At 38.5% G+C, this 229,173-nt stretch overlaps 9 protein-coding genes across 10 annotated transcripts; 4 read left to right on the top strand and 5 right to left on the bottom strand.

The window, feature by feature from the left end:
* Positions 1-593: 593 nt before the first annotated feature.
* rsph3 (radial spoke head 3) lies at positions 594-11,814 on the bottom strand. The gene is made up of 9 exons (XM_079887803.1): positions 11,619-11,814; positions 10,904-10,991; positions 4,428-4,569; positions 3,998-4,143; positions 3,019-3,222; positions 1,282-1,444; positions 1,073-1,159; positions 841-912; positions 594-718 (listed from the first exon to the last, which is right to left on the bottom strand). The coding sequence occupies exons 1-8, from the start codon at positions 11,726-11,728 to the stop codon at positions 857-859; spliced, it is 996 nt and encodes a 331-aa protein (XP_079743929.1). The 5' UTR covers positions 11,729-11,814; the 3' UTR covers positions 594-718; positions 841-856.
* Positions 11,815-17,785: 5,971 nt separating this feature from the next.
* tagapb (T cell activation RhoGTPase activating protein b) lies at positions 17,786-43,975 on the bottom strand. Its single transcript, XM_079887787.1, has 14 exons — positions 43,765-43,975; positions 37,129-37,214; positions 35,627-35,797; positions 27,746-27,910; positions 23,345-23,386; positions 23,029-23,113; positions 22,761-22,814; positions 22,452-22,521; positions 22,068-22,216; positions 21,358-21,519; positions 21,123-21,232; positions 20,613-20,793; positions 20,107-20,215; positions 17,786-19,532 (listed from the first exon to the last, which is right to left on the bottom strand). Exons 1-14 carry the CDS (start codon positions 43,810-43,812, stop codon positions 18,391-18,393), a joined length of 2,574 nt encoding a protein of 857 aa, XP_079743913.1. The 5' UTR covers positions 43,813-43,975; the 3' UTR covers positions 17,786-18,390.
* A 1,798-nt stretch (positions 43,976-45,773) lies between these two features.
* Positions 45,774-111,815, bottom strand: opn8c (opsin 8, group member c). The gene is made up of 4 exons (XM_079887802.1): positions 111,556-111,815; positions 107,755-108,036; positions 105,408-105,739; positions 45,774-47,180 (listed from the first exon to the last, which is right to left on the bottom strand). Exons 1-4 carry the CDS (start codon positions 111,671-111,673, stop codon positions 46,719-46,721), a joined length of 1,194 nt encoding a protein of 397 aa, XP_079743928.1. The 5' UTR covers positions 111,674-111,815; the 3' UTR covers positions 45,774-46,718.
* A 4,749-nt stretch (positions 111,816-116,564) lies between these two features.
* lpgat1 (lysophosphatidylglycerol acyltransferase 1) lies at positions 116,565-142,699 on the top strand. Its single transcript, XM_079887801.1, has 8 exons — positions 116,565-116,983; positions 118,209-118,461; positions 126,958-127,076; positions 127,205-127,300; positions 128,887-129,163; positions 134,113-134,239; positions 141,383-141,489; positions 141,585-142,699. The coding sequence occupies exons 2-8, from the start codon at positions 118,224-118,226 to the stop codon at positions 141,734-141,736; spliced, it is 1,116 nt and encodes a 371-aa protein (XP_079743927.1). The 5' UTR covers positions 116,565-116,983; positions 118,209-118,223; the 3' UTR covers positions 141,737-142,699.
* Positions 142,700-145,494: 2,795 nt separating this feature from the next.
* On the top strand, positions 145,495-154,131 carry nek2 (NIMA-related kinase 2). The gene is made up of 11 exons (XM_079887799.1): positions 145,495-145,560; positions 146,320-146,623; positions 146,710-146,834; positions 147,857-148,074; positions 148,157-148,397; positions 149,304-149,386; positions 149,523-149,649; positions 151,916-152,138; positions 153,178-153,232; positions 153,393-153,469; positions 153,639-154,131. Exons 3-11 carry the CDS (start codon positions 146,739-146,741, stop codon positions 153,848-153,850), a joined length of 1,332 nt encoding a protein of 443 aa, XP_079743925.1. The 5' UTR covers positions 145,495-145,560; positions 146,320-146,623; positions 146,710-146,738; the 3' UTR covers positions 153,851-154,131.
* Positions 154,132-154,715: 584 nt separating this feature from the next.
* Positions 154,716-163,403, top strand: slc30a1a (solute carrier family 30 member 1a). Its single transcript, XM_079887797.1, has 2 exons — positions 154,716-155,520; positions 161,952-163,403. Exons 1-2 carry the CDS (start codon positions 154,923-154,925, stop codon positions 162,845-162,847), a joined length of 1,494 nt encoding a protein of 497 aa, XP_079743923.1. The 5' UTR covers positions 154,716-154,922; the 3' UTR covers positions 162,848-163,403.
* Positions 163,404-180,146: 16,743 nt separating this feature from the next.
* Positions 180,147-186,682, top strand: rd3 (retinal degeneration 3, GUCY2D regulator). 2 transcript variants are annotated; one of them, XM_079887808.1, is made up of 3 exons: positions 180,147-180,321; positions 183,252-183,582; positions 186,020-186,682. In XM_079887808.1, the coding sequence occupies exons 2-3, from the start codon at positions 183,296-183,298 to the stop codon at positions 186,384-186,386; spliced, it is 654 nt and encodes a 217-aa protein (XP_079743934.1). In that variant the 5' UTR covers positions 180,147-180,321; positions 183,252-183,295; the 3' UTR covers positions 186,387-186,682. The 2 variants fall into 2 exon arrangements, with proteins under 2 accessions (XP_079743934.1, XP_079743935.1); XM_079887809.1 differs by lacking the exon at positions 180,147-180,321 and adding an exon at positions 182,789-182,851 and having other exon boundaries at positions 186,020-186,618.
* Positions 186,683-187,954: 1,272 nt separating this feature from the next.
* On the bottom strand, positions 187,955-191,779 carry LOC307168162 (uncharacterized protein). The gene is made up of 7 exons (XM_079887810.1): positions 191,541-191,779; positions 191,212-191,266; positions 190,979-191,131; positions 190,728-190,786; positions 190,386-190,475; positions 190,180-190,272; positions 187,955-188,959 (listed from the first exon to the last, which is right to left on the bottom strand). Exons 1-7 carry the CDS (start codon positions 191,541-191,543, stop codon positions 188,909-188,911), a joined length of 504 nt encoding a protein of 167 aa, XP_079743936.1. The 5' UTR covers positions 191,544-191,779; the 3' UTR covers positions 187,955-188,908.
* Positions 191,780-194,506: 2,727 nt separating this feature from the next.
* rhag (Rh associated glycoprotein) lies at positions 194,507-204,962 on the bottom strand. Its single transcript, XM_079889300.1, has 10 exons — positions 204,688-204,962; positions 199,542-199,725; positions 199,166-199,316; positions 198,481-198,628; positions 198,031-198,197; positions 197,805-197,942; positions 197,592-197,713; positions 197,424-197,497; positions 197,060-197,133; positions 194,507-196,262 (listed from the first exon to the last, which is right to left on the bottom strand). Exons 1-10 carry the CDS (start codon positions 204,866-204,868, stop codon positions 196,188-196,190), a joined length of 1,314 nt encoding a protein of 437 aa, XP_079745426.1. The 5' UTR covers positions 204,869-204,962; the 3' UTR covers positions 194,507-196,187.
* Positions 204,963-229,173: the final 24,211 nt, after the last annotated feature.

Here is a 229,173-nt window from a genome sequence, read left to right as displayed (position 1 = left end):
TAAGTACACTGTGATGTGACTCAGAGGTCTTTCCTTAACGATGTATTTACATCAACACGCCTGTTTCTGTTTGTGTTGCCAGAGCTGCACCGACGGAAGTGAAACTCCGATGCACCTGGTGGGCTTGGCCGTAGGTGGAGTTGACCAATGGAGAAGCAGGATTAAAATAGAGCGGTATATAGGCGAAGTGAATGAAAGCTGAAGCGGAACCGTCCAACAGTTCACGTCACGGTGTTTAGACAAAGGACCAGGTGAGACTGGTAGGCGGAAAAATGAAATACTCATTCCTCTGGAAATTATTCTTTTATAAAGTTTACGAGGACTGACATCATCTCATGGACAATGTTTTGAAAACAGCTACTCAGAACAACATAGCCTAACACATTTGGGGAGGACATGAAAACGAGCCATTAATATATTCTTCAAGTAATGCTGCTTTTACAAACTCTAAATATAAACGATTTCCCATTTAATACACATTACAGCAATAATAGTTTGAGTGATGAGCAGTATTTTTACTCCGCAGCGCCTCCTACAGTGTTGTTCTTGAAGCGCAGTTCTTGAACAGTATAGTGACAGATTTGCATCTTTTTCGCACTTTTATTCAAATAATATATGAATAATACATTTATAATGACATGCAAATTTATTCGATTTTTATAAAGAATGCGTGAACCCTTTAATATTTTCCAGCATCTTTCTGGTTTCCTGGTATGACCTGAAATGAGAATAGACTATAAGGTTAACACTTCACCTCAAGTATTAATTAAACTGGCATTACATAATCCGCTTTTAATTTTACAAATGTGTTAGAGTGATTAAATGTTTCATCCTGTTTACCTCTAATGGAAATCGTTTATTCTTTCATCTGAAAGGCCTCAAATCTTTGATTAGTGACATCTTGAATGAGCACTGTGGAAGAACAAGAAATCCAAATTATGCCCAAATTACTGTTATCACTGCCTCAACAAGACAACAACAGACTTGAATGATTAATCCCAAAGTCAGTGTTATGTATCAGTCACCAGAAAATCATTAAAAAGGTAAAAAATAAAATACAAAAATCACTTACTGTCAAGCACTGTTCTTGCTACATATCTCTGTTCTAAAGTATTGCTCACTTCTTCCATCAGCCAAGGGAGGAATTCGGTCTCGATATCTGGAGCAGAGATAATGAACTTTCATAGACAGTATAATGGCAATTCATGTATTATTCATTAAAGATCTAGAGATGAACTAATACAGAGATGAATTCAGTTTCTCTGTTTTTCATGCACTTGCCTCTCTGCACAGGGTCATAGAAGTACCCACAATCCCTCAGATTGGAATAGACTGAGGGCAACAAGTCAGACAAATACTGTTGAGCAAATGCTCTCGCAGCAATTTTATCTGCTGTCTCCTTCTCTTTTTCCAGCGCTGCCTTCTGCTGCTTTATCCGGTTCTCCTGCATTGCATTAAAATACATTGAAAATACAAACAAAGCATTACCACTCAGAAAATATACTTTAACCCTCTTTGATTACTTCCATAACGTTAAGAGAAATGCACGTTTTTATAGTTTTATTGTGTTTATTCTCTATTACAAAGCTTTGTAAACAAGATTTTTATTTTATCATTATTATACACACTGTTTTTAAGATAATAATTGAGTAATTGAGAGATAAAATGTAGTTTTTACTTTAAATATATATTTGTCACACAATATATATATATATATATATATATATATATATATATATATGAAGAGTTCAGATGCAAAAGCCTCTAAGTGCCATCTGAAATTTTCTTCTAGAATGATCATTTTTATCAAGCTTGTTTAATTAAGTTCAGTAGTTTCACTTAAATGACAATTAATAGGTCATTTTCATTGCTATTTAAGTGAAATTACTGAACTTAAATATATGAGCTTGTTAAAAATGATCATTCAAGAAGAAAATTTCAGAAGGCACTTAGAGGCTTTTGCATCTGAACTCTTCATATATATATATATATTACAGTAAAAACCTGTAAATTGGTAAAAATGTTAGGCTATATGTAATTTTATCGTAAAATACTGTCAAATTTGGTTTTTGAAAGTAAAAACTATGCATTACCAAAAAATTACCATATAATTTACATTTGAAAACAGTAAAAGGACATTCCCAGACGTCCTAGTGTGACACATAAGATATATTTTTTTATAAATAAAAAATGTTGTTTCTTCAAAAAAATTTTTTCGGTAAATGTAGGGTGTTTTGTGTGACATTTTATGCTGTTAAAGGAGAACTCCGGTCAATTTTAACATTGAGCTCATTTTTTTGTAAATTTGGAGTGCTGTCAGTACAGAGAACAACGACAAAAATCGGTGTTGCCTACACCGTGTTATCCTCTTTTTAAAATTTGCACCCTGTTGACTTCAATGGGGCAAGTTTTAAACCTGCTTTTAGCCTCTTAACATCCTTGATGTGTCATTACAAGTGCCCAGCCATTGTGAGTGATTCCTTTAGAGTGAACGCGGGTACAATAACCATAATAACAACAACAATCATTCTAAATATAAAGAAGAGCAGAGTCCACACCACAAATATAACAATAACGGCACATAGAAAAGTTGTCGTTGGAATTACTTTCAGATTGATTTTTGACAGCCAATGAGAATCCATCCTGCTTTAAAGAGCTTAGGCATTTAAAGTGGCAGACAACATAACGGCAGCTCGTATTTTAGAATAAACAGAACGATAGTTCAGACAGTTATTGGTATAGTTATCTCTATAGTTTTTTTTTTTCTTTATTTGTAATTTGTCAGCCACCCCCTAATGCACTTTGCTGGAAACAAATACTTCACACCTCACCTGGAGTGAAATAAAATCTAGTTCAGGCCACAATGCACCTATCTACTGAACTTATTTCCAGACAACAAATTTGTTTTGTGGCCTGTTTCTCTATTGCCATAGTCTTTAACTCTGACTTAATTAAAACCACAACCTTGGTGTTTTTTGGCTGAGCATCATGTTCTGTATGGTTTGTAGTGATTCCCACCTTCTCCACACGGAGGCGCCGTTCCCTCTCCTCTAGCCTCTGCACCTCCACCAGCTCAGCGTCACGGATCTCCTTGAATGTCTGCTGCTGGGCCCTCAGGTTAGCCAGCTCCTCCTCCTCCAGCACTTCCAGCAATGCCTGCTCTATCGTCTTCCCCACCAACACCTGCAGCACGGGCTGGACCTCCATGTCAAAATCAAACAGCTGCAGACAAGAAGAACAGATGCAAGTCTTACCACTGGGAAACGATCGGCAGATTTAGAGACGTTAAACGCAACGTATTCCCTCAAACCTTCATTTAGAATTAGTCTACTGCATGACGCATTTACAGATTGTATTAATTTAATTATATAATGGATTGATTTAGTTTACTGAATGCAACAGCAATTCAACTGTGATGAGCAGAGATTTGGGTAAAAAAAAAAAAGAGGGAGTAAGAACACAGACAGATAATCTGCTTGTTAAATTGTGATATAAGGAATACCATTTCCTTTTATAAACTCATGAGTCACAGTGTACACTATGTGTTCTCTAGGCCATAGATGGACGACGTGTCTCCACTTCCTTCCACTATAGAAAAATGAAGCCAAAAAATCCCAGAAATAAATGATGACATCTTGCGCCAATTACAGTTGTAATCAAAATTATTCAAATCCCATTGAAAATCAGGTTTATTGACAAAATGTAGAGACTTTTGGCTGTTTGCAATGAACAAATCAATCAAAAGTAATTGAAATAGCTCAACAAGTGGTTTCCCTAAATTCAACTGAAAATGCAACTTTTAATGACTTCTGCAGTCTCTAACATGCAGTCAAACGTGACACTCAACAAACCTAGCCAGTTCAGATGTTTCATGTGTTCTAGCTCTAGCACACCTGGTGCAACTAATGAAGCCCTTGATTATCAAACGGCCGTTTGATTAGCCGTTAGACTTAACGAGCGGATGGAAGAAAAAAGCATCCAAAAATCTATCCTGCACCTCTCCCTCTTCTATCTGTGTGGCTGCGTCACGTCCGGTTTTGGCTGGGACGAAGAGGGGAGTGGCTGGTTTGTCCAGGAACATGTCTGTTTGGCATTCCACGCTGACGTCCTCTACACGATCGCTCAGCTCTTCCAGATACATCTCTAAAAAACACATCAGTGAGAGATTTCATCACTTGATTTCTGGGCTTACATGTATGTGAAGATGCATTTCCATTCTGAGATTTACACTTATAACACAATGAAAGTAAGCATAGGTTATTTTAGGGTAGCTTTTATCAGATTGTATTAATAGACAAAGTAGTAGGGGAAAAAAGATGGGAACATGACCTGGGTCAGACTCGAACCCAGGTTTCTCATGAGCACCAGAGCTCAACATTGGGCTCCGACATTAAGTCCTGCGTTTATTGTGCAAAATCATTCACTACCTGTCTGCAAATCTACGTTCTTTCTGCCCTCCAATGGTTCAGGTGTTTTGGGGCCAAACTGCTCCTTCAGCCGTTTTCTGGACATCGCTCTTCTTCTGGCCTCCTGCTGTCTCAGGAACTCCACTGGATCGGGCTGAGATGTCTGATAAACACATTTATATTCTTTTATATTCTATTCATTCATCAACTGTGCTCTTATCACAGTACCATACACACACACATTGTGCTATGGTTCATAAAAGTAATGAGCTTTTTGCACTGTTTTGTACTCTGGTATTTTTACATTATGCTGTCCGACTACACAAATACAAATAAACTCTATCTGCTTCTTATAAGAGAGTTCTCTTACGAGAGGTCTCTCGTACTGCGTAAGAGTATCTTAAGCTAGGGGAAAATCCTTTTTCCACGAGATATTGAAGCCAAAAATTATCCTTAATTTTGCAATAATGTAAAGCGCATTGCGGCAGCATACAGACATAGGCAAGACGGCTTGCGCGCCTATTGGCTGGTCTGCTGGCAACTGCGTGAGCCTATCGAGCGAGGCCTGGCGTGACGTCAGACCCAATGGGCGCACTTCGCGCCCTCTGCGTCACGTCCCGCCGAAACAGGCGTGGCTTAGGCCTATAAATACAGCTCGCAGGCGACACATATCTGATTTTTTCATCCTTCAGCGAAGCATTCACATCGCTGGATCCAGAGAGAAGCCGCGCCGTCTGAAGAAGCTTTTCAGCGGGACGAGTCGTGAAATCGCTGGCCGCGCCGCCTTCATCGCCTTCCTGCTGCGCTATCCGGCGCTGATATCCTTTTATTCTCTGTGCTGTGTGTGTGTTCGCCGCTGCGACTCTGAGGACTCGCCTGGCATTTTTCACCGAGGCTGCACCCCTGCCCGCCGTGGTACCGCGCCTTAAAAAGCGCCGTGCTCAGCGGGTCACGGAACCTTCTCCCAGCCGCCAAAGCTCACCGGTTCGCCCACCGGCTTCGTCAGCTTCTCTTCCTGACGGACAGCGGCCGCGGTCTGCCGCCGCTTCCGTAGACGACGCTGACGAGGATTCCTGCTCTATTCTGGCGTCAGGCAGTGAAGGTTGGGCGAGCTCTGAGGACCTCGCGCCCCCTGCCCGCGCATCGTCAGGTAAAAGAGCGAGCATTGAGACGGAGCTCATGCGCGTACTCGCACAGGCCGCGGTGAGCCTCGGCCTCGAGTGGTCTACGCCTGAGCAGCCTGCTCACAACCGGCTGGATGGCTATTTTCTGCCCGGGGAATGCGCTTCGCCTGCGTCCAAGCCAGCGCCCTTTCTTCCTGAGTTACACGAAGAAGTCGCTAAGTCTTGGAACGCCCCCTATTCTGCCAGAACGCGCTCTTCTGTTTCTCTGGCATTCTCCGCTGTTGACGATGCCAAGAACAGAGGATACCATTCGCTGCCGCCGGTCGAAGAGGCGATAGCCACCCACTTATGCCCGCCCTCCGCTGGACGGCGCGCTAAGATGGCGCTACCCTCGAAAGCTTGCCGCACGACGTCAACCCTGCTCCGCCGCGCTTTCTCCGCCGCCGGGCAGGCCGCGTCAGCGCTGCACACCATGGCCACATTGCAGATTTTCCAGGCCGATCTCTTTCGAAAACTGGACGAGAAAGGACCAGATGCAATCTGCGTGCCGGACTTAAGAAGTGCTACGGACCTCGCTCTCCGCGCTACTAAGTCCGCTGCACAGGCCATAGGATGGAGCATGGCCTCTCTCACCTTGACTGAGAGACATCTGTGGCTAACGCTCTCCGAGATGTCCGAGTCTGAGCGCACCGCGTTCCTCGACGCTCCGCTTTCTCCTGCTGGCCTCTTTGGATCTTCCGTCAAGGACTTTGCGGAAAGATTCGCTGAGGTACAGAAAGCGTCTCAGGCCATGAAGCACTTCCTACCGAAGCGCTCCAGTTCTGCAGCAGGCCGTGCGAAACCATCTGCTTAGAGCTCACAGCCTCAGCCTCCGCCCATCGCCGCCGCTTCACAGCGCCGACAGGCCCGAAGCGCGAAACCGCGCTCTCGCTCATCCATCCGCCACCCCGCCCCACGTGGTCCGCGGCCTAGGATTGTGGTGAAGCCCGAGGCCCCGAAGTCGTCCTAGCACGCCTAGGGAAACGACGGTGTTCAAGTCCCGCTGCGGCCGGACTTCCACCAAAGCTCATCGCTCGTCCAGTTCCAGGAAATGTGACTGGTCCAGTGTATTTAGCAGCCAACAAGCCGGTTCCACTGCCCGCTTGCCTGCACACAAATGCCGTTTTCACGGCTACCCAGATAAATCTCAAAAAGAGCATATTTTCTGGTGTCCCGGCCACGGCCGATGGTGTTATGTGTGTAAACAAAATGCCCACTGCCCAGTGCCCATTCCTACACACAAGCACAGCCCTTCACACAGGGCTCGCGCACATAAAATCGACTCAGATCGATTGCGCATTAAACGTAGTAAACGTGCCCACTACCCAGTGCCCACAAACACTACGTCCCGCATGTCTCAGGTTTTCCGTAAAAACGAAACCAGCATGCATTCGCTCTGCTCAGGCGAGCAATGCTCTCAGTGTTGTAAATGTGCCCGCTATCCAGCGCCCACATCCACACATAGACATGACAGTTCCTACGGGACTCGCCCAGCCCTCCCCCTCTCGGTTGACCACCGTCGAGGAGTCGAGCGTGGGCAATCTGCCCGCTGTGATCATCACGCCCCCTGCCTCAAATGTCATAAGCGCGACGCTTATGTTACAGCACACCGAAGCCCCTCCGTCGCTGAACGAACGAAGCGCGCTTCGCATTCAACCCCTAGCTATCCGTGCAGATGCATGGGCAGAGCTACCAGGGGTTTCGAAATGGGTGCTAGACATTATAAAAAGAGGCTATTCGCTGCAGTTTCGCCGACGCCCTTGCCGCTATACGGCGCGCGTCGAAACCACGGTGGAAACAGAAGTAGCACATCTACTTCGAGCCGAAATTCTGAAACTGTTGAGCAAAGGGGCCATAGAGCCTTTATCTCAAGCTCAGAGCGAAGGGGGGTTATCCAGCAGATACTTCCTGGTGCCGAAAAAAGACGGGGGTCTCAGACCCATACTAGATCTAAGGCAACTGAACAAGGTGCTTGCGAAGAGACAGTTCAGGATGCTCACGACCAGAAAAATCCTCACGCAGATTCGCCGAGGAGATTGGTTTGTGTCAATAGATCTGAAAGACGCGTATTTTCAAATACAGATAGCGTCACGTCACAGGCGATTTTTGAGATTCGCCTTCGAGGGCCAGGCATATCAGTACACAGTCCTGCCATTCGGCTTGTCCCTAGCACCCCGTACATTCACGAAGTGCATGAACGCAGCGCTCGCACCCCTCAGACTTCAGGGCATGCAAGTGTTGAACTATTTGGACGATTGGCTGATTCTAGCGCAATCTCATTCGGAGCTCGTAGAGCACAGGACCATTTTACTCGATCACCTCGAGAATCTCGGTCTCAGAGTGAACTGGGAGAAGAGTTCTCTGTCCCCCAGGCAGATAATATATTTTCTGGGCACAGAACTGGACTCGCTCTCCATGATAGCACGTCTATCACCGCAGCACACGCTGGACATTCAGCGCGCAGCGAACTCTTTCCACTGCTGCGCTTCTGTCACGCTCAAGAAATTTCAGAGGATGCTAGGTCTTATGGCCTCAGCATCATCAGTACTTCAGCTGGGCTTGCTCCGCATGCGCCCACTGCAGTTCTGGCTGAAAGCACGAGTACCACGCCGAGCGTGGGTCTCTGGTCGGCTTCGTCTCAAGGTCAATCAGAAATGCATCGCAGCTCTGAAACCTTGGAAGGCAAACGACTGGTACCAATCAGGTGTAAGCCTGGGGACTTCCTCGAGAGTGAGGGTGGTGTCCACGGACACGTCCACCTCGGGATGGGGAGCGCTGCTCGAGGGCAGACCGTTCTTCGGCCAATAGTCAGAACGGGAGAAGCTTCTGCACATAAACTGCCTCAAAATGCTGGCAGTAGACAATGCGCTGACGCGCTTTTGTCCCCAAATAAAGGGACACCACGTCTTGGTCCACTCGGACTACATGTCTGTGGTGTCCTACATAAATCGCCAGGGCGGCCTCAGGTCCTGGAACCTGTACAGGCTAACAAAACGCCTCCTGGTGTGGGCTCAGCGCAACCTGCTCTCGCTGAGAGCAGCACACGTGCCAGGGCTCCTAAACATAGGACCAGACAGACTGTCCAGGAACCATGTTCCGGCAGGCGAGTGGTCTGTACACCCACAGACAGTCCAACTACTGTGGAAGAAATTTGGCAGAGCGGAAGTAGACCTGTTCGCGTCTCAAGAAAACGCTCACTGTCTGGAATTTTTCTCCAAGAGCAGGGACGCGCTGGCTCATGTATGGCCCCACCGCCCGCTCTATGCTTTTCTCCCGTCTCTCTCCTGCCTCAGGTGATAGAGCGGATCAGGGAAGAAGGATGCTCAGTGCTACTCGTAGCGCCGTTCTGGAAAAACCAACCTTGGTTCCCAGTTGTGATGCAGCTAGCGAGCACTGCCCCATGGCCAGTGCCAGTGAGGAGAGACCTCCTCTCTCAGGCCAAAGGCTCAATTTGGCATCCTCACCCAGAGCTGTGGTCCCTTCATGTTTGGGCCATCAACGGGTACCCGCTGACCTCCCTAAAGGGGTGTTAAACACGATCACGCAGGCCAGAGCTCCGTCTACGCGACGTCTCTACTCCTCGAAATGGTCGGTGTTTTCTGGCTGGTGCACAGCTCGTGGTGTGTCACCCCCAGACTGTGGGGTGACGGAGGTTCTTTCCTTCCTAAAGGAGCTGTTGGATAAGGGCAGGACCCCTTCCACGCTCAAAGTTTATGTGGCGGCTATAGCAGCGTTCTCAAGAACAGCGCTTGGTCAGTCAATAGGAAGGAACGATTTAGTCATCCGCTTCCTTAGAGGAGCTAAGAGGCTGAATCCTCCCAGACCTCCCTCAGTCCCTGTTTGGGACCTTTCTACGGTGCTGGAAACCATGAAAGGTCACCCATTTGAGCCTTTGCAGTCGATTGATCTTAAACACCTGTCTTTCAAGACGGTGTTTCTTCTGGCTCTCGCTTCTGTGAAGCGCATAGGGGACTTACACGCGCTCTCAGTGAGCGCGACGTGCATGGAGTTTGGGCCTAATGACTCAAGAGTTATACTCAAACCTAAGCACGGTTATGTTCCGAAATCCCTCAATACACCGTTTAGGGCACAGGTCATTTCCCTGTCAGCCCTACCGGTCTCTGACGAGGAAGGAGACGAGAGCTTCCTTTGCCCAGTCAGGGCATTAAGAGCTTATGTGTCTTGCTCTTCTGTCTTCTGCTCTTTGTTTCATTCAGCGGGCGTTCTAAGGGACTAGCCGTGTCGAAACAGAGCCTATCCAGATGGATAGTTGATGCTATCGCGCTGGCGTACACTTCCAGGGGCATGCAATGCCCGTTGGGTGTCAGAGCGCACTCCACGAGAGGCATGGCCTCATCGTGGGCCTGGTCAAGTGTTATTGCCTTGCAAGATATTTGTATGGCGGCAGGCTGGGCCTCCCCGTCTACATTTATAAGGTTTTACAACCTAGAGGTTCCCACCCTGCAGGCCAGGCTGCTGTCGGTCTAAATGACCAGTGTTGTCTGTACTGATGCTATCGGTCCAGAATACTGTGTCTGCTGAACATAGCTCACTAATCGACAGAGAGAGAAAAATGCTTGGGTAAACTGTATAAGTCCCGCATTTTACCATCAGTTCAGGCCGTAACCCGCCCTGTCTGTATGTTGTACTCCGCGTCCATGTGGCGCTGTTATATGCGGAAGAGCATGGCCCAACTTCCTGGATTCCCTGTGAGTCCCCTGGGTGATTGTGCACTATATGAACCCCGGGCTTTGCCCTTGGGCCTGTGGTGTCAGATCCCAGCACGCACGGCGTCTTACAGTAGGTCCCCTAGCGTAAGATACTCTTACGCAGTACGAGAGACCTCTCGTAAGAGAACGTACTCAGTTACTCACGTAACCTCGGTTCTCTCAAGTAGAGGGAACGAGTACTGCGTATCTTGCCGTGCATGCACACGCTCTGGTTGCTTCGACTATGAAAAAACCAGATATGTGTCGCCTGCGAGCTGTATTTATAGGCCTAAGCCACGCCTGTTTCGGCGGGACGTGACGCAGAGGGCGCGAAGCGCGCCCATTGGGTCTGACGTCACGCCAGGCCTCGCTCGATAGGCTCACGCAGTTGCCAGCAGACCAGCCAATAGGCGCGCGAGCCGTCTTGCCTATGTCTGTATGCTGCCGCAACGTGCTTTACATTATTGCAAAATTAAGGATAATTTTTGGCTTCAATATCTCGTGGAAAAAGGATTTTCCCCTAGCGTAAGATACTCTTACGCAGTACGAGAGACCTCTACTAGAGAGAACCGAGGTTACGTGAGTAACCGAGTACGATTTCTAACCTCTATACATTAATACTCACAATGGGTAGGATATGTTGAGCATATGTATTTCCTCTGACAACACGTCGGTCATACATGATGTTTCCATAACTGCTCTGTTCTTCATTTCTGCATTATAAAGTAAAGAAAAAGTATATATATAAAAAAATATATACGTTTTGAATTTTGCATGTTTTTATCCTTTTGAGAAATAATTTTCTTTTTTATTTATTCCTTTGTAAAAATGTGCAAACCATGTACATTAACAATATTAATATGAATATTAACATTTTAGCCACATCCCCAAACCTTTGATATCACCTTAGCCCAGAACAAAAAGCTTACCATGGTAACGTTCATAGTTTTCTAGTATTATTATTAGTATTAGTAGTAACGTTACAGTTTTTGTTACTTAAAAGAGACACAGAGAGAGAGAGAGAGAGAGAGAGAGAGAGAGAGAGAGAGAGAGAGAGAGAGAGAGAGAGAGAGAGATGTCATAAAACAAAGTGCCAGAAAAAAGCTTAACTTAGGCTATGTTTAACGTTACCTGGTGTTCACAGGACCCACATAGTTGGGGGGAAAAAGATAATTCCTCAGTTAGAGCGTCAAAACATCTAGGAACATCTTAAATATATCAGTCTATCAATGACATTTAGACTGTTAAATGGTCAGAATATGTGAAGTGAGATGACATTTTATGTGTGTGTGTGTGTGTGTGTGTGTGTGTGTGTGTGTGTGTGTGTGTGTGTGACTCACAGCAGCGGATCGGCTCTGTATTTGGGGCGGTTGGGAACCGCACGCGGACGGCTGGAAAACGTGTAAACTCCGCTCTGCGTCTCGTGTTGTGCCTGTAAATTAGCTGCCATTTTTTCCTTTTAATTGTAATATCAAAAGTGTGTCTGGAGGCTGAAATCATTAACTTTTAGTTGTTGAGAGTTGGACTAGCATCTGTTGCTGCCACAGTTGTTGTAACGGTTACCATGGCAACTGAATCCAACAACAGCGGTCCGCTTTATTTACTTCCGGCTCGGTTAATTTTTATTTTTATTTTATTATTATTATTCCGTATTATTGCTATATACAAATATATCAATGACGGTAACCCAGTATTATATCATACGCGTTTAAGCTAATTGCAAGTAACATGACACATCAAGTCAAGTCACATTTATTTAGGCCTGATAGCGCATTTGTATAAAGAGTAATTTATTCAAAATCTTGCCATAACACTGTAAAACAATAAACTCTTTATTGACATACATAACTGAAACTGTATCCTTGTGTTGTTTTCTTAAATCACCTCAGCGTAATGAAATAATCACATCAACTTATTTTTTTATTTTTTTTAACACTAAAGAATTACAAAGAAGTTGTGTGCGAGTTTGGTGCTATTATTTCCATTAGGTGTGTGTGTGTGTGTGTGTGTGTGTGTGTGTTTCTAATGTTTCTGCCACGTGTATAAATAAAATAAATGGCCTAATATAAAATAAATACACAAAAAACAATAAATGGTTATCAAACTGTAAGTGTAATAATTTCTAATAAACTTTGCCAGAGGGGGAAAAAAAAATCAAAATAACCATTCAGATCTGATAATGTGTACAACGTCATAATAACCAATAGGGGGAGACAGATAAACTGCATGATTTTACTGCTGAGAACAAAACTGAGCAGATGAAGCAGCAACACTCAAGCTGACCTGGGCTGGGGCTGTATGTATAAAGCCACTCAGAGTAAAAATTTTAGTCAGTTATTAATATTTCATTGGTCCTCTCTTGTTTTTTCATGTGTTCATAATTTCTTTGCATGACAGCCTGGCCAAAAATTATGTCTGTACATTTCACCATGTTTCGTTGAGTTATCACAAATAAAACAGTTGACTCCAAGCACAACTACACAATATGATTACATAATCGATAACACATTTTTAATAGGCTACTATTTGAATAAAGGGTGAAGATGTACATTTTCCTATGCCGGACATCACTTTTGGCCACTATATGGCAGTTCTACCTGAAAGACTCTGCAAAAAGACGTAACAAAGCATAAATTTATTAACAGCCCAGCAAGCAAGTATTGTGTTTTAAAGTTATTTATATCCAGATATAAAGTTATAAAGTAATCTGGATGGCAAGTTACGCTTTTTCCTTCTGATTGGATAGATAATTTGAACATAGGCCTACTCCTCCTGAACTTTGTTTATAAAAACATATTTGTCGCTTGAATTCTGCAATCTCTCGAGATGCAGACATGTAAGAGAATGACAATTAACTGAACATATACTTTAATTTAATTACTGACACTTAGCCTACCTTTTAAAATCTTTATTTGAATATGGCAACATTTTTATTTTAAAACTTGCTTTTGATTATGTTAACATGATACCTCGTTCTACAGTATTTCTATGATTAAATCACTGACAGAGACCCCTCCCCCATCAGCCAATCACTGTGGTCATGTCATAGTTAGTAAGCGTGTTGACATCATCCATAGCAACGAGGTCAACCCCGCCCTTTCTCTGAGCTTCAGACTAGAGCCCTGCGCGGGACTGTTTTCTTCATCCCGCTCCCGCCCGCGCCCGCCGAATTTCTGACCATTACCGCCCGCTCCCGCAACGTATGTGTTTCACTCCCGCCCGCTCCCGCAATATGTATGTCCACTCCCGCCCGCACCCGCAAAACTCTGAGAATTTATTCCCGCACAATAATAGAGATGCATTGATTTTGTGTCTTCTCCCGTCCCGCAGGAAAAAACATGTATTTGTATTGCTATTAAGAGATTCATGGGGTTGTTTGTTTCGTTTCCCTGGCCGGCATACTAGACACATACACACAGGATAATGGAGGAATTCGAGTGTGTGCTGTTTTTGGATGGTTTTGTTTTCGTTTTTGCTGTTTTTTATTCAGGATACTCTGTCTTGCGCGTGCAATGATGACGCAGTGAATAGTGATGCTTCTCTCTGAACAATCAGCAGTCTGCCGTGTTTTCACGTCACATTTTAGTATCGCCTCAGCTCGCCCAGAACCCCGCCGGAGGTGGTACGAAAAAAAGTACTTGGAAGCAGATACAGTTACAACTTTTACACAGTGGAAAACCAAACAAAGGCGAGTCGAGTCGAGTATTTATTTATCTCACTTTATTAACCAATGTCTTTGCTGCTGACCTTCGATGATCCAATTCAACCATACCAATAAGCAGAAATGACTTTATATAAACATCACATTTGTGTTTATTTTTTTCTTCTTCTTTTTTTTATAATGTAAAGTAAGACTGTTGAACTTTCTTCTCCTGCATCCTACTCTTCTGCAGTCCAGAATAGTCCAGAGGTTTGTTTGAGCTACATGTACGTGCTCTACTGTACAGGTGTGAATTTACATTTCCGTTCATTTCACTTTTGGTGTAAAAAGGCCTTTACGTTTGCTAAAAATAACTCTTCAAGCACAAGCAAGAAAGCCTAGGTGAGAAAAAAAAAAAAAAGTTAATGTAATGCATTACTTTGCTTAAAAAGTAACTAAGTAATGCTATTACTTTTTTTAGGGAGGTACACAATATTGTAACACATTCAACTTTCCCCAACACTGGATCTGAATATGTGAACTTCAAGACAGTCTGAAAGAATACTATCAGACATTGAAAAATGCATTATGTTAAAGGCTCCCTGAAATAAAAAAAAAAAAATTTTTTAGCTTCTAGTATGAATATGTTAGCCTTAAGTTCATGAATAAGCTGTTGTGTTCCAAAACAATGACAAAATTCGCATTTAAGAGATATAAGCATTCAAAACTTACAGTCTCTCACTTCCGTTAAAATGGATCATGGATTTTTAGGACAACACTTCAGCTTCTCATCACATCTTTTGTCCAATCAAATGCTCTCTAGAATCTAAAGCTCCGCCCCCTATGCTATAAATACCACCTGGCCAAAGCACACGTCACGGATCAATATGGGTTGGAGATGTGTGTTTGGTTGCTCAAATGCTCAAGTTTTATTCAGTTAACTGTACGTTGGTTATGAATGAAATGGCTAGAATTTATTCACACCTCTACTATTGAATCCAACGTATCATCAGTGCTCGGATTCGCTTCCATGGTGCTGTCAAGTACGACTGCAGTCTGTGAGGTAAACTATACGCTATTGGCTGTTTGAAAAGGGGGAGGAGCCATTCAATATGTCCCACATTAGCTTCCTGTTTCAGTGGAAATTACGTCAATGCATAAAAAGCTGCGCGTTCCAAGGCACTTCAGTGGACCTTTGAGTACAACATAATATATTTTGTGCCTTCTAAAATATCTCAAAAACCTTAAGGTGATGATACACTTAATAAATAATAATAATTTATTACAAAAATATTGTAACGAAGTAGAATTGTAAGACATGACAGGGCTGTAGCAACGTTGCTGCGCGACATTCAGCAACTGCGAGACAACGTCCTGGCAATTTATTTTTTTATGCTAGATATAGATTTAGCATGCTATGTTTTGTGGTTAATTTTTAATTAGTCAGACCTACAAGTGTACACTTTGAAGAGTAAAAATGACATAGAAGGTTAGCTATCTAAATTTGATTAAAACTGCATATGGTAATCAAATTGCACTTCCAAAAGTCATACATTTGTGAAAAAAAAAGAAAAAAAAGAAATATACGAATATACAAATTTAAGTATAATGTGTAATAATTAATAGTTAAGTAAAGTATAATACATAAAAAGCAAAGGCAGATCAGAACATTTAATGAACAAAACCGGGTTCTGTACATGGCAGACAGGGGAGTGTATATATATATAGTCGAAAGCCGGGCGATAAAGGTCGGTAACCGGAATCAGTCCAGGAAACTTTTCCAGAGGAGTGATGCGAGCCCAGAAACCAGTAGGCAGGCATAAGTCTGAAACCAGGTAGACAATCTGGGACCAGAGAGGGTGGCACTGCAGGCACAGGTAAACTTGGCAGAGAACAAAGCAAATCGAAGCTTCACATGACGTTAACTAGCATGAGACAGAACAAATAAATGTCACATTAGACAAGGAAGTTGTAGGTTGTGTTTGAATAATTGCGTATCTTATTTAGCTGAGGTAAATTAAATGCAATACCCACGTATGCTTGCTCAATGAAGAATGAGACGGAATAAACGGGCGGCTGATTCGAGCTTCAGGGCAGTGACGAGTACATATGTCGTCCAGTGGTTGTCCAGACACCCTAGGCACAATCTTAAGCAATGGCCCTGAAAGGTGGTTTAATGTCAACATTGTGATAACACTGTAACAACCTTCACCACACAACGTATAGCAACCTTTTGGCCATGTTGTTAAAGCGTTGTTAGAAGGTTGGGTACGTTGTGCCAACGTTCTGTGTTTGCTGGGTTACTTCAGTAGATCTCACTGTATTCGGGTTCCTGTTGGTTGCACACCAAAATATTATTATATCATGTATTTCCTACAAGATAACATGACATGACTCATGGTTCTTCCTCCATTACAGTCATTTCCTAGGCTAATATTATGCATAATCTTTTGTTTAACTCATGAATACAGTGTGTGCAATCTGTTAAGCTTACTGCTCTTGTCACTTATTTTATTTTTAGAGCCTCCAGTCAACGTAATTGCTGTTAACATTTCTCTGTAGACTATGTCATTGGTTTTGTGTGCTTTGTTTGAGAAATTCAATAACATTGTTCCCTATTTAGATTTGTTGGTAATCCAATACTTGTCACTGAATACGAATTGTCACTAATTGGTTGTTAATTTAACTTTAAGCATTAAAACATTAATTATATAAAGTGCCCATTCATCACTGTATAATGGACACAGCAATGGCAACAGAGGAAGAATCACTGTGTTATGTAACTAAGAGACCTCTGTCCATGAACACATGCTACTATTCACAGTTTCATTATGTAACATTTGTTCCTTGCCAAGTTCATAGTGAATTTTGAAAATACAAAGTCTTAACCTGCCTGGTATTTCCACTTTGTCTGGTGACCTTTATTAATACGTCACAAAAGTTTACTTCGCTTGCTGATTGCTATGAAACTGACTGTACAGAGCATGATGCTTTAAAAGCTGCTTAAAAGCTTGATGCTAAAGAACATGCAGGTTGTGCAGCATGTTCTGAATCTTGATAAGAATCTTTAGAAGACTTGCTAGCACTACCCATATACAGACCAAATATTAGCATATGCTATAGAAACCATGCTGAGTGACATTTGACACACTGCAGCCTGTTTCTTAGTAAGGCTGCCAGAGGAGGAAACAGGGGCACATCTATAGATATGCGAGACGACAAACCAAATTCAGCGAAAAACCAAATCAGTCCACATGATCGCCGACTTCCTCTCCAATGCAGAACACGCTGTTCTCAATGACATTTTGTTCTCTATGTTATGCAACCCTTTGACAACGATGGGGAACAGTGCCGTTCAAAATGCCATTGGCATGAAAGAATGGTTTCTGTAAGTTCCTCATAACCTCTTTTAATGTTTTTTGTTGGTATCCCAAAGGAACAAAGATCAAAAAAAAATATTTCACCTAAAATTAAAATTCTGTCATCATTTACTCAATCTCATGTCATTCCAAACACAAACAGCATGATTTTATTCTTGTGGAACACGATGAAAGATGAATTTTAGACTTTTTATCCAGGCAACTCTTTTTAATACAATGAATCTGCAAAATGACAAACAAACAAATATCAGTCAGACAAAAAAAAAAAAAAAAAAAAAAAAAAAAAAGACTTGCTCCTTTCATGAAGCTAGAAATCTCTAATTACCTTTCATCATAATTGCGAGGAAAAGAGCAACCAGTATTTAATTCATTTGGAACAACATGAAGGTAAGCAAATAATGTTACCCAAAAACCCATTGTTCATAAGGTGAAATAACCCTAAGACTCAACAGCTTTTCGAGACGGTCAGGGATGAGGTCAAACGATGTGGCCTCTAAGATTATTTATTGTAGTGAAATAAAAAGTAGCAATATTACAGAAATATTGTATTTTACAGCTTTACATTGGGACTACATCAAAATTATTCTTTTACCAACATACACTATTTATTATTATACAATTTAATTGTTGTAAATGTCTATTTACATAGCTTCATACTGGCAAGAGTTTAAAATGATTCAATATTAGCATATAAAATCACTGTAACACTATGTGTCACTAAGTCAAACAGTTGAGCTTAACATTTGCAGGTTATTTTAAAGCTGAAGTGTGCAATTTTTCTATGTTATAATATGTTCTCCTAACTTAACTTTAGAGTCAGCTATAAGGAAGCCATTTTATGGGTTGATGTACCTGAAAAGTGTTTACATTGTGGCACTATCAAAACATTGCTCTGCTTGGTTGATTATCTTGACCAGGCCAACATGGCAACAGTGGATCAACCAATGATGTGAGTTTGGGGCAAAACTGACCGATGGGAGGAGTGTTTGGGAAACCTGTTTGAAAACAAGGTGATACTAGTGGCACACAAATCACACACTTCACCTTTAAATCTTCAGCAGGAGTTCAGTTTTACAATTAAGAAACAAACACTCACACATAAGATTCCTTAGCATAGGAGAACTCCTCAAATACAGGCTGACTACACCTGTGGGACACTTTGTCGTTCCTCGTCTGGGATACCGACTCGGACATTGCCCTCTGCCGGAACGACACCGGCTGTGGTTCAACAGATTGAACACTTTCTGTGAATGGTTCTATGGATTCTGCGGGTTCGTTAACTTTGTAAATGTCCAATAGGTAGTCGCTCATAGAAATTGGGCGAGATTTCTTGCCCAGCTCTCTGGCATGTTGCACTGTCATGGCCCTGTACTGTGGAGGGGCCGGTTGTCCTCCGGTCTGCAGCGCCTGCTCATAGGATGGGGGGCTGCATGGCATACGACTATCCACCTGTTGGAAGACTTCGATGGCGGAGAGAGGCCGTCGACGCCGGACAAGCTCATCTATGTTCTCTGTCTCATTTTGTGAGTCCTCTTGGAGCGTTTCACAAGGGAAGGCAACTTCCTTCTGAGAGTCCCCTTTTTTCAGACTGCCTCTGTTAAATGTGAAGTTTCCAATGCTTTTGGCCCTCATTGAGAGGGATCGACGGTTCACTTCAACGTCTCCTTGGTTATGTCTAGACTTACTCATAAAGGATGAATGCCTAGTAGACTGGCTTTTGCGAGGGCTTGCAGGGGATGGCAGTGGTGAGGTGGTTATTGATTGCTCTGAGAGAGTTGAGGAGCTACTATCTGAGGAACAAAATGATGGGCAGGAACCAGTCTTAGATGTTCTTCTGTTCTCACAGCGGTGGGGATGCAAGAAGGAGTCATCTGAGTTCTGCTTCTTGAGTGGTTGGCTGTCAAAGTCTTCCTTCTCTGTCGAAAAATCATCATGGCTGCGGGCAAGTTCTCTTAAACCCGTTATGGCGGTAGAAGGAAAAATGGAGGGCTCAGAGCACCGGCGATTGAAAGGGTTTGTGAAAGCATCAAATATAGCGTCAGAGGAACAAGACTGAATGTCAGAGCGTCCTATCTTGCTTAGGCCTGGGCTCCCACGTGGCATCATGTTGTCCTCTTGAGTCTGGCTCTCAACTTCCATGCAATCACAATCAACATCAGGATCTGTGCTGTCATACGCTGAGTCATGCTGGTGGACATCGAAGGATATATTGGGGGACATCAAGGAGGCTGAATCTGTTGAGAATAAATCAATGTTAAAGGTCTGCGTGGCTGTGTCATACTATCAAAACAATTCTCTGTTTGTTCGAGCATACCGGCCAGTCCAACATTTGCTCTACCAATGAGGTTGAGTCATACCAGCTCTAGATGGTCAAGCTAATATTTGGAACATAGTAGCTGATCAACTTGCAAAAGCTGGCCAGCTTGGACCAGTTTAGATCGGCTAAAAACTAGCTACCATGTTCCACAGCTACTAGCTTAAGCTGGATTTTCTAATAGGGACTGATGTAATGTGAATCATCAGAAACATCAGCTTTAAGGCCTATTTCTAAATGCAAATTAACACCATGAATAGTTTGGTGACCATTCTGTTGAGACTTGAGGTTGTGGTCAACCTCAAAATCATAAATTGAGCTTGTGATAGGTTGGATATTACGTATTGAGTTTGAATACGATATGATTTATAATATGATATATTGCAATATGGGATAAAATGGCCTCATATCAAATCAGAAAGGGCTTTTCAATGGTGCATAGATCTTAAAGTATTATATTTCAGTTCTTATTTAAATAGTTAAGATGTATTTACCTGACTTGTCCATGGAGTCCTGTTCCTCCAAATCCCCCAAAAGCATCAGGATAGTATGTCCAAATACCTCAGAGCAATTTTCAATTAGGAACTGGATAAGTCTTGTGACCTAAAAAACAAAATAAAAAGAATGATGTGTCTTTAATATAATGTGTTAAGTTTTGTGTGCAACTCAGTGTCACAGTGCTTCTGGTGCTGTGGTTTCTTATGCATCTAAACCACACTATGCATATGACAGTGCCAAGTTTTGATCTTAAATCAACAGATTAGTCAAATCGAGACTGCAGAGGTGGATCATGAAAAAAAAAAAAAAAAAACATTGAGGAGACTTTTGACACATATTCTTACTCAGACACGATCCAGGCTAAGCTAAGTTCTATGTTTAAAGCTATAGGCGCAACACCCAGGCAGACTCCAAGAAACCATTTCATGATATAATATTATTTAGAAGTGTCATTTTAAAAAAAAAAGGAAGGGGAAAAAAAACACCAGCCCAAGTGTCTGACCTTTTCTACATCATCCCTGTCTAGGGGCTGACTGTCACGGTGCAGCAAGGTTGGAGCAATGCACACTGCCAGGTTCTTGGCATCCATTTTGTTGGTTTCTGAATGCTGACTGATGTGGTGAAACAGGCACAGCAGGTGCTGCAGGAGAAGACTGTTTGCTTTGGGCAACTTCTCGGCCATTCTGAGAGCAGAGAACAACAGAGAAAAAAAAAACAGTTAGGTCCTTTTTCTATTAACCACTCCTCCCATTTTAATTTTGATGAGGGGAGAAGGACAAAAACAGAACCACCTTTCTGACATTTTGTGGCCAGACTTCAGCTTCCAATTTCCCTATTTTCAAATCTCTGAAGAGTACATAGAAAGCCCACAGAAAAGTCCCATTTCTATCATCACATCTGTGCCAGGGACTTTTTTTTAACAGCCCACACATCTGCTCACAGTTTGTCACTACCATCCACCCTGAAACTACAGTGAGTTTACAGCTAGGTCACAAGAGAGAGTCCTACTCACCTTCTCAGCTCACTTTGAGCATCCTCTGCCCTCTCTTTCTCCAGAGCACTCATCCAGCTTTCATAGTGCTCAAATACAAGAAGGCCTCCAGGGAGTTCCCTCAGGTAAATCTGTCAGTACATTAAAATGAAAGAAATGACTTATTGCTTAACAGACACCTCAGAAATAGAAGGGATGTTGATAAGAGACACACACAGGCAAAGGCTGGGCCTAACGCAAACAGTGTATTATTCACCTTCAACAATCCAACCAAGAGTGTCACAGGCAAGGCTTCCATGTCTACCTCGGCCCCAGAGTTCAGCTGATCTCTGAGGGCATTCAGGTTTTTGGAGCTGCATGGGACTCTGAAAACACCCTCAGTAAATGGACCTTTCCTGAACAGCAACATGAGTGTTTCCTGTTGGAGGCCCAAAAACATGAGAAGCTTGAGGAATATAAAATCTTCTACCGATTTTAAAGGCTGAAGTCAACATGAAATTGATCCTGGAGTCAAAAATGTGCCATATTTACTTTTCTTTCTGGTGCATGTATGATTCATCAGTGCATGTTATTCCAAAGAAAACAAACAAAAAATGAATGTCTTCATAATCTGTCATCAAAATGTTATGACTTGAAACGATTTTTCTATGACCCAAGGCCACTTTACTTTTTCATACCATCAGTTTCCTCTGTCTTTTTGGCAAGGGGTTTGACTGATTCTATAAAAAACTTCTTAAACGGCTGTTCTTTTTGCCATATTTTTGTCACTAATCAGAATTATCTTGAAAGTTTTTGATTGAGGTCTGGATAAGGTTAGCAAGAAATTAGACGATGCCTGTCAAAATAAACATCACGTGTTCTACCAAATGCATCTGTGGTGATGTTTTTGAAGACAGATTGCCATTTACTTGTTCTTAGACAACAAACCATAAGATAATAATACATCAATATAATACACTGACGTACAGTAATTGGTTTTGGAAGTGTGGTGTCATCTTGTATATGTCGTCCAAACAGCAAGTTCTTGGCATTGGACTCAGGATGAGCAGGAACGCTTGGGTTTGGAGAGCTTCTCTTCAGCTTAAATGTGAAAAAATTCCTTTTGCCTCCATTCTCTGTTCAGGTCAAGAAAAATACAATATAAGCATTACTTCAAATTGAACAACAGTTTATCTAAGATGTTTACTACTAGAGTAAAGCAGTGATGTCTTCAAACTGTGTTTTTCACACCTTTGTTTTCTTGCACTTTTATTTTCACACACACTCAGTTTCACTGTTTTTTTTGGTTTCTGGCGGGCACCTAACCAAACATGTGGTTTCGAACAGCCATTTTGACTAGTTCAAACTCACCAGTAGGCTGCTGTGAATGTGCCTCCTGGTTATGAAACTGCTTTGGGAGGGTGGAGATTTTGCCGTTGCCCTGGGAACAGGCACATATTTGTCATGAGCGCATGGAGTATTAGGGTGTGACTTCAAATTACACACATGCAACTGTCAAAACTACAACAAAACTACTTTTCATTCATTTTTAGCATCCTTATTTTTGTTGCTGTAGTCATTTTCAAGTGTCATTGGAAGTAACTCGCTTAGAAAGAATGTGTTTGCCAAAGGTAAAAATCTACTGTGAATTGGTGAATACAAGAAAAATTGAGTGCTTACATCAAAAGGCAACTCTACGCCAGATTCCATTCCAACTCCACTAAGAGTTTTATTCTGTAAGACAGAGAAAAACAGCAAAATAAATGTCAGTTGATTATCTGTACGGCAAGACCAAAGGTATTTCCATACACAGACCAAGGCTGAGGACTTACATCATCTGAGATAAAAGGCATAGAAGAAAAATATCCCATTCCAAGCATTTTATGCAGTTTGACCCTTGGAAATCTGATCACTAATGTTTATGAATCAGTGACAGAAGAACGCGTACCGTGGTATTTCCACTCAGCACCTTCATGAGGACGCTGGGCGGTGGGGAAGTGCTGCCTGCACTCGATCTTGCCTCTGCAGTTTTCCTGCAATGGCATTTGAAATTGCAACATTATCTGTCTACTTAACAGCAAGAAGTTCACCACCGGTAAACATACTAATAGACTTCTGCGTCCGTAACTGGAGAGATTTGCATTGACGGTGAGGTTCAGAAGTCTAAATCCACTATTTAGCATAACAAATCGAGTTAACCTTGAATTTCAGAATTTAGTATGTTCCCCTTTTGCATTTATGATATGTACAAAATGACACCTCACCTGTGTAGAGTTTCCAACCAGTGATCCTTTAGCTCAGGCAGACTGCAAGTGAGAGAACAGCATGGTGTGAGTTAGTAATCCACAGTGTAGAGCGCGTGATTATGTTGTGAATGTGAAGAGGCCACACACGATCGACCTCTTTACAACAGAAAGGGCAGGAAAGTCTCAGCGAGTCATGAGGACAGGAAGCAGCATCACAGCGACAGCTACCACTTCCTCATTTCAGTGTGGCTAGGCGACAAGTGGAAAGTTTGTCTGTACGACTCGCAGTTCATTTTCGAAAGTTAGATTAGGCCTTATAAAACGTGTAGGTAGGAAGAGTGTGAAATGTGTGTAATCATTTATATTTTTGGAATAGTGTGAAGTATAGATGCTTTCTGCAGGAAAGATGACTAACATCTTATTTTTAAGTTCTGCCTTTCTCACAACTTGTTTTAGACATGGTTATAGGTGCATAAATGTGAGATACACATTCAAAGCTATCTGAATTATCCACTGTGTATGTGTTTTATAACCCTAACATTTTGTTGTTCACAGTAAAATATAGTATTTAAAAATGTCACATACAGTTTAGCCATTTTACAAAGTTATGCAAGATTTAGCTACTGAATGTGCCTTGACCAATTATTATTATTATTTATTTTATTTTTTTTCACAGGTGAACTGTCACAGACCCCAGTGTGATTTCTCAGAAGTGAGTACCCAAGACTAGTTTTTTGAAGGTCTCGGTCTTGTCTCGGTCTCAACTGCGTTTGCACTTGATCTTGTCTTTGTCTCAGAACAAGAGGATTCGGGATTTTGTTTCAAGACCATGCAGTCAAAAATACAACTGTGGGGATATTACTAAATTGCCAGTGCATTGTCTGATTTATTTGTTAACATAATTTCTGTCATGACAACTCTCTGAGAGATTGGCATGGTTATGGATATGGCAATGTTAATGTATTTGGTCTTGGCAGAATAGATCTGCCACGTCGCTGCTGCTGCAGAGCAAGTACCGAGACTTGCTACTGCCAATACATTCATACATTCAAGACATGCTGCTTGCTGCATGTAACATACATGAAATAACCCCCATAGCAGATCTAAACAGGTGGAGCTGGGGAAGGTGGAGGGTTTCTGAAAGTGTGCTGCAGACTGCTAACAGCAACACTGCCGGTGTTTGTTTGAACGTTGAGCTGCAGCTCATTGGCTGCTGATGCAACAGCAACCAATCAGCTGAGTTATGTAGATAATCATGTGATCGCTACCAAATTGAGTTAAGGACCCATCAGCCTGTGCCATCTACAGTGCTGGTCAGAATTATTTGCCCGCTTGGTAGGTACACTCTAAAAACTGCTGGGTTGTGTTAACCCAATTTTGGGTCAAATATGGTCTCACCCAACGTTGGGTTAAAAAATGCAATTTAAAAATGGACAAATTGCATTTTGGACAAAATCAAAAATGGACAAAAATGCAATTTAAAAATGGACAAATTGCATTGGTTACATTAAAAATGTAAACCAACGGCTGGGTTTGTCCATTTTTAAATTGAATTTTTAACCCAACGTTGGGTGAGACCATATTTGACCCAAAATTGGGTTAACACAACCCAGCAGTTTTTAGAGTGTAATTGTTCCCAACGTGTTTTGGAGAAAACATTTATTTCATAATGTGATTTCCCTGCCACTTTCAATTCTTTTACTTCAATGAAATGTTAGATTTTTGCCAATTTTTTTAATAAAATATCAAAAGGATTAACAATGCCGTTTATTTTTTACAGCCATCTTTGATCATATTTACCAAGGGGGCAAATAATTCTGACAAGCACTAGAGTTTTATGCCAGAACTTGGAATTAATGTGATTGGATGTAAAACGTCCTGCTTCAAATGCAATGAATAACATTTCTAATTTGATTTCTTTTGTTACTGTTGTGCATGGTCAGACATTAATGGGGGATTGTGTTAAAAATGTCACCATAATTAATACAAATGCCCAAAAGTATGAAGTATCATGATTTTAATACTGTAACACATGGTATAATTAACTCTTTCCCCTCCAGAATTTTTTTAAAAGTTGCCAGCCACCACCAGCATTTTGTATAATTTTTCACAAAATTTTCATGGCCCCAATAATATTTTGTTGTATATCTGAAGATGCTATCAAAAGAAAGAACAGAGTCTCTGCTTTTAAACAAACAAAAAAAGTATTCTAGCTTAACTTTTTATCAACACAAAAAAGCAACATTTTGAGCAAAAAGCTGAGAAAAAGTTTTTGTATGCTGTTTAATGTTTTACATATACATCTGCTTACATAATGCTATCGCTTGTTTCTGCTTCTTCTTCCTATGTCTTTTAATCTGAAGATTCTGTACTCTTTTAGAAGATGTGTCATAGCGCCCCCTACCGTATAACAGTAAAAACACGGAAAGCCGGAAATTTCCATCAATAGCGGGAAGCGGTGTCTCATAAATGACGGAAATTTCTGCCAATGGCAATATCAACCAATATCACAAGAGCAAGAGAGCTGTTTTCATAAATATGAGCTCGACTGCAAATGTGATATTGATTTTATACAAACATTCAATAAATGTATTTCTTCTGCTGAACACAAAGGAAGATATTTGAAGAATGTGTGAAGCTAAACAGTTGATGGGCCCCATTGACTTCCATTGTATGGGGGAAAAATACCCCCATACTAGTCCATGGGGACCAGAAACTGTTTGATAACCAACATTCTTCAAAATATCTTCCTTTGTGTTCAACAGATGAAAGAAACTCATACAGGTTTGAAACAACATTAGGGCAAGTAAATGATGACAGAATTTTCATTTTTTGGTGAACTATCCCTTTAAGTCCACCATGGATGCAAATACTAGTAAACTGTCTACTGCAAACCTCAGTAAAGCATGTTAACTGCAGTTAAATGAAAATGTATTATAGTCAACATTTATATTAAATGCAGTTAGCTGAACTTTTGAGTGTTTTTGTTAAATAGGACTTCTTAGTATGTAATTTAATAATTACTTCTTTACTGAATATGCTGACAAGCGGTTTCAATTTATTTTGATGGTCCATTACCATAAGTACCGTTGCACCTACATGCCTACTCACTCTCACTAGTGTTAGTAGAGTATTAGTAGACTGGTAGTGTTAGGGTTAGAAAAAGTTGACATGTTGTTGCAAAGTAGTCAGTAGAATGTCTGTTGGGGAGCATCACAATAAAGAGATAGCAGATATTAAGCAGACAGTCTACTAATACTCTAATGAGAGTTAGTTCACATGTAGTTGCAAAGTTACTTATAGAAGAGAATGTTCAAAAACCTTCAAAATAAAGTGTTACCTGACAAGCATTTATACTAAAGTAAATATTTTAATGTTATTCCTATTGAAACCTGTGTGTCATGTATTTACATATATTTGTAATTACACATTTGTAAAGATGAAGTTGCAATTTAGAACATTTAAAATAATTAACTTTAATATCCAATAATACAATACACACTGAAAATAAGTATACTTCTTTAAAGCATAACAACATAATAGGTAACACTTTATTTTAACCCAAACCGTAACTCTATATAGTTACTCGGTTCTTATTTGAATAAGTACAATTCAACTAAGTCTCCTTAAAATAGAGTGTAACCAAAGATTATTAAAAAATGAATGATTTGAAATATACTACAAGTGCATATTCAATACAGTTAGTACCCATCATCATAAAGTTCTTCACTCTCTTCCCTCTCATTGCCTTGATTTCCATTAAGTGTTGTGGTAGGCTTATTTTTGGAATAACCATATTGGTTTTGAAAACATGTGACTAAACCTCAACTGAACTTCACTATTCCTGTTATACTAACTGCCCTTTGATACTGATGGCAGATACTGACTGACTTCCATTTAATGTCTCGTGTCAAAAACCACATGTTCATGCTGAACACATGCAGTATTACTTATCACATACTCTCTACATCTTCCTCAATAAGAAGACATTTTCTGGTTGCCTATTCTATTACATTAAGAGTTTCTACTTGTTCAAGTAGACTTATTCCTGAGTGGTGCAACCAACTCCTAACACCTGTGAGAACACCTACATACCCCACTTTCAAATGAAGCTTTGAAAAACACCTACTCATCGTCTCACAATGACTGCAACGTCCTTATACACCTGCTCAAATTGCCCTGCACTTGTCATCATACACTAGCATTAGCATCCTGACTATGTATTGTTTTGGTTAGCAGCCTAGTTTCAGCGTCAGACAACATGCCCACAGACTACCCACATGCTTTGCTCTTTGGTTGTGTGAACATGTTCTCATGAGTGTTCAGTCTTGCTCCTGGATATCTTTCTTGCAGAGCTTAGTCCCAAACCACTATTTTTCCAATAAATAATAATAATAAAAAATAATAATAAAAACTCACCGGAAGGACACCAGGCACAGAGAGACAGACCAAGCCAATACGATGGAAATCCTTAGATCAACACCTGTCTCTTCGTCTTCTGCCTCCTCATCTTCATTTTCAAAGCTGCACACCCACAGGTCCTTTAAATCAATTCTGTATTTCAGTCTGTAACTTGCATTTGACCTGTAAACACAGAAATATATATATATATATACAGTGCAATGCATAAGTGAATACACCCATGCTAAAGTTGACTAAAAAGAGGAATAAAAAATCATATTTTGGAAATTGAACTTAATGCCTTAATTTAAAAAATTAGGAAAAATCCAACCTTTTAGGACACCAATTTTCTTTGTGAATGAATAATGTATCGTAAATAAATAAATGTTCTTCCTTAAAATACATGGTGCATAAGTGTGCACACCCCTATGTTAAATTCCCATAGAGGCAGGCAGATTTTTATTTTTAAGTATTTTTTTTTTTATTAATTTTTAGGATACTATGCATCCTGATAAAGTTCCCTTGGCCTTTGGAATTAAAATAGCCCCACATCATCACATAGCCTTCACCATACCTAGAGATTTGCATGGTTTTATTTCAGTTAGCCTAAAAGCTAGTTTGATTTGCATTGAGAGATGATCTTATGGAAAGTACTCCATGCCAATCTCTAGGTATGGTGAAGGCTATGTGATGATGTGGGGCTATTTTAATTCCAAAGGCCAAGGGAACTTTATCAGGATGCATAGCATCCTAAAAATTAATAAAAAAAAATACTTAAAAATAAAAATCTGCCTGCCTCTATGGGAATTTAACATAGGGGTGTACACACTTATGCACCATGTATTTTAAGGAAGAACATTTATTTATTTATGATACATTATTCATTCACAAAGAAAATTGGTGTCCTAAAAGGTTGGATTTTTCCTAATTTTTTAAATTAAGGCATTAAGTTCAATTTCCAAAATATGATTTTTTATTCCTCTTTTTAGTCAACTTTAGCATGGGTGTATTAACTTATGCATTGCACTGTATATATATATATATATATATATATATATATATATATATATATATATATATATATATATATATATATATATATATATATATATATATATATAGTCTTGTTATGTTTTGCAATATGGCAATGATCTACAAGAACATTTTGAATTTTTTCAAATTGTCAGGGCGGGCTTTATACGATGATGGACAGATGATCAACAGTAACGTACCGGTAATCATCCACGTCACCAACAAGCACTTGAGTTGAATTAATTTACAACAAAGACGGCTGCCGCTGGAGAATTGAGATTTCACACTTACAAATAAGGCAGATAGAATATATTTGGCGTACTGTCCGAGGAGAGGCTCCGGGCTCGGTATTCGGCCCGAACCCAAAGTCCCCATATTCCAGGCTGTGGAAGAACAGGCCAAGAGTGCGTGGAGGGATGCTGAAAACTGTCAAGGAATGTTTAAAGGGGGGGTGAAATACTATTTCATGCATACTGAGTTTTTTACACTGGTAAAGAGTTGGATTCCCATGCTAAACATGGACAAAGTTTCAAAAACTAAGTTGTACGTTTGAAAGAGTATTTTTGTTCCAAAAATACTCCTTCCGGTTTGTCACAAGTTTCGGAAAGTTTTTTTCGAGTATGGCTCTGTCTTACGTAAGATAGGGCGGAATTTCCTTATATGGGTCCTAAGGGCACTTCTCCGGTAAGATCGCGGCCGCGCGCGCACTCTTAGACCAGAGCAAGAGAGTGAAAGCAGTTCGCCATCAAAGCGCCCTGCCCGGCTTTTGGGAAGTCAATGTCACCAAAGAAGTGTGTTTTTGGTTGCCAGGGCAAGACAACCCTGCACAGATTCCCAAAGAACCCAGCGTTAAGGAACCCGTGGATGGAGTTTGTTTTCCTGAGCATAAACAGAGTTGTGTAGCTGTTTGTTCCCTGCATTTCGACGATGATTGTTTTATAAACAAAGCCCAGATCGTCTAATGCTTAAGGATCGAGCAGTCGCAATGATAAAGGTTCGCGGTCGTGCGTTGGAACCGGACGGTGAGTAACTGTTGAACAAATAATGTCTCTGTGTGTTGTCACTAGCTCGGTGCGTTAGCACAGCTAGCCTAAGCTTCGCCCACACGGCCCGCCCCCAGCCGCTCGGTTTTTTCCGGAAAGACTCGGTACACCCTATCTTTCTTTGATTAATATAATAAAACAAAAGACTTTTTGGAGATATGAAGGATGCAATATTACTCTATAGGTACTCAAGATTAACAGGAGATTGAGTGAAAATGAGCATTTCACCCCCCCTTTAAGGTGAGTTGACAAAGTGAATATATGCTTCCTCTCATGCTGATAGTGTAGACATGGTAATTGTTTGATAACAAGTTGATTGAATTGATTATTTGAACGTGCTCCTCCCGAACTTTGTTTATGAAACATCATGTGTAGATTCCACCATCGCATCTGTTATAGAAGATATCGACAGCGCATTAATTTTAAAAGAGGAACATTGAACCGCGATCAAGGCATTTGTCGATCGGAAAGATGAATGAAGAACATGTAACTTCGTTGCTCTGATTGGTTGTAGGTCTAAGTGCAGAGGCATTTTCCTTCCTGGTTCGGTTGAAACCTATTTTTTACAGTCTATGGTTGAAACACGCCCCATAATCAGCCCAATAGAGCAGTATCAGACTCATATTCTGACTAGAATCTGAGTATGACGACGTCAGGCTAGGGTATCTGTGCAGTTGTCTATGAATGTACATAATGTACTGTAACATGGAATTGCAATATATAATGGCCTTGTCCCCTACACTGGGGGCCCTATTGTTAGGTTTTCATTCTGTTTTATGGACTTTTAGTTTGTATCACCTTTTTTCATGTGTTCTGTTCCTGTTTCTTTTGTTTCTTTTATTTCCCCTTGCTGCATTCCAATTCGCCTATACTACTTATACTAGGCTACTCCCTAAAAGTATGTATATAAAAACACATACTTTTGAGGGCGTAGTAGAAGAGTAGGCTATAGGCAAGCTTTAGGACATACCATCACATCATTAAATTGTGTCTTTAACGGATGCTCTGTCACATATTTACGTGCATTTGGTCACCGTACACTGGCCTGTCAATCATATTGTCACAGTTAACATCATCCACATTTATTTACATTCATTTAATTTCCTACCTTATTGGAGAGAAAAGAAGTAGCATGTTGATCTGTCAGTCATGGGTCTTTGGATCAGGGAACTCTCCTCAAATTTTTGCATTATGATCCATTTAAAAGTTAATGACCAAACGGATCAGTACAAACATTAATTTTGTTGCAGATAACATTATTTATTATTTTTTTACCAGGTTAAATGTTGATCATTAGTCCCTCAAACCCTTTTATCTAAACCTCTCTACTTAACCGTCAGTCGTGCACATCCGCCATGTTTGTATTTTTTTTAAAAACACTTTTTATTCGTGTTTCTAAATCGAATCCTTCTCCAAAGCATAATGGGTTGTGGGTAATATTAGCCATTAGAGTGTGCACGGATACACACTTCAAAAATCTACTGGAAATATAGACCATCTGGGGACTTTTGGGATACTCTTATCAACATGCTATGCTTTGGGACACACTTATTTTAATCTCACAAACTAGCATTGTTACTGATTACATTCATCACCTGTTTCTAGTTGAGTTGCTCATTATCTTGTTTCCCTGTGTATTTATATGCCCTCAGTTTCCTAAGTCCTTGGGTCGGTATTATCTTTATGTTGCGTAGCTGTTACATTTGCTCATTTGCCTGGATTATCATCTTTGTTTTGTGTTTTGAGAGTTGCAGTAAGATCCACCTCTCCCTCATCTTCATTGTCTATCTGCCGTTAATGGTTAATGAAACCTGAGAGTCCATATAACCAAAACTTTGATGCTTCAAAAAGTTCATAAAGAGATTGTGAAGGTGATTCAATCAAGTGGTTTAATCCAAGTCTTCTGAAGAGACACACTCCTTTTATTGTGAACAAATTTCATTTAAGCTTTAATTCACATTGATTAACTCAATCCTTGTTTTAATTGAAGCACTCTGCGTAGGACAACTTTGCAAATCTACCAACAAATCTATTCACTAAAAATCAGGGAAAATAATTTGTAGTTCAGCCTTTCTACCTTTTTGGCCTCGGTCCAAACAACCAATCGTCAAAACAAAACTGAAACTCATAAGCATATTTGATCACATATATTTTGAGACAGAGATACTCATCTCATAAAAAATAAATAAACAAATCCTTGGCAACATTTTACAAATTATTAAATCAGATTATTAATTCACAAATTGTCATCACACTTCATAACTGCATAGCCCAGGAACTTTAAAGATTTTACAGTGTTTGGGAAAGTACTGTAGTGGTTTTGTTGCTATTTACTGTTGTGAAAGAAAAAAAAGCACCTTTTACTCCAGGGTTTCATGTACATGTCTTGTCTAGTTCATAGTTTCATTTTCATGTTCTGTTTAGTCTAGTTTGCATTGTTTTCCCTGTCAGAATTTCCAGGGAGTCCTCCAGAATCCTCATTCATAGTTTTTGCCATGGTTTCTGATTGTTACACACCTGTTTCTTATTCCGTTAATTATTCCTTCTGTATATTTAAAGTTCCCATGAAATCAAAATATACGTTTTTTAGTATGAATATATTAGCCTTACTGTTCTAGAAGCAAATGCGCTCCAAAACAATGACAAAATTTGCATTTAGAAGATATAACATTTTAAAGGGGTGGTATAATGCCCCTTTTCACAAGATGTAAAATAAGTCTTTGATGTCCACAGAGTGTGTGTGTGAAGTTTTAGCTCAAAATACCCCACAGATAATTTTTTACAGCATGTTAAAATTGTCCCTTTTTGAGGGTGAGCAAAAACATGTCGTTTTGTGTGTGTCCCTTTAAATGCAAATGAGCTGCTGCTCCCGGCACAGAGGGTGGAGCTTCAGGAGCTTGTGTGTGTGTGTGTGTGTGTGTGTGTGTTAGCAGCTCCGATTACCTCACGCAGACAATTTTATGTTCAAACCAGAGTCGGACAATGATGGAGAGACTCAAGAAGACGTGAGAACATGTAGAATGCAACACGACATTAATGAATGGTTAGTTGATGAATTTATGTAGCTGATGTGGAGTTAATTATCTTCAAGTAATTGATTAGCACATTCTGTCATGATAATCTATAAATCGCTTGTGTGGGAACTGTTGTAAGATGCCTACAGAGTGACATGCTATTACATTTGTGTTACGTATGTATTGCAATAAATGTGAAAAGACGGATGCGACAGCTTGAGCAGACTCACAAATGTGCTCTACTACAACAACTCTTCCTCTTCTCAACATGGACTGTTCCCGGGGTCAGGGTTTATGTAAATTTTAGGGTTTGTGATGTCACTAACCCGAGAGGAAGCTTGTGTAGTCCCTACCAGCCGTTTGTTGTAGTCCTTAATAAACGATTTCTTTAATAGCAAATATCTTCATTTGCTTTGAACTTTGAGCGTTGTAACTTTGCAGATGTTGTTTATGCTCAAACAGCAACATTACACACTATCTGTCCAATGTGGCTTTGCCGGTCTGGCTGAGTTGTGATGTAAACGAAACCCTATTGGCTATTTTAAAAAAGGGGAGGATCTGATCGATATTTCCTGCCCTGTCTTCCTATTTCAGTGGAAATTACGTCAACACACTGAATAACACTGCATGTTTCAAGGCACTTCAGTGGGTCTTTAAGCCCTCAGTTCTTTCTGTTCATTTCTCGGTATCATCAGTATTAATGTGTAGTGTGTTTTGTTATTCCTGGTGTTTATTAAAAGGATCTATTTGTTCATCCTGCGTCACACATCATTCTTGTAATTTGGATTAAGTCACACTGCAACCGTGACACAGGAGGCCTTTAGCCCTGATGAAGGCCTATCTTAATCATCATCATCATCACCACTATAAGATTAGACCGAATTTGACTGTATCATAACCAGTCTTCAACATATTTATTATAAATATTATATTTCATTTCACTATATTAATATACAGTATTACTTAAAAGTGAATAGTGAATGAAACAAATGCAGTGCCAGCATTTATTTTAAATGCCACATTTAGAAAAAAAAGGAAGTAGCTGAATTTCCGTGGCATTTATATTTCATTAGGTGTGGCTAAAGTACGCTGTTTAAAAAAGCTCTAAAATCCTGAAAACTAACATTTATATTATCACACTAAGCCTTAAGAAACCAAATTCACTCAGCCATTTGTGCATTTTCTGTGTTGCTAAAGTTATGATTTAACACATTTTTCATTTGTTATTTTTGTTTCTCCAGCACCTCTGATAGATTGTTAAGCAACGGGTATTGCATAAGCCTCACCATGGGTCCTGTGTTATGTAATAGTAACGGTTCTCTGCAGATTAATAGAGCTTCTAGTGTTTTGACCATTTGAGTATTTGATTTGTTTCTTCACTAACTGCAGCTGAGATTATTGGCTTTCTGAGATCCCAAATGGGAGTTTACACAAGTGATGACAGAATGGCCGAATCATTCAAGCGTCCAGTCTATTCTCTCACATCAAGGTCAGACAATCAATACAGGAAGATCCAGTCAATACAGAAGTAGCAGAGATGTGCAGGAGAGTGTTAATCAAACTGGGCTGTCTAGGGGAAAAACACACTTAAAGGTCACCAAGTTTACATGACAACTAAACATGAGCTTGCCACAGCCTAGCTAGTGCTATAGACATGTGCCAGAGATGTTCAAATTGCTTCGACCGAGCAGTTTTAAATATGTGTACAATATTTGTACAAACCCCAAAATATAATTTAAGATATAGTACCTTACACATATTTTTCTCCACAATATTCTATTTTTCAACTATTATATATCTTTGGAATACCATAAAACCCCATATTCCTTAAGGTGAGTCTCTAGACCTGTTCCTTCTAGACCTTTTGTATCATAATCATGAATTAATAAATTTATAGATATTAATGTGGGTCAACACATTAAGCAATGCAAAGTATTAAAAGTGTGGTAAAGAAAATAATGTAACAATAAGGGGTCTTAAATTAAAATAATTTATTTATGAATCGTACATAAATCACTAGGGCCATTTTCTTGGTCAAAACAGACATACAATAAAACAGAGGATTTAAAATAAGAATAAGAATAACAAGAATAAGAATAAATAGTGGTATCTTTATAGTAGGTGTCTTTAACTTCTATGCACTCGCATAAAACAATAAAAATAAATATAAAATATATATTTAGGTGGGATACGGGTAAAGTTAGGGACAGGTTTGGTGGTATGGTTAGGTTTAAAGGTGGACTAAAGGGTAAAAAAACAGTGTAATTTTAGATGTAATTACAGACGTAGTTACATAAATAATCATATTCAAAATACACAATAAGTGCATTGAATCAATGGTTAGTTTTAATGTTAGTACTAATTAAAGACAATATAAAGTGGGCCCATAATATTAATTTGGTAACACTTTACTTTGATAGTCCACTTTAGACATTCTACTGACTATATGTAACTTGGCAACTACATGTCAACTTATTCTACTAACCTGAACCCTAACACCTAACCCTAACAGTCTACTGACAGTCTACTAATGCTCTAATGTGAGTTAGTTGACATGTAGTTGCAAAGTTACTTATAGTTAGTAGAATGTCTAAAGTGGACTATCGAAATAAAGTGGAACCAATAATTTTGACCTCATCTAAATTAGACTTGTATGTGGGGAAATCCCATCACAATCTTTGTTAGCTGGGTGATTCCCATTTCATGTCAAAAACGAAAGCTACTCTAAATATAGTACACCATTTTAGTGTGTAATGCACATTAGTAAACGTGCATGTTTGTGTATGTGTGCTAACCAGAAGAATTCTTACTTGAGCTTGGCAATGACCAGGGCGTCACTCAGGAGAAACAGGTGTCTTTCCCTGGTCTTCAGTCCTTCGGTCAGCTGAGCACATGCATCCAGAATCAGCTCTGAGTTCTCATTGGTCAATCCCAGCACAAAGGGACACTGATCCACTGCCACCAGACATTGAGCTTCCTCCCTGAAGATCAGAGAATGTCTCACTATAAACCACCAATGCAACAACATTGACATAAAAGGAAATAAAAGTAAGATTGGGAAAATCCAATAGTGTGTGGTTGCTTTGGGTGAAAATTGTTGGTAAAACATCAATGAATTATTCTTTACGGTGGGTCAAACAGTTTTCTTACTCATTTCAAATATTTAATCCATGTAACTTGTCACATCAGCTCAGACAAGATGAAGATCAGGGAATCTATTTGCAGCAATACTTTATTTATCACAAAAACAAAGAAGATAACCCAAACGCAATGAACGTTACAGCTTTGTAAAACAAAGACAGCACCGAACAGAGAGAACCAAGCTGAGGGTTTAAAGTCCCCATGAAATCAAAATGTACGTTTTTTGGCTTTTAGCATGAGTGTGTTTGCCTTAAGGGTATCTATAAGCTAATGTGCTCCAAAACAATAAAACCTACAGTTTCCAACTTACGCCAATATGGATAAATTATTTTGATGGCATCACTCTGCACTTTAGCTTCTCATTAGATTTTCTGTCCAATCAAATGATCTCTAGAATCGGAAGAGTTCCGTCCCCAACATTATAAATAGAAGCTGAAGCTGTGGCTGAACAGTTACTTGTTCACACAGTTACTATTTTCTACATGGAATCCCTACTATATTGGGGATATGGAACGATTTAGACTGTGTAAATATGCTTTCCATTGGGGCGAATGAAGTCTGTTTTCACATTAGTGTAATGTGAACCACCGCAGCCGCACACAATCCGCTCCGGCGTAGTACCGAATTCTGTGTCCCTAGTAGGCGCTGGAATAACGGTAGACCCTGGCGTCACATAATTCGGCACAACACCGGTCCAGAGACACGATAGCATAGAACGGATCATATGATCGAGTCGGCCCAGACCACAAAACGTACTAGACTCATTTGAATTCAACACAGAATGCTGTATTTTAAAGCGAGATTTGGAGGAGAAACGGTTGGATTAGAAACAGCACTGACGAGTAGAAGAGATAACACTGGTGCCATGCACCAAAATAAATGACCTATTTTCAGACTACACATCCTTAGCATGATTACTATTACAGTTTTGCTTTAGTAACAGTTTCATATTAAATATAAAAGGGGAATCTAATAGACTGTGGCTGTCATAAGATGTCAAATGCAGCTTTGCCCGAGCCTAACGGCTATGGCCGAACTGTGATATAAATGAAATGCCATTGGCTATTTTTAAAAAGGGGGAGGAGCTGTTCGATATGTCCCGCCCTGTCTTCCTGTTTCAGTGGAAATTATGTCAATATATATATAGATTGTATAAATTGCAGTCACATACCTTATTGGGCTCCAAGACATTCCTAAAGTCTTTCCCAGCACCAGGTTTGGTGCAGAACGTCTCCTCTGAGCCAGACATCGCAGGTGCTGTGTAAAGCAGACATTGTTTTATTCATTGTTCTTTTTTCTTTTTTTTAAATTCTATTCTATTTCTTCAGCTACAAACCATAGGAACAAGAACAGGTATATTTCTGTGTGATAAAAAAGTGTTTGCATCATACTGAGTAGATGAAAAAGGCAGAAAGATGATACACATATTCAACTTCCATTTGTTCCATAAAGACTGCTTTCATCTTCTTCCTATATTGATACTGGATTTTTTGAAACCTGATGAATTAAGTTTGTTTGTTCATTAACTATTGCCACATATGGTTGCTTATTCTGGATTTTTTTTCTTGTCTAGGTTATCTTTCTCTCTCAGATGGCTGTGTTTTGGATGGAAGCACTATAAATTTGTTCATTCATTCAAGCATATCATGGTGACCATTGTGTGTTTGCGCTCTGTGCTTGTTGTCCTGGCATTCATCCCTGAATTGTGCCTTGGGAGCTGTGGGTCATTGCATTTTATTTCATCACTACAGCTGGCACTGCTTGTTTGGACATTTTATGTTTATGCTTTGGCAAAAATTGCACAAAAGTCCTGCACAACCCCCCCCCAAAAAAACACGCTTGACTGAATTATTTTTTTTTTTTCTAGTTTTATCTTGCATTTCATCCTTATAATATGCAGCCTTTTTTTTTTTTTTTTAGCAAACTTTGTTAGCGTGTTTATGCTTTGTGCAGTGCTTTGAGCACCGGTTCAATATATAAACAGCGATGGGTAAGTTACTCTAAAAAAGTAATTTATAGCTGCTAATTATATCTTCAACAGTGTAATTAGATTACTGTATTAATTACTCTCTCTAAAAAGTATTGTATTACTTATTACTAATTACTCTCTAAATCATATCAACATCAACCAGCTGAACAATACAAGGATATACACGAAACTGAAATTTTAGCTCTTTCAAATAAATAATATAAAATTGCATAAATTATTCTTGAGCTGACCAAGTATTTAAATGGAGGTTACATTAAAGACATACTTTTAAACATTATTCATAAATTTTGATGTTAAATCCCCTATTGTTTTATATAGAATTGTTCTAGTCTATTCAGTATTTAATGCAATTACATCAGAAGTAACTGTAATTAAATTACTGAAACTAAGTAATCCCTTACTTTACCTTTTCAGGGGAATACTAAATCTATATACATATTGTAATGATTAGTAGTTATAGTCAGTTGTGTGACACAGCTAGACAATTTGCTGTCAACATTAAGTCTTAAGTCTTAAAGGAGAACTCCGGTCAATTTTAACATTGAGCTCTTTTTTATGTACATTTGGAGTGCTGTCAATACAGAGAACAACGACAAAAATCGGTGTTGCCTACACCGTGTTATCCAATTTTTACAATTTCAAAGTCCAGAGTAATCGATTGTCGAGTTCACGCGCGTGGACTCGATAATCGATTACTCTGGACTTCGACCGAAAACAGGATGTAAATACAGGTATGAGCGCTGGCTGAATAAACATCATTTTTATTCATATCTTTCACATCTACTGCAGTCAGATTGACCCGCGTTCACTCCGAAGGAATCACTCACATGACCTGTGCACTTGTAATGACACATCAAGGATGTTAAGAGGATAAAAGCAGGTTTTAAACTTGCCCCATTTAAGTCAACAGGGTGCAAATTTTAAAAAGAGGATAACGGTGTAGGCAACACCGATTTTTGTCGTTGTTCTCTGTATTGACAGCACTCCAAATGTACAAAAAAAACGGAGTTCTCCCTTAAAGTCCGCGTGAACCGGAAGTTGCAAACGACTTTTCTCCAGTGTTGTGAAGTATTTCCCAGTGAAAAGGAATATTGAACAGCGGGCAGGGTTTTACTCTAGCACTCCTCCTCTCCATCTCTCGCTCATCTCGGACTAAAGGTTTGAGGGGAGTGGTTAAGCGTTTCCCAACCCAAGCCGTCAAACCTACATCATCAGCCATTCCAGACCGGAAGTAACTTTTCAGACTTTGATTAAAGATTACGACGGCAAATCATTTTTTTCTGTGTATTAACTTGCACGGATTAATTTTTCACCACAAGACTAGTAATATGCGCTAACAAAGTTAATAGGGTCAATTTTGATTTCAGTTGGACTTTAAAATCATGTGATTGTACATAGTTTTAAACCATTTATTTATTAGTTTATAAAAAAAAAAAAAAAGTTAGCAAAAATCACCTTGCACCTTTAAGAATGTACAATTTTTACTGCTGAAGAATATGTGATGACAAACCTCATCCACAGAATGTGTTTACAGCTAAAGTCAAGTCGAGTCAAGTCAAGTCACCTTCATTTATATAGCGCTTAACAATATAGATTGTTTCAAAGCAGCTTTACAGTGATAATAGGAATAAACAAAATAATGACCTAATTAGAATCGTTGCAAGCTAAAATATGCCATGGCTTATGCCTTATCTAGACTTAAATAAGAGAATGACTTGTCAAAGCAATCAGCATCCCATCATTTTACATGACAGCTTGATCGAACAGGATTATGTATTTAAAGACAGGAAACGGCCAGCTGGTTTCCTGTTTCCATAGTAACCTAGGCCAGAAGAGATGGTAAACATGCTGACCTTTAAGAGTTTTGCAAGTTAATGTTTTTTAAAGGAAGACTGCATCAGAGCAGTATTTAAGGGACATTTATATACTCCCATTGCAGGCCATATACATGCACAACAGGACAATTCAGCACATTGGTTTTTCTTAGAAGTTATTGATTCTGCAATCCTCTTTTCAATAACACCTCTTTACAGAACTGCTTTGTTTGTGCACCTCCTATTGGTAAAGGAATGAATGACCTCTATTGGAGAAAACAGTCCCTCATCTTTCAAGAGCAGGTCTCATTATTTCCTATCAAATAAACAGGTTTTGTAAACCACTGAACATCTAAAATGAGGCTGAACATTCTGTTCCCTTATTAGGTCTGGACTTGGCTCAGACTGAGCTGCATTTTTCACCCTTTCTTTGTAAAAGTTCATTAATCTGAGCAAGGGTCATTTACACTTTATGCAAAATTAAACCTCCTCTTTCGTCTTCTTTTGTTTTTAATCACACTACTTGTCAGCGATCTCCGCTGATTTGGCTTCTTCAGTGACATTCGGGCTAAATCCTGATTCACAGTGGACCCAAAAAGCATTTGGTCCCTTAGGTCACAAAATCCCTGAATGGCATTGGATGACATACAAAATATCAAACCAGTGGCATTTGCTAACAATTGAGTCTAGATGTTTTCTTAGAACTTTATTTGTTGGAGCCATTTTGTAATTACAGTTAAAGGGGACCTATTATGCGTTTTTTTTTTAAAGTCTTTTGTTTTTTTGGGTCTACTGCAGTAGGTTTTCATACTTGAATGTAAAAAAAAACCATGATTTTTGCACATATTTTACATTGTTGCAGCACCTCTCTATAGTCTGTCAGTAACGCTCTGTTTAGTTCTCGTCTCTATGCTCTGATTGGTCGGCTGGACTGTGTGTTGTGATTGGTCAACCGCTTCGAGTGTGTTTGGGAAATATCACACCCCTTACCATAACCGCATTTGATCTGGGGTGGATAAAACAGCTTCTCTTGGACATGGTAACAACAAACTACTAAGACAACTCAACCAGGCCATGCTAACTTTTTTTGCGTATGCCATGGGTGGGATTATTTAAATGAGGAATATTGTGATGTGTATGTTACCGGAAGAAAACTCAAGACTACAATCAGGGAGTTCAGGCCCAGTGTGCACTGATATAGAGAACAACTTCCTTTGGAGTGACTTTGTGCTTTGTAACTTTGCAGAGCTTTTTCATGCTCAAACAGCAACATTACTCACTAGGGGCCAGATTTAGAGGGGAAATCAGCATGAGAACGCAATTCCATAAAAGCGCTGATGGGAGGGGAAAGTTCTGTGCGTGATCTACTGACAACACGCAAATTAAAGAACACAGGATCATTTCCATAATGACCAGCGCAATCTATCAGGGGAGGGGAGGATCTTTTTTTTTTTCCAGATCTTTCGATTTAATGGACAAAATAAGCTCGAGCAATTTACATATGAACACGTGGGAAGACGACGGAAAAACATTCTGAGAGCAGCAGTTTTAGTTTCTGCTCTGACAACTGCAAGACCACGCTGAGTGTGTGTTAGAAATCAGGAATGGTGAGAGAACATTGGGCTTGGTACGTTTTTCGTCTTCCAACCAAACTTGTGTCTCTAGTTGACAAAGTTTAAATCCTGTCTGGCTACTGCACTTCCCTTAATGTTACGAATTATGTCAGTAGGCACAGAGCAGGTGGTTTTTTTGTGGCTGTTCGAACGCATTCAACCACATGAGCGTTTACACTACGAAACCAATCTGGCCGAATGCGTTTTCGACTACCTCTGGAAGTGGTCGAAAGTGGACAAGCTCAAAGCGTTTTAGACCCCGTTTATAGAAGTTAGAAAATGTCCAAATACTTTTGGTATACATCCTTGGTTTGACATAGGCCAATGGGATTCATACATAAGTGTGGACCATAAGTGTGACTTAAGTGTTTAAGTGTTTTTAACAGTGAATGAGCTATACTTCGTATTTTACTGTTATCAAAATGCATTTTGTAAAGCCAACAAATTTGTTTGACATTTTTTATATCCAATTCATTATGAAATACAAACAGCGCTGTCAAGAATTTCCAAAAACAGGCATGTTGGATAAAGAATATGCATTTCAAAAATGATTGTACAAACTGTCATTGTGCATATGCAATTAATTATGCATTCATATGTGAACAATTGAGCATTTCCTTTAGTATGCGCTTTAATATTCACATCATCAGGGTTTAAGAATCTCAACATGAGTCCCACTAGAGGCAAACACTATTCAAGCACAGCATGCATCAGTTATTTAGTATATATTAATGCAACATGGCATAATTACAGAGCCTTTCTGGAACCTTCTTCCGCACTATTGCATTCTGGGGCAATTATGCGGCGCCAAACAATGATCACTTGTTCACGCAGCCAGTGAAAAACAAGTCTGTGTCATTTGTATAGCATGGAGCCAATTTATCAGTCTGTCTGAGATTGGCAAAGGACTCTGGCTTCAAAAAGGAGAAAAAAAATCACTTTATTCAGTTGTATGTCATAAAATTTCTCTATTTGAAACTGTATTCTTCACTATATGCGAGTCTTCAGTGTATAACAGTGAAGTTATGGCAAGTCAGACTCCACTCACAGTGTTTCACTTTAACCAGTACTTATCACTGTAGGAAACATAAGAGTTCACTTTCTTATTTTTAATAGGTAAGCAGACTATTTAATCATACAAATAATCAAACCACTTCATAAACAATCATATATAAATATAAATATTTAATAAATATTTAAAGAACCTATTTAAAAAAAATACATAGAATTATTCATAATTATTTTAAATAAATAAATACATTATTATTATTTACTTTTTTTACTGTATCACTTTCTGATAGAATCAAACTAGGGTAACACAAATGTTTGGCATGCCAATAAGTGCTGAATGATTGAATGAATGAATCAATCAAATAATTTTCTGATACAATTATGCTATAACAGTATTTATTAACATGCTAGTAAGTGCTTATTTGTAATTGGTTATTTTAGAAGTTGGTCATAAATTACAGAATAACTTGAGTCCACATCATGTATAAAACATAATACAAATATATAATAGTTTCAAAGTTGTAAAGTCTTAAAGTTAATATAAATGACAAAACATTAGGAATGTAAAGATACCCTCATGTCACAATTCGATACATATCACGATACTGAACTCATGATACAATATTATTGCAATACTCTAAGACATGTGGTAAAAGGTTAACAAAAAATGTACTGTTGATTAAAATGCTAAATTTGATATTACATTGTGTGTGTAAATGAATAGGCTTGGACTTGGTGCTGGAAACCCAATGCACAGGACAATCGTGACACCAGAATAAAAATATTCATGATTCTGAAGCTGAAAATTCAGAATTATTTTAGACGAACGTGCTTGCACTCTGTCACTGACTATATATATTTAAAACAATGTAGGCCACTTTTTACTGCTAACAGAAGACATCTGCCATTATCAGGACCCACAAATATTCCCCCATTGCATTATTATATGTAGTACTGGCACTAAAATTCTGTAAACTTGAATTTTTTCTCAAACAGAAATTTACATTTTGGGCGAATTATACACAATACATATTGTCATTATCCAAGAAACATATTGATGCATTATTGTATTGTGATATATTGTGACACGATATATTGTTACACCCCTACAAAACATGCTTTGTATAATTTATTCAAAAATTCCATATTATTGTAAATTTGAAACTTGAGAATAAGAAGCTAGTCTCTGAAAAGTCTCTTTCTGATACAATCATAGATAGATAGATAGATAGATAGATAGATAGATAGAACAGTGCACAAACATCTATTAATTCTATAAAACTTTGTTTATAGACCCATAAAATAGAATCATAAGAATTTGTATTTGTATTTTAAAAAGTAAGCAAAACTTTGATATCCCCACCCTCAGAGGTACTCACTGGCTGTATGGGGGCAGTGGTGCCATCATAACTTCCTCTCCTTCTCATTCTGAGAGACCTTTTAACAGCACCACCCGCTTCCAGAGTCTCACACTGTTTATTCCGAAGATACTTTTCCAAAACTGGAGCCTTTGAGAAGAGTTTTCAGCACCCTGCTTGCGATCCAGTTTGAAATGAACGCTGGCTTCTCTTAACTGGCATCTTCTGCAGTAACTAATGAGCCTGAGAACAATGGAGGACAAATGGGAGGAGAGAGTGGTTCCGCTTGACCTGGACCAAACCTGCCTGCTGTGGCAGCCACTTGTTCTTTGGGCTTTTTCAGCCATGTTTGCTCTGACACAATTAAAGCGGCTGCTCCCCTGTTTCAAAGCTAATGATGATCTGCTCTCACTAGAACAACACCGGTTTAGCTGTTTAAAATCCAACAAGAGAACGAGAATGTCCTAAACTCACCCAGCAAGCAAACCCCACCTGAACTTTCTGGGTACACAGCCACAGAGGCAGTGAGTACATGTGCAAAACAATCTTTATTTTTTCAGTTTTGTTTGGTGACACTAGAATTATAGCACAGAAATTAAACACTTCAAAGGATGTGCACCAAAGACATAGTTGAGACATAGAAATTTCAAGTTATAATAGCTTTTGAATTTTATATATATATATATATATATATATATATATATATATATATATATATATATATAATTTTTTTTTCATATGTTTCATATGTTCATATGTTTTAATTTTTTTTTTTTTTATCTAACACTCTGTAGCTGACTTAATGCAAACATTTATAATAATCATTTATAACTGAAACAAGAAACAGCGAATGCTCATCTAACATGCAACCTGTTGACAAACAATTGTCTGAGAGGGTAATGATGTGATGTCAAAGCCAGTTCTGAAGAAGAATGAGTAAGAAATGTTGATAATGTCATGCAGGAAAATATGTATAACCTATTACATAAGCTTCTCCAGTCAAAAATGCATTATCAACGACTATGTACAGTTTGCATGAAAATGCACCTAAATTAGAGAATGTTAAGATAAATGAGGGTTGAGCTTCCTCTATGAAGAATGATACAGTATGTCCACCCATGAGTATGTACGCACATGTGTATGCAGTGGTGTACAGTGTTTGAGTAAATGTAATTTTTGGCTATTCTGTAGTTTTAGTGAGTATCAAAGATATTAGCAAACTTCTTCAAAGCGCATCCATCCCTAATTAAAGTGTTCCACATGGCTGTGGGTGGTTAATAAAGGCCTTCTGTAGTGAAGTGATGCGTTTTATTTAAAATGCCATATTTAAAACTTTATTGACTAAATTAACTAGCTTCAGGCAAACGGTCTTACACATAGATTTACAGCGAAAGACTAACCCTTGAACTTGACGCACAGCGTAATGACGAATGCGGTTGCCCAGCCCTGTTTGTTTTAACCGCGAGAGGCGTCAAAGCTTACGCTAGTCCTACATACTACGTCATACATCGTCAAGTGTTACTCTTTTGGTGTAAGTCGACTTGCGTACGGCCGTCTGCCGGAAGCTAGTTATTTTAGTCGATAATTAGTTTTAAATATGAATATTTTTCTTACAAAAACGCATCACTTCACTTCAGAAGGGTTTTATTAACCCCCCAGAGCCGCGTGGATTACTTTTATCAGGGATGGATGCGCTTTGATGGACTTCCAAAAACAAAAACCTATTCACTCCCATTATAAAGCTTGAAAGAGCCAGGACATTTTTTAATATAACTCAGATTGTATTTGTCTGAAAGAAGAATGTCATATACAGCTAGGATGGCTTCAGGGTGAGTAAATCATGGCCTACTTTTCATTTTTGGGTGAACTATACTTTTAAATGCCCTAAATGAACTAAGGCCTTGTAACTTGTAACTTGTAATGGAGTCATTTTCACTATATCTGTACTTTTACTCAAGTATGGTTTTCAGATACTCTTTACACCTATGTGTGTATGCACAAGGTTTTTTTTTTTTTTTTTTAGATTTTAACATAGAGATTGCCTACTTGTCTAATGATAGGTAGCACTATAATGAAAAAAATATAGACTTTAATATACCATCAGAAGATACAACACCTTTTCCAGAAAGCAATTGAAACAGTTATTGGAACGGCAAATCCTTTAAAAAATTATAACTATAAATATGCATTTATGCTTGTAGCCCCTTAAAGATGCAAATATTCATCCATTTGTCCAAACTGCTTGTCCTCTGTAGGGCCACTGGAGCCTATTCCAGCATCTTAGGTCATATGCAGAGAAATACCCTGAATGGATGCAACAAAGGGAAAACACACAAACTACATACAGAAAAGCCAACTGGCCCAGCTAGGACTCAAACTGGGGGCCTTCTTGCTGTGATTTGACAATGCTACATACATAGTCATCAAATATTTTCTCCTTACAAAAACTTTGGAAAAAGGGTTAAATGGTTTAGCTTGATTAATGCAGTACACAATACAATATACAGTCATGGCCAAAATTGATGGCACCCCTGATAAATATGATAAAAAATGGCTGTAAAAAATAAATCTGCATTGTTTATCCTTTTGATCTTTCCTTCAAAAAAATTCACAAAAATCTAACCTTTCATTGAAGTAAAAGAATTGAAAGTGGGGGGTAAATCACATTATGAAATAAATGTTTTTCTCCAAAACACTCTGGCCATAATTGTTGGCACCCTGTTATTAAACACTTTCTGCAACCTCCTTTTGCCAAGATAACTGCTCTGAGTTTTCTCCTATAATGCCTGATGAGTTTGGAGAACACCTGACAAGAGATCAGAGACCATTCCTCCATACAGAATCTCTCCAGATCCTTCAGATTCACAAGTTCATGTTGGTGCTTCTTCTCTTCAGTTCAACTCACTCATTTTCTATAGGGTTCAGTTTAGGGGACGGAAAATATAAAGGTTCAGAGAAATGAAACACTTTAAATCTTAGGTTGAGGTTGGTAAGAACTGACAATCAACCCTCTGTTCACCATTGGTTTGTGTCAGTTGTATGTTGGAGACCCAGCAGACAATGTGACTATATAGACCTGTGTTTTTTTCACTCTTGTCTTTATGTAGGATAGGACCTCTTCCAACATGGTTCACAACCTGCTCCTGTAGTTGGATCTGCATGGGATGAACACCATTGCCTGTGTATACTCCAACACGGTTGTGGGCAAGTCTAGGGAACATAGAGAATAGAAGGCTTCGCAGCTCCTGTCGAAAAGCTTTGTTGAAGTAAAAGTAAATAAAGGGGTTGTAGATATGGGAGCTTTTAGCGAAAAGCGCAGGAAAGACGAATCCTTCTGGTGCCATATACCAAGCGTCTTTGTGGAAGATAAACAGGAAGGAAACAATGGTGTAGGGAGCCCAGGCAAGGACAAAGCCCAAGCTTATGCAGAAAAACATCTGTTGAATACAAAGAAAAAAAAGTTTAACAACAACAACAACAACAACAAAATTGATGTGCAGTGAAAAGCATTTATTAGGGCATTTCAAGGCCCAGTATTATGGCAGACCCCTTTCTGTTTCTTCAATAGTGGAGAAAGGTTTGCTACATTGGATCTCAGTGGACTAACACAAACAAATTTCCAATGCCATCAGATAAGGATGCTAGTGTCAGGGTCATGTTTGGCTTTATTGTGTTTTGATTCATGTGCCTGTGTTTCCTTTCAGTTTAGTCCCTGTCCCCTTAGTTACTGATTCCTCCTGACAAGTTCCAGTATACTGATATATATATATATATATATATATATATATATATATATATTTGCAATGCAATTGCACTTCTGATATATACTCCCAGTTTGGTTCTGTTTGCTGTTGGTTATCATAATTAATAGTGTGTGGTTGGTGTTGCTCTTTTCTCCTGAGATACTCCAAGTGGATACCTTTCGTTTATTAAAACTGTTTATTTATTTTCTGAGTAATTTGTATTTGGATTACAAAAATACTTTGTGAAAGCTTGGACAACTGCCAGACACCTCATAGAAAACAAGAAGACTTCTAGTTCCAAGCCCGCAAAGGACTTCTCAATAGTCGCCCTTCTGGGTGATCATGGTTTCACCAAGTGCAACATGTTCCTGGAACAACATTCCAGTCAACCAATCAGTTGAGGGACAAGTTTACAGTTTATGCCAAGTTTAGGCTTATAACCAGGGTTAGGTGCTTCTACATCAGTGTTATTCACCTATTTCCCTCTGATCTTAGGGAAAACTTATTGGTAGGGGGGTTAGGATTAAATTTCAAGGATCAATAAAATATGTTGACCCAGGAACATGTTGCACTTGGCAAAGATGACCGTGGTTTCTGTCATTCATCCATCTCAAAAATAATTCCCATAGTTTTGGTCTGGGAACACCATAAACCCTTAAATCCATGAATGTTTCGCCAATCATTATTAAATATTAGGGTCTTTAGAGACCCAGATATCTAACATGGATGGATCTCTTTAAGCAGATGTTTATACCATCATCACTGTCCTCGTCAGAGCTCATTACATTCAGCATTTGGATCATATTCGCCCTCTCATATTCTCAAAACTATCATTTTCAACATCAACCTTTTGATTGCTGACAGCTTCTTCACCAGATACACCATCAAGTGACAGTGACACTAATATTTGATTGCGTTCAGTACTTGCTCTGCAGTAAATCACTAAGCCATTTCAAGTTTTGCTGATGATACTCCCTATTCTTTTGTTTTCTGCCTGCGGTAACTATGAGTGTATCATTGTGAAACACTTCATCATTGTGTATCAGACATTGCCACCAAGTACAATAAAGGTGAATTGCACTTATTTGGTCATCAAAGATTAAATTATTGTTGTGTAGAAAATATATACGTACACTGTTACACACCTCAGGTCATTAGTGACCCCCATACAATTTTTTACAAAAAATAAATGGGAAAAGGAGGAATTATATATTATATTTATATTATTTTATATTTTTATTATTGTTTTATTATTGTTTTCTTGTTATATGGTTTATAATGAATTGCTTGAGAAATAATAAAAAGGTTGATGTCTAACTTTAAAAATTGAATGAGGAGGAGGGTATTGAATGATGTCCCGGGTCACTAGAGACCTGAGGTATGCGTTTAAACGAAAAATTCTTAAGGAAATCTGGATGCAGCAGCAGTGGTTGAAACAAAGAGATTCCACAATGATCTATCCAAATCTATTCATGACTATTCCCTGAGTCCAGGGAACACTTGTTTCTTTCATCAGATCATTCTGTTTCAGCTGCCAGCTCTTCAATCTCCTCCCATGGAACCGCTACCCTCCAACAGCAACATACTGTTAGTACTGACAGCCCGCAGGTACCTGTTAGTTATCCCAGTATATTTTTCTGTTGATATGAAAAATCGGGTAATATTAACAATATAGCATGTGAATTATGCATATGATTATTACAATGTTATGATGTAATATAATTATATGCCTTTCTCCACTGACGTGCTAAGTTGTTCAAAGTGTTTCTAGGATGCTGATTTTTAGGGGGCAGCTGTCTAACTCTGAGACATGGAACGGGAACATGGTTTGTGTAACAATAACACATTATTAGCTGTTTTATCACATAGTCAAGCAGAAGGCTAATCATATCTATTACCGTCATGTGTCCGACGTGGAGAGCGATACACAAAACGCATTAGCCTATACCATTCTGATACATCCACTTGTAGACAAGCCTGTATAATTCACTCTTCCTCTTCTTCTGAATCAGTTTCTGGTTCAAACACAAAAGGCTGAATTTAAACTTGCCATTGTGCAGCTTTTACTACAGTAATGTTGACGAGTGGATCTGTCATGATCCCAGTGTTGTTCCCCTGTCTTGTGTTTTAGACTTTTAAGTTGAAGTGTCCTTTACCATTGTTTCTATGTTAATTTTCTCTATTCAGTTCCTGTTTTCCTTGTTTTGCTGGCCTTGTTTGTTACCATAGTCACCTTCAATAATTTCCATATTTCGGGAAAAGATTTGAAGCATTAAGAGTGTCGAAAACAGTGGCATCATGAGGCAGGTCAAATTTACAGCAGCCAAAAACCTGGTGCAGCTCCGTTTTATCCAATTAAGCACAAATAAAAGCCTGACAACGGTAAATGTGTTTAGTTTTCTGAAAATATAATTCAAATATTAAAATGTGGCAATAAATTAAGTGTAAAAATAATTAAAATAATACTAATTATAATACCAACATTGTTTTTTTTTATTGCTGTTTTATGCAAGTAAATGGTGCTCTAATTATTTTATGGTTTTTATACTGTTTATATGGCAGAATATATGATAACAATGCAACTTATTAAAATAAATAATGTTTTGCTAGACTTCTTCAGTCTTTACTGGATTCAGTGTGCGGCCAGCAACCCTCTTACTTAATTTCAAGTATTCCCATGGCTCTACGCACCTGAAGAAAAATTATTTTTTGTCTACTTGGAGTGCAACTTTTTTTTTTCTTCTAGTTTACAGAATATATGACAATGTAATACAGGCTATATGTTTCAACCGTTGCAGAATGTCTGACCTCAATGGCTCATCCGTCTGCACCAAGGTAAACGATCACTCGAGGACCACACCCGAGATTATGATCAGTTATGATCAGTGCTGCTAACACAGGAGCCTCCATGAGGCAAAATATAAAAGGTAAATTGAAAGCATGTTTTTGCCAAGACATTAATTCAAGTATTTATTCTGGTCTGCTCAGTCTTAGTCAGAAGTAAGATTTAAACCCATGCCTCCATTCAGAGACCAGAATTCAACCAAAAGGTTGAAATTCTTTGAGTCTGAAACCTTAGAACACTCAGCCATTCTTACACTCTCAACCAACTTTGTGAAGCTCAGTCCTATCACTGCCCATGGCTGGGGAAAAATACACAAACAATTTTTATTAGATTTATTTCCTTTACATTAATTCAAGTTCTCATTACAAAAGCCAAAAGTTTTGTCAAAAGTGAGATTTGAAACCACAACTCCATCCGGAGACCAAAATCCTCAACATCTGAGAAGGTTTAAACTCCTTGCATTTCCCATTCTGATAATAACTCCTATCTTTGTGAAGCTCAGTCAAATCACTGTCCATAGTGGAAAAAAAATACAACAAAATAGTATACGATTCATTGCCTTAACATTAATTCAAGTTCTCATTACAAAAGTTATTTTTCAGAAGAGGGATTTGAACCCAAGCCTTTATTCGGAGACCGGCATTTTCAACAACTAAGAAGGTCGAAACTACGCGAGCGTGGTGCCTTATACCACTCAGCCATTCTGAGAATCACTGCTATCTTTGTGAAGCCTAATCCCATATATGTTAATGGTGGAAAAAATTAAAAAAAATATTTATTTATTACTTTTGCATTCATTCAAATTCTCATTACAAAAGCTATTTGTCTGAAGTGGGGTTTGAATCAATGCCTCCATTCGGAGACCAGAAATCTCAACAATTGAAAAGGTTGATATTCCTTGAGTCTGGCACCTTAAACCACTCAGCCATACTGCCACTTGCAACTAACTTTGTTAAGCTCAGTCATATCACTGTCCATGGTGGAAAGAATACAAAAAAATAATATAAGATTTATTGCCTTTACATTAATTCAGGTTCTAATTACAAAAGCTCTTTGTCAGAAGTGGGATTTGAACCCACGCCTCCATTCAGAGAGCAGAAACATCAACAACTGAGAAGGTTGATACTCCTTGAGTCGGGCGCCTTAGACCACTCGGCCATTCTGACACCTGCAGCACAAATTGTTAAGCTCAGTCATATCACTGTCCATGGTGGAAAGAAAAAAATAATAACATAAGATTTATTGCCTTTACATTAATTCAGGTTTTCAATACTAAAGCTCTTTGTCAGAATTGGGATTTGAACCCACGCCTCCATTCGGAGACCAGAATTCTCAACAACTGAGAAGGTTGATATTCCTTGAGTCTGGCGCCTTAGACCACTCAGCCATCCTGACACTTGCAAGTCACTTTCATATCACTGTCCATTGTTAAATACATATCACTGTCCATTGTCCATTCATATCACTGTCCACTCATATCACTGTCCATTGTTAAATACATACAAGAAATAATATAAGAATTATTGCCTTTACATTAATTCAGGTTATCATTACAAAAGCTCTATGTCAGAAGTGGGATTTGAACCCATGCCTCCAATCGGAGACCAGAATTCTCAACAACTGAGAAGGTTGATATTCCTTAAGTCTGGCGCCTTAGACCACTCGGCCATCCTGACACTTGCAAGTTGCTTTCATGTCACTGTCCATGGTGTAAAGAATTCAAGAAATAATATAAGATTTATTGCCTTTAAATTAATTCAGGTTATCATTACAAAAGCTCTATGTCAGAAGTGAACCCACGCCTCCATTCGGAGAATTCTCAACAACTGAGAAGGTTGATCAGAGCTGACAAAAGCTCTATGTCAGAAGTGGGATTTGAACCCACTTCTCCATTCAGAGAGCAGAAATATCAACAACTGAGAAGGTTGATATTTCTTGAGTCTGGCACCTTAGACCACTCGGCCATTCTGACACCTGCGGCACAAATTGTTAAGCTCAGTCATATCACTGTCCATGGTGGAAAGAATACAAAAAATAACATAAGATTTATTGCCTTTACATTAATTCAGGTTTTCAATACTAAAGCTCTTTGTCAGAAGTGGGATTTGAACCCACGCCTCCATTTGGAGACCAGAATTCTCAACAACTGAGAAGGTTGATATTCCTTGAGTCTGGCGCCTTAGACCACTCGGCCATCCTGACACTTGCAAGTCGCTTTCATGTCACTGTCCATGGTGTAAAGAATTCAAAAAATAATATAAGATTTATTGCCTTTACATTAATTCAGGTTATCATTACAAAAGCTCTATGTCAGAAGTGAACCCACGCCTCCATTCGGAGAATTCTCAACAACTGAGAAGGATGATCAGAGCTGACAAAAGCTCTATGTCAGAAGTGGGATTTGAACCCACTTCTCCATTCAGAGAGCAGAAATATCAACAACTGAGAAGGTTGATACTCCTTGAGTCGGGCGCCTTAGACCACTCGGCCATTCTGACACCTGCGGCACAAATTGTTAAGCTCAGTCATATCACTGTCCATGGTGGAAAGAATACAAAAAATAACATAAGATTTATTGCCTTTACATTAATTCAGGTTTTCAATACTAAAGCTCTTTGTCAGAAGTGGGATTTGAACCCACGCCTCCATTTGGAGACCAGAATTCTCAACAACTGAGAAGGTTGATATTCCTTGAATCTGGCGCCTTAGACCACTCGGCCATCCTGACACTTGCAAGTCGCTTTCATGTCACTGTCCATGGTGTAAAGAATTAAAAAAATAATATAAGATTTATTGCCTTTACATTAATTCAGGTTATCATTACAAAAGCTCTATGTCAGAAGTGAACCCACGCCTCCATTCGGAGACCAGAATGCTCAACAACTGAGAAGGTTGATATTCCTTCAACTGAGAAGGTTGATCAGAGCTGACAAAAGCTCTTTGTCAGAAGTGGGATTTGAACCCACTCCTCCATTCAGAGATCAGAAATATCAACAACTGAGAAGGTTGATACTCCTTGAGCTGGGCGCCTTAGACCACTCGGCCATTCTGACACCTGCGGCACAAATTGTTAAGCTCAGTCATATCACTGTCCATGGTGGAAAGAATACAAAAATAACATAAGATTCATTGCCTTTACATTAATTCAGGTTTTCAATACTAAAGATCTTTGTCAGAAGTGGGACTTGAACCCACACCTCCATTCTGAGACCAGAATTCTCAACAACTGAGAAGGTTGATATTCCTTGAGTCTGGCGCCTTAGACCACTCGGCCATCCTGACACTTGCCAAACACTTTTATATCACTTTGTCAGAAGTGGGATTTGAACCCACACCTCCATTCAGAGACCAGAACTCTCAACAACTGAGAAGACTGATATTTCTTGAGTCTGGCGCCTTAGACCACTCGGCCATCCTGACACTTGCAAGTCACTTTCATATCAATGTCCATGGTTAAATACATACAAGAAATAATATAAGATTTAATGCCTTTACATTAATTCAGGTTCTCATTACAAAAGCTCTTTGTCAGAAGTGGGATTTGAACCCATGCCTCCATTCGGAGACCAGAACTCTCAACAACTGAGAAGATTGATATTCCTTGAGTCTGGCGCCTTAGACAGATGCCGGTTTACTACCTGCACTTGTCTATAATAGTTTTGAACTTCAGCTGTTTGTGGCTGATCTAGATTATCCTGTATTGTTTGCAGTTATTTATCGCCCACCAAAGCCAAACAAAGATTTTATGCACGAGTTCTCTGAGTTTTTAGCTGATGTTGTTCCTAAATATGATAAGCTTTTGGTTTGTGGGGACTTCAATATCCATGTGTGTTGTCCCTCAAACCCACTTGCTCATGATTTTAAAACTCTTTTAAATTCTTTTGGCTTAAATCAATGTGTGGAAGGTCCGACACATCAACTTGGCCACACGTTGGATCTCATTATTTCACACGGGCTCTCAGTTTCACTTGAAGAAATAACAGAATCTGGTATCTCAGATCACTTCCCCATTAGATTTGAGATCAGTATTCCACCACCCACTAGTAAACCTGTCTCCTCAGCCTCTAGGCGCCGCTGCATCACACCCTCCGTAGGTGTAGAGTTTGCTTCTGCGTTTATGGGCTCACAGTTTTATGCTATGAATGGTCTGGTCTCTCCTTCATCCCCAGATAATATTCTTTCTGTGTTTCTCTCCACAAGCACTGAAATTCTAGACTCTATTGCCCCTTTTAGGACTAAATCTATTAAACCTAAGGTGGATCCTTGGCTAAATGACACCACAAGGGCCCTTAGGCAACACTGTAGGCAAGCCGAACGAAGGTGGAAAAAGGACAAATTATTTTCATCACTGGGTTTATTAAGAGACAGCCTAGCCACATACCAGAAGGCTGTGAAGGCGGCGAAGATGCACTATCTTTCTTCGGTCATAAATAGCAGTTGTCATGAACCTAGAGTTTTATTTAATACCATTAACTCTGTGTTGAATCCATGCACCGCTGATCCGACAGAGGTTTCAGTTAGTACATGTGAGAAATTTCTTGGTTATTTTACTGACAAAGTAGCAGCTGTCAGGCAAAACTGCAGTGCTAATTTTAACGTGTTTGTACCTGCTGCTCCGGTGCTTTCTGCTGTTTTTGAGGATTTTAAGCCAGTTTCACTTACACTGCTTTCTGAGGTAGTGCAACACATGAAACCCACCAACTGTCCGTTAGACATTGTCCCAGCCAGGATAGTGAAAGAAGTTTTTAATACCGCCATTGGGTCAAGTTTACTCACTTTAATTAATTTGTGTCTTAGGTTGTGTCCCAGCTGCATTTAAACATGCTGTGGTCAGGCCCCTACTTAAGAAACCAAATCTTGACCCTTCAGTGTTATCTAACTTTAGACCAGTTTCTCATCTGCCTTTTCTGTCAAAGGTTTTGGAAAAAGTTGTTTTTATACAGTTACAAGCCTTTATGCAGAAAAATTCTGTCCTCGAAAAATTTCAGTCTGGTTTTAGATCACGTCACAGTACCGAGTCTGCACTGCTAAGAGTACATAATGATATTGCCTTGTCTGTGGATGCCGGGAGTCCTGCTGTGTTAGTGCTTTTGGACCTCACAGCAGCGTTTGATACGGTGGACCATGCAGTCCTCCTCTCTCGCCTTGAGCATTGTGTGGGCATTCGAGGTTTGGCACTTCAATGGTTTAGCTCCTATTTAGCAGATAGGAGCTTCTCTGTTATGATTGGTGATTGCTCCTCGGCGGCTGCTCCTCTTTCTTGTGGGGTACCCCAGGGTGGCCCAATCTTGTTTTCTTTATATATGTTGCCGTTAGGGAGTATTATAGGAAAGCACAATCTATCCTTTCACTGTTATGCTGATGACTTGCAGATTTATTTGCCTTTAAAACCGAATGATAATGTCGCACTAGACTCCCTACTTAGTTGTATCGATGATATTAGGATGTGGTTGTCACAAAATTTTCTTAGTTTAAATAATGAAAAAACAGAGTGTATCATCTTCGGCAACCCAAACGGTTCAGCGGTGAGTTTGGGGGCTTTGGCTCCATACCTTAAAGGGGTACTTCACCTCTGGGAAGATGAATGTGTATTTAAAATAGGTCATTTATGTAGAAGAAATGTGAAGACATTTTTTAATTTGGAGCTTTCTAGCCTGAGAAAAGCCAGAAAATGTATTTTTGGCTTATGTGGATGAAAGACAACAACTCCCAGAATGCACTTGCTTCGCTGCCCTAGGAGGCCACGCCTACCGGTTAGAGAGCACAGTTGAAAACAACAAGAAGGTTAGGCTACTAACTTAGTGAGTCTCCGTGACGAGTTTGCCCGTGATTTCGAGATCGCACAAAATGTCCGGGATTCGGCTTTTGCGTTCAACAGTCGCCATTCATCATGTTTACTGTGGCGAGCAGGACGAGGCTGAGGGGCGCGGGAGAACAGCGCGAGGCCGGTCATGTGATTACTGAGACGCGCCGGTCTCGCATCTCTCACGGAGGAGCGGGAATTTTCTTAGCAATGGTAAGACGCACATCAACCGATGACTTGTTTAGCGTTCATGTAAACACTACATTCAGACTCACCGATCGGAATGAATTCAGTTAGATTGAAACAATGTAAACAATTAATGGCGACCGCAGAACGCAAAAGCTGAATCCCGGACATTTTGAACGATCTCGTCCGCCAGACAAGTCCGGGAAAAGGAGGATGGTAACCCCTACTTACTCAGCTTTCTCCTACTACTCAGTTTTCTCCACAGAACAAGAGCTTGCTAGCTTAGCTTCCAAAGCTGACACTGTGTGTACATTCAGTGAGTGAGATGAGATCCCACCCTGTATGGGCGGGCTGAAAACATGCGGAACAGCTCCTCCTACTGGCTGTAGTCTTTAGCCTCTGGCCAGAAAATCCTCCGATGACGCAAAATGAAGATTTTTGCGTCATCGGAGGATTTTTTCCAGACAAAAAATACATAAATCTCTTGTCTCAGGGGGATATGAGGGTGGAAAGCATGGTAATTCGACAATACTACAGGTTTTCTACTAATACAAAGCTTAATGCTAAATCCTGAAGTAACCCTTTAAGCCTGCTGTCAGAAATGTAGGGGTTACTTTTGATTGCGACATGAAATTTGAAAAGCAAATCAGCAATATTGTCAAAATGAGTTTTTTTCAGCTTCGTCTTCTAGCTAAAGTTAAGCCTTTTCTTAATAGGCATGATCTAGAAAAGGTGATTCATGCTTTTATTAGTTCGAGGTTGGATTATTGTAATGCTCTCTATGTAGGTTTAAGTCAAGGCTCTATTGCACGACTTCAACTTGTGCAAAATGCTGCCGCTCGGTTTTTAACAAATACACCTAGGCGTGTACACATTACTCCTGTCCTCTATTCCTTACACTGGCTTCCAGTGCAGTTTAGAATAGATTTAAAGATTTTGTTGTTCGTTTTTAAGGCCCTAAACGGCCTGGCACCGGAGTACATAAGTGAGATTTTAACCCTGCGTGAGCACAGCCGGTCGTTACGGTCTTCAAATCAACTGGTTTTAGAAGTCCCAAGGTCAAAGTACAAGCGTTGGGGTGATCAGGCGTTTGCAGTTGCTGCCCCAAGACTTTGGAACAAGTTACCCCCTGATATCCGTACAACTGAAGATGAAACTCTTTTTAGGTCTAAACTTAAAACCCACCTGTTTAGGATGGCTTTTAATACATAGTAGTGGTGACACAATTTCCCTTTTGCTGTTTTCTTTTTTGTTACATGTATTTATTGTATGATATGATGTTTATTTTATTCTATGATGTGAAGCACTTTGGATACCTGACGGTTGTTGTAAAGTGCTATACAAATAAATGTTGATTGATTGATTGATTGATTAGACCACTTGGCCATCCTGACACTTGCAAGTCACTTTCATATCACTGTCCATGGTTAAATACATACAAGAAATAATATAAGATTTATTGCCTTTACATTAATTCAGGTTATCATTACAAAAGCTCTTTGTCAGAAGTGGAATTTGAACCCACGCCTCCATTCGGAGACCAGAATTCTCAACAACTGAGAAGGTTGATATTCCTTGAGTCTGGCGCCTTAGACCACTCGGCCATCCTGACACTTGCAAGTCACTTTCATATCACTGTCCATGGTTAAATACATACAAGAAATAATATAAGATTTATTGCCTTTACATTAATTCAGGTTCTCATTACAAAAGCTCTTTGTCAGAAGTGGGATTTGAACCCACGCCTCCATTCGAAGACCAGAATTCACAACAACTGAGAAGGTTGATATTCCTTGAGTCTGGCGCCTTAGACCACTCGGCCATCCTGACACTTGCAAGTCACTTTCATGTCACTGTCCATGGTGTAAAGAATACAAAAAAATAACATAAGATTTATTGCCTTTACATTAATTCAGGTTTTCAATACTAAAGCTCTTTGTCAGAAGTGGGATTTGAACCCACGCCTCCATTCGGAGACCAGAATTCTCAACAACTGAGAAGGTTGATATTCCTTGAGTCTGGCGCCTTAGACCACTCGGCCATCCTGACACTTGCAAGTCACTTTCATGTCACTGTCCATGGTGTAAAGAATACAAAAAAATAACATAAGATTTATTGCCTTTACATTAATTCAGGTTTTCAATACTAAAGCTCTTTGTCAGAAGCGGGATTTGAACCCACGCCTCCATTCGGACACCAGAATTCACAACAACTGAGAAGGTTGATATTCCTTGAGTCTGGCGCCTTAGACCACTCGGCCATCCTGACACTTGCAAGTCGCTTTCATATCACTGTCCATGGTGGAAAGAATACAAAAAATAACATAAGATTTATTGCCTTTACATTAATTCAGGTTTTCAATACTAAAGCTCTTTGTCAGAAGTGGGACTTGAACCCACGCCTCCATTCGGAGACCAGAATTCTCAACAACTGAGAAGGTTGATATTCCTTGAGTCTGGCGCCTTAGACCACTCGGCCATCCTGACACTTGCAAGTCACTTTCATATCACTGTCCATGGTTAAATACATACAAGAAATAATATAAGATTTATTGCCTTTACATTAATTCAGGTTCTCATTACAAAAGCTCTTTGTCAGAAGTGGGATTTGAACCCACGCCTCCATTCGGAGACCAGAATTCCCAACAACTGAGAAGGTTGATATTCCTTGAGTCTGGCGCCTTAGACCACTCGGCCATCCTGACACTTGCAAGTCGCTTTCATGTCACTGTCCATGATGTAAAGAATTCAAGAAATGATATAAGATTTATTGCCTTTACATTAATTCAGGTTATCATTACAAAAGCTCTATGTCAGAAGTGAACCCACGCCTCCATTCGGAGACCAGAATTCTCAACAACTGAGAAGGTTGATCAGAGCTGACAAAAGCTCTTTGTCAGAAATGGGATTTGAACCCACTCCTCCATTCAGAGAGCAGAAATATCAACAACGGAGAAGGTTGATACTCCTTGAGTCGGGCGCCTTAGACCACTCGGCCATTCTGACACCTGCGGTACAAATTGTTAAGCTCAGTCACATCACTGTCCATGGTGGAAAGAATACAAAAAAATAACAAAAGATTTATTGCCTTTACATTAATTCAGGTTTTCAGTACTAAAGCTCTTTGTCAGAAGTTGGACTTGAACCCACGCCTCCATTCTGAGACCAGAATTCTCAACAACTGAGAAGGTTGATATTCCTTGAGTCTGGCATCTTAGACCACTCGGCCATCCTGACACTTGCAAGTCACTTTCATATCACTGTCCATGGTTAAATAAATACAATAAATAATATAAGACTTACTGCCTTTACATTAATTCAGGTTCTCATTACAAAAGCTCTTTGTCAGAAGTGGGATTTGAAACCACGCCTCCATTCGGAGACCAGAATTCTCAAACACTGCGAAGGTTGATATTCCTTGAGTCTGGCGCCTTAGACCACTCGGCCATCCTGACACTTGCAAGTCGCTTTCATGTCACTGTCGATTGGTGTAAAGAATACAAAAAATAACATAAGATTTATTGCCTTTACATTAATTCAGGTTTTCAATACTAAAGCTCTTTGTCAGAAGTGGGATTTGAACCAACGCCTCCATTCGTAAACCAGAATTCTCAACAACTGAGAAGGTTGATATTCCTTGAGTCTGGCGCCTTAGACCACTCGGCCATTCTGACATTTGCAAGTCACTTTCATATCACTGTCCATTGTTAAATACATACAAGAAATAATATACAAATTATTGCCTTTACATTAATTCAGGTTATCATTACAAAAGCTCTATGTCAGAAGTGGGATTTGAACCCATGCCTCCAAAAAGAGACCAGAATTCTCAACAACTGAAAAGGTTGATATTCCTTGAGTCTGGCGCCTTAGACCACTCGGCCATCCTGACACTTGCAAGTTGCTTTCATGTCACTGTCCATGGTGTAAAGAATACAAAAAATAACATAAGATTTATTGCCTTTACATTACTTCAGGTTTTCAATACTAAAGCTCTTTGTCAGAAGTGGGATTTGAACCCACGCCTCCATTCGGAGACCAGAATTCTCAACAACTGAGAAGGTTGATATTCCTTGAGTCTGGCGCCTTAGACCACTCGGCCATCCTGACACTTGCAAGTTGCTTTCATGTCACTGTCCATGGTGTAAAGAATACAAAAAATAACATAAGATTTATTGCCTTTACATTACTTCAGGTTTTCAATACTAAAGCTCTTTGTCAGAAGTGGGATTTGAACCCACGCCTCCATTCGGAGACCAGAATTCTCAACAACTGAGAAGATTGATGTTCCTTGAGTCTTGCGCCTCAGACCACTTGGCCATCCTGACACTTGCCAAACACTTTCATATCACTTTGTCAGAAGTGGGATTTGAACCTACACCTCCATTCAGAGACCAGAACTCTCAACAACTAAGAAGATTGATATTCCTTGAGTCTGGCGCCTTAGACCACTCGGCCATCCTGACACTGGCAAGGCGCTTTCATATCACTGTCCATGGTTAAATAAATACAATAAATAATATAAGATTTATTGCCTTTACATTAATTCAGGTTATCATTACAAAAGCTCTATGTCAGAAGTGAACCCACGCCTCCATTCGGAGACCAGAATTCTCAACAACTGAGAAGGTTGATCAGAGCTGACAAAAGCTCTTTGTCAGAAATGGGATTTGAACCCACTCCTCCATTCAGAGAGCAGAAATATCAACAACTGAGAAGGTTGATACTCCTTGAGTCGGGCGCCTTAGACCACTCGGCCATTCTGACACCTGCGGGACAAATTGTTAAGCTCAGTCATATCACTGTCCATGGTGGAAAGAATACAAAAAAATAACAAAAGATTTATTGCCTTTACATTAATTCAGGTTTTCAATACTAAAGCTCTTTGTCAGAAGTTGGACTTGAACCCACGCCTCCATTCTGAGACCAGAATTCTCAACAACTGAGAAGGTTGATATTCCTTGAGTCTGGCACCTTAGACCACTCGGCCATCCTGACACTTGCAAGTCACTTTCATATCACTGTCCATGGTTAAATAAATACAATAAATAATATAAGATTTATTGCCTTTACATTAATTCAGGTTCTCATTACAAAAGCTCTTTGTCAGAAGTGGGATTTGAACCCACGCCTCCATTCGGAGACCAGAATTCTCAACAACTGAGAAGGTTGATATTCCTTGAGTCTGGCGCCTTAGACCACTCGGCCATCCTGACACTTGCAAGTCACTTTCATATCACTGTCCATGGTGTAAAGAATACAAAAAATAACATAAGATTTATTGCCTTTACATTACTTCAGGTTTTCAATACTAAAGCTCTTTGTCAGAAGTGGGATTTGAACCCACGCCTCCATTCGGAGACCAAAATTCTCAACAACTGAGAAGGTTGATATTGCTTGAGCCTGGCGCCTTAGACCACTCGGCCATCCTGACACTTGCAAGTCACTTTCATGTCACTGTCCATGGTGTAAAGAATTCAAGAAATAATATAAGATTTATTTACTTTACATTAATTCAGGTTATCATTACAAAAGCTCTATGTCAGAAGTGAACCCACGCCTCCATTCGGAGACCAGAATTCTCAACAACTGAGAAGATTGATATTCCTTGAGGCTTGCACCTCAGACCACTCGGCCATCCTGACACTTGCCAAACACTTTCATAACACTTTGTCAGAAGTGGGATTTGAACCCACGCCTCCATTCAGAGACCAGAACTCTCAACAACTGAGAAGATTGATATTCCTTGAGTCTGGCGCCTTAGACCACTCGCCCATCCTGACACTTGTAAGTCACTTTCATATCACTGTCCGTGGTTAAATACATACAAGAAATAATATAAGATTTATTGCCTTTACATTAATTCAGGTTCTCATTACAAAAGCTCTTTGTCAGAAGTGGGATTTGAAACCACGCTTCCATTCGGAGACCAGAATTCTCAAACACTGAGAAGGTTGATATTCCTTGAGTCTGGCGCCTTAGACCACTCGGCCATCCTGACACTTGCAAGTCGCTTTCATGTCACTGTCCATGGTGTAAAGAATACAAAAAATAACATAAGATTTATTGCCTTTACATTAATTCAGGTTTTCAATACTAAAGCTCTTTGTCAGAAGTGGGATTTGAACAAACGCCTCCATTCGTAAACCAGAATTCTCAACAACTGAGAAGGTTGATATTCCTTGAGTCTGGCGCCTTAGACCACTCGGCCATCCTGACACTTGCTAGTCACTTTCATATCACTGTCCATGGTTAAATACATACAAGAAATAATATAATATTTATTGCCTTTACATTAATTCAGGTTCTCATTATAAAAGCTCTTTGTCAGAAGTGGGATTTGAACCCACGCCTCCATTCGGAGACCAGAATTCTCAACAACTGAGAAGGTTGATATTCCTTGAGTCTGGCGCCTTAGACTACTCGGCCATCCTGACACTTGCAAGTCGCTTTCATGTCACTGTCCATGGTGTAAAGAATACAAAAAATAACATAAAATTTATTGCCTTTACATTACTTCAGGCTTTCAATACTAAAGCTCTTTGTCAGAAGTGGGATTTGAACCCACGCCTCCATTCAGAGACCAGAATTCTCAACAACTGAGAAGGTTTATATTCCTTGAGTCTGGCGCATTAGACCACTCGGCCATCCTGACACTTGCAAGTCACTTTCATATCACTGTCCATGGTTAAATACATACAAGAAATAATATAAGATTATTGCCTTTACATTAATTCAGGTTCTCATTACAAAAGCTCTTTGTCAGAAGTGGGATTTGAACCCACGCCTCCATTCGAAGACCAGAATTCACAACAACTGAGAAGGTTGATATTCCTTGAGTCTGGCGCCTTAGACCACTCGGCCATCCTGACACTTGCAAGTCACTTTCATGTCACTGTCCATGGTGTAAAGAATACAAAAAAATAACATAAGATTTATTGCCTTTACATTAATTCAGGTTTTCAATACTAAAGCTCTTTGTCAGAAGTGGGATTTGAACCCACGCCTCCATTCGGAGACCAGAATTCTCAACAACTGAGAAGGTTGATATTCCTTGAGTCTGGCGCCTTAGACCACTCGGCCATCCTGACACTTGCAAGTCACTTTCATGTCACTGTCCATGGTGTAAAGAATACAAAAAAATAACATAAGATTTATTGCCTTTACATTAATTCAGGTTTTCAATACTAAAGCTCTTTGTCAGAAGTGGGATTTGAACCCACGCCTCCATTCGGAGACCAGAATTCTCAACAACTGAGAAGATTGATATTCCTTGAGTCTTGCGCCTCAGACCACTTGGCCATCCTGACACTTGCATATCACTTTGTCAGAAGTGGGATTTGATCCCACGCCTTCATTCAGAGACCAGAACTCTCAACAACTGAGAAGATTGATATTCCTTGAGTCTGGCGCCTTAGACCACTCGGCCATCCTGACACTTGCAAGTTGCTTTCATATCACTGTCCATGGTTAAATAAATACAAGAAATAATATAAGATTTATTGCCTTTACATTAATTCAGGTTCTCATTACAAAAGCTCTTTGTCAGAAGTGGGATTTGAAACCACGCCTCCATTCGGAGACCAGAATTCTCAAACACTGAGAAGGTTGATATTCCTTGAGTCTGGCGCCTTTGACCACTCGGCCATCCTGACATTTGCAAGTCACTTTCATATCACTGTCCATTGTTAAATACATACAAGAAAAAATATACAAATTATTGCCTTTACATTAATTCAGGTTATCATTACAAAAGCTCTATGTCAGAAGTGGGATTTGAACCCACGCCTCCAAACAGAGACCAGAATTCTCAACAACTGAGAAGGTTGATATTCCTTGAGTCTGGCGCCTTAGACCACTCGGCCATCCTGACACTTGCAAGTTGCTTTCATGTCACTGTCCATGGTGTAAAGAATACAAAAAATAACATAAGATTTATTGCCTTTACATTACTTCAGGTTTTCAATACTAAAGCTCTTTGTCAGAAGTGGGATTTGAACCCACACCTCCATTCGGAGACCAGAATTCACAACAACTGAGAAGGTTGATATTCCTTGAGTCTGGCGCCTTAGACCACTCGGCCATCCTGACACTTGCAAGTCACTTTCATATCACTGTCCATGGTTAAATACATACAAGAAATAATATAAGATTTATTGCCTTTACATTAATTCAGGTTCTCATTACAAAAGCTCTATGTCAGAAGTGAACCCACGCCTCCATTCGGAGACCAGAATTCTCAACAACTGAGAAGATTGATATTCCTTGAGTCTTGCGCCTCAGACCACTTGGCCATCCTGACACTTGCCAAACACTTTCATATCACTTTGTCAGAAGTGGGATTTGAACCTACACCTCCATTCAGAGACCAGAACTCTCAACAACTGAGAAGATTGATACTCCTTGAGTCTGGCGCCTTAGACCACTCGGCCATCCTGACACTGGCAAGTCGCTTTCATATCACTGTCCATGGTTAAATAAATACAATAAATAATATAAGATTTATTGCCTTTACATTAATTCAGGTTCTCATTACAAAAGCTCTTTGTCAGAAGTGGGATTTGAACCCACGCCTCCATTCGGAGACCAGAATTCACAACAACTGAGAAGGTTGATATTCCTTGAGTCTGGCGCCTTAGATCACTCGGCCATCCTGACACCTGTGGCACAAATTGTTAAGCTCAGTCATATCACTGTCCATGGTGGAAAGAATACAAAAAATAACATAATAATTATTGCCTTTACTTCAGGTTTTCAATACTAAAGCTTTTTGTCAGAAGTGGGATTTGAACCCACGCCTCCAATCGGAGACCAGAATTCTCAACAACTGAGAAGGTTGATATTCCTTGAGTCTGGCGCCTTAGACCACTCGGCCATCCTGACACTTGCAAGTCACTTTCATATCACTGTCCATTGTTAAATACATACAAGAAAAAATATACAAATTATTGCCTTTACATTAATTCAGGTTATCATTACAAAAGCTCTATGTCAGAAGTGGGATTTGAACCCACGCCTCCAAACAGAGACCAGAATTCTCAACAACTGAGAAGGTTGATATTCCTTGAGTCTGGCGCCTTAGACCACTCGGCCATCCTGACACTTGCAAGTCACTTTCATATCACTGTCCATGGTTAAATACATACAAGAAATAATATAAGATTTATTGCCTTTACATTAATTCAGGTTCTCATTACAAAAGCTCTATGTCAGAAGTGAACCCACGCCTCCATTCGGAGACCAGAATTCTCAACAACTGAGAAGATTGATATTCCTTGAGTCTTGCGCCTCAGACCACTTGGCCATCCTGACACTTGCCAAACACTTTCATATCACTTTGTCAGAAGTGGGATTTGAACCTACACCTCCATTCAGAGACCAGAACTCTCAACAACTGAGAAGATTGATACTCCTTGAGTCTGGCGCCTTAGACCACTCGGCCATCCTGACACTGGCAAGTCGCTTTCATATCACTGTCCATGGTTAAATAAATACAATAAATAATATAAGATTTATTGCCTTTACATTAATTCAGGTTCTCATTACAAAAGCTCTTTGTCAGAAGTGGGATTTGAACCCACGCCTCCATTCGGAGACCAGAATTCACAACAACTGAGAAGGTTGATATTCCTTGAGTCTGGCGCCTTAGATCACTCGGCCATCCTGACACCTGTGGCACAAATTGTTAAGCTCAGTCATATCACTGTCCATGGTGGAAAGAATACAAAAAATAACATAATAATTATTGCCTTTACTTCAGGTTTTCAATACTAAAGCTTTTTGTCAGAAGTGGGATTTGAACCCACGCCTCCAATCGGAGACCAGAATTCTCAACAACTGAGAAGGTTGATATTCCTTGAGTCTGGCGCCTTAGACCACTCGGCCATCCTGACACTTGCAAGTCACTTTCATATCACTGTCCATGGTTAAATACATACAAGAAATAATATAATATTCATTGCCTTTACATTAATTCAGGTTCTCATTACAAACGCTCTATGTGAGAAGCGGGATTTGAACCCACGCCTCCAATCGGAGACCAGAATTCTCAACAACTGAGAAGGTTGATATTCCTTGAGTCTGGCGCCTTAGACCACTCGGCCATCCTGACACTTGCAAGTCGCTTTCATGTCACTGTCCATGGTGTAAAGAATACAAAAAATAACATAAGATTTATTGCCTTTACATTAATTCAGCTTTTCAATACTAAAGCTCTTTGTCAGAAGTGGGATTTGAACCAACGCCTCCATTCGGAAACCAGAATTCTCAACAACTGAGAAGGTTGATATTCCTTGAGTCTGGCGCCTTAGACCACTCAGCCATTCTGACATTTGCAAGTCACTTTCATATCACTGTCCATTGTTAAATACATACAAGAAATAATATAAGAATTATTGCCTTTACATTAATTCAGGTTATCATTACAAAAGCTCTATGTCAGAAGTGAACCCACGCCTCCATTCGGAGACCAGAATTCTCAACAACTGAGAAGATTGATATTCCTTGAGTCTTGCGCCTCAGACCACTTGGCCATCCTGACACTTGCCAAACACTTTCATATCACTTTGTCAGAAGTGGGATTTGATCCCACGCCTCCATTCAGAGACCAGAACTCTCAACAACTGAGAAGATTGATATTCCTTGAGTCTGGCGCCTTAGACCACTCGGCCATCCTGACACTTGCAAGTCACTTTCATATCACTGTCCATGGTTAAATAAATACAATAAATAATATAAGATTTATTGCCTTTACATTAATTCAGGTTATCATTACAAAAGCTCTATGTCAGAAGTGGGATTTGAACCCACGCCTCCAATCGGAGACCAGAATTCTCAACAACTGAGAAGGTTGATATTCCTTGAGTCTTGCGCCTCAGACCACTTGGCCATCCTGACACTTGCCAAACACTTTCATATCACTTTGTCAGAAGTGGGATTTGAACCTACACCTCCATTCAGAGACCAGAACTCTCAACAACTGAGAAGATTGATATTCCTTGAGTCTGGCGCCTTAGACCACTCGGCCATCCTGACACTGGCAAGTCGCTTTCATATCACTGTCCATGGTTAAATAAATACAATAAATAATATAAGATTTATTGCCTTTACATTAATTCAGGTTCTCATCACAAAAGCTCTTTGTCAGAAGTGGGATTTGAACCCACGCCTCCATTCGGAGACCAGAATTCACAACAACTGAGAAGGTTGATATTCCTTGAGTCTGGCGCCTTAGACCACTCGGCCATCCTGACACCTGTGGCACAAATTGTTAAGCTCAGTCATATCACTGTCCATGGTGGAAAGAATACAAAAAATAACATAATAATTATTGCCTTTACTTCAGGTTTTCAATACTAAAGCTTTTTGTCAGAAGTGGGATTTGAACCCACGCCTCCAATCGGAGACCAGAATTCTCAACAACTGAGAAGGTTGATATTCCTTGAGTCTGGCGCCTTAGACCAGGGGTCCCCAACCCCCGGGCCGCGGACCGGTACCGGTCCGTGGGTCATTTGGTACCGGGCCGCACAGAAAGAATAAATAACTTACCGTATTTTCCGGACAATAAGTCGCATCAGTCAAAAAATGCATCATGAAGAGGAAAAAACATAGCCTATAAGTCGCACTGGTAGGGCCCTATGATTTCCGTGATGCGGAAAACGCGGACGGAATCACGGAATTTACACATGAAAACGGAATTCTCTTATACGCACGGAATTTCCATATATTTTGTTGACATATTAAATAAACGATTTTTTTAACTTCTCATTTTTTCAGTTTAAAACAACAAACGTATAAAGGTCTCTACCAAAACCCAGAGCCACATAGAGAGACATCTGTCAATACAGTTGTAGGGATGCAAACAGCACGCTTTTCAGTATGCGCACAAGCGTGAACCACTAGTGTTTCTTCTTGTTGCGTATCTTTTACTGTCTATGGCAGGGGTCTCTGTGGCCTGATTGGAGGTAACTAGCTCGTCAAGGGGCCGTTCACATGTCGTGTCTTTTGCGCGCTCAAGTTCGTTATTTCAAATGTAGGCGCGCAGCAAGCGCGCTCATAATTGAAGCGACGCGCACGCGCTCATTTTTTCCAGGCGCAGCAAGATGAAAACACCTCAACTTTTCAGAATGCCGCAAGCGCACCACAGTTCATGTGACAAAAACCAACATATCAACTTCACCATTTCCGTATAACAACATTGAAAGCTCAGTCAACATGGTGTTTTTCTCTTCTCCGTAAATAAATCTTGTAGCAGAGCTACAGCAAGCATTTTTCGGTGGTGGAAATCTATTAGCTACTAAAACTTCTTTGTCGTTGTGGGGCATGGTTGCATAGCAACGACAGACGCCACGGGAAAATCGGACCGAATTTTACTATTAATAATAAAAGATAAGCGTATATGCATTGTATTTGTAAATGTCAGTAATTTAGCTTTTAATATCATTCTTTTTATAAAAATTATTTAAAGGCTTAAATATGTGAGTGAGTTTTTTTTTATAAAACATTCTCTGTGAAAAATGATTTAAAGGCTAAGTTACTGTTATTTTTGGCCAGAGATTTGTTGAAGGTTTGGCTGAATTTTGGAGAATTTTGAATGTGCTTTGCTGAATATATTAACAGTTTAAATAAAAAAGCTGAATTGTGAGTTTGTGTAACTGAATTTTTAAAGGTCAATACTGCTTAGAAGTGAAAAGAAAACAAGCAAATCCGAAAAATCCGAAAGGGCTAAAAAAAAAAAAAAAAAAAAAAAACGAATTTGAAAAATAAAATAAAACGGAATTTGAGAAAAAATAAAACGGATTTCATAGGGCCCTACACTGGACTATAAATTATATTTATTTAGAAATTTATTTCACAAAAAAAAAAAACATTGTTACAGTTTGTCTCAATTCTCCGTTACGGACGTGAGCGCTAGCGGCACTAAAAGACTGCTTTAAAACTTGCACAGAGACCTGAAACAGTCTTTACATTTTATTTCGTTTTGTATTAATTGTATCTTAATTTTAATTTTAAATGTAGTAGAAAATAGATAATAATGAAATGGAGGTAAGCCTGAAAACTGAACTGGTAAGCCTACTTGCCTCACAGGCCTGATACATAATATAGAAAGCTTGAAATGTCTACTTTTAAACAGAACAATTCAAAACGAAAGAAAACCGACTGTTCTTTGCTTTTAGCACATGTAATCCGTATGAAATGTGCATTTCTCTCTGGGAGTTCACTACTGCTAAGATCGTCTACTTCAAATTCTCTCCGTTACATCCGTCTATGACTCGGCGCATAGCAACGCTTGTCACGGTCACGTGATACGCTACCGCTAAAAATAAACCCACAAGCTAGCAAAATGAGTAAAAAACAAACGTCTCTGGCAAGTTTCTTTGTGAAGGGGAAACGGCCCAGTGAGGAGACAGAAGAAGAGCCTACGACTTCCAAGAAAAAGAAAGCTGGATTTAACAGACAATACCAGGAGTCCTACTTGAAATATGGATTTATCGCAACAGGTGATTTACACGCACCAAGCCCGCTCTGCATAATATGTGGCAACCAGCTCTCTAATGAGGCAATGAAGCCTTCAAAACTGCTTCGCCACTTGGAGACCAAGCACCCCGCATTAAAAGACAAGCCTTTTGAGTATTTTGAACGAAAAAAGTGTGAACAAGAAGGCCAGAAGCAATTACTGAGGGCCACCACATCAATAAATGCGAGTGCACTGAGAGCATCATACTTGGTGGCTAACCGTATTGCTAAGGCTAAGAAGGCATTCACTATTGGTGAAGAATTGATCCTTCCCGCCACAAAAGACATTTGCCGTGAACTTCTAGGAGACGCTGCGGTTAAAAAGATAGCACAGGTGCCTCTTTCGGCTAGCACCGTCACTCGGCGCATTGACGAAATTGCAGAGGACATTGAAACACAATTGTTGGAGAGGATAAATACATCACCGTGGTACGCACTCCAGGTTGACGAGTCTACAGATATTGACAACAAGGCAATACTACTTGTTTATGTGCGATATCTTTATCAGGAGGATGTGCATGAGGATATGTTATGTGCACTATCGTTGCCAACCAAAACCACAGCCGCAGAACTATTCAAGTCGCTGGATGACTATATATCAGGAAAATTGAAATGGTCATTTTGTGTTGGCATATGCACAGACGGAGCTGCTGCCATGACTGGACGGCTGTCTGGTTTAACTGCTCGGATTAAAGAGGTTGCACCTGAATGTGAGTCTACACATTGTGTCATTCACAGGGAAGTGCTGGCTAGCCGAAAAATGCCACCGGAACTTAACAGTGTATTGAATGATGTTGTTAAAGTTATTAACCACATCAAAGCACACGCCCTTAACTCGCGTCTGTTCGAGCAGCTTTGTGAGGAGATGGACGCGGAGCACAGACGCCTTCTCTTATACACAGAAATAAGATGGTTATCCCGAGGGAGATCGCTGGCCAGAGTGTTTGAATTAAGAGAGCCGCTGCAGAGATTTCTCTCAGAAAAAAAGTCACCGCTGGCAGCACATTTCAGTGACGAGGAATGGGTCGCGAAACTTGCTTACTTGTGCGACATATTCAACCTGCTCAATGAACTCAATCTGTCACTTCAGGGGAAAATGACAACAGTCTTCAAGTTGGCTGATAAAGTAGCTGCATTTAAAGCCAAACTGGATTTGTGGGGACGGCGCGTGAACAGAGGTATATTTGACATGTTTTCAACATTGGCGGGGATTTTGGAAGAGACTGAGGCCGAGCCTTCATTCTCCCAGCTGGTGCACGATCACCTGTCTTCACTTTTAAAAGAGTTTGAGCGCTACTTCCCAACCACAAAAGACCCACGAACTGCCAAGGAATGGATTCGCGACCCATTTGTCAACAAACCAGGTGAATCCAGCATGTCAGTGCAAGAAGAAGATCAACTGCTGGAGATCGCAAATGACGGCGGCCTTAAAAGTATGTTCGAGACAACAACTATGCCGGTGTTCTGGATAAAAGTCATGGCAGAATACCCTGAGATCGCCACAACAGCACTGAAAACCCTGTTGCCATTTCCGACATCATATCTGTGTGAAGCGGGGTTTTCGGCAGTGACTGCAACCAAAACAAAACTACGGAGTAGACTGGACATAAGCAACACACTTCGGGTGTCCTTGTCTCCCATTAGCCCTAGATGGGACCGTCTCGTTACAATGAAACAGGCTCAGGGCTCCCACTGATGCAGCGTTATAGTGAGTAGTTTTTTTCATGCCCTTTATATTTGTTTTTGTTGTGTATCTTATTTTGAAGGCATATGTAAACGTTACCATAGCGACCAGAGAGCGTTAGGGGGCAGAGAGGATGTTACTCATGTTATGTTGTTGGCGCGATGTTACATGGACGCTGCTAATAAAGTTGCGAGCAGGCCTACACATCGGATTCACGTTTATTATAATATTTAAAAAATACCCCAGTTTTTATGCTGTTCGTATCATTTTATTTTGTTGTATTTATCCGACACACCTTAAAGGCCGGTCCGTGAAAATACTGTCGGATATTAAACCGGTCCGTGGCGCAAAAAAGGTTGGGGACCGCTGCCTTAGACCACTCGGCCATCCTGACACTTGCAAGTCACTTTCATATCACTGTCCATGGTTAAATACATACAAGAAATAATATAATATTCATTGCCTTTACATTAATTCAGGTTCTCATTACAAACGCTCTATGTGAGAAGCGGGATTTGAACCCACGCCTCCAATCGGAGACCAGAATTCTCAACAACTGAGAAGGTTGATATTCCTTGAGTCTGGCGCCTTAGACCACTCGGCCATCCTGACACTTGCAAGTCGCTTTCATGTCACTGTCCATGGTGTAAAGAATACAAAAAATGTATTGCCTTTACATTACTTCAGGTTTTCAATACTAAAGCTCTTTGTCAGAAGTGGGATTTGAACCCACGCCTCCATTCAGAGACCAGAATTCTCAACAACTGAGAAGGTTTATATTCCTTGAGTCTGGCGCCTTAGACCACTCGGCCATCCTGACACTTGCAAGTCACTTTCATGTCACTGTCCATGGTGTAAAGAATACAAAAAATAACATAAGATTTATTGCCTTTACATTAATTCAGGTTTTCAATACTAAAGCTCTTTGTCAGAAGTGGGATTTGAACCAACGCCTCCATTCGGAAACCAGAATTCTCAACAACTGAGAAGGTTGATATTCCTTGAGTCTGGCGCCTTAGACCACTCGGCCATTCTGACATTTGCAAGTCACTTTCATATCACTGTCCATTGTTAAATACATACAAGAAATAATATACAAATTATTTCCTTTACATTAATTCAGGTTATCATTACAAAAGCTCTATGTGAGAAGTGGGATTTGAACCCACGCCTCCAAACAGAGACCAGAATTCTCAACAACTGAGCAGGTTGATATTCCTTGAGTCTGGCGCCTTAGACCACTCGGCCATCCTGACACTTGCAAGTCGCTTTCATGTCACTGTCCATGGTGTAAAGAATTCAAAAAATAATATAAGATTTCTCAGAATTCCCAGATTCCCAGAATTCTCAACAACTGAGAAGATTGATATTCCTTGAGTCTTGCGCCTCAGACCACTTGGCCATCCTGACACTTGCCAAACACTTTCATATCACTTTGTCAGAAGTGGGATTTGAACCCACGCCTCCATTCAGAGACCAGAACTCTCAACAACTGAGAAGATTGATATTCCTTGAGTCTGGCGCCTTAGACCACTCGGCCATCCTGACACTTGCAAGTCGCTTTCATATCACTGTCCATGGTTAAATAAATACAATAAATAATATAAGATTTATTGCCTTTACATTAATTCAGGTTCTCATTACAAAAGCTCTTTGTCAGAAGTGGGATTTGAACCCACGCCTCCATTAGGAGACCAGAATTCACAACAACTGAGAAGGTTGATAGTCCTTGAGTCTGGCGCCTTAGACCACTCGGCCATCCTGACACCTGCGGCACAAATTGTTAAGCTGTCCATGGTTAAATAAATACAATAAATAATATAAGATTTATTGCCTTTACATTAATTCAGGTTCTCATTACAAAAGCTCTTTGTCAGAAGTGGGATTTGAACCCACGCCTCCATTCGGAGACCAGAATTCACAACAACTGAGAAGGTTGATATTCCTTGAGTCTGGTACCACTCGGTACCACCTCCTTAGACCACTCGGCCATCCTGACACCTGCGGCACAAATTGTTAAGCTCAGTCATATCACTGTCCATGGTGGAAAGAATACAAAAAATAACATAGGAATTATTGCCTTTACATTACTTCAGGTTTTCAATACTAAAGCTTTTTGTCAGAAGTGGGATTTGAACCCACGCCTCCAATCAGAGACCAGAATTCTCAACAAACTGAGAAGGTTGATATTCCTTGAGTCTGGCGCCTTAGACCACTCGGCCATCCTGACACTTGCAAGTCACTTTCATATCATTGTCCATGGTTAAATACATACAAGAAATAATATAATATTTATTGCCTTTACATTAATTCAGGTTCTCATTACAAACGCTCTATGTCAGAAGCGGGATTTGAACCCACGCCTCCAATCGGAGACCAGAATTCTCAACAACTGAGAAGGTTGATATTCCTTGAGTCTGGCGCCTTAGACCACTCGGCCATCCTGACACTTGCAAGTCGCTTTCATGTCACTGTCCATGGTGTAAAGAATACAAAAAATAACATAAGATTTTTATTGCCTTTACATTACTTCAGGTTTTCAATACTAAAGCTCTTTGTCAGAAGTGGGATTTGAACCCACGCCTCCATTCAGAGACCAGAATTCTCAACAACTGAGAAGGTTTATATTCCTTGAGTCTGGCGCCTTAGACCACTCAGCCATCCTGACACTTGCAAGTCACTTTCATATCACTGTCCATGGTTAAATACATACAAGAAATAATATAAGATTATTGCCTTTACATTAATTAAGGTTCTCATTACAAAAGCTCTTTGTCAGAAGTGGGATTTGAACCCACGCCTCCATTCGGAGACCAGAATTCTCAACAACTGAGAAGATTGATATTCCTTGAGTCTGGCGCCTTAGACCACTCGGCCATCCTGACACTTGCAAGTCGCTTTCATGTCACTGTCCATGGTGTAAAGAATACAAAAAATAACATAAGATTTATTGCCTTTACATTAATTCAGGTTTTCAATACTAAAGCTCTTTGTCAGAAGTGGGATTTGAACCCACGCCTCCAGTCGGAGACCAGAATTCTCAACAACTGAGAAGGTTGATATTCCTTGAGTCTGGCGCCTTAGACCACTCGGCCATCCTGACACTTGCAAGTCGCTTTCATGTCACTGTAAATGGTGTAAAGAATACAAAAAATAACATAAGATTTATTGCCTTTACATTAATTAAGGTTTTCAATACTAAAGCTCTTTGTCAGAAGTGGGATTTGAACCCACGCCTCCAGTCGGAGACCAGAATACTCAACAACTGAGAAGGTTGATATTCCTTGAGTCTGGTGCCTTAGACCACTCGGCCATTCTGACATTTGCAAGTCACTTTCATATCACTGTCCATTGTTAAATACATACAAGAAATAATATAAGAATTATTGCCTTTACATTAATTCAGGTTATCATTACAAAAGCTCTATGTCAGAAGTGAACCCACGCCTCCATTCAGAGACCAGAATTCTCAACAACTGAGAAGATTGATATTCCTTGAGTCTTGCGCCTCAGACCACTTGGCCATCCTGACACTTGCATATCACTTTGTCAGATGTGGGATTTGAACCCACGCCTCCATTCAGAGACCAGAACTCTCAACAACTGAGAAGATTGATATTCCTTGAGTCTGGCGCCTTAGACCACTCGGCCATCCTGACACTTGCAAGTCGCTTTCATGTCACTGTCCATGGTGTAAAGAATACAAAAAATAACATAAGATTTATTGCCTTTACATTAATTCAGGTTCTCATCACAAAAGCTCTTTGTCAGAAGTGGGATTTGAACCCACGCCTCCATTCGGAGACCAGAATTCTCAACAACTGAGAAGGTTGATATTCCTTGAGTCTGGCGCCTTAGACCACTCGGCCATCCTGACACATGCAAGTCGCTTTCATGTCACTGTCCATGGTGTAAAGAATACAAAAAATAACATAAGATTTATTGCCTTTACATTACTTCAGGTTTTCAATACTAAAGCTCTTTGTCAGAAGTGGGATTTGAACCCACGCCTCCAGTCGGAGACCAGAATTCTCAACAACTGAGAAGGTTGATATTCCTTGAGTCTGGCGCCTTAGACCACTCGGCCATCCTGACACTTGCAAGTCACTTTCATATCACTGTCCATGGTTAAATACATACAAGAAATAATATAAGATTTATTGCCTTTACATTAATTCAGGTTCTCATTACAAAAGCTCTTTGTCAGAAGTGGGATTTGAACCCACGCCTCCAAACAGAGACCAGAATTCTCAACAACTGAGAAGGTTGATATTCCTTGAGTCTGGCGCCTTAGACCACTCGGCCATCCTGACACTTGCAAGTCGCTTTCATGTCACTGTCCATGGTGTAAAGAATTCAAAAAATAATATAAGATTTATTGCCTTTACATTAATTCAGGTTATCATTACAAAAGCTCTATGTCAGAAGTGAACCCACGCCTCCATTCGGAGACCAGAATTCTCAACAACTGAGAAGATTGATATTCCTTGAGTCTTGCGCCTCAGACCACTTGGCCATCCTGACACTTGCAAGTCACTTTCATATCACTTTGTCAGAAGTGGGATTTGAACCCACGCCTCCATTCAGAGAACAGAACTCTCAACAACTGAGAAGATTGATATTCCTTGAGTCTGGCGCCTTAGACCACTCGGCCATCCTGACACTTGCAAGTTGCTTTCATATCACTGTCCATGGTTAAATAAATACAATAAATAATATAAGATTTATTGCCTTTACATTAATTCAGGTTCTCATTACAAAAGCTCTTTGTCAGAAGTGTGATTTGAACCCACGCCTCCATTCGGAGACCAGAATTCACAACAACTGAGAAGGTTGATATTCCTTGAGTCTGGTACCACTCGGTACCACCTCCTTAGACCACTCGGCCATCCTGACACCTGCGGCACAAATTGTTAAGCTCAGTCATATCACTGTCCATGGTGGAAAGAATACAAAAAATAACATAAGAATTATTGCCTTTACATTACTTCAGGTTTTCAATACTAAAGCTTTTTGTCAGAAGTGGGATTTGAACCCACGCCTCCAATCGGAGACCAGAATTCTCAACAACTGAGAAGGTTGATATTCCTTGAGTCTGGCGCCTTAGACCACTCGGCCATCCTGACACTTGCAAGTCACTTCCATATCACTGTCCATGGTTAAATACATACAAGAAATAATATAAGATTATTGCCTTTACATTAATTAAGGTTCTCATTACAAAAGCTCTTTGTCAGAAGTGGGATTTGAACCCACGCCTCCATTCGGAGTCCAGAATTCTCAACAACTGAGAAGGTTGATATTCCTTGAGTCTGGCGCCTTAGACCACTCGGCCATCCTGACACTTGCAAGTCGCTTTCATGTCACTGTCCATGGTGTAAAGAATACAAAAAATAACATAAGATTTATTGCCTTTACATTAATTCAGGTTTTCAATACTAAAGCTCTTTGTCAGAAGTGGGATTTGAACCCACGCCTCCATTCAGAGACCAGAATTCTCAACAACTGAGAAGGTTGATATTCCTTGAGTCTGGCGCCTTAGACCACTCGGCCATCCTGACACTTGCAAGTCCCTTTCATATCACTGTCCATGGTTAAATACATACAAGAAACAATATAAGATTTATTGCCTTTACATTAATTCAGGTTCTCATTACAAAAGCTCTATGTCAGAAGTGAACCCACGCCTCCATTCGGAGACCAGAATTCTCAACAACTGAGAAGATTGATATTCCTTGAGTCTGGCGCCTTAGACCACTCGGCCATCCTGACACTTGCAAGTTGCTTTCATATCACTGTCCATGGTTAAATAAATACAATAAATAATATAAGATTTATTGCCTTTACATTAATTCAGGTTCTCATTACAAAAGCTCTTTGTCAGAAGTGGGATTTGAACCCACGCCTCCATTCGGAGACCAGAATTCACAACAACTGAGAAGGTTGATATTCCTTGAGTCTGGTACCACTCGGTACCACCTCCTTAGACCACTCGGCCATCCTGACACCTGCGGCACAAATTGTTAAGCTCAGTCATATCACTGTCCATGGTGGAAAGAATACAAAAAATAACATAAGAATTATTGCCTTTACATTACTTCAGGTTTTCAATACTAAAGCTTTTTGTCAGAAGTGGGATTTGAACCCACGCCTCCAATCGGAGACCAGAATTCTCAACAACTGAGAAGGTTGATATTCTTGAGTCTGGCGACTTAGACCACTCGGCCATCCTGACACTTGCAAGTCGCTTTCATATCACTGTCCATGGTTAAATACATACAAGAAATAATATAAGATTTATTGCCTTTACATTAATTCAGGTTCTCATCACAAAAGCTCTTTGTCAGAAGTGGGATTTGAACCCACGCCTCCATTCGGAGACCAGAATTCTCAACAACTGAGAAGGTTGATATTCCTTGAGTCTGGCACCTTAGACCACTCGGCCATCCTGACACATGCAAGTCGCTTTCATGTCACTGTCCATGGTGTAAAGAATACAAAAAATAACATAAGATTTATTGCCTTTACATTACTTCAGGTTTTCAATACTAAAGCTCTTTGTCAGAAGTGGGATTTGAACCCACGCCTCCAGTCGGAGACCAGAATTCTCAACAACTGAGAAGGTTGATATTCCTTGAGTCTGGCGCCTTAGACCACTCGGCCATCCTGACACTTGCAAGTCACTTTCATATCACTGTCCATGGTTAAATACATACAAGAAATAATATAAGATTTATTGCCTTTACATTAATTCAGGTTTTCAATACTAAAGCTCTTTGTCAGAAGTGGGATTTGAACCAACGCCTCCATTCGGAAACCAGAATTCTCAACAACTGAGAAGGTTGATATTCCTTGAGTCTGGCGCCTTAGACCACTCGGCCATCCTGACACTTGCAAGTCGCTTTCATGTCACTGTCCATGGTGTAAAGAATTCAAAAAATAATATAAGATTTATTGCCTTTACATTAATTCAGGTTATCATTACAAAAGCTCTATGTCAGAAGTGAACCCACGCCTCCATTCGGAGACCAGAATTCTCAACAACTGAGAAGATTGATATTCCTTGAGTCTTGCGCCTCAGACCACTTGGCCATCCTGACACTTGCAAGTCACTTTCATATCACTTTGTCAGAAGTGGGATTTGAACCCACGCCTCCATTCAGAGACCAGAACTCTCAACAACTGAGAAGATTGATATTCCTTGAGTCTGGCGCCTTAGACCACTCGGCCATCCTGACACTTGCAAGTTGCTTTCATATCACTGTCCATGGTTAAATAAATACAATAAATAATATAAGATTTATTGCCTTTACATTAATTCAGGTTCTCATTACAAAAGCTCTTTGTCAGAAGTGTGATTTGAACCCACGCCTCCATTCGGAGACCAGAATTCACAACAACTGAGAAGGTTGATATTCCTTGAGTCTGGTACCACTCGGTACCACCTCCTTAGACCACTCGGCCATCCTGACACCTGCGGCACAAATTGTTAAGCTCAGTCATATCACTGTCCATGGTGGAAAGAATACAAAAAATAACATAAGAATTATTGCCTTTACATTACTTCAGGTTTTCAATACTAAAGCTTTTTGTCAGAAGTGGGATTTGAACCCACGCCTCCAATCGGAGACCAGAATTCTCAACAACTGAGAAGGTTGATATTCCTTGAGTCTGGCGCCTTAGACCACTCGGCCATCCTGACACTTGCAAGTCACTTCCATATCACTGTCCATGGTTAAATACATACAAGAAATAATATAAGATTATTGCCTTTACATTAATTAAGGTTCTCATTACAAAAGCTCTTTGTCAGAAGTGGGATTTGAACCCACGCCTCCATTCGGAGACCAGAATTCTCAACAACTGAGAAGGTTGATATTCCTTGAGTCTGGCGCCTTAGACCACTCGGCCATCCTGACACTTGCAAGTCGCTTTCATGTCACTGTCCATGGTGTAAAGAATACAAAAAATAACATAAGATTTATTGCCTTTACATTAATTCAGGTTTTCAATACTAAAGCTCTTTGTCAGAAGTGGGATTTGAACCCACGCCTCCAGTCGGAGACCAGAATTCTCAACAACTGAGAAGGTTGATATTCCTTGAGTCTGGCGCCTTAGACCACTCGGCCATCCTGACACTTGCAAGTCCCTTTCATATCACTGTCCATGGTTAAATACATACAAGAAACAATATAAGATTTATTGCCTTTACATTAATTCAGGTTCTCATTACAAAAGCTCTATGTCAGAAGTGAACCCACGCCTCCATTCGGAGACCAGAATTCTCAACAACTGAGAAGATTGATATTCCTTGAGTCTGGCGCCTTAGACCACTCGGCCATCCTGACACTTGCAAGTTGCTTTCATATCACTGTCCATGGTTAAATAAATACAATAAATAATATAAGATTTATTGCCTTTACATTAATTCAGGTTCTCATTACAAAAGCTCTTTGTCAGAAGTGGGATTTGAACCCACGCCTCCATTCGGAGACCAGAATTCACAACAACTGAGAAGGTTGATATTCCTTGAGTCTGGTACCACTCGGTACCACCTCCTTAGACCACTCGGCCATCCTGACACCTGCGGCACAAATTGTTAAGCTCAGTCATATCACTGTCCATGGTGGAAAGAATACAAAAAATAACATAAGAATTATTGCCTTTACATTACTTCAGGTTTTCAATACTAAAGCTTTTTGTCAGAAGTGGGATTTGAACCCACGCCTCCAATCGGAGACCAGAATTCTCAACAACTGAGAAGGTTGATATTCTTGAGTCTGGCGACTTAGACCACTCGGCCATCCTGACACTTGCAAGTCGCTTTCATATCACTGTCCATGGTTAAATACATACAAGAAATAATATAAGATTATTGCCTTTACATTAATTAAGGTTCTCATTACAAAAGCTCTTTGTCAGAAGTGGGATTTGAACCCACACCTCCAAACAGAGACCAGAATTCTCAACAACTGAGAAGGTTGATATTCCTTGAGTCTGGCGCCTTAGACCACTCGGCCATTCTGACATTTGCAAGTCACTTTCATATCACTGTCCATTGTTAAATACATACAAGAAATAATATACAAATTATTGCCTTTACATTAATTCAGGTTATCATTACAAAAGCTCTATGTGAGAAGTGGGATTTGAACCCACGCCTCCAAACAGAGACCAGAATTCTCAACAACTGAGCAGGTTGATATTCCTTGAGTCTGGCGCCTTAGACCACTCGGCCATCCTGACACTTGCAAGTCGCTTTCATGTCACTGTCCATGGTGTAAAGAATTCAAAAAATAATATAAGATTTCTCAGAATTCCCAGATTCCCAGAATTCTCAACAACTGAGAAGATTGATATTCCTTGAGTCTTGCGCCTCAGACCACTTGGCCATCCTGACACTTGCCAAACACTTTCATATCACTTTGTCAGAAGTGGGATTTGAACCCACGCCTCCATTCAGAGACCAGAACTCTCAACAACTGAGAAGATTGATATTCCTTGAGTCTGGCGCCTTAGACCACTCGGCCATCCTGACACTTGCAAGTCGCTTTCATATCACTGTCCATGGTTAAATAAATACAATAAATAATATAAGATTTATTGCCTTTACATTAATTCAGGTTCTCATTACAAAAGCTCTTTGTCAGAAGTGGGATTTGAACCCACGCCTCCATTCGGAGACCAGAATTCACAACAACTGAGAAGGTTGATATTCCTTGAGTCTGGTACCACTCGGTACCACCTCCTTAGACCACTCGGCCATCCTGACACCTGCGGCACAAATTGTTAAGCTCAGTCATATCACTGTCCATGGTGGAAAGAATACAAAAAATAACATAGGAATTATTGCCTTTACATTACTTCAGGTTTTCAATACTAAAGCTTTTTGTCAGAAGTGGGATTTGAACCCACGCCTCCAATCAGAGACCAGAATTCTCAACAAACTGAGAAGGTTGATATTCCTTGAGTCTGGCGCCTTAGACCACTCGGCCATCCTGACACTTGCAAGTCACTTTCATATCATTGTCCATGGTTAAATACATACAAGAAATAATATAATATTTATTGCCTTTACATTAATTCAGGTTCTCATTACAAACGCTCTATGTCAGAAGCGGGATTTGAACCCACGCCTCCAATCGGAGACCAGAATTCTCAACAACTGAGAAGGTTGATATTCCTTGAGTCTGGCGCCTTAGACCACTCGGCCATCCTGACACTTGCAAGTCGCTTTCATGTCACTGTCCATGGTGTAAAGAATACAAAAAATAACATAAGATTTTTATTGCCTTTACATTACTTCAGGTTTTCAATACTAAAGCTCTTTGTCAGAAGTGGGATTTGAACCCACGCCTCCATTCAGAGACCAGAATTCTCAACAACTGAGAAGGTTTATATTCCTTGAGTCTGGCGCCTTAGACCACTCAGCCATCCTGACACTTGCAAGTCACTTTCATATCACTGTCCATGGTTAAATACATACAAGAAATAATATAAGATTATTGCCTTTACATTAATTAAGGTTCTCATTACAAAAGCTCTTTGTCAGAAGTGGGATTTGAACCCACGCCTCCATTCGGAGACCAGAATTCTCAACAACTGAGAAGGTTGATATTCCTTGAGTCTGGCGCCTTAGACCACTCGGCCATCCTGACACTTGCAAGTCGCTTTCATGTCACTGTCCATGGTGTAAAGAATACAAAAAATAACATAAGATTTATTGCCTTTACATTAATTCAGGTTTTCAATACTAAAGCTCTTTGTCAGAAGTGGGATTTGTACCAACGCCTCCATTCGGAAACCAGAATTCTCAACAACTGAGAAGGTTGATATTCCTTGAGTCTGGCGCCTTAGACCACTCGGCCATTCTGACATTTGCAAGTCACTTTCATATCACTGTCCATTGTTAAATACATACAAGAAATAATATAAGAATTATTGCCTTTACATTAATTCAGGTTATCATTACAAAAGCTCTATGTCAGAAGTGAACCCACGCCTCCATTCGGAGACCAGAATTCTCAACAACTGAGAAGATTGATATTCCTTGAGTCTTGCGCCTCAGACCACTTGGCCATCCTGACACTTGCATATCACTTTGTCAGAAGTGGGATTTGAACCCACGCCTCCATTCAGAGACCAGAACTCTCAACAACTGAGAAGATTGATATTCCTTGAGTCTGGCGCCTTAGACCACTCGGCCATCCTGACACTTGCAAGTCGCTTTCATGTCACTGTCCATGGTGTAAAGAATACAAAAAATAACATAAGATTTATTGCCTTTACATTACTTAAGGTTTTCAATACTAAAGCTCTTTGTCAGAAGTGGGATTTGAACCCACGCCTCCAGTCGGAGACCAGAATTCTCAACAACTGAGAAGGTTGATATTCCTTGAGTCTGGCGCCTTAGACCACTCGGCCATCCTGACACTTGCAAGTCGCTTTCATGTCACTGTAAATGGTGTAAAGAATACAAAAATTAACATAAGATTTATTGCCTTTACATTAATTAAGGTTTTCAATACTAAAGCTCTTTGTCAGAAGTGGGATTTGAACCCACGCCTCCAGTCGGAGACCAGAATACTCAACAACTGAGAAGGTTGATATTCCTTGAGTCTGGTGCCTTAGACCACTCGGCCATTCTGACATTTGCAAGTCACTTTCATATCACTGTCCATTGTTAAATACATACAAGAAATAATATAAGAATTATTGCCTTTACATTAATTCAGGTTATCATTACAAAAGCTCTATGTCAGAAGTGAACCCACGCCTCCATTCAGAGACCAGAATTCTCAACAACTGAGAAGATTGATATTCCTTGAGTCTTGCGCCTCAGACCACTTGGCCATCCTGACACTTGCATATCACTTTGTCAGATGTGGGATTTGAACCCACGCCTCCATTCAGAGACCAGAACTCTCAACAACTGAGAAGATTGATATTCCTTGAGTCTGGCGCCTTAGACCACTCGGCCATCCTGACACTTGCAAGTCGCTTTCATGTCACTGTCCATGGTGTAAAGAATACAAAAAATAACATAAGATTTATTGCCTTTACATTAATTCAGGTTCTCATCACAAAAGCTCTTTGTCAGAAGTGGGATTTGAACCCACGCCTCCATTCGGAGACCAGAATTCTCAACAACTGAGAAGGTTGATATTCCTTGAGTCTGGCGCCTTAGACCACTCGGCCATCCTGACACATGCAAGTCGCTTTCATGTCACTGTCCATGGTGTAAAGAATACAAAAAATAACATAAGATTTATTGCCTTTACATTACTTCAGGTTTTCAATACTAAAGCTCTTTGTCAGAAGTGGGATTTGAACCCACGCCTCCAGTCGGAGACCAGAATTCTCAACAACTGAGAAGGTTGATATTCCTTGAGTCTGGCGCCTTAGACCACTCGGCCATCCTGACACTTGCAAGTCACTTTCATATCACTGTCCATGGTTAAATACATACAAGAAATAATATAAGATTTATTGCCTTTACATTAATTCAGGTTCTCATTACAAAAGCTCTTTGTCAGAAGTGGGATTTGAACCCACGCCTCCAAACAGAGACCAGAATTCTCAACAACTGAGAAGGTTGATATTCCTTGAGTCTGGCGCCTTAGACCACTCGGCCATCCTGACACTTGCAAGTCGCTTTCATGTCACTGTCCATGGTGTAAAGAATTCAAAAAATAATATAAGATTTATTGCCTTTACATTAATTCAGGTTATCATTACAAAAGCTCTATGTCAGAAGTGAATCCACGCCTCCATTCGGAGACCAGAATTCTCAACAACTGAGAAGATTGATATTCCTTGAGTCTTGCGCCTCAGACCACTTGGCCATCCTGACACTTGCAAGTCACTTTCATATCACTTTGTCAGAAGTGGGATTTGAACCCACGCCTCCATTCAGAGACCAGAACTCTCAACAACTGAGAAGATTGATATTCCTTGAGTCTGGCGCCTTAGACCACTCGGCCATCCTGACACTTGCAAGTTGCTTTCATATCACTGTCCATGGTTAAATAAATACAATAAATAATATAAGATTTATTGCCTTTACATTAATTCAGGTTCTCATTACAAAAGCTCTTTGTCAGAAGTGTGATTTGAACCCACGCCTCCATTCGGAGACCAGAATTCACAACAACTGAGAAGGTTGATATTCCTTGAGTCTGGTACCACTCGGTACCACCTCCTTAGACCACTCGGCCATCCTGACACCTGCGGCACAAATTGTTAAGCTCAGTCATATCACTGTCCATGGTGGAAAGAATACAAAATATAGCTGCGAGCAGCGATTGCGGGCCCAAGCCGGTGGCACCGCCAACCTGGTGCCTTTAGTTACACTAAAGGCACCGGGGTGGCGGTGTCACCGGCTTGGGCCCTCCATCGCTGCTCGCAGCTATATTTATATATATATATATATATATATATATATATATATATATATATATATATATATATATATATATATCAGACAAGTAATATTCTTTGTCTTGTCACTTAAAAAAAAAAAAAAAAAAATATATATATATATATAATGACCTTTTTTTGGATGCTAAACTATTGTTTATTATATGCTTTGTACTTCACTCACGTTCCAATATCGAAGGGAAAAATGATCCTCTTCACATGCGCAAAAATGTCCTTGGAAAATTCACAGTGGAGCGGTGCTTACTGTGATTGTACGAATTGTACTACTGACTATTTAGAGCAGTGTAATCTTTATATGTTAGGTTGACCATTTTATTATTATATTTTATTAAGTCTATAATGAACAGGCTGCAATGTCAAGATTGCAATGCTAGTGTGTGTGTGTGTGTGTGTGTGTGTGTGTGTGTGTGTGTGTGTGTGTGTGTGTGTGTGTGTGTGTGTGTGTGTGTGTGTGTGTGTGTGTGTGTTCATGTTTTTCTGTCCCGGTGGGGACTTTAACCTGAATGCACACAGACTCATGGGGACTCGTATCACAGTGGGGACCTAAATAGAGGTCCCCATGGGTAAACAAGCTTCATACAGAATGAGTTTTTTTGGAAATGTAAAAATGCAGAAAGTTTTCAGTGATGGGTAGGTTTAGGGGTAGGGTTAGTGTAAGGATATAAAATATACAGTTTGTACAGTATAAAAATCATTAAATCTATGGAGAGTCCCCAAAAAGATAGTAAACCGTGTGTGTGTGGGTGGGTGTGTGTGTGTGGCGTGGGCGCGTTTGAACAGTGGACACATAAAAACATACTCCGTCATTATACAGGACGACATTCAAACTGCAAAGTGTTAACTTATATTTGTGTACAGTCGCAATAAAACACAACATTGTGCTTTTGTAAAATAATTTCAAGCAATCAACCCCCGAAAGGCTCTAATTTTAAAATTAAACTAAAATGCTCATGGCTGCACGGGCATTCATAACGGTGCACATCCACGGCGAGGAACGAGCAGAACAGAGTGAACTTTTTCAGTTAATTCCTACTTCCATAGGAATTAATTTGAAACGCTCGCTCAACCACTATCAATGTCAGTGTGGACGAACATATTTTACTTTCGTTTTTAAGTTGGCGATTCAAAAGCCCCCAGCGGTGTCACACGTCGATTAACCGGTGGTAAAATATTCTCACCGTCACATACCTAGTATATTTTTAAGTAGATACAATAGGCCTACCTGATTTTTAACACAAGAGGGCAGTATAGCCCTATGTATGACTTGACTTTTATGGGACTAAATAGTACAATTACTATTTTTAAACTTATAAATATTTATTAAATTGAAAAAAAAAGAATAAAACGGGTTTAGTTGTGATATTTTTATACTTTTATATAGAAATAAATGGTGTTTAATTACATTTTTAGAAGATGAGGCTTTAAGTGTTACTTTACTTTAGTCCCTCACTATAGCAAAACCGTTTGAGATGTTTAATATCCGTTCACAATTTAGCATCTTTAATGTATCTTTATCATTTTGAAAAAGTTTGGTGTGAATAAAATAAACCAGTTAGGAAGAGTAGCTAAAAACTCAGAGTCTGAAATATCCAAAAAATCCACATTCAAACCAAAATATCTGACTTCCTTTTGCTCTGAGCTAATAACTGTAAATTAGAAAGTTGTCCGGCTCGGTGAGACCAATATATGTACTGATTTTTGTAACTGTTGGTAAAACTAACCCACCCACTTTTGTCAAACGCATGTTGAAAGTGACACACTTCCTGCTGCCAGTTGGTGGCGCTATAACTTTGACTCACGATAGTTACATCCATCTGATCTGCCTCTTACCACGAACACACTGCTAAAGTTTCATCAAGATCAGTTAATGTATGCAGAAGTTATAACACTTCGTCTCCTCTCTTTTCTCGCCATAAATTTGTTTCCTCGCCACGGCCAAACCGTTCGAGATATCAAAAATCCGTCCGCAATTTAGCATTCTCAATGTCTTGACTTCATGCTGACTGAGTTTGGAGGTGATTGAATGAATTCTCTAGGAGGAGTACATCACATTCCACAGCAAGCGTTTTCCAAACAACCCATAATAGCCGACTTCCTGTTGGGCTGGCGTGAAACTTGACAGAGGGAAAGTTGTTCAGCCCGATGAAATCTATATGTGTACCGAGTTTCATATTAATTCATGCAAGCGTGTTTGATATATGGACCAAGTTTTCAGACCCTGTTCAAGAGGGCGCTGTTGAGCCCCCCTGCCACGCCCGTTTCTGAAACTTTTCACATGTCTACTGGCTAATAAGTGTTATGTGTCTGTCGAGTTTCATCCAATTTCAAGCATGCTAAGAGTTTCAAACGCATCCGAAAAGAATATTAAAATTTGATGCGTTGCCACGGCAACAGTATCTAAGATATCAATAATCCTTTCACAGGTCTACATCTGCCGTGTGTTTACATTATACACATAAAGTTTGAAGCAAATCGGGTAAAAGTAAGAGGGTGACTTCAAAGCATTTTGAAAGTGACACACTTCCTGCTGCCAGTTGGTGGCGCTATAACTTTGACTCACAATAGTCACATCCATGTGATCGGCCTCTTACAACGAATACACTGCTGAAGTTTCATCAAGATCAGTCAATGTATGCAGAAGTTATAACACACTTCCTGTGTCCCATTATTCGCCATAAATTAGTTTCCTCGCCACGGCCAAACCGTTCGAGATATCAAAAATCTGTTCGCAAGAATTCATCCTCAATGTCTTGACTTTATTCTCACCGAGTTTGGTGGCGATCGGATGAAATCCCTAGGAGGAGTATTTCACATTCCATTGTATGCGTTTTCCAAACAACGTATAATAACCGACTTCCTGTTGGGCTTTTGTAAAACTTAGAGCACGAAAGTTGTTCGGCCCGATGAGATCTATATGTGTACTGAGTTTCATATTATTACATGCAAGCGTGTTTGATTTATGGACCAAGTTTTCGGACCCCATTCCAGGGGGCGCCGTCGAGCCCCCCTGCCACGCCACGGTACCAGCTTCAGCCCGGCCCTGATGGCCGCGGGTTCTGACGTGTGTGCAAAATTTCAAGAGTTTTTGAGCATGTTAAGGGCCCCAAAAGTGTCAAAAAGGCAAAAAAAAAAATAATGAAGAAAAAAAAAAAAAATAATCCTTACGGAAACAATAGGGCCTTCGCCCTTTCAGGGCTTGGGCCCTAAAAATAACATAAGAATTATTGCCTTTACATTACTTCAGGTTTTCAATACTAAAGCTTTTTGTCAGAAGTGGGATTTGAACCCACGCCTCCAATCGGAGACCAGAATTCTCAACAACTGAGAAGGTTGATATTCCTTGAGTCTGGCGCCTTAGACCACTCGGCCATCCTGACACTTGCAAGTCACTTCCATATCACTGTCCATGGTTAAATACATACAAGAAATAATATAAGATTATTGCCTTTACATTAATTAAGGTTCTCATTACAAAAGCTCTTTGTCAGAAGTGGGATTTGAACCCACGCCTCCATTCGGAGACCAGAATTCTCAACAACTGAGAAGGTTGATATTCCTTGAGTCTGGCGCCTTAGACCACTCGGCCATCCTGACACTTGCAAGTCGCTTTCATGTCACTGTCCATGGTGTAAAGAATACAAAAAATAACATAAGATTTATTGCCTTTACATTAATTCAGGTTTTCAATACTAAAGCTCTTTGTCAGAAGTGGGATTTGAACCCACGCCTCCATTCAGAGACCAGAATTCTCAACAACTGAGAAGGTTGATATTCCTTGAGTCTGGCGCCTTAGACCACTCGGCCATCCTGACACTTGCAAGTCCCTTTCATATCACTGTCCATGGTTAAATACATACAAGAAACAATATAAGATTTATTGCCTTTACATTAATTCAGGTTCTCATTACAAAAGCTCTATGTCAGAAGTGAACCCACGCCTCCATTCGGAGACCAGAATTCTCAACAACTGAGAAGATTGATATTCCTTGAGTCTGGCGCCTTAGACCACTCGGCCATCCTGACACTTGCAAGTTGCTTTCATATCACTGTCCATGGTTAAATAAATACAATAAATAATATAAGATTTATTGCCTTTACATTAATTCAGGTTCTCATTACAAAAGCTCTTTGTCAGAAGTGGGATTTGAACCCACGCCTCCATTCGGAGACCAGAATTCACAACAACTGAGAAGGTTGATATTCCTTGAGTCTGGTACCACTCGGTACCACCTCCTTAGACCACTCGGCCATCCTGACACCTGCGGCACAAATTGTTAAGCTCAGTCATATCACTGTCCATGGTGGAAAGAATACAAAAAATAACATAAGAATTATTGCCTTTACATTACTTCAGGTTTTCAATACTAAAGCTTTTTGTCAGAAGTGGGATTTGAACCCACGCCTCCAATCGGAGACCAGAATTCTCAACAACTGAGAAGGTTGATATTCTTGAGTCTGGCGACTTAGACCACTCGGCCATCCTGACACTTGCAAGTCGCTTTCATATCACTGTCCATGGTTAAATACATACAAGAAATAATATAAGATTATTGCCTTTACATTAATTAAGGTTCTCATTACAAAAGCTCTTTGTCAGAAGTGGGATTTGAACCCACACCTCCATTCGGAGACCAGAATTCTCAACAACTGAGAAGGTTGATATTCCTTGAGTCTGGCGCCTTAGACCACTCGGCCATCCTGACACTTGCAAGTCGCTTTCATGTCACTGTCCATGGTGTAAAGAATACAAAAAATAACATAAGATGTATTGCCTTTACATTAATTCAGGTTTTCAATACTAAAGCTCTTTGTCAGAAGTGGGATTTGAACCAACGCCTCCATTCGGAAACCAGAATTCTCAACAACTGAGAAGGTTGATATTCCTTGAGTCTGGTGCCTTAGACCACTCGGCCATTCTGACATTTGCCAGTCACTTTCATATCACTGTCCATTGTTAAATACATACAAGAAATAATATAAGAATTATTGCCTTTACATTAATTCAGGTTATCATTACAAAAGCTCTATGTCAGAAGTGAACCCACGCCTCCATTCAGAGACCAGAACTCTCAACAACTGAGAAGATTGATATTCCTTGAGTCTGGCGCCTTAGACCACTCGGCCATCCTGACACTTGCAAGTCGCTTTCATGTCACTGTCCATGGTGTAAAGAATTCAAAAAATAATATAAGATTTATTGCCTTTACATTAATTCAGGTTATCATTACAAAAGCTCTATGTCAGAAGTGAACCCACGCCTCCATTCGGAGACCAGAATTCTCAACAACTGAGAAGATTGATATTCCTTGAGTCTTGCGCCTCAGACCACTTGGCCATCCTGACACTTGCCAAACACTTTCATATCACTTTGTCAGAAGTGGGATTTGAACCCAAGCCTCCATTCAGAGACCAGAACTCTCAACAACTGAGAAGATTGATATTCCTTGAGTCTGACGCCTTAGACCACTCGGCCACCCTGACACTTGCAAGTCGCTTTCATATCACTGTCCATGGTTAAATAAATACAATAAATAATATAAGATTTATTGCCTTTACATTAATTCAGGTTCTCATTACAAAAGCTCTTTGTCAGAAGTGGGATTTGAACCCACGCCTCCATTCGGAGACCAGAATTCACAACAACTGAGAAGGTTGATAGTCCTTGAGTCTGGCGCCTTAGACCACTCGGCCATCCTGACACCTGCGGCACAAATTGTTAAGCTCAGTCATATCACTGTCCATGGTGGAAAGAATACAAAAATAACATAAGAATTATTGCCTTTACATTACTTCAGGTTTTCAATACTAAAGCTTTTTGTCAGAAGTGGGATTTGAACCCACGCCTCCAATCGGAGACCAGAATTCTCAACAACTGAGAAGGTTGATATTACTTGAGTCTGGCGCCTTAGACCACTCGGCCATCCTGACACTTGCAAGTTACTTTCATATCACTGTCCATGGTTAAATACATACAAGAAATAATATAAGATTTATTGCCTTTACATTAATTCAGGTTCTCATCACAAAAGCTCTTTGTCAGAAGTGGGATTTGAACCCACGCCTCCATTCGGAGACCAGAATTCTCAACAACTGAGAAGGTTGATATTCCTTGAGTCTGGCGCCTTAGACCACTCGGCCATCCTGACACTTGCAAATCACTTTCATATCACTGTCCATGGTTAAATGCATACAAGAAATAATATAATATTTATTGCCTTTACATTAATTCAGGTTCTCATTACAAAAGCTCTATGTCAGAAGTGGGATTTGAACCCACGCCTCCAATCGGAGACCAGAATTCTCAACAACTGAGAAGGTTGATATTCCTTGAGTCTGGCGCCTTAGACCACTCGGCCATCCTGACACTTGCAAGTTGCTTTCATGTCACTGTCCATGGTGTAAAGAATACAAAAAATAACATAAGATTTATTGCCTTTACATTACTTCAGGTTTTCAATACTAAAGCTCTTTGTCAGAAGTGGGATTTGAACCCACGCCTCCATTCGGAGACCAGAATTCTCAACAACTGAGAAGGTTGATATTCCTTGAGTCTGGCGCCTTAGACCACTCGGCCATCCTGACACTTGCAAGTCACTTTCATATCACTGTCCATGGTTAAATACATACAAGAAATAATATAAGATTTATTGCCTTTACATTAATTCAGGTTCTCATTACAAAAGCTCTATGTCAGAAGTGAACCCACGCCTCCATTCAGAGACCAGAATTCTCAACAACTGAGAAGATTGATATTCCTTGAGTCTTGCGCCTCAGACCACTTGGCCATCCTGACACTTGCAAGTCACTTTCATATCACTTTGTCAGAAGTGGGATTTGAACCCACGCCTCCATTCAGAGACCAGAACTCTCAACAACTGAGAAGATTGATATTCCTTGAGTCTGGCGCCTTAGACCACTCGGCCATCCTGACACTTGCAAGTTGCTTTCATATCACTGTCCATGGTTAAATAAATACAATAAATAATATAAGATTTATTGCCTTTACATTAATTCAGGTTCTCATTACAAAAGCTCTTTGTCAGAAGTGGGATTTGAACCCACGCCTCCATTCGGAGACCAGAATTCACAACAACTGAGAAGGTTGATATTTCTTGAGTCTGGCGCCTTAGACCACTCGGCCATCCTGACACCTGCGGCACAAATTGTTAAGCTCAGTCATATCACTGTCCATGGTGGAACGAATACAAAAAATAACATAAGAATTATTGCCTTTACATTACTTCAGGTTTTCAATACTAAAGCTTTTTGTCAGAAGTGGGATTTGAACCCACGCCTCCAATCGGAGACCAGAATTCTCAACAACTGAGAAGGTTGATATTCCTTGAGTCTGGCGCCTTAGACCACTCGGCCATCCTGACACTTGCAAGTCACTTTCATATCACTGTCCATGGTTAAATACATACAAGAAATAATATAAGATTTATTGCCTTTAAATTAATTCAGGTTCTCATTACAAAAGCTCTATGTCAGAAGTGGGATTTGAACCCACGCCTCCAATCGGAGACCAGAATTCTCAACAACTGAGAAGGTTGATATTCCTTGAGTCTGGCGCCTTAGACCACTCGGCCATCCTGACACTTGCAAGTCGCTTTCATGTCACTGTCCATGGTGTAAAGAATACAAAAAATAACATAAGATTTATTGCCTTTACATTACTTCAGGTTTTCAATACTAAAGCTCTTTGTCAGAAGTGGGATTTGAACCCACGCCTCAATTCGGAGACCAGAATTCTCAACAACTGAGAAGGTTGATATTCCTTGAGTCTGGCGCTTTAGACCACTCGGCCATCCTGACACTTGCAAGTCACTTTCATATCACTGTCCATGGTTAAATACATACAAGAAATAATATAAGATTTATTGCCTTTACATTAATTCAGGTTCTCATTACAAAAGCTCTATGTCAGAAGTGAACCCACGCCTCCATTCGGAGACCAGAATTCTCAACAACTGAGAAGATTGATATTCCTTGAGTCTTGCGCCTCAGACCACTTGGCCATCCTGACACTTGCAAGTCACTTTCATATCACTTTGTCAGAAGTGGGATTTGAACCCACGCCTCCATTCAGAGACCAGAACTCTCAACAACTGAGAAGATTGATATTCCTTGAGTCTGGCGCCTTAGACCACTCGGCCATCCTGACACTTGCAAGTTGCTTTCATATCACTGTCCATGGTTAAATAAATACAATAAATAATATAAGATTTATTGCCTTTACATTAATTCAGGTTCTCATTACAAAAGCTCTTTGTCAGAAGTGGGATTTGAACCCACGCCTCCATTCGGAGACCAGAATTCACAACAACTGAGAAGGTTGATATTCCTTGAGTGTGGCACCTTAGACCACTCGGCCATCCTGACACCTGCGGCACAAATTGTTAAGCTCAGTCATATCACTGTCCATGGTGGAAAGAATACAAAAAATAACATAAGAATTATTGCCTTTACATTACTTCAGGTTTTCAATACTAAAGCTTTTTGTCAGAAGTGGGATTTGAACCCACGCCTCCAATCGGAGACCAGAATTCTCAACAACTGAGAAGGTTGATATTCCTTGAGTCTGGCACCTTAGACCACTCGGCCATCCTGACACTTGCAAGTCACTTTCATATCACTGTCCATGGTTAAATACATACAAGAAATAATATAATATTTATTGCCTTTAAATTAATTCAGGTTCTCATTACAAACGCTCTATGTCAGAAGCGGGATTTGAACCCACGCCTCCAATCGGAGACCAGAATTCTCAACAACTGAGAAGGTTGATATTCCTTGAGTCTGGCGCCTTAGACCACTCGGCCATCCTGACACTTGCAAGTCGCTTTCATGTCACTGTCCATGGTGTAAAGAATACAAAAAATAACATAAGATTTATTACCTTTACATTACTTCAGGTTTTCAATACTAAAGCTCTTTGTCAGAAGTGGGATTTGAACCCACGCCTTCATTCAGAGACCAGAACTCTCAACAACTGAGAAGGTTTATATTCCTTGAGTCTGGCGCCTTAGACCACTCGGCCATCCTGACACTTGGAAGTCACTTTCATATCACTGTCCATGGTTAAATACATACAAGAAATAATATAATATTTATTGCCTTTAAATTAATTCAGGTTCTCATTACAAACGCTCTATGTCAGAAGCGGGATTTGAACCCACGCCTCCAATCGGAGACCAGAATTCTCAACAACTGAGAAGGTTGATATTCCTTGAGTCTGGCGCCTTAGACCACTCGGCCATCCTGACACTTGCAAGTCGCTTTCATGTCACTGTCCATGGTGTAAAGAATACAAAAAATAACATAAGATTTATTGCCTTTACATTACTTCAGGTTTTCAATACTAAAGCTCTTTGTCAGAAGTGGGATTTGAACCCACGCCTTCATTCAGAGACCAGAACTCTCAACAACTGAGAAGGTTTATATTCCTTGAGTCTGGTGCCTTAGACCACTCGGCCATCCTGACACTTGCAAGTCACTTTCATATCACTGTCCATGGTTAAATACATACAAGAAATAATATAAGATTTATTGCCTTTACATTAATTCAGGTTCTCATTACAAAAGCTCTTTGTCAGAAGTGGGATTTGAACCCACGCCTCCATTCGGAGACCAGAATTCTCAACAACTGAGAAGGTTGATATTCCTTGAGTCTGGTGCCTTAGACCACTCGGCCATCCTGACACTTGCAAGTCGCTTTCATATCACTGTCCATGGTTAAATACATACAAGAAATAATATAAGATTTATTGCCTTTACATTAATTCAGGTTCTCATTACAAAAGCTCTTTGTCAGAAGTGGGATTTGAACCCACGCCTCCATTCGGAGACCAGAATTCTCAACAACTGAGAAGGTTGATATTCCTTGAGTCTAGCGCCTTAGACCACTCGGCCATCCTGACACTTGCAAGTCGCTTTCATGTCACTGTAAATGGTGTAAAGAATACAAAAAATAACATAAGATTTATTGCCTTTACATTAATTAAGGTTTTCAATACTAAAGCTCTTTGTCAGAAGTGGGATTTGAACCAACGCCTCCATTCGGAAACCAGAATTCTCAACAACTGAGAAGGTTGATATTCCTTGAGTCTGGCGCCTTAGACCACTCGGCCATTCTGACATTTGCAAGTCACTTACATATCACTGTCCATTGTTAAATACATACAAGAAATAATATAAGAATTAATGCCTTTACATTAATTCAGGTTATCATTACAAAAGCTCTATGTCAGAAGTGAACCCACGCCTCCATTCAGAGACCAGAATTCTCAACAACTGAGAAGATTGATATTCCTTGAGTCTTGCGCCTCAGACCACTTGGCCATCCTGACACTTGCATATCACTTTGTCAGAAGTGGGATTTGAACCCACGCCTCCATTCAGAGACCAGAGCTCTCAACAACTGAGAAGATTGATATTCCTTGAGTCTGGCGCCTTAGACCACTCGGCCATCCTGACACTTGCAAGTCGCTTTCATGTCACTGTCCATGGTGTAAAGAATACAAAAAATAACATAAGATTTATTGCCTTTACATTACTTCAGGTTTTCAATACTAAAGCTCTTTGTCAGAAGTGGGATTTGAACCCACGCCTCCAGTCGGAGACCAAAATTCTCAACAACTGAGAAGGTTGATATTCCTTGAGTCTGGCGCCTTAGACCACTCGGCCATCCTGACACTTGCAAGGCACTTTCATATCACTGTCCATGGTTAAATACATACAAGAAATAATATAAGATTTATTGCCTTTACATTAATTCAGGTTCTCATTACAAAAGCTCTTTGTCAGAAGTGGGATTTGAACCCACGCCTCCATTCGGAGACCAGAATTCTCAACAACTGAGAAGGTTTATATTCCTTGAGTCTGGCGCCTTAGACCACTCGGCCATCCTGACACTTGCAAGTCACTTTCATGTCACTGTCCATGGTGTAAAGAATACAAAAAATAACATAAGATTTATTGCCTTTACATTAATTCAGGTTTTCAATACTAAAGCTCTTTGTCAGAAGTGGGATTTGAACCAACGCCTCCATTCGGAAACCAGAATTCTCAACAACTGAGAAGGTTGATATTCCTTGAGTCTGGCGCCTTAGACCACTCGGCCATTCTGACATTTGCAAGTCACTTTCATATTACTGTCCATTGTTAAATACATACAAGAAATAATATAATAATTATTGCCTTTACATTAATTCAGGTTATCATTACAAAAGCTCTATGTCAGAAGTGAACCCATGCCTCCATTCGGAGACCAGAATTCTCAACAACTGAGAAGATTGATATTCCTTGAGTCTTGCGCCTCAGACCACTTGGCCATCCTGACACTTGCCAAACACTTTCATATCACTTTGTCAGAAGTGGGATTTGAACCCACACTTCCATTCAGAGACCAGAACTCTCAACAACTGAGAAGATTGATATTCCTTGAGTCTGGCGCCTTAGACCACTCGGCCATCCTGACACTTGCAAGTCGCTTTCATATCACTGTCCATGGTTAAATAAATAATATAAGATTTATTGCCTTTACATTAATTCAGGTTCTCATTACAAAAGCTCTTTGTTAGAAGTGGGATTTGAACCCACACCTCCATTCGGAGACCAGAATTCACAACAACTGAGAAGGTTGATATTCCTTGAGTCTGGCGCCTTAGACCACTCGGCCATCCTGACACTTGCAAGTCACTTTCATGTCACTGTCCATGGTGTAAAGAATACAAAAAATAACATAAGATTTATTGCCTTTACATTAATTCAGGTTTTCAATACTAAAGCTCTTTGTCAGAAGTGGGATTTGAACCAATGCCTCCATTCGGAAACCAGAATTCTCAACAACTGAGAAGGTTGATATTCCTTGAGTCTGGCGCCTTAGACCACTCGGCCATTCTGACATTTGCAAGTCACTTTCATATTACTGTCCATTGTTAAATACATACAAGAAATAATATAAGAATTATTGCCTTTACATTAATTCAGGTTATCATTACAAAAGCTCTATGTCAGAAGTGAACCCATGCCTCCATTCAGAGACCAGAATTCTCAACAACTGAGAAGATTGATACTCCTTGAGTCTTGCGCCTCAGACCACTTGGCCATCCTGACACTTGCCAAACACTTTCATATCACTTTGTCAGAAGTGGGATTTGAACCCACACCTCCATTCAGAGACCAGAACTCTCAACAACTGAGAAGATTGATATTCCTTGAGTCTGGCGCCTTAGACCACTCGGTCATCCTGACACTTGCAAGTGGCTTTCATATCACTGTCCATGGTTAAATAAATACAATAAATAATATAAGATTTATTGCCTTTACATTAATTCAGGTTCTCATTACAAAAGCTCTTTGTCAGAAGTGGGATTTGAACCCACACCTCCATTTGGAGACCAGAATTCACAACAACTGAGAAGGTTGATATTCCTTGAGTCTGGCGCCTTAGACCACTCGGCCATCCTGACACCTGCGGCACAAATTGTTAAGCTCAGTCATATCACTGTCCATGGTGGAAAGAATACAAAAATAACATAAGAATTATTGCCTTTACATTACTTCAGGTTTTCAATACTAAAGCTTTTTGTCAGAAGCGGGATTTGAACCCACGCCTCCAATCGGAGACCAGAATTCTCAACAACTGAGAAGGTTGATATTCCTTGAGTCTGGCGCCTTAGACCACTCGGCCATCCTGACACTTGCAAGTCGCTTTCATGTCACTGTCCATGGTGTAAAGAATACAAAAAATAACATAATATTTATTGCCTTTACATTACTTCAGGTTTTCAATACTAAAGCTCTTTGTCAGAAGTGGGATTTGAACCCACGCCTTCATTCAGAGAACAGAACTCTCAACAACTGAGAAGGTTTATATTCCTTGAGTCTGGCGCCTTAGACCACTCGGCCATCCTGACACTTGCAAGGCACTTTCATATCACTGTCCATGGTTAAATACATACAAGAAATAATATAAGATTATTGCCTTTACATCAATTAAGGTTCTCATTACAAAAGCTCTTTGTCAGAAGTGGGATTTGAACCCACGCCTCCATTCGGAGACCAGAATTCTCAACAACTGAGAAGGTTGATATTCCTTGAGTCTGGCGCCTTAGACCACTCGGCCATCCTGACACTTGCAAATCACTTTCATGTCACTGTCCATGGTGTAAAGAATACAAAAAATAACATAAGATGTATTGCCTTTACATTACTTCAGGTTTTCAATACTAAAGCTCTTTGTCAGAAGTGGGATTTGAACACACGCCTCCATTCGGAGACCAGAATTCTCAACAACTGAGAAGGTTGATATTCCTTGAGTCTGGTGCCTTAGACCACTCGGCCATCCTGACACTTGCAAGTCACTTTCATATCACTGTCCATGGTTAAATACATACAAGAAATAATATAAGATTTATTGCCTTTACATTAATTCAGGTTCTCATTACAAAAGCTCTTTGTCAGAAGTGGGATTTGAACCCACGCCTCCATTCGGAGACCAGAATTCTCAACAACTGAGAAGGTTGATATTCCTTGAGTCTGGCGCCTTAGACCACTCGGCCATCCTGACACTTGCAAGTCGCTTTCATGTCACTGTAAATGGTGTAAAGAATACAAAAAATAACATAAGATTTATTGCCTTTACATTAATTCAGGTTTTCAATACTAAAGCTCTTTGTCAGAAGTGGGATTTGAACCAACGCCTCCATTCGGAAACCAGAATTCTCAACAACTGAGAAGGTTGATATTCCTTGAGTCTGGCGCCTTAGACCACTCGGCCATTCTGACACTTGCAAGTCACTTTCATGTCACTGTCCATGGTGTAAAGAATACAAAAAATAACATAAGATTTATTGCCTTTACATTAATTCAGGTTTTCAATACTAAAGCTCTTTGTCAGAAGTGGGATTTGAACCAATGCCTCCATTCGGAAACCAGAATTCTCAACAACTGAGAAGGTTGATATTCCTTGAGTCTGGCGCCTTAGACCACTCGGCCATTCTGACATTTGCAAGTCACTTTCATATTACTGTCCATTGTTAAATACATACAAGAAATAATATAAGAATTATTGCCTTTACATTAATTCAGGTTATCATTACAAAAGCTCTATGTCAGAAGTGAACCCATGCCTCCATTCAGAGACCAGAATTCTCAACAACTGAGAAGATTGATACTCCTTGAGTCTTGCACCTCAGACCACTTGGTCATCCTGACACTTGCCAAACACTTTCATATCACTTTGTCAGAAGTGGGATTTGAACCCACACCTCCATTCAGAGACCAGAACTCACAACAACTGAGAAGATTGATATTCCTTGAGTCTGGCGCCTTAGACCACTCGGCCATCCTGACACTTGCAAGTGGCTTTCATATCACTGTCCATGGTTAAATAAATACAATAAATAATATAAGATTTATTGCCTTTACATTAATTCAGGTTCTCATTACAAAAGCTCTTTGTCAGAAGTGGGATTTGAACCCACACCTCCATTTGGAGACCAGAATTCACAACAACTGAGAAGGTTGATATTCCTTGAGTCTGGCGCCTTAGACCACTCGGCCATCCTGACACCTGCGGCACAAATTGTTAAGCTCAGTCATATCACTGTCCATGGTGGAAAGAATACAAAAATAACATAAGAATTATTGCCTTTACATTACTTCAGGTTTTCAATACTAAAGCTTTTTGTCAGAAGTGGGATTTGAACCCACGCCTCCAATCGGAGACCAGAATTCTCAACAACTGAGAAGGTTGATATTGCTTGAGTCTGGCGCCTTAGACCACTCGGCCATCCTGACACTTACAAGTCACTTTCATATCACTGTCCATGGTTAAATACATACAAGAAATAATATAATATTTATTGCCTTTAAATTAATTCAGGTTCTCATTACAAACGCTCTATGTCAGAAGCGGGATTTGAACCCACGCCTCCAATCGGAGACCAGAATTCTCAACAACTGAGAAGGTTGATATTCCTTGAGTCTGGCGCCTTAGACAACTCGGCCATCCTGACACTTGCAAGTCGCTTTCATGTCACTGTCCATGGTGTAAAGAATACAAAAAATAACATAAGATTTATTGCCTTTACATTACTTCAGGTTTTCAATACTAAAGCTCTTTGTCAGAAGTGGGATTTGAACCCACGCCTTCATTCAGAGACCAGAACTCTCAACAACTGAGAAGGTTTATATTCCTTGAGTCTGGCGCCTTAGACCACTCGGCCATCCTGACACTTGCAAGTCACTTTCATATCACTGTCCATGGTTAAATACATACAAGAAATAATATAAGATTATTGCCTTTACATCAATTAAGGTTCTCATTACAAAAGCTCTTTGTCAGAAGTGGGATTTGAACCCACACCTCCATTCGGAGACCAGAATTCTCAACAACTGAGAAGGTTGATATTCCTTGAGTCTGGCGCCTTAGACCACTCGGCCATCCTGACACTTGCAAATCACTTTCATGTCACTGTCCATGGTGTAAAGAATACAAAAAATAACATAAGATGTATTGCCTTTACATTACTTCAGGTTTTCAATACTAAAGCTCTTTGTCAGAAGTGGGATTTGAACACACGCCTCCATTCGGAGACCAGAATTCTCAACAACTGAGAAGGTTGATATTCCTTGAGTCTGGTGCCTTAGACCACTCGGCCATCCTGACACTTGCAAGTCACTTTCATATCACTGTCCATGGTTAAATACATACAAGAAATAATATAAGATTTATTGCCTTTACATTAATTCAGGTTCTCATTACAAAAGCTCTTTGTCAGAAGTGGGATTTGAACCCACGCCTCCATTCGGAGACCAGAATTCTCAACAACTGAGAAGGTTGATATTCCTTGAGTCTGGCGCCTTAGACCACTCGGCCATCCTGACACTTGCAAGTCGCTTTCATGTCACTGTAAATGGTGTAAAGAATACAAAAAATAACATAAGATTTATTGCCTTTACATTAATTAAGGTTTTCAATACTAAAGCTCTTTGTCAGAAGTGGGATTTGAACCAACGCCTCCATTCGGAAACCAGAATTCTCAACAACTGAGAAGGTTGATATTCCTTGAGTCTGGCGCCTTAGACCACTCGGCCATTCTGACATTTGCAAGTCACTTACATATCACTGTCCATTGTTAAATACATACAAGAAATAATATAAGAATTAATGCCTTTACATTAATTCAGGTTATCATTACAAAAGCTCTATGTCAGAAGTGAACCCACGCCTCCATTCAGAGACCAGAATCGTCAACAACTGAGAAGATTGATATTCCTTGAGTCTTGCGCCTCAGACCACTTGGCCATCCTGACACTTGCATATCACTTTGTCAGAAGTGGGATTTGAACCCACGCCTCCATTCAGAGACCAGAACTCTCAACAACTGAGAAGATTGATATTCCTTGAGTCTGGCGCCTTAGACCACTCGGCCATCCTGACACTTGCAAGTCGCTTTCATGTCACTGTCCATGGTGTAAAGAATACAAAAAATAACATAAGATTTATTGCCTTTACATTACTTCAGGTTTTCAATACTAAAGCTCTTTGTCAGAAGTGGGATTTGAACCCACGCCTCCAGTCGGAGACCAAAATTCTCAACAACTGAGAAGGTTGATATTCCTTGAGTCTGGCGCCTTAGACCACTCGGCCATCCTGACACTTGCAAGGCACTTTCATATCACTGTCCATGGTTAAATACATACAAGAAATAATATAAGATTTATTGCCTTTACATTAATTCAGGTTCTCATTACAAAAGCTCTTTGTCAGAAGTGGGATTTGAACCCACGCCTCCATTCGGAGACCAGAATTCTCAACAACTGAGAAGGTTTATATTCCTTGAGTCTGGCGCCTTAGACCACTCGGCCATCCTGACACTTGCAAGTCACTTTCATGTCACTGTCCATGGTGTAAAGAATAAAAAAATAACATAAGATTTATTGCCTTTACATTAATTCAGGTTTTCAATACTAAAGCTCTTTGTCAGAAGTGGGATTTGAACCAACGCCTCCATTCGGAAACCAGAATTCTCAACAACTGAGAAGGTTGATATTCCTTGAGTCTGGCGCCTTAGACCACTCGGCCATTCTGACATTTGCAAGTCACTTTCATATTACTGTCCATTGTTAAATACATACAAGAAATAATATAATAATTATTGCCTTTACATTAATTCAGGTTATCATTACAAAAGCTCTATGTCAGAAGTGAACCCATGCCTCCATTCGGAGACCAGAATTCTCAACAACTGAGAAGATTGATATTCCTTGAGTCTTGCGTCTCAGACCACTTGGCCATCCTGACACTTGCCAAACACTTTCATATCACTTTGTCAGAAGTGGGATTTGAACCCACACTTCCATTCAGAGACCAGAACTCTCAACAACTGAGAAGATTGATATTCCTTGAGTCTGGCGCCTTAGACCACTCGGCCATCCTGACACTTGCAAGTCGCTTTCATATCACTGTCCATGGTTAAATAAATAATATAAGATTTATTGCCTTTACATTAATTCAGGTTCTCATTACAAAAGCTCTTTGTCAGAAGTGGGATTTGAACCCACACCTCCATTCGGAGACCAGAATTCACAACAACTGAGAAGGTTGATATTCCTTGAGTCTGGCGCCTTAGACCACTCGGCCATCCTGACACTTGCAAGTCACTTTCATGTCACTGTCCATGGTGTAAAGAATACAAAAAATAACATAAGATTTATTGCCTTTACATTAATTCAGGTTTTCAATACTAAAGCTCTTTGTCAGAAGTGGGATTTGAACCAACGCCTCCATTCGGAAACCAGAATTCTCAACAACTGAGAAGGTTGATATTCCTTGAGTCTGGCGCCTTAGACCACTCAGCCATTCTGACACTTGCAAGTCACTTTCATGTCACTGTCCATGGTGTAAAGAATACAAAAAATAACATAAGATTTATTGCCTTTACATTAATTCAGGTTTTCAATACTAAAGCTCTTTGTCAGAAGTGGGATTTGAACCAAACACTTTCATATCACTTTGTCAGAAGTGGGATTTGAACCCACACCTCCATTCAGAGACCAGAACTCTCAACAACTGAGAAGATTGATATTCCTTGAGTCTGGCGCCTTAGACCACTCGGCCATCCTGACACTTGCAAGTCACTTTCATATCACTGTCCATGGTTAAATACATACAAGAAATAATATAATATTTATTGCCTTTACATTAATTCAGGTTCTCATTACAAAAGCTCTTTGTCAGAAGTGGGATTTGAACCCACGCCTCCATTCGGAGACCAGAATTCTCAACAACTGAGAAGGTTGATATTCCTTGAGTCTGGCGCCTTAGACCACTCGGCCATCCTGACACTTGCAAGTCACTTTCATATCACTGTCCATGGTTAAATACATACAAGAAATAATATAAGATTTATTGCCTTTACATTAATTCAGGTTCTCATTACAAAAGCTCTTTTTCAGAAGTGGGATTTGAACCCACGCCTCCATTCGGAGACCAGAATTCACAACAACTGAGAAGGTTGATATTCCTTGAGTCTGGCGCCTTAGAACCCTCGGCCATCCTGACACTTGCAAGTCGCTTTCATGTCACTGTCCATGGTGTAAAGAATACAAAAAATAACATAAGATTTATTGCCTTTACATTACTTCAGGTTTTCAATACTAAAGCTCTTTGTCAGAAGTGGGATTTGAACCCACGCCTCAATTCAGAGACCAGAATTCTCAACAACTGAGAAGGTTGATATTGCTTGAGTCTGGCGCCTTAGACCACTCGGCTATCCTGACACTTACAAGTTACTTTCATATCACTGTGATATGTGGCTGTGGCTGTGACTGTAGCTACTTATCCATTTTCTTGCGAGTGCCGTCAAGATAGTGTTGTATAGTGTTGTACACTTGCCGCGAGACTCCGCCCACACGCTGTTCTGATTGGCTGTAATTTTTGATTGACGTTGTGGCGTCTCACAGTCGCGTCGCGTCCAGTGTGGACAGAATCTGCCTGTCGCTGGAATCTTATCGCGTCGCGTGTAGTTAGGACACGGTAGATGATGAAAATGCCTCATAATCCTTAGACACTATTTGAGTAATCAATAAAAAAAAAAAAAAAACACTCCTATGATGACAGCATTTTTTTAATTAGACATGTCACAAGCAGAGTTTGGGTCTTAGATCAATCAGAGTATCTGTCTACTTTAAATTTTGTATGATTTTAAAGCACACTTTATGATTTGATGTTAAATACAAGGACTTCCACCTACCCTATACACTTAGGCTAAAACAGACAGAAGCAAAAGTGTGTGTATAAAGCAATAATGGTTTCCTATGGGCTGAGTTCACATTATACAGATTGATTTGTAAAAAACAAATTAACAACATTGTTTTGTGTTTGATCACATACTGCAAACTTACATATTATAAAATAACTCACACTCACCTTTTTGAAGCTTGGTGGTTGTAAAAAAAAACTACATAAAAGATTAAGAATGGAGTTGTACGATGACACAGTTGTTGATGAGATTCAGTAATGAATTCCTCTCAACCTTTAGAATGAGAATTTTAAAGACGGATGCCACTCCCTAAGGAAAGGTACATGAGTCATGCAACAAACGCATTGTGAAATATGATCTTGATAAAGGGACATGGTGTGACACAGTGTACATTTGTATCAGTATTAGAATATATGCAGATTTAGACACTATGGCCAAAAGTAGGATCGTGAATACTCTTCTTCAGTCAGAGAGAGACTGAGTTGGCTTCAGAGAACAATGTAGGCATGGATACAATGACAAAACTTGAGAAAGCCAACATACTGTTGTGCTATTTAAACTTAATGTGCACTAACATTATAAGTGCACCCCAGGAAACATTTTAAAATAATAAAATAATGCAGTTCATGAACCCTTTAATGTAAATTAAAATGCTTACAAATATCGTTAGACGTTCGATTCGTATGATCATGCACTTCTTATTAAACTTCAGTTTTTTACATTTAATATGTACAAATTTGTGAGATAGTATCTAGAAACAGGTGGAACTGGATACAGCACAGACCAAAACGAAAATGTTTCCAGGTGACCGCAATAAGTGACGAATCCGGCTGGGACATGCTTATTGCTCGTGAGCATCCCTATGCCCTGCTCCTTTCGAAGGGCAAACGGCAGAGCCCCAGAGAGAGGTTAATTTTTTGAGAATTATTTGAATGTAAGAACAAAAATATAAGCAGTGCAATTTATTTTCATAGTCTTCGTATATAGCTCAAATTTACCAAGGGTTCCTAAATATGTTATTTAAATTAAAACACATTTATCTCTTAATGAATTTACCATCATGGCTATTTGCATCAGTGTTCCACCTTGTGAGTTCTAATCAATTCTAATCATTTACTATAAACTGCTGAATACTCCTTAAAACAATGCAAGCTTTTTTCCCTTGAATGCCTCACCACAGACAGGTGTTTCTCTGCACGGCGGAGGTTGATGTGGATGCCCTTAGTGGAAAGGGTGCGAGAAAATCGATAGATCTTCAGCAAGATTTTGCACTGTGACACCACGATAAGCAAGACTGGAACAAGCACGAAGCAGGCGAAGGAGCAGATCACATAAACAGCATCTGTCATGGATGTGTGGTAATGACGCCAGGCCACAGTGCAGGAGATGCCATATGGTTCAGGCACATACTCGCCCCAGCCGAACAGCGGGAAGGATGACCAAACAGCAGCAATTATCCATGTAGCTACACACACCAGATGGATATTGGCTCCTTCTAGCCATGTAGCTGGAGATACAGAAAAGTTCATATTGGTAAATTCATCATAAATGAGTTGATTAATTAGTAACTTTATTAGACCATAGAAATCTGATTGGTTGACATAAAATTGTATATCATTATCAAATAAGAAAAAAACAGGACGGGACTTGATTTTATCCATTGGTTGTTGATTGGATTATGAAAACTTCAAGTTTAACCGTTTTTTTGTTGTTGTTGTTGTTGTTGTTTTTTTATTATTGCTAACAATTTCTAAAACTATGGCTCCTTTTCTCTAAACTCTACACATAAAACCACAGAAAATGCACAACATGCAAAACATCTCACATCACATGCAGAAGCAAACACTTCATTCAAAACTTTTATAACTCTTCTAAAAAAAAAAAAGTTTTTACATTTAACTCTACACACAAATGATTAGCCAAATACACACAGATGTGAAAAATGTAAATCACTACTAATTTTGTCTTTTGCTTGTCCAGTGTGCAGTGGAGTGCACAGAAGTTTGTCATAGCACTCACACATATATGTATATGTACAAATACACTGTATGTATGCACAATAGATGAACTTTACTGTTATTGAACTGAACTGAATCAACACTGAACCGACACGACATGAGCTGATTAATGACACTATTTGCTTGTTGGAGCTGCTTTACAGCAGAATTTAAATTTGTTACTATTGTGGAGCTGATTTGAAACAGTCTGTATTGTATAAAGGGTTATATTTATAAAGGTGACTAACTATGCATATTCAGTACATATTTACAAAATAATCAGAAATGCAAATGTGTAACATTTATTTGTTTTTCAAAATGATAAATTTTTTATTTGTAAATGATCAAATTAGGTGTATTTACACTATAAACAGAAATGCAAGGGGTTAAAATAATTTATTAGTTACTCAAAACATAAGAGTTTTTATTTTTAAGTTGCAATTTAAATGGCAATTTTCCCAAATGAAACACAAGAGCTGTTAGTTTTGAATGATGTGTCTAATGAAAATAACTATTTTAGACTAGAACCATTAAGAAACAACAATTTGTTTCACAATTGCAAACTGAGTGTAACACAGATAATGTGCTTGCAGGAGGTCTAAAGATTAGGTATATGAGTGAATGTTTTCACTGAGTGGGCCATAAATACCACTTTTAATGTGGTTTAAATCCTCAAGATTTTGAATCCTAGTTAATCAATTTATATTTATGACCATCAGCAGAGGAAAGCAATGGTGGAGAATTCAAAAATCCATAAAGCAAGATCGCACAATGAAGGAATAAACAAAATTGTCTTTAATTCAAAACACAAATAAACAGGAGAATAACACAGAGAACACAACCCCGTAAATCTTGACGAAAACGAACACAGAACAGAACAGTACAGAACAGTACAGAACAGGGAGTATAAGAAGATAATGATATAATTAATGAGACAACAGGTGAACTGAATGACGATGACACAGACTAGAAAAATGACTTGTTAAAAAAATAAATAATAATAACTAAAAACTGAACATTTTTAATTCTGTTTTGCCTGTTCATTTACACGACAACAGTGTTTTGGGGGCCTGAAAACACAAACTTTTGAAAGCACAAGTTTTTGAAAAGATACCGTTATCATTTCCATGTAAACTACAAAAACACGAATCAGTGAAAACGGTGACGGCATGCATATGCGTATTATGTGTTTAGTCTATAGGCATGCGCGTTTTGCACGACTTCTCTGTGGATACTGGTATTTACACGCACGTACTAGTCTTTCTTTACAAAGTGACATCGCTAACTGATGGTCTGGTATACATAATACAGTGCATCCATGTGAACGGGGATCATTTTGATAATGTTGTCATCTGTACAAAGAAAAAACTTTTCCGTTTTTTGTATATCATTGTCGTGTAAACACCCTATGTCACAAAGCATACTCCTGACAACTGTATGAATTGTATTCTAAACAATACAATGACTATTCATTAAAACGCTATAAATCTCTATAAGTTTTATTTCACTTTACTCACACTCTTACCATAACAAGTCTTGATGTAACGGATGACACTGATGGCAGCTATGGTGAACATGCCACACAGGCCAAAGATGAAGCAGCCTAGGCCATAATACACACAGGTGGCATGACTTCCCAGCCATACGTGGCTAAAAGATGACAAGATTGACAGCGGGTAGAAGCAGATACAGCAAAGAAAGTCAACCACTGCCAAATTGACACAGAGCAGCTCTGAACCAACAATCTTCCTTCTGCGGCGAAAACAGATTACCAACACCAGTCCATTGCCGAGTACTGACAGTATCACTGCAACAGCAAACAGAGAAGAGTATTGCTCAGAAAGTCAAAGTCAAATAAAAATAAAATGTTCTGTAAGATAATGTCCTGACAGAAAATAATCAGGAGATTTACAGAAAAGACTAAAACACAATAAGATGAAATACACAATTAAAAATACAGGTAAAGCACATGTGAAAAATCAACACAAAACATTCTTTCATATTAACACAGTGCATTGGGCCATACTTCTCTTAAAGGGTAAAGTCTTTTATAACTCATTTAACATGTACAGCCCTGCTTGAGCACTAACAAAATATAGTGTAAAATTACACCCTTCTTTGAGTTTCTAACTTCACCATTCTGATATTAAGGACTCAGTTAACTGACTATCATGTACTGTGAACGCTGTCACATATATTTAGTCATTTATTCGTTTAGTTTCATTTTCATGAAATTTTAGTTTGCTTTTCATTATTTCCTGTTGTCTTTGTTCACTTTACCCACTCTAATCAGTTACCATGCCATGTCATTTGATCAACACACCTATTACCCCTGTCTTTAAGTTAATTATCATTGTATACTTAAGTTCCTGTGTTTCCAGTTCATTGCCGACTATTGTTTGTGTGTAAACTTGCTGTTGCACTGTGTTGGATTATCTGAGTTTATTCTTTTATTTAATACTTTTGACTCATCTTCATCTGTGAACTTCTTAAACTGTGACAGAATAGCTATTTAGCTGAGTTTACTGCTTTGGCCAGGAGAGGGCACAACATGCTGGATTAGATGTTGCAATTCTGCCTGCTCGTCGAGCATTCTCGTTTAAATAACAAGATACATTCAGACCTCCCAGACATGTAAGGACTTGACTGGAGGGAGGCCATTGTTCGATGTCTGGAAAGGCTCTACCCCCGATCCATACTACCTGCAGACCCGCAGGCGGAGAGAATGGCTCTGCCACGATGTTGGAGCCCACGCTAGGAGGAGCGATCGAGCCTGATATTACACCGGAGCCTGAGTGGAACCCGTCTGAACAGGTGTGCGACCCAGCTGTCCCATCCATTGCTGAGGCATTGAAGGTTTGGATAGGAGCCCCATCACCCGCCCCTCACTGAGAGTGAGTTTCTGGACTGTTATTTAAATCTAACCCTTTATCAGCCTGATTATTCTGTCACCCAGCCTCCCTCTCCCACCTCCCCTTCTAAATATTCCTGTGGATATTTGTCTTGCCAGTTCTTTGTCTCAGCCTTCTTCTCAGACCCCAACCACGTTTACTGCCCCACTCGAGCTGTCTCCCATCAGTCCCGACGTACTACCAACGTCGCTGTCACCTCCTCCCTCCCTCGATGTCAGAAGTGACCATCAGGCATTCGACTGAGCTGAGCTCCCGCGGACCATCGACTCCACCTGGGTTGGACATTGCATCACCTTCACCACGGACCTGCGGGCTGTCTGCTTCTCTTCCGCCCTCCACCCCTACGGCTCCAGCTCGCTCTGCCCTCCCTCAGGCTCCGTCTCCGCCCTCGGTCACTCCAGATCCACCTCAATCGCACAGGATCCCTGCTTCCATGTCGGCAGGTCTGCGCTGCGGCTCCATCGCAGCCTCTTGGGACTTCTGCGTCACTCCTCTCCATCGGCTCTCCATCTGCACTCTGGAATCCACCTCCAACGTCGCCGTCACCTCGGTTCGTCTCCATGGCGCCATCGGGACTCTCTCCACCGCCTTGGGGCACTTTCTGGTTGGGCATCATCCGGTCTCCATCCACACAAACAATCTATTCACCCTGAGTTACTACCACCTCCTGGTCTCCTCCCTGGTCTCTCATGGCTGTACACCCTCCTTCTTCCAGCCCTTCGCCTGTTCCTCAGCCACCTCCAAAAACTTCTCCTATTCCTCACCACAGCGTGAGGCTGCGTCTTCTCGGGGGCATAACCATAACCATAACCATCAGTGACGTCATAACCATTTTCAAGGCCCGGAAACATAGTGAAGACATCGTTAAAGTAGTCCATGTGACTACAGTAGTTCAACCTTAATGTTATGAAGCGACAAGAATACTTTTTGTATGCAAAAAAAACAAACAAAAATAACGAGTTTATTCAACAATTTCTTCTCTTCTGTGTCAGTCTCTGACGCTGTTCACGTGAGCATCACGGCACATGCGTGTGCTGTTGACGCAGGAGTTGGCCAATACTGAGCCGGCGTTCTGATGTAGAAACCGGAAGCGCTGCACTGTGTGTTTACAGAGTGAACATCATAAGAGACTGACAGGGAAGAGAAGAAATTGTTAAATAATATCGCTATTTTCTTTTCTTTTTTTCGCACAAAAAGTATTCTTGTTACTTCATAACATTAAGGTTGAACCACTGTAGTCACATGGACTACTTTAATAATGTCTTTACTACATTTCTGGGCCTTACGTTTTACGGGTTTATAACGAGGGTGAGTAATTAATGACATACATTTTATTTTTGGTTGGAACTAACCCTTCTAACCAAGGGATTAGAACAGTATTTAAAAAATAAATAACCCCTGTCAACATGATAATAAATAGCTGGATGACATTTCCATTTGTTGACATGACATGGTTAGATTCAGATGGTAAATATCATATATTAAGTTGGATGTCCACCTAGAGATAATCACCATATTTATTTTGCAACCATCATATTTAAAATATGATATTAATTAATTTTTACTACTGTAAATCTTTATTAAATTATAATGGGATATCTTTCAATGCTTTCAGAATCTTTACTTTTTAAAAAAATAATGTATATACATATTTTGTTTGTCAGTATATTTATTGAACAAAAATGATTTCTTTTATTTATCAAAATAAACAGAAAATAGTACAAACTTTGCTAAAGTGGTTGTTTTGAAAAGGTATTAACTTAGATATTATTCAGAACTATTTTACTTAAAGTATTTGTATAAATAACATGTGCCTTTTACCCCATGCTGGTGAGCCACCTCATGAATTTACGATTTTTTTTTTTTTACGATTACATTTTATGATTTATTTTCACACAAAATATGTTGCTCCATCAATGTTTAATACATACATATTTTTCTGCAATCATACACTATGGGAATACGGAGTAGTGAAAAGCACATTTTGCTTAAGGTGTGACTTTAGCCCAGTTGTATGCATTAAAAAATTAAGAGTCACTATATGACTATATGAAAAAACAAAACAAAAAGACAAAAAACACTGATTTCGGACAGCGTGACCTGAATTCATAAATTATTAAGAATGTCAACGACAGCGCATGTCGGATTTAAAGAAATAAAATAATTCCACAGTCAGTAGCCTATCATGTTCAACTAAATCAATCTGACTGCTTTCAACCTCGTGTTCTATGCAGTTAGTTTGATGTAGGCTAACCGATGATCTCTCAGCCGAATATGATTGAATATATAATCGCCAACAAAGACAACAATTCATTGAAAGAAACATATTCGCTTAGTTCGCGAACAGGAAACCACTATGAAACGGACAGAATAAATAAGTAGGCCTAGCCTATAACAAAACATATCACACTCACCAATTGACATTATAACCAATCCAACCACAATATCAGCAGCTGGTGAAAGTTTAGAAGTAAAACTCTCTGAATTGGAGTTTCCACGACGCTCTTCATTTCTCGTTGAGTTCGAAGACATGTTGTGTACGTGTAGCAGACAAGTTTCGTATTATTTTCCAAATGAATAAGATGTAACTGATCCTGCATGAAAACAGAAGAGATGGTTGTACCACGAGGATATGATATGACACGTCTCTGGTCTCGCGCTCCCTTCTCAGTAAGCATCACCCTATGAGGCTTGCTTTCTTTCTTTTTCTTTCTTTCTTTCTTTCTTTCTTTCTTTCTTTCTTTCTTTCTTTCTTTCTTTCTTTCTTTCTTTCTTTCTTTCTAACAATAAATCTTAAAATAAAGCTCAAAATACTGTAACATATTCAAGAGATTGTTTACATGTTTTCATTTGTGGGTCTATCAGTGCAGCAGATCTCAAGCTATGTGCATAAAGGTTTAACAATTCAATTAGGCTATTTTGTTTGCTGCAATCAAAGGTGCTGAATTTCTACAAAATAAGAAAGTGTCCGTTTCCATGCTGCATTATGTCTTGGTTTTAATTATTTTAGCATTTTAACTGTTAGATGACTTTAATAGAATGAATTTTAAGACATCTTGCATCTTGTTACTCAGCTGGTGGACCGTGGACTCAACTTGAAAACCACTGTATTAGAGTAATTGTGCAAATAAAAGTAGAAATCCATTGACTATCACAAGACCATTGACTATGGTATTTTCCAAAAGTCTCAGACACTTTAGTATTTTCACCCAAAAAAATAAAATAAAATATTAAGCCAGTTATCTGATCACACAGATACGATCTCACCATCATCTAGTCTGTCTGTGATTACATGAATAAACAGAATAAACAGAGACAGACTAAATCCAGAATATCTAATCCTAACACTTGAAGAAACTGACCTCTGAAGCCACTGCTTAGGCACTTGTGTAAAAATGCTGTAAAGTGAAAATGCTTTCAAAGATAATTCAACAATGTATCAATTAACTAAATCAAATAAATATTTGGTGTGACCACCCTTTGAGCCCTATCATACACCCAGCACAATGCAGAGTCAAGCGCGACGCAATTAAGGCTTTTTTTGCTAGTTTCAGTCATATTCACGCCCTGCGCCACGTTGTTAAATGCATTTGCACTCATTTGTTCGCCCATGGGCGTGCTTACCGTGCTAGTCTGAAAACGAGGTGTGTTCTGGTGCATTGCTATTTTGAGGCAACTGAAATAGACTGAGCTATTGACTAACAAAAACCTTGTCTAAAGTCAATGTCGCAGTATTTTTTTGTTATTTAAAGAGCGCGTTAGTAATGTGCGCCTGTAGGCGGGTCCACAACACGCATACACTTTGTTTATTACACACACAGGGACGCGCAACAGCACACAAACATGCCTAATATTAAAAATAAATGGATTACAATGTAAATGTTTAATATTGTGTACATAAAGACATGGTGGAATGAATCCAGCTTGTCTTGTAGATGGTCTGCTTGCTCGCTTTAACCTCGTGCATTAATATAACCGTTTCCTCGCTAGGTTCAGTCTTTCTGTTTGCAAACTCCGTCATGTAAATAGCAATCCGCCACGGTGCGACTGCGAGCGCAACTGGCTTTTAAAGGGAATGATATGAGACTCTGATTGGTTTATTGCACGTTACACCCAAAACACACCCATTACTCATTAAAAGAATAGGACAACCCTTTAAGGCATGCGCCGGGTGCACCGACCATTTTTCCCGTCGTTAAACTAACAAAAGTGGATTCTGACACTGATTGCACTTGCGCGTGCGCTTTAGACCATGAGCTTATATTGTTAAAACAGGGCCCTTTGTGTTTAAAGCAGCTTTTGTCTTCGGGACACTTGCACATAGTTTTTCAGGTAGCTTGCAGGAAGGTTTCGTTAAGCATCTAAGAGACATTGCCATAGTTCTTCTGGATTTAGTCTGTCTCAGTTTCTTCTGTTTCTTCATGTAATCCCAGGCAGACTCGATGATAGTGAGATCAGATCTCCGTGTGGAGCACTGGCTGTTGTCAGGCTCCTTATGCATACAAAAATCTCACTGGATTATACAATTAATGGCATGAGGAATGTTTGGAACTGTAAACTGATATTTCCTACTGACACTACAGCATAAGATGTGTGTAAAAATACTATTGTGCCTAAGACTTTTGCACAGTATTGTATGTATGCATGTAGGCAAACCAGTAATTGTATTCATACATAAAGTTCCTGATAGCAATAGTGCACAACTGATCCAAAGTTGAGCAGTGTGAGGAACCAGAGACACAGGGAGGAATCCGCAGCCTGAATGAAGGAGGGTCTATGAAACAGTCCATACCTTTGCAAAGCACAAATGCTATTTCAGATGTATAAAATATACAGACAAATAATATCATATATAAACTAGATAAAGCATTGGGAACTTTGTAGGATACATAAGATTAACTGCTGTTGGTGTGCTGTTTTTAATCCCAGTCAATCCCTGCACATTGCCATGACTTGATAAATGGATACAGTGAATGTATATGCAAAGCAAACATCGATATGCAATTGTCACCATACCCCACCTGCCCTTTAGCAATAAACAAAGGTGTCTTCAACAGGTTACATCAAAAAACAATAGTCATATATTATACCAAGAAGTTGAAACCAATTGAGATGTCACTTAAATAGAAACTGAGGACTTAGATCCTAGGCTGTTATTCTAAAAGAATCTTAATTACAATTATTTTAATGAAATATTAAAATCACTTTAAATGAAATGTTTTAATAAAATAATTGTATATAATTATGTGATCTCAGACTACAATTTTAACAAGATTTTTTATTTTATTTGTATTAATCACGAAAAGCTAGCTAGATACCGTTATCTCACATGATTATTATATTAAGAACTGGTGAAACACTATTATTAAGATAGGCTACTTAGTTGGATAAATGATAAAAAATCAGCCAGTAGTGCAATAAATGAATTACAAAAGATATATCCACGAATAAATCAGCAATAGGCAATGGATAGATGTTGTCCGTCTGTCTGTCTGCATCTCCACTTGGAAATGGATATTTCCTCCCCCTCAGGAGAAGGTCACGGAGAGATAAAGATGTGCTGCTGCTTTATTTCTGCCTGACATTGAACAGCACAAAAAACACAGTTCAATACAATACAGAATACAATACAAAGCAGCGCACTATGATTCATTTGTTTTTGTACAAATAATAGAGAAAAGGTGCAATTATGTTTAGTTATAATAAAACATTGCCATCATTCATTGCTCAAGCCTTTTACAGATAGACGTTTGAGATTAGACTTTTTCCAGCTGACAAAACAGAGTCCTCTGGTGGTGCAAAGATACACTGCATTCAGGAATCTAAGGAACATTTTAAAAAGCAAAGCAAATGAAAGTGATGCCATTATTTTTTCTATTTATGCTCTTTTTTCTCTCTTTTTTTTTATTTTTTTTTAACAAAACTTAAAACTGTAAAGCTAAAAACATAAGCTGTTTTTTTTTTTTTAAATGGGTCATGGGACGTCTTATCAACACATTATTTTCAAAGCAACAATAGACACCTCTTCAAGTAACATTTTATATATTCAGTAGAATTATTTTTAACTAAAATTATATTGCAACCAAAATATTTAAGAATTTTATGAATGATATTTGCATTACTTTTATTTAAAGGGATCTATCTATCTATATTACAATTTCAGTCATATAGGACTCTTTGTGATTCTAGCCATGAATTTACACACACACACACACACACACACACACACACACACACACACACACACACACACACACACACACACACACACACACACACACACACACACACACACACTGCCCATTTATTTAAAGGGATAGTTCACCCAAAAATGAAAATTCATCATTTTCTCACCCTCAAGTTGTTCTAAACCTGCACCATAAAGTTCTTTCTTCTGTTGAACACAAAGGAAGATATTTTGAAGAATGTTGGTAATCAAACAGTTTTTGGTCCCCAGAGACTTTTTTTTTTCATGATGCAGGTTTAACTTGAGGGTGAGAAAATAATTAGGCCTACATAATTGTCTTTTTTTAGACAATTATAGTCTATCCCTTTAAACTTTAACTGATAGCCTAAATGTACTTTTGGTAGAAAATGTGTATGTTTCTTTTAGAAAGTCAGTCACGTTTCAGCTCAAATGCATTTTTAGATACCCTTTTAACTTATTAAAAGGAGGAGAACCATTTGAATCAGTCTGTCTGCAGTTTCCTGGTTTTTTGTTGCTATTCATTTTTTGTTCGCTAATCAAAAGATTAGTGAATCAAAAGATCCCACAAAAGAACCACCTATTTAGAATTAGAATGTTTTCTAAATTTTAAATCAAGTCGTAAACCAACTTTTTGAGATCCCCCACCTATTTAGAATTATCTTATATATATATATATATATATATATATATATGATTTGCTTACTCATACCTTTTAAACTCTTTTTAAAAACTTTTTCAACCAACTTTTTGAGATCCCACCAATGTTAACCAGTTATAAGTATCTATCTGAGTATCTATTAACCAGGTGATTTCATAATGTGAGTGAGCAATAAACAAAATAGTAGCCGAGGTGAAGTATTGGGTAAAGTCCACTTGGTGCATATCTCGTTTAGTTTGTAGTCAAAACTGTGGACGGACAGACATTCAGACTGATTTACTGTTTTTGAATTGCCCACTGGGGGTCATAGTTGACCAACTTTTCCAAAATACAGCGGAAAACACACCTGAATAGTATTTGCTTCATTTTGTTTGAATCTGATTAGGACTTTTCAACCTTATTTAATACTACTACAGTAATTCTACCGTGCGGATAATTCATATAGAGTTTTCTGCCTTTCCAGAGATGGAAGAAGTTTGAACACATCTAGTAGTTTGACTCTCGGGCTCTTCAGCAGCAGAGCTGTGCTCGTGCTTTCACTCACTGAGTCTGCGCGTGCCCGCAGCCTGTAGGAGATCCAGAAACGGAGCCAAAGATCATCATCATCATCATCATCCTCCTCCTCATCACCCCGGAGGAGAGGCCCAGTGAATACATGCCCGACACGCCTCATCCGGAACGGAAAGATGAGTTTACGAGCCTGATCTCAAGCGTGTGCTGTGTTCGATTCGGGGATTTGAGAGCAGATCCGGAGGTTCGGCCGCCCGTCGGTTCGATGCGAGATTACAGCAACATGCGCGTGTGTGACTGAAGCGCATGCATCCGACCAGGACACGGACTCTAGGAACCGAGTCAAGCCGTGGAGCAGACGACTTACAGCTCACGGGTTCACCGATCATCATCATCCGCTACATGTGACCGAACCGAACCGTCCGAACCCATCTGCAGCTTCACCAGCGAGCTGCGCGTTAGCACGGTGAGAAAACACTTTCACGTGAAGATTAGATGATTAATTATAGGAGATTGTTTCAGATCATTCATATAATTTGAACCGTTGAAGCTTTTTACTAGATGGGGAGAACAGTTAACGTTACCTGTTCCGATCCGGTTCGTCTCGGGATCCGCCAAGGACTTTAGTTCAAATCTCATTAAATACCCGAATCAGTCAGACAGACACCGGCCACTTTATATGAATGACAGACAATGGAAGATTATATTGCTCAAATAGTGAAAACAACCACTCGAATGAAGAGATAATTTAAAAAAGAGAGATTCGAATCATATAATGATCAGATGTGACCGTTAAACTGAATTAATGACCCGAGTTCGCATTAGCCTAGCATGCTAACACAGCAGCGCACGCACAGATACACTTTATGCTTTATTTAGCATTAGGTGTTGTATATATTATCGTGTTTTATTCATTAATTTACATGTCTACATTTGAGTTGTTAGAAAATATACATGTTACAGATTTATTTTTGCAGTGCTGTTAAAGCAGCAGTCAAAACTGTAGCATGTTAGCCGCGTTAGCGCTCCTTTCAAGAAAACATTTTAAACATTTAACCTTCATTCAGAGTATTTTTATTCTAATTAACCTTAAAACAGATTAATAAAATGCATTCAAACAACAATAACTGAGATGAAGTGTGTTAAACTGAAACCGGTCATGTTTGCGCAATCAAACGTTATCTTCGTTTATTGTGATTGGAAATCGTTCTCATGTTTTGCATAATTACAGTCACCGTCATTCTTATAATTATTATTTTGTACTGGTTAATGTTTATGACATATATACACGAACACAGGTGAAATATAGGATTAAGCATGATCTTGTGAATCTTGGTCACTTTGGTTGACTCCTCCTCAACGTGCTTATCAGGAAAGACTATTTAATTTGAACCAAAGATTTTCTTTGTTTGTTTTACATGATACACAGATATCAAAGTCTAACTGGCTTAAAGGGTGTCAGTATGAACCGGCACTTTTATATCTGAGGTTACTGGATGTGTGTTAGTAAATCAGTTCACTTCACATATGCAAGTAAGCCACTGCTCTATACATTCTTTACATACTTCAGTCTCATCCACGTCTTGAGTTGACAAACGTTACCTTGATTTAAACATATATCAGCTTCAGGCATTGCTAAAGTGTTGAGATATTATTTGCTTTGATGTTCTTTTTACTTTCTTTTTTTGCAGGCAGGACAGTAAAGTATGGCTCCCCATCTGGACGCGGCCCACAAATTGTTCTGGATCTTAATGAAGTCGCTGCTCCGTTTCACCTTCATGTTTGTCAATAACTGTGTTGCGATCCCGTCCTACTGCCTCTACCTGATAGTCCTGCAGCCTTTAAGAGTTCTGGATGCCCACACGTTCTGGTACATTGAAGGGGTCATGTTCAGGTGGTTACTGGCAATGGTGGCGTCTTGGGGCTGGTGTGCAGGTTACACAGGTAAGACCAGCTTTTTCCTCTATTTCACTCTTAAAAATAAATGTTCCAAAAGTAGGTTTTTCGCAGTGATGCCATAGAAGAACCGTTTTGGGTTCCTCAAAGTACCTTTCAGTGATCAATTCTTCAAAGAATTAATTTTTTCTTAGTTTGAAGATTTTAACAATCCAAATAACTTTTTTCCACTATAAAGAACCTTTTGTGGAATGTTAAGGTTCTATGAATGTTATAGACCATGTACACACTGCAACTAAAGCCAGTTGTGAATTCACCTTTTTTGTGCTAATCCTGTTCGGTACACAGAGTACAGTAATTTACAAGAGCGGCAACCGCATTCTACAACCCAATTATCCCACGAAAAGTACAGGTTGTGACAACCACATTCCTCACAATAATTCTACACAGAGTACGGAACCGAACTGAACAATTAGTTTGTTTAATGTCGTACGACAAGAGATATGAGAGACGAAAGATACATCTCTGTTGCATGTTAAAATGCGCATGTAAATAGCCTACATATGTTGACACGCAGCTAGGACAGTGTATCATTGCATTCGGAAACAATAATTGGATGAACATTTTATGGCCCTACATCTTCCACATATGATATATAATAAATACAATGGAGCAAAGATACAAATAAAATAAACCGTGCTTGTTAATGTTACTTGGGTATCTAACAGTAGTCTTCAGGAACAGAAACTGAATAATCAAATGTAAAATAACATTGCTTATAATCGTCACTGTATAAATTGAATAAAGATTGATCATTATTAAAGTTACAACTGAGTCAGAAACAGAGAGTGATTTCATTGTCTTTTGTTGTTTGATTGACATTAAACACAGACAGCAGGAATATTAATCTGTTGTCACTTTAAGACATGCACGGATCCAAAATACTGATATTGGTACATATGCGTTGTCTTTCTCGACTGTTTACTTTCACTTAAGACATAACGGACTATGTTTGCTAGAATACTCGCCAAGACGGGCAAGTTGGCATCATTTTTGTGTGAATTTGTCCGTTCAAGTGCAAGATTTGAAAGAGAACTCAATATTTTCTTGTTCTCTGAGATGCGGCTTTCGGCGTGCGCGTTTTGGATGAGTGCACACTCCATTTTTTTCGAGTTCTCTTTTGCGTCTTGCGCTTGAATGTTTAAATTGGCAAGGCTTAAATGAGTTTAGTTTAAACACGGATAGTAACGTGTGTTGTTCAGGTCTCACCTGCGCTCGCGCGCTATCAACACCCGGCTGCTGACGGCATAAATGACTGCTGATATTAGAGCATACAGTACTCCTATTGAACAAAGTTTACAAAGAGTGTCTGTTTTGTCCACGTTTTTTGATCATCGCTGTTGTAACGTATTGGGAAGCCAGAACGTGTATGCATCGACAGAAACATTAGCTGAACTCTGTCTGTTTTATGCTTTGTTTTCAACAAACCATTTTACAGATGTGTTGTCAGGTTAAAGATGAAGCGCGGTGCAAGTGCATGCCGGACCGTGGTTGGAGAATGGTACGGTTGATTTGTAAAAAAAAATTTTTTGTTGAGAACCGTTACACCCCGTGACAGGTTGTCAGGTGTTCTGTGGAAAATTATCAAATACAAAAAAAAATTGTATTAAATGCTACAAAAAAGAATATATTGTCGCTGTCAGGCAGAAATCTCGTATTTCATAATTTTTGTTTTATTTTATTTGTAAAAATCAATATTATTGGTCATCCTTTACCTCTTTATGTGGTTTTACAAATATTTAACCAATGAAAAGCATTTAAAAGAGCTTGTGACTAAACCACATAACTCCATTGGCTCTTCAAACTGTCAGTTAAACCTCATAACTCCACCCACTTCTATCGTGAATGAAGTGCTACTTGCAGTTAGGAGATCTTTGCTTGTTTGCAATGCAAAGTTGAATAAAAAATGTTTAAGTACAGTGTTTTCTTTACTCAAGAAACATTGTCTATAAAGGCTAATGTTTTTTGTATTTAAAGAGCAGAGAAGAGTCTCAGTCTGGTATTTGCTGTCTAGTTGTAGCCAATATATTGTTTTAAATAGCCTATCCTATAGATATGGCGCTTCATCTTTTATATCATGAGATTTTTTTCCAAATGCATTCAACAACAAGAAAAGCTACAACCTGTCAGTTGATGAAAACATAATGCACCGACTGTCTCAGATGTCTGTGTGATATCTGTGTCATTTGTTAACTCCATCTGAGCTTGATTTTCAAAACATGTTAATATTGCACGTGTATTATTTACCATACAGAAAGCCACGATACCAACTTTGACACAGTGTTTAATTATTTAAAAAATACGGGGTTTCTGCCCTACAGCGACATGTCAATTTGTTGTTTTATCATCAACATCACCACCAACAACATCAAATAGCTACCTAGAATAAGGTCATATGTTCCTACCTGACTTAATTTCAAGTTTCACATTAAATGTGATTTTATTATAATATCCAGTTTTAATATACCATTTTAAATAATGCATGTTTGTACAATTTAGTTACTTTAGTTCTTAAGCCCTATTCGGACGGGATTAACTTTACAAGGGTAGATGGAGTAATGTAATTTTACGTCTGTAATAGTAATAGCCAAAAGGCTTTATGCCCAGCTCCACTACTTCCTGAACTACAGCCAGCTCCTTTGTTTCCTGTCTGCCATTATTGGACAAACTGATTAATCCAGGTGTGTCTGATTATTGTTACTGAGGTCAGGCACACCTGGATTAATCAGTTTGTCCAATAATGGAAGACAGGAAACAAAGGAGCTGGCTGAAGTTCAGGAAGTAGTGGAGCTGGGCATAAAGCCTATTCGCACGGGATGAGATATCTCAGTAAAACTAGCAGAAGTGGGAGGAGTAACTCGATTTGCGCATCGCCGTTACCCTCCTGTCGTCATGTGTGTGTTAAGTTGCTTCCTGATATCACGTGTGCAGACAACCTATAAAACAGTTATGTCCGGTCGAACGATGTGTTAATTAACTTCAGATTGGATTGTGTTGGTAAAAGGCACTTACCTACCGCTAAAAGATGTTTCGTGCCTCTAACAAGTGCTTTCGATCTTCTTTCTGATCTGAATGGTATGTAAACACTTGAGTTTTGCCACAGACTTGTCCCAGCATCTAGAACGCAACTGAATGCTTTTTCAAGCGTCTCCATACTTGAAAAACCACGGAAAAATACTTTTAAACAGGAAATGACGAAATATTTATGTACATATTTACAGTGGGTCTATTTGCACGGGATTAGTATTACCTGAGGTCATTTTTCCAGACCTTTTTACTGAAGGTAAAAGTCGCTGTAATCTTTACTGACATTGTCCGTAATGATTACTGAGATGGCACATTCGGACGGGACTTTAGTGGTGTGCCTGCCCATGAGATTTGTTTATTGTGCCGTGGCAAAAAAAAGGTTGGGAAACGTTGCCCTAGTGTGTACTGGCTAAAGGTTCTTCATGGAACCATTAATGCCAATAAAGAACTGTTATTTTTTAAGAGTGTTCCTGACCTTTTTTAATAAGGTTATTCAGAGTTGGACTAGGCATCTAAATGGTCAATTTCACTGCCTGACACAATGTTTCTTCAAGTGAGCCATGCAGGGCACCAGACTTCAGTCAGAGTCTCCTTGTGGTGCCAAAATTTGACTGCTGAGTGGAGATTTATTGACTGTTTTTCATCTTTATTGACTCTCACTCACACTGTTGGGTTTCCGTTGTTTGGATCGATTGCATTATTTTCTTTGGGTGACAAGTTTGATTAAGCTATTACAAGGTTTTTATTTTATTTTTTTTTGCCTTAATAGTGTATTTGGACAGTATTATATGGTAGGAATCTTATGGGATGTATTTGTTTACCTCATATCTCTCTTAATGAATCCACATTATCATTCATCACAGAGTGGAAGTGGCCTGTATTGCTTCATGTGTAGTGTGTGATACAAGTATTGATTTGAATTTTACTATTTCCAGTAGAAAAAGATTTTTAGGTTTCCTTGTAAAGCCAGTTTGAATTTATGGACAGGTTGGATTGAGGCGAGTTGATGCGCCTCCTGCTTACTCACGGGCATTTCACGGCTAATTTCATTTTGTTGCACGCTGGTACTAAGAGTAGCGAGTGTTGATTGTACGCAGAAAGCTCTAGACTGATTATGTGGACCATGAGATGGAGGCGCAAGGGCTGGGACAATCAGCAGGTCATGAAGATAGATAAGACCGTTCGTCAGCCTTTTACAAGATAACAAATAAAGGTTGTTAATGTGACATTCAGCAGTGACACACAGTTTAATATGCTGTAAGCTTAATCTAAAATGATTTTAAGCAATTTTTTTATAATAACTGGAGATTTTATGATGTCATAATCATTGAACAATAATAGGAATATTTGCTCTTTTAAAAAGGTAAAAAAATTTTTAAAATGGCGTGAAACCTAAAAACCTCTTGGTTTGGGTGATATACCTGTAAATGCTTATTATGGAGCACAGAAATAAATAAAGTGCACATATATAATAAATAAATAAATAAATGGAATGCAAAAAAAATAAAAAAATAAATAAATATATAAATATATATATATATATATATATATATATATATATATATATATATATAATAAATAGAATATAAAGGTTTTATGTATGCATATGTATTTATTAATGTTCACAGAAATTAATCAAACATGCCCACTGATGTCACTGTTTTTGTAACGGAAGGATTTTTGTAGTACTGGTATTTTGAAAATCAGATAAGTTGTTAAAATAGTTGCTTAATTGAATTGGCAAATTGTTTGTGTTTGTTTGATGATCAAAAGTTAACTTAAGTGATGGGTAGACGAGCTTCCCTTTCACGTTTGGAGAATTCCTTAATTCTGCGTCGTCCCGTTTGGTGTGCTTTGGGCATTCTTCACCTATACGAAGGTAGAAGAGCACAATAAATCAAAACCTCAGTTCTATTTTCATTCGTTTTCTCACAGGAACAGCTTGAGCATAGCATACAGTTTTCTCACAAATTGGGATGAGCAATGTCCGGAAAGCAACATGGTAGAATGTTAAATTATTAATTGTGTTTTCCTATTGAATACCTGCTCATGTGTAAATGAGCTGCGAGTCATATGGGCGGTGTCTTCAGTTTAGTGGCTGTCCTGGTATCCTCTAAGGAAAAACAGGACAATGTGTGTTTTGTTTTTAAAGTATTTGGAATAAAAAAGGTACAATGATTGTATCTGTCAGTCAAAGTCGTTTGTCGTAATTTTCACCTGGTTAGAATTTTACACAAGCTTGCCTCCCTGTACACTGATAAGAGGCTGACCTGATGATGCATGTGAGGATAACTATGCGTGGCAGAGGTCAAATCCATGTTTTCAGATGTATGAGGAACTGATCAAAATATAAGTCATTATTCACTGAAAATCTTTCTCTCCATGAGCCATTAACTCCAAGTGTTTTGCGAGTTAATGGGTTCCACTGATTCGGTTCGAACAGTCAAACTCATCTCTCTAGCGCAGGGGTTCTCAACTTTGGCCCTCAAGGTCCATTTTCTAGGGCTGCCCCCTAATAGTCGATCACACCCTTAGTCGGTGAGAAGAGGCTTAGTCAACCCAAATTGTTGGTAATTTGTGGTAATTACAGTGTGTCAGTCCGTCATTTTTTGGTACAGATAAGAGTAATACATAAACTCACAATAACAACACAACTTTGTGCTTTTGTAAAATAAAGGAAACAAACTGGGTGCTTTGTCGTCTTGGCCTCCGTCAAGTGGAGCGCGTCACAAAAATGAATCGAAACTCAGCGAATGGCCTACTTACCTACATAAATATTCTGATTATGTAATCTGTATGAAAGGTGGATTTCTCTCTAAATAGAGAAATCTATATGAAGCCTTCTATTTATCATATAGTAGCCTAATATTTATTTTGGTGATCGGTATCGGCCAATACTGCTTCCAGCGTTCGGTAATTGGTGATCGGCCCCAAAAACCCAATATCAGACCCTTAATTGGAGCTGAATTCTGCAGAAAAGTGGACTTCAAGGGCCAGAGTTGAGAACCCCTGATCCTAGCGCATGTTTATATAGAAACACAGCACAGCGGAATGCAAAATTGTGTTCTGTGTTCAGTAAATAACGACAGAATGTGCAATTCTCTATTGAAGTGGCATTCACATAATGATTAGCAGCGACAAAACAACCTAAAGTAATTTCTTGTCAATGAGAGTTACTAATTTCTAGTGACATGAGTGACAGTGACTATTGGTGATGTGACAGAGTTGAGCAGCTTGATGCAAATGAGCAGCAGATTCACATCTACCAGTTGGAGTGGAGGCCGGGCGGGAATCACCAGCTGATACAGTTTGATACAGAAGTTGAGCTGGAACTCATACTAGAAACCAATCGTACAGCAACCAACTAAAAGTTGCAGTCAAACTTGCCACTACTGTGATTTGGTTGGACATTTTCTGATTTGAAATGACACCCGCAAATAGCAGCACAGCTCATACGAGCAAGATGCGATTAAATAAATGGGGATGATGGCGGCCACTAAACTGAAGTTCTCTCTCTGTCCTGCAATATCTGCATTTTAATTATTGTCCAATTGATTTTTTTTCCCTATTGTTCTGTCCTATTTTACGTACACTATTGATGATTCCAAAGTTAACAAGGAAAGAAAAGCTCTTTGCATTGTGTTTGCATGAGTTTTCCCCATGTCCATGACCAAGCTCCTGTATTACATGCAAAAAAAACTGGGAGGGATGTTTTATATTGTTCTCAGAAATGCAGATTTGCATCAAAGTTGTTTTGCTGATGTGAGATAATTAAAGTCAAATCGGTTCATCACATCCTACCCCGCTTCGTTGAATAGACTGCACAGCAATGGCGTTGTTTTGTCCTTGTTCATCTGAGTCTTGTACTAACTGGTTGCAAATGAAATTATGAGGGGCCTGATGCAGCTCAATGGTGTGATCTGTCTAAGGTCCAAGATTTTCTCCTAAATTACATTTGCTGTGTCTTGTGGAAGTAGCAAGCGGCTTGTTGGTATAATCACTGTTGGCTTGAAGTTGTAGCCTAAGCGTTAATAAATGCCAGACAATATTGTCTAATGGATAGCACAATCTCTTTAGCTCTCTCATTGGATGACATGATGATGTTGTAAAACAGTGATATATGCAATCTTGTGACTTTGAAACCTTAAACTCTTCAGGAAAGTAAAACCATTTTATTTGGCAACAGTGAGTCATGATGGTCAGGAAATCATCCACCCCTCAACTTCAGTTTATAATTGTAGTGTCCGTTGTCCAACTGAACTGAATGTTTTTTTGTTTTTGTTTTATTTCTATAAAAAAGCAAAATGACAGTGCCACTGTGGACAAGTAATATTATGAAAAACGGTCAAAATGTTGCTTATTTTAATCAATAAATATTTTTTGGGAGCAGCAGTATGCCGATTTTTGTTCATTCACTAATAACACACAAAAAAAAAAAAAAAATAATAATAATAATATCACTAAAATTCTATAAGCCTAATAACAGTCTTTAGGTCCAAACACCTCACAAATCAGTAATCTATGAAAATCAAAAGCAGCTTCAAACACGGAAAACAAATAACATGTTTAACAAGAAATAAAAATTCTTTGAATTTTTTCACTTGTTTGGTATCTGATTTCCTCGTAGAAAGTCTGTGATCATTCTTAGAGGTGTTCACAGAGGTTTTTGTGATCTACAATGTCCCAGTGTGAAATCCTACCAGCCCGCATGTCCTGAAGTCTGTAAGCAAATACTCGTTGTTGATAGGACTGGTTGTATCTTTTAGCAAACATGGGTGCCCCGTAACTCGTCGTGTCAGGTGCCCTCAACCCCTGAGCTTGATACGGTGGAGCTGCTGTAATGACTTATTTTGTTTGTGATCTTTGACTTGCTGTTAACAGCAGAGAGTGTCAGCCGTGCCAAGACTCAGCATGACCTCTCAGAGAGATCCGTTGGGTTTCCTGCTCTTCTTAGGGTTGTTTTAAACCCGCCGTCAAGGGCATAGTACAAAACTGAAGTGGAGGGGAGTAACACAGTAACAAAGTGCGTCTTGTGTCTTCATTAACTTGTATAGCTTTCCTTTGTAATGTGACGTTGACTTGATTTTTTGGGTATATATATATATATATCTCTTTCTCTGTGTCTGCGGCAACACAAACTCAGATTTAAATGTTCCGGTGTGATTTTGACAAAGGTTTAGTAAACATAGCTAAATCACTGTCATTTAGAAATGAGATTGTGTGGGTGTTTAAATCGAGATCTTTTAATGATTAATCGTGCTACTCTATTGGTGAGTATAAAAGACTTGTTTCAAAACATTAATAAAAAAAAATAAAAAAAATCAAACTGACCACAAACTTTTTATTAGTTTGTGTATATCAATGACATGTATGAATATTTTAGATATTCTTTTTCGGTAACACTAAAGGTTTTCTGACAATCTGAGTAATGTGTCTGTTTTTTTGTGGTATTTTTAGTGACAGAATGGGGTGACGATGTGAGACCAATGACTGAAGATGAAGCCATGGTCATAGTCAACCATCAAGCCACAGGAGACGTGTGCACCCTAATGATGTGCTTGCAGGACAAGGGCACGGTAAGCACACCTCTGGTTGCTTTAGGCTTAGTACTGTTCTGCTCAGACCTTATATTTAAGGTTTGTCGCACTGAAAATATTCCAGATTTTAATCAGGCAACAAAACTAATCATAATGTTCTTATCCAGGTTGTACGAAAGATGATGTGGTTAATGGACCATGTTTTTAAGTATACAAATTTTGGGGTTGTGTCCCTGATTCATGGAGATTTCTTCATCAGGCAGGTAAGACCTGGTCCCTTAAAAGTAAATATGGAAGTTTTGTAACATAAATGGACATGGATAAAGTTGATATGAGTTGATTATTGTAATTTTTAGTTAGCTCTAGGGTTGTCATGGTACCTAATTTTCAGTAGTCTGTGCCAATACCAGAAAAATTTAGCGGATCTCTGTACCAAATTCAGAACCAGAGCAAAAACTGTTGAATTAGGTATTTTACTTTTTTTTTTTTTTTTTTTTTTTTTTTAAAGGGGGGGGTGAAATGCTATTTCATGCATACTGAGTTTTTTACACTGTTAAAGAGTTGGATTCCCATGCTAAACATGGACAAAGTTTCAAAACTTAAGTTCACAAGTTTCGGAAAGTTTTTTTCGAGTATGGGCATATGTGACGTCAGATGGGGCGGAATTTCCTTATACGGGTCCTAAGGGCACTTCTCCCGGAAGGGCGCGCGCGCACTTGTAGACCAGAGCGAGAGAGCGAAAGCAGTACGCCCATCAAAGCGCTGTGCTCGGCTTTAGGGAAGTTCAGTTCGACGCCGGATTTGCAGATCGTCTAATGTTTAAGGATGGAGCAGTCCCAACGATAAAGGTTCACGGTCGTGCGTTGGAACCGCAGGCGGTGAGTAAAACTGCTTCAAATGTCTGTGTGTTGTTAGCTATCGGCGCGTAACCACCGCCCACACGGCACGCCTCCAGGCGCTCGTTTTTTTCCGGAAAGACTCGGTACAGCCTATCTTTCTTTTATAAATATAATAAAACTAAAGACTTTTTGGAGATACTGTATGAAGGATGCAATACTACTCTATAGGTACTCAAGATTAACATGAGATTGACTGAAACTGAGTGTTTCACCCCCCCTTTAACTTTTTTGTCTTGTCTGTTGGTTATCACTGTCAATCATTGCAGTTTCTGATTCAACTGCATTTAAATACGGTTGTCAATCTAGAAACTTTGCAGTGGACTTAGCAGTTTGAAAAACTAAACTTGTAATCAGGTTGTGAATGTGTAATAAACAGGAAGCAAAAGAAGAGTTTCCTTTATAAACACTATGACTTTCAATCTCTAAAGCGCAAACTCACTGAATTCTGCACTCTCTTCTGCACAAAGCTGTCTTAATTGTACAATGAATCTCTTATTTACATTGTTTACACTTTTCAGCATTTAAGTGGATTCTGACTAACTTACTGACTAGCACCTCTGATTGGCCATTGTGTTCACGTGCTCAACAGATATGATTGTGATTGGCTATGATGCGCGACGCTTGTAAAAACACGCTGTACATAGAAACCTTTGACGCTCAGAGAGCGTGCAAAACAAACACGAATGAGTGCGTTGAAAGCAGGGTCTACTGGCCGGTACCAAATATTCCCAGTACTCGTTATTACCTGTACTGCAGAAATGCTTGTTCTGTCAATTATTGTTTATTTTTTGAGTAGCGACTGGTACCGGTAGTACGTTTGACAACCCTAGCTAGGTCTTTTTTCTGCACTCTCTGTAGATTTGTTGAAGTAGCGGGGCTAACAAACTAAATGGCTGTTAGTGCAAGGAGACATTTAGTCACAATTGACAAGTCTTGTGCATTACCAACAGGGCAAAGCATATCGAGAAAAGCAGCTAATTTACCTGAAGGATCACCTAGACAAGTATTACTACAGCAGAGACAGGAAGTGGATTGTGCTGTTTCCTGAGGGCGGCTTCCTGAGAAAGAGACGAGAGACAAGCCAGTCCTTTGCCAAAAAGAATGACTTGCCCTACTTGACTCACGTAACATTGCCTCGGCTGGGGGCCACACAGATTATCCTGAAGACCTTAGGACCCCAGCAGGAAAACGGCATCCTGGGAACAGAAGGAAGTCCACCAGTTCAAAGTAAGGAACACAATCTCTTATCCATAACCTTATTTTATGTATTTTATTTATTGTTTAAGTTTAAACAGATATGGCTCTTCCACTATATTTCCCATGATCCGTGTATGAATTACCAAATAGCAGTTCGTCCTTTGCCTTTTTTTTAAACTGCAATGATAATATCTGTATTATGGCATCTGCTAGGGCCAAAATGACACATTGGCGTAATCGATGACATTATGTAAATGCATCAGTTATAAGAATGTCACACTGTGTCCGATTTTCCCAAATTCCCGTACATTTTTCAAACAAAACAAGATTCCCTAGAGCAGATTCTAATGGCTAGAATGACAACGCCACTTAATATGATTGTTCATTCACCATTTAGTGTTTTTTTTTTTTTTCGTTGGTCAATAATCGAATATTACTATATAGTTTGCTAAAACAGGAGGCCAATGGAGTAGTGTCCGAATACATAGTATTCGAAAAACAGTAGGTGAAATGTCCCTAGATGACCTACTACTTCCGGTGAGATTCTGAAGTGCGATGGACACTACATGAGGCCACGGGAGAGGATTTATGAATGGCGGAGAGTTGAATTAATTGATTATCAAAATTTTAAAAAAGACAAACATTTGGTGGTGATTTGTTTTCTTTCATTTGATCGGGCTGATAAAATCAAGAAGTAATTCATGTTGTATTACTACACTGTGTCAACATTTCCCTGCCACACCTAGCCTAGTACATGCTTGAAATATCTTGCTGGGTGGATCTTTCTTCCATTTTGTCTGGAATGTCCACCGTCCACCATATATATTTGCTCTACTTAATGGAGGACTTAACTAATGGAGATGTTTGATTCTGACAGGCAAGGGTTCAAAATGAAGAAACACTAAGGCTGGTTAAACAAAATAATTGCCAGTGTTGTCTTAGTAAATATGTGGAGACAGCTATCACAGTCTTTCAGAACACATCAGAGGACATGCCCATACAGAATACACATTTTTAATATTCTTTTTTAATTTTAATCAATCCTCCTGGAACTATAGGAAGAGGAAGTTAACTGGACCACTGACTAGCAATTTCCGAGATCTTTAAAGAGATAATGGTCACTGTGTGCTTCAACTGCTTATTAAGAGGGACTAGTTTAAGTTTGTTCTGTTTATTTTCTTCCAGCTATATTATTTTTAGCAGCAGCTTGGTGGGATGCTTTAGCATGTTAAACTCTCTGTAAGAGTTGCGTCTCTAAATTGATCTCCTATTATATAGTAGTGTTATTTTAGTATTATATACCGTTTTAGTGTTTATTCATATTTTGAAGAAGCTTTTATTTTAAAATTTTCATTTTTCATTAAATTTTTTCATGAATTTTATGTTCTCTTTTATTAGTATTTTTATATTCCTATTTAGCTTTTCTCAGTTTTAGTTTTAGTCGTAATTGTAGTTACTTAAACTTATTTTATTTCAGTTAGTTTTAAGCAAATATTTTTGTTTTAGCTTTTTTGAATGAACAAAAACTTTTTAATAGTTTTGGTTAACAATAACAAAACTGATTTATAAAGTATATGTAATTTGTAGATGTTTGATGGTTTTTTTTTTTTTTTTGTGTTAAATATCTGGTAGTTATTCTATATTGAAGGTGTTCGTATTCTTTGATTCTGTCTGGGCGGACCTAATAACATGTAAATTAGTCCCAGCCTCCACAAGTTCGGCTTCAGACTACCTGATCCACTTGGTCAACTGTAGTAAACGCTACACAATGGCAAGTGTAAATATTGGTTTAATTCAGCCATACATGTTTGAACCAGAAACTGATTCAGAAGAAGAGAAAGAGTGAATTATATAGAGTCATGTTTACAAGCAGGGGGCCCCATCCTATATTGGCGAAACATATTTGGCAAACGCTCCAGTTAGGGGTGTACGATTACGATATATATCTTCTGCGCTAATATCGTAATTGTTGTTGTAACGATGTGCTATTTGACATTATCGAGTATAGCCTATCCCTCACACACACCCAGATTTCTGTCACTGCTGTGAACTAGGGCTGGACCCGAATACTCGAATATTGGTTCGGTGGGGTGGTATTCGATTTGAAAATTTGACATTCGAATATTCTTTTTTTTTTTTTTTTTTGCACACCTGGGATCCCCCGCGAAACGGTTCACATTCGCGCTTGAATAAGGCCGGCGACACACTGGCTGCGTGGCGCGAGCGTCTCAGCTGCGTGGCATGTCCGTTTTTATTTCGGCTCCCATGATAACAGGTTGGAGTTTGTACACTGCCTGCGTAAGACGCGTCTCAGGCGCAGCTCGAGCCACGCGGAAAATGCGTGCATGCTAGAAATAGAACCGACGCCTAAAAGTGTTCCAGCAACGGAAGGGTTCTCTGGCTAGAATGCAGAACAGCGGAGTGTGTGTGGACAGAAGTGCATGCCTGAGCTTGTATTTTGGGTTAAGCTGTTGCTTTGACATTGTGGAAAATAGAATAGTAGAAACAAAATGTATTAGCCTTTTTACCCGTTATTATCAATCTAAATTAATCTCGTTTTTAATTTAACGTAATTTCGTTTTTCTTTATTTAAATTTTGTTTTTCTTTATTTAAATTTCGTTTTTCTTTATTTAAATTTCGTTTTTTCTTTATTTAAATTTACCCTTTACTGTGTCAGTAATTTGTTAGTCAGAAAAATATAAAAAATATTAGACTACCTTAAAAGTATTGCTTAAGTTAACAGACCTGTTTGTGTGCGTTTTATATCACTAGTGCAGTGTCCGTTAGGAGCATATAAGCCCTGACCGCGTGAGGTGCGTCGCTTCCCGCTCGCGCTGTTCTGCAGTTTACTAAAAGTTTATTAATTCTGAATGTGTTGCGTCTCGCGTGTCCATCTATATTGCACCAAATGCAACACTGCATTCCCTGTGAAGTCGATTGGATGAACGGTTCTTGAAATAATCAAAATGCAAACGGACATACCGACACATAGAGATTCCTGCCTTTATTAGAGAGAAGAATATGTTCAGCCCCCTCTCTCCGAAGCTTCGAATATTCGATGTTCATTACGACCGAAGCTTCGAAGCTCAAAAAACGGTATTTGGACCAGCCCTACTGTGAACTGACCACCACACAGAGTATGAAGAATATCAAAAACTTTAGGAGTCGGCTGTCCACAACAGTCCTAAACCTGCCAAAGTACCAACACAATAAACACACTCAGCAAAATGTCGTCTATTAATCGTTATCCAGAAAATATCAAGATATAATTTTTTGTCAATATCACCCTAGCTCCAGTGCGTGTTTGTGTTTGTGCTCTGGAGACCGTCAAAGATTTCTATTTACATTGTGTTTTGCAGCGTTGAGCAATGTAGCCAATCACAGACAATCTGTTGATTTCTTGAACGCAATGGCGAATCAGATGTGTTTAAGTTAGAATCCACTCACCGCTCGAAATGCTGTAGCTTTTGTTCAGTGCCGAGTTCTTTGCGCAAGCGAATCATCTTCTTGTATCAAACAAAGTGTAGACACGATGTAAATAAGAAGCGCAGAAAGCTTCATTGATTATAACGGAACTTCGAGTGACCGCTTTTTAGTGATTTATAAAGGGAGCCGTTTTTTGCACGCTTTATAGGCTTTTTTAATGAATTGAATTCAATAATTTTAGTTGTGAACACAAAGAAAAGAATAACTGAGTTATGTAAAGCTTACTATAGAACATTATTCGTTCACATGACAACTGTCTGACTGTCTCACCTCAGAGAAATATACACGTTTTGAGGCTTTTTGGCATTTTCGGTTTATTTCTCGGCAAATCCTACCTTTACCTTTAAAACACTTACGAGACGAGTTGCATGGGATTATTTTGAGACATTTTTGAATCTCTTAAAAAACGAACAAAACAAAAAAACAGAATTCACGGCCATTAAATGGATGTGCAAGCATGATTTTTCTTTCTTTCTTGTGATCTAAAAAAGAAAAGAAAAGAAAAAAAAGGCTTTTAGAACAATATCAGGTCCATAGTGCTCCCAAATCACAAAGTGATGCGTTCTATATATCGCTTTCTACAACGTCTGACATAACGGTAATTGATATGATTAGCCTTTGGCTTGACTACGTTATCAAACAGCTATTAATGTGTTGCTAATGTTACACAAACCATGTTCCCGATCGCCATCTCAGAGTCATAGCAGCCTTCTAAAAATGTTGGACATCATAGAAAGTCAGTGGAGAAAAGCCCTGTCCCTTTCATGACGGGATTGGCTACATGTATGTGACGGTAGGAAACAGGGGTGTGTCAAACCGTTTTTCCTATCTGTAATTCTTAAACTAAAACCCCCTAAAAGTGGTTCAGTCAGTTAATGTTGATAATTTTAGTAACTTGTTCCGTATGGTAATCGTGCATTAAATTGGTCAAGGTTTAAATAATTTCAAGTTTTGCTCTTCTGTAGTTAAGAGACAGTTCACTCTCGAGACAGTAAAGGCAACAGTCTAGTTACCTTATTAACTTTGTCAAACTTGTTTGAACTGCTGACTCTTTCTTCCGTCAATGCCATGAATCTTATTTAGTATGTATTGTAATATAATAACAGAAGTGTTACTGTTTTCCACATGATTTTTAACCAGGATATCTGAGGTGCTTGCTTAAACACAATTGTGATACGGTAGGAATGTGATTGGTACAATGACTACTATCAAACCTGTTAAGCTCTGTGCTGTTGGAATGCCCCCCCTGAAAATGTTGTAATTTTCAACCATATGTCAATACAAACTCGTATGAAAAGAAATTCACTGTTTTTGAAAGCCTTCTGAAACCATATGTGGGTTTTTTTGTAAGAAACAGACTGAAATTTAACTCAAACTCCCCTCTGCAGTATTTAAGTATTGTGTTAGGATGGGAAGAGGAAATGCTTTTTAATTTCTTTCTTGATGTGAATTGGCCTTGAAGTGACTTGAGTCTCTGTTTGCCCACCTTCAGGTAACAAAGCTAAAGGACTACAGTGGGTAATAGACATGACCATAGCCTACCCTAATGCAAGACCCATGGACATTCAGACATGGATTTTTGGTTACAGAGATCCAACAGTCACACACGTACACTACAGGTAAGACACATAAGATAATATTCTATAATTGTATCTGGTGGTAAATGAGGTCTCAAAGGTCCAAAATCTCACTGACACATTGCTGGATTTCAAACATCAAACGTTCTGAGTGGCTGTAATTGTGGTGGTTGTGCAACACTTTTGCTTTCATTGTGGACAGCTGAATTACTTGGACACGTCATGCCTGGATGGGACAAAGTATAACACGGTGTTAAATATGATTTGACTCAAGTTAAAAAAATAAAAATAAAGTTCTACACAAAGAAATAAATAGTACCATTATCCTGATAAACTTGAACAGACTACAATTTATCTTGGTAACTGTGGGATTACAAATTTAAATTTAAATCTGTTTGAGATTTGCTGATCCTATATCTTGCATAACATCACATGAAAAACTAACGGGAAGTACTTTATATTTAGCATTTAAGGTAAAGATGACAACATCAGGTGAATGATTTGGTTCAGCAAAGATTTTAGCAAGAGGTTCCTGCCAGTCCTGTTCTCTTTATTGTAAGTCAAATGAGACTCTCACCCTTTGTCTTTAATGGCTCTCGGAGCCTCTGTCCCATTCTTTGAATTATTATGCTTATTGGATTTGGACTGGTAACAATCTAGAGTCTGGGACGGGTTCCTATAACTGGATACTTCATTTGCATGCTTTGTTTAAGGTCGCTTTGGTGCTTTGTCTCCATTTCTTAGCACTGTCTCCTAAAATCTATATAAACTACAATGTGTAATTTCCTTAGTTAGGCTTGATGACCGCAGCTACCAACAGCTCGTGCTCTCAAAGAATCCTGCTCATGGAATAAATGAATAATGACTTACTACATTTCCATAATAGGTATGATTACATACAATAATTTTTGTCGATCCTAATGAATCTAATCCAATGTTAGGTAGGCTGTTGTCTCTGTCAAATTTCGGCAAAAATAAGACTGCGGTCTCATGCTCCGATACCCCTTTTCCACCGACATGGTTCTGTTGCGGGTTCCCGGCCTGTGTCCATTCTCTAAGCATTCGATAGTGATGCGCGGTTATATCCGCGGATACTGCTGATGATCCGCGACTCAGACGGGCCCAGTTATAAAAAATTACAAATGAATTGCAGCGGGTTGATGAGAGATAAATCACTAATGTAAGACACGGAACTCTAATTTTACGGTAAAACGTAATGAAAGTGCGTCACTTTTACTTTTTCAACAACGTATTTCTCTTCAGGGAAAAGCAATCAAGGAAAACATGCCTAGAGCACCTTCTGGTGGTCATTATATAAAACACAAAGGAAAAACACTTCATGAGATTGCTTTATAACTTAACAGCTTTAACTTAAAATATACACATGTTAACAGAAATGATTCTAATAAGAGTGTTTTCCAACAATGATGTAATGAAAGCATGATAATTCAAGTTTGAAGGAAGTAAAGCCTGTGTTTAGGCGATTAAAGAAATGTAATTTTTACTATGATGATATAGTAATATGTTACCATATCATCATGCTTAACACTGATAATTTGAATAATTGTAATGTGATGATCAGGTGCAGATATCTAAATCAGAGAATATCATAGGTTTGAGCGGATTGACGTTAGAGCTGATCTGCACATCTCTAGCGCACAAGCCTCAGCCCCTCTAGGGTGGTCCGGTGGCATGCCACCCCCAGTGAAGAATTTTTTTTTACCTTTTCAAGTTAGGTATCAATCTGGTGTGCTTTGAGTTCCAAATTAAATGGCATTTTCCTTCAGGTCAGTCCTATATTCATAATAAAAAAAAATCCATTTGAATGTCCGCTGGTTTTCCGTGCCCTAGTCATTTGTCAGTTGCGTGTTCCTTCTCTGTGATCACACGTTTGAGTCCTTTCAATGTAAAATGCTTTGTGATTTTACTTCATGAAAGTTGCATAGATATATATTTTTCAGCTTTAAGATTTGTATTGTGTGGTAACCATTTTATAAAAGCAATAAGGTACTCTAGGCTAGTGCTGTATCGTGAATAAGTTTTCTCCGCTTTGCGTCGTGCCGAACAACGCCCTTCAGCCGTGACTTATTCAAGATACAGCACAGCCTCTCGTACCTTATTGCTGACTTATGTGCTTCGGCCGTTCGATTACACGACAACAGCGTTTTGGGTGGCTGAAAACGCAAACTTTTGAAAACGGTCTCTGTGTAAATCACAAAAACACGAATCTCTGAAAACGATGTCATGCACATGCGTATTACGTGTTCAATCTATAGTGGTTCATCGCCATCATAATTTACCCAGGGTTAACAATTAATGACGTTTAATATTGTACATTTCTAAACTCTGGGTTAACATTCTTATTTGCATATTTGCGGTGTCAGTGTCTTTGATTGTATGAACGCAGCACGCGACCTGTTTACATAAAAGCTCTAGCGTTGTGCATGCTCGTATTGCCGACTGTACTATTGAGTTTATACTGAATGGGTTTTTCGGACTATAAAGGTAAAAATGAAACGGTCTCTTCTTCACTCAAATTGTTGCATTTTCTGTCAGCATTTGACATTTTTCCTTTCAAACGCTGAATTTACTGTTTATAAACAATGCAGTGTTTCCTTGACTGTCTAAAGCACGCAAATATGTACGCGATTGGTTGTCTGTTGCTAAGCTTCTAACATTCTCAAGTTTGGCACTGCAGTGCAGGGTTAACACCGCAAATGCCCCTACGCAGGGGTTCGTAACCCTGGGTAAAACTAAAGTGGTGCTAACCCCTCTTCTAAATTACAAGTGTGAAACGTTCCTTTACCCGGGGTTAAAAGCGGTGCTTAGAACGATGATAACCCAGGGTTAAGCGCAGTGTGAAAAGCCCTATTAATGTGTATGGGTATTTTGCCTTGGATATTGTTTTAAGTTAAAAGCAACTTTTTTGTATCACTTTTGTCTTAAAATGATTATTATTATCAATACTTGTATAGAGACTGTGTGAGCAGAATTTATGCCTACTATTATTACACAGTTGTGCAGTAACTCAGTATCCACAGAGCAAACCCCATGTGCTTCAAAGTCATTGAAATTCCCCTCTAACAAATCTCTGAGAGAGAGGTTTAATTGGTTTGGGGGAGATGCTCCATTTCAAGCAATACTTACAGAGCCTCTAGGGAATGTAACGCAATCCACAACACATTACCGTCACAGTTTGTGATTACTTGAACTGTCTTGGAAATATTGGTTAGGTCCTTCTTTTTTTTTTAATCTGTGCAAGTATTTTTATGAGGTAGCTCGATATACTGTATAACATGACTATGTGGGTAGTTCACATTTTTTTACCTGCCCTCTCAACGTTTTCACGGGCTTCGCCAAAAAAAAGCTTCATTTTATTTTCTAGCAAAAAAATTGTTGTTTTTGTGATAAACACTTTAGAATACAAATAAACAAATAATAATTAGTTTCTTTTGCAGTAATATCTGAAAACAGCTCAAATGTAAGCTATATGTAAGCTATGTACAGTGCAAAACATTATGATTTGTTTATTTTCAGTCTGTTTCTAAGAGACTCTTGCAACAATCTCATCCTACTGGGCTAGATGTTACCTTGGTTACCATCCTGAGTTCTGAACTAAAAGAAAGATATGCTAATCTATGGCTACGTACACATTGTAAAGTTTTAGGAGTGACAACCGCATTTAAATATGGGAGTGAGTCCCAAAAATTATCATTAGGGGCTTTCGCTCCAGAGGAACCTTTTCATAGTTCCTAGAACTATTGGCGAAAGTACCCAAATGACGGCGTGCTCGCACCGCAGGAACTGTTGCCATGTCCACTTATTATAAGCATTTTTGGTCTTCTTGTGTGAGCTTGGCTCATAAAGAGATTCAGTTTATGATGTTATTAAAATGGGCAGGTGTGGGTTGTGATATTTTGGTTTTATTTTTGGTATTTCGGTTTATAGTGGGCTTGTTCTTGTTTTGCTGTTCTGTCTAGCTTGATCGCAACACACTTACAGTTACATCGCAAACTTTCATGCTTATTTAGACTGTAGGATCACTGAAATGATTCATTTGAATTAAATGCATGTTATTCTTGACAGCGACTGGAATTAGTAACACAGACAAATACTCATATTATTTTCCTTTTGAGGTGTGCCCTTATTTGAGAAACCGTAGATGTAATGTATGACTGGGCAGTCGCACCATTCTGCAGTGTCGGTTTTAAATAATATCCTGTAAGATTTGACTTGTCATTTTCCTACATTTGTACCAGTTTCAAAAATCTTTCTTCTCGCATAATAAAATCATTTTAAAGGGGTCATGAACTGGATTGTTTTATTATTTTATAATGTTGCCTGGGGTGCCCTTATAATGTTAGTATGATTTTTACATCAAAAATTGTCATAATTTATAAATAAAAGCCATTTTTCCAAGCCTGATTTCAGCCTCAGGTTTGAACGCTCCGTTTTAAGGGGCGTGTCTGCTGTGAGACTGCAGTGCAATCGCCCACTGCTGTGATTGGCTGACATGCTTGCATATGAAATAGCTAGTATTACATGAACTCTCTCGAAAACTTTTACTTCGTTTTTACTATTACAGCTATCGAGATAACAAATCGTGAAAAGTATCGTTTAGAGCATTATATTTAAATCTATTCCATCACATGAAAGGTTGCAGCATGATGAGCACTGAGCAGATGACAGACAGTCTGTTGATCACGTGAATAAAGATCTTATCATTGCAACGCAATTTTTGCACTCTCACAAATGCTTACACCAAATCACAATGCAAACACGATGTGAATACACAGTAAGAGCTTCGTTGTGTAGTGTAACAGTGTCATTATTTCATCACGAGTTTGGTAGGTGTCCAGATAAGCTCTCGCGGCTCGCGCTGTGCTGTTTGATTGACAGCTTGGGCGAATGGAAAGGGATCGTTCTTTGATCGCTTTCTGTACGTTAATTTAATAACAGTTTAAAAAAGATTATTTTCATAATACTACGAGAAATTATGTGAAGTTGATCGTTTAGTCACTGATGCATAAACAGTATTGAACGATTTTAAGAGAAAGATATCTGAACTTGAATAATTACACATCAGAAATCACTGATCGCAGATCAGGCATTAGAGTACACATGGTTACTTACATGTTGCTGGCAGATCCGTCGGGAAATTGTGATCGACTGATTTAATAAAGTTTAACCATGCTGGAATCCGAAGCTTATGCAGACTGTCTTCTTCCACAAACAGGCACGCACAATATTTAGTAAACAGCATGTTTATTGCTTGGAAGTAGCTCGATCCGGTTTAGCAATCATCATGTCGTCCTATGTTATTTAGCATGTTTGGGCGAATCGGTGGGCGGGGCTAAACAGGCCGTGTTGAAGTAGGCGTTGATCTTCTTTTGTGGAGGAGGTGTTTTATCCTCTTTGACGTCATAGTTCCCCACTTTGAAAAACGAGTCGTTTGCTGAGCCTGATGTCTATAAAAGCTTTTATTGGACTAACAAGGTAGTTTTCAGTTCTGAAACTTACAGGATATTATTATAGTATGATGATCTCTTATATGTCAAAAGCTCAAGGAAAATTTGATTTCTCAGTTCATCACCCCTTTAACTCACTTTAATGTCCTTTTGATAAGCAACCAAAAGAATGCTGTTAATCATAAAGGAAACGGTAAAAAAAAAAAAGAAGTTGTGATTTACAGCGTCTCAGTAGTGTAGATCTCGTCTGAATTTGTTTAATTATTTACTGATGCAGTAATTAAGGGAAGTTGACCGTTTCTGAAACGGAGAGAAAAGCAGAAGCTGGTCAGTGGTTGTAATTGTGTGCCATTCAGTCACATCCTCTCTGTTGCGGTTTGTTTTTGTAAGAGGTGTGTAAATTTCGTGCACGTTTGCAGTCAGTGTTGTTTTCACGTCTCAGCTGTCTGTGTTTCAGCAGAAAACTGCTGTCATTAGTTGAAGCGTCTCATCAGCACAAACGCTGAACCTGTCACGCTGCTCGCGGCTCAGAAGCGTAAAGAGCTGAGCTCTCCACTTCACCATGCTAACGCTGGGAGATCTGAAGAAGACTGAGATGTGGATCATTTGTGCTCCATGCTCATTTGTGGTTTTTTTTTTTTCAGTGCCTGTTAGGTTTTCTCCCTTAAGATGTCTTCATTGCCTCCCTAAATGCATTCATTATTGCAAATTTCATTTTGAAAATTTGTTTAATGCTTTTTATACTATACTCATTTAGTCAGAGTCTCTCTCTCTCTCTCTCTCTCTCTCTCTCTCTCTCTCTCTCTCTCTCTCTCTCTCTCTCTCTCTCTCTCTCTCTCTCTCTCTCTCTCTCTCTCTCTCTCTCTCTCTCTCTCTCTCTCTCTCTCTCTCTCTCTCTCTCTCTCTCTCTCTCTCTCTCTCTCTCTCTCTCTGTCTGTGTGTGTGTGCTCAACCTGCTAGCTTCACTCTCAGGAGGGCAAGATTGAAAAGAACAAAGTATGCATCCAAATGTACAGATGAGCTGTGATTCAGACTACAAATTTCATGGTTAAAATATATTCAAAACTGTGTATGAGGTCAAGTAAACTTGCGACACAGAATCCATGGAGTTGTGGACAATAGGTTTTAGTACCTTGTTATTTTGATTCAGCATTAAGTAGTACATGAACTTCGTTGAAAATTGAAAATTAATGTAGTATTATACAATATAAAACAACAATATTAGTATTCATTGTTAATATTCAATTATTATGTGTAAAATGTTAGTTTATTTTTAATTAATATAGTATTATGATGTCTATATTATTATAATGTATTAATAATAGCAAATCCATGTATCATAATACAATCTCAAACAACATTAATGTTTGTAATGCAGTAAATTAATTAGTATTAATCAATACAAATATTTTTTGTAATAATAGTAGCAAATTAATGTATTATGATATTCTATAACAACAATATTAATATTTTATTATTAGATTTACATTTAATTAATATTTTATCATTTAATTTGTGTGATTCATCCTTAATTATTATGATTATTATTAATTATACAAATGAATGTACTTAAGTATTACATTAATATTTATTGTTGGGTTAGATGGGATGGCTGAGAGTGCTGCATTGACCAGTTGTCAGCATGGCCCTGAATGGTCAGTTTTATAACGTTTTTCAGTCCTGTATAATGAATTCTTAATTGTATTTTTTTTTTTAGGACATACCCTATAAAGGACGTCCCGCTAGAGTCAGAAGCACTGGCAGACTGGCTATATCAGCGATTTGTGGAAAAGGAGGAACTTCTGGCTCACTTCTACAAGACAGGTAGTTTGATAAAGATGGAATTTAGTTCCCCAAATCTAGATGTATATTTTTGTCCTTCAACTAAAATCCATCTCCTCCTTTCTTTCGTCTCGCAGGAGCTTTCCCTCCACCAGACGGCCAAAAAGAGATGATCTCCCGAAACATGACCCTCGACAACTCCTGGCTGTTTTTAGTCCAAACGTTTGCCTTCGCCTCAGGCTACATGTGGTACAGCATTCTACATCACATCTACTGCTGGTTCTTCTGACCGCTCTGAGGAGAGCGAAGCGCGCAGGTCGGGATGAGACAAAGAGCCCCGAATGCCATTCTCCTCTGCCGGATGGTTGAATGTACCCCGCAGGACGACTCCAGTTGCTGTATCCGATCGCGGCCCCCATCCTTACTTTGGACAGTCACATCCACCCAGTCCCAGCCGCCCATGCGTTTATCCTTTAGAGTTGCGTAGAACCAGTTCAACATGTTTACACATGTGCGCTCACATGCAGAGAGAAAATTATGCACATCTAAATGTTTACTCATGCACATGTGGACACGCCTCAATTTTTTTTTTTTACTTACAATCAAAATTAGGCTCAGGAATAAGCCAGAGATAGATCTGTCACGTCCTCTCATTTCTCTCATTTCCTGCCATGTGAGCTCCACCCCCTTTTTATCGTGAACTCTCAAACAGGATGACTGAAATTCGTTTTCAGAGACTGCTGTCCTCTTTGGAAGAGCCTCCTCTGGCCTTCATTGCACTATGAATCCTCGTCGCCCCCCCCCCCCCCCCCCCCATTCCACCCCAGGATCCCAGAAGATTTCTTCTTCCTCGTGGCTGTTTCGTCTCATGTTGACTGGATGCCGTTTTTCTATGTGTATTGTCAGTATTGAGAGACGGTGGAACGATTGTGATGTTTACACTGACAAAAGGGGGATTCGGTCTCGGAAACATGTCGAAGACGAACCCGGTTCTTGTTTTAGAACCTATAAAACAAGGAGACTGCATCCTCTAGGGGACTTTTACACAATCAACGCCATACAGACACATCCAAGCGCACCACATGACTGCCACACGACCGATTCGATAGGACTAATACCCCTCCCCTCCAAAGTTTTACAAATACTAAGCCATATGCTTATCTTAGGGTCAAACGGGGGCGGACATTCTACTGACTGAACTGTTGTGTTTGTTCATTGTCCTGAAAAAAAAAAAAAGATTTTAATTTGTTGATTTTTGAGTCAATTGGTCTCATTTCTGTAAATGTGACAGCATAACCTGCCTGTGTGATTGTGTGCGACTGCCCGTTTCTTTTTTTTAAACTATTTTTTAGATGCACATAATGCCTGGTAGCTTCATGTTATATCAGAGTGTTGGCAAATATCTGTTTAATAGTTGAGATTTGACTTCCTTTTTCCCCTCATTCTGTGGTTCATCTTGTACAGAAAGGAGTCGAAACGAGTTGTAACGGCGCGAGTTGCTTTCTGCGTTTTTTTTTACTTCTGAAATATCATGAATGTTGGAGGAAAAGGCAGTTAAAGGAGCTTCTGTCCCGGCAGGTGCTTTACATTTGCTCTCAGTATCTGAGCGTCACCTCGTCTGCCGTCCGCTGTCTTCTGCGGCGATCGTGCGGGAGCATTCTGTTCATCAAAAAGAAACCGTCTTAAAACTGCTGCCACACAGAAGGGATCAGAGGCGTAGATTCAGTTTTGTGCCGAGGCGCAAAAGATTTTAGACTAGCTTTAGACTATCTTGAGGAGAATGGAAACATTTTCCTCGAGCTTGAGACAGAATTGCATTTTTCATGTGAAATTGGGTCTCTCTCTCTGTGTGTGTGTATGTGTGTATGTGTGTATGTGTGTATGTGTGTGTGTGTGTGTGTGTGTGTGTGTGTGTGTGTGTGTGTGTGTGTGTGTGTGTGTGTGTGTGTGTGTGTCGATGGGGAGGAATGCCATGCTTGAGTCCGTCTACGTGTCAATGGAATATGGGCGAGGTCCAGCAATAATGTACTCATAAATGCCCATGTTGTGGCGTTCTAAAGAAAACGATGCTTAGATGTACAAATTAGACATTTGTAGATGAAAACATTGCACCGTAACTGTCATATCCCCCCCCCCCTTAACCCGAAGCCATGTTGTCTGTGAAAGTGAACTTTGTTTCTATAGCTTGCCAGATTGAAATGTGTATGAAGCCAGAAGACTAAAGCCAAGTTAGATGCGGACTGCATTCAGATCAGGCTTACGTCACCGTGAACTTCACCGCGAGGATCCCACACACTGGGGTTTCTCGTTTCGTCAGATGGAGACGTAACATTGTATGGTTTTATGTTTAAAAAGAAAAGTGTGCTATATCTATATATATTAGCGATCTAACCAAATTACAATAGAATGGTCCATAATTTTCATTTTGTACTCCTGTTTTTCTCTTCCTAGCTACCCAGACATTTTACAACACACAGATTAATTGTGCTGGAATAAAAATCATGCGCAGCAGTGAAACACGGGCTCTTCTCTGAGTGTTATTGATCTGAAGCATTCAGCAGAGTCGCATCTCTCAGTCTCTTCTGACCAGTCAATGTCAATCTTCAGAATAACATGCACCGTAAAACATGGATCATTTATTAGATCAAAATAGGGATTATAACAAATGTTGCCTGTGTGTATTGAACTTTGTTCAGAAGATCAGACCGATTTTGCCCTTTCTGTGAATAGGGTACAAATCGGTTCAATTACTTTAGCAATACAAAGCTCAAATCCCATCCGCTGAGAGAAATGTTAGATGTGAAGTATTGTCTAACGTTAACTTATCATTAAGCTAGTTCACCCGACACATCAACAATACAGTCAGTTAAAATAGTATATCAGTCACAGCCTGTTGAATTGTATTGTTATTTATTTTTATTTTTTTAATCTGCACAATGCAGAATTTCGTTACATTCTTTTTTGTTTAGAGCCTTTGACCTAAGATTTAGCTTGGATTTCATAAATTTTGCTTATATAATGCGTATTGCTAGAAAATAAGGGTTTTGTATTTTCAGACTTTTCTCAGTTTGGTAACAAGGTTGTAAAAATCTTGTTTAAAAAAATGAACCTCATTAAAAAGAAGGCAAAACATTTTAATTTCACATCCCGAGGTAGAAAAACATTCTTTTAGTTGTACAATTATGACCACAAATGTTGTACCCTATTCACTGAAAGCACCAGTTGCTTTGGTTACTTCTGTTCACAATCATATCTAATTATTATGTCTTTGTTAAATGTTTATTGAAAACTCGGTTTATGGAGGTTGACTGAAGCAAGCAGCAGTCTTGAACATGCAGAAATATAAAACTTTCTGCAAACTTGAAATCTCACAAAAAGGTATTAACAATAATGAATGAAAGTTGCAGACTAATGGTGAGAGGTGTCCCATTTCTAAAAGGGTAAAGTCAATTGTGTCTTTTCATCCCTGCTGGAAGTGGTTTTCTTGAAATAAATGGTTGTTTACACTAGAGCTTTTGGAAGTGTCCACCAAAACTGACATCCTAACTTACTACCGGGATTTTATGTGTGCCAATAACCAGTCAGATCTGTCTCTTCGTGTGCTGTACCTTTAATTCTGGGATGATTCTATGGATGCCTGGTTAAAAGGCTTATAACCATATGCTCAACATATCGCGAGAAATTAATAAGGAAATGATAGTTCATTTCTAAAGTAACGGATAAAGTGTGTTATGGAGCCAAAAGGGAGTTTCCGGATGAGACTGATTTCCTTTCACTGATGAAAGCGCACAGATGCACATAACCACTCGCCTGAGACTCATAATTGATAATACCTTTAATAATGGATCTATTCAAATAAACGTGAAGTTGTCCTCTCTCTGTCTCGCTGGCTATAAACTCATCCAGCAGTGAACCTTTGGGCTGAAACGGGGCTTTATTGTGAACTTCGGTCCACTCCTGCCACACCCACCGAGCATCGCGATGAACACACACACACACACACACACACACACGCACACACTGCTGCCACCAGGCGGGGGAACGGTCAGTGTGCAGCAGGAACAGTCAGTGACGGGCGCAGAGCTCAGTTTGCAGACGCTACGCTTCTCAGAAGTAACGTTAGCCTTTTCTTTTTCTTTTTCAAATCAAGCAAATCACGTACTAACTTGATCCTGGTTGAATAAAACAATGAAAATCAAACTCGTCAAAAGATAGGGGAGAGCGGGGCACAACCTAACCGGTTTATTATTATGTTTTGAACTATTACTATGCTTTCCGGTGTGTTCGTTGTCAAACTCAGTTATTAAAAAATGCCATTATTGTGTTTTATTGAGAAAATATTTTAGTCTGTCTTGTATATTTTTTTGATTAGATAGCATTTAAGCTGCCATAGTCTACACTCAAAGAAATCTGTCCAATTAATAAAGTTGGAAGAAATGCTAACCATGTTTTTGAAGTCAAGAAAAAAAATCATGCTTTTGTAAATGGTAATGGTGACATAAACAAAAACATGGTCAAAAAAGGTAATCGTTATTGGATGAAGTCGAAATTCTGTCATAAAAACATAATAATTTACAGAGTCATAATTTCGACTTTTTATCATAATTTCAACTTTTTTATCTCATAATTATGACTTTACCATCATAATTTTGACTTTTAATGTCAATTTCATTTTTTTATCTCAAAATGACATTTCATATGTCATAACTTAATATGTCATAAGTTGCATCCTTGTGTCAATACTAGTATGTCATAATTATGACTTTTATGTCGTTTAAGATTTACCAAAGAATGAATTGTTTCTCTCTTGTTTGGCGTAAATTGGCTTCTACACATCACAGTTGCGTTTTAAAAATTGTAAATTCTGTTTAGTGTCTTCAGTCTACTCTGGTTAAAAGCCGCTCTGTGCCTTTAAGAATTATCCTCCCGCTGTTCCCGGGCGTTCTCGCGGTTCTTCAGCACTTGGCAACGTGCAAGCTGTGTGCAATACGGACCAATGAGATCACCGCCAGTGATCAAGTCCAGCCAATCAGAATCCAGAGTTTGTGCGCACGTTTGAAAATCAGCTTGCGTGTTTCTCGTCTGTTTGTTTCTCAACACAAACAAGAAAGGATAACGTTTCTAAAACTAAAACATACGCAAATTTATACAAGACACCAGCAGTGAGGGAATTACGGTAAGTGAACGGTTTGAATGAATCCTTCTCTGTTTGTTAGTACATTTAGCACCTAAATAACCGAGCTCATCTGTGTTTGTCTTAAGTTTGGACCTCCTGCGGCTGTTGTGTTGTGATGCCGTCCAAAACTGAAGACTATGAGGTGATGCTCACCATAGGATGTGGATCTTATGGCAATTGCCAGAAAGTCAAAAGGAAATCAGATGGAAAGGTGAATAAAGTATAGCATGAGCAGTTTGGTGTTTTTGTAGTGTGCTTTTAAAACACGTGCGTAATTTAGGAGCCTAAAAATCAGCAATATCAGAAAATCGTTAGCCCTTAAAAAGGATTGGGTTATTTAAGCAACACTTAATGTATGAATTCCCTTAGATTACTAATAAGGCCTATATCAGATCATATTAGTTAGAAGTGTAAAATCATTTGTTTGCTATTATTTTTGAGGCACTAGCTAAAAAAAGAAAATAATTTCATAATTTAAATTCATAATTTTAAGTAAAGTTTGGTGTGCAACAATATATTGTCACAATATATCGCAGTTAGTGCTGTCAAAAAGATAAATCGCATTGTATATATATTTACAAACTTTTATGGTAGATGTGAATAATTTGACAGCACAAATGCAACAATATTTATGGTATATAGTTCACCCAAAGCTTATACAGATTTAATATTGTAATCCCAGAAGGTCATACATTTGAGATCTCATTATTATTAATAAATTAAAAATATAATTTTGAATTTTTATAAGATTTATTTAATAATGTATGTTTATTAATTAAATGTATGTTGTCATGGACATAGTGCAATAGTATGTCTCTAACATAATTCTGTATTTTAAGCTAAGCAGAGTCATACATATTTCTATTCTGATGTCAAGCCCAATCTTGGTGTAATACCAAATTTAGCTGCTAGTATAAATGTTATCCAGATGTACTGCATTTGCTGTGTTATCATTACCATGTGACCTACCAGCGTCAGTTGCGTTACAAATCCTCTCGCATTGCCTCATGGGATAGTAAACTGTCCATCATATGCACACTTCAGAATCTCACCGGAAAAATAGCAGGTCATCCGGGTACTTTTGCTTACTCTTTTATGAGTACTGTGAATTTAGGCATGCTACTTTTGTCACATAGGTACTGTTTTTCTCCTACTATACAAGTAGGGAAGTATGTGATTTCGGATGTCTCTTCCAGCTAGTTAATTCTGGACCTTGTTACCTGATCTCATTAGGTTCTAGTTTGGAAGGTGCTGGACTATGGCACCATGGCCGAGGCAGAGAAACAGATGCTGGTGTCAGAGGTCAATTTGCTCCGTGAGCTGAAGCACCCAAATATCGTCCGATACTACGACAGAATTATAGACCGGACGAACACAACGTTATATATAGTGATGGAGTACTGTGAGGGTGGAGATCTCGCCAGCCTCATCAACAGATGCATCAAAGAGAGGTAAAATCAAGCTATGGTTAATTTGCTGATCAAGCTAATTTACAGCTGTTTTTTTATTTATTTTTTTACACTTTCTTTACAGACGATACCTGGAAGAAGAATTCATCCTGCGTGTGATGGCACAGTTGTCCCTGGCGTTAAAAGAGTGCCATAGTCGAAGTAATGGCAGCAGTACAGTTCTGCACCGTGACCTGAAACCTGCAAACATCTTCCTGGATGTCAAACAGAATGTAAAGCTTGGCGATTTTGGTTTAGCTCGGATACTGAACCACGATACAAGCTTTGCTAAAACATTTGTTGGAACTCCATATTACATGTCGCCAGTAAGTGTTCTTTAACCTCAAGGAATATTCTTGTACGGGTGGATTTTTCCGTGGTACATTTATTAGATAAGTATTTAAATGTGTAAGAGAGAAAGTCTAATGAAAATATAAGTCACCTTTATAATAAACGGGGAAATCCAATGTTAGAAATTCAAATTCTTATTCAGTTCAAGTTGGTTCAGTATAAATGTAACTGAAATAATTTCCTGTTAAAAATAAGGACAACTAAAAATCACTGGGATTATGATGAGGGAAAATGGGGTTCGGCAGACACTTAAAGCGATAGTTCAGCCAGCATTCATTTACTCACCCTAATGTTCCAAAAATCTACACTGACAAAAATTTTACTTTACTCAGAAATTGCTGGTAAATTTCACAAATAATTAATTGCAAAGAAATGACAAATAACACATTGAATTAAATGTGAAATTTCAAAGTAGTATTTTCTTGTAAAGAGTATGCCAGTAATCTTTATTTTAACTTCGAAAGATCAGTTTTTACAGAGTATGACTTTCTTCTGTGGGACATGGTAGATATGTTGAAGATTGTTGGTAACTGACTTCCATGGTATAGAGGGAAAATATCTCACCATATCTGTCATGTTCTGAGAAGAAACTAATTTATATAGCCTAAGGCGAGTAAATGATGACAGAGCTTTCATTTTTGGATGAACTATCCCTTTAAGTGCATATTTATTGGCAGATGTTGTTATACACACCAATGGCATGTTGTGCTTTTGGAACCAATCCTGGATTGAGCCACACTTTTCCAAACAAGGTCTCCTAAAGTTTCTGTTGGTGAATGTTCATGTCTTGGCATGTAATTATTTTGTTCCACAGTTTCATCATAATATTTCTTTGTCAGGGCTGTTCCTGTTTTATTAATATTTTCCTCTTGCTTTCACAGGAACAAATTAATCGCATGTCCTATAACGAAAAATCAGACATATGGTCTTTAGGATGTTTACTCTATGAACTATGTGCTTTATCGTAAGTATACATGTGTTGTTGTTGTCCCTCGTATTTTTACTGATTACACTGTACTCCGTTATTTTCAGGCTGATTGTGTGTTTATACGCAGTTGTGAATCTTGAAACTTTTTGTCATATTCTTTCTTTTTTTGAAGTCCCCCATTTACAGCATACAACCAAACAGAGCTGGCCGGAAAAATCAGAGAAGGGAAGTTTAGAAGAATCCCATACCGATACTCCGAGAATTTGAACACACTCCTTTCAAAAATGCTGAACTTGAAGGTAAACTCACTCAAGATCGTAATTTTTTTTTCTCAGTATAACTTGTCAGATAAAGTCAAAGTGAATTTGGATTCCAAGGATAATTGTTAACTGACTGAACAGTTGCTGAAATGTGATTGGCTGAAAGAAGTAGTTTTGCAACTATTGGTCAGTTGGGTGACTAGGTAATAATAATGACGGAATGTATGATTTGAATTTGAATGATTGAACCATGAATAGCAGTTCTGAAAACAATTTCAATGCGTTTAAAGCTGCAGTTAGCGATTTCTGAGAAACATGTTGATATTTGAAATCGACACCCAATAAAAACACAGCACTCCCTTCATTGCCCCGCCCCCAAATTAACAAACATGCAACACAGGCAACGGCTAACAGCTGGAGCATCACACGGCTCACGCAAGTATGGGTGAATTACAGGGGGGTAATCCAGCACCCGGAAAGCGTACCATCCCCGGGGACCGCCATTGGCTAACAAGCCATCACCTGCTGTTAGCATTCCATTGACTCCCATTCATTTTGGTGTCACTTTGACAGCGAATAACTTTACACCTGAGGTGTTTAAAGACTCTATTTGTCCATTGTTTATTTCTAAAGAAACACGACAATGTATAAAAGGCTCCATTACCTTGTATCTTACGTTATGGCCCCGTAGAAGCAGTTTTTGTAAAAATAGGCTAACGATTACGTCATAACCACGCGACTCTCTGGAAATTACCGTATAGACAGAGGAGAAGCTCGCAGTCAATCGGGGTGACGTGGAGGCATAAAGTCAAGGGAGAAGCCCATAGAGAGTCATAAAGTTGCTCCTGCTACTAGCTCATGGACAGCTCCTACTCACGCTCTCCGTCTCTGCAAGATTCGGAAGGGAATGATTCAGATTTCTCTTGGCACAGCTACTAGAAGACTTACAACTGTCAGACAGGTTTTTCACGTCACATCTACGTCATCAAGCTCAGTTTGAGTCTGCGCAGTACGCTCAGCCATCAGGAAGTGAGTACTTCTAATTTGCTTCACTTTTCTCCGTTGAAGTCTGTGGGGTCGCTGTCTCCATTTCTTTTACTGTCTATGGTGAATTAGCTGGGATTCAACACATCTTAGCTGTGTCCGAAACCGTTCACTCATTCACTAATCCCTATATAGTGTATGTCATTTGAGGGCATTATATCTGCAAGGAGTGAACGAAATGAAGTTAGTGAATTCGTTTTACTGTGCGTCGGAGCTATCGCAGAACAGGCTTCATCACACGTAGTGACAAAACTCCTTTGTTACTTACTTTATAAAATAATATTAACAATCATAATGACTTTTTGTAATTATATATACCTCCGTGCCAGCTTTGTAGGTTTGTCGATTGAAACTGTTAGAAACTCACACTCACAGATGACGTGGTTGTTGAGCGCCCTCAGGCAACTGTTATGATTACATTCAAATGAATACGCACCTACAGATGATTAATGAATATTTTTAAATCATCCACCAAATTATCATCTCTTCCTTACAGTTTAACGAATTAACAACAATGCCACAAATTATTAAAACACCTGGCTGTTAGTAAAACACGTTAAATTAAGTTAATGCCTAAATAATATATTTTAATAATTAAAAATTGACTTATATAATTTACCTTATTAATATAATTCATTTAAATTTAAAATTCATCTATATAATATTGTCTCAGTATTTTAATATGTTTTATTCAGGTAATGATTCATAAAAAAGGTAGGAAAAAAAGCCCTAAAACTAGCATGAAATGTATGTTAAAGTAGAAATAAAAAAGCTGTAAAATAATCTCTGGATTAAACTCGCTCGCTCCTGCACTTTCACGCAAGCTCAGTCCTCTCCGCATTGGATTGTGGGAAATAGTGCTTCAGCAAGTGTACGTCGAATGTACACTCATATTCAGAGAGGATTGTGGGTATAAATAGTGAACGAATGTAGGGAATGATGTCGTTCATTCAGAATTCGGACACCACTACAAGATGGCCGACACCCGATATAGTGCACTATATAGTGGATAGGGAGTGGTTTCGGACACAGCTCTTGGTTCTGTGAAACATAGCAAAACTCACGTATGGAGCAGAAACAATGCAGCCGGACAAAACATAAAAACATGCCTCTTGACCTTTTTTTTTTTTTTTTACTGCATCTCTCGTTTCTATACCCAAAAACGCATTCTGTGTGGATGGCCTTATTAACTAGATTTTTCCATTTATATTGCCCTGTATGCTGTTTGGCACATTCTGATTTGGCTGTTCTCTTTTGTTAGGACTATCTGAGGCCCTCGGTGGAGTCCATCCTGCAGAACGGCTTGATCTTAGGCTATGTAGCCCAGGAGCAGAGGAGACTTCAGGAGAAGCAGCGACGCAGATCAGTGGACGCAGAGCAGCCCAAACACCCGGAGCCGTCGCTTCAGGCAGAGCTGCGGCTCAAGGAGCAGATCCTACGTGAGCGAGAGCAGGCCATCAAAGAGCGAGAGCAGCGACTAGAGCGTGAGTCCACTCTGGATTTCTTTTGGCCTCTTTACACCTGGAACTAACATCTTTCTCAGGTAATCCAATCACAGTTGGTCAGGTGTAAATAGGCTTTCTAGTTAAATTATGGTCATTGGTAGGGCGTTTCCCATGTGACAACAGAAACCCAAACAGTTTGTTACTTTGTTAAGGGATAGTTCACTTAAAAATGAAAATTGTCATTTATTCACTCTAATGTTCCAAACCCATAAGACTTTTGTTAATCTTCAAAACAAAAATGAAGATATTTGTGGCAAAATGGTAAATGAGAAGACAAGAGTAAACAGCTTCCAATGTGTTTGTGGACAACATGCTGGATACAGGTCACATGTATAATGCCAAGTGTAAACACAGGCAAGGTCTTCAGGATTATTAGTGATAACTTTCAAAGGAGGCATGTTGGAGCTTGTAGTTTGACGCGTTATAAATGGATCGTGTCTATTCAGAAGACTAGGATTAAACCACTGGATTCATGTGGATTCCTTTTAAAATCTTTATGAAATTCTGAAGCATCAAATGCTGCTTTTCCACCGTTGGACCAAACCGTTCTCTTTGCTTAACCGTTCCATTCTGTGCCGATCCAGGCCATGCTGTAAGGATATGGGTTCATTTTCCACTGTAGGGCTGATAACTGAGCTCTTTGGTATGTAATACAAAGTATTGGTAATACACGTTGGCTAGAAACCAAGAACGGTTTGTAATTGTGCCGTGCCATACCAGGCTCAAGTCGAACCGTTCCTTTAATGTTCTCAGAACCGTTCGGCCCGACGGTGGAAAATCAGCTATAGTTTTGGTTGCATGGACTTTCAATGGAGAAACAGAAATCTTTCAGGTTTAAGTAAAAATATCTTAATTTGCGTTTCTAAATTCCGAACAAAAGTCTAGTGGGTTTGGGTGAGTAACTGATGACATCATTTTCACTTTAGGTGAACTAGGCTAACTCTTTATATAACACTACCGGGCAAGACATTTCATTCAGTGAGCTTTTGGTGTCTGACCTTTCACTTTTTTTTTGCAGAAAGGGAACAGGAGCTGTGTGTTCGAGAACAACAATCAAATGAAAAGATGGCCAGGTAAATATATTGCCGCCTTTGCTGAACTGGTCATGTGAATGTATTAAATATTAGCAGCTAACATTAGTAGTGGGCTGCATAACTAGCTATAGCCATTGAACACTTGTTCACGTATGCTATGTTTTGCTGATATTATGTCATTGTAATTCATCTCTAACAGAGCAGAGAGCTTGTTGAAGGCCTATAATTTGATCCGCCAGCAGAGAGCGTTGTCTCTACTCAGTGCCAGTGACACAGGTAGAAAACCATTTTGTAAAATCATTTAATGCTTTTTAGTCAAGTGAACATGTTGTTTTTTCTTATTTCAGTGCTTTCTGTTAATGCATTTGTGTGTTTTTCATTGTGTGTGTATTTGTATTTTTTATTTATTTATTGTTCTTTTTTTCTTTTTCTTTTTTTTTAACAGAGAATGAAGAGAACGTCTCTCCGGGAAAGAAGAGGGTTCACTTTGCAGGAGACGGCAAGGAGAACGGCAGACCTGAGAGCAAGCTGATCACTAAACCTAATGAACATTGTCTTGTAAAAAGACACCAGTGGGCAAACATGCGCATCCAGGCTCTTGGTGAAGAGGAAAAGGTGTACCCACCAAAGCCCAAAGAAATGCTGGGCATCCGATAGAATTTACTACTGAAAGTGGTGCATTTGTGTGGTCAATCAAGTCAAGAGGTTTTTTTATTTTTGGATTTTTTGATTGTGTACATTAGGAAATAAGATTTCTGATTTTATTTATTTGCTGCAGCATTTGTACAGTACAGTGGACAACACTTAATTGAATGGGCATAACACTGCATTTTTTTTAATTAAATGATAATGTGTTGTATTCTTACCATTGTATAGATGTGGAACTGGTGTTTTTATTTGGAATGGCTGTTTCTTTAGAATAAAGAAGTGAAAATATTAGCAGTTTTGTTTTTATTCATCAAAATTGTTTTGGGTTCCAAAATGATGGAAGGCATTCTAATAAGGTAAGAGATATGCTTAATTTAGTAGTGTTTCTTTTTTCCTGAAGAATTAAAGGGATAGTTCACCCAAAAATGTTATTCACCATAATATGTATAACTGTTATATAAACCAAACAAATTATTTCATTTACTCACCATCATGTTGTTCCAACCATGTATGACTTTCTTTATCCTTTTGAACACAAAATAAGATCTTTTTAAGTATGTTTGGAACCAAACAGTTGATGGTAGCCATTGATTTCCATAGTAGGAAAAAAAATACCATGGAAGTCAGCGGCTACCGTCAGCTGTCTGATTACCAAGATTCTTCTAAATATTTTTTTTGTGTGTGTTCGTTCACCAAAAGAAAGAAACTCGTACAGTTTTGGTACAACTTGATGGTGAGTAAATGACAGAATTGTCATTTTTTTGGGTGAACTTTCGCTTTAAATTTTCCTCGACCCCGTGCTCTCAGCCAATAGCAGGCGAGTGTGGGCGTAGCCTGTCGCTGAGCGTGTTCCGTGTGGAAAGTTCGCCGGTCCGGGTGCAAAGTTTCAGCCGTCTGCAGACGAGCAACAGAAGGCGGGCAGTATAACCGAACCGAACCCCGGTCCCCAGCGCTCATTACACCCGGAACAACGCATCGCTTACAGTCTGTCGGTCGGAACGAGTTCAGTTATGGGATATTAAACCCAAAGAGGACCGTGTTCGTTTAAAGCTTTGTTTTGTGCTCTGCTCTCGGTGTAATCATGGCCTGCGCGCCGAACCGGCTTCGCCTGCTGTGCATGCTGTTGCTCACCTTCGGCTTCTTCATCGTGGAGGTGGTGGTGAGCCGGATCACGTCCTCTCTAGCGATGCTGTCGGACTCCTTCCACATGCTGTCGGACGTGATCGCGCTGGTCGTGGCGCTGGTAGCGGTGCGCTTCGCTGAGCAGACCCAGTCCACCAACAAGAACACCTTCGGCTGGATCCGGGCCGAGGTGATGGGCGCGCTGGTCAACGCCGTGTTCCTCACCGCGCTGTGCTTCACCATCATCCTGGAGGCCATCGAGCGCTTCACGGAGCCCCATGAGATCGATAGACCCGATGTGGTGATCGGGGTGGGGGCTGCGGGGCTGCTGATCAACCTGCTCGGGCTCTGTCTCTTTCACGGCCACGCCGGAGGCGGCGGACACTCGCACGGGGGACACGGACACAGCCACGGGGGACACAAAAAACACAAGAACGGGAAGGTCCGTCGATGTGAGACGCTGGAGGACAGTCGGTCCACGGGGGAGGAGACCAATAATCTGGTCGGGAATCACAACAACAGCCCGAATGGCGTTAATCCGGAGCGGAGGATAGCTGGTAAGTTAAATCGGGTTTGTTCTCATTGAAACTGCTTCATAGTGTAGATGTTCTGGATGCTACCCTTTATACAAAACAGAGGTCAAGTAACGTTATGTCATTAGGATTAAAGTCGGATATGAGAGGATTTTTTTACATTTCTATTTTAAACGTGTGCAAAACTTTCTTGTTAGGGCTTTTGTTTCTCATTGGGCATGTAACCACTAGCAACAAACCCAATATGTTAAATTGATGAATAGCTCACCCCAAAACGGAAATTGTCATTATTTACTCGCCCTCATGTCCTTCCAAACTTGTTTGTATTTTTTCTCTGGAGCTGAGAAGATGATGTGATGAGAATTTATCACAGAATTAAAATTTGTGCTTATTAGTATGATTAAATAGGATCATATCAGGTCAGCAGCAAAGTCATTGGTTAATAAAGTGAGGTTAAATACATAAAGTACATTTGCACTATATAGCATTTTTAATTATTGCAGGTTTGCATTACACTGTTTTTATTCATTTTCAGGAATACTAAATCTGTTTTTGTTCAAGTGAAATGAGTAAATGCTCACGTTTAGTCTAGAACTACAATAAGCATCATGTTCACACAACGCCTCACTTACTCACCATATCTCTCAACATGGGAACAGGAGAGAGCGGTCAGTCAATAAATGGGAAAACTAAGGCCTAGTCCACAATAACACAGGAGCTTTTCCTCAGTTTAAAAAAATATTTGTGTACACATAAAAAAATGCAAAAACACGCTATGATGCGCTGTCAAGAGCATGCCAAACCAACAGGTGGCAATATAACCCTAACCGTAAAGCCATGTTGGCCAATCAGAAGCCTGGAAAAAATGTTATTACTGGTTCTGATTCTGAGGACACAAGCCAAAATCTCTAGTTTCACAGTCTACGACAACACTGCAACCGGAGTTTCTAAAAATCTTCACCCTGGCAGGAGTTTTAAAAAAAGTTTGGTTTCAGTGACTGCCTACTGCGTTTGCGTGTGGACGAATGGCCAAACCGCATAGAAAAAGCTGCGGTTTTGAAAATACCCGTGTTCGTGTGGACAGGTCCTAAGTAACTTGCATTACTTTTTTGAAAAAAGAACTCAGATATTTTGTTGTAAATTTAAAAGTAATGTTACTTTACTCGTTACTTGAAAGAAGTAATCTGATTTTACGTAACTTGCGTTGCTTGTAACATTCGTGATTCAAAACGATAAACTGGAATTACGACTGCGGATATACAAACAAGAAACCTTAAGCAGCATCAGCTACCATTTTCACAATTTTCTCACTCTCCACACTCCACAGACAAATTTGTTTCTTCAAATATGTCTGATAAAGTTGCAAATGACACTGGCATTGTCAGTCCTCGGTCTTCCTCTTGTAGAAGAAAGCTTTGGAGGCAAAATATAAGGAGACATAATCAGAAAAAATTTCACTTCTGTTTTCCTTGTGCACTGGTTCGTTGCACTAAACAGCCTATCAGAGTGGTATCTCTCACCAATGCCAATTCAACACACTCAATCGGCCGAAAATCCGCAGACGGGGTCCGACAAACTGTGCAGAACACCGCAAAAACATGGGAAGACAAACACTCAGCGACACCCCTCCATTGTCTTGGAGGCCTTAGAAGGTGTTTTTTTTTTTTTTTTGACTGTTTATCACTCTCTGTTTATTTATATGATTAGTCTATTTTTGTGGGCAACAATCAATCTTGAGCTTTTGTATAATTAGGTTAAATGTCTTGTTTCCATGGATTCACAACAATGGAATGGTATGTCAGCTCACTCCCACCAAAGATCATGTGCAAACACTTTCTTTCTGTGCTTTTATCTGTTTTTATCAGATAAGCAGAACTGGAACCAGATTCCCTCAAGAAAAACAAATTATTTCAAAGTTGAAACAGTCACTTTGCTTATTTGGAGGAATTTCAACCAAGGCCATGTCTGCTTGCTTGTTTAAGACAGCCCAGATGAGAGATGAACAGATGGGTTACATCGCCCACAGGCCTCGGTGAATCATCAGCTTACTGCAAATATGTTATATTAATGAACAGAAGGTCCTGAACTAAAGCCTCCTGGAGTGCCCACAGGGCCCCAGCACTGCACATTTTGGACGTCTCCCTAGTCAGACACACCTGGGGCCTGTACCACGATGGTAGTTGAACAAACTCAGGGTTACAGGATTAGTTTTGAGTTGACAAAACAAAACCAATCCAACCAGGCTTTGCTAGTACCATGATGCTGATCATAAACTTTCTCTGTCAGCTCAGGCTTTGTCAATTCAGCCAACCACATGCTGAGAAAGAGTGAAACAGATTCATTTCTCAAGAGAGAAGCAGCGAGATTCACTTCTCTCTTCTGCAGAATATCACGAGATTGAAAAATATTAAGAATTTATTAAACAAATTTGCACAGCAAGAAGAAAATAGCTGTCTACGAAAGAGCACAACTAAAAGAAAAAGTCTTGCAAAATAGCAGGGTGTTCAAATACTTATTTTCCTCACTGTAGCAAGTTATCCCACTTAGAAATCATGGAGGGGTCTGAAATTGTCATCGTAGGTGCATGTCCACTGTGAGAGACATAATCTAAAAAAAAAAATCCAGAAATCACAATGTATGATTTTTTAACTATTTATTTGTATGATACAGCTGCAAATAAGTATTTGAACACCTGAGAAAATCAATGTTAATATTTGGTACAGTAGCCTTTGTTTGCAATTACAGAGGTCAAACGTTTCCTGTAGTTTTTCACCAGGTTTGCACACACTGCAGGATGGATTTTTGCCCACTCCTCCACACAGATCTTCTCTAGATCAGTCAGGTTTCTGGGCTGTCACTGAGAAACACGGAGTTTGAGCTCCCTCCAAAGATTCTCTATTGGGTTTAGGTCTGGAGACTGGCTAGGCCACGCCAGAACCTTGATATGCTTCTTACAGAGCCACTCCTTGGTTATCCTGGCTGTGTGCTTCGGGTCATTGTCATGTTGGAAGACCCAGCCTCGACCCATCTTCAATGCTCTAACTGAGGGAAGGAGGTTGTTCCCCAAAATCTCGCAATACATGGCGAGTGCAGTCGCCCTGTCCCATGTGCAGAAAAACACCCCCAAAGCATGATCCTACCACCCCCATGCTTCACAGTAGGGATGGTGTTCTTGGGATGGTACTCATCATTCTTCTTCCTCCAAACACGTTTAGTGGAATTATGACCAAAAAGTTCTATTTTGGTCTCATCTGACTACATGACTTTCTCCCATGACTCCTCTGGATCATCCAAATGGTCATTGGCAAACTTAAGACGGGCCTTGACATGTGCTGGTTTAAGCAGGGGAACCTTCCGTGCCATGCATGATTTCAAACCATGTCGTCTTAGTGTATTACCAACAGTAACCTTGGAAACGGTGGTCCCAGCTCTTTTCAGGTCATTGACCAGCTCCTCCTGTGAAGTTCTGGGCTGATTTCTCACCTTTCTTAGGATCATTGAGACCCCACGAGGTGAGATCTTGCATGGAGCCCCAGTCCGAGGGAGATTGACAGTCATGTTTAGCTTCTTCCATTTTCTAATGATTGCTCCAACAGTGGACCTTTTTTCACCAAGCTGCTTGGCAATTTCCCCGTAGCCCTTTCCAGCCTTGTGGAGGTGTACAATTTTGTCTCTAGTGTCTTGGGACAGCTCTTTGGTCTTGGCCATGTTAGTAGTTGGATTCTTACTGATTGTATGGGGTGGACAGGTGTCTTTATGCAGCTAACGACCTCAAACAGGTGCATCTAATTTAGGATAATAAATGGAGTGGAGGTGGACATTTTAAAGGCAGACTAACAGGTCTTTGAGGGTCAGAATTCTAGCTGATAGACAGGTGTTCAAATACTTATTTGCAGCTGTATCATACAAATAAATAGTTAAAAAATCATATATTGTGATTTCTGGATTTTTTTTTTTTTAGATTTTGTCTCTCACAGTGGACATGCACCTACGATGACAATTTCAGACCCCTCCATGATTTCCAAGTGGGAGAACTTGCAAAATAGCAGGGTGTTCAAATACTTATTTTCCTCACTGTATATCAGTGCATGTAAAAGTTGTGAAGTTAGTTTATATATTTGATAAAGGTATAGAGAGAATTGAACATTTAAGCTCACATGTAGTCATTTTATAGCTTTATCTATTGATTCTAAAGCGTATTCATATTACCTTTTATATATTTATTCCTTTAAACTGTGCGTAATAATAATTGATAAACTAAAATTGTGTGATCGATTAATAATTACATAAAAATAATATCTAAATCATACAAAATTATTATTATAAATAAGCATTACTAAAAGCCAGATGATTTTGTCTTTAAAAATTATTTGCTGTGTAGTGACCTTTATTTGGAGTAGAAACAGGTGGAGTGACTTTATCGCATCAGACATGTCACTTTGCTCACAGCTGATTGGTCCAAGTTCGGTTTGCAACCTCTTACCTGGAACATAACCTGCCCCGGACCAGGATAGCTGTGGAGCGTAAGTTACTATGGCGATGAACACTGCTTAAAGCCAAACCACTTTCATGGTGCCTAAAACCCAGGGTTGCCGCAAACTAAACTGAAACATATCGGGCTAGCCACGTAAACCGGCTTCATGGTATAGGCCCCTGATTCAACTCATCGGCTTGTTAGTAAAGACTCCAAGACCTCAAATGTGTTTGATAAGAAGCATGAAAAATGTGCTGTGAATGGGGTACTTCAGGTCCAGGGTTGGGAACCACTGCCTAACGGCCCCGATATACAGTAGTCAACATTTGAAGTGGATCAAAACCTTTCAATCAAAGTTATACATGAACTTTGATGAACTTTTTGGATCCACTTCAAATGTTGACTACTGTATTTCAAGCAAAATCGAAGAACGAACTGGTGTGATGTAATTTCGAACAAAATCAGGCCACAACAAAGCTCATTTTGAGTTCGTTTCAGGAGATCGAAACAGCTTGCCAAAGCGAACTTCCCGGAAAAGTTAGCTTCGGATGGTAAATTATGTAATACGCAAATGTAAATTATCAGAGTAAACTCCAAGAAAACCTGAAAGTAAAACAGATAATTTTATAATTAAATATCGCGATACTGAACAGAATTGATTTTTTTCCCCCACCACTAGTAAACGCCTTTAAACTGCCATTGGTCCGTGGCGATTATATAACAGTTAGGTGCGCTCTGGGGCTCCGCTTTCTTTGATGCCGAAATCTTCTCTGGTTCATAAGCTGTTTGGTTTAAAGCAATATTGTATAAAGTGCTATATTAATAAACTTGATGTAACTTGAGTGGACAGCCGAATTGCTGAGCTTGTGCAAAAATCCAAATAGCTATGATCACATGCTTCCTTAACTGCTGTTTTCTCACTGCAGTTATCTTTTTCTTTGTATGTGTTTATTTTGTTATTGTGAGGTAAGCACGCAGCACATATTTACATATTAATCTTAACGCCGCTCTCAGCAGCGTGGATGGCGTCTGGATGTTAACTCACAGTTTACCGCTGCAAAGGTATTTCGAACTTCTTTTTACCTCTAAACGAAGAACGAAAAATAACTTAATTGTGAGTAAAACGATAAAAAAAACATTGGCAGCCAATCGGAATCCACACAATTTTAAAGAGCTCAAGCATTTAGCGTTACAGATGAGTTCACTGCATTGGTGTGGATGCTAATAGTTATCTTTATAGTTTTCATTCTTGAATGAGCCTTTACTTTCTGCGGTGGAACACTGCTTTTTGTCCATATAATGAAAGGGTGATTACAGAACACTTTAAGTGAAGGGAAACTACCGTTGCTCCACTCACATACTCCTGACCAGTTTTTTTAATCTGTGCTGATATTCAGTAAAATGTGATATTGCTTGAAAGGATAGTTCATCCAAAAATGGAAGTTATGCCATCAGTTACTCACCAATATCATTTAAGTGTGTACAGTTTATTTTCTTCCGTGGAACACAAAATAACATTTTAACCAATTTAATTGTCATGGGGTCCAATTCACTGCTCCAGCTACACGTTCAGTTTTTCATTTCTCCGCTTGTTCCATGCTTATTGGTTAGAGAAACACTCCTTGCTCCAGGAAAAAAACCCTCCTGTAACTCCACACTGCATTCCACTTCCACCCCACACTGCTCCAACACTGTTGTCTGGAATGCTGTGAACACAAACGAACGAGTAGTGTAAACAGTGATGCGTTCCAGTACTTTTATACTTTATTTCAGCATGCTGTTAGGCCAATAATTAGAGGCGTTGGTGTCAGCGGCCACATCTTCCTCAAATTCCGCAAAAGTTGGAATTGCAGGAAGTTCAGTTAAATGGAATAAAGCGTAACTGCTGTATTTTCAAACAAAACCTACCAAACTCCTGTTTTGCCATATGTGCAGAATTCCTTGAATGTTCACACTTGCTTTCTTTCTTTCTCTTCCGTAGAGATGTGTCATAGCGACAACGTGGATTTGCAGATTAACGGCAGCGCTCCATACGAAGAGCTCGAGAACGAACACGACTCCGCATCCCAGCTCAACATGCGGGGAGTTTTCCTGCATGTCCTGGGAGACGCTCTTGGCTCTGTCATTGTGGTGATCAATGCCATCATCTTCATATTTGTATGGACACCATGCAAGGAGGGCACTGTCTGCGAGAACCCTTGCGTGGGCCAGTATTGTGAAGGTCACTCGCTCAATATTAGCAGTGCAGGAACTAACGAAACGGTGTCCTACGCGGGACCCTGCTGGGTGCTCTACCTCGACCCCACGCTCTGCATCATTATGGTCGGTATCCTCCTCTACACCACGTACCCATTGCTGAAGGAGTCTGCACTCATCCTGCTACAGACCGTCCCCAAGCAAATCGACATGCATCAGCTCAACTCTCGCCTGCGGGAACTCGACGGCGTGTTGGCGGTGCACGAGCTGCACATCTGGCAGCTGGCGGGCAGTCGCATCATCGCCACCGCGCACATCAAATGCCAGGACCCCACATCCTACATGGACGTGGCCAAGCGGATCAAGGACTTTTTCCATAATGAGGGCATCCACGCCACGACCATTCAACCGGAATTCGTAACGATGAACTCCGAGTCTCGCGCTTCGCTCTGCGAGCTCTCCTGCAGAACACAGTGCGCCCCGAAGCTCTGCTGTGGCGCCATTGATCCCGCGAAACCTCCCGACGAAGCATTAGAGCCAAAGAAACTGTGCGAATCCAAGACCCCAACGATACCTAGTGCTTCTGCTACATCTCTGGAGATCATCAGCGAGTCTGTGGAGGAAACAAGCGGACCGGAATCCATTGCGATCATCACTAGGGAGGTGGAATCGTCGTTGTGAGCAAGCAGCAGGTTAGATGGAGAACATTCTGTTCTGTTAAGGGTACAAATGTGTTTTGGATCAGCTGACTGATATATATATACCATGCTGTGAGAAGAACTGAACCCAATGCACTCATTCATGACAATACACACACCACACAGCTCTGATACACCACACCAACATACTGTCTATATAAAAAAGCTGGAGAGCAAGGCTGGCCTCCTCTGCATGTGTGTTTACCGCATCGTCTGATTGGTGTGTCTGTGCCAAAGTTAGTCTTTGTACAGGACGTCAGACACTGGTGTCCTTCCTGTGGAGGTAATGCAACAACATGGAATTTTACCATTCGGCTGCTGGACCAAGTAGAAATGTCTGGACCAGTTTTTTTGTTTGTTTTTTCTTACCCATCTGTTCTGTTTTATATTTCACACTTTATATATATATATTTTTTTTTTCTTAGTCAACTTTTCAATTTATGTATTTAAGTTATTGGTAATTAAGTTTTTTTTTTTTTTTTTTTTTTTTTTTTTAAAAGAGCGTTTTGTAAGATTTAGATTTGATGATATTAGAGGTTAAAAAAAAAAGGAAAAAAATTGAAAAGTTTTGCTTCTTTCAAACAAATGATCTATGCTTTAACCCAGAGTATTTTTAGATGTGTTTTTAAAGATTGCTGTTGAATCTTTCACTCTATTTAGATGATCTGAAGATGTTTCCACTGTACTTCACCATGCCTATATTTCAAACTGCTGTGTAATAGCACTGAAACTAGTCAGTGTAGGAACTAGACAACCTTCTCTTATCGTTTTTTTTTTATTTTTTATATATATATATATATATATATATATATATATACACACAAAAGCTGATGCCTTGTTTATTGTGTTCTGTCAATCTAAACATGGTGGAAATGCTGTAAAAATATGCTGTTTTTGTTGTGGAACTGCTAGAGGAGGACTGATATTGTGTCCGTGCTGTCATAAAACCGAAGGGAAGTCCTCAGATTTGTTTAAAGCACTCATTTGGCAACTGTGCATGACCAAATAAAATTGTGGTTATACAGAAAGCTTTGAGAAACCAAGCAACATTGTAAACCAAAAGACAAGGGGGTGAAATACAGAGGGAATAGGCACGTAGGTTTGGGTTGAGCATATCATTTTGGGATGCCGCACAATCTACTCAGTGGCCTTCATTGGGAGGGAAAAACAGAATATCAACACTTCACAACACTATTTAAATCTGTAATTTTTAGCATTTGGTAAAAATATGCAATTTGTGAAAACAGAAATGTACTAGTCTTTATTATTAGTTTAGTGACTTTCTATGAAGTCTGTAGAGGAAAGATGAGCTCAGTGTAAAAGTGCAGATGAAGTGTTTGTATCACTGAGGATTTTAAAAGTACCATGCCAGCTGAAATGTTTTTTTTATATATATATATTACTGTCAAATGTGTCATTGTGAATTAAACATGCTTGTTTGGTACGGTTCAATTCAAATGTCTGTTGTGTTTATTTGATTTTAATAAATAATGAATAGAACAAGATACTAAAACATCTTACAGTGAATAGAACATTTTAATTTAGGCCAAGTGAACTTTAAAAGCTGTCCATGATGAAATGTGTAAATGTTAAAGAGCAGTGGGCCCAGTATAGATCCCTGGGGGGCATCAGACTTGATTCCAATGTCAGACTTCAAGCCATCAAGGAGTGACAAAGTGACCGGAATCAGAGATAAAAACATATATCTAATGCTGACCTAATTTTGGTCAACAGAATTTATGGTTATCAGCTTAGAGCTCAGTTTAGTATTGATGTAACCATGATATGTTTTGTTTGCCTCCACAACTCTTTTGTCACAATTTTCATAGCCTAGAGATATACCATACTGGAATGTGAGAATTTAGAAGTTAACATGGGGTCCACTTATTATTTGATTAGGCTTATTTAAAGCCTTATTTCACCCTCATGTCGTTCCCAATCCGTAAGACCTTCGTTCATCTTCAGAACACAATTTAAGGAATTTTTATTGAAATCAACAGCAACGTCATAACCACTTTCAAGGCCCAGAAAGGAAGTAAAGGCATCGTTAAAATAGTCCATGTGACTACAGTGGTTCAACCTTAATGATATGAAGCGACGAGAATACTTTTTGATCCTGCGTCGTAGTGCTCACGTATACAGCGTCAGAGACTGACAAGGAGAGAGAAGAAATTGTTAAATTAAATCGTTATTTTTTGCACACAAAAAGTATTCTCGTCGCTTCATAACATTAAGGTTGAACCACGGTAGTCATATGGACTATTTTAATGATGTCTTTACTTCCTTTCTGGGCCTTGAAATTGGTTATGACGGAGGGACAGAAAGCCAGAGATGGGCATAAATACATGGGAATGTATTTAAATACAAATACAAAATACTGTGTGAAAAAAAAAATATTTAAATACAAATACAGTATTTTGTATTTTGAAAATTGGCCATCCAGCGCAGGTATAGGTCACAGTGAATGAAGAAACTACATAGGCCTACTGACTTTTCATTCCTAACCTCATCTCTGCCCTCTCTGTCATTCTTTCTTTCTTTCTTTCTTTCTTTCTGGCAATTACAAATAAACTTATGCAAAATAGCAGCCATTTATATACTTATTTCTGGTTACAATGTAGTCTATTACTTGTGGTGAACACTATTAAAAAATGCATACTGTATGTAAAACTGTGGGAACCTTTTCTGCTATCTAACAAAGAATATGGATGGGCGATATGACCAAAATCTCAATTTTACTTCACAGTAACAATATTATGGTTTCACATTTCTCAATATCAGTTTTGATTTCACAGCATAAACTGAATTTCAAACTCTTTTGAGTTTTTTGTTTTGTTTTGTTGTTGAAGGTAGTCCAATGCTTTTTAAGTATTTTATGTTTATTTTATGTAAAGTTGATTTGTTTCTATAAGTTTATTAAAATTAGAAAGTGTTTAAATTTCTTTTTTATTATTATTTTTTGTGTACAATAAAACTAAAAGCTGAAGATTTTTGTGGTGTATCATTCATCAGTGTTTGTTTTTCCACTCCAACGTTCCAATATGCCCACTAAAAGCTGCACGGATAAATTTGCCATCTATGTAAACGATTTAGAAAAAGTTCCATCAATTCAAACTTTATATCATCGCTATGATATGTAGGGTCATATCACCCAGCCCTAACATGCAGTAATGCTTTAACATTTGACAAGCTAGTTGATAAAAATCAACAACCGGTCAAGACTGATTGGCTAACGCTATTTTCCCTCTTGTCTGTGCTCTTTTATTCTTTCATGTTAACTGAAGTGAATAATGCACTATTTTAACTTTAATCAACAAGTAGAATTGATCATGACATTCTCACCTTATTCCAAAAAAAATCACTGATCCAATGCTGAGCTAGTGAATGTCTGAACTAGTTGATGCACAAAATCAATACCCTGATAAAGAGGTTGACTGGCAAAAAGTATTTTATGTATTTTGAAAATACAAAAATACTCATCTTAAATGTATTTAAATTAGGGCTGTCAAAAGATGAATCGCGATTAATCGCATCCAAAATAAAAGTTTGTGTTTACATAATATATGTGTGTTTACTGTGTATAATTATTTTGTATATATAAATACACACACATGCATGTATATATTTAAGAAATATTTGCATACATATACTGTATATATATTTATATAGTTTATATTATATATAAATACAATTTTTTTATATATAAATAACACATTTTTCTTAAATATATACATGCATGTGTGTGTATTTATATATACAAATTTAATTATACACAGTACACACACATATATTATTAAAAACAAACTTTTATTTTGGATGCGATTAATCGCGATTCATCTTTTGACAGCCCTAATTTAAATACAAATTACATTAGATTTTTTCCAAAGGCTTTAAAATACAAAATACAAAATAGTATTTTGTATTTCAAATATGTATTTACATGTATCTGAAATACTGCGCATCCCTGCAGAAAGCTCTCAGATTTCATCAAAAATATCTTCATTTGTGTTCCGAAGATGAACGAAGGTCTCACGGGTTTGGAACAACATGAGGGTGAGCTATTAATGATAAAAAAAATAAAAAAAAAACAATTGGGGGGGAACTACGCCTTTAAGTATATCAAGCAAAATTATTTTATTATAATTTAAAGTAAAATGAAATACAACTGCATATAACATTTGGAAATACAGAATGAATTTGTTTATTTTAAAGTTCTAACATCATCCTCTTGACAATTAAACTCAATTGCTGTCAGATGCACTATGACTCATTTACTCTGACACTCCAGTTGGTAAATGTATATCAATATTAACAGACCTGGCTTGATTCTGTCATTGTTTGCTGTAACTGCTGAAAACTCGACCTCTTCTCCGAAAACCTTGCCACCCCTTTAACCTTTATAGGATCTATTTACTAAATGGCCTGCACACGTTGGATGGTTGGATGGTGTAAGATTGGCTAAACACTCTAATTGGTAGGCCATAGTGCACTATTTACCAAAAAATATTATATTACAAAAACAGTTTCTATAAAGACGTCTGTGGTAACGTTTTGTCTTAGAACTGTTGACATTACTTTCCAGCTTCCACTTTCTTCACAAAAAATGGTTTCGTTTCTACAATCGCGCTTCTGTGGGCCACTAACATTCACTGTATTTTGAACAATCTAATATCCTTGAAAAGCTTGTGAAATGGAAAGCTAAATAGTATTGCCTAATTTTGTTATAACTTTAAAGATAAACAGTTGATAAAGTCTAAGGTCTATGGTTGAACAGACTTTAAAACAAAGCGCTGTTTTGAGGAAATGTGACTGAAAGAGAGACCATTCAGCCTGTTATTGCAAAACCTTGAGTCATGATGAAAACTAGCTATTGCTCAATTAAAAGAAACAGAAGAGGGAAAGAGAAATGTATTTCCATTGCATGAAAGCCACATGCAGCCTTGATCATTAATCCCACACAGCGGCACTCAAAGCCGTCACATGACTCTGCTGTCTAACCGAGGGGTTCAGCTAAAGCCTCCTTTTCATAATGACCCAGCACCTGAATCCCTGCCGAAAGATTCATATACACACCATAAAAGAGCTTCGATTTCAATACAATACACTTTTCTTTTTTTTTTATGAATACATATTTTTTAACACGTATACGCACACAAGTATCCCAATAATAAGAAGTATTTGGTCATATTCAGATTATGTAGCAATCATATAAATATTCCGATATCTAGAGAATGGAGTATGTATGTTTTTCTGAATAAAAGGTTGATCAGAATATAGCCCTTTATAAGAAATCTAAATTTAAATGAATTTTACGATTCTGTAGATCTGTGGCCTTGTTACAGCAGAAGGCAAGATCAGAGGAGAGTAATAATGTGGGAAGAGATTACACTTCACTGCCTGCTGCAAACCTCAGTCATCTGCAGACTTTGATCACACACCGAGGTCAATACTGTACTTCAGGTGATGTAACAAGCCATAACGTCAGATTTCAGATTGAATCATGTATTAAATGCCATTCAAATTCCCAAACTGACTTTGTGTTTGTTTCAATTATTATTATTTTTTGAATGACCATATTTCTTTTTTGAATGCATGAAACTGGTCAACCGCACTAAGATCTCTAACGCACAATTTTCACAATGCAATCGATAATTGCGATGGATGAAATTTGAAGACGTACCACCATCCATTTTTGTTTGGTTTTATTCTGACGGCGGCTTTATTATGTGGCGGCATCACACATAATCCTTCACATATGTAATCTTCACATAATCCTTCTCTAATTATTGGTCCTGGCTTTTTGGTAATTCAAGCACCATATGTGCTAAGTGTGCACATAAGTTAGAACCTCACCCAAAACTCCCACATTCCTCTCACAGCTGATACAAGAAATAGAGATTAAGACAACAGCCCAATATCACAGTAGGATAAAGTTTGTGGTGCTCAGATCACACATAAAAACAACATAAACAAGGGTGTGAATCTGGAGAGTCAAACGTTTCGGAAGAAGTTGCTGGGAGTAATGCTGCCTTCACATGCTTTTCATCCCTCTTCTGAAATCCTCAAAGTCAAGATTATGAGTTTGTCAAGTTCAAGTGCTTTGTTGTCAGAAAGAATGGGAATCATGGAGGACATCAGGTTAATTCTTGCCTATTTCTTGGGGAAATCTCAAAGTCAAAAAGTATTAAAGATATTTAATCAATTTCCAAAGGATTTTGAATAAAATGTGGCGTCCCATTCGTTGACAATCATTTAAACATTTCCCTCTCTATTGTATACAATACATACTTACATTTCTGGAATTTCAGTCAAATAAATGCTATAATATATAAGTGACAGAAATGCAGATGTTGTGGGAAAACTAATAAAACATAACAGTAACTAAGTAGGTTTCTCCTCTGCAAGTTAGCGGCCCGCCAAACTCAGATATTCGAGTATCAAAATTATCTTCCATTTACCCAGTAGTAAATGCGACTTGAGACGCTGTTCATGTCCAATTTCTGACAAGGAAATTTGTATTTACGACAAATCCTATAGCATGTAAAGGCAGCATGAAGCCACCAAATAGATCATGGATCCTTGTCTTGGTTCCATTCCCTCCATGAGTTTGCATCTCTCCTTAGTGAACAGATTAAGCAGGAATTATTCAGGCAGGGAAGGGGCTTGTGGCACAAGAACAGCTGTGAATGTCTGAGGGGTTTCACGTCAAATCACATAAAGGCAAGAATGAGTGACAGCTGCTCTCTGTATTACTCCACTGATCGCCATTCTGGCAGAACCCTAGAAGAGTTGTCTGGGTGCTTTCACATGAGCGCTTGTTTCTGAACCCGGTGCGTTTTCTCCCTTGGTTTGGTTCGTTTAGGCAGTTGTGAACAACACGGCAATCACGCTCGTATCCGCACCAAAACAATCACTCCGAGACCGCCTGAATGAGGGGGTCTCGGCCCGATTGCAAATGAACTCTGGGGCGGTTCGATTGAGGTGTGAAAGCAATCTGAACTAATGGACCAACAAACTAAATGTTGTTTTTTTTTTAATTCATAACGGGAAATGTGCTATATAAATAGCAGTAGTGTCTGATTCTGATTCTGCACATTAGTTATCACAGTTGAAAACCAAAAGAGCTCTTCATCTTAAAATGTTGTGTAATTACGCTTCTCCGTGTGAGAATGCTCTCGATGAAGCCTTGATTCCTGCTCTAGCTGCATTATAACATTTGTGTTTGTGTGTGTCTTGAAACTGTTAACCTCTAGACAGTGCTGGGAGATCCAGAGACAGCGTGTTTGAATGTAGTATATAATTAAACAGCAGGAAAGCTTAAAGCCACAATAAGCTCATGAAGCAAACTTGTCAATCATCTTGATGGATGACGCAGAGGAAACTCTGACCAATAAGAGGACAGTTGTACTCGCATGTGACTTGCATAAACACATTTGGTACACTTTAAAGGTCCCATTCCATGGATTATTTTATTATTTTATAATGTTTCCTGGGGTGCCCTTATAATGTTAGTATGTTTTTTAGATCAATTTTTTTTATAATTTAGAAATAAAAGGCATTTTTCCTAGCCTGATTTCATCACCTGATTTGAACACTCTGTTTGAAGGGGCGTGTCTGCTGTGAGACTTCAGTGTAAACGCCCTCTGCTGTGATTGGCTGACATGCTTGCATATGAAATATCTGGCATTACATATGGAACTATCTGGAAAACTTTTACTATTACAGCTATTATACGTTTTTACTATTACAGCTATCGGGATTAATGAATCGTCAGAAGTTTTTTAAGTATTTAGATCTATTTCAATCACATAAAAGGTTGCAGTTATGAGCATTGAGCAGATAACAGCCTGTTGATCGCGTGAAAAAAGATCTTATCATTGCAACGCAGTTTCTGCACTCACTAATGATTTCACCAATGCAAACATGAGGTATATAAATACAGTAAGAGATCCGTTGTGCAGTGTAACAGCGTCATTGATTTCATAACGAGTTTTGGCAAGTGTCCAGATAAACTCGCGCTGTGTGATTGACAGCTTGGGCGATTGGAAAGGGATTGTTCTTTGATCGCTATCTGTATATATTTTAATCACAGTTTAAGTAAGATTATTTTCATCCTACTAAGAGAAACGAACGATGTGAAGTTGATCGCTACTTCCATAGTAAATCACTACTTACCGCTTGCTGGAATAGTTGAAATTGTCCCCTTCGTCAGTATGAAACGCTGAGAGAAGCCTGCTTGATATTGTCCCAGGTTAGAAAAACAGTCCGTGGTGAAATGGACAGAGCAAACTAACAACTTCGAATTAAAATTTTGCGGTATCCGATTATAGATAAACATCAACCACGTCTGTTGACATTTCGCCATCAATACGCCTGTATTCCTGTGGGCGGAGGTTAGTCAAAAAACTGTTCTAGTGACGTCATTAAAGAAGGAAGTAGAGGGATGTAGTCCAATCCAGCCGTTTTTTGTAGGCGACTTCTGTTAAATAAAATATCTCGCTTGGCATTGAACTTTGAGCTTTATAATTTTACAGATATTATTTATACTCTAACAACAACATTACACACTAACTAAAGTTTGAAACATGGGATCACGAAGAACGGGACCTTTAAAAGGTTGCCTTGTGAAAGCAAATCGATCCAAGAAGAAAATGCAACATTGTAACAAATTAAGTCTCTGTTTCGGAACAAAACAAACAATATATAGGTGTGAAAATGCCATGGCAGTGTTTCCGCAACCCTGCAGGAACGCCAACAGTAGGCTACTCATTTTCAAACTCTTCCAATCAAACACACCTGACTCAACTCATCAGCTACAGACTCCAAGGCTGTGTCCAAAACTGCCCCCATACCATTTGAGGGGAAAGCCATTTGTGCACTTGTTCTATCCCAAAATGCACCTCAATAATGAGGTTTCAACCTGTACACTAAGGGTGTGTTTACACTTGTAGCTCGGTTCGCTTGGTTCCTTTGGTCTGGACCAAAAAAAAAGTAGTCCTGGTCCACTTAGCATTCACACTGGCATTTTAACACCGAACCTAAAGAAACCTAAAGGCACAGGGATATGTTCACAATCTGATTGGCCAGATTTTCGTATATTAACGTATATTTTGTGACAGAACTTACCGGAAATCCAAAACAATGCTGTGTGCTGGGATAAATGAGCCTGCATATGATGGTATTTTGACCAGCTGAGAACTCGTGAAGAGCTTATAAAATCTGTAAAGGAGTCAAAAGAGCGACAGGAATCCCTCCATCACACAAATCAAGATCTGCTGTGAGGAGATGCAGTTCTGATCCTGTACTGAACTGTGATGGGCAACATCACGACTATGACAAGAAAAAACGGTACGCTTGAGCATTCTGTCCTTTTTAGAGTTGCATCTTGTGATATCATCATGTATGGTTCAATTTAATTTCTTTGGTCCGTGTTGCGTTCATATGTCATTCGAACCGCACCTGAGTTCATTTGGAAGCGGACTGAGACCCATCTTTTCAGCGGCCTTGGTCTTGTTTGATGGCACCAGGGTTCAGATGGTGTTCACTGTTCACACTTATTCAAGTGGGTCTTTTTTTATTTCCGCATCATTTCTATCTGATACAGCTTATTGAGGCTGTCTACTCTGAATGCGGCAAAGCGGTCGTTGCAAATCCATTTATTCTTCGTGTCTTCGTGTCAAGTACGTCAGAAATAAAACGGCATCAGTTTACTGTCGGGAATTTGTCGCACTGCATCCAGTATAGGCATCACTGATTATAATGAGTTTTTTTTTATTTTATTACGTTGCGCCACACCGCTCGGGTCTGTAGACACAGTGTTAGGGTTTGGGGTTAATATTTGTTCCAACATTAAAGGGTAAAGATGGAAAGATCTTTACTCTCCTCATGTTACGTTGCATTCGGAGATCGACTACTTTTGACTGACAAAATTCCAGCCACTGGAAACACTAACTGATAACGTGAGTCATACAAAACCTTTCTTTTTAGTAATCTTTGTGTACACAAACAATGTAGATTAACAAAAATAGCCTAGGTAGCAATTTGGCGAGAGTGACCAATGAAATCTTTAGAATCAGCTGTGGAGCGGGGTTTACACTTAACTGGTTTAGAGGGAAAAATCTCCAGGACCTAAAATGAATGAGACAAATAAAGGAAACATCAAAAATGTGTACTGTGGGTGTGCTGCAGGAACAGGATTAGGAAACATTAGTCTATTGCAACACACTTGCTGAGATAAGACATTGCACACTGGGACTTTCTACATGTGACCAAAACAAGGAAATAAAAACAATTGCCTCTGAACTTGCTGACCTGAAACATTATAACCTCAGACCCCAGTGGAAAACAGATCTGAGAATGCCAGCATCAGCATTGTGTTGCATTGGCCATAAAAACCCAATTTCACTAATAAACCCCGTGTTCTTTCTTCCACGTGAGTCAGACTTGGTGAGTCAGAATTGCGAAATACAGATTAAAAAAGGAAGAGAGGAATTGAATGGATTCATTTTCACATCATCAGGCATTCAACGCTCCACTGATTCTTTGAGTTCTCTCACAAATACAAATTCTGTCATTTAGTTTTAGGGTACGTTTACACACCAACGATGTACTAAAACCAGAAAGGTCTGTTCTTTGTACAGACGACGACGTTGTCAAAATGATCCCCATTCACACAGATCCGTGAAAACGACAAAAAACGCTGTATTATTCATGCCAGGCCAGTAGGTGGTGATGTCACTTTGTAAACAAACAGTACGCACCCATATACTGAACACGTAATACACATGCACATGACATCACCGTTTTCACAGATTGCCGTTTTTGTAGTTTACATGGAGAAGATGATAACAGTATCATTTTCAAAAACTTGCACTTTGAAACCCGTTTGCAAAAGTTTGTGGTTTCAGGCCACCCAAAACAGTATTGTCATGTAAATGAACAGCCAAAACACAAAAAAAAGTTTTCCGTTTTTAGTTGAAAACTGTGTCGTGTAAACAGCCTTTTAGTGGTAGCTCTGTGTATAGGTCTATGTGAAGATTTCTGCCTTTATGTTCCATGAAAAAGATAACGGCATACATGTCTGGACATGGGGCTAATTAAATAAGGGTGATTTTCCTCTTTGGGGAAACAATTCTTTAAAAGAGCAGAGAAAGATGCTACCAATGAGCATACCTGTCAACATTTGGGTACCAAAATACGCAGTAGCACCTCAATGCAGTACACAAGATCCGAGGGGAGGAGTCGGATCTTATATAAGGGGTGGAGATTGGTAGGTTTAGGGGTGGAGATGGGTAGGTTTAGGGGTGGGTTTAGGGATCAGGGGGTGGAGATTGGAAGGTTTAGGTATGTAAGGTGGGAGGAGTTGGATTTTATCCGACTCCTCCCCCCGGATTTTATGCTCTGCAGGTACGGGGGGGGTGGGGGTGGGGGGTAATGTCATCTACATTAAACACCCCATCGCCAAATCATAGAAAAATTCAGTTAAGACAGTTGTATTCATCTTAGCAATACACAACAAATCAATATACAGAAAAACAGATTTCTAAAATAAGGAATAGGCCACAAATCTATGAGTAGGCTACAGTTTTCAAAACTGAACAGGTGATGTTGTGTAATATTCAGTTCCTAAGAAACTGTTCCAGCGGGTGGAGTTTACTGGTACTGAATATTACACATCACTTGTGTAGGCTATAGCCTCTCCTACTCCATTAACTGGAACAGATTTTCACTGGAACTGAATATTACAACCAAATATTGTTATGTAATCAATCAGCATACTGATGTGTAACAGTATTTCACAATTTTTCACAGGAACTGAATATTACAAACAACTATCGCGAAAGAACGATTTATAAAACAACGATTGCGAAAGCGTGCACGGATTATGAATTTGTTCACTGTTACCGTTGTACGTAGTTATTTTTTTATTTATTTTTTTTTTTCTGTATAGTTCTATTTTGTTAATAGATTTGCATTCTATTTTGGTTTTCTCGGGTGTTCCAATTTTTGTTGTGTCCCTTTTGAGCCACGGGGCGAAACGGGTAGGCCTATGGATTGAAAAACCAAAGCAACTGTAGGCTACGGTTTACAAATCTGAGCACAGCTGAGACTTTTTCTCTGGTAGCCTACTTTTGGCGTAGGATATTTATTAACGTCAAGGTCAGGCTGCGATGTCAAATGTAGGCTATTCCCAGGAATGAGTGATGCGCTTTCCGCTTTTAAAGTTTTATAACCTATAGCCTATGGCTTGAATGGTTTAAAAGCATTTGCAAGAATAAAAGCACATCATAAAATGAAAAAAAAGAAAAAAACGGATGCTGCATTAATTGCGTTAAATATTTACTTAACACGGAGTCTTTTCCCATTTCCCATTTCTACCAGTAGCCTAACGCTTATTCAACTTCCCGCGTCTACGTGCGCAGATATCGACGGCACAACTGGGTTGTAGGTTGCCAGGTTGAGCTCACAAATGGGTTGAAATTTGTATGATGTGTTGATTGCGCGAGTAGGATGGGTTTCATGCAGGATCTGGCAACTGGACAACCTTGGAATAATATATTGATGTGATTATTCATAACGACGTTTGGGCCATAGCTACAAATAACGGGAGTTTCACGGGAGAAATAACAAAACGGGAGGGGGGCGGGAGATGGGTGTGAAATACGGGAGACTCCCGGAGAAAATGCCGTTGAGGCCTATGATAACTTTACATTATCAATAACATTTATCAATGTGTGGGTTCCTAATCACTCATTATCAATAAGCAGTGTGGTAAAGCTCAAATGTCCAGTCCAGGATCATAAATAGTTTAGTTTGTAGATGAAATTGGCCCTTGAACAAAGGCCATCAAAAAAAGCTTATGCAAGCAAATGCTGGAAACCCCATCATTGGTACAAACCGCTCACATGATCTGTAGCCTATACTGACACTTCCTTTTTGTCATTCAGGATTATTTTATATAGGCTTATACTTATTTTTATTTACATGCTGTTAATGTGAATAATTATGTTGTTATAATAATTATTATGCTATTTCATTATGGCAATGAAACTGGTTTTCTCAAACAATTTCAAGTTTATAAATGAGAAAAGCTCTTGCGTCTCTAATAATTTCTTCTAAACCTCACAGTAGAAAGGTCAGGAAAAGGCTCATTATAACTTCAATACGTCAGAACTGTTTAACAAAAAGACACTAGGAGGATGACTAGGCAGATTTCTTCAATGACTTTCAGATCTTGATATAAGAGTAAAGTAGACGCAGCACGGTCACTTTGTTGCTATTTGATACAGGCACTTGATACGTCTGAATCATAGTCACACTCACACCGATCATGTGATGTGCCTCCTCCTGTCTGTGTTCCTCTTTTGGGGAAATTCCCTGAATGCACTCTTCCGTAGTGAGACATGCTGACGCACACGCGTATAAAAATTTTCCCACTAACAAGTGGTTCAGTTTGATCACTAACTGGCAGTTTGCAGTGAGGAAATCTTTAATGATGTCAAATAGTGAATCAGTTTTAGCGCTCGCTCTCTCTCTCTCTCTCTCTCTCTCTCTCTCTCTCTCTCTCTCTCTCTCTCTCTCTCTCTCTCTCTCTCTCTAACTGGCAGCTGTTACTGGTTACCTTATCATAAGGCATTTTTTTTTATTAGATTTAACAGGACAACCAAATATTTTGTTATTATTATTATTATTATTTTTATATAATATTATTTTTTTACATGACAATACATGCACTTTTACAGTAAATATTGTTTAAATTATAATAATTATAATAAGGCACCTTATAATTTGCATTTACAAACTGTAAAAGTTTGTCCCTAGAAGTCCCTGTGCCTGACATCCTGTGTCACTCCACAACATATTGATTTATTTTCTCACTTAAAAACCTACAGTAGCCTATAAAGGTCTGGAACCACAAGTTGATGTAGTAATAACAGTGGTCAAAGTCTCCCTCTAGTGGTGAGAAGGTCAAAAAAAGAAAAGAAAAGAAAAATTCTCATGTGGGCTTTGCTGTAATGGCTGGCAGGTAATCCTACGGTTGAACGTTATAACAGTATAAGCGCTTTAAGAGGTAGTAAATTGTAAAGGGAAGACGGGGAAGCTTTTATGAATAAACACCTAGGCCTATGAATACATTATATTAAGGGTATTTGATTAGAAAGCTCACAGCAAATTTACTTTGCTGAGAGATAAACTGTCAGTCATTTAGAAGGGAGAGGCAATTTGAAGTTGTGATATGAGAACTATTGATTTAGTGAAGGGTCTGAGGTTGGAAACAGGAAATGAATCAATAACAAAACTCAGACTGGAGTTAGTCTTTGTCTTATTTGAAAATTATGTGAATTGAGCAAGGCCTTTCACACTAGCAATATAGGCTACATGCTGTTTATCCGAATACAACCCTGATTCGGCTTGTGCAGGCAGAAACATTGCTTTTAACAACGGCTCAAAGTAGTTTTCATATTGAACAGTACTGTTACTTTCGAAATTACTAACAAACTAAGCAACATAATCCACCGCTGAGTCTCTGAGCAACACAGTATTTCGTTTTGTATTTCGAATTGTTTGAGTGAATGATTATGATTTATAGAGTCACTTAATTGTCGCCACCTACTGGCGTAACGGTGTAACCTGCAGAAAAGGTCACTAAAAATTACCACTGAAAAGCTGATGAAGCCAATCAAATTGGTTTTGAAAGTATGAGATATTTGCAGACATAATGGACCATTGGCATGCTGTGTGAGCGTACAGTGTTTGAGCGTAGGCTAAGCATGGTTTTACTGCTAAAGCTGAGACATCTGCTTGGATTAAACTCTTTCCATCTGTTGTCCTCCAGTCCTCTGCCGAGCTGATAGTTCACTGAAAACACGTCTGTGCCAATATCTGTTATATGGTGGAAAACACATTAGAAATACCAACATATTGTATACTAATGACCACTGATAATAACAAATAAAATAGCATCATATTGAAAATCTGGGACTTTTAATTTTTTTTTTATTATTATTATTATTTAAACCTGAAAACCTATTTTTTCGGATTTAAAAAATGTTGACAAAGAAAAGATGTACAATTGGTATGTAAAATTTATAAGAAATATAGGCTAACACCATTTTTAGGCCTCTAATGAAATAAGCAAAATCAGCTATCAGTGAATGTTCTAGTAAGGTTCTCAAGTTATGAACAAACATTCTTCCAGTAACTTTAATAGAATGTTCGTTCTGAGTTACTTTGTCTTTTATAATGTTCTCAAAAGTTAGCAACAAATATATACATAGTTCATGAACGTTTGACAAATGTTTTGTTAAAATGACTAGCTTGTTTCCGAATGTTCATTCAAAAGTGTCATTCCCTTAATGTTTGTAAAATTATATAACAGAGAACATTCAGAAAAAAAAAAAAAGTTTAAAGTTTATAAAGAGATTGTGAAACTAATCCATATGAATTGAGTGGTTTAGTCCAAAATTTTCTGAAGGGACACAATCAATTCATATGATGAACAGATTGAATTTAGTATTTTATTAACATATAAACATTGATTACTACACACATTAGTTGTAGTAAACGGAAGCTCAAGCATCTTTGCTTAATGTGTGAGAGCCAATGAGGTTCATTCTCGTGTTACGCAGCATGTTTGAGCTTCAGCAACCAATGAGGTTGGTTCTTGCACTCAAAAAAATTACTCTTTAAACTAACTTAATTCAATTATGGACAGTGGTTCCACACAAGCAAATTATTTTTTATTAACATTATGTTATTTTTTGAATCTGTGTAAGCTCCTTGTGTTGTGACAACACAACTGAATGAGAAAGAATCTATGTGAAATAGTAAACGTCCAACCAAGTCAATGGAATTGCTTCCCTGTAACTTAAACCGGTTACGTTTAGTGAACATGCTTTAGTTTATTTAAAACTGCACTGAAAAATAAAAGTGTGTAGGATTTACATGATTTCTCAAATGAATTTCTAAACTGTTAGCTATTAATAGCACTTCATAACATATTAAATGCTAAAATGTATATGTTCCTTCAGTCACAAGAGATAAACTTATTTGAATCAGTCCACATCCTAACCAAATGATCCTCTTCTCCACAATGGTAACCCACTGTAATTTAAATGGTCCTAATAATTCCAATGTAATTGAACATTAAAAACAATTACACACTATCAAGTCTTCCCTTTTCCTCATTTTCTCAAAAACACATAAAAAACACTTTATTTCAACATTTATTCTCTCTTAATTCAGCAAAGCATGCTGGGAACTAACAAGCACCGCCCAGTTTCAGTTAATGCAACACAAATCATTCATGTAATCCAACACAAACAGATTGAGTAAACTTAAATTACATATTTAAGCAGATTGAACACAATCAAATTAAGTTTGGACAAAATGTATAGCAATTGTGTTGCTTAAGTATGACCATGAAGTGTGACCATATTAGCCCGGTTCTGTCAACACTGCACTGGCTCCCTATTAAACATCGCATCAGTTTTAAAATATTGCTGATCACTTACAAAGTACTAAATGGTTTAGCTCCACAGTACTTGAGCGAGCTCTTACGCATTATAGTCCTTCACGTCTATTGCGATCTCAAAATTCCAGTGTGCACGTCAAGCAAATTCATTTGAGGTTCTTCATTAATCAGTGTTTATAAGTGAATAAAAGCTTAAATTCAATCTGTTCAACATGTAAATCTTCTTTTCTCTTCAGAAAATTTGGAGTAAACCGCTCAATTCATTTGGATTAGTTTTATGATCTTTTTATGAACTTTTTTAAGCATCAAAGAGGTAGTTGCTTAGACTGTCAATGGAGGAACACAAAGCTCTCAGATTTCATAAAAAAAATTGAACGTAAGTCTTACTGGTTTCGAATGACATGAGGGTGAGTAAACGATGACAGCATTTTAATTTGGGGGTGAACTATCCTCTTAACGACAACTCTCTTAGAACATATTTTTGTTAGCAGCATGTGAACTCTTGCTGGCTTGCATTCAGGCTCATCATTTTTTGGAACATTCTCAAATCATGCTGAATATCATGATCATCAGATTTTTAAAATTGCCGTTTTAATGTCATTTCTCACTAAGCTATAAAAACACTACAATGGTTCAGATGAGCTTGTTTACAGGAGGTTGGCTTTCTGTAAATGCTGATCACAATGAATAAAAAAGAGAATAAAGCTTTTTAACAAGATTAGTCGTCTTAGTCACATGACCTCGTAGCCCACATACGCTCATAATCTGTTTATGCAGCGCATGACCCGTCCTCCCCCTCTCTTCTGCCCTCCCATCCCGTCTGCTGCCTTTCAGCTGATGATGCATTTGGCAGAATAGGCTTTGGGAGCATCGCTATAGCAACCGAAAACATAAAGGCACTTCAGAGCAATCTCAAAGAGGAAATGTGACCTGGGCCATTGCACAACTACAAGCCCTACAAGACAACTGGATCACTTATCAAGGTAAGGAGAACGAGCAAATGGGAAATTAATAAAGAGGAGATAGCAAAAGAGAATGGCGGAGGAGTGGGTGGGTGGACAAAGAGAAAGAAAAACACAAGAGTAATGAATTCAACACGTTTTGAGATGACAAACTTTGCATTTTGAGAATCATTGGCAGTGATTTACAGTGATGTTACTGTTCTCAGGTGGACATTGATGATATTACTTTTAGTTTAGAAGCTTAAAATGTTTTTCATTTCAGCATTTAAGCCACAATAGTCTCTTTTTGATGGATCACATAATACATTTACTTATAAAATTACTGCTTTGATCAAATTGTCAGTGAGGATATGGCTATTGTCTCCACATTAATGTACCTGAAAGCATTGACATTCTCTAAAATTATAACTGTTTTGCACTTTTATTCTGATCTGGTCTTCCATTTGATGCAGGTTTACAGATGACATGGTTTTTACTCATCAAACAGTTTTGGTTACCATTGACTTCCATTGTATACACAAAACACTGAGACATTTCTCAAAATATCTTCTTTTGTGTTCCACAAAAGAAATAAAGTCATACAGTTTTGGAAGGACGTGAGAGTGAGTAAATGATGACAGAATCTTCATTTCTGGGTGAACCACATGCTCTTGATTCCAAATGCTCATTATAACAGCACAGTAACCGCAAATGTGTCATTCAAATTAGTATTTTTAAAAAGAAAAGTGGTAAAGTGGTTCTCAACTGATGGGCCATGATCCACAAATGGTCTGTTCTGTAAACATAATAATAATAATTTTATGATGTTAAGATAAGATAAATAAAAAAGATTAATGGAGTACGATTTAAATACTATTCAGTCTTTCTACTTCAAAATGTCACATTTAATGTAATGTGTTACTTGCCTTTTGTGGATTTTTTTGTGGAAAATGTATTAGCCATTTCTGAGTGAAAATTGTTTGGAGGTAAATCCTTTGTAGTGGTATGGCTAAAAGCAACTAATAAAATGCAACTAATAGCAACCAAGAATAGAAAGATATAGGTTTAAAAGGGAGGGAGAACATTCTTTGTATCTTTTGTTGTTAACATCTTATTCTGTGCGTCAGTATTTTGGCCCAAAATCACTCGGTAAAGCTAGCCAAATTACCTAGAGCAACCTGACCATGTGACATGCCCTCAGCCTAAGAGCTAAGAGCATGAAAACATTGAAATTCAAGGGACACTTGTTAAATGTTTTCTTTATCAAGTTTACCATTTTCCATGTAGTTTGATAAGGAATATCAATCAATTTTTGAATTTAAGAACTTACGTTTACTTTTGTACACTTAATATCTACCATGTTTGGTCACCACCTGATGTCTGGTAAAATCTAGTTCAGCGTCCTTTACAAATTCACATCAAAACAAATTATGTGGATGAAATGACCCGAGAGGTTTGTCTGTCTGAAGGTTTAGGCTTGGAAATGTGTCCTATTGTGCTTGAGAATGGAAAAATGCAGAGTTCAGGATTCTTCTCAATTTGTTTTTCAACATTTTTCCATTCTCAACCACTTTAGGACAAATTTCAAGGTGAAATTAAAAAGAAAAGGCCAGAGTCCCACCATCTATTTTACACAAAACATTTCAACATTTTCAGTCAAAAATGACTGGCTTTTAAATTGCTTGTAAATCTCTCATTATCACCAAACACCAGATTCAATCTTGTTGTCAACTTGTTTTCTTTCAATTAGCACATATTTTGTATTTCTTTTTAGAACTGATTGATCGTAGGCTTCGTTGATCTGAATTATTATTATTTTTTTTTAGGTGAATAAGCTTGAGTGAACTTTCACTCAAACACTGAGGTGCATAAGCTCAGATCAATGAAACATCGGATCAACCAGTTCAAAACCTGTCCTAACTCAAAAAAGTTGATAAAAAGATTGAATCCAATATTTGGCAATAACAAAGCATAATGAGAGATTTATAAGACCTTTTGGTCACACTTTAGATTAGGATCCAATTCTCACTATATTTACCAACTATTAACTACGACTTTTGCCTCAATAAACTCCTAATTACTACTTACTAATAGATAGTAAGGTAGTTAAGTGTTAGGTTTATGGACTAGTTTTGGCCACTAGAGGCCCTCATTGTGTTTCATTTCAGTTCCCCGCCATTTTATCATGTGCTATTGTTCTCACCTGTGCCTCATTTCCTGTGAGTGTTGCTCTGTTCCTCACTCAGTGTTGGGTCACTGAGACCAATGTTGACAAAGTGTTGAGACCAACCTCTCCAGTATTTTGGTAAAGCCCTCCTGTTATTTTTTCCCAATAAAGTTTTTTGATTTACCTTTTGGGAAACATCATTTACCCTTTGTTTGCAGACCCTCTTTTGAATTTTTTGTATTGATTCCTTGGAACATTTGGAGATTCTGTTTTGGTATTACTTTCTGAACTAATTAAATGAGACATTAAGTGTATTCCATGACTGCGCTCTCGTTTCTGCAACTGGGTCCTCTACCTTCTCCTTCATTCAACCCTCACAGCTTTGTTCTAGCCTTGGTTCTTACAGTTAATATGTAGGCTATTGGGTATATTAAGGGATGTAAAATATTATCATACAGAATAATACAATAATATGTACTTTAGAGATACTAATAAACAGCCAATATCCTAACAATATGCATGCTAATAAGCAATCATGTGAGAATTGGACCCTAAACTAAAGTGTTAGGCTACCGCAATTGTTTTTTTATTTTTTTCGTAGGCCAGGCTAGTTTTGAACTGGAACATCAAAAGTGTAACACGGTACTAAAATTGTGAGCGTTTTTTAGTTCAATGCGATAACATTAACCAACATTTTCAAGGGAAAAGGAAAATTGTCTCTGGGTCAAAATGACCAGAACACAACTTAAGGGTTAAATTACTCTTGTTTTATGCAACCAGGTCAACTTTTACTGCACCCCTACAGGTAACAGTAAAAGTGAGCAGTAGAGGGCTGGTGACCGAGTGAGCATGTCGTGGTTCAGCTGGAACGAGCCGTACAATCGGAGCCCGCGGCGTGAGCCGTCTGAAGTAGTTGTGGACACGCTGATGCTGGAACTGAGCTGGCAGATGAAGGAGGCCGAGAGGCTGCAGCGGGAGAGAGACAATGAATACCGGAGGCTGAAGAGCGGCGTGGACTACAGCTGGCTCATGAGCGCCCCACGCACCTCATATGACATCAGCCAAGGAGAGAAACTGGGCCTGGAGGACCTGTGTAGCAAAGTACCACCAGCATACTGCGGACCTGCAATACAAAGGTGAGACAGATGGGTTAAACGCTCCATATTACACCTTTTGTTTTCAACATGAGGATGTTCGTCACTGCAGGTTCAGGAGAGGTTGATCTGGGTAATTAGTTTACTAAGCCGTCTTTGTGATGTCTCTACTAGGAAGTGCACAAAGACTGCTATGCTTTTTTCTATAGGTGAGCTAAGTATAGCTCTAACCTGCTGAAGTGATAATTGTAAATCACACACAGGCCTCACGGGATACACACCTTGACAGATTCAGATAAGCCCCAACTGACGCTGTTCCTTTCTGTTCGGGTGGCAACAGCATATAAAACAGTAAATTTTTTGTTTAGCCCCCTTCACTTAAAAACAACACCCAGAATTGAAAATTCTGTCATCATTTCCTTTGTCGCTCCAAACCTTTATGACTTTTTTTCTTCTGTGAAACATAAGATATTTTGAGAATTTTTTTTTTTTGTCCATACAATGGAAGTCCATTGTAAGTTGTAACCAAAGTGGTTCAGTTACCAACATTCTTCAAAATATATTTGTTTTCTCCGGAGGAAGAAAAGTCATACAGGTTTGGAACCGCAAACCCTTCAAAGCTCCTTAAGGTAACAAAATATGCTTTATTTTATTCTTCTGTAATTGTTATCCTAATATCAGGAGAGTTTTATATTATTGCGACAGGTAGGTTAGATATACTGTAGATCTGGGTCACTAAAGACCCGACTATGTAATAATGATTGGCGAAACATTCAAGCATTTAAGGGTTAAAAAGGACAAAAAGCATTGTGAAAGCACCATCTGAATTGTGCGCTACATTCCAAGTCTTCTTTACAGTTATTGAACCAAACTGAATCAACACTAAACTGATTTCACCTGAATAATGACTGTTTATTATTGTCTTTTCAGAGCTGCTTTACAGCAGAATTTAGTTATTTTTGCATCATTGATTCATATATCATGTTTATCACTGTAAAGCTGTGAAAAAGTATTGTATAAAATGCTATATAAATAAAAGTGACTCGACTGACTGTTCCTCTCAGAAAATTATTGCATGGCTTTAGAAGGTTTGGACTACTTTCATGGTGAATTTTTGTGAGTAGCTTTTGGAGTTTGACAGCATGTGATCACTGAACTGTAGATGTAGTGTAGTGTGCAAATAAATGCATACAGGTTTGGAACAACGTAAGGTTGAGTAAATATTGACAGAATTTTCAGTTTCAAGCAAACTGTCCTTGAAATCTTTTAAGTTATTCCTACAACTTTGTCAGAGAATACTGTTTTTTGAAGAAGCGTAGAAGGATGATCTAGTCATGTGAGAGATTTTAGAGGACTGTAATGATTAATGAAAGAATGAGAAGGAAGATTAAGAAAACACTGATTCATTGATTTAGTTGGAAAGAAGAACCTTACTTGGAAACCTATTTTAAGACTCCCTAAGAACATCTTAGTCTGTGGAGCAGGAGAGCGCAGGTCTTGAGAGGCGGTGTTTGAGTCAAGGGCTTTTGTTCTGCTCCCATTGGGACCACAGGTGGCAATTAACATGGGCAAGATAGACTATTATGACCCACCAGTGGAACAACAGATGCTCCATAAGCCTGTCGCTGATGAACTTCAAGTCTCGCGTGCGGATCAACCCTTTTGGCAGCACCTTGGGACTGAAATCAATCGCAGTCTCTCAACGTGACTTTAAATCTCGCAGCTTTTTGTCTTCCAATTGCAACTTTATGCTTGCAATTTCATAATGGAGATATATATTGCTACTTTATATCTTCCAATTGCATTTATATTTCACAATGACTTTATATGCCGCAGTTGTAACTTTATTATCTTAATTCTGGCTTTACATCTCATAATGTGCCTATATATATTGCAATTGTGACTATATTTTCAAACTGTGACTTTATATCTCACAATTGTGACTTTGTTTCTTGTAACTTACTCTATATCTCATAATGTGCCTTTAAATCTCATAATTGTTGCTTTGATTCTTGCTTTGATTTCAACCTCAAATCTCACAATTGCAACATAATAGCTTCCAATTGCAGCTTTATATCTCACATTGTCACTTTATATATAAGCAGTTGCAACTTTGTTTTTCATAATAATGACTTTATATGTCATAATGTGACTTTATCTCACAATTACCTATTTATGTTTTACTCTGAGACAGAAACAGGATCTCCTAGGATCCTTGTGGAGACGCAAGTCGTGTTGTCTGGCACGTTTCTTCGAAATCTTAGGGTATTACGCTCACAAAAATAAGCAACAACATTTACTTCAGCACAGGTTACAAAACACAGATTTTAGAAAGAGATGTTTAACAGCTTAGTTACAATAAATGCACTTTGTTGGACTGAGCATCATGGTTAGTAATACTACACATCTTGAAATAAACGTTTTCAATGACATGAATCTCCTTGGACAAAAGTGTTATAAAACCTTCCTCTCTTCGCAGGTTTCGGCAGGTGTTGATGGAGAATGAACCTGAGGTGCAAGAGGTTTCCGGACTCTTCCGTTCTGTGCTTGTGGAAACACTTGAGCGCGTTCATGAGGAGCAGGAGGCTCAGCGTCTGACCCACCAGTGGAACAACAGACGCTCCATAAGCCTGTCGCTGATGAACTTCAAGTCTCGCGTGCGGATCAACCCTTTTGGCAGCACCTTGGGACTGAAATCGAGCAGTTACGGCTCAGAGGAAGATGGCATGGACGTCAAGACTGTGAGTGAGGATGTTGAGAAGGGCCTTAGCCTGACAGCGGAGAAAGCGCAGCGCGTGTGGAGCATGCCAGAGATCCGGCACAAGGGAATCAATGGTAAAGCTTGAGTGGGATTCAGCGGGATCTGGTCCAAATCAACGACTGGCTGATATTTCCAGCATCACCTTCACTTTCAGTGTGTTTATATTACGAGGTCTAAGCATGGAGGCAAGAGGCATGTTCATGTTGGGAAATAAAACTGAAGTCTTATAAGCAAAGCATCACAAATCAATAAATCTTACAAGGATTACAGATCATAAACCCAGACTGTTTATTTTTGAATTTGTGCAATAAATTCTTAAAATAGAATAAGAGATATTTATCTGATCACTCACCATTAGATTAAATTTGTTATTCTGAAATGATACAATTTTTCCCTTGAAAAAGTTTTTGTATGACCTTTGTTTCACATTTATTTATAAATATATATATATATATATATATATATTCCAGTGCAGGTCTACTTTTTAGTAATATCGTCCCCTTTTTCAAACTAAGTGGGCCTGTATTTTGTGCGAAAACATTCAGATACTTGTGATTTATAGATTATTTCTTGTTGTCTTACAATGTGTGTGCAATTGAGTAAGTAATGAGGTGTTTGCAAGACATTTAAATTTGAGTCACAATCAGTGTAACTGTTTAATTTAGGATGTTGCACTATAAAACAATACGTTTTCATTTTATTGTGCTGAAAAAAAATAAAGAGCTTATGATTCTGCGATACAGTGACGAAACCCTACATTTTTAACAAATGCCTCTATTGTATCTTATCATTTTTTGATTATTGTAAAAGACAATTATACCTTTCCTTGACCAACCTTTCCTTGCTCAAAGCATGATGTTGCACATTAGTTAATGTGGAGGCCATGCTGGTATACTTCTAAAAGTTACAAAATTTCATATATATGAATATATATTGAATATATATAATTTAAAATGGACAGGTTTTCTCTTCTGACCAAAAAAATATTGATGACACATAGGCATATCCAAATGTTGCCAAATAAAATGCTCTCTCTTTGACTAACAATAACAAGGACCTAAAGACGTTTGGTTACATAAAAAAAAGGATCTTCTAATTTGTCCCACCCCAATGCCCTGTTTCAATAGCAAATATATTAGCAATTAAACAGTAGCCTGAAGAACATTTTAAGGTATTTCGTGAGGTTTTAAAATGCATTGTTATGGGAGCTGTCAATTGGAGGAACTGGTAATACTTTATTTTGATGCTCCCCCAAAAGGCATTCTACCCTAACCATCATGAGTTTGTAGACATGTAGGTGCAACGTTACTTATAATCAACAGAATATCTAAAGGGAACCACCAAAATAACAGTGTAACTGCAGAACTGAATTCCAAACTTTCTCAAATATCTTCAGGAATGTGTGCCCCAAACATGACAATAGTGAGAAAATGCTATGCATTATAAACTAAATACCTATACTATAACTGATGAATATAACATTATAGCTAAATTCTGCATAAATAATGAGCTTGTCTGTCGACAAAGAAATGTGTGTAACAGAGTGCTGGGATGCTGTTTGATGTGTATTAATTCATGCAGCAACAAAGCCTGTGGCAAATAAATGTATCTTCAAACACTTCCTCAGATATAAAAGGTAACACTTTATTTTACAGTGTCCTTGTTACATATACTTACCACAGTAATAACAGTAACTTATGCATACTTACATGCAACTAACCCTCAACCAAATCCTAATCCTACCCTTACACTATAGTAAGTGTAGTTGCTTAATATTACTCAGTACTTAAATATATAGTTACGCTGTAACAATGACACCTTAAAATAAAGTGTAACCCAATAAAACTACTGGAAACTATGCCAATCTAACTAATGCTGATGATGTATGTGGCATCAAAACCTTTTTGAGAGACTATAAAATAAAGGACACAATTTATTTAACAATAACCTATTGTCATGAGAACGATCAGATGCACATGATTCACAATGGCAGATCAGAAGCTGTTCTCAATACCCGCTGGTGGCGCCTTTGCATTCGGCGGATCACCACAGTAAATGCGCAGATTATCAGAGGATAACAAGGGAAACACCATTGGAACAACACCATTACAATGATGTTTCAAATTTAAAGGTTTTTTTTTTTCTTTTTAAAAGAGTGAAGCTTCACTTTGAGACATATTATACAACCTTCATTTCCCTGGTGAATCAGGCCAAACTGTTCATATATCAATCACATAACATCTTTCTGCATCTCTCAGAACATTTCCTTACTGATTCAATTATTATTCACTTGAGCTTTGCATTTAAAAATGAGAATACAAGAATACTTATTTTTTATACAATTTCAGTAACATGTAACAATGTCACACCCAAGCTACAGTTCTCATAGGGTACAGTTTATCAGACACATAACATAAGTACTGCAGGACACAGCCTGGAATTAAAAAAGGACAACAATTATCTACATGAAGAATTTATGGAAATGAATTGTCAATGTATAACATCAGGCAACAACATTAATAGTTGAAGATGGTCTGTCCCTGAGTGGTGGTCAGGTGAATAAAAAAAAACAAAAAACTGGTTCTGTAGTTCCAGGCCTGGACTGAATCAGAAGGTGGAGTTTAAGAACTCCAGCAGTTCAGCTCTGTTTTTGTCCCTCTGTTTTAAAGGAAAGAAACAGATGGATGATAGATCTGTGCACAACCGTTAACGTGGCTACAGTCCATCTGATTTACATTTGAATCACAAATGAGAACAAAACCAGATAAAAGCAGCAGAGTAAATATATGCACACTCTTTTAATTAAGAGGCCATATTATGCCCTTTTACAAAGTCTTGATTTCGTTTTTAGGGTCTACAAGACTACAGTCAAACCAAAAATTCTTCAGACACCAGATATCATTTTTTATATTTTTTGATATATTCTAGTGGGTGCAGGACACTATAGTTCATTTATGTAAGTGAGGATAGCAAAATAAAGTAAACTGTGACATATTATACCCAAAACTTCTTCATTCAGTGGACTACCAGTAAAATGTATAAAAATTTAGGGACCAAATATTATTCAGACACTTTGACCTGACCATGTTTTGCTTAAGTGTTTTTCTTTAATTGCTAATGTGACCTTTTACACCACAGTCTGAACAAAATTAAGCATTGCTTAGTAATTGGTTGACCTAAATTGGTATTATCTAATTGTGTACTTTAACAGATGACAGCTATTCAACCTAATTCATTTGTGAGGCAGTCTAACAGAAGGATGGACAAAACCAGTGAAATAGCAACTGATCTGATTTCTTGTCATATTTTATTACCATTTTCGAAACTATAGCGAATAAACTATGATAATGTGAGAAATATTGAAGGTGTATGAATAAATTTTGGTTTGACTGTTGTTTTTCATGCTTGTAAACAGTAACGCTCTGTTTAGTTCTTGTCTCTTCCGAAAAGCGCAGTGTGCTCTGATTGGTTGGCTGGACAGTGTGTTGTGATTGGTAAACCGATTTGAGCGTGTTTGGGAAATGTCACACCCCTTACAATAACCGTAAGTTTTAAACACACAACTAACACAATTCAGCCAGGCCTCGTCCCATTTTTCCGAATGCCTTGGGTGGGAATTATTTAAATGAGGAAAATTGTGATGTGTTCTTTCCTGGAAGAAACTCAAGACTACAATGGAGTCGTTTCAAGGAGTTCAGAAACAGTTGTAACAGTGGAGTGCTTTGTAGCTTTGCAGACCTTTTTCATGCTCAAACAGCAACATTACACTCTATAGAAAGTTGAAAATATAAAAGAGCATAATAGGTCCTCTTAAAAATCTAATGTTTAATCATGCTTTTCTTTCAAGGTGTGTAATATGACCAACAAAAAAAACTCACCTGCTTGTCTTTCTTTGATTTTTTCACTTTCATTTTAATCTTTTTTCCTGATATCATACTGTACTTGCCACTTTTCTTCTTTTCCTTAAGATACTGGGGATGACAGAAATTCTGTTATATCACTTTTTTTTTTTAAATTACAGAAGAAAAAAAAAAAGACACATTACTAAAATATGATGCCAAATATGAGGTTTTGAGTCGAGCACCTTTGAAATCTGAACAGGTCCAGAGCTGTCGTCCTGCTCTTTGTGTCCCTTTTCCTTCTTTCGCTTGCGTATCTTCTCTTTTCTTCCTTTCTAAAAAAAAAAAAAAAAAAAAACTTATTTTGAAACTTGACAGTCCCTGGTCATTGTATGTCGAGCTGCATAAAAAAATTACATTAAAATGCTTGCTTTTGTGTTCCGCAGAAAAAAATTACAGTATACAGGTTTGTAACAACGAGGATGAATAAATGATAATAAATAATTACAGAATTGTATCATTTGTGAGAACTGTCCTTTAATACTGGCTCTTGACCGAAGTACACAAATGTACAGATTCAACCATACCTTTTTGCCATGTCTCTCTTTCCCTTTCTTTGAAGATTTGCTTTGCTTTTTGCAAGAATCTGGCAGCAGAAGCACAAAACACATAGACATTTCTTGCATCTCATTTGCCACATCATAAATCTTTATTTTATCTATTGAAATGGTTTCCTCTTTCCTGTTAATGAAGTATGTGAAGTTTTACACCTGCAAAAATTCTCTTTAAGGACTATACACTTGGGAGTGAAGCAAGACATATAGTATTTTGAATTTACCTGAGTTACTGGAGCTGGAGTTACTATGTGATGATGAACTGCTGGAAGAAGAGCGTGAAGAAGAGGATGATGACGAAGAGGAGGAAGATGAAGAACTGGAAGATGATGAGGACGACCTGCTTCGGCTCCTTGCCCGCTTCCGGTTATCTCTTCCTGTTAATACATTTAAAACACTGTAAGCAAAATGATTCCTGCATGTTCGGCTAGTCAGGGTTAGTGATCCTGAGACTCACCTCTGCTGTGAGAACTACTTGACTCACTTCTCTCCCTGCGGTCCACTTTGGCAGACTGAAAAGAAACAAATAAAACATGATAATGAAACTGAACATTCATCCTTTCAAATGTTCAAACCATGGACGGTGAATCGCAGGCATGACTAGAATTTACACAAGTTCTTCTCGCACAAGAAACTAATCATTCTACAACCATTTACTTTACAAACCATTTACACTTTATCTATATTAATAGAGACAAAAGCTTGTGAACCTAAACCAGAGAATTACAGCTTTATCTGAAGATTAACGAGACTGTTGTCTTTAATGCAAGCGGTTCAACAGTTTACCATGTTTATGTTAAACTATCCTCAAAATGCGGTCCTTCCGCCCACAACAAAAATCAGGAAAATCAGAGGAATAGCACAATATGAATATAATCCGTGCTTAAAATAAACTGCGGAGCATTTAAATGCCTGTTTTTCATGTCTGTGATCAGTGCGTGAGTATCAATAAGATAAACACCACTGCGCGGCCATCTTATTTTACGTCATACAAACTAAATTATCCGGGTACTGCTTTGCAGCGCAGGCGCGCGACCCACCAGTACTGTAGTATATTTACTATTCATTTGCTAATAAAGTTTCTTTACATTATTATTCATTCATAAACGTTTTGTCCAGTCCGGTTTAGAAGCTGCACGAAGACGACGTTATCAGGTGATAACTGTTACTTTTCTAAGCGCTGACAAGCATCAACATTTAACAGACGCCTCATTGGCCACTGGATCGTACGTCAACGGCGCCGCCATATTGGTCCGGGCAACTTGCCATAACTCTCATTCGAGTACTGAAATAAAGATCCCTGGCTATTTTGACACCCCAGTGTCTATTTTATATATATATATATATATATATATATATGATTATATATGATTACAGTCATTATTGATCATTAAATGACAATTTAACAAACAATAATAGGCTATATGGCTCTAGCAGAATTAAAATTTTGTTGGAGAATGTATTAAAACGTGTAGTTTTAGTTTTAAAAACGCCTATTTTAGTTTTAAAAAAAAACTTTTTTATGAGGCAAAACACATCCTGACATTTAAATGCTATTTGATGGAGGATTCGGCTTTCTGGGCTGTCACGAACATTTCATCTGTATAAAATGTGCCGCTTTTTGACATAATGGAGGACACATAGGGATCAGTAGCTATACTGCCCATGGGTACTGCCAGACAAGATATGCTACCAATTTTCACATCTCTTTTATTGAAACGCTACTACATTTTAATAATCAGTTTTTTCTGATAAGATACGTACATGTTGTGTCTTATTATTAAGAAAGCATAAAAGTCAAGCCAGAAAGCATGACAGCAGAAACTCTCCCTTATCTGTTTGTAACCCAATAGTGTCAAGATAATTTTTTTCTTTGCTTATATCTAAATTAACTGGACCCTTTGTTTATAGATTAAGTAATTAATATTTCATTGTTTTTTAATATAATACAATAGATAAAAATGCATAATTAAATAGGCTACAGGAGCGTAAGTTTCTTCTGCCATACATATCTTTTCCGACAGGGGCCGCCATAGAGTAAATGAAACTAAATTGTTGCCACCCCCATACTGTCTCTAAAAAGAACATTATTGCAGTTTGTTAGTTTTTTAGGATATATAGTTGTAAATAATTCATATATCATTGCATAACGGGTTGTTACTGATCACAATAATAAACAACAGTAATTGTTGCAAGAAAGTTGAAGGATCTCTCTTTCGGTTGTTGACTAATAGAGTGCTGTAGCGTACTTTTTGTAGGCCAACCTGGAAGTTAGCCTCACCCTGGTTAGTCTCAGACATCACACCCAAGGACCAAGCCACAGAGAAACTGGTAGCCAGGCAAAAGATAATTGACCAATCCTAAGTGGCGACGTCACTATACCATGCTACCAAGTCAAGTCAAGTCAAGTCAAGTTTATTTATATAGCGCTTTTCACAACATAGGTTGTATCAAAGCAGCTTCACAGTAATAAATTAAAACAATACATCAATGTTTGTTTCTAGTGGAACGTCCACGTTTGGTAATGCTGATCAATGGTATCGTTGATTGATTAATTCAATTAAATATCCCCAAATATCCCCAACTGAGCAAGCCAAAGGCAACAGTGGCAAGGAACCGAAAAACTCCATCAGGTGACCTAATGGAGAAAAAAAAACCTTGGGAGAACCCGGGCTCAGTCGGGGGCCAGTTCTCCTCTGGCGTTTATGAACTAGAGACCGGATTTAACTGTAAGATTAAAAGTATTATATAAATGCCTGGCTGAAGAGATGCGTCTTTAATCTAGTTTTAAACTGGGAGAGCGAGTCTGAGCAACGGTACCAGCATGGTTCGGCACGGTCGGTTAGACAAACATGCTTAGATTTCCGGGCCGAGAGCGGTTTGTTATCGTGCCGTGCCAAAACCAAGCTCAAGTGGAAACATAACTGGAACCGTTCCTTACCATTGTTAGAACCGTTCAGTGGCTAAAGATGACGTAACGCCAAACCCTCTGATGGAAGAAGCAAGCCGTCGTGTTTACAACTGTGACAATGAGTGTTTATCAGGATCAACTAAACTCTGGATTTTCATAAGTATGTAAAGTTTGCAGCATAGACTCTTTCAAATACATACAAGAGTTTTCAACACTGGTCTGTTATTGTAAGGACAGCGACGTTACATTGTCAAGGCCCTAAACATGATGCGGAACAAAGCGAACTGTGATTGGTTGAAATTCTGCCATCGTCCTAAAGGTCTGGCTACACGAGACTACACCCTGGTTCCCTTGACAAAAACCCGAAAGGTTTTGGCCTACAAAAATATGTCATCCCTCTTGGCATAATTGTAAAACAAAACAAACAAATAAAAACATTCACAATGAAAGCATTGGGTCAAATACATCTCTAGTGATGATAAAAATTGGGTCTGTAAAAACAAAGCTTATTCAAAGGAAAATTAACTATTGGCACAGGCAACATGGGCGTAAATAGTAGACGTGTCAACTACACGTTTTTTTCTTTTTTTTTTAATAAACCTTAAGATTGGGCTGTTTAAGTAAATGTGTAAAGAAAAGTGTATATCTGGTTACCATACATAATGAAATTTATAATAGTTCTATTATATGGAGTATAACATACCATACCACAGCACAGCATTAAAAGTATCTTAAAACCTTTTTACAGAACACAATCTATGTTACTAAAATCACACATTAGCAGCCTTAAATATAATTAGAATAATAAAAAAAAAAAAAAAAATTCAGATAGGCTGATTTTATAAATGACAGTAAAAGTTTAATACATTCACAGAATTTTCAAATACAATGAATTGATGAGGTTTGGGAGTGAGGCATGTGGGAACACATACATTCAAAGACAAAAATTAAATCAGTAAGTCAGCTTGCAAGGAGTTTTTCCATAGCCTCTTTATCTTAAAACAACATGGCATTTGGAAGTCTTACCAAGTGCAAGCAGTGACAATCCGATCACGTCAGCTTATTTGTACTACGAGCTGAAAGTTCAAGCAATGCAGTAAAAGAGCTTTTATGTAATGCTGTTGTATGACATCATAGTTGTACAATAATCCTGACAAAAAGTTTCAAAGATATAATGTACAGTGGCCCCAAAATGTATTTGGACACTACATCACACTGAAGACAAATGTCGTTACAGCTTTTCCTCAGAATTAACTTCACATTTCTTAGCCATTTATGCCATTACATTTAATCAGTTGGTCCCAGTGTCCTTCAGTCCTTTGGGCAGTTTCTTCACAACCAGAAAGTGTCCAAAATTGTTGTCTTTTTTATGAGTGTATATCTTGTTGTTTCATATTTTTTAAACCTAACAACCTGGAAAAGTGTGCTTGGTTATCTTTGTTTTAAATACATGCCACTTTATTTGATATTTTATTTTTTGTTTTATATACAATTTTAAATGGGACTTGAAATACGTTTTGGGGCCACTGTTTGCCTGAGTTCATATTATATGATTAGAAATTGTGTGGAAAATATAAAAGTCAACAATATATTTGTTAGTTTTTCAGGATACAATAGATTTAAATACTTCTTATATCATTGCATAAAGGGTTGTTACTGATCACAATAATAAGCGACTATAATTGTTGAAAGAAAGTTGAAGGATCTCTCTTTGGATGTGGACTAATTGGCATGATTGTAAAAAAAAATATATATATATATATGAAAGTATTGGTCAAAATGCATATCTAGCGATGATTAAAACTGGGTCTGTAGAAACTAAAAAAGCTCATTCAAAGCAAAATGAACTACGATCAAAAGGCACTTAAGAAAGAAGTCTCACATTGGCTCAGATTTTTGACATGTTACAGTGAGCAACTAGTCAGTCAGTGTCTGTTAAGTGCAATTCAGCAGATGACAACAATAACTGACCCGTACTTTGAGTTAACTCAGTAACTTTTTGGTAATACACTTTAACCATCTTACATTTCATTAGGCTATACACTGTGAAAAAGAAATTGCTGTTTCAACTTTAAAAAGTTAGTGTTAGTGCTGCCTTAAAATTTTAAGTTTAATCAACTTGAAATGTGAAGTTCTAAGTGACAACTTGGATATTTGAGTTGACTAAACTTTTTTTTCTTAAAAAAAAAATGTTTTTCTTAAAAAAATGTAAGGCAGCATGAACGCTTAATTTTTTAAGTTGAAACAACACACTTAGAAGATTTTAGAAATTACTTATCAGTTTAATAATATGAATTGCATGTTTTTAAATTTTAGCTACATGTATTTAGAAAAGCACCACTTACAAAAAGAATCCATGCTTCATGGTGTTCATAGTGTCTTTAACAGCTAAAAGCTAAAACTAATATCTTTAACAGCTGTTAAAGATTTTAGTGGTGTAGATGCTGATGGTTGAAAAGCTCCGGAGGTGCTTATTGGACCTTATTGGCTCTTGTGTTGTGAAGTTGGTTTGAAGCAGAGCTTTAAGCCTCTGTTTTGTTCTGGGAAAAATCGCCGTGAGTCAAACGCTCTTCGGTTTCTTCCTCTTCCTCCGGTACCTGCATATCAAAAGCATCCACAATTACCAAACTTATAAGCTACAAGACATTTTCATGAATGTAAAAAATGTTGTGACGATGTATTACTAAATAGCATTTAGTAATTTCTCTTTTTTTTATTATGCAGCTCTTTGGAATACTTGATTCTGATTGGTCAATCACTCCATCCAGCGGTATGTTGTTCCCTGATAACAACCGGTAAAAACTGATAACACAGGCTCATCTGGGTAACTGTCACAGTCGGCACTTTACGCTTGCTAGGAACATTTTTTCTTCGTGGAAGTTTTGCGTTCGGTGAGCAAAATCAACATTTTGTGTACAGATATTTAATTATATCATATTAATTATATTATATTAATTAGTATCTCGCTCTCTCTTGTTTCATCCAAGCACAGCTGCTGCCATTTTTTAACTGTAATGGATTAAAAAATAACAAACAGGTACAATTTTAAAACAGTTTAATCTCAAATCAATATCTCTTATCCCCATAATTATTTATGTGGCGAAATGCCATGTAATAAGTGGTATGACAGTACCATATCTCTTAAATGTCTGTCTAGTTTGAACTTGCCGCTTGCTAGCAACTACTTTCGTTTTTACGTTTGAGTTTAAAGAGCTAATACATTGTTTCAACTTAGATCAATATTTCATGTCTAATTATTTACTTATGTGGCAAGTAGCCGTGTAATAAGTGGGATAATGTACATCCAGCTTCGCGTCGGTGTCCTCATCACCCTGCCGGGGTTTATTCTGCGGTAACGAGCGACTGGATGTACATTATCCTTTACTTGACGTACCTCCCAGAAGATTGAGTCATCAAAGCAGTTTTGGTCAGGTGGCTGTCCCCAAAATGGAATCTTCATAATCAGACCTGGAGGAAGTATGAAAAATTGTTTACATTGTGTTTTTTTTTTTAATAAATTTGTATACTTTTTTTTTTTTTTGCAATGTAATAAGGTAATGTTAAGTGGGTCAGTGACAAATTAGTGTGTCCAAAAATCTAGATAAAAACAATGTGCCAAGTTCTTAAAAAAGTGTACTCTTTGAATTCATGTTGGTTTCATATGGTTTTAATCTGAATAAAATGAATTAGATCTGAATAAAAATAAATGCATAAATACAATGTCTTGCAGATTTTATGGTGCTTGTATCAGTACCCACCTGTGATCAACCCACCCACCAAAGCAAACCCTAGAGATGATGCCAAACCCCCTGCCTGATGAGCTGCTGAAACACTGGGACAAACAAGCACAGAGATATTAAAACCATTTATTGCCATACTGACAATAGCAAAAATCCCAAAACAAAATGTTAAGAGCTGACAGCTACCCTTTTTTCTTATTCAGTGCTGCCGCCACAATGCCGGCAAGACCGCCTAGGATGCCGGGCATGCCATGGAGGTTATGCACGCCACAGGTGTCTTGAATTCCCAGTTTGGAGGCGAGTATGGGCTGAGGAAAGAGAGTGATGGACACAAAGATGGATCAATATGCAATTTATTTATAGTATAGAGAAAGTCTGGGATGTGAAAGAATATCATACAGTGAGGAACTTAAAGCCAACGGTGGAGATGATGCCTGCAATGGTTCCGATCAGCATTGCTCCGAATGGCTGGATGTCCATGTCGGCGCAGGTACCCACCGCAACACCTCCAGCCAGCGTGGCGTTCTGAATATGAACCTGTGCAACAGAATACAACAGGCTAAGTCACAAGGCTTACTAAATGTGAGATCTGGTACAATAACAAGAGACTGGTATGATGACCCACCATGTCAAGTTTCCCTTTCTTCTCCACCAGGCTGGAGGTAGCATAGGCAGCAAGAGTACAAGCAGCCAGAGAGAAATATGTGTTGATAACAGCCCTTAGCTGAGCATCACCAGGGTCAGCAATAGCAGAATTAAAGCTGGGCCAGAACATCCACAGGAAGACTGTGCCTACAGACACAGGAAAAGTGGAATGGTGAATGTACCTATACATACACATACACAATGCTTGATGAATTACATTTGTATGATCACCTTTCTAAGCACATTTTTAGTGTTGGTATGCTTACCATGCCCTGCACTTTAATTATTTGATTTGACATAAATTATGTTGTGAGCTACAGAAGTACAGTAAGTTAAAAACTTAATGTCACCACCAATATTTTCTAGAGTTGTTTTGTCCACTAGATTTTGTGCAGGCATATATATTTTAAACACCAAGGTCTACACATACCGATCATTGCAAACAAGTCTGAGTGATAGACTGATCCATCATTATCATGGCCGTTCCGAAGACCTGGGCGATAAAGAACACGAGCGACAGACAATCCAAAGTAAGCCCCAAAAGCATGGATGGTCATGGAGGCACCAACATCAGAAACCTGTTAAGAAACAAGAATGGTTATGAAGAACAGATGAAAAACTTTCAGTAGCCTAAAAGTTTAAGTTTGACTGCAGCTTTATGGTAAGGTTTATTTTGTAGCGGTGCCATCAACTGTTCAATATCAGATTCATCACATCATTAATTTCCTCTATTCCCAGGTAATCCAGGCACTAAATCTTCTTCATGACTAAGAGGGTGTTTATGATACCATGTGTTTTAGTTGTTATTGGAACACTGGGTGTGTTCATCAAGTTTATCCTGTCAACTTTAGGAAGGAGATAGAAAATAGCCTTTTTCCTTCATCTTTGACCCAGCTTCCTTTTGTAAAAAACAAAATTACTTTGCAGGAACTCAGACAGCATGAACATTGGGACTCTGCTAAAAAAAAAAATTATGAATAATATTTAAGCTGCACTAAACCCTCAATCTGGTGCAAATCCAGTTAGTGGTCAAATAAGAATGGAAGAGATGGTTGATTCCTCCAAGAACACTAAAATGACGAATTAAGTAAATGAACGAATGAACTTTTACAAACCCCAAGAATTTCCACAACCACATGCTCATTGATGCAGAAGATGGTGATCTCCAACAAGGTCATGATGAGAAGCTGGACAGGGCTGGTTTTCCCCAAAACCGCTCCAAACGAGATCAGAACCGTTGCTGTACTGAAGTCAGCATTTATCATTCTGTAGAGAAGGAATTATGGGACAGATGCAGAGTTTTACTCATAGGCATATGTAGTCAGATATCTATTTCATTTTATTGTTTTACATTGATTACATTTAAAGTTAAATTGAGTTAAATGTAACTGAACATCTAGCATTTAACTATTTTGTTGGATAATAAAATAAGGAGCAGCTATATTAAGTCAGTCACCCAAGATCCTACGGTCACCAAAAGGATGAGTTTACCTATCAATGCTGACTCTTATTTTTCCATCATGCAAGTGCCAGATGTTCTGGAGGAGAAGACCCCACTGCAAGCCAAAGGCAGCCAGCAACAGGTTGACGCCCACACTGCTGAAGCCATATCTCTTTAGGAAGGTCATCAAGAAACCAAACCCAATGAAGATCATCACGTGTACATCCTGAAACACTGGACACATGGATAAAAGGTTGATGAGAGAGTGGTTTCTCCACATCTAAAGCCTGAAGTTATTCACAGCATTCTAGAACCACATTTACTCCATCAGTAGTTTGAACAGGTCAGCAATGAAAAGGTGCACTATAGTAGTGATTTACAACTTCTGTTCATCACACAAAGCTATTTTATGACTTAAGAAATGTAGCAAACAGATTATATGAACAACATTTATGATATTTTGCTATTTTTGTCCTTTCCTTGGTAGAGCTTGACAGTACTGCATGAAGATTTGTGTTAAAAAAAAAAAAAAAAAAACACCAAAGAAGAAAATACATGAGGGCGAGTAAATGACAGATGACAGAAATGTATTTTCAAGGTGACCTGTTTCTTTTAAAGTACAAGAGAAAATGCATAATATATTAAGCAGTACAGTACTCCAATAATCTTTACACAGCAACACAATTCTGCTCAGCACAAAAAAGTCTGTTTTAGAGTAAACCTTGCAAATTTGTAATGCTCATGTTCTTCAGCCAAAAACCATGTGGTACAAAGGTCTTGTGTGCTCTTCTATTAGTCTATGAATGACAGGATAAGAAGGTGCCCTAGGTGACCCTGTTGGCGTGTGTAATTTTATTTACTTCACATGACTCTAATGAGCGTTAAAATGTACTTATTCCATGATTAGTTACATTCAAGCAATTTCAGTGCCCTAACTGGCTGCAACACGACAAGCCATAAGATGTTTTCGAAGTGGCTTTCTATGTTTAAGAAAGCGTTGACTGGGCACTGCACATGCACTAATGTAATGCACATGTAAGCAAATATGTGACCCTGATTGCAAAGTTTTAAGTACATATGAACAGAACTTTCAGAATCTGAAACTCAATTGGATTAATTTGTGACAAAAAGCATAAACACAACCAGAGATTTGCAGTGACAAAGCAACCTGAAATCATTTGTTTTCATGAATGATACTGACCATTGGGAATGGAAACCATGTCAGAAATTGAGAGACTATAATTTCATTGCTATGATGTATATTATATTGCTGCATTTTCAATTAAAATACTTTCTGGCAATCCACCCAGGGTGTTTCCCTGCCAAAATGTGGATGAAGGTAGTAAGTAAATTGCAGCAAACTGATTGCTTTTCAAGAGAAGCAAGGAAATGCTAAGAGTAAATAGGTTCACTTAGGCCTATATATTATATGTATAAAAAATGGTATGAATTAACAATACTTAAATGCACACATTGATTGTCTTAGTAACACATAGCACCAAACACTGCTGGCCTTAGCCTATCTTTCCTGCAGAGGGGAAATGAGCTCTACACTGTCCAGCTCAGGAAGCTGTACAGTCAACATCCCTGGACACAGAGATAGGATATGGTCCAGAACACCTGATTCATCAGCAAGGCCCGTTTTCAGACTACACAATGCAAACCATATCATTGTCCCCTTACTGATGATAATCAGACACATTAACGATTGTCAGGAAGTTTAAACGGGTCTCATTGTCAGTCCCAAGAGAGACAAGTGGAACTGCAGAGCGTGAACCTCCAAGGTGCGGCACCAGACTTTGAATAGGCGAACATTACTTCAGGCTTCCTCGGAATGCCTCTGAAACCCTCCACCCATTCAGTAATCCACACAAAATCTAAACTTGCCAGTGGACAAACCCAAATAGTCATCAATCATAGTGCTCATGGTCTGACATCTGCTAAGCTCATCAAGATAGCCGATGAACCCTGGAAGTACTACCAACAAAGCTTATAGAGGTATACTTTTATTTGCTAGCTGCATATTTTTATAGCTTGCAATATATTTTTATTGCTTGCTCTTTTTATAAACGATAATATTCTCATTTTATAACATATTACATGCTGACAGCAGACCGTACAAAGGTCTGTATACGATGATACAGTAAAACAGACTAAACAGGAAAACTTCAGATAAATATGCAATGATTAAAAAACAGCAAAGCTCAGTCTTATCTTGCTATGCAACCCATCTAAAAACAAACAGACAAGAGAATGTGATCTATAACTGCATAAACTCTATTCTCACTGGTCATTTTTTGAAGTTCACAGAAAACATCTCAACAAGGGATCCCCTCCAAATTTGATAGGATCTAGCTGTTATATCACCACAGCCCTTCCCATCCTTCTTACTTCCAATCCAGTTATTATACCACAGTAGAGTTTTTTTACTCTGTATTCAACCTTTTACTTTATTTTCACTAGTCTTTGATGGTTGTTGAGCAATAAAATGCTGTCTTGCTGAAACCCCCCAAAAAACATTTAAGTGGGCCTCTGACACAGCTGAAACAGAGGTTATCTACCCTTATCAGCTGTTGTACGGCCCAAGTCTTTTTCTCTGATCTTTCTGTTGAAAACATATTTACAGTGATAGAGTTGGCTAAAGGACTTTTCACTGGCTATTTAATGTATGCATACTTTGGAAGAGCATCATAGAGGAATACAGATAAACTTGCCGGCTGAGTAAAGGTGCATAATCCATTTTTTCCCAACCATTGGCTCTTACAACAAACAAAATAATTTTCCCCAGTGAAATTTTTCGTATTTCCCACATGCAACAGATTTGCTGATAAAATCTCAAAGGTCCCATTTTCCAAATGGGTGGAATTGTTCCTCTCTTCGCAAATGTTCAACTACTTAATTACATTCTGTCAGCGGTAATTTAGAGCGCTGTGACATAAGCTATATCTGTTTTCTCTGCTGCCAAGATTAAAGTGCCCTTTATTTTCTTTTCTTTTAAGCTTTTCTCATTCATTTTTGGAATGCTTTGCATGTTTGTACAAAAGTTACAGATGGCCTTAGTTTTCCCAGTCTATCAACACATATGCTTTTTATTTTTATTTAATTTTCATGTTTTCTTTTAATAGTTTTTAAAGGTCATCAAGTTCATTGGGTGGCAAAGAATTTGAATGCTCTAATACAGGGGTTCTGAACTTTGGCCCTTGAGGTCCACTTTCCTGCTGATTTTTGCTCCAAGCCTAATCAAACACACCTGAACAAGCTAATCGAGGTCTTCAGGATTACTAGAAAGTTACTTGGCAAGTTTGATCAAGGCTGGAGCTAAACTCCACAGGAAAGTGGATTTCGAGGGCCAGAGTTGAGACCCCTTGCTCTAATATATATACATCTTCACATGCCCAGCACTTTGAAAACTAAAAAGTTTTATCTATTCAGTATATCTATGCCAAAAAAAAAGAAAAAAAAAGAGAAAAGCAAAGTAACTGATATTAAGAATGCTGACTGATTGACAACATTAACATGCAGGCTCATACTGTCTCCGAACACACCTATTGCAAATCAAAGGCAGAAGAGTTATTGTTAAGAGTAAATATATTTTGTTGAATCTGGAGATTTAACTGCACAATTAAACTCTTGTTTACTGGAGAAGATTGTTGTTTAAAGGATAAAGGGGGCTGGACTAGTCGTGTCTCTGTAGGGTACTGTGAAAACCACAAAGAACAACAAACTACGACTGCAATTAACAAACAGATGACTGTTTTTGTCAAGTCCTAGATAAATTCACCAATGAAATTAACATTAAAGTTCAATGTACTTGTAACTTTAAGACAATTATGCAGGTTACAAATTTTGAAGGGTTGAATGGAAACTTTGAGGACACATGTGACATTGAGACTAATCTTGCATGTTCATCCTCTCCACACCCTAGAGCTGGTTTCAGTCCAAACCGTGTCCAAGCAAGCAACTATACGAGTGCAATTTGAAGATAAAAGGAAATAAGGGTATTTTACAGCCAATGCATGTCATCTCTGCAAATGAGCATAGTATGCAGAGAAAAATAAAGGAATGCAATTGATGTTGGAAACATCTATAAGGAAATGTACAGACTGAAGGAATAATTCCTTTCATAGGGGAACAAATTCTCTATATCAGTGGTCCTCAGAGGGTCACAATCCAAAATAAACAAGCTTATCAACATTTTTAGGCGAGGGGAGAATGTTTCCTTTAACTTTAGCTGTTGACAATTATGTACGTCCAATCAAACTCTACAGTATTTTTTTCTACTTCATCTGCCGTTGCGTAAAATCTACACAAATGCCAACATGGACATGCCCTTAACATTGAAAACCATTAAAGCTATATGTTTCCAATGTGCAATTATTGGCAGTTGAGAGCATGAAACCATCCAATCAAAATTCAATGCAATTAGATCCAAACTGGTCAGTTTTTCTATCCAGCCTATGTCTTGTTAATAATTTTATATGTAGTTAAACTGATAATGTTCATAGTAACATTAAAAAATTCAAATGTTTGGTCCTACAGACATTTTGTTTTGTTTGGACATTCAATAATTTTGTACTGTATTGAGTCACCAGTTAATGTCCAGTGTAAGATCTGGCTCCTGCATCAGAACCAATGGAAAAGTTTGATGGATGGCATTGTTAAAATACTAAAGCTGAACTTTATCAACCTCTCCTCTTTGTCTTTCTCCTGAGAATGCAGGACCCCATGGCATTGACTCCTCTTCAGATGGAGTATTTTTAGAGACTTGCGTGCTGAATGAACATTAGTGAAACATTGCCGCCAAAGCCTTCGCAGAAATAAACCCTTCAGTCAGTGAACACTGATGAGTGAGTAGCACCATGAAACTCAATAGCAAAGTTGACAGCTTAAAAGAGGATGAATTCATTTGCAGGAGGGGCAACACCAAATCATCCAGCAAAGTTTTATTCAACTTTTACTGTGCTTCTGGTGACTGACAATTAACAACATTTCTGCACCAATCACTACCAATTTCCAACTATATCTTCCATATCTGACCCTTAAAAATGTATTCACTGGAGAAACCTAATGTGTTCTGGTTTCGTCAGTGAAATATCATTCCAATAAAATTTTAGACTTAATTAAAACCAATCAATTTAGATGTCACAACAAGACATGATATATGCACACATATACATTAATCTGACAGATACTTACTGGGATAAAGGGTCATTGGACTGTCTGGATGAGTGTTATTCTCTTCTGCATGATGACCCCCACCATGAGCATCACCGGTGTCATAAACCACAAAGACAGCATACAAGACAATGGTCACGGCTTCCAGTATCAAGGCCAGAATGGGGAACTTGAACCTCATGTTGGTGGCGTATTCTGGCATGTTTGAACAACTTCTCTGCCTCTGTTGTTCTTCCTCTTTTGGTGATCTCCCTCTTGTTTCGACCCCTCTCACTCTCCACACTGTCTGTGACTTGTGGGGGGAGTGTAGAAAGTGGCATGTGGTTTTGAATTGGCTGCAGGCTTTAGGAAGACCAATGAAAAGAGAGACAATTGAGGTGGGGACGGTCACCGCCTGTTGCACTGTATTTGAATGGGTTTCCTCTCTCCTCCTACTTATGTCAATTAAGAACAGTGTTGTAAATGCAAAAAAATAAAAGCACATATAGCTTATATGTCTCTTTAGAGAACCATAAATATGGGAACTATTGCAAGATTTGCAGCACTTTAATTATTGTTTGGCTACATTTTACCGCATGGCTGGTTACACATCTTCATTTTAAAATGTTTCATAGGGTTATCCCGTAAAAAATCATGATGAGTTAAAACGATGAATTTGTTATTTTATTATTTACAATATTTCTGTCACGAATGTTGTGGTAAACAACCTGCAGAACCCTATGTTTTCATCCAAAGTTGCAAATTTAACTTATGCACAAAATTGGAATATTGCATAAAATATTTGCGAATAAAGCAGTGTTTCCATCCCATGTGTTCAAGAGAATAAAATCATTACTTACTGGGAAATTGTCTCAGAATATCTGTAATAAAAATGCAAGTTTCTGCAATTGGGGAAGAAACTGTGGCTCTTTTTTCGTACATCATAAATTACTTGACTCATAGCGCACAGCACAACGCAATAAACGTCATGTTATCATGCAATCACATGAATCACGCATTTCAGAATGATCATTTGAGATGTTGTGCAATAAAACGTATCTACTGGTTAGTTATCACATCCACTGTTGAGGCAAAGTCTTGTGAGTTTTCAAGGGATTTATTCAGTAAATGTGTTTTCATCATAGTTTATGAGCATTTCTTGTAATCGGATAAAAAAATGCATCCACCTCAATTGAGCGCATACGTTTTTTTATGCGCATTTTTAGAATTTCATCTTGGTGTTTTCATCCAGCACTTTTTATGCAATTTCCCAAAATAAAAATAGGCGGATGGAAACATCAACAATTACTCTCTAATTTTCTTTTATATTGCTTTGGATTTATGTATTTTGGTTCCTCTTTTAGGCTGAACACACCCTGAAATTTGAGAGTTGAGTAGTAGAGCATGGAGCAAGAAAGTGTTGTTGATAATATCATTTGGTTTTCACTTCCTAAATAAAGAAATGCATTTTTTTACACCACAATGTAAAACATCTGTAGAGCAACAAACAGGGACATATTTGATTTTGCACGTCCTGATTTTGCAGTTAGATGCATTCCTGGGTCAACAGAGTTTGTTGATCCTGGAACAACAATCCTGTCTGAAAATTTCATCCTAACCATATCCCTACCCCTACACCTAACCATATCCCTATAAGTTATCCCTAAAATCAGAGGGAAATGATAGGTGAATAACACTGATGTAGAAGCACCTAACCCTGGTTATACTGTAAGCCTAAACTTGACATAAACTGTAAACTTGTCCCTCAAATCTGATTGGTTGATTGGGATATGGGGATATTGGGATATTGACAGGAATATGTTGTACTTAGTGAAACCTCATTCTGCTATGATTTTAAAACCGATTTAAATAGACCAAAAGAAAAATACAATATGAAACAGTAAAAACTCTTTAATCCATAAGACTTTCATGAGAATAAAGTAAAAAGTCAGCTAGCTGTAAAATTTCGATGAGTTGTAATATTGTTTGAATCACGAATGATAACTCATCATAACATGAATGAAAATTTTTTTTATGAAAAAATCCCATAGACTAATGCATTCAAGTGCACCTGGGAAATACGTACCTCCAAATCCGGCATTCAAGTTAGAAAAATAACATGGCAGTAGTCTAAATACAAAAGAATTGTAATGTGAAATATAAGACCAATTAACTATATCTGAATAAAAAAAATAAAAAAAAATAATTTCCTCTCACTTACAGTATTTAAACGTTATCACAACTAAATGTGAAGTATAAAGTTGAGTGAAGTCGCCATGAAAAGGAAGTTGCAATAGACTTTTCTTCCCTTTTGTTATGTACAGTATATCCAAGTGAAATGGCTTCTGGAACAAGAAAAAGTGTAGAATGGGACTTGATTTAGTTCATCGGGAAGTGATTGGATGGTTGTGGTTTGCTATTGGTTGATCTCATGTGAGTGACAGGTTGTCCCGCCCTCACGCCAGTGAACAAGTCATGATATTGATATTCATTTAATCAATAATAATTCTTCTACTGCAAGTAATGATGTAACAGTGATATTTTTTTGAAGGATTTATGTAGATGTACAACCTCAGAATGCCCTTTATGTATCATTTTATGGCTTTTTAAGAGAAACAGGCGCCCTTAGAAGATACCACAAATACATATATTAGACCATGACGTGATCAGTTCCTGAAAGAAAACTGTGCGTATTTTGGCACGGTGGCACCTGAAGGGATGATGGCAGCTATGAGCAAACTGAGTCTGTACAGAGATTGTGGGTCACTGAATCATTAACCAGTCGCCCCTTTCAAAGGATTCTCCAGTCTCTGTTTCTTACCCAGAACCCCCCTCATGCAAAGGTCTCAGGGTTTCCTGACCTCTTTAGTAAATCACAGCTCTTGCTCCAGTGTTGACTGTTATATACCACAGCACTGCAGGCGTGTCACGAGCTTGAAGTAATTAACACACATTCCTCCCTATAGAATTCCCATGAAGTTGCACGCATACTTTGCATGATGATGAAGATTAGATACTTAGGATTTCTGTATGTTATAACATGAAGCATAAAATGTCATCATCTTTGACGTTTGCTTCATCAATGGTCTACATTTGACCGGTAAAAGAGTTCAGACTTTAGATGAGAGAAGTCAGGGCTGTGACTGCAGATTAGTTGGGTGTATGTGATATAACCCAGCACTGGTTCACTGTGTGGGAATGGTATGTCTATATGAGCGGCTCTCCTATATCACACATCATGCATCTCCTAGTAGACTGGATCGCCTCTGATTTATTGTATCCTTCCTGGAAGAAATGCATACAATTTAAACATTCCTGTGTGTTTGTCACAGAGACAAATTACTCCGAAACAACGCTTAGAGTAAACATAAGGTGAAGTTGCCAAACTTCCTAAAGTCAACTCAAAAATTCGGTTCAGTGTCAAGGAGCTGAGGAATGGGAGAGATCCAAATAAGTGAAAAACATTGGCAAATATCTGTTTTGTTTTAAAATACTTTATAATCTATGGTGTAGGTGTGTAGGTACTGTAGGTGGTGTGTAGATTATTATAAAAACAAAAAAAAAAACAAATAGACATGCTTTTGCAGCGTCCCTTTAACCCGTTTAAGGGTTAAAACATACCTCGGGTCTTTAGTGACCTGGGACATCATTCACTACTTTCCTCCTCGTTCATTTTTTAAAGTCAGACATCAGCCTTCTTAGTATTCCTAAATCAAACATATAAAAGAATGCCTCTTTTCCCATTCATTTGTCGCTGACGACCCGAGGTGTGTGACAGTGTAAGTATATTGTTTCTACACAACAATAATTTAATCTTTGATGACTGAATAAGTGCAATTAACCTTTATTCCAGAAGGTGTCAATGTCTGATACACAATGATGAAGTGACATTTCACTCATAGTTACTGCAGGCAGAAAACAAAAGAATAGGAAGTATCATCAGCAAAACCTGAAATGATTCAGTGATTTACTGCAGAGCAAGTACTGAATGCAATCAAATATTACTGTCACTGTCACTTGATTGTGGATCTGATGAAGAAGCTGTCAGCGATCAAAATGTTGATTTTGAAGATGATGAAAATGATATTTTTGAGAATATGTTTGAGGTCGTGAATATGAGCCAGATGCTGAATGTACTGTGAAATAAGCTCTGACGAGGACAGTGATGATAGTATAAAACATCTGCTCAAACTAATAGTGGGAAGTTCGGATCATTTTACTGACTCAGATCTTTGAATCTCGTTCATCAAAATGAACAAATCTTTTTTCGAGTCATTTCGTTCATTTCAGCAGAATGTATTTAAAATGTTACATGTTAGCCAAATTCCCCAGACACATCAAATGTTGATCGCATTTAGAATAAGAAAAAAATTGCAATGCAAGGAAAAGGCCAAATTCTGAGAAACAGAAACGATTAATTAATTTTCTTGGTCTTCAGGCCATGTAGTCTGTTAGTTTACGTCACCTACCGAAGCTGTTCGTTCATCCCGTGACATCCTCATAAACTGAGCTATGCAGTCTGTAGTACCGGAAACAGAATTCTTTAGTTCACGTTTCGAGTCTATCGACTTCAGATTCGAGTCATTCGTTCAACACGTGACAGCCACATAAGCTGAGCTATGCAGTCGGTATACCGGATACAGAATTGATTAGTTTATCTTTTGAGTCTTCGGGTTCGAGTCATTCGTTCGTCACGTGTGAAAAGAACGAAAGAATTAGACCTGAAGACTCGAGAGGTGAACTAATCATTCCTCTTTCCGGTACAGCATAGTCTCAATCGGACTGACAGGAAGTCGCTAAAGACCCAAATATGTAATAATAATTGGCAAAACTTTCATGCATTCAGATAGTTAAAGGAATATTTTATGAAAATGTTGTCATCATTTACACACACTCATGTAGTTCAAAATCGACTTTCTATCTTTAGTGGAACACAAAATAAGTTATATATCAGAATGTCCAAACTGCTGCCTTCTAAACAATGACAGTGAATGTAGACTGTTAAGCTAAAAAAAAAGCACCATATAGTCATATTTGTGTTATCGCATGCATATTACAAGTCTTCTGAAGGCATATGGTACTTTTGTGTGGGAAAGAGTCACATTTATTTGCTCAGAATTTTTCCTTGACAGCCTTGGTCACCATTCACTTTCATTTAGTTAGAATCCCCTAAAGGAAATTTTGCAATGAAAGATTGATCATTCTAGACAAATCTTTTACATTCAATACTCTTGCCGGTCAGAACTTCAGAATGTGTATTGCATATTTATCATGGAAAAAAACAAGCTCATCCCAAAGCTCATATGTTCTGAGTTTGAGACTAGCGCTGTAAGTGAATCTGTCTGACCTGCACTCAAAGACAACAGCTGTCCACCGATTCATCACCCCAAGGAGTCCACAGCTGCTTGACTGCATCAATACATAAGCCGGCCCAGGTCTGTCAGCAGGACCCTACTGGGCCCCTACATACTCAAAGAATTGCTAGGTGTACTGAATTATAGTTACAACATTTCAGAAATTATTTGTAGAGGGCTTCCAAGTCCTACTAGATTCTGTCTTCTGGAATGCTGAAGCCCCCAGTGATGATTCAATTTAAAACATCCCATTCAACACTAATAGTTTCCAGAAAAGCTATAATGTTGAAAGATTCTGCTATCGGTGTGGATGGATGGAATTCAAATTTTTGTAAATTTCAATGTTTAATTATTGTTTTTAACAAAAGTGAATATTGTCTTTGTACATGGTCCCACATGGACAATGTGCTTCTTCATTGTTTGAAACATGATCTGATATTAACCTCATGACTTGCGATTGTATTGGTCCCAGGCACGTTCTGATTTTGTCCACTTAGATTTTTCCTTCAGGAATATTCATCCTGGAACAACATTCCAGTCTGAAAATTTCATCCTAACCACACCCCTGACCCTAAACCTAAAACTAGCCATAAGTTAACCCTACAATCAGAGGGAAATCAAAGATGAATAACACTGATGTAGAAAAACCTATCCCTGGTTATAAAGCCTAAACTTGACATAAACTGTAAACTTGTGCCTCAAATCTGATTGGTTGATTGGAATGTTGTTCCAGGATCAAAAATCTTGTTCCAGATCTTACACTCATGCCTTTTTTTCACAATTGTGATTGTCTTGCAATCGTGACCTTTTCTCTCAAAACTATGACTTCAGATTTCACAGTTGCACTTCGGGCTACTCATGATGTCTGCCACCTTTATCTCTTAAAATAACTATGTTAATATGATATTTACCATAGTTACAAACTCTTGACCAATCACACATAATTGGACAGTGAGTGTTGGGGTCTTTATAGCACCCTTAGAGTTGACAAATTAAGTATTAATTTAATACTGTGAAGCTGATTTGATACAATCTGTATTGTGGAAAGCGCTATACAAATATACTTGACTTGACTTGACAACAGATCCTGTTGTGGCACCTCTGTCAAATTTGGAGGATTCTAGATGGCAAAAGCACCCCTTCCCAAAGCCCACCACACCCTCATATCCTGTGGTAAGGGGCTGTGGGAAATCTTGTGCCGTCTGATAAGGGGCCCAGAAGGGAAACCCTGACAGGCAAGTAATCAGTGCGTTGGATGTTGGTAATCAAGAACAATCACAAATCAGCATCTTGTTTGTTTAGCATTAGCGTCCCATACTCTACCTAGGCATTCCGTAATGCTTATAGAAAAATTACAATAGAAAGTTATACTTTGTTTGTTCAAAATATAGGCTAGTGTCTGTAACATTAACTGTTAAACTGATATTGATAACCTTGTCTTATGTTTCCGGTTGAACCCCTGCTGACAACATTGAGCGAACAGAGATTAACAAAACAGCTTGATTTTTATGTAACCCAAAAGAATGAAGTGTTTTTTTTTTTTTTATTATTCTTATTGTTCCCCTATTATGCTTTTTCGAATATTACCTTTCATGCAATATAGCTGTTTGTGAATGTAAAGTCTGCAGAGTTTCAAAGATCAAAATGCACGATAAATGGAGTCTCCCAAAAGAAAGAACCAATTCTAAACTGCCTGAAACGAGTCGTCAGTAATTCCAGTCTTCCTGCATGAACCTATGTAGCTTTGTAACAAATTTGCATAATGATCCTCACTGGCTGCCCGCGAACAACATCTAATTTGACCCGTCGTTAAACACTGTAGCTGTAGCTGAGGCCTGGAAGAGTTTGGTTCATGTTGTCGTCATGTCGAGAAGACAGTTTTCTGTGCTGCAAAAGCAAATCCACTTTGCATGCACTTCCAAAGGATGAGGACTCATGCTGGAATTGATATGGTAAAACTGTTACTGTTCGTATCAAGTGCTTACAAGTGCTGAGGAAGCATCCAGACCTGAAATTCGGAAATGGTAATGGCCGTTTTGTTTCCAACAAGCACTTTAAGCGGTAGACCAATCACAACAGACTGAGCCATCTGACCAATCAGAGGAGAGTAGACCAATAACAACAGACTGAGCCATCTGACCAATCGGAGCAGAGTAGACCAATCACAACAGACTGAGCAATCTGACCAATCGGAACAGAGTAGGCCGTCTGACCAATCAGAGCAGAGTAGACCAATCACAACAGACCGGACCATCTGACCAATCGGAGCAGAGTAGACCAATCACAACAGACTGAGCCATCTGACCAATCAGAGCAGAGTAGACCAATCACAACAGACTGGGCCATCTGACCAATCGGAGCAGAGTAGACCAATCACAACAGACTGAGCCATCTGACCAATCGGAGCAGAGTAGACCAATCACAACAGACTGAGCTATCTGGCCAATCAGAGCAGAGTAGACCAATCACAACAGACTGAGCTATCTGACCAATCAGATAAGAGCAGGCTCTCAGAAAGGAAGGTTTAGAGAGACCGGATCCTTTATTGAACTAATTCAGAAACTGTGAGAAATGTAATGCAATGTGTATTATGAGAAAATGTAAGGTTTTTATTTTTTATTTTATTTTTTTTACCTTGAATGCATGTAAACCTCCAAAACAAATTTAAGAAACTTTAAAACAGCATAACAGGGGCACTTTAATACATTCTCCGTGTCTGATCAACTGCATGCATATATTACAATGGTTCTTTGCATGTTATTGCCTGTTGGACTGAATATGAATGCATGAATCAGTATCTGTTTCTAAACTAGCTTAAAGCACCTGAGATCATTTGTGACCGTCTGACAGCTGGAGGCTCTGGATTTAGTGCTGGGTTTGAGAGTTCTGTGGTATGTGCAACAGGCGTGTTATTGATGGCGGACAGGAGTACAGCCTGTGAGTGCAAACTGCCTGACTTACACGCAACGCTTCAGATCATGAAGTGAAGTCACGACTGTAAGAGTCTGTTGCAATGAGAATTTTTCTAGCACAGCTAGTTTTTCTAATGGAATGTGAAAGGAATGAAGTGATGCTAATGCTCAAAATCAACACAATTTGTATTTAAATTTCAATTCCTTTTGAGAAACTAAACATGCATTATGTATAAAATCAAAACACTAAAAGTGATTTTTAAACAACATCCTATTTAAAGGGAGAGAGACCAGAAAAAAATCGTACTAATTACGTTCTGCCCATTTCCTGGTTTATCTGCTGGACTTCCTCCATTCTGGAAAGATTGCATGACTTTTGTCTGTGTGGAGCAAATGGTACTAAAAAAAGCACATTGGTTAATAATACATTAATTCTAGATTATTTAAATTATTTTTTTTTTAAGCTGAAAGAACGTGGCACCAGATCTAACGCAAAAGCAAAGCACCAGCCATATTCAAAAGTTCTTTTCTTCAGATAGTAAAGCATTCGATAGTATCTTTAAATTCTTTTTCCTCAATTATGCAGATAACAAAAGCAGAAGTTGGTCTCAGTCTATTGCCAACATGAAATGTACGATAATCTTTAAGCTTTTAAGAGCTCTTTTAACATAATCCATTTCTTTAAAACATCCGCACATAAATGTTTTTTCACTGCACAAAATTTTTCAAGAAGATTGCAGTGAAACTGATTTATAATGCCTCTTGAAAGACAATCAGTTAGCTTTAATGGAGTCTAGAACTGAGTCTAGGGCTTTAGAGAACTCCCCAATGTTAGTTTCCTTAAACTGGACTTAATTGAAGTGGACTCCATCCACCCTTTCCTCTAGCGCTTTAATCAACCTGCCATTATCAGGATGCCTTTGAAAACCAAAATGATTGGCTCCAACCTGCCGAACAAACAAAACGGAAAAAAGAAAGAAAGGGAAACAGGATGCATGAACAGGAAGTCAAACATTAGTGGTGCATTGTAAGTTGAAAATAAAGGATTGAAAATAGAAATATTTAAAATCATACTTTTATAAATAATCTCAATCAAGTATACTGTTTAGCTATGTGCAAAAATAAAGTGTATATACAAATAAATGCAGCCTTGGTGAGCAGAAGAGACTTCTTTTAAAAACATAAAAAATCTTGCAGATCCAAAACTTTTGACTGGTAGTGTATATATGTGAATTTGTAACATTTACTGTATGTCTGCCGGTGGCAAACCCCTTATTCTGGATGGAAACAGCTGGCAGTAATTGTTAGTACTGAGGCTGAACAATGTAGACAAGAACACTGCAAACTACATGCGTGTGACCAGCATGTGACCTTTCTCCATGAAGATTATGGATGACTCCTTGTGAAATAATGGCAAACAGATCCTGGTGGATGGAGAGAAGGAATTTCGACGCACACTATTGACTTGTGAAATCTGGAAAACGTCTGTGTCAAATTACAGTTCGATTCGGAGAGGCAGATGTAAAGACCCTAGAGCATCATAATTTATGAGGCACATATCAGAGAAGAGAAAGTCATTTGATAGTGGGTGTAAGCATAGAAAACAAAAAGTCTCTATAAAGTCTGTATGTATATAGAAGCTCAAAAAACCCTGGGTGAATAAATGACTCGATATAATAATCTTTCTAGATTCACACATGTGGAATAATTACGTTTTGTTGTTGTTTTTGCTGCTGCTGTTTTTAAAGAAGTCTTCTGTGTTCACTAAAGCTGCATTTATTTGTTCAAGAATACAGTAAAAACAGTAATATTGTAAAATGTTATTATGATAAAAACCTACCTTTTTTTAATTTATTTTTATTATGCTTCAACAATACAAACAAAAAGGTACATTAACAAATCTTGAATATAACTGCCACGAGTCATCCTTAGGTTGAGCAACTAGTAGAACAAACTCACAGTAGAACAAACAAATAATAAATAAAAGAAATACAAATTAGTAATACATAAAATGAAGAATCAATCAATCAAAAGGGGCTTTTAAATTAATTTCCCAGAAGAGAAATCAATTTAAGGGCTTTCTGATTTTTTACAAATTTTAAAGATTTGCACAAGAGTTTAACCTCATTCATCCACTGATTAAAGTTGGGTTTAGATTTAAACCATCTGCATTTATGAATGAAACACTTTCCAAAACATAACAAGAAATTAATAACAAACTCACAATCTTTGTTTTCCAGACAGACACCAAACCTAATCAACTTCACAGTGAGGGGTGGGATTTCAACCCTCCTAGACCTTAACCAATTCTGCACCTCATTCCAAAAGGGTTGCACCATATCACAATAAAAGAAGACATGCTCTAAATCTTCAATATTTGTTTCACAAAAAAACACAATTATTCACATCAAAATTAAATTTCAATCTTAAAAATTCATTAGTAGGATAAATCTCATTTAAATTTTGAAGTTTACCTCCTTAGCTTTAGGGGGGAGGGGAAAAGACAGATAATTTTTCCTAATTTTTTTTATTTCCACTGTATCAAAATCTTTAAGCACATATTCCCGTCTAATTGGGTTTGGGTAATAAGCCTGTAAAATAAAACTTCTGATGATTCTATTTGTGCATTTTTTATCACAGAAATCATAACCTTCTAAGGAGAGCTGTCTCAATTTTGGGGAGATTTTGGAGTACAACGTGTCTTCTTTAACCATTAATCTTACAGGAATTGGTATGGCTCTGATCATTCTATTAAAAAAATTAACGGTACACTGTAATTGGAATTTCTCACAAACTCTCTATACAGTAACACATTTCCATTATCATCCAAGAAATGGGCAATAGCCCAAATCCCTTTAGCTTTCCATTCCTCAAGATATACAGATTTTCTGCCAAACTTTATATATCTACTATTCCAAACTGGAGTGTTATGAGGTGTGAAGTTATGTTTGAACAATAGTTTCCAATAGAGCAGCACTTGCTGATGAAAGGCTGAAAGTTTAACTGGCAACGAGGTACACTCAAAGTCACAACATAACAAAAAGTTTATTCCCCCCAGTTTGTTAAAGATAGCACTAGGGACAATAAACCAAAACGAGTGGCTATTTTGAATGAAGGATTTTAACCATTTCAATTTCAAAACACCATTCATAATTTCAAAATCGATTGCATTCACACCACCGTCTTCATAAATTTTAATCATGTCATCCTTTCTTATGTACTGACATTTATTCCTCCAAATAAATTTAAAATTCACCTTATTTATTAATTTAATCATTCGCGTTGATATGGGCAAGGAGAAAGCAGGATAGATGAGTCTGGACAAACTATCCATTTTAGATTAAAGAACTCTTCCAAAAATTGTAAGATCCCTCTGCAGCCATCTATTTAGTATGGACTTACATTTATCTATATTATTTAACACATTTTTATTCTCCATAACATCTTTATTTTTAGAAATAATAATCCCCAAATATTTAACTTCCTTTTTAATTTGTATATTAGATAATGACTGCAAAGGAAACTCATGTAATGTTAACATTACACATTTGTTTAAGTTTAAATGTAACCCCGAAGCTTTAGAAAACTGGTCAATAGAATGTAGAGCTAGTGGAATTTGATATTCATTTTTTAGAAACAATGTTGTGTCATCCACAAACTGACTTATAATTAATTGTCTATCCAACACTGTTAGACCTTCAATACCATTATTTTTAATCAATATAGATAATAACTCTGCAACCATTATAAATAATAATGGTGAGCTACCACATCCCTGACGAATCACCCTTTTAATTGGAAATCTTGAGCAGGTTCCATGCCCTAGAGCTACAGAGCTAAAATTAAAAAAACCATTAAGCAAATTTAAGCATTTTACTAAGCGGAGGAAAAGAAACTACATGTCCTGCATAAGTTCGTCCACTTTGTCGATGTCCATGTTGTCATGGGCAGCCTTCATGGCCTTGGCAGCATAGCCCATATTCTTGATGACCTCAGTGTTGGTGTGGGCGTTCTCTAGCGCCTCCCGAATTTTTAAGTTGCTTAAAAAATGGCTTAAATGCCATTATATAGCATTTCAATTAAATTTATAAATTTTACTCCAAAACCAAAATGCTGCAAGGTTTTCAAAATAAAAGTATGCTCAACAGCATCAAATGCTTTGTAAAAATCTAAAAAAATAAGAAACCCACTCTCTTGAACCACTTCACTATAATCAAGTAAATCTAAAACCAATATGAAAGCTTTAGCATAAGTTCTGTTGGGAAGACTCAATTACTACGTCACCTATTGCCTTCACTTCTATCCAATCATATTTTTATGCTCACTGTATAAAAGCTCGGTACTTACACATGTTTGAGTTCGCAGATACTGAAGCGACGATTACCCCCATCCTCCCCACCACCACCAGGATGGTCCTGTCCATACCTCCCGGGGGGGTCGGCTGCGCCCCTGCCTTTGTCTTCAGGCAGGAATTGCAGATCCGATACCCCCGGATTGTGCACTACGGACGGGGCCTACGCCAAATGACTTTGTATATTATCAGCTTGCTGAGCTGTCAATAAATGTACGGTTTATTGAAATAATTCTCCCGAGTCTTTCTGGTAGAACTAATATTATTATGAATCGACCTTCCTCCCAATAACCCTGACTGTGTCTCACTAATTATAGTAGAAATACCCTTTTTCAGCCTAGCAGCGATAGCCCCAGAAAAAAAAATTATAATCACTATTAAAGCTACACTGTGTGATTTTTACCCCCATCTAGCGGTGAAATTGTATATGACTACCCAGTGAATATTAGTTTCTGTTCCTCTCAATTCCGAGGGCGTTTTCACTCCTACGGTGGCCGCATTATTCCAAGATTAACATGGCTTCCAGTTATCGACTTCGTCCATGACAATAATAAACAATACGTCTAAAATGAATAAAAGTACAGGACAGATGTCAGGAGGTAAACGTCACCCTTGGAATCGGCTATCCCAGCATAATCAGATTAGGCTAACATTACAATGTGTACAAAGTAAAAGCAATTAAAAATAACAAAAATTTACAGTGTCCTTTTTTTTTATATAGCTTAAAAAATTGCGCCTTTAAAACTATTCATCACCTGTGATCCGTCGCAGCACAGATTTATGTTACAAGGTAAACAATACTTTTTCACCATTGACGCGAGGATGAAGTTATACTAGAGGTCGATCTGGCGTTATGCACAACCATGCTATGGTTAGACAAACTTCGAATAAATAATAAATAATAATAATAATAATAAAACTTCGAATTTACACAAATGAATTACAACAGGCTGAATTACCTGTCGAGAAGAAAGCAGGCAACCTCGGCGTCCGTTTTAAAATCTTTTCTCCTCATGAGCTCTTTCCATCTGGGAAAAGTTACTCCAATATTGACTATGGTCTTGCTGATTTGTCTGTCGCGTTGACGTTTTAATTCTCTCTTTCAAATGTGAGTACGCACACACACACACACACACACACACACACACACCACACTATCTTTCAAATCTGCCGGCACTCGCGTGCTCGCGAGTAATCTCCCCCTCGCATTCGTCACGGTGTCACTGAGTGAAAAACGCAAAAGGCGAAGCTTGAATTTACTGGTATGCCCCTCTTTGGCTAATGTAGTTTCAAGATGGAGGGGCAACATGGCGACCGGCATTCGAACCCATAGATATCATATAAAGGCTAGATGTCTTAAGGCGGAGTCACTTCCGGCATCACCGGCGGCCATCTTAGGACAGGACTCTGTGAATTAAGGTGAGTGAGCAGCACGCACACAAATCCTCTTATCTCGCTGAAATCTGGACAGATTTACAAACGGTTTGGTTTCTTACAAACGTTATTAACGTGGCTATAATTCTGAATGCTTAAACATTTTGAACATTATTATTCATATGTATGCAGTATAATAGCTACATCTCTGACGTTTATAACAAACCAAACCGTTTGAAAATCGGTAGAAAATTGAGCAAGTTATGGTTATTTAAAAGTACATGCACCATGTTATGAGTGAGCGAGCATCCTGTCGTAAGATGGCCGCCGTGTGCGGATGTCGAGCTCCATTGGCCAGCAGCGCGGACGAGCCATCTAGCCTTTATATCTATGTTCGAACCCCTCACCCGTATGTACTTTCAATGGCAGATTATAAACTTAAGAGAATACTTTATTACTTGAAAGAAGTAAATATAGCCTACATTAATGAGCACATATATTTTTGAAAGAACTAAGTGTTTTTTGCTAAGAATCAACTAAAAAAGTTACACAGTGTAGCTTTAAGCAAAGTGATAGGCCTCAGATTGTCTAAGACTCTTTTATCTTTACCAGCTTTTGGAATCAATGTAATCAAACCTTGCTTCATGCTTTCAATCAATTCTTTTTTTTTTCCAATACTTTCTTTTAGGGCACAGAATAATAGATTTCTCAAATCTCCCCAAATTTAAAAAAAAAAATCATTAGTGAGCCCATCTGTCCCTGGGGATTTGTTTAAAGGCATCTTCTCAACAACTGAATCCAATTCTTCAATTTTAAGATCCGATTCACATAAACCTTTGAAAGAGTCTTCAATACGTGGAATATTGTTCTGAATTTGAGCAAAAAAAGATCTGACTCATAAGAGGAGAAATTAGAGGAATATAGTTTAGAATAGAACTGAAACACCTCTTTTTCAATTATTTTAGAATCATTGCATACCTCTCATTAGTTCATTAAACTACTAATAGAGTTCCTTTGCTGTCTATTTTTTTCTAAATTACTAAAATATGAAGAGTTCTTTTCACCTTCCTCAATCCACTTGGCACGCGATCTTATATACGCACCTTGCGCCCTCTCAAGATACAAATTATCTAATTTACTTTGAAGCTCCATCACCTTATCATTTTCAAAGTTATTTAAAACAGGTTTGTTACAACACTGACTTATTTCACAAATTAAATTCCTTTCATATTCTCTTTTATCTTTTATTAGTTTCTTAGAGAAACCAATCGAAAATTCTCTGATTTTAAATTTGAGAAATTCCCATTTACTTATATTACAATCAAAATAATTATTTATCTCAATATCTCTTACTCATTTCTTAATTTTATTGCAAAATTCTTCATTTTGTAAGAGGAAAGCATTGAACTTCCAATAACCTTTGTTTCTAAATTGCTTATTTGTGGGTTCTAAAACGAAATCTATAAAACAATGATCTGTTAACGGAGCTTTAGAAATTGTAGATTTTGAAACATATTTTAGAATGTTGTCACTGACCATCCAATAATCAATTCTAGATTTGCTCTCTCCATTTGGTTTAAACCATGAAAAACATTCAACCTCAATATTTAAATATCGCCAAACATCACTCAAATTATTTTCTGTCATCAAAAAATCAACACTAACATTAAGACGCCTCTTGTTAAGTCTGGGAGGCCATCTATCTTTCCACTCAGGAACCATATTCCAGTCCCCTCCTACTAAAACATTATCAGATGGGAACCGCACTTTAGTTTCTGAGATCATATTAGAAATATCTTCTAATAATTTCTGGTTTTGAGCTGCATTGTTAAAGCCATAAATATTAATTAGAATGAAAAAACTACCATCAATTTTCAGTACCACCATCAACCAGTGACCACTTCCATCAGCTTTATGAACGACGACTTCCCCAGGACATTTGTTGAAACATATTGCCATACCTCCAGAACGATTAGAACCATGGCTGAAAAAAATCTTCTCCCCCCATTGATTAGTCCAGAAAGATGCATCCGAGTCCGAAGAATGAGTCTCTTGTAGAAACATACAATGAGCTTTCTGCCCTTTGCAAAATAGAAAAACTGCTTTCCTTTTAACAATGTCCTTTAGGCCCCTAACATTCAAAGAACCAAAAATGATTTTGTTCTTAATCATTACACTAAAACAGAAAAAGAGAAAAAAGAAAGAACGAAAAAAACAAAACAAAAGGAGAAAGAAACCACAAATTGAACCACCACTTATAAGCTCACTAAGTCACTATATGAACCGTGACTTTCAGATAGAGCTCTAGTGTCCCATTGAAAAGTTACCAACTGCTTGATTGACATTTAGAACTGTATCAATTCACCCGTCAACGCCAATCCGTCTTCCTTCAATGAAGCCATATGGACCACAAAAGAAAGCGAGCTTGATCAATTTGAGGCCACAGCTTTCGTCTGTCTTCCAAATCCTCTCGAGGAAGCATCTCCGCGAATCTAACTCCTTCCGCCTTGCAAATAGGAGAATTTTTGCTTCGACGCCAGATTTCATCCTTCACCCGCCTTTGAGTGAACAGCACGATGACATTTCTGTTTTTATTGTCCATCCTTCTTCCCAGCCTATGGACGACGTCAACCGCGTCTTCCATCTTTGCCTCCATCTCAGGTGCAAACTTACTGAGAATCTGAATGACATGTGATCTGATATCTTCATCTTTTTTTTCTTCAATGCCTTTGATACGGAGGCACCATCTCATTCTATATCTTTCCTGTTCTCTCACCCTCTCCTTAAGATCACCATTATCCTTACGAAAATGCTCATTTTGTATCTCCAAATCCTTGACTCTTTTCTTGCACTCATTCATCTCTTATGTGTTGAACTGAATCGCCTTCGTTAAGCTTGCAATCATGGCGTTACTCTGCTTAGGTTGCTCGCTTAAATCCGCCAGTTTCCGAAATCCAAAATGGCGGCTACGTGCAACTAGCGAATACGGGTCCTAAGGGCACTTCTCCCGGAAGGGCGCGCGCACACCCGTAGACCATAGCGAGAGAGCGAAAGCAGTACGCCCATCAAAGCGCTGTGCTCGGCTTTAGGGAAGTTCAGTTCGACGCCGGATTTGCAGATCGTCTAATGTTTAAGGATGGAGCAGTCACAACGATAAAGGTTCACGGTCGTGCGTTGGAACCGCAGGCGGTGAGTAAAACTGCTTCAAATGTCTGTGTGTTGTTAGCTATCGGCGCGTAACCACCGCCCACACGGCACGCCTCCAGCCGCTCGTTTTTTTCCGGAAAGACTCGGTACAGCCTATCTTTCTTTTATAAATATAATAAAACTAAAGACTTTTTGGAGATATGAAGGATGCAATACTAGTCTATAGGTACTCAAGATTAACATGAGATTGACTGAAACTGAGTGTTTCACCCCCCCCCCCCCATACATACAAACATATCTTTTAAATTGTAATGATATTTCACAATATTACTGGTTTACTGTATTTTTGTTCCAATAAATGCAAGCCTTAGAGAGCAGAAGAGACATCTATCCCGAAAATCTTAATTATTCCAAACTTTTGACCGTTTACAGAAAATCTCCACATCACAAAGCCTGAATGCACAGATGTTTGCAATATTAATAAATAAACTGTCGTTGATTGCACCACACAACCTGAACTGATTTTGATTAATTTGTGTGTTGAATAAAATTACTTTGGGCAACTGAACAAAATTTGACCTATTATGAATTGATTTTTGTATATGTAATTTTTTTTTTTTTTAATAAAGAAATTCAATTGCATAATCATACAACTACTGCTATGAAAATGCATGTCCAGACTTTATCATTCAATAAAATGTCGTCATAAATTAAACATTCACCCAGTATTTCACTCTGAGGGGACATAGCAAGGGAATATGAAATGCTTATTGATTAATATTCACTACTGTAAGCCAGTTGATTATGACAGATGAACTATAATAAACTTAGCCTTCAAATTTAGCAAGAGACTTTTCACGCCACGGAAAGTTCTCATCTGAAGAAAAACTGCAAGAATGTTTTTGTTTGTGATAAGAACCCCTGAATGGCAGAGGCAGTGTTATCAAACAGAGGCACTTATGCCCATCTCTTCTCACTCCCTCTTGCCGTTTCAACCGCTATCTTTCCGACTGTGCAAAAACACTCCAGAATACTGTGGGTTATTCAGTAATGAGTTTCAACTTATTTTACCCAGTTCAACCCTATGAGTGATCTACACCGCCTGTTGCAAGATTATGGATCTTGTTTCCACATGTACAAATGTTTACTTTACTCTCTCTCTCTATATTAATAAACTATAACTATTAATAAACTTAAAATAAATTAACACACACATACATATTGGTCTATTGTGGACATATTAATGTTACTTAGAGCATTACACAGATAGCTTGAGATCAGAGAATTATTTAAAACATTAAGATGAATTATATCTCAAAGTGATAAATAGCATATGTTTAATCTCAGGGGTCTTGAGGGAGTATTATTTTCCTGAATTCCATTGCCGCACGACACGGAATGGCCAGTAAGACAAACTCCTGGTGCTGGGTAGGAAACATAATGAGAGCGTTGACCGCATGCACTCTCTGTGAACAACAGGAACACAATATGAACAGAAACACAGACGGCAGCAGATAAGTGAGAAGTTATATAGTGGGCCTTATGCGGCAGATCTGTATATTTCTATGGCATCGCTGTCGAAGAGTAATTACCTGATGAACTGGATTTACTTATTGTAGAGTTAATGAAAGTTATCATGGGCATTGTAATGTTTGAAGCAGATGTCAAGTCAGTAGACCGGGAAGATTTTAAAATGAGCGGTTCATTTATAAATCCATAGGATCTTACCTTCATGCTGTGGAAATACAAAGTGGAAGACAGTGGCGGGGCTACATAAGATCTATTCTGTATGCCTTTATGAGGCCAACAGTCGGGTTCTGGAAGTAAAACCTTTTTTTGAATGGTAACTTATAAACTTATAAAGTTAGACTATGAGCTACGAGGTTGTTAATCCATGGTATTGGATTCTGCTGAATACGTCAGCCTGCCAGCATTATTTAATCTTATTTTTAAAATAATCGTGTTTACCAATTATAGGCCTGTTTCCCTACTACCACAGTTTTCCAAAATCTTAGAAAAACTGTTTGTTAACAGATTAGACAAATTTATTGACAAACACAATTTACTTGCTGAAAGTCAATATGGATTCAGATCACAAAGATCCACTTCATTGGCAGTTCTGGAATTAATAGAAGAAATCACCAGTTCCATAGACCAAAAGAAATTTGCAGTTGGAGTCTTCATTGATCTTAAAAAAGCATTTGACACAATAAATCATGAAATATTATTTAAGAAACTGGAGCGTTATGGGATCAGGGGTGTTGTTTTACAATGGATGAAAAGTTATTTAAGTAACAGGCAACAATTTGTGAAAATAAGTGATTTTCAGTCATCATGCTTGGACATTGTTTGTGGTGTACCCCAGGGGTCAGTGCTGGGTCCTAAACTCTTCATCTTATACATAAATGATATATGTAAGGTCTCAAAAATACTGCAATATTTTCTGTTTGCTGACGATACAAATATTTTGTGTACTGGGGAAAACCTGCAACAGCTTATGGAGGACATCACCTCAGAACTGATTAAAGTAAAGAAATGGTGTGACTTAAATAAACTGTCTTTGAATTTGGATAAAACTAAATTTATGTTGTTTGGGAAGCGTAAGGGGAACAGCGATGTAAAAATGGTCATAGATGGTATAAATATAGATAGAGTTAAAGAAATGAAGTTTCTGGGGGTGATGATCGACCACAAGATCAGCTGGAAGCCACACATTCATCATGTTCAGTCTAAATTATCCAGAAGTATCTCCATCCTTGGTAAAGCCAAACAGTTCTTGAATATAAAAGCATTACATATATTATACTTTACACTAATTCTGCCTTATTTAAATTACTGCGTGGAAGTCTGGGGCAACACCTACAAATCCTCACTTCGACCGTTGTGCACACTCCAGAAAAGAGCCATCCGGATAATACATAAGGCAGGTTTCCAGGATCACACTAATGATTTATTCAGAAACTCCTGCCTACTAAAACTTTCAGATCTGGTAGAATTTCAAACAGCTCAGTTAATGTTTAAAGCCAGTAACAAACAACTACCAGATAATATACAGAAACTTTTTACGGATAGGAAAGGGGGTTATGATTATAGGGGAAGGTGCAACTTCAGGATAAAGAGTGTTCGAACAACCATGAAGAGGATGTGCACTTCAGTCTGTGGTGTTAGGGTTTGGAATAAACTCAGCCAAGAACTGAAGCAATGTCCAAGCATGAGTTTGTTTAAAAAGAGGTTTAGACTGATGATTTTTGTGAAGTACCGAGATGAAAGCCAGAGGTGAATTGATGTCTCGTACGATGTATGTGGGTATGGTAGGGGGATGTGAATAAGGATTTGAAGTCAAGGCTCTAGAATTTACAAGAATAATATTAGATTACTTCTCTATTGATATACGGTTATATTCATTTTCTTTTCTTTTCTTTTTTTATTTATTTATTTTTTTTTTTTTTTTTTCCCGTAGATTAGAAGACTTTGGAAACAGGATGATTATAGCAAATGTAAGTTTTGAATACTGGAGAAGGGGTAGGATTAAAGAAGTTTTTACTTCTTCCAACCCCTTTTCAGACATGTTAAAGAGTGTTAGTGTATATGTGTTTGTGTTTATATGTATGCATTTGTGTATATATGTAAGCGTTTGTATATGTAGGTATGTTTATGTACCTGTATATGTGTGTATGTATATGGGTATGTAGCCTATGTATGCACGTATGTGGGGGTTGGTGTGGATATATATATGTAGGTACATATGGATATGGATGTGGGTTTCTATGCACATATGTGTATATGTGCTCAATTTCTTGTGTGAGTTAAAGACTGGCTATATATGATTGAAACAAAGTGTATGAACTTGTTAACATGTCTGAAATTAATCTAATAAAAAAAAATAGAAGAGAGAAATAAAGATAAACTATGAACCCATGATGCTCTACAGAAAATTACACCAATCAGAGAGTCAAAAAAAAGATCTTGTTAGCTCCGCCCACTCTCAAGATGCGAATGATGTAATCGAGAGGGTCTCTCATACCCTCTCAAAATACTTAAATGTTTGTATTATATATTTGCATATTTTGCAATAAACTTAAAATATGTTGTTTTTATATAATCACCATTTGTAAGTGAGTAGTTTTATGTTTCTCCATCGTTTTTAATTCAATTATGCAGTTCGCAATGCTTCATGGGATTGTAGTTCTTTCCCTCAATAAAACCGTTAAGTAGGCTACACAGTCTTGTACCTTGAATCTTTTTATCCGATTTTCAAAAACTGAATTTTTTGCTTCAAATCAAAGTTTGTAGTGTTGTGATACCCCTCGTAGGTTGTACTGTTAGATTTTTGGTTCTGCTGACGAAACACTGCTGACGAAATACAAAAAATATAAAGAAATTTCAATACACACACACAAAAAAAAAAACTCCATGAGGTGTGGTAAATGATAAGTGATCTATAGGAGCTTTATACAGCTTTTACAGCGGATGCCATTGAAAACACGGTAAGTCTATCCCTCACAGCCTCGTCATGGCACTTCTCAGAATAAGGTCTACAGGTACTTGTACTTCTTCACATTTTTTTTTTTAAAGTGTGAATTAGTCTATAATGTAATATTTTCTTGAATTCAGTGTCTATGTCTGCCTCCATTCAACCATTCACCGGAATAATCACATAGCCTATGTTATAATACACTCTTAAAAAAAAAGAAGATATTTCTTTAAAGGTTCTTTACAGTAACAGTTATATTTAGAACTTTATTGTCCTGAAGAACCCTTTATATGCTGAAATGGTTCTTTGTGTTAGAGTTTAGGGTTCTTTATTCCCGCCTTTTTGTTTTTCAAATCTGTAACTGTCAAAGCCACCTCATTACTGATTTTCTGGAGCTCAGCTATACAACTACACAGTTGTCAACATACTCTCAACAGGTCAATTATTTCTTTCTTACAATGTCTATAAATTTTAGCTTTGTAACAATCATTAACAATCATGTAGCCAATTTTTCTCTTTTTAGATTAACAGAACATGTAAGTGTGAGCAACTTTGTTCAGTTAAGGATACTCATCTTCTCTTCTCCACAAAGTAAGTAACAGAGATATGGAATTTATGATCCATATTGTTTGATTTTTTTTATTTTTATTATGACGTTATGCCTAAACATACCCAGTCACAAAAAAAAAAAAAAACATTAAAGCTATCCCATGACTTTAAATAACTTTTTCCTTTTAACATGGTAAAGGACTCATACTGTCCATTTTTCCTAATTGTGGCCTTTATAAAAATAATTGTTTTTACATAATCAAATGGAAGAGACACAATGTAACTCTAAACTCAATTGTGTATTTCAGATGATGTCACATATCATAATCTTATCATCTGCAAAAAGAAACTGGCACTCAGAATACACACATAATGAAGGACGTAAAAACATTTTAAAGGACTGTGAAGATATTTCACTGGAACTTGGTCTTCATTACATCTATATCGAGTTCAGTATCAATTGTTATTTATTAATGTATTCAGCTAACAATCTGCTACACTCTGCCATGTCAATAATAATTTTAAAAAGTACCTAATTGACACAACATGCTGTTTAAAAAAAGAATAAAAAAAGTAAAACCCAAATAGAGGCACCAATATATACAGTAAGACCAGGCAGATAGATAGAGGACTAAAAAAACAAAACAATATTAATAAATAATGTATAAAAATAATATTAATAATAGGAATATTAATAATATGAAGATAATACTAATATTAATGAAAATAAATATTATTGAAAAGGTTATTTATAACACCAGTAAGGTCCTATACATAAAACAAAATACATAATTATAAAAATAATAAAATATAATAAAATTATACATAACAGCAAAGCATGGATCCCTTCAAAAAATAATTAAATAAATAAATAAATAAATAAAGAGTACAGTACAATCACATACAGTAACAGTAAACATAGCAGTGTATTGGCCAGGCAATTCAAAATTAGTAACATCTAGATTGGTGATAGATGTGGGAGAGTTTTGATATGGTCACAAAGGGGTTGCCAAAGCTTGATGAAAATGGTGCTAGGTCGGTGAAGGGAGTACCTAATTTTCTCCAGTTTCATAAAACAAAGAACATCTCTTGTCCAGCGAGTGTAAGATGGAGGATGAGGGCTTTTCCAATTCAAAAGAATTAAACGCCTAGCTAAAAGAGTCAGAAAGGCTACAAAATCTGAAAAGTGAGAAGGCAAAGAATGGCCAGGCGGGAGAACCCCAAATAAAGCTGTGACTGGACAGAGTGGGATATCCGCCGAGGTAATGGCTGACAATGAGTCAAAAATTTGTCTCCAAAAGGAAGACAGGGCAGGACCAGAACATGTGAATTAAAGTGCCTGAACCAGAATGACACCTGTCACACTCCGAGTCAATAGACGGGTTAATGCGTGCTAACCTGGTCTTCGACCAGTGGGCTCTATGAACCATCTTGCGCTGTATGAGCCTGTGACGTGCGCAGAGGGAAGAGGAGTTAACCCTGTTCAGGACTGCCCTCCATGTCTCCTCGTTAATCTCAGTACCGATGTCTTGGGACCAGACAAGGCGTAAATCATCAGAGGAAGATTGCAAATGAACAATTATATTCACTAATTTACAAATTGACCCTTTAGTACAAGGATCCACACCCAGAATGGTGTCTAAATCTGAAAGGAGAGGTGCATTTGGAAAGTTGACCATTTTTTTTCGTACAAAATCTCGGATTTGTAAATATCTGAAATTTTTTTTTTGGGAAATATTAAACTGAGAAGTCAGCTGTTCAAAAGAGGCAAAAACACCATCGATGTAAAGGTCAGCAATAGAAACCAATCCAAGGTCTCTCCAAGAGGTGTAAGCACGGTCTAAAATGGAGGGGTAAAACAACGGGTTAGAATAGCTGCTTTCCGACCGGAGGAACCTTTTCACAGTTACTAGAACTATTGGCTAAAGTACCCGGATGTCGGCGTGTTCGCACCGCAGGAACTAGGAACGATTTTAGTTCTAGGAACTCCATTTGGAGGAACTAATTTAGGTCCTACTTCAGAGTAGGGTCTAAACCAGCACTATAGAGCTGGTAAGTCCCGCCCATCCATAAAACGCCAAGTGGACCTCTAGGTTGAAAAATCGTCAATGCAAGTGAATGGGAGAAAATAATTATTTTCTGGTCCCGTTTGAATTGTGCCATGAATGTGAACATATGTTGTCTGTGAATTTTTTATATAATTTTTCATGTTACGAGTTTGACAGTATATGGTATGATTCTTCGGCTAGCAGTTGTGGAAAAGACATAACGAGAAAGACTACATGTCGCCTATGTGACATCACCCCATAAAGTTGACTTACCCGTGGTTTTCACCAACCTCAATGATTTTGTCCTCTCCCAGAAAGA

Source organism: Squalius cephalus (assembly GCF_949319135.1).
Source record: "Squalius cephalus genome assembly, chromosome: 12".
NCBI lineage: Eukaryota > Metazoa > Chordata > Actinopteri > Cypriniformes > Leuciscidae > Squalius > Squalius cephalus.
This window is presented reverse-complemented; position numbering and strand designations above follow the sequence as displayed.

Bases quoted from the DNA above. Each gene is read 5' to 3' on its own strand.
- rsph3 (XM_079887803.1), bottom strand. From the start codon at position 11,728: ATGGCAGCTAATTTACAGGCACAACACGAGACGCAGAGCGGAGTTTAC. The intron at 3,223-3,997 runs GTGCAGGATAGA...TCTTGTCTGCAG, and splicing joins CACAGATAGAAGAGGGAGAG to CTGTTTGATTTTGACATGGA. The intron at 1,160-1,281 runs GCAAGTGCATGA...TCTCTGCTCCAG, and splicing joins CTATGACCCTGTGCAGAGAG to ATATCGAGACCGAATTCCTC.
- tagapb (XM_079887787.1), bottom strand. From the start codon at position 43,812: ATGAGAAGGAGAGGAAGTTATGATGGCACCACTGCCCCCATACAGCCA. The intron at 37,215-43,764 runs GTGAGTACCTCT...TGCTTTACACAG, and splicing joins CCACTGCCCCCATACAGCCA to CACCTGCGATGTCTGGCTCA. The intron at 21,520-22,067 runs GTACGTCAGTGT...GGCCTCCAACAG, and splicing joins CACTTCCAAAACCAATTACT to GAAACACTCATGTTGCTGTT.
- opn8c (XM_079887802.1), bottom strand. From the start codon at position 111,673: ATGTCTTCGAACTCAACGAGAAATGAAGAGCGTCGTGGAAACTCCAAT. The intron at 105,740-107,754 runs GTAAGAGTGTGA...CTGTATCTCCAG, and splicing joins TTACATCAAGACTTGTTATG to CTACATGGCTAGAAGGAGCC. The intron at 47,181-105,407 runs GTGAGGCATTCA...TGTATTCAACAG, and splicing joins CAGAGAAACACCTGTCTGTG to ATGTTTTTCTGCATAAGCTT.
- lpgat1 (XM_079887801.1), top strand. From the start codon at position 118,224: ATGGCTCCCCATCTGGACGCGGCCCACAAATTGTTCTGGATCTTAATG. The intron at 127,077-127,204 runs GTAAGCACACCT...GTTCTTATCCAG, and splicing joins GCTTGCAGGACAAGGGCACG to GTTGTACGAAAGATGATGTG. The intron at 127,301-128,886 runs GTAAGACCTGGT...CATTACCAACAG, and splicing joins GAGATTTCTTCATCAGGCAG to GGCAAAGCATATCGAGAAAA.
- nek2 (XM_079887799.1), top strand. From the start codon at position 146,739: ATGCCGTCCAAAACTGAAGACTATGAGGTGATGCTCACCATAGGATGT. The intron at 149,387-149,522 runs GTAAGTATACAT...CTTTTTTTGAAG, and splicing joins TATGAACTATGTGCTTTATC to TCCCCCATTTACAGCATACA. The intron at 152,139-153,177 runs GTGAGTCCACTC...TTTTTTTTGCAG, and splicing joins GCGAGAGCAGCGACTAGAGC to AAAGGGAACAGGAGCTGTGT.
- slc30a1a (XM_079887797.1), top strand. From the start codon at position 154,923: ATGGCCTGCGCGCCGAACCGGCTTCGCCTGCTGTGCATGCTGTTGCTC. The intron at 155,521-161,951 runs GTAAGTTAAATC...TCTCTTCCGTAG, and splicing joins TCCGGAGCGGAGGATAGCTG to AGATGTGTCATAGCGACAAC.
- rd3 (XM_079887808.1), top strand. From the start codon at position 183,296: ATGTCGTGGTTCAGCTGGAACGAGCCGTACAATCGGAGCCCGCGGCGT. The intron at 183,583-186,019 runs GTGAGACAGATG...CTCTCTTCGCAG, and splicing joins TGCGGACCTGCAATACAAAG to GTTTCGGCAGGTGTTGATGG.
- LOC307168162 (XM_079887810.1), bottom strand. The intron at 190,787-190,978 runs GTAAATTCAAAA...TTCTGCTGCCAG, and splicing joins CTCCAGCTCCAGTAACTCAG to ATTCTTGCAAAAAGCAAAGC. The intron at 190,273-190,385 runs GTGCTCGACTCA...TGTCATCCCCAG, and splicing joins GACCTGTTCAGATTTCAAAG to TATCTTAAGGAAAAGAAGAA.
- rhag (XM_079889300.1), bottom strand. From the start codon at position 204,868: ATGCCAGAATACGCCACCAACATGAGGTTCAAGTTCCCCATTCTGGCC. The intron at 197,498-197,591 runs GTAGCTGTCAGC...TGTTTGTCCCAG, and splicing joins GCACTGAATAAGAAAAAAGG to TGTTTCAGCAGCTCATCAGG. The intron at 196,263-197,059 runs GTACGTCAAGTA...TTTGATATGCAG, and splicing joins ATGACTCAATCTTCTGGGAG to GTACCGGAGGAAGAGGAAGA.